This window comes from Protopterus annectens, chromosome 4.part0 (genome assembly GCF_019279795.1).
Source record: "Protopterus annectens isolate FY-2018-M chromosome 4.part0, PAN1.0, whole genome shotgun sequence".
Lineage (NCBI taxonomy): Eukaryota > Metazoa > Chordata > Ceratodontiformes > Protopteridae > Protopterus > Protopterus annectens.
This window is the reverse complement of record NC_056733.1, coordinates 72661415-72949772: the sequence shown is the minus strand read 5'-3', so window position 1 is coordinate 72949772 and position 288358 is coordinate 72661415. Positions and strand designations below refer to the sequence as shown.

At 38.7% G+C, this 288358-nt stretch overlaps 1 protein-coding gene across 1 annotated transcript; it reads right to left on the bottom strand.

Annotated features, from left to right (window-relative positions):
- Positions 1–67430: 67430 nt before the first annotated feature.
- Positions 67431–267447, bottom strand: LOC122799194 (E3 ubiquitin/ISG15 ligase TRIM25-like). Its single transcript, XM_044068097.1, has 6 exons — positions 266705–267447; positions 228763–228858; positions 141072–141305; positions 135908–136079; positions 77559–77651; positions 67431–68960 (listed from the first exon to the last, which is right to left on the bottom strand). The coding sequence occupies exons 1-6, from the start codon at positions 267278–267280 to the stop codon at positions 68425–68427; spliced, it is 1707 nt and encodes a 568-aa protein (XP_043924032.1). The 5' UTR covers positions 267281–267447; the 3' UTR covers positions 67431–68424.
- Between the last annotated feature and the right edge of the window lie 20911 nt (positions 267448–288358).

The window sequence follows — 288358 nt, the reverse complement described above, 5'->3', positions numbered from 1 at the left end:
TGATCATCAACCTCTGGTTACTATTTTAAAGAAATAAAATCCAAAAAAAGAACACTTGAAGCTGGAAAACCAGGAATACTCACACATTCATTTATTGTAACAAACACAAGTTAGTGCTTTTGTCTGATGCGCATCACCAGACTTCTTCAGACAACTTTAAACTATTCATTACCCTTTTATATATAACCAAAAAGGGCAATTACTTCCACAACCAATAAAATTAATCCAATTAAATACTTCATTAGCTTAATTGTTAAAAATAGCAAAAGCAGATCAATATGATCTAAAACCATCAAATTACATACATACAAGTTATTCAAAGATGCTAAAAACTTAAATATTAATATATGTACAGACACAAAAATTTAATAAAATCACACATCATTACTTTCATCTATCAAAAACCTTTAATTTAAGTTTACTAGAGATAGATATCAAGTCGTTCAAACCTGGTGGGAAGTATGCATTTAAAAAAATGTGCCACCAGGTTTCTTTTTCTTCAAGGTAAAGTTTACAAGGACCCCCCTAGCCTCACACTTGACTTGTTGAATTACCGCAAACTTGAATGTGTGATCAGGGCATGTGCCTTTAGATGTCTGTATAAGGCATTTTTTCATCTTTTTGCCTGCTCTCATAAAAATTCTTGTAAATACGCTGGGCAAGTTTACACTGTGTTTTGCCAATATAAAAAACTTGACATTGACAACAAATAGCAGCGTAAACTACTGTGTGGGTGTAATAATTAAATCTCCCCTTGATCACAATCTCTTTGTCTCTAATATTAATGACTGATGTTCTCAAAATGTATTTGCATTGTTGGCACATCCCACAAGGTGACATTTGGCCCTTGGCTTCGGTACTCATAGGTTTTTCTAACAAACTTTTTAAATTTCTTCCCTTCCTAAATACTGTGTTAGGGTGCGTACCAAATATATCAACCATTGCCTTTTCATGCATAAGGATGGCACAGTTTTTTCTATTAATATCCTGTACTATGTGATTGTCCCTAGAATATGTACATATAAAAGGATACATACACTTCCCAGTGTTTACAGTACCAACTTGTAATTCACCTACATGCCCTATACCTTCCTCACAATTTTGGTTGTAGTTGTACATATTAGAAGGCAAAGAATCTTGATCATGATCTATCATATCAGAACTTTTTAAAATAGGAAAATAGAAACCTGTCCTGCGCTTGTTAATGACTTCCTGTTTGATACTATATACCAACCCTGGCGGATATCCCCTGTCCAGAAACATTCTGCACATGACATCACATTCCATTAAAAAAATCTTCATATAACGAAATCATCCAGGCAGCTCTAACTAACTGACCCTTGATTATACCACACTTTACATGCATAGGATGACTACTAGAATAATGGAGAATACTGTTCGAATATGTAGGCTTCCTAAAAATTGTGGATTTTATTTTTCCATCCCCTACTTTTGAAATCAAAACATCTAGGTAGGAAATAATTTTCTCTTCCACAGTATAGGTAAATTTTAGGAAGTCTGTACTATTATTTAAGCATTCCATAAATCTAGATATGTCTTCTAATGGCCCAGTCCATGCCACAAACAGGTTGTCAAGGTATCGAAGATACAAACGAATATGTGTGAAGAAAGGGGCACCAAATAAAAAGTGTTTCTCCCACCGGGCCATCACTATGTTAGCAAATAAGGGTCCGCATGCAGACCCTATAGCTACACCTTCAAGTTGTTTAAAGTGATGGCCCTCAAAATAGAGATAATTATTTTTTAAAACCATCTCCATCAACTGGGGTATTGGTATTATTAAGCCGTTGTTCAACACCGAATTCCTCAAACAGGTAGTCAGAAAACCAGTTCAAGCCTGTTGTGTGGGGAATACAACTAAAAAGGTCCTTAACATCTATTGTAATAAAGGCTTCCCCTTCTTCAAAAGGAATTAAACCCTTAAATTTTTCCAAAATCTGCCATGAATCACGGCACAAATGGGGACTATTTAAGACCTTTTCTTTAAGTTTGTTGTGTTTGTGATGTTTCCTAACATGTAAGAATGTTACATGGTCATGGTTAGAATATCACAAGAAAGCATTTGAAGTCCTTAAGCAGAAAATTGCAACTCCACCTACATTAACATACTATGATGTCAACAAACCGGTAACTCTTTCTTACAATGCTTCAAGACTTTGTCTAGGTGCAGTCATTCTTCAAGAGGGTAGACCAGCAGCCTATGCATCTTGAACACTTACCCAAACTGAAATGCAATATGCTAAGATTGAGAAAGAACTTTTGGCTATAGTGTTTGCATGTTCAAATTTCATGATTATATCTATGGTCGAGATATTCAGATTGAAACTGATCATCAACCTCTGGTTACTATTTTAAAGAAGCCTATGCATTCAGCTCCAGCAAGCTTACAAAGAATGATGCTTAAAATGGAAGAGTACTACTTCAAAATGATCTATACAAAAGGCAAACTTCTTTATCTGGATGATACCTTATCCAGATCACCCAGAAATACAACAGAACAGCTTGATGCAGAGAATTTTGACTTCAATGTCATGGAAATGCATAATTTTTCTACCACAAGACTTGATGAGCTAAGAGATCATACAAAGACTGATACAGTTTTGCAAAAGCTCAATCACTACATCAGTGATGGATGGCCATCAAAGCAATCCAGTGTACCACCAGGAACACAACCCTACTTTTCTTACAGAGGTGAGATGCTGATAGAAGATTGCATTATTTTCAAAGGTCCTAAAATTGTTGTTCCTGCTTCCTTGCAACACAAATACATTCAGATTTTACATTGTGGTCACCCTGTTTCTGAAATTATCAAAAGAAGGGTGAGAGGGCTAGTATTTTGGACTTCTCTAGCAAAAGACATTGATAAACTACTTTATTCTTGTTCAGTATGCAATAGTACTAAACTGCATTTGCAGAAAAAAACACTTCAGCTAAGTCAAGTTCCTGAACTATCTTGGTCAACAGTAGCAACTGATATATTTTAGTGGAACAATCAGCATTACTTAGTGTTGGTAGTATCTTATTCAAACTGTTTGAGATCGATCTACTACTTAACCGAACTTCTACTACTGTTATTACTAAGTAGAAATGTCATTTCTAAGTCCATGGAAGCCCACAATAGCTTATCTCTCACAATGATACCCAATTTACCAGTCAGTTGTTTCAGAAATTAGTAAGAGAATGGGACTTTGTACATGTTACTAGTAGTCCAGAATATTTACAGTCAAATGGACTAGCTGAACATGCAATTACTTCAGAAGTCAAAGTGTGATAATACCAATGTCTTTTTAAATTTATTCAATCTCAGAAACATGCCCCGTGACGATATACTTGGCTCACCTGCTCAGAGATGTCTATCCAGGCAAACCGGAACAACATTGCCTATTAGTTCCAGTTTGCTGAGGCCTAAAGCTAAATACAACAAAGCAATCAAGGCCCAATTATTTAGAAAGCGTTCTTTCCAGAAGTCCAGTTATGATAAATCGAGCAGATTTCTCCATCCATTGAAAGAAGGAGAGACAGTGAGGATACAAACAGCGAAAGGTTTTGACCGGATTGGTCAAGTAACAAGTATATGTGCAAAACCAAGATCCTATTTTGTGAAATCTGAGGGTGGGGAGTACAGAAGAAATCTACTTCCTGTAGCAGAACCGATATTGCAGTATTATTCCTGTGATGCAGACTCAAAATCTCAGAGCAATTTAAACAATGTTCCTATTCCAGAACATGTCTTGACTCCCACTACTGTTTCTGAGGGTGTTCCTGATGTCCCGAAGGATGAACATTCAGCAGAGATGATCCCAGTTCTTAAACCTAATCCCAGTTTCTATGTCACACAATTTGGTCATATTTCCAGACCCAGTGTGAAATACACAGCAACCTGGACGTAGTTGTATATATATGTATCTAGATCTGTATAATTGCATGATGAAAATTATTTTGTATCAATTGCATGTTAGTCAATGTCATCAATATTGCATGACTCATTTTTCATAGACAGAGGATATAGAATAACATGTGTGTTTTACCTTTAAGAGCATTTCTAAGACCTGAATGTGCATATAAATAGCAAGCATGTGCTAGCCATTTTGTGAGTACAGTCAGAGTGTGAACATCTATGTATGAGACAGCTAATTTGCATACAAGTTAAAGTTATTTAGCTTCATTTCTAATGTGTTTGTACGTAATAAAGCTGCTTGAACAAAACCCATAATGTTTGTCTACTTCATCCTGACTAGACAAGTGACAGTAAATATCCTAAAGATTGTTTTTATTTTTTTTTTCTATATTTATGAAACAAAAGAAAAGAGTCCCACAGTGGTCTCCCCATGAATCTTTCTTTGTTTTAAATTATTTTTAATGAATTTATTTTCAAACAAAATGTAAACTATGCTGATAACATTATATCAGCTTGTTCTGCAGTTTATCCCAGATTAAGTACTCTCTGGTTTTCAGCAGATTTTGTAGTTATTCAAAAATGGGGTAAGGGTCATGGTTGGTCAATAAGTGCATTAAAATTGTTTTATGCTTTTTTCTGAAATTCTTCTAGTCAGAATATTGCATACTAAATGAACAAAAAGTTGAGATAGTTTATTCCACAATAGAGAGAGAACATGCAAATAGTTTATATATCAAGTATGGGTAAACTGCAATATGCTTAAGTCCTGGCTGTGAGACTGTGGTTTGCAAGCAGCTGGGACTCTAGCAGTTGTAGCTGACTTATATGATTGATGTCTTCTTTTCACTTATGAAAACAAGTGGCATTCATGGACTTCAGAATGCAGTATACAGAATATATAGAACTAGTATATGGTTGAAACTGCATACAGTAGTCCTGTGCAATTCATAGACACCCTCTAAACATGCAGACTGCCTACTCCACTATTTACCTAGAACTGGTCAGGTACTGAGAAGGCATGGAAATGAATGTAGCCACAAATGTAGGAGATTCACAAAGCCCTAACATATATATTAAAACATTCTTCCTGAGGCTATTATTTATAGGCATACAAGTATGGAGTCACCACAGCAGAGATGCAAAGTAAATGCATGATCATAATGCATGGCTGACGTCTCATTAACAGTATTCTGTAACTGACACATCCAGTCATCCTAAAATTAAGTAATACAGTTCAATAGACATTAGCAAGCTCCATCCACACAGCAGGGCATGCAACCTGTGGCTCACAACCACACACTATAGTTTGATAAGAAGCATATGTAATCCTTATATCCATCAACCAAGGTACAATCTTAAGTAGATCATTGGAAATAATGGTATGCAAATGAAAGTTTCTCCTCAGGTATGAATAATCTGGTGATGATTTAGTGACTCATTCCTGTTTATAGCTGGGGAACTGACTGACAGTTATTGTTTGCTTTTTTCATCTCTGTCATATGACATACTTAAGCAGCACTTTACCTTCAAACCTAGGATGCCTTAGTAAATTTTGATACATTGTAGCCCTGCCCCACAGAGAGCAGATTAGTGTTCAATCTCTATGGTCCAAGACAGATGTCACCAGAAGCGCAGTGCTATTTGTAATACAGCATTATACAGTTCCATAGCAGCAAGTCACACTAGGCGGACCTTGACATCATTTTGTAGTGAGTGCTTATAGCTTTGGCTTTACAGTTGCAGTGCTCCCCACACATCCATGCAGCTGTCTGTTTGTTGTCAGAATATCTGCATATGACATAAACAACTGCCACAATGTTGTTTAATACACTCATGATTTATAGGTATCAATTATTTATTCTTTGTCTAATAGCACTCAGTTCCCCCTGCCATATTGCCCCTCTAATATGTTGTCCTCTAACTGAAGCAAGGTGGTCAGTGCCACAATCAGGACATCTCCTTTTTCCCAGTAGATGACAGGGTCATACAAGAGAACTATGGGAGCATAATGAATGAACATTGCAATAAAATCCTTTGCATATGTGCACTCAGTTTCATATTCTGTAAGTCAGTTTTATGATTTGTGGCAATAGATAATTACTAGGCGGCATACATTAGCAAAGCCAGCCGTGTTAATTAACATGACCAAAACGCTGTATTCTCCCATTATAGTTAATGAGTGAGACTACTTTACAGGTAAGGTTAGGTAATATTAAGCAGACATAGTGGGGGTGTATGTGCATGTGTGTAGCAGCATGTGTGTGCATATCTGCAGGGATATGAGTGCTCTTAGACATGTGTGTGTGTGTGTGTGTGTGTGTGTGTGTGTGTGTGTGTGTGTGTGTTTGTGAGAGTGAATGAGAGGGGTGAATATGCCAACTTGATGCATGGGTTGCCAGTGGTAATTGCTGACAAAATGTACTGTTTAGCACTGGCAGTAATTACACACAATTCAGAGACATGCAAAGTAGCCGAAAATGTGGTCTTCGTCATTGTGGCTAAACTTGGCTCTTAATCTTATTTGACACAGTCACATAAATTGCAGTTTTTTACCACTGCATTTTATGCCCATGTAAGGAGTTCTTTCTGAATCATGGGGTTTGTTTTGTTTCTTACATCTCTGACACATGCATATCTTGCAGCAGACTGACTAGGATTCATGTAAAAATTATTTGGCTTTTTGTATTTTTGGTAGATATAACACTTTTATTTATTTCACAGTGTTTAGTTCCATATCAATATCCTCAAATGATCATTTCTTTATTATTTAGCTATAGGTTTCTGAGGTTGTGGGGAGTATCAATAGATGTTGAATATTGGTAGGCTGTCACTAAGGTATGTAGTGACTTTAGCAGATATAGTAAAGTAACCTAGAGTTTTTTGTTAATATCAACTGAGTTTGATGCTCCTGCCTTTATCAGCTCGTGTAGGGTTTATTATAAACTGCATGTTGCTAGGAGATATGTGGCCACTAATGCTCTCACTCTGGAGTAGTTTCTATATTGCTATGCTAAAATTTCCGAACATCACTACTTTGTTAATATTATGCCTTTCTAACAACCAAAGGGTGATATTCATAAGCTTCTCACCTTTCTTTGGTTTAAAATAAATGTAGTCTATAGTAAGCATTCCCTGATTACTAAGCTACTCAGGTATCAGCATTGTTTTTCTGCTTGGTCTTTCAGGAAGTTGAATGTATAATATTCCTGATAAAAATAAATCCACACATTCACTTACCAAGATGATTTCTGTAATACATGGAGAAACCAGGAAAAGTTTATTAATGTCTTTGTATTTCTGGCTTCAGGCATAGTTCTGAAGGTTAGCTATAGTGACATATGGTCTAGTGCCCACTGTGGCATGGCGTAAACCACAGATAGCAGTGCCTAAGCTCATCTAACATACTAGGCAAACCTCATACACTTAGGTAAAGTAATCTGTTACCTTTAAACTGTGCAAAGATACCTGGAGGGTAAGCTTTTGTGAGCTTCAATATTTGGTCCTCAGCTGCTCTGTTTACTTGCAAAGCAAGGAATTCTTATATAATTTGTTCCAATGATTTTCTTTAAAAATTATTTGGCCATGCTCTTTTGTTAAATGTAAACAGAACATAGTCTGCTGACATTGTGAAACGGTTATGCACTTGACTAATGAGGCAAAGGATATAGGTCTGAAACCTGTGGGCTTAGAATATAGTCTAATAGGTGACACAAAAGATTAATATATGAGCTGTCAATAAGCTGCTTCCTTGGCCCAGGGTTTGATTCCACTGCCTTCTTTTGTGAGACTGAGCAAGTCAATTAACCAGACAGTACTCTGGAAAAATTAGGTCAGGTTCCTCAATGGTCTTCCAGAGTGCATGTCAAGTAACTAGCTATGAGCCGTGGTTTGGGTTGCTGTTTACAAGTAGTCCGCATAGAAGTGAAAAATGAAATGAAAGTAGGGAGAAAGTAAAATAAAGAAATGTGCATTCATAGGTCAGTTTGGACTTCAATCCATCAATTAGATGCTATGTAGTGCAAGCAGTAAAACGGTCTATTGCTGAAACATCTAAAGTCACTTAGTCTCCAACTCAGTGCATCTAAACTATTTAATCTAAAACAAATAAAACTCTGAAAAAACATGGAAAGAAAAGAAAAAAAATGTTTTTGCAAGGCTCAAGCTCCTATGCAACCATCATACACCCTGCTGGTTATATATTCCATCTCAGGGACTGCACAACAGTGGGGAAAACAACAAACTCCCATAACCCGCTATGTACGATCTCGCAAAGACCACCCGCATAGCAGCATACCTACAACTGAGTAAGTGAATCTAATCCAAAATTCACTTATACTACTATCACAAAACTAAAAGCACATGGTCAAAAATACAATACTAGATGGAATAATTACCAATGTATTGCTTAAAATCCAAAATGAGACTCACTACATTTAGACCAAATGAATGACAGCATAAATAAAATATGACAGTTGGTATTGTGATAGTGGGTGTACCCAGTACCTTATTTGTTGCTTTTCATTTGCATCTGTTCTTCACCTTCCTATAATCCTAAAGACAGTGACACCTCCTTCACCTTCTCTCTGGTTCTGACCCCCTCATCTTTTCTGCTGCTCCCTGCTCAGCTTTATCCCAACATGTTACCAGACAACAGCTAAGTCTGTTGAAACACTGATGACTAACCTGATGGAAAAAGTCTTCTACAGTCATTATGATAAATACTCAGCACTCAATACTGAGACACACACACACACACACACACACACACACACACACACACACACACACACACACACACACACACACCCGCGCGCGCGCGCATGCACACATGTGCACGCATGCGCGCTCACGTGCACATGCACGCACACACTCTACTTATATAGTACTACTAGGATTATATGGAAATGTGTAAAATGGTGATATGATAAGCATGAACTGATGATGAGTAAGTAAAATGATCTGTAATAGAGTTGAAAACTGGGAACATCTCTTAGGGGGACAGCAGCTGCATGCATTCTAATGCACAAAATAAGGGTTACAGTCACTTGGTCCAATGACCTGAGCTTCAGTCACAATCACTAAAACAAAATAGCTCAAGGCTACAGTTACTCATGTTCCATTGTTCACTTCACACTTAAGAAAGAAGAGCAAGAAAAACAGATATAGTTGTCAAAGGAAAAAGGATGTAACATTAATCAGTGAAATAGCTATACCTAAAGGTTATAGTGCCCTGCATGCTGACAGACATGAAGTTGTAAAGTGCAAGTAGAAACTAGAGCAATACTGAATAAAGACACCCAGATATTTCCAACAGTAAAAGGAACAACAGGGCCAATAAAAGCAGAATTTTCAAGCATTCTAATATACTGCCAATACATGTAACTGCATATGAACTGAAGAAGGAGGCAAATTTGAGTATATTATGGTTATTAACAAGAGATTGAATGAAATACTAACTTCATGACCTTTAATTGTATCCCGACTGAGGAGTGGGGTCCATTCCTGTCACTCTATTAGAAAAGCTAAACATTTGGAGAAATTAAAAAAGAAAAATAATAATACTTGAAAAATATAAGTGGTGACCAAGGTTGGTGCACCTCAGAGAAAGAGCAAGACAGGTGCTACACTACCTGTCAGTCACTGCTCTTTCTCCAAAGTCCAGCAACCCTGGAGTGAAAATAATAAAATAAGGGGAATGTGGGGTTGACGTACCCCAGTGGGGGGGGGGGGGTGGGGCAACCAGCTTGCCCCACTGCAAAAAAAAAAAAACACTTTTTCTTTGTGTCACATTTGCTTGTAACATGATGGCCTTGAGTAAATCTATCCCAAGGATGTGCGCACTGCACTTAGGCAGTCATTTATGGGTTATTGTGGTCTTCGTAATGTAATGCATGTGCGTCTGATTCAAATAAATGTAGCAGATCCACAAAGTAATAAAACCAGCTTCAAAATAATTCTCCTAAAGGAGAACATTTATGGTGAGAGTAGATGATAACTTATCAAGGCAGTGAAAGGAGTTCTGCAGGATTCAATACAGGGTGTTATTTTGTTTAATTTCTATATAGAAAAGGGTGGAAAACATACCTCCCTACCTCTAGGCATTATAAACCATGGACCTGGTCAATAAAAATCATAACAGATACTTCAAGAGATGATCACTTATTTTTCAGAGGAGAAAGTCTTTATGTATTGGATCCCATATATATATATATATATATATATATATATATATATATATACATATATACATACACACACACACACACACACACACATATATATATATATATATATATATATATATATATATATATATATATATATATATATTTTTTTTTTTTTTTGTCCCTCATGCCTGCTGACCATTAAGCTATTGTCCCTAGTCTGCCCATTTGTTCCCCCATATTATCTGATTTTCACCCAACATCAACCTGTGGGTGGCATCCCTTACCAGAGGAGACCAGCCTTACAGTAATCTACTCTTTGATTGGCTGGATGTCTAAAACAGGAGAAGTCCAGTGATGACCATCATCCAGCAGGTATTTAGGCTGCTTTTGGTCCTTTACTTGCTACCAGACAGATCTTTCTCCTGTTTTTCTGGGTACCACCCCTGTTCCAATATCTGTAGGTCTGGATTCTATCCCCAGGCCAGGGCCTATTGTATTTGTGATGCACTCTAATTGTACCATGGTTGGGGAATTATATGACAGCACTTCAGCAACCATAAGCCAAACCTTCTACTGATGAGGAAAAAATATTTTCTATAAGCTCTAACCCTGCTCCTTATGGCTGATGTAAGTACTTACATCACAGCAAGAACTTACAATGCCTTTGGCATATCTGTACCTGCTCCTGCACTTGCACTGTAAGAAGGCGGCAGGAATAGTTTTATAGAACCAAACATATGGCCCTGGCCTATAGTGCTACAAGCCTAACACCTACTCCCCCTCTAAATGTTAGCTATGAAACAGATAAGGTCACCCACCCACCTATGAGTGAGCTGGTGTAGGCCACTCTCTTCCATTCTTCCCTTGGTGGTTCTTCGAGCTGCTGGACTGCTACTTGATCTTGTATCATCTGGCTTGCAGTCATGACTTTATTTCCCTAAGTCACAAAGCCCTTGGCTCCCATATAATCAGTGATATGAAGCTCTGTAAAGGCTTAGTTTATATATTTAGCAATGAACGCAACCTTAAACTGAAGCAACTTCATGAAGAAAATCAGTAAGTCTAGGATGGGCAAGGTTAATTTGATCACACTCTCAGCACTGTGCTCATATCATAGCAACTGAAAGCAATTGTGCCAGCTGATGTATAAGTATGCAAATATGGGAATGATATAACAGTGGTGCAGAGGCCGTAGCGATATTGGTTAGGGCATAACTCACTGAATCGTACGTCAGTGAACCTGATACTTCAAAATGTCTTTTCTATGTCAGTTTACTGATTTCACAAAATACTTAAAAACACTTCATTTTTTTATAGAAGGCAGAACCCAATGCATCCATGCCTGCAGGGGACAGTGTCTGTTATACTTCTAAACTATTTAACTAACTCTATGACCACTGTGCCTCAGAAGAGGTACTGTATTAGTTCTTGGGGAAAGCAGACAGTTTTTCACTAGGATAACCTCTGTCAGAAACTTGACAGAATGGGTCTTTGGGACTGTTTTAATGCATGTTGGTAACAGGATCAGGCAGTGAAAATATTTCGGACAAGTCATATTTTGAAATCAGAGCAATGTATAAAAGATTTAGGAAGACCAATGTGAAAGAAGTTTACACTTATGCAGTAAATGTGCAAGATTAGTAAATGAAAGCATTAAAATGAGTAATTAATGAGTTAACAATATCTGGTCGAATTCTGAAATATATCAAACAGGCCAGGGGCAATAAATGTATTACTACATTTAATTAGCTCAATTCTTTAAATAGAAGTAACATTTTCAGTTTTACTCAGGGTTACACTAGGGGAAAAGCAGGGAAAATTAGAAAAACTCAGAATATTTAGAAAAGTAATAAAGGAAGTGAATTCTTCGTCATATGACAGAAAGATAAAAATGCAACCCTGTTACTTGTAGGAGACTAAGAGATGAGTCATTGTTGGTATTTAAGCAAATATTCTTTTTTAAAGAAAATAGCATGATGTATCTCACAGATCCTTACCCAGGGCCTCAGTTCTGACTTCCGTTTACTTTATTGTCTGCATGGAGTTTGCTCAATCTCCCCATGTTCACATGTAATTTCTTTGGATATTATTGTTTCTTCCCACCTCCTCAAAATGTAGTGGATGATTGACTATTCTAAAGCTATCTCTATATATTACATTTATGCTTCTCCCGTGGTCTGAGTCACGGTTCAAAAGATTCAGAAGTGGGTTAGTTCACTGACCTAATGTAATATAACTAAATTATATTATATTAAATTACATTAAAATAACTCTATTACTCCGGCAAGAACTTCAAGTTTATGGTGAGCTGGAGAGCAATGTATTACATCTAGAAGGCGGAAGTGATTTTTCCACAAAACTTTAGAGAAGTACATTTACCTTTTCATCTTTAATGTGGGCTGTTGGCTCTGGCTTAAAGGGGTCTTCAAAGGATCACTTCACTTACCCAGTAAACATATGATTGCATAAGTAAATGCAATAGACTGACACCATGTATGCAGATATGAGAAAGCACAGAAATACACTGATATTCACGTGAAATTTCAGTACTCATCTGGGAGAACACAAGGCACAAGGGTATGATACCTGGCAGTAAGAGCAGAGAATTAAGACTCCGAGCTGTTAAGGAGCTGCTTCCTATAGTCTAAGGTACAGGGCGTGATTCCTTCCATCTCTGTTTGCTTGCTATGTGACACTGAGCAAATCACTTAATGAGACAGTGCTCTCATGTCATCCCTGAAAAGGGATAGTTCTGTCCACTGGACTTACCTGGTCAACAAATGAATACAATTAAAACATTTCAGGATTGTCATTCATGGCTGGTGATGGTAAGTATACTGTATTGCAGCAGAATGCCATCACTTGCTCACACATGCAGCTATGCAAGGGTTATCACTGAATAATACCTTAGATGCCTGATACATGACGTGAATATATGACCAGTTAATGACTAGATCAGCAGTACTGGAAGTTCCCAGTTAAACTCCTGCCATGGAATCCTTACTGTGACAGCAGCTATTAAATGGTCAGTTCTCGAGTTGTATTACATCTTAAATGTACTACCCTGTTCATAAATGCCTTCTGTGTGCAGTTGGGTAAGTCTAGCTTACTGCCTATTTCTCACACAAACTACACATCCTGAGAGGTAGGAGAGAATGAAATCTCAGAATGATATTCCATTTGTTTATTACAAGGTACATCATGTCTCCTGTGCTGCAGCTCACAGGCAAAAGAAAATCTCTTCAGAGTTCTGTATGCACTGTCAAAGTTCAGCCTTCTCCAGCCCACTGTGTCTGTATTACTCCGTACTTATTCTGTATGTATGTGTCAGCATTACACAAATCTGTGTAATTAAGTTGTATAAATTATCCTACAGACCATTTTGTCTCATTCCCGGTTTGCTCTGACCAGAAACATGCAGAGTCATATTTATTTATTCAATACCAGCTTGTTTATTCCACTGGTATTGCAGAGAATTAAGCAATTCTTTCCTACAGTTACTTTTATCTTTAATTATAGCTTGCATCTTTCTTCTTGCCTACTTGCAAAATGCAGTCAACAGCTGTGTGTTCTAATTGCCAGTTGCTTCCTGTTTTTCACTGTTTATACTCCTCTGTACTTGGAACATTCACATCCTATCAGCCCATCTCAGTAGTTAAGAGTAGTCAGAACCATGTACGTGCAGTGCAACCATGGTAGCTGGCACTTTGTAAACTGTCACTTTAGACACTTTGCTTTTTCTTAGGCATATTCAGTTTGATGCTGCTCTTATCTTCATTTCTGTTACTGTGGTGTACTGCTGGCATTATGTCTCACGCTCCTTGATCTTACCCTCCCCCTCCAGTGCTGTTGTATTCCTTTACCTTTAATTCCCGCACATGCTTCCTTTGTAGTCATTTTTCCTTCTTGTTCTCATATGGCTTCACTCCTACACGTTGATAGAAATGCAGCATGCAGATAAGAGGCCCATAAAATAAGAAAGAAAGAAAGAAATTACTTTAGATGGATCTTAAAAGTTGCCAACCTAGACTATTGCCCTGGTTCTGTTATTCTGTTACTAGATGTATATCCATTGAAATTTGTAGTATTCATCTGTATATTATGTTTCAGTTCAGAAACCAAGCAAGGTATTGTAGCATGCATACATGACCTAAATGAGATACACCTCCGTCCAAAAAGGGAATGGTTTGGATATAATACAGGCTAATAGGCATTATATGTAAGAGCTGAGGACTGCAGGCATTTAAATGATCAATACAGATTCTGATTTCTCTTAGTAAATACCATAGATTGCAATTATATTTTCAGAACCAGGTCTTTGATTAGGTCTTCCAAGTTGCAGTTTGAAGTAGCCAAACCTAGCTGTTCTCTCATAAATTCCTGCAGATGTGATATTGCCCCTGTGTCTCTGACCATGAATAATAAGCCTGATTGGTAGTAGCCCACATATGTTCAGCTCTCATGTGAGTAGGAGTTTAATTGGGATCTATCTTCATGCACATTCTGCTGGTGATGTTCTTCAGTTACCTTCCTGTTCTTTAAAACTCACATTATCACATGCAGGCAGATGACATAGTCATTATCATCTACAGTCCTTGTCCAGCAAACAGAAATAATTTGCCTTGTCAAAGTTCCCAATGGCTTGTACTTGAAACAATTGCAATAAATTTTGTGTCAGATGTACATCCCCTCATTAAAGAGGCTAATTTTAAATGTGGTGTCGAAAGATCTTCACCAGTGATTTTCTCTTCTTTTGTATTTCTTAACCCATCTTTGCTTACAGGTGTGTTTAAATGATTGCTTCAGCTAACTTCACAATGCAGGTCTTTACTTGGATCATTTTCTAAAACAGAAGTTATGAAATAGGAGTATGTTAAAGAGAAATGTATACATTATTCACCTGGTTATTCTTCTCTGTGTTACAAAGAAAATCTTAAGTTATCTGACCTTTGCAGCGTAGTTCATGGACTTGTTAGAGGCAAACTAATTTTTGGTTTTAATTATGACCAGTTTATGCTATGACAAACTCAAGATTATTGCATTCTTGTTCTAAATAATATAAACAATACTTTCAAATTCAAAATCATGAGGAATAAAATGTAAGAAGAGACAGAATGTCAAGAAGCATATTAATAGCAATTTGGAACAAATTTCCCAAAACAATCGAAAGCACAGATAAAATGGGTTTACCAAAGAGTAATCTCAGAACATTTTTTGGTTCACTTTTCATCAGAAATAAAATATCAAAAATGGTGAGATGAAAAACCTAGAAAACCACACCTCCCTAAATTACATACACCAATTCCATGGTCATATCACAGTGCAGAAAAGGGCAAAAACCTTGAAAAAAATGTTCCACTGGCTTGCACAATTCAGCACATTGTGGTGAAACACACTACAACATTACATTTTAGAACTAAGTCCGTTCAATCACCAGTGCAGAGATCACCTATAACTATGCTGATAAAATGGTTAACATTTGGATTTATGAATAATACAGATGAAATTTTGCCTAATTATAGTTTTGCCACAATCTTAGAAAATTATTTGGTAAAGAATATTATCATCTTTTTATTAAACCTCTAAACGATGTCTGTGGCCATTACATTTAAACATGATACCAATGTGCAATGGTGGCCAAAGTTATCAAGTCTGTCCCCTTGATAGCCTTTATGTGACTTGGTGGATGGGTTATGTTGAGTAGTGTGTGACACTGCCAGTCCAGCTATCTGAAATTTTGTAAATAATTCTATGTCATTTGTGAATATTGATATGATTTATACAAAACTGTATGTTATGTACTGAGCTTCAAGAATGTAAACACAGCGTATCCTGCTGTAACACAGAAGATTAACTTACAAAACATCAAGAAAATAAGTTGAAATTAAATGCTTTACAATGTGCTATAAAAGTTAGTTTCAATGCAGCAAGCAGACACAATGTCTAGAACTAGAAGTTTTATTGTTGTCTGGAAAGAAAAGTAATTACTAGGTTTAAAATGTAAAGTGTTTGATTGCTTTATGACTTCCTAGCAGCTACACAGTTCTGAGCAAACATCTGAGAGATACGTATTTTTAACACAGAGATGTTAAAATTCTTAGTTTCTGTTTTAGCCTGGGAACTGAAGTCAGGTGACAAAGAGTGATGTCATCCAAGTTGGCCCAGCAGTAATGTTTGATATTAATTTGGGAACTCTCTCAGACAGAGACAGTGCATTTTGTATATTGTCTTGGACTTAGCAAGAACATCCACTCATCATCATCATCTGCACTTGTCTGTAACTAAGATTCAGGGTATAGTATCTCTCTTAGAGATAGATAGGAATATAGCAAAGATTAGTTTAGATGTTTTCTGTATTTATGTGAGAATGTCCTGCAATATTGTTTTAAAATATTTCCTGTGATTTTGAACTCTGAAGTAACTGTGTTTGTTTTCTGAGTATTGTCCTGTTATTTTATTATTTATTATTAAATATATGTAAACCTTTTAATTGTGGCTGGTTTGTTTAGAGATATTTAAGCTCTTATATTACTTGCATATGTATTTGGTGACACTGTACAGGCCACTTCTAAATAGTCTTGCAAGTCTTGGTCAAAACTACCATTTGGATAATAGTAACATTACACAGTAGAATTGGACACCCTTTGCAAGGGCCTTATAGTAGCTGATAAGTAGGGTGGCTGGTGGCAGCTGGTACTACCTTATAGTCTGGGCAGAAGGGGGCATAGCTAGTAAACCTCTGCCAGCCTTTCCCAGGTGTGTGTGAATTTGTATATCAAGTAAATCTCAAAGTGTGTGTGTGTGTGTGTGTGTGTGTGTGTGTGTGTGTGTGTGTGTGTGTGTGTGTGTGTGAGAGCTGTCTCGACAGGGACACAAAGCACTCATTGGACAGAGAGGGTGCTGGAGGTCTTAGCTTGGCCACTCATCTGAGATCTTAGACCTATAGCTGTGCCAGTGGGGAGTCTTATTGGGGATCTGGAGAAAGCGGGAGAGACCAGCCCCAGACACTACGATCTCTGTGTGCTCTTAAGGGAAATTGTACTTTACTGTGTGTGTATGTATCATCCCAGTGTGTGTGTCCCCTAGCTGTTGCCAGTGGTGAGGACTGAGGCTCCCTGATTACTGGGCCAGTGCAGGGGCATCACAGAGTGTATGATGTGTGTGTGTGTGTGTGTGTGTGTGTGTGTGTGCGCGCACATGTAAGTGTATATGCAGGCATGCATACATGCTCATGAGTTCATTTGTGTATGTGTGTGTGTGCACATGCATTTGTATGCGTCAGTGTATGTATTAGACTGTGAGCACATGTATATGCATGCTTGCATGCATATATGCATGTGTATTCCTGTAAAAGCACACATGTAGGCATGTGTGCATCATGTGTGTGCAAGTGTGTGTGTGTGTGTGTGTGTGTGTGTGTGTGTGTGTGTGTGTGTGTGTATGTGTGTACATATAAGTCCTCTACATTGTGACTGCACAAGGCTTAGAAAGATTGGTGAAATTCCATCATGTTAATTATTACTATTTTGGCTGACTTAGCTGTCATCTGGTAGCATGCTATTCTCACAAAATGCATTCATCTGCTTTTTGTCTTTTTATTTATCTTATTTTTAATATCTAGATAGTCCCAATGAGGATACTGTCCATTTTCAAGGAAACCAAAGAAGCAGAATGACATAAAATGCAACTGAGTACTAAGAAATACGCAAACACGATCAGCATTTATAATATTTACAAAAGTAAAATATAGACATTAATTAGGTTATGAATGCAAATGAAAATACAAATCAGAAAGGTTCAGTTAAAGGGAACACAGCTAACATATGCACAAACTAGATGTACTGGGAATAGGGCCTGATGTTGCAGAAGAAAGATTTTTTCTGTGATGCCAGTGACCTAGGTTTGAGTACTTAGCTGAGTGTCAGACAGCCACTCAGTGAGGGGAAGGACTGAGTGGCCAAATATCGATTGCTCTCTATTGAGTGGGAGATCAAACTTTCTGTCTGCTCATCAGCCCTTAGTACAGGCCATGGGGAAGTTGGAATGTGGCACTGAGATGTCATACAGTAATGTGACAGTTCTGGCAGATATCTTAAGCAGGTCATGCAAGTGGAAGAACAGGCATAGGCCCACACTCATATAGGCACATGCCATGCTTTGCAGTGGAAATCATCTGGGGGATAAGACAGAACACAAAAAGCACTTACCAGGAATACAGTGGTGGAGGACATGTGCCAACCAGTCATTTAATATGAGAATCAAAGAGCATGTTGGTGACATTGTTTCCCTGGAGATCTGAGATCTGTATAGGGGAGGGGGCGGGTTAAAAAATGAATAAAAAAATGCAAGTACCAGAATTAAGGAACACCAAAGTCGTTTCAATGTCTGAGGTCTTGGTGATGTCACTTAAAGGTTGATTTACACTTGCTCATATTGTTGACTCTGCATGTCATAAGAAATTTAATTCCAAAAGAAATGAATAATGAGTTGTTATGTGAGATTTGAGTAAAATGAAGTTGTTTTTTGCAAGTTAGAAGAATGTTAATGTCAGACAGATGATGACATGGTTCCAGGTATAAAGAAACTCTACAGTAACTGCAAGCTTTTCAGTCCATAGGATCATAGGATCATAGGAGGTTACTAGGCTATTGGCCCTGAGGCCCTTATAAGCCTAGCCAACAGTTTAGTCCATGTTTAGACAAATCAGCACCCGATGCACCTGTCTAGCAGGGACACAGGTGAAATCCCAGGGGTATATTTTCTGTTTTTCATCCAGTTATCCAGGTTGTGCTTAAAAAGGGGTAAAGAGGTACCCTGCTTGATGTGGAGAGGGAGTCTATTCCATAGATGAGGAAGTCTCTGGGACACAAATCTGTCCCACCAACAAGTCTTGTTGATGTCACAGATCTTGTTGAGGCCATGTGTGCAGGTTACTTGAGTGGAGCTTGACTTGCGGATATGCATCAGTCCCATCAAGGTGGGGTCCTTGAACACCTTGTCTGCCAGACAGAGGTCACCTCTGAGGAGTCTGTATGAAACTGAGTAGAGAGATAGGGCTTTTAGCCTATCTGTGTATGGTAGATGTTTGAGGCCCTGGATTCTCCTGGTGAGGAACCTCTGTGGGGTCTCCAGCCGCTGCATGTGCTTTGCAAGGTACATGCTGAAAGGGGCATTGTACTCAATAATGGGTCTTATAAGGGAAGAATACAGGGATGTTATGACCTCCTTGTCCCTGGATGAGATACTCTCACTTATGAGGTGGGCCATGTAGAAGGCTTTCCATACAATGGAAGCAACATGGTGGTCAAAAGTCAGGTTGCTATCAACATGGTTGCCCAAATCCCTCACAACTGATTGCATGCTTAGGACATTGCTATTAATGTGATAATTTGTGGGGATGTCACTCTCCCCAAAGCGGATGATGATGCATTTTTTGGTATTCAGCTTGAGGCCATGTTTCTGGCACCAGTCATTTGTCTGAGTGAGACCCTCTTGGAGGATGTCCACATCACTAGAGGAATTGATGACAGCACCCAGCTTGCAGCCATCTGCAAACTTGGTCAGCCATAGCCCACTGGTTTTGGCCTGCACCTCAGAAAAGTATATCCCAAATAAAAGAGGCCCCAAGACCAAACCCTGGGGTACGCCGCTTGTTACGGGTGTACTGCTTGAGGTGGCTTCCCCTATTTTGACTAGGTGGGTTCTATCAGTGAGCCAGTTTGCTACCCATCTGGTAACATATGGATTGATGCCTAGTTGAGAGAGTTTATCTGTTATGCCTGAGTAGGGAATAGTGTCAAAGGCTTTGACCAGGTCAAGGTAGATGGTGTGCACCATCTTCCCCTCGTCCATGGCTTTGGTGACTGTCTCAAAGAAGTCGACCAAATTTAGTAGACATAAGTCAGGAATAGACAATTCATTTTTTCCAGTTTACACAGAAGGTGGCCTCTGTTGTACAACACTATAGCAAGCTAGGTATGTACTGATAAGTAATGACAAGCCTCAGTGCATGTATTAGCAAAGAATGATGAACAAAATGCCATCAGGCAGTAGATTTTACACTCAAATTAAATGGCTACATTGCCTCAACAGAGAATATAAGACGTAGCTTTTTGTGAGTCTCAGTAGCAGAAAATTTGAGTGGGTGGCAAAGGTAAACTGCTGTTCAAGCTGCATGGCCGTAAATAAAGTAATGCTCCACAGCACACTGGTCACAGCTTGATAAAGTTTACTAGTCGTCTTATTCTTAGACATGTTCTTAATCAGCTTTGCTCCAACACAGAGAACAATCTTTAGCTGGGTGTCATCAAGCATTCTCTTTTGGCTGAGAACTTAAAGTTACTGTTATAGCTTCTCACCAAATAATGAAAAAAAATATTACTAAGTTGTTGGTTTGGATGAGCTCATACCTCTCAAACTCTTAGCACAAGAATTCTAGACAAAGCAAAAATAATGGGAGGACAAAGTCTTAAAATCCGGGCCAAATTTTGAACATTGTTCCTATCAACTCACAAAGTTGATAGAATAACAGGGTTTGCATTAGCATGCATTTTCTGAAGGATGTGAATATCATTATTTAGTGTTTGCAGTCCACAATGATTTATCAGAAAACTGAAAAAAAAAAAATTACAGGAGACAGACTACATTCCAGCTGAGCTGGCATTGATAAGTGGTTGAAATGGAAGATCCGGCTCAGATGAGAAAGCAGCTGACACCAAGCCAGTCATTCCAGAGACAGAGTGTGGCCGGAGTGCCTCCAAAGGAGTGCCATCTGGGTGAAGACCTGGAAGTGGAACAACTATATGTGTAATTGGGGCAAGGGGGTGTGAGCTTTCCAAAGAGTGCACAAAAGTTCAGAATTGCAGGTATTTCAAAGCTCACACTTCCATTAGGCTAAGCATAGTGGGAATTATAATGACATTTCTGGCCAACATGCAGAGGGTTTTAGAAACATTCCAAAGAACAATCTTAACCCCACTTGATAATATTTGTAATCATTGGCTCTTGCCTCTCTCTCCTACTATTCTTAGTTAAGGAGGAGGATAGAATGAATGGCCCTAATGGTGAGAAGTATGTTAAAAAAGGACTAAGTAATGACATAATTTTCTAATGCAATACATAGTGTCTGCTACGCAGCAATGTACAGTCAGCCATATCAAGGCATTTGTAAGGTTCTTAAAGCTCCAGCTGAATTCCTTTCAGCTAAACTTAATGTGATATAGCTGGCATTTTACCATGAGTTTCTACATGCTCAGTCCTTTTTGGAAGTGGGTTTAAGTATGAAACTGCTAGCTGCAATGTACCAGGTATTCATATAATTGTGTGCAGTCATTCTTTCCTCAAGTTTTCAACCACTATGCTAAACAAGGAATCAAACTTGGAATTAGGGTCTTTCTCTTGTGAAGAATGACCATCCTTCTAGATGTCAGGTTCAACATCTCTCAAACATAAATAGAATAACACATTCTGAGTGTTTCTTGTCATAGGCCAGCAGCACACCTGGGGTGCATATGTTAGTCTGCTTCTTCTAAGGCCTCACAACCCTCCTGATGTATGAAGGCATCCAATGAAAAACACTCTATTGTCTATTAGTTATTAGCTATCTTACTACTGCTGCTTAAGTTATATACTCACCTGCCTATGTTACTGTTTTATTCAGTATTGCATGGGACAGTGCAATTACACTCCAAAAACAGGGAAAAAGACAAGTTTGTTTACCATTCCCTAAATGATCTTAAGATTGGGTCTCATACTAGATTTTAGATGGTAAAACATCTTTAAAAGCTGTTCAATACTTCACTCTGCCGCACGTGTAAGCAAAAAGTTTGGCAAAACAAAGTATCTTACAGCTTTTAAAGTTATCTATTTTACAGAAGGTCACTTTGTTTCTGTTTGCTGCCTGTTTCTCAGCTCTAATCTGTCACTGGCTTTCAAAGGTTTTGGTAAAACATTGCATGCTCTTGCATTTTCTTTCTGTAAGTGGTAGTACATTCAGTAGATAATGCTCCATGCACTACAAAGAATTATGATTGGGTTTCACTGATTGTAACCCTTAATATGTGTTGTTGACATGGATGCAAAGATTCACCTCTTGAGCTTTACTCTTGAGGTGAATTTCTTGACATTCGTGTTTCAAACATATAACATGTTGGTTGAGATTGAAGACCTGATCACAAACCTGTATATTTTTGCTGTTAGTAGTTCCATGTAACATATGTTATGTTCAGTATATACCTAACGTACATCTCGTCCTTCTATTGACTGGTCTATAAATGACTTGCCAAGTTGCCATTGCCTTGCTGTTTAAATTATGCTGCATTTTCCATTGAAATTTGATGTCATCTACTTTTCTTATATTTCCTGGACTACCCCTGCAGTTTAAAAAATCAGTGCGTGGGTCCCCATCACTAAAATCAGTAAATATATAATAACTAAATCATGCCAAGACTTTATCTGGTACTGTATATAGTCAACTGAACTCTGTGTTCTCATTAATTATGCACAAATCTACTAGAGAATGAACCTATAATTGAAAAATAAATAACTTCTGTAGGAGGTCAAGCCCTGCTCTAATCTCCCCAGTTAAATACTTGCACATCAAGCTCACACCACTTTAGGCGAAGGGAATAGCCCTTTAGGTTATTTCCATCTCATACTTAAATTTAAAAAATATATACGTTCCTTAATTGTGAAGGAAAGGTAAAATAAAAAACTATCTTCCTTTACAAGTGTTTCATTATTTTGACACAAGCATGAAGCACCTGGTCTTAGACTTCGCAGACGTGATTTATGAAACTTCCTGTTCTCCTTCCTTAACTAGATTGGGCATACATTTTACCTGCTTCCATACGTGTATCAGCTACCCCCGAGATCCACTGTGTAATACCTGTTACTTTGCTGAAAGCACTTCCTGTAATGGCTACCACTACTCACTGCCTTCTAATTTGTTAATTTTGTGTGTAATCAGAATCTTTTTGTGCTGTATATGTATTCAGTTGCTGGACTGGATCTAGTACTTACTTCCAATGTTTTTCCACAGTCCCTGGGATTCTTGTACTTTTATTTTTCCTCATTCCTACAATGAAGGAAATGTAACCTTTTCTTATGCCTTTCTCTGTCTAGCAACATGTGCCTACATTCTCCATTCTCCTCCTTGAGTCACATTCATAAGCGAGCTCTGACACAATATTTTTCTCACAATGGTGCTTACTGCTGGATGGACAGAATTTTTTGTTTAATTCTTTTGACTGTATTTGTACAACCAGACTGAATTTAGGTCTGCCATCTTTCCATCCCACAAAGTACTGATGCCTCCTCCAGGTATCTTTTCTCTGTTCATTCCTGCAATTGATACAATAGTATTAAGTTTCCACCTTGGTATAGGTGTGACTGAAATATTACATTTGCTGCTTGTCTTTATAGTGTATTCTCCTGCTTTAAGTTATGTGTGTTGTGCTCAGTTGTAAAGAGCAAGGTTGTACACTACAATAAATTGATTCCTATTTCCAGACTCCAGGAATATATCAAGCTGTAAATTTCTGCTTGGCTGGTTGGACTATATACTTCCTCCCATGTATTATGCCAGTACATAGCCTGGCATATTTATGCTAAAATTGGGAATATTTTTCTTCCACTGAGATGAGAACTCAATCAGTGTATGTACAAGAATTCTGATCAACTTGCCCAACCCTTCTAGAAAATTGTGGTGGCAATCTACATTTTTATACATAGAATTTAAAATTTGGAATATTTTAACTGCATCTATTTCTAAGTTAAAATTGCCCATAGCAGCTTCCATGATTTCTTTAAAATCCATCTCAGAAATACATCACAATAACATTATCATGAAGTGAGCCAACTTTTCTGAAGAACACAATCATTCTTTACCCGTCAGTCTTCAATGACCATTTCTTTAATTTATGATCAGGGAGTAGAGACCTGACCCAGCAAATAATAGTCAAAAGACAGAAACTAGTTCTCTCTGGAATAACACTGCATGACAAGATACATGCATGGCAACAAGTCTTTCAGATGTGGGAGGAAACAGGAACCCCATATGACTTAATATTAATAACCAGTGAAAGAAGTTTTCAGACATTTCTATTGTATATATTTATTAAGCACCCCTGCAAAATTTAAATAGTTCTTTTATTTTGCACTTTTAAATTGTCAGCAATTCACAGCAGAGGAGGGCTAGAAAACAACAACAAATTGAGATAAGGCCTTGAGTATGGCAGTATTTCTCAAGCTAGAAGATTTCAGAATATGTTTGTTTTAGTTAGTTAGTTAGTTAGTTAATCTCGTTTATTGGCCTGGAATGGCCACCTAATTGGATCCCATTTTCTGTGATTTGGAGAGAAAAGATCCAAGACCACAAAAAAATCAGAAACTTACATGGTATTCGGTTGACCAAATTATGATGACATTGACAATTACTAAAAGTACTAGTACTATGAAATGCAAAATTATTAACGGTTGCATCCAAGATAATCTAAAAAATATGAATAAAACAAAGGCACTCAGTAATTCATATACAAGTGCTACAAACTGACTAGTAGAAAATATTGTTAATAATAAATGAAAAATAGGATCATAAGAAGACAGGAGCAATGCTAGACAAGCAATCACAAGGACTATAGGATGCTTAGCCACATAATCCTTTAAGCAGACACACAAACATTTTTGCACTTAATAGTGCTCCCCTCCCAGGAATGTCCATGATAACCCTGGTGTAAATTTGTGTCTGTCCATCTAATCATCAAGACCAACCTTAAAAGGAATCAAAGTAGTATTTTGACTCAAAATGTAACTTGTTAAATAGGCTGAAAATATGCTGAGTTGGGTAGCTATTTCCCTAGTAAATAGGAGGTCAAATAGGATTGGGTCTTTCATGGCTCGAAAAGCAAAACACTGGTCTCCCCTGAGCAGCATCAGGATACTGAGTATAACAAGAGTCCTGCTAATCGACCAGGAACGTTGATGGATTCAAGACCTTTAATTTTCCAGGGGCCTTTCAAGTTGAGTGACATACTTATTTATTTATTTTATTTTACATTTGTTTACTGGGATAGTCCGACTGGATACATGTCCATTTTCAGCGGAGGCCCGGGGAGAAAAGCTCAACATAGACAAACATACATAGATTACACAAGAAGTTAGAAAACAACTAGAATATATAAAAGCAAAGTGGTTAATATCCATTATATACATTGGTTTAGTAGTGTTCTCTAGCAGGGACTCACAATTCTCATGGAGAGGCACAATTAAAAGTTAGATTGGATACAGAGCTTGGTGACGTAGTTACATGTAATGATAATTACTGATTATGCTATCAGTTCATAACTTAATCAGGGTTGGTGCATGGGCATAGCCAGTTCACTTTGAGATACTGTTTGAGGTTTTTTTGAAGAGACTTTTGGAGGATTGTAGGGTTATATAGTTTGGCAATGAATTCCAGGTTTTGCCAACAAAGTTGGTAAACAGGGATTCACCAGCTGAGTTATTAGCTTTGTGGGTTTGGACCAGTAATTTATTGGCTGACCATAGGGATCTCAGGTTGCTATATGGCTTAATAATATTTATAAGTGAGGGGGTATCCTTAGGGTGGTACAGAACTTTGCGCGCTATTAAGAGTTGATTGAATTGAATTAAGCTGGGCAGTTCTAGCCATTCTAGTTGTTTCAGGTTCTGGCAGTGGTGGGTTCTATAGGTGGAGCCAGTGGAGAATTTGGCAATATGGTTGTAGCTATGTTCAGTTTTGTTGACATTTGAGAGTACTGGCGAGGCATATAAAAGAGTAGAGAGGAGGTGTGATCGGGTGATTGCAGTCCTAGCCAGTGGGGTTAAAAGTGTTTTGTTTCTGTACAGTGATCCAAGCTTCTTATTGATGGTCTGTATGGTTTTGTTGACCTGTAGGTCAAATTTGAGATTATTGTCTATGATAACCCTTAGAAGTTTAGTGTGTTGATCTGGGGAGATAGTGGTGCCATTGTTAAACGTGACAGAGAATGAAAGTGTGGCAGATCTACTAGTGGGCGTGAAGAGTAGAAATTTAGTTTTATTGGGGTTCAGTAGTAGGCATTGGTTGGTGAGCCAGTTCTCAATAGTGTTAAATGTATTTTGGGTTAGGATTTACAGTTCAGATGGAGAGGTGGCTGAGCAGATCAGAGTGGAATCATCTGCATATTGAATCCAGGTAGCTTTAGGCATAGCAGTGTGAAGGCTGTTGATAAAAATAGAGAAGAGTAGTGGACCTAGTATGGACCCTTGAGGGACACCAAGTGTGAGAGGTACTGGAACCACTGGATAGCATGCTTATTGAGGGAAATAGATTTTAGAGAAAGAATGAGAAGTTCATGGTTGACCATGTCAAAGCCTTTTGATATTGTAATTCCTGTTTTGGTTTATGGCATAATTAAAGGAAAGGAGGGCTGAGGTGGTGCTGTGGTATGGCCTGAAGCCATGCTGGGAGTTGGATAGTAATTTATTCTGTGTAAGGTATTGTATTAGTTGTTTGTGTACACATTTCTCCATTATTTTGGCTAGTGGGGAAAGAATGGCAATGGGTCTATAGCTGGATATGTCTGTAATGTAGAGCTACCACCTTTATGGAGTGGGATGACGTGGGATATTTTCCAGAGGGAGGGGATAGCATTTTCAGATAAGGTTCTGCTGATAAGGATAGATATGGGATATGCAATGGCATCTGCAGCTATTTGTAGGTACTCTGTAGGGAGGAGGTCAGCAGTGAGGGTGGTAGGTTTTAGTTTTTTTAGAAGTGTTTTGATAAAACTAGTGGATATTGGTTGGAATCTAAATTCGGGGTGATTAGTGGATAGATTAGGTGTGTGGTTAAAGTTTGTGGAGGTTAGTTAATTTGCTAGGGATTGGATTGTTTCAGTGAAAAAGTTTTATTTATTTTTTTATTTATTTTACATTTGTTAACCGGGCTAGTCCAGCTGGATATATTTCCATTCTCAGTGGTGGCCCGGGGAGAAAAGCTCCAGTAGTAACACAGAGATTATATAACACTTAAATATAACCAGCACAAATTATACAAAGAAAGGATATTAAGAAAACTTAGTCATGAGTATTAATGAGAGGAAAAACTAACATTAATGTCCTATAGACATACAGAATTAGCTAGTCACTGTGCAGTAATGATATCTGAGATAAGATACTAACATTAATGTCCTATAGACATACAGAATAAGCTAGTCACTGTACAGAAAGGATATCTGAGATAAGATACAGTACAATCAGAGGAATTACATTACTAACATAGGTAGTTTAATTTACTAGAGATAAATACTACGTCTGGAGGGGTGAAGTAGTAAAGATTGGTATGAGGAGGCAGTACAGAGAATAGCAGTAGAGAGAGCAGAGGAATTAGTCAGGGTTGCAACAGGGACATACCCAGTGAGTTTTAAGATGTTTTTTGAGCCTTTGTTTAAAGAGTTGCAGGGAGGGTTGTAAAGTTAGATCTGGTGGCAGAAGATTCCAATTTTTTCCTGCAGTATTGGAGAACAGGGAGTTCCCTGCCAGGTTGTTTGATTTGCTTGTGCTAGCAAGAAGTTTACTAGAGGATCATAAGGAGTTGAGATTGCTATAGGGAGTAATTAGGTCGGAAAGTATAGGAGTGTTGTTAAGTTGTTATAAGCGCTAGCTATGGTCTCTGGGGAACTATGGCTATGGTTAGCCATGGTTGGGGTAGTAGAATGACCTGGATGAAGTAGTTGATTTAAGCCTGCCCAGAACTTTTGGGGGTTGTTTTGGTGTTTTTGTAGGAGATTTTGGTAGAAGCTTTTTTTATCCAGTAAAATAGATTTTTTTTGTGTCATTCCTGAGTTGACACTATTTTAGATGGTCAAGTGGGGCTTTGGTTGTTCTCCAGCTGGCCCAGGCTCTGTTTCTAGCTTTGATTTTAGATTTGGTCTCCTTTGTGAGCCATGGTGCTGTGTTTGATCTAGATTTTATTGTACGTGCTGGAGCATGGGAATCAAGGATACTTAGGAATTTAGTGTTAGTGAGCTATAGCCTCTTCTAATGGTAGATTTTTTAGTTTTGACCAGTCAACTGCTTGTAGTTCGTTTAGGAATATTGCAGTGTCAAGGTTTTTTCTGTTTCTGTTTTATATTTGGTCTGGTGAAGGTATCCTACCTTATGTTTTATGATATAGGTTAGAAAATGGTCGCTAAGGTCATCAGGAAGAGTGCCAGCTGTATACAGATAGGGTTGGTTATTAACTAGGATCCAGTCTAGGATACCTTCCCTGTTGGTTGGTTTATTTATCCTAGTGGGAGACATTATGGTCTGTTTAAACCCAGATAAGTTTATAAGAGTGAGGGGGGATTCAGAGGAGCAGGCATGCCAGTCGATGTTAAAGTCACCAAGAACTATGGTTTCTTGGGGATAGGTAGAGGATAACCAGTACAGGATATCCTCTAGGGTATTTATGTTGTTGCCTGGCGGAATGTATCCACAGACTATGTTTAAACATTTGTACTGGTTAATCTGTAATTTGGTTATGAGGAGTTCTACATTACTGAATTGGGGTGGTTGAATGGTGTCTGTATTAACAGTTACAGTATTTTTGTAAAGGACTGCTATCCCACCTCCTTTCCTTGTAGCACAGTCTAAGTGGTGAATATTATATCCTGGGGGTAGTATCTCATTATCAGTAGTACTGGGTTAGTACGGTCTAACCCGTGAATATTATATCCTGGGGGTCGTATCTCATTATCAGTAGTACTAGGTTAGTACGGTCTAACCGGTAAATATTATATCCAGGAGGTAGTACCTCATTATCAGTAGTACTAGGTTAGTACAGTCTAACCGGTGAATATTATATCCTGGAGGTAGTATCTCATTATCAGTAGTACTAGGTTAGTACGGTCTAACCAGTGAATATTATATCCTGGAGGTAGTATCTCATTATCAGTAGTACTAGGTTAGTATGGTCTAACCGGTGAATATTATATCCTGGAGGTAGTATCTCATTATCAGTAGTACTAGGTTAGTATGGTCTAACCGGTGAATATTATATCCTGGAGGTAGTATCTCATTATCAGTAGTACTAAGTTAGTACGGTCTAACCGGTGAATATTATATCCTGGAGGTGGTATCTCATTATCAGTAGTACTAGGTTAGTATGGTCTAACCAGTGAATATTATATCCTGGAGGTAGTATCTCATTATCAGTAGTACTAGGTTAGCACGGTCTAACCGGTGAATATTATATCCTGGAGGTAGTATCTCATTATCAGTAGTACTAGGTTAGTACGGTCTAACCGGTGAATATTATATCCTGGGGGTAGTATCTCATTATCAGTAGTACTAGGTTAGTACGGTCTAACTGGTGAAAATTATATCCTGGAGGTAGTATCTCATTATCAGTAGTACTAGGTTAGTACGGTCTAACTGGTGAATATTATATCCTGGAGGTAGTATCTCATTATCAGTAGTACTAGGTTAGTATGTTCTAACCGGTGAATATTATATCCTGGAGGTAGTATCTCATTATCAATAGTACTAGGTTAGTACGGTCTAAGCGGTGAATATTATATACTGGAGGTAGTATCTCATTATCAGTAGTACTAGGTTAGTACGGTCTAAGCGGTGAATATTATATCCTGGAGGTAGTATCTCATTATCAGTAGTACTAGGTTAGTACGGTCTAACCGGTGTATATTATATCCTGGAGGTAGTATCTCATTATCAGTAGTACTAGGTTAGTACGGTCTAACCGGTGAATATTATATCCTGGAGGTAGTATCTCATTATCAGTAGTACTAGATTAGTACGGTCTAACCGGTGAATATTATATCCTGGAGGTAGTATCTCATTATCAGTAGTACTAGGTTAGTACAGTCTAACCAGTGAATATTATATCCTGGAGGTAGTATCTCATTATCAGTAGTACTAGGTTAGTATGTTCTAACCGGTGTATATTATATCCTGGAGGTAGTATCTCATTATCAGTAGTACTAGGTTAGTATGTTCTAACCGGTGTATATTATATCCTGGAGGTAGTATCTCATTATCAGTAGTACTAGGTTAGTATGGTCTAACCAGTGAATATTATACCCTGGGGGTAGTATCTCATTATCAGTAGTACTAGGTTAGTATGGTCTAACCAGTGAATATTATATCCTGGAGGTAGTATCTCATTATCAGTAGTACTAGGTTAGTATGGTCTAACCAGTGAATATTATACCCTGGGGGTAGTATCTCATTATCAGTAGTACTAGGTTAGTACAGTCTAACCGGTGAATATTATATCCTGGGGGTAGTATCTCATTATCAGTAGTACTAGGTTAGTATGGTCTAACCAGTGAATATTATATCCTGGTGGTAGTATCTCATTATCAGTAGTACAAGGTTAGTATGGTCTAACCAGTGAATATTATATCCAGGAGGTAGTATCTCATTATCAGTAGTACTAGGTTAGTATGGTCTAACCAGTGAATATTATATCCTGGAGGTGGTATCTCATTATCAGTAGTACTAGGTTAGTATGGTCTAACCAGTGAATATTATAGCCTGGAGGTAGTATCTCATTATCAGTAGTACTAGGTTAGTATGGTCTAACCAGTGAATATTATATCCTGGAGGTAGTACCTCATTATCAGTAGTACTAGGTTAGTATGGTCTAACCGGTGACTATTATATCCTGGAGGTAGTATCTCATTATCAGTAGTACTAGGTTAGTACAGTCTAACCAGTGAATATTATATCCTGGAGGTAGTATCTCATTATCAGTAGTACTAGGTTAGTACGGTATAACCAGTGAATATTATATCCTGGAGGAAGTAACTCATTATCAGTAGTAATAGATTAGTACAGTGTAACCAGTGAATATTATATCCTGGAGGTGGTATCTCATTATCAGTAGTACTAGGTTAGTATAGTCTAACCGGTGAATATTATATCCTGGAGGTAGTATCTCATTATCAGTAGTACTAGGTTAGTATGGTCTAACCAGTGAATATTATATCCTGGAGGTAGTATCTCATTATCAGTAGTACTAGGTTAGTATGATCTAACCGGTGAATATTATATCCTGGAGGTAGTATCTCATTATCAGTAGTACTAGGTTAGTACAGTCTAACCAGTGAATATTATATCCTGGAGGTAGTATCTCATTATCAGTAGTACTAGGTTAGTACAGTCTAACCGGTGAATATTATATCCTGGAGGTAGTATCTCATTATCAGTAGTACTGGGTTAGTATGTTCTAACCAGTGAATATTATATCCTGGAGGTAGTATCTCATTATCAGTAGTACTGGGTTAGTACGGTCTAACCGGTGAATATTATATCCTGGAGGTAGTATCTCATTATCAGCAGTACTAGGTTAGTACAGTCTAACCAGTGAATATTATATCCTGGAGGTAGTATCTCATTATCAGTAGTACTAGGTTAGTATGGTCTAACCAGTGAATATTATATCCTGGAGGTAGTATCCCATTATCAGTAGTACTAGGTTAGTACAGTCTAACCGGTGAATATTATATCCTGGAGGTAGTATCTCATTATCAGTAGTACTAGGTTAGTACGGTCTAACTGGTGAATATTATATCCTGGAGGTAGTATCTCATTATCAGTAGTACTAGGTTAGTACGGTCTAACTGGTGAATATTATATCCTGGAGGTAGTATCTCATTATCAGTAGTACTAGGTTAGTACGGTCTAACCGTGAATATTATATCCTGGAGGTAGTATCTCATTATCAGTAGTACTAGGTTAGTATGTTCTAACCAGTGAATATTATATCCTGGAGGTAGTATCTCATTATCAGTAGTACTAGGTTAGTACTGTCTAACCGGTGAATATTATATCCTGGAGGTAGTATCTCATTATCACTAGTACTAGGTTAGTACGGTCTAACCGGTGAATATTATATCCTGGAGGTAGTATCTCATTATCAGTAGTACTAGATTAGTACAGTCTAACCAGTGAATATTATATCCTGGAGGTAGTATCTCATTATCAGTAGAAGTAGGTTAGTACAGTGTAACCAGTGAATATTATATCCTGGAGGTAGTATCTCATTATCAGTAGTACTAGGTTAGTACAGTCTAACCGGTGAATATTATATCCTGGAGGTAGTATCTCATTATCAGTAGTACTAGGTTAGTACGGTCTAACCAGTGAATATTATATCCTGGAGGTAGTATCTCATTATCAGTAGTACTAGGTTAGTATGTTCTAACCGGTGAATATTATATCCTAGAGGTAGTATCTCATTATCAGTAGTACTAGGTTAGTACAGTCTAACCGGTGAATATTATATCCTGGAGGTAGTATCTCATTATCAGTAGTACTAGGTTAGTACAGTCTAACCGGTGAATATTATATCCTGGAGGTAGTATCTCATTATCAGTAGTACTAGGTTAGTAAGGTCTAACCAGTGAATATTATATCCTGGAGGTAGTATCTCATTATCAGTAGTACTGGGTTAGTAAGGTCTAACCAGTGAATATTATATCCTGGAGGTAGTATCTCATTATCAGTAGTACTGGGTTAGTGCGGTCCAACCGGTGAATATTATATCCTCGAGGTAGTATCTCATTATCAGTAGTACTAGGTTAGTACAGTCTAACCAGTGAATATTATATCCTGGAGGTAGTATCTCATTATCAGTAGTACTAGGTTAGTATGGTCTAACCAGTGAATATTATATCCTGGAGGTAGTATCTCATTATCAGTAGTACTAGGTTAGTATGGTCTAACTGGTGAATATTATATCCTGGAGGTAGTATCTCATTATTAGTAGTAAAGGGTTAGTACGGTCTAACCAGTGAATATTATATCCTGGAGGTAGTATCTCATTATCGGTAGTACTAGGTTAGTACGGTCTAACCAGTGAATATTATATCCTGGAGGTAGTATCTCATTATCAGTAGTACTAGGTTAGTATGGTCTAACCAGTGAATATTATATCCTGGAGGTAGTATCTCATTATCAGTAGTACTAGGTTAGTACAGTGTAACCGGTGAATATTATATCCTGGAGGTAGTATCTCATTATCAGTAGTACTAGGTTAGTATGGTCTAACCAGTGAATATTGTATCCTGGAGGTAGTATCTCATTATCAGTAGTACTAGGTTAGTATGATCTAACCGGTGAATATTATATCCTGGAGGTAGTATCTCATTATCAGTAGTACTAGGTTAGTACGGTCTAACCGGTGAATATTATATCCTGGAGGTAGTATCTCATTATCAGTAGTACTAGGTTAGTACGGTCTAACCGGTGAATATTATATCCTGGAGGTAGTATCTCATTATCAGTAGTACTAGGTTAGTATGGTCTAACCGGTGAATATTATATCCTGGAGGTAGTATCTCATTATCAGTAGTACTAGGTTAGTACGGTCTAACCGGTGACTATTATACCCTGGAGATAGTATCTCATTATCAGTAGTACTAGGTTAGTACGGTCTAACCAGTGAATATTGTATCCTGGAGGTAGTATCTCATTATCAGTAGTACTAGGTTAGTATGATCTAACCGGTGAATATTATATCCTGGAGGTAGTATCTCATTATCAGTAGTACTAGGTTAGTACAGTCTAACCAGTGAATATTATATCCTGGAGGTAGTATCTCATTATCAGTAGTACTAGGTTAGTACGGTCTAACCGGTGAATATTATACCCTGGGGGTAGTATCTCATTATCAGTAGTACTAGGTAGTATCGTCTAACCAGTGAATATTATACCCTGGGGGTAGTATCTCATTATCAGTAGTACTAGGTTAGTATGGTCTAACCAGTGAATATTATACCCTGGGGGTAGTATCTCATTATCAGTAGTACTGGGTTTTAGCCAGATTTCCGTAAGACACATAATATCTGGGGAGTGGGTTGCTAGGAGGGCATGAAGGTTGGGAATCTTATTGTTAATAATTCTAATATTTAGGTGAAATGTTAGGAGGGAACTAGTACGAGTGAAAAAGGGTAGCTTGACTGTGGGGGCTGTGGTGGGGGAGTGGAGATTATTGGGTGTGAGTGAGCCAGGGTTGGGATGAATGTCCCCGTGTGTTGTGAGGTTATAGTGACAGGATATTCTAAGCTTTAGGAGTTTATGAGTTTTTATATAGTCTTTGTCTTTAGGATTGTGTTTTGTGGCTTTATATATAACAAAGGGGGCATTGCATTCGATGATAGATCTGATAAAGGAAGACTACAGAGGTAGAATTACTTCTTTGGATTTTGAAGATAACTGGGCCAAATATAAGGATTTTCAGACTAGTGCAGAAACATGAGAATTGAATGAGAAAGAGAGTTGTCAACCTACGTACCTAGATTGCTTATGAATGCATCTATCTGAAGAGGAAAATCATTTGTAACATATGGCATGGGAACAACCTTTTTACTTAATGCTACTAGTTAATACTTTTCTACATTTAGCTTGAGACTGTTTTCAGTACACCAGATACTTGCATGTTCTAGCCCTTGGTGAAGCTGTTTAGTGTCAGTGGATCGGCATACTTGGTCACCCAAACTTCAGAAATATTAAATTGTGTCTGGAAAATAAATGCCACAAACAGGAGAGGGTCCAGCATTGATCCCTGTGTTACCCCACAAGTCACAATTTTATGTTTAGAGAGGGTGCCAGCAAACTTCTCAATCTAAGATCTGCTGAACAGCCAATCTGCAATCCAGTGGATACCATAGAGGAATTATATTAAGTTTGTTCAAATGTTTTAATAATACCAGCATGGGAGAGAATGTCAAAAGCATTGGCCAGATTAAGATAAGCAGTGTGACACAGTGACCGCTGTCCAACTCCTCCATAACCTTTTCTAAAAAGCTTACTAAGTTCTGGGGGCAGGACCTGCCTTTCACAAAACCAAACTAACTGGGGTCTACATCAATTAAGTTGCATACATCTACAGAAAAGAGTTCTACTATGATAAGTTCCATTGCTTGGCAGATAAGGCTGGTGAGGATGATGGACTTATAATTGTCCAGGTCTGTAGAGGAGACACACTTGTGCAGGGGAGTCACAATGGCTGTTTTCCAGGTGTCAGACACAAACCCTGGGGATAGGCTAAGGTTGAACAGTTTATGTAGAGGCTCACATAGTGTATACTTGGCTCTGATGACAATGGAGCCTGGTATGTTGTCTGGTCCCATGGAAATCTCATTTTTAGCCTTTGACAAGGATTCTAAGACTTGTTCCAAAATGATCTGGGAAACTAAATTGTAAAGGATACTGGAGGCAACAATGTGGGTAGGTGGGGTGAAGTTAGCACTAAATTTGTCAGTTAACAGATTGGCTATATCCTAAGAAGTGGAATGGGTGATAGCACTAGAGATGAGCTTAGTGTAATGTTACATATTATTCTTTAATATATTATGATTGGGTTTCACTGACCATAACCCTTACCATTTGTTCTTGACACGAATGCCAAGAGTCACCTCTTGAGCTTATCTGAAGAATGATTTATTGTTTTTCTAGTGTCTGCAGTGAACTTAAGTTCATACTCTGCTTTGCATTTTCTAATAGTGCTCTTAAAACTCATTACAGACAAGACCACCTCCAGGAGTTTCTGCAGTTGCCTCCTACTGTGCCTCTGGGCATCAAATATTGCTTGTTCATATTTGCATTAATAATTCCAAAAAACATGCTACATACAACGTCTCAGAATATTTTATCTTGAAGAATACATGATAACATTAACAATAACATGATAACAATAATAACATGATAACATTTGTTAAGGGCAGGTCCTGCCTCTTAAACCTGGTCGATTTCTTTGAAACAGTTACCAAGGCCATTGATGAGGGAAAGTGATACACACAGCCTACCTGGACCTCACAAAAGCCTTCGATACAATACCCCACTCGGGCATTATAGATAAGCTCACCAGCTTAAATATAAACCCCTATGTCACTAGATGGGTTGCAAACTGGCTCAAGGACAGAACCCACATGGTTAGAATTGCTGGAGCCATGTCAGACTTCAAACCAGTTACAAGTGGCATCCCACAAGGTTCAGTCCTGGGACCTCTCTTTTTCGGTATATATTTCTCGGAGGTACAGGCCAACACAGAAGGACTGTGGCTGACCAAGTTCTCAGATGACTGCAAACTGGGCACCATAATCGACTCTCCAGCCGACACAAGCATCCTCCAAAAGGGCCTCATAGAAACAGACAACTGGTGCCAGAGCCATGGCCTCAAGCTAAACGCCAAAAGGTGTATAGTCATTCCCTTTGGCAAAAACAAAGTGCCCACAAATTACCACATAGGTGGTAATCCATTAAGTACAGAAGAAGTAATTAGGGACCTGGGGACCCAAGTTGATAGCAATCTCTCATTTGACAACCACGTGGCCAAAGTGGTTAGAAAAACATTTTATATAGCCCACCTAATCATGAAGGGATTCACATCTAGATCAGGGGAGGTCATCATGCCTCTTTACTCATCCCTCATCAGGCCCATAATTAAGTACAATGCCCCTTTTGGGATGTACCTTACCAGACACCTGCAGCAACTGGAAAGACCCCAAAAGTACCTCACCAAGAGGATCAAAGGGCTCAAACAGATGCCACATGCTTCCCGGTTAAAGAAACTCCAGCTCTACTCAGTGGCATACCGCCTGCTCAGAGGCGATCTGTGCCTGACGTATAAAGCCATGTCCAACCCGGAATTAATGGACATGCTGCACCTCAGAAAATCCATATCCCATCGAGCTACGCGCTCGAGAGACTTGAACCTCAGCACTGAAATAAATAGGACATGCTGGAGGGACAGATTCATAACCCAGAGGCTCCCTTCACTCTGGAATAAAATCCCAGTCCAGGTTAGGCAGAGTCCCTCATTGACTCTCTTCAAGAGGAATCTTGATGAGTGGATGGGAGATCATAGGTTTACCCCGGGTATCACTTCTGTGTCACTGTTAGACAGAGGCACAGTATACTAACCTCGAAAAAGGGCATAGCAAAATTAATTTAAAATGGGTGGTGAAAGCCAAACACACTCTGGCTAGGCTTATAAATGCCCTAGGGCAGATAGCCTAGTATGAACCTATGAACCTATAAACAAAAATAACTGCATTGATATTTGATCTCTGTTAATGAGTATTTATTAGAATTGTAAGGTGATAATTTCATTTTTTAAAGTTTGAAGCCACACCCACTGGGAGTTAAAGGTACACACTGAAAAGAGCTCTACTGGAGGGAATGATATGGTCCCGAAATAAGGGGAAAGAGAGTTCTTACAAGTTTTCATTACTTTCTTTTTGTTATACAGTTTATTAATATGGGAGTTCCACCAGAAAATTTACTACTATATTTAGGGCAAACAGATACTGACTTTTCTATGCTTAGGTGCTGGTAAAATTTAGAGGTGACTGTATCTGCCCTCTCAATTATATTTATTTGCAGAGGATTGTTGGGAATTGAGCATAGATTTTCTACAAGCTGAAGTAGGTTTGCCCTAATGTAATCCCTAAAGATGGCCTAATTTGGTGCTGGGTGTTACCACTAGGCCTGACAGAGAAGATGACAGAGCTGTGGTCAGATTTAATCACAGATGCAGAGATGCAGGGAGAGGGGTGCAGGCAGGGGCTACATTGGTAAGGATAGAGTCTCTGTTGAGTAGTTTTACAAATTGCTCATGTGCATTGGTATTAACAAAATCTAGAACATACTTAGCAAATCCATTTTAGAGGTGTAAGTGTGACAATTAATGTTTGGGTAAGTGAAGTCACATAGAAAGAAGGTATTTAGTTTGATATTTAATTCTTCAGTGGTGGTAAAGTAAATTCCATGACCTTTGGGGGACATTCATGGTGATCTGTAGCAAGCAATGAAGTAATAGCTAGATTTGTTGATGATTTCAATCTCCAGGAACTCTAAGTTAAGGTCATGGATAATCTGAAGTGAACAGATACTCCTCTACATTTATCCAAGATCCTGAAGGTGTGATAGCAGCTAAACCCTAGTACAGACGGAGTGCTGTCATCGCACTGAAACCATGTTTCAGTAGCTACACAAATGTGACTGTTTGAGTTACAGGAGAAGCTAAAGTTCAGGCACCTTTCTATTTAGACTGTTAGCACTGCTGTCTGGATTTAAGTTTGAGTTTGCTGTACTGGAATGCCCAACTGGGGGCATATGCCTAAAAATGGCACTATGTGGGCAGCAAGGACTTTAGCCAGTATCTAGGAACCAAACAAGCAGAACCAGCAGGATAAAAAGCATTAAGTACTAGTATGAGAGGTATAAGCCATCCCTGGTAAAATAGGAGGTCATTTACTATCTCATCCACTCTGACACACATTAGAGCCCCTTAGAATGACACCAACTACTTAGCCAATTATATTGTCTTGGTACCTATGCATTGTTCTTGGTGAAGTCTAGAAACTACTGAAGGTGAGTACCTTTCCTGCTTCTAAAACACCCATCAGGTCTCTGTATGGACCTCTGGTTGCAGTGCCTTAGTTCATTTACTTTCTCTTGGGCCACCACTAAGTTGCCATCATATCTGTCCATTGAAGGGCATTTTAACAAAAATGTTACACTAAATTGTAATTATCAAACAGTACATGTTTAGTAAAACAGGTTAAAGCTGACCACTGCATGTAATTTTGTGTACTGATAAAATGAGATAAAAGATACCAGGACAGTTGTAACCATTGTACTCCACCAAGCTTGCTACTTTAATGTTTTTGTACATAAACATGCTTAATACTTTAGCATGTTAACATACTATGAAATGTAATACTTTAAATATTTTGTATACCATCAAGCCTTTTGTGTACCAAACAGTGACCAAAACATGTACAGTTACCTAATCTGAATGGCAGTGACTGGACTGAAGCTGTCTTCTTGGATTATTGGATGTTAAATGTACAAATTAATGATTTGGTAATCTCAGACAAGTTTATGTTCTAACACATTGTATGCTATAATGTCTATATTCCTATTGTCATATTATAGCACACTGTAACTCTTCAGTGTGTAGTTAATTTTTTAGTGCATATTTAAATACATTTTTGTCAGAAATGAGTGTTAAAGGATGGGAAAACTATTCCAGAGTTTATTAATATATACTATATACTGTACATCTCTAGACTTATCTTTTATCAACCATTGTGAATTTCATGTCCATTAAAATATGACTTAGCTTAATATACCTCCTATAACTGCAGTTTGAACATTTTAATAATTCTCTCTTGCCTGTGATACTAGAACCATGTTATATACATCTCACTGTTGCACATTTCAAGGTGGACTACTTCTCCATCTCTCAAAAGAAAACATTCTGTCTTATGGGGCAAAAAGCTCATCTTTACTATTCATAGGTAAATTATATTTGTATAGATGAGTTTAACCACTTTTCTATGTTAGGCCAACAAACTAAGTACCTGAATATAATCTCTTCATTTTTCATAAAAGTACTATAAGATCCAATCTTATTTTCAGACTTTCTTAAACATATTCCATTTTTGTTAATTTGTTTAAAGTTATTCAGCTGATTGCTTACACAATTTAAATTATCATAGCTTTGCTAGCACATTTTTCATGCAGAATCACCCATCTTCCACGCATTGGGATGAATTCTATTTTGTCATGTAAACATTTTATCCCATGAAGTCCTTCAGTCCAATTTTCTTAACTCTCATTTCCTTCACAACTGCAATAGTTTTGATTATTTAAATTATTTCTTCTTTCATCCTGCAGTTTAAATACATGTCAATGAATTTCTGCACAAAACCTAGCTCCTACCTAATGCTACATGTTCTATTATTACTGTTCTGTAATACATGGAGCATATTGGTTATGTGCTGAAAATGATAATAAATAATCAGTAGATTTGCATGTAAGAACCTAGCTATAACAAACCTTTTATAGCAATGTTTTTACATGTGGACTTCACTGTTATAAATTAATAATTCTCATGCTGCTAAATATACTGCAGTCTTCACAGAACTCCAAGCCATATCTAGCGTGGGGTTGAAGAGGCAGCTGCACTGGGTATAATTTTGTAGGGGGCCTAGTTAGCACTATAGAAGAGGTGCAGATCAGTCCCTGCAAGTCATTGGTGCAATCTCTTTTGTTCAGTGGATGGATACAAGAGCGGTATTGGTAGTTATTTAAGCAGCAGTGATTGACACTGCTGTAATGGTTTACTTGCAGACAGAGAGTATGTGTGTGTGTGTGTGTGTGTGTGTGTGTGTGTGTGTGTGTGTGTGTGTGTGTGTGTGTGTTAAGAACTGCATCAAAGTGCTAGTATACCTCTTTGCAACAGTTTCTGACACAGCATTTGTTTTACTCCCCAACTTAGCAGGATTTTTTTTTTGTCCTCAACTCTGGTTGATGTGGGATTGCCCAGGGTGGACATTGACCTATTTATAGCTCTGAACCAACTAACAGCTTTAAAAGCTGACACCCCTAGCATTTAGCTTGAGGTTAAATCTATGTTTCTAAGTTTAAGTACATACAACATGTAAATACCAGCAGAAGCACCACCTTATGCACTGCAACTCACTTACATCCATGCATAAAGGCAAGCAAGGTGTTTTAAATGCATCACAGAAAAAAAAACAAAGCATTTCCTCAAATTATGTGCAGTTTTACTTCAAAATATGCCCTTTCTCTCTGTACTTCCACTGAAAATAGACCACAACCTAGTTGGACAACCAGGCATAAATAAAGAAGACATAAATAAAGAAAATTCACGCAAGCTTTGTGCAAAAATGGTCCATATGAGCAATACACTTACCTGATGACAAATTAATAAATGTACAATTAGCAGTGTGTTCTAACCTACACTCTGTCATAGTCAACAGCAGTTAGAAAGAAATGATGTATACATATGCAGAACATAAAATAATACAAGTGGACACACTTGGAGAACATAAAATAATGGAATACGCACTTCAGACACACAGGATTTATCAAACATTTCTCTATCAGTTAACAAATTCCTGAGCATCTATTTGCAGTGTGCATGTACAGTGAAAGTGCTGTGTGTGTGTGTTCTGTGCTCTATAACTATCTATGTCAGTGTTTCACATCTGTACCATAAATGTGCTCTATGCAATATATTTTTACTCTAGTTGTTTTCAGATTTATTGTTATGTATATGCTCTGTAACTGCACTGTATCATTTTCATTTACTGTACTATAAATTCACACCATGCATTTGTACAGTAACTGTTTGCTGTGTCAGTGTTATGTGTATATCCTGTAACTGTACTGCATCAATGTTATACATCTGTATCATAACGGTACACTGTGTTTATGTGATATATTTGTACTTTAAGTTTCTGTTTTAGTGACATGTATGTGCTCTGCAACTGCATGCTGTGAGCACTATAGCACTGCATTATGAAATGTCCACCGTGTTACTGCAATGGAAATGCAATGTAACTGAGTGTGGTATATGTACTGTGCATGTTCTCTGTAAGTTTATACTATGCCAGTGTTATATATGTGTGACATGTTAGTGTCGTACATGTGTGCTATCTCTATGTATTGTAATATCACTGTGTATTACTTCTGTAACTGTGTAACATGTAATCACTATTATTTTTCTCTATGAACTGTTCTGCTAGAGAGATATTATTAATTATTAGTTTAATGCATGTACACCATAACTGTGTACATTGTTAGGGTTATATATCAATTTTGTAACTGGGTACTCGGTACCAAGTTCTTTGTCAGTGTTGTACCTTTCCACCATACCTGCGCTCTTTACTTGTGTGATACATTGTAGTGTAACTACATACTTCATTTATGCTAAACTTCACATTATAATTGTTTATTGCACAAATATTGTAACTTGTACTCTCAATGCTATGTGCATGAATTCAAAATACATCATTGCTAAGCACTTGCACCCAGTGAGTCACTGTTACGTAACTGTACTATACCACTGGTATGTATTTACAGTGTAATTATGTACTATTTCAGCTTTATTTTATTTACATATTTTTATCCACATGACTCACCTGACAGCTCCTCTTCCTAGGTCCCCTTAGTGACCCATTTATTCCTCTGATGAGCAGAGAGAGCCAGGCCTCTTCATTCCCCAGCTGGAATGAGGGGCCCTGTGGCCCATTCATTTTCTGACCAGAGCAAGATCCCTATTGGCTCATTCATTCCCCTTGGAGGTGCTGGATGGAGGTGAGAGAATAAGCTAGTGTATTCTGCCCTAGGGACTCCTTCCTATATCTTTGGCTTAATCCCATCCCTGCACCAACCAGTAACTGCACTTATGCTGCAGTCTTGCAGAAAGTGTGTCTTATCATGTCAGAATGTAGCCATGCAGTGGGTCTATCCACCTCCCTCACACCCTTCAGGATGGAAAACCTGGCATCAACCACTCACTTCAGTCCAAATGGCTGGTCTTCCAGCTTCCTAAACTGCTAACTGAGCTCAAGTTATCTAGAATGCAATATGGGCTTTATCCCTCTGTGCCACAGGGTTGTGATATTTTATCTACACATTTCTCATTTGTGTTTTATTTTTTAACTAAGTGGGCCAAACTCCAACTAGCTTTGTCTTTGAGCAAGAGCCTGTAATTTGTCACTGCTATGTATTTTCACTGTAACTGTGCAGTCTGCTAGTACCATGAATGTACTGTTAGCTGTAAACTGTTTAGTGCTGCTCATTTGTTTCGCGGCTGTCAAGAGTCAATGCTATATATTTGCTTTGTGTGTCACATCACTTTGTACTTTTACACTAGAACTGGCCAGTTTGTCAGTGCTCTGTATACTTTGTCTTTGATATGCATTTACAATCTTAACTTTGTTTTGTCATTGATTTGCATTTCTTCTGTAACTGCATATAGTTGGTGCAACTAGCTGTCTAATGTGCCTACAATATACATCTGTACTATAACTGTGTACCATATTATATGTGGCACATTTGCATTATATAACTGTACTGTGTTAGCACCATGCATGTGCTATGTAACTGTCTACTGTGCCCTGTGTCAGAATTAAACATCTCCACCTTATCTGCCATGCTGAGAACTACAGAGAAGTAAGCTGAGAGGAATAAATTAGAGCAATGTGGTGAGGAGAAGAGAGGCATTGGACCAAACTGTGGTCATTTGCATAAATTAGTATGGGCGACTGAAAAACCTGCACATCACGGAGCCATACCAAGAGGTGGGAGTTCCTTGGACTTCTGAAGTAGCCTGCCCTGGACAAAGAGGCAGTCTGTCAGGGGCATCTTTAAGTAGCTAATATAGCATCAAGAACCAGGTTGTAAATATTTGCTTAGAACAAGGCTGGTGTCCTTTTGGTTGCATACTTCTTGTTGTTGTTTCTTTCGGCTTTTCCTAGGGTTGCCACCTTTCTACTGTGCCATTTCCTGACAAACAAGCCCCGCCCCATGCACAATCAAGCCACACCCATTCCTTTTAATAGCCACACCCCTTTACTCCACCCTTCAGCATAATCACGGTGATGACAGACTAGAAAGACAGATCTACAGTCCAAGCATCTTATACAAATCATGTAATCATATATTCACTGTAACATCAAATGAGCTAAGCTTTGGTATAGACGGTATACCCTAGAAAACACAGATAAAAGGTAAACAGTTGTGATGACAAACTAGACAAAAAAGCTACATTTAAGCCTCACTATACTACGAAGACTGTACACCCTAGAAAGACACCCTAGGAAGAAACACAGGTCAAGGTAAACATCACGGTGATGACAGACTAGAAAGACAGATCTACAGTCCAAGCATCTTATACAAATCATGTAATCATATATTCACTGTAACATCAAATGAGCTAAGCTTTGGTATAGACGGTATACCCTAGAAAACACAGATAAAAGGTAAACAGTTGTGATGACAAACTAGACAAAAAGCTACATTTAAGCCTCACTATACTACGAAGACTGTACACCCTAGAAAGACACCCTAGGAAGAAACACAGCTCAAGGTAAACATCACGGTGATGACAGACTAGAAAGACAGATCTACAGTCCAAGCATCTTATACAAATCATGAAGTCATTATACATTCACTGCAACCAAGTCCAAAACCAGATTAGAAACTGTTCTAGTTAATCACCACATGTTGAACATCTAGATAGTTACACACATCTTGTCACCATCAATGAATGAGATAGTGCCAGCACAGCTAGTGAATTAATATAAATTTAATATTTAAAAAATTCACTAGTAGCTGTGCTGGCAATATTTCATTCCCCTTGTCACACTAATCTTTGAAAATCTACCTTAATTCCAAAGAATCCATTAAAAAAAAAATCCACTTACCTCCAGAAAAATCAGCAGCAGGGCTACTAAAACAAGCTCTCAGCAGCAGAACAGAACAAGCAGCTAAAGGGCCAGCAAGCAGGGGAACACACCACCACCCAGTCCACAGCACTTCTCCTCCAGCAAGCAGCAGGGCTAAGGCAATCCTTCCAGGCAGCAGGGCTTCCAGGCAGGGCTTCCAGGCAGGGCTTCCAAGCAGGCAGGGCTTCCAGGCAGGGCTTCCAAGCAGGCAGGGCTTCCAGGCAGCAGGCAATCCACTGAAGACGATGTCCAAGGCTCCAAGCAAGAATTTCAGATCTTAAGCAGCACCCTTTGTACTACAAAAGTAAAAGGTAAAAACTTATGCTGACTGAAGCACCGCTTTATATTCTTAAATTTTCGCGGGCTTTGCAGGGCTTTTACTACTAACTCTACGTGTTGATTGGCTGCTTGCTGCACGAGCCTCGTCTGCAGCAAGCAGCCAATCAACGAGAGTCCAAGACGGGTCACGGGAATGTTTTTTTTTAATACGCGCTGACGAGCCTGACGCTATTTCCGGACTCCGATTACAAGAACCGGAGAACCGGAGTGCCCAACTGATTTCCGGGCACTCCGGAAAAAAAACGGAGGGGTGGCAACGCTAGCTTTTCCCGATTAGGGGTCGCCACAGCAGAACTCCGATCCACTAATGATTGGTAGTTGATTTTTACATGCCAAGTTACCAGCCCTGACGCACAACCTTCAACAAAGGTATGCCCATTCACGCATGTCTCCATGCAGAGAAAACAGAGAAGTGAAACTGAAATACATAGACTTGATAACTGGAGCTTTCAGATGAGCAATGATGTTGATTTGCAGTGACTAAAATGCTCCCTTACCTAGTGTGATTATGTTATAATGTGTCTTTGTGTATTTTAACTTGCATTAACATGCATTTGCACACTACACCATAAATTAAACCACCTAGGTGCAGGCTTAATGAAATTAGCTTAAGAGAAGCAGGGAGAGAAACAGAGAAAAATAAACATGAGGACTCTGGAGGGGACATGAGGTGACAGGAGAGGAGGAGAGTAGTAGTGCAAATCAAGTATGCAATGTATGACTCAAGAGTATGTTTCTAGGTTCTGTTGGAAGGTGGAGATGCTGAACTTGCAGGGTAGTGTGAAAAATAGTGAATGAGGTTAAAGAACCAAGGATGACAGTGGGAAACTCAGGTGGAGGGTGAGGCAGTTGCATGGAAGAGACATTCTTGTCTGGCAGTTAGTACAGAGAGATAAAGCTCTGATCTGTTAATTAGCTGCTTCCTGTGCCAAGAGTACAGGGTTTGATTCTTTCTACCATCGCTTTCCTTCTCTGTGATTCTGAGCAAGTCACTTAACCAGTATAGTGCTCCTGTCTCACCCAAGAAAAAGAATTATTGTGCTCAGTGGGCATACATGGTCAACAAATTGGTAAAATAAAAATAAGAAGGGAAATTGGAGGCAGTAGAGAATGAGCAGAGGAAGCAAGGAGTAGAATTGCAGAGTGAAGGGTTGGGGAAGTGAATGATGGGGAGGCCTGGTGTGGAGGAGGGTAGACTGAGGAGAAGAGATGAGAAGATGACAGCAGAAGAAAGAAGATGGTTATATGAAGAAACCCTCAAGTATAGAAGGGGGCCATTAGATACATGTGGAGATGATGGAACAGGAAGGGCTTCTTGAGATATATAAACTGGGTAGTGCCTAAGGAGGAAAGCAATAAAGGGAGGTATGGATTATTGAAGGTAGAGCAGAAAGGATTAATAGAAAAAGTAGTATGGGGATATTAGAGGAATTTTAGGTAAGATTAGTTCATTCGGGGAGCATTTAGTCAAAAGATCACAGGCAAGTGAAAGAACAATTGAACATACAGTAGGGATGTGTATGGGAAAAGATGGCTTGACAGAGGTAGGGTTGGATGAGTAGTAGAGGCCATTAGGGTGACAGCAGTAACTGGTAACTCAAATCACCAGGGGTGTCAGATTGGGAGAGACTTCAGAGTGTGTTGCTGTCAAGACAATCCTGGGCTGCTTGCATGCCATGGTGCATATGGACACAAATTACATAGCATAGAGAATGGCAGAAGATGTAGAGAAAAACAGAAGTGGCATACAGGCACTGGGGAGTCAGAGTGTTAATTTCCATTCTCAGATGTGCTGCTAGTACCAATGGCCAGCACAGCTAGGAAAGAGAATTATAGAGTGCTTAATTGCTGGATTAGTGGATGGCGAAAGGAAAAGTGACACTGTACAGAGGGTAATTGGGATGACTACATAGTATAAATGTGAGATCTTTGCTATGAACAGAGTGTATGGAGGGACATTGATAACTGGGTAAAAAATGAAGAAATTAGGAAGTTAATCAAAAGGAATAATGAGAGAAGAGAAGAAATGGAACAGAATCAATGAGAGGATCAGAAGGATGTAGCATTCTGTTATGCAATGCCAAGAGCCCAGATAACAAAATAAAGGAACTGCAGCCACACTAGTTGAAGAAGAAAATGTTTATAGCACAAGGATTACTGGGGTATGGACTAATGAGAAGAAGGACTGGATCCTGTAAGTCCATGGTAGTAGATGGACGCAGAATGCAAGTCAGAAGGAGAAATAGCAGTTTAGTTAGGAGAGAAAGTTCAGTGCAAGGCAATAGTGTACAATTCATAGGATACAGCAGAGCCAGCCAGCTGAGAAGGTGAAACATTACAAATAACGGGGTTAGCAGTCAAGTTAGAACAAGAAAGAGGCGGGGGAGTTGTTGGATAGATGATAACAAATCAAGGAAAAAGAAAAGGATATGGAAAAACAGGAAAATTATCATAATAATGGGGTGTTTGTGTCCTCCAGGACTAGATTGGAATATCTCCGCAATCAGTGTGGACAGAGAGAATGAAGTAATTTGCGAATTCGAAAGGGATCATGCAACTTGTTTAGGATCGTTACAAGGAAAGACAAGTTCCTGAAAACAGTACTGACTAAAGCAGGGGGACTGAAGAGGTAGATGATAATGACTAAGTTGCTCCTCACACTAGTGGGAGAGATACGCATACTAAAACCCAGGTAAGGGACTACAAGAAAAGGGAATAGAAAGGTGAGGTGGAAAATGGAAGCAAAAGCATTAGGAGACTGGAAATCAACCATGGGGGCAGATGAAGTGAAGAAGAACCACAGAACATAAGGAGCAGAAAGAGAAAAAAAGCTGAATATGACTGAATGATGTTGTGAAGGAAGTGAAAAGTGAAAGCAGAATGCAACATGAACACGAAAGAAAGAGGAAGTGAAAGGCAGCAATAAGAACAAGCAAGGTAATACAGTTGTGTGAGTTAACTTGCCACAACAATAAATGGTCAAATAGATCACTGTTGCAATAGCCATAGCTATATGGGATGTATCATGCCAAGGATATCTGAAGTTCAGTCAGTCCAAAACTTGGGATTCCTTCTTTGTATACAGTATGTCAACCCTTTGCACGAGAATTCATGATGGTATAAGAGGGAAGTACTGGCATGCCAAAAATCAGAGCTTTTTTGCCAAAATGACAGGCTGAAGCCTGAAGTACTAATGAAATTATGTCAAATCAAGTAGTCTAAATAATGTCAGAGGAGCAAAGACAAAACAGGGATACTCCACACCCAATGGGGAAAGAGCAGGAAGAAAGGGGGGTGGTCCTAATACTAGAACAGTGATATATTCAAACAACTGCTGTTATAGTAAGTTAATTTACACAACTGCACTAGGTTTTTCCATTACATCACTGTTGCAGTAGTCATAACTATACAGGATGATTACCACTGCTCAGATTGAAAGGATAGTTGGAAAAAGGCCAACATCTAGACGTCACTGGGGAATAGCTTTTGCAAAACTTGTCTAACTTAGAAACAGAGTCAGGCTGGTAGTGTTTAGCAAGTGTGCACTGAAAACCAAGTAGCTGCCCCTAAAATAGATTTAGAGTCCACTCCTTTCTAAAAAGCCCCAGATGTGAGCATTGACTTTCTGAGAAAGGCTTTCACCATGGTGTAGTTAGAGACAACCATCTGGACATAAAACCTTTAGTCCTGTCTAGGCAGAACCTTAACATTCTGTTTATTTCTGAAGTATTAAAGATTTATTTTCTCATTTTTGCTTTCAGGAGAAACACATAGAGATGAATGGTCTGCTTTAAAGCAAATCCTGAAACATCCTTTGGCATAGAAGAATAGTTGGTTGTAAGGCAAATGCTTTCTTTATGAAAGATCAAAAGAGTTGCATAGACATCAGGGCCTGTAATTAAGATACTCATCTAGCTGAATTCAGAACAATGAGTAAAACAGTCTCCATCATTCCATCTATGAGACTTAAGAGCTGGCTACAGATTCAAAAGGGGTGAAAGCTAACTTCCATAACACAAAAATATTATCCCAAGGAGGTACCACTTGTATTCTAGGTGGTTTAATGTGTAATATCCCTTTCAATAACTGTTTAATTTGAAGTAAGGAAGAAAGGGTAAATCCAAAGACAAACAAGCAGAAATATCTGAAAAGTGTACCCTGATAGAAGTGTAGGCAAGGCCTGAGTTAAGCAATGCGCACATGTACTGAAGAACCAGAGGAGCCCCCTCTCTTGGGATGAATCATGTTCTCTTTTATTGCCCCAAGAAGAAAATCTTTTCCATTTGGTTAACTATATTTCTTAGTATCAGCTTTTCTTGCCCACTTTAACACATGCATGCTCCCTATGTTTGGTGATAACTATTTTACTTTCTGTTGCCTACATTCTGCTAAAACATTTTGTCACTGGAATTATCAGAAATAATTGCTTAACAGAAACCTATATAAACTCATGCATGTTATCCAAACACTTCCTTATTTTTCCTTTACCACTCTGAAGTTACTCCTGTTCTTGTTCTGTTAGATTCCCCTTATTATTCAATGCTTTATACTTTGTCAGATCCTTTAAACAACTTCTAATTCTTTCCCATATCTCTTTCTAATTCTACCCTATTTTTAAACTCCATATTCATTTTTACCCCACTGACTAGCTATCCCTTCCAAAGAAATTTCTGTCTTCTCTAATAACCATGAAATAATTTCCACTACCTATTTTTTAAAATACCTTTCTTTTTAACAAATAAGTAGGAAAGCACCAGTATCGTATTTTATTATTCTGCATCTTTATCTTAGTTGTTATTGGTGCATGATCTGAAATAGTTATAGGATGTGTGTCAAAGCTTTCAATTAAATGCACATGCTCCTGTGAAATATAAATTCTATCCAACCTAGACCAGTTAGCATGCCTTGGGAGCTTTATAAACTCTTTCTGATTTATTACTACTGAATTCACATCTTCCGTACCAAATATTCTTATACAGTTCTTCAGAAATCTACCCTCTTTTGTTATATTTTCTTTTCTATAACATTCTGATAGATTCTCACTGTTGCAAATCAAGTTCCAGTTGCACCCATAGATAGTAACCCCAGCTGAAAACTATTTATCCCAAAATGTTTGAAGCTCTATAATAGAAGTTTTTGGTGGAATATAGCAATTAGTATTATTAATCTTATTTTGCTGTATCCCTTATATTCTGCTGGATGTCCATCTGGGTCCCCTTCACATGGTCAACATTTCATAAAGTCGAAGACCATATGGTTGAGACCATATGATCGACTTTTGAAATGTCAACCATGTGGAATGGGCATCTCCATACAGTGCAAAATGGAAAGATTTCCATTTTCTGCACTGTAGTGCAATCTCGGATTTCGTATATTTAAGTTCCGCGGGGTGTGGGGGGCAGATCCCCCCCATAAGAGGTGCATGGGGGCTTGCCCCCTGCTAGCAATGTGAAGATAAGTGATTGTTGTTTTTTTTTTTTTTTTTTTACATGGTCGACATTTCAAAAGTTGATCATATGGTCTCGGCCATATGGCCTTTGACTTTATGAAATGTTGACCATGTAAAGTAGACCCATCCATCCTAGAGTCCTTTCTTTGTCAAATTTACTACTCATTTCTATCTCTTGCAACATTGCTATTTGTATCCGTCATTTCTTAATATAGTTAAATATTCTTTGCTTTTTGTCTATACATGTAATGCCATTTACATTCCATGATAACATGGACAGAATAGCCATAATGAAAGAAAGTTATCATTCCCATCTATTATACATATTTCCTTTGAAAGTATATTCATAGCTTTTGGTTTACATGCATACACTAATGCTTGGCAGGCTGATTTTTTGAGTGGCTACTTCTCCTCATCTCCATTTGAACCTATGTCACATTTTTCAATACTTTTTGCTTCAAAGAAAACACTGAAACAAAACCCTAAATAAATTTTCAGAACCCGACATCCCCTTTTAGCTTAGAAGAAACACACAAAACTATATACATTTTCAACAAATTAAGTTTACCCCTCCAGATATGAGCAGCTGCCTCAAATTGATGACTGCACCCACAGATGCTACCTAATCTAAAATTAAGGTTACCCAAGCTAAAGTGCATGTTACAGCCTGTGTTTCCACTTACACTTATTGCTATCTGTTCTTTTGTTGTGACTCCCTTCCAAGATAAGAAAAACATTTCACATGCTTTCAGTAAATATTAACTTTTTAGCCCTAAGAAAAGTACTGGCTACCTTTAAATAAACTAAATTGTTCTATTTAAGTATTAAGACAGATGGGTAGGCTACTCTTTCTTATTCACTTGCCACAGTTTCAAACTTTATTTGTAACTGAACTGCTTGCCACTGTACATATAAATGTTACTTTTCTCTCAGCAAAGAGCACTCAGAACTTGCAACATTAATTGTTTGCACCTGTAGACAACTTGGCTCTAAGTAAAATGAGTCAGTAATGAGACATCATTAAAAAACAGCTGACAGCTTAGCAGATACATGAACGAATCTTTGTAAATTTCAATCAGAACACAATGTACCCTGATGAACTGCATGGTCATGCAGACTTGCTTCCCACTGAGAACATTTGCTAATGAAAAAAAAACAAATATCTTTGTAGATTCAAGATACTTAGCATTGTCCAAGCCTTTTATAATTTTGTCTTATTTTTCAAACCTATTTGCTTGAAATAAATTATCTACAAGAAAATTAATCTAGACTTCTTGCTGAGCATCTCCATTTTCCAAAACCTATCTCTAGTATGAGTCCAAAGTATTCCTGATTATTCTAGTCAGCTCCTGTGTTTTTTCTTGTTCCTCAAGTATTTTTTTGGAAGACTGGAGAGTGTTTCACTGGCAAAGTGTTCTATGGGCTTTGTTGTCAGAAGCATAATATCCTTCTGTTTGCTGTCTCACTACTTGTTGGATAAACTTAGTTATTTCCTCCTTAGTCTACTCTCCATCAAAAAATTACTTTAATTCTCTGGAAAAAAATATTGTGAAGACAACTAGCTATATTAGCTTAAATTTTGCATCTGTCTTTCAACATTCCCTGATTCCTGGGATAAATTTGCTTCTTTTTACATTGGTGTGCAGTGAATAACTATTTTTCCATAAGACTCTGTTGTCTCCAATTTTTAATACTTTTCCTTTCTTCCACAATTTTTCAAATATCATCTCTTTCTACTGGTGTTTTTGTTTCTTCATTAATATAAGTCTTGGCCACTTTCTCATGGACATGATTGATGCATACACATAATGTGCACTTTCATTTAACAAAGCCTGTGGAATACCAGTCCAGTTGCTTATTTGTACTTTCATAAAATTAATATTTGTATGAATTAAGAAACTCTGTGTTATGAGTAAATAATGTCTTTTTAAGGTAAATGTCCCTGTACTTTAACCAGAATAACACTCATGTTCTATATGTACAACACTGTATAACAAACAGATTACCTGTACTTATTATACTTTGTAGAATGTTGTGAACCAGTACCATTATTAACATTTTGATTATGTAAATTACTTACATTTCTACCACATTCACTACAAAAACCTCATAACTGATTACAGATTCTCATCTAAACTATCACACAGACTAGAAGCTTGTGAAAACAGCCTGCATAGATTTTGGCTATTTACATTCATGTTCATTATCTAACAATGCTGACTTCTGACTAATAAAGTGGTGCTACAGCATTATCTAGTGTGAACAAATGCTTCAACTAGGAATACTCATTAAAAACTTCAGAATTACATTAATAAACAGCGTACCAGCTACAGAGGGAATATGACACTCAGTAGTAATGTTGAAAACATTTAACACATTTCCACTCAACTATTAACTGTACATTTGAGTATTGTGTTTGAAATTTAATGAGAGTACCTCTGTGTCCCACATCAAATATGTACCATTTGTGCATCATTTCACTTGTTCCCCCTTTAATAATTAAACAGATGTTCCAGGTGTACATACCTAAAATAAGCCATTCAGCAGTCTAATGAATTACTATTACATTAAATTGCACTTTTTAATAGTGGGAATATCCTTTTAAAAGCTACAACATTTAAAAGTCCATTTTAGCAATCCTTTTCTGTGTCCTGTAAGCTTCCTGCTTCTGAGGGGATAAAGGTTACATTGCATTTCCTCTCTGACTCAGGAACTGCTCAGAAAGGATTCAGAGTGAAGCAGAGACACACAGAAATTTGTGGGCAAGCTAAAAACATTGTCTAAACACTTCTGAAGTAATTCAGTGGGAAAATAGACCAAAAAGAAAGTCTTTAAATACAGAAGACTTGTGGATACATTCTGCAGGCCACATTTTAACTGAAAAACTTTTTTTTAACATCAAATAAGTGGGGAAAGTTATAAAACCTTAATAACATCACTAGAAACAGAAGGAGATTAGAAACATGTTGGTGTACACATTTTTAACTATAGCCCTACTGTAACACTATATGTAAATTTGTTTGTTTGTGTCTTTTGGCTTTTCCCGGTTAGGGGTCGCCACAGTGGAACTACAGCCCGCTAATGATTGGCAGTAGATTTTTACGTACTGGCTTGCTGGGCCTAATGCACAACCTTCAACGAAGGAATGCCCATACAAGCATGTCGCTACACAGAAGACGCTCTAACTGAGAATCGAACGGGCAACGTCTTAACTGTGAGGCGACAACGCTATGTTAAACATTAAAAATTAAAACAGTAAAGAGTTTTAAACTTCCCTTCTACACACATACATTTCCCAACAGTCAAGCCAGGCCCAAAACAAGACACTTTCTATTAAAGTTACTAGCTTATTATTGAAAAGGAAAGAGTGAGGGACAGAAAAGAAAGGAAAAGGAATAAAAATAAAAATAAAAAAACTGTTTGAGTATGGTATTTCCCTTTAGATTCATAATAGTTTAGTTAAAATAAGCGTATTACTATATACTTTACTCCCCTCTAGTGGAAACACTGCAATATTACACTGGAGACAATACTTGTAAACTGAAATTAATGTAATGAAAATAGAAATGTATTACCTTTAGGTGATTTAATTTAAAAGATGTTTCAGAAACAGTCTATTTTAAGACAAATAAAGCATAAATAATTAACAGGTAGTTTTATTTGACTCTGAGCTTTTTTTATGTTCTCTTTAACTGACCAATCATTCCTTGTAGCTTGTCTTTTTAAAGATACACTCAGGTCCATATCATCAGTAGAATAAAGTAAATTATTTTTCTGGATGAAGGAAACCTGTGGTGGTGGTGCTGTGGTAGCATTGTCGCCTCACAATAAGATGCTGTCTGGTTCGATTTTCAGCTAGATTGTCTTCTGCGTGGAGACATGCGTGAATTGGCATACCTTCATTGAAGGTTGTGCGTCAGGGCTGGTAACTCGGCATGTAAAAATCAACTACCAATCATTAGCGGACCGGAGTTCTGCTGTGGCGACCCCTAACCGGGAAAAGCTGAAAGACACAACAACAACAACATTTTTCTGGATGAAGAAAACTGTATTTTCTAAGGAATCAAATGTTTTTTTCCACTCTGGCAAGAATAGTCATAGTTTTGTGAGGTAGATTGTTAGTTTTCTTCAGTGATTTTTAACAGAGGAATACAAGCTTTTCTTTTTGAAACCACCAGAGAGGAGCAGTCATTGTAAAATCTAATGAAGGAATCACCAAATTTTATGGTGAAGCGGACCAGGCTGTTTTCAAAACTAGATTCTTGTCTTGACTTGGATTTGGAAGTTTTTTGCTTGGTGTCACTACAGGCAAAGATTTATAATCCCCCTGTCAGAAGAAAAATTCAAACGAGTCACATCTGCCTCAGGTGATGAAAAACTTCTTTATTAGCAGCTAACCAGATTACACAACATGTTGGCCAAGATAATCTCCTCTGGTCAACTTGTTTACTGACATCAACTTTTATACTGCAAGCAAAACAACTTTTTGTTACATTTCTGACCGTTGACAGTTGGCTATGGAAAGCACCTGTGATAAACATGTTTATCACAAATCACCTCAAACCAACAGTTAGTACAGAATGTTCAAGAAGTACAGAATGTTCAGCTCAACAATGGTAGCTCAGATTTTCCAGGACACACAATCTGCTTCAGTAAATTAACTCTTACTCAGCCGTGCGTCCTTATCCCAGGCTTCACTGAGCTATAACCAAATCTCTTTATTCTGAAAAGCAGAAAACAGTTATTATTCAGGTTCATAAGCAATGCTGCATTTTGTTCACAGATGAGGCCCATCTTTGATAGGCATATCCCAACAAATAGCATGTTCACTTTGCAAGCAGAGGAAAAAGACAAATAACAGTATGTTTTTAAAACTTTTTCTCTTAACATTTTCCCCCTGAAAACACTTTTTATTTGTCTTTTTATTTCAGCAATATATGGTAAAAACTAAGTTTTTCTTTGCATACATTACTTCATTGGCAAGACAAACTTTTAAACTTCAAAAACATTTGCAAAAAGTCACATTTCAATGTATTCACTTTCACCAGTCTGTTGCAATTGCTGGTACATCGTCTTTGTAACAGCAGTATCAACCAGTCTTTGCAGAAGACCTCTGATACAGGGTATACAACAACAACCACATACCACCACAATAGCCACAGCGACTCCAACGGACACCAGGAAACTGCTGATGAGATGACTCCATTTTCCAAACCACACTTGTAGAAAGTCTGTAAAGGGATTACTTACCCCTGAGTTCTCTGCCAATTCTTCGGATAACATTTCCAAACCTTTCAAAGCTCGAGTAATACTTCCATCAGGCGCAGTGTTGGTTGGAATATACGTACAACAGAAAGTCCCAAACATCCTGCAAACTCCTCCTTCTTTGGCCAGAAGCATCTCCAACGCAATTCGATTCTGCCATGCCACCTGCGAAGTGGCCTCTAGTTGTTCAGCAATTCCTTTCAATGCATCTTTGGTATAGTTCACAAAACACTGCTGGTTATAGTAAATGTAGTTGATCCAGTCCACATTCTTATTAGGTTGAATCCAGACAAAGATGGATGTAAAACCAGCTCCTATTTGGTTTATTGCTTTGTATTCATCAGGTACGCCTCTTGGTACGCCAATGCTATCGATGTAGACACCGTTATCGAAGGATTGCTTCGGTGCCTCTCTTTTTCTCCTACTCAACCACTTCAGCTTTATTTCAGGTTCTCGTACAAAATTGCTTGCTGGAACTGGGAAAATGTAGAATGGCAGAATTAACTTTACAAGTGCACAAGTTCCCTTCCAGGGAATCGTAAGCCTTGATCTGAGTTTGTTGTCTCCACATAACCACCATACGTCTGCTAAACTGTGAGTTTGGTTCTCCAGAAATGGATTCCCATTGCCATTCACAGTAACATTGCAATAGTTCTGTCCCATATTGCCATAATTCTTCCCTGTGCCATCTCTGGAAATGCACATATACGAACCTGGATAGGAAATTGCTGCAGACGGTTTCTCAACTTTGCTTATGACTGGAAAATGCTGAGTTTCATTTTTGCATTTATTTTCAGTTTTGTTGAAGAATAATTTTAACAATCACGTTAGGTTACCTTCATCTCGCATCAATGGGACTGTCGCTAGTTGCTGTTTACCTTCAGCACAAGAAATACAGTTCTCACGATGTGCCTCTCGGGTACTATATCTAACCCAAGATAACCATTCATTATGGTGTACGAATCCCGTCTCGAGTAACAATTGTTCTTCTTCTGTGAAGGCAAAATCTGCTTTACTTGTAGCATTTTTGAGGCTTTGCACTTTAAGTTGGAGGGTCCCCAAAGGATCAGTTCCAATTGGAAGAGACACTCCGATTCCATAAACTCCTGAATCACTTTCTTGTGGTGACACAATGGTTATAGTAATTACTTCGGTACCTTGGAAATGCAATTTTTATTCTTTGTTGCCTGCTTTTATCTTTCTCTGGTATCACTGCACCACTTGTTTCCCATCCATTCACATCTGTTGACCACCAAACATTTGACCAGGACGTACAGTCTCTATCGCACAAGTATTTTGCACGAGTCAAGAAATTATCATTGTTCCATTTAGAACAGTCCAAAATTCCTTCACAAAGTTTCACCTTAAACACAGTAGTAACACCTGTTTGCACATGCAGCACCACCATTCCTTTTTCTCTTGCAACTGTTCCTTCTCGTATGGACATATTTACTTTCGCCACCAAAATCATCATCATGTAACAGTTCAAGTACCAGTTGAACGTGGCCATCCTCCCTAAGGACTACCTCGCACCATTGGTTTCTTCACTGGGTTTGAGACGAACTAACCCCTATTGGGCTAATCCCCTTTTGTAGCCAGACTTTGCGCTCAGAGGTCTGGTGGCGTATGACCAATATCAATGGCAGAAGGAAGAGTCTTGAGTTTTTTACAGTGGGTGATATGAATCCATGAAGTCCTCTCAGCGATCTTTATAGCCGTAGGTGTCGAGATAAGTACTTGGTATGGGCCTTCCCACCTGGGGGATGACCAATTCTTTCTCTTCACAATTTGAATCCACACCCAGTCCCCGGGTGCCACGCTTAACAAGGTTTCATTTCTGGAATCTGCAAAGGAGTCATTGGTTACAAGAGATTTGACATTTAGCAGCTTCTTCATATAATCCGCTAGATCCTCACCCCCCTCACGTTCCGCTGGCAACAATCCTTGCCACTGCGGGACATAATATGGTCTCCCAAACAAAAGTTCAAATGGTGTAAGTCCTTTGTAGGAAGGAGAGATTCGCATATACAGGAGTGCCAAAGGAAGGCACGCAGTCCATGATCTATGTGTTTCTGCCATCAGTTTGTGGAGCTTACTCTTCAACACACCGTTGTGTCTTTCCACCAGTCCAGCTGATTGGGGATGGTAAGCACAATGGTACTTGAGATCAGTTTGAAACACTTGACCCAATTTCTGAACAATCTGGTTAAGAAAATGAGACCCATTATCACTGTAAATGCGTCTTGGTAAACCAAATTGGGGAATTATTTCTGTAGTCAAAAGCCTTGCTACTGTTTGTGCATTCAGATGCTTCACTGGAAAAGCTTCTACCCATTTAGAAAAAGCATCAATAATGACTAAACAGAACCTTTTTCCCTCTGAGGGTGTCAATTCAATAAAGTCAATACAGAGTGTGTGGAATGGATATGGAGGGGTGGGGAATGCCTGCTGAGACTTTTTAACTCCCCCCTGAGCATGATACTTTGCACATAATAAACAAGATAAACAGAATTGCTTTGCATAAGTTGAAAACCCCTTACACCAAAACACCTTAGACACTATTTGAATCATCGTCTGTACTCCTACATGGGCAGGTCCATGGCTAACCAATGCCGCATACCTAAAAAGGGTAATACCATTTTGCCATCTGATGCCCTATACAACCCATCCTGTTGAGTAATACCATATTTCACCCAACGACATTTTTCTTTCTGTGTTGTCAATGTTTGCATTACTTTTAGTGTCTCTAAGTCTAAGAGGTGTCCGGGCTCTAAATCATTGTCATGTAAAAGCAAATCATTTTCTTGAGCTGCCTTTTTTGCAGCCATATCAGCAAAAGCATTTCCCCTGGAGACAGGATCTTTTTTGTTAGTATGTGCGGAACATTTACATATCGCTATCTGAAGTGGTAGTTGCACTGCATCTAACAACTGTAAAATTAAATCTCTGTGATTTATTGGTTTGCCTGTCACAGTAACTATTCCCCTATTCTTCCATTGTTGAGCGAAAACATGCACAGTGGAGAAAGCATATTGACTATCTGTATAAATTGTCACTTTTTTACCCTCCCCTAAGGTACAAGCTTGAGTCAAAGCCACCAACTCAGCTGCTTGTGCAGAATAAATGGTTGACAATCTTTTTGCCTCCAAAACTTCAGTTTTTGTGGTGACTGCATACCCTACTAGTGTTTTTTCTACAGTGTCTTTCTTTGCTGATCCGTCTACAAACAAAACGAGATCAGAATCTACCAACGGAATATCCATTAAATCTGGTCGGGGAAGCACATTGTCATGAATGCTCTCTAAACAAACATGTGGAGTACCTTCTTCTGGAGTCGGCAAAAGTGTTGCCGGATTAAGAGTAGTACATCTTTCTATGGTCATATGAGGCTGTGTCAGTAGCACTGTCATACATGACAAATGTCGACTAGGAGATAAAAAGGTTATCTTATCTTGCAAAAGTATAGTAGCTACTGAATGTGGAACCCGCAATTGTTATGGGTAAAACAAAACTAATGATGCTGAGGCTTGTACTGCTATGGCGGCCGCCACTACAGCTTGAACACAATGCGGCAATGCCCTTGCAACAGGATCTAATCTGGAGGAGTAGAAAGCTATCGGTCTCTGTTTATCCCCATGTACTTGTACCAGAACCGAAGTCATATATCCTCCCTTACAATCAACCATTTGTATAAACGGCTTAGAATAGTTCAGAAAACCCAAAACAGAGGATCCTGCTATCAATTGCTTAATTCTATTAAATGCCTGTATTGCCATATTTGTCCACTGTATATTATTCTTAGCCGTCATGGAAGTGTCATAGATTAGTTCAGTCAATGGCCCTACTTCCTCAGCATAATTAGGGATCCACCTTCTACAAAAATTAGTCACACCTAAAAAAGACATCATCTCCCGCTTAGTTGTGGGCATAGGTGCCTCAAGAATTGCTTGTTTTCTTTTATTTTCTAATTGTCTACCTGCCTGTGAAATTAAATAACCCAAGTACTTTACTTGTGCTTTCCACAATTGTAACTTTTCTTTATTTACCTTATGTCCTTGCTCAGCTAAAAAAACTAAGAAGGGCAAGGGTATCCCTTTTACAACCTTCCTGCGTGGATGAGGCCAACAAAATATCATCTACATACAACAGAACCTGGCTTCCCTCTGGGGGAACAAACTGAGCTAAATTCACAGCCATTTCTTGTGCGAATATTGTCGGACTCTCACAAAAACCCTGTGGCAATCTGGTGTAGGTGTATCTTTTACCTTGATAAGTGAATGCAAACCAAAATCTACTCTCCTTATGTAGTGGTATGGAGAAAAAAGCATTGCTTATATCTATGACAGAAAAATATCTGTGCTGAGGTAGTAAATCATTAAGTAGTGTATAGGGGTCAGGGACCTCCGGTGCTCTTGGAATCACAGCCAAATTAACTGATTGTAAATCCTGAACCAACCTCCATGACCCATCCGGTTTCTTTACAGGAAACAACGGAGTATTGCAGGGCGAATCTGGACATTCAACAAGAATTCCTACCTGTTTTAGTTGCTCAATAACTGGCTTAATTCCTTCCTCTGCTTATTTACTTAGCAGGTATTAGTGCTTACGAGGTCTAAAACCTGACTTTGGAGTTATACAAACTTCACCTGCTGTTTTCATCAGTCCCACATCCCCTTTACCTTTTGACCATAAATCTACAGGTAAGGCACTTAACGCACTATCTTCCTCTTGAGTTAGGAGGATTTGTCATGCCATTTCTGTTTTGTCATCCCTGAGGTGCACACTTGGTTGTGCCCAAGTCACCCAATTTAATCTTTGTACCTGGATCTGTTGATCCTTCAACTGACTTTCGGACATTGTGTCCCAATTCGTTACCTTTTTCGCCAAATCTACCCAATGTGTCCCCACCACTTTAGTAATTGAAATATGTGGGCTATAACCTGAGTGATATAAAGAACTCATTTCTTTGGTCAAAGTACAGGTCACTACTGTATTACCTTGCGTATCCCAAAACACATCATTCAAAATTATCCTTGCACATTTGTGCTTAAAGAATTATTTTTCAAATTCTTTATCCGGACCAGGGGCCTTTCTGTAGAACATTGTACAAGGTAAGTGCGCCGCAACCTGCGGTGACCCGCTCCTAGATTTACTTAAAGCTAGGTTGATCAAATCTGTATCAACCCACCCCAGCCCATTTGAAATCAAGTCCTGGCTATACTAGTAAAACAAGTCTTGTGCTCCTTGTACCACCAAGCCATCCGCTAACCTTTTCGCCTCAATGCCTTTAGGTGTGGGAATTGCCGCTATTCCAAACAAATGCATCAAATCTCTTCCCAGCAAATTAACTGGGCAAACTTTCGATATAATTACCCTACACCTAACAGTTTGGTTTGTTTGCGGATCTGTGAACAATAGAGGATGAGACAGTGGTTCCTTATAGATTTTCCCATTTGCCGCTTTCACAAGGACAAACTCATCTGTTTCGCAGTTCAGAGGCAGAACTGCTGGACCCAAAAGTGTATGCGATGCACCTGAATAACATAAAAACTCCACTTTCTGTCCCTCAACCAAAAACTCTATCATGGGTTTTTGATCTAGATGCATAGCAATACCCAAATTTGCCAGCTTTATGACTTCACAGTCACAATCCCGCCCTTCCTTCTGAGTGTTCTGACATTCATCGCAGACAGCGTCTGCCTCATCATCATCACAATCATTCTCACTTTCTTCTTCTCTACAATAATCACAATAATGAATTTGGCGCCTTCCTTTACTATCATATAGTCATGCGGAACCCTTGTTCGTAAGCTGTGGGGGGTGTTGCCACTCTTCACAGTTGGCAGCGAAGTGCCCACGTCTACCACACTTAAAACATTCTCCACGTTTTAACCTCCCCTCATATTCCTCTGAATGTCCACCCGGTTTATTTAACGTGTCCCATTTCGGGCCCCCACGTTTTTTTATGCCACCACGGTGCCCTTGCCCCCTTTGGTCCTGTACCAAGAATATACCACCATCATCCCCTACTGCTAACACTTGTACTTTCTTTTTCTTTTTTAAATTAAAGTGTCACTCAGCATGCTGTGCATATTCAAACAAAGGTTGCAGTCTACATGTTCTATGATCTACCATATGCTTAGTTATAAAACTACTTATCGGAGCCCTACAACCCTTAAGAAAAGCATTTTTCAATTGCTGTTCATATGGACTATCATTGGTCTGATCCTGCAAAATCATCATTCCACAATGGTTATTGAACACTTCTGTCAATCTTACAATATAGTGATCTACAGATTCATCATCATTTTGGATGCACTGATTTATTACTGTCCAATCTGCTCTTGGACGCCACTTATCAGAAATTCTCTTTAACAGATCAGTGACTCGCGTGTCTAACACCCCAGAATTATGCTTTAATGTAGTGCCATCATCTGCCTTACATGTCCAAGTACCACAAACTAAGTGCCAGTCTGGACCCAGGATTTGTCGCACTACTTGTTCTACTTCTAAACCATTTAGATGATAACTTAAATGCATACCAACTACGTCCTCAGAAAACTTTTGAAAATTAACCTTGGGATGAGGAATACCATCTGTAGCTCATTTTATATCCTCTCTAGCCCAGGGACGATAAACTAAAATAGTTGGCTCTTGTCCAACATCCCCTGCTTGTGGGTTTGCAACTTGTATTAAGTGTCCAAATGATGTTCTTTGCTGTGCCTCAGACTCACCAAACAGCCGAAAAATATGTATGATAAAAGAAATGTGAGACTCCGCTGGATGTTCCACTGCTTTATTAAAATACACAAAAATTGTATCCAAAATTGGTAAGAAACTCCAACAAAATGAATATCCACTGACAAGCGCTTTCGGGTTAAAACCCTTCATCAGATCACATACTCAAAGCAATTCCTGATATTTAAAATACAAATTAACCAATGAAAGTTAATAAAAAGCCCGCCTTTTCTGCAAGGCTGGCTTTAAAGGTACACAGTCATTTAAGCCCGGAGTTCTGTGGGCCATCAACTCCAAAATCCATTTGGACTCCATAGATTCAGTTAATAGTTTAACATCACCCCCCCCCTATTGTTCATGACAACATTAACAACAGCTTTAAATTTAAAATTATGTGTAGGATGGGTCTCAATATGCTTATATAAAGCATTATGTACATCTTTATTCCTAATTGAGGACATGTGTTGCAATATTCTTACCTTAAACATATTGTTGGTTTTGCCAACATAAAAACATGTGCATTCAGTGCACTCCGCTATATAAACTAAATTGCTTGTCCTACAGGTGGCTTTTGCTTTAAAGTTAAAGACATGTCCATTGACTGGATGTATAAAGATATAATCTTTATTTATGAATTGGCATGCTTTACAATATCCACATGGGACACTACCTATTTTTTCTTTAAGGATACAAGTTTGGGTAGCTGTTTTCTCTTTACAGAGAATATCTTTTAGATTCTTGTTTCTCCTGTAACCAAATTGTGGATAAGCCCCCACTATATTTCTTAACTTATTATCTCCCCACAAAATATTCCAGTTTCTATTGACAATTTCCCTGATGTCTCCTATATTACTGCTATATGTAAACAATAATCTTGGTTCATTAAATTCATGTGTAATGTTAGGTGTTCTTATTTCCCCTTTAGTACATTTAAGCCATGGCTTAAATCTATTATCTCTTTTTGTGTGATTGGTATCAACCACTCTATTAACCAGTTCTTTTCTATAACCCCTTTCTACAAAATTGTTCTTTAAATTGACCATTTCACATTCAAACATCATGTCATCCAGATTCAATCTGGAAATTCTGCCAATCTGGCCCTGAACAATATTTGAAAACATATATCGGGGGTGCATGCTATCAAAACAAAGCATTATGTTTTTCCAGCACTCCTTCCTAAATAAGCTTGATGAAAAACCAGCTTCATTTTGTGATATGCATACATCTAAAAAATCAATGTTTGTGATTGAACATTTCTTAGTAAACTTCAAGAATGTAGTAGTAGAGTGTAAATAGTCTAGAAAACCATTCAAATATGTTATATCACCCTTCCACAAAAAGAAAATATCGTCCACAAAACGTGTATATAAGTTGGTGGTTTTCTCTTGCCTGTCGTTCTGTAAGGCGCCATTGCTGCCGTCCATCGTACCGTCAACTGGTGCTACAGACTCTCTTGCCTCGCCCCTCCCATTCTGATGACGTCGGGGTACCTTCCTATTGGTCCCATCACTGGGAGCAGAATTCGAAGCATTAAACCTGGGCCAAACGAAGATGTTACCTACGGTAAAATCTTCATAGTCTCTCCTTAGTTTACTGATCTTCTGTAAACGTAGCTTGTTATCGTTATCAGATATTGTGTCTAATAGCTCTCTTATACGTGCCTTAAAGACACAGGAGATTTCTTACTTAAATTAGGTGATGTCAATAGAGAGAGGACACAAATAAATAGAGATTTCTTGATGGTCACCTTAGATGTTCAAAACCTATTTACTGTAATTAGTAATGACTATGGGGTTCAAGCTGTTAGTGAGGTATTGGCAGATCAGAATGTAGATGAGGAGAAAATAATGTTAATTAGGACCTTACTAACCCTGGTTCTAGAAAATAATGTGTTTGTAGGAGCACGACATACATATAGACAGGCACAGGGGGTGGCCATGGGCACTCTCTGTGCCAATACTTACGCCAATATGGTCCTTTGGTATTGGGAAACGGCTATGATTTTTAATAAACCAGAATGGATGCAATACATACATTTATATACACATTTTGTGGACGATATTTTCTTTTTGTGGAAGGGTGATATAACATCTTTGAATGTTTTTTTAGACTATTTACACTCTACTACTACATTCTTGAAGTTTACTAAGAAATGTTCAACCACAAACATTGATTTTTTAGATGTATGCATATCACAAAATGAAGCTGGTTTTTCATCAAGCTTATTTAGGAAGGAGTGCTGGAAAAACACAATGCTTTGTTTTGATAGCATGCACCCCCGATATATGTTTTCAAATATTGTTCAGGGCCAGATTGGCAGAATTTCCAGATTGAATCTGGATGACATGATGTTTGAATGTGAAATGGTCAATTTAAAGAACAATTTTGTAGAAAGGGGTTATAGAAAAGAACTGGTTAATAGAGTGGTTGATACCAATCACACAAAAAGAGATAATAGATTTAAGCCATGGCTTAAATGTACTAAAGGGGAAATAAGAACACCTAACATTACACACAAATTTAATGAACCAAGATTATTGTTTACATATAGCAGTAATATAGGAGACATCAGGGAAATTGTCAATAGAAACTGGAATATTTTGAGGGGAGATAATAAGTTAAGAAATATAGTGGGGGCTTATCCACAATTTGGTTACAGGAGAAACAAGAATCTAAAAGATATTCTCTGTAAAGAGAAAACAGCTACCCAAACTTGTATCCTTAAAGAAAAAATAGGTAGTGTCCCATGTGGATATTGTAAAGCATGCCAATTCATAAATAAAGATTATATCTTTATACATCCAGTCAATGGACATGTCTTTAACTTTAAAGCAAAAGCCACCTGTAGGACAAGCAATTTAGTTTATATAGTGGAGTGCACTGAATGCACATGTTTTTATGTTGGCAAAACCAACAATATGTTTAAGGTAAGAATATTGCAACACATGTCCTCAATTAGGAATAAAGATGTACATAATGCTTTATATAAGCATATTGAGACCCATCCTACACATAATTTTAAATTTAAAGCTGTTGTTAATGTTGTCATGAACAATAGGGGGGGTGATGTTAAACTATTAACTGAATCTATGGAGTCCAAATGGATTTTGGAGTTGATGGCCCACAGAACTCCGGGCTTAAATGACTGTGTACCTTTAAAGCCAGCCTTGCAGAAAAGGTGGGCTTTTTATTAACTTTCATTGGTTAATTTGTATTTTAAATATCAGGAATTGCTTTGAGTATGTGATCTGATGAAGGGTTTTAACCCGAAAGTGCTTGTCAGTGGATATTCATTTTGTTGGAGTTTCTTACCAATTTTGGATACAATTTTGTGTATTTTAATAAAGCAGTGGAACATCCAGCAGAGTCTCACCTTTCTTTTATCATACAACTTGTATTAAGGGAAGAGCTTCTGAGTAGTCAGAAAGTTTAATGGCCCAACGTCCTTGCCCTGCTGGTCCTGACCTTAACTGCATAAGTTGGTCTACCTGTTGCAAAGCAACCTTGGGTACTATGGAATTTGCGGGTAAATTGGAGGGGGTCACAACATTTCCTTGAGCAGCCAATAACCCACCCTGCTGTACAGATCCCACATCTTCAGACTGATATTGAGGAGGTTCCCCTGGTATGGCAGCAGCAATTTCACCATACAGTGGGGCAGTTGCCTGCCTTTGTACCGCACAAACTGTATGCTCATCCTCCTTATCTAAAAATAAAGCTACTTTTCCACTTGGCACCAGTGATCCCTTTTGATTTATTTTTTTCTTTTTCCTGGCACTGTTTTTCTTTTATAGCTCATTTATTTGCTTCTTCTAACCATTTTTGTGCTTGGGGAAATCCCAATTGTCTTTGCTTTTTAGTTCTAGTTCCCGCATCTCTTTTCAAATCTCTAACCAATTTTGCACAGGCATTCTTATTCAGGGTACCATCAAAATCATATTTCAACTTCCACTTTTTCAAAAATTTAACATTATTTTTGTTTAAACCTTTCATATACTTAGCATCAACATTTAAACGGACATCACGCTCACACTTGCAGCAACTCGAACCCATGTTTCCCCTAGATTTCTTATTTTAGGACTGTATCAAAGTTATTTTACAGGGCTTATTATAAAATGGGGCTATCTTAACGGGTGAGCCTAAAAAAATAATCTTAACAAGTAATCCTACCCACCTTTAACTAAAAAAAAATAAAACCCTTGTCGACAAGATTAAATTAAATTAAAAGAAAATTTAGTTTTCATCCTACTTTAACCAGATGAGACTCCGTTTCCCCTTTTCATTCGGAAACCGTCCCTCAGATAGGGATCAGAGAGCGGCCGGCCTCCTTTCAACGACAAATCAGTCGGAGGGCTTTCAGTCGAGGGAATCTTAAGATGAGAAACCCTCACCTGCACAGGTTTTTCGGTCTCTCTGTCGGTCTGATCCGTATCTTCGTAGAGGTTTCCGGTCCGAAGGACCAAAATGTCAGAAGAAAAATTCAAACGAGTCACATCTGCCTCCGGTGATGAAAAACCTCTTTATTAGCAGCTAACCAGATTACACAACATGTTGGCCAAGATGATCTCCTCTGGTCAACTTGTTTACTGACATCAACTTTTATACTGCAAGCAAACAACTTTTTGTTACATTTCTGACCATTGACAGTTGGCTATGGAAAACACCTGTGATAAACATGTTTATCACAAATCACCTCAGACCAACAGTTAGTACAGAATGTTCAAGAAGTACAGAATGTTCAGTTCAACAATGGTAGCTCAAATTTTCCAGGACACACAGCCTGCTTCAATAAATTAACTCTTACTTGGCCGTGAGTCCTTATCCCAGGCTTCACTGAGTTATAACCAGATCTCTTTATTCTGAAAAGCAGAAAACAGTTATTATTCAGGTTCATAAGCAATGCTGCATTTTGTTCACAGATGAGGCCCATCTTTGATAGGCATATCCCAACAAATAGCATGTTCACTTTGCAAGCATAGGAAAAAGACAAATAACAGTATGTTTTTAAAACTTTTTCTCTTAACACCCCCTCTATGCCAAATGACAGGGCTTCAGGAAGGCTTAATGCTTTAGGGATCCAAGTGGCTAAGAAGTTTACCATGTTATTGCCTTCTAGTTGCTCAGGGACTCCATAAATCTGGATATTGTTCCTCCTTGCTCTATTCTGCAGGTCATCAATTTTTTGTGTCCCTCATGCACTGAATTTAACACCTGGGAATGTAGTTTTTCAGTAATTACAGCTCTGGTGCCACGTCATAAGATTCATCGCCTTATTAGTTAAAATTTGTTTATTCAAACTCTGTTTCTTAATCCGTGTTACAGTGAATTCACCATAGTTTGATTATAGTAGAGTTGGACCATTAATACATTTGTTTTTGATATGCGAATACTGTTTACATATACTTTCACTGTATGTTGCTCACAATAATGTATATAGTATCCCCCTGATTGCTGATATGCAGAAATTCACTATACATTAACTACTGTAATGCTTTAACTGTTAATATGCTCCTCCAGTAAGTATGCACTGTTTTCTGATATATATAGATTTACTGTACATAGATTGTTGTGATATCTGCCCATTAATGAGTTCCTTCAGTAAATGCACACCATTATAAATTCACTTTTTAGAACTTTGCAATGACCATTAATGAGCTCTCTTGGTAATTAAGCTTTGCAATTATTGCTCTGGAAAGTTCACATACACTATCATGTGAAAGTGTACTATATGCCCTCTTAAGTCAATATTCCTGCCTAAGCTTTACACTATCTTGACTAGTTCTCAAAATAAACAGTTCTATAATCACTTTTAATTCCATTTTGGTCAATATTTTATAGAACCACCTAGTTTGCCATCACGGGATTTCTTATTACATTTTGCAACAGAATGTATGTTTAATTTTTTCACTTAATTCTCTCGGTTTCAAGAATAGAGATGTTTCATGCACATGTCAGTTAACCACATTGCCATTTGTTATTCTGTGTTTTCCCAGGTCCATACAGCTGTATAACTGTAGTAAATACACAATGTCCAAGGTGGAACTGAGTGTACATGCATGATGCCTTAACATAAGTAACTGATGTGAATGTACATATATCAGCCCTGCATGTGTCGATATCCATAGATAACATATGCAAGTTCTTTATTACTGGTATGTGATACCAGTTAGCAGCAACTAAGTAACCCCTTTTCTGAGTACCATTATGTGGCATCAGAACTACCATGGATATACCTTTCTGAAACAACTGCCACTAAGAGACAATGAATCAATGCAGATCACACAGCTCCAGGGTGGTAGTACTGGAGAAAATCCCAATAGCTAGGCAGACAGGCTCTTTGACTTGGATCTGATACTCATGCAGGATAGTCATTGTATCAGTGACAGAATAAAAAGACACAAAGCCCTCATCACAGTTCAGGAATATTCCTACTACAGAACCAAGTCCATCTGGGTTAGGCAAACAGATCTCATTGTCAGCATGCCATGTATAAAGCTTTAAATTAAACTTTTCTATACACCATGAGCTTGTATTTCTTCCAAAAAGGCTCTCCAGACCCATTCTTTTAATGCTCCTATATGCAATTCCTATGCTACAGAAACTCTTTTCACTCATATTCACTTCCCAGTAATGGCAGCCAGTAGAGAATTCTTCTGTAGATAACACTTGAAAGCAATCCAAAAATCTTTGTGGACTGTCAGGATAATCCTGAGGAGTATCAGTAAGTGAAACTCTGCAGAATTCCTTTGATAGACTAATCCTCCTGTGGGCTGTGCAAATATCCAGTGTGGGTTTTGAAGCATCTAAAAAAAAAGCACAGCATTACAGTTGATTACAGATTTGATAACGTTAAATAACTAAACACAACAATTAATCTCATGCTGTACACTACAGTGATTTCAGTCTTCTGTGTTATCAGAAAACTTAAAATGTGAAGTTGGAGAAATTGAATGACATGTAAGAGTAACAGGCATGCATGTAATATGACATGAAAATGAGCAGAAATAACTATTATCTCTGGTGCATCTAAAAATACCTACATTATTGAGGCTATGGGCTTAAATATATAACACTATGCATGCGATGTAAACTAAATTCAGAGAATCACCCTGAATACTATATCCATAAATCTTCAGGTTCTCCTATAGAAGTCTCCCTCCAACACTTGAGTACTAAAACCAGCCGCAGTCCCCCCACCACTTTGGCAACATGGCTCACCAGTTTGCTCTCATCCCATCTGTGGCCAGTCTGAATGCATTGGGTACTATAAGACAATATAACAGCTGCCTTATGCTTACCAACTGTTCATTGCTTCTGTTAATTGACAGTACAACCTGCAAGAGATGTTAATATTTAAGAAAAATTGAGGCAAACCTCTGGGATTAGCCTACTGCCAATGAGCATCATGCATCCACAATACATCAAATGCAACTCACCACTAGGTCAATAACTTACGCTGGATCTATAAATGAAAGTTTGTCAAAGTCTCCTACAACACATGTGAAAAGAACCCAGCTTCCAGAACACAAGTCTACACCATCTCCCTCTACTCACATGTACTGAAACCCACATAGCTCCCCCAAGAGTCATTAGAAAAACAGACCACCAAGTCTGCAGCCACAAAGAGAAATGTTGTAGTTATAGGTGTCTCACTACACCTTTCTAAACATACTGGAAAATATTAAGATAGAACCAAACACCCTAATACTGGGTGATTTTAACTACCCTGCCATTAACTGGGAAAACTACTCATGTCCCAACACCTTTGCGCAACGGTTCTTGGAATTCATAAATTCCAACGCCCTGGATCAGCTAATCCATAGTCCCACCAGGGGCTCCAATATCCTAGACCTGGTTATTACCAACATGGGAAATCAATGCTCCATACCTATGGTCACCCCCTCGTTAGTCAGGTCTGACCATAAGCTAATCACCCTTAACATCCACATCCCACCCCCAACCCCCAGTAAAGAAACCACCATAAAAAACTTCTCCAAAGCCAACTTCATGCTACTCAAGTCAGAAGTGACAAACTTCATGACACCCATGCAGACGGGAACTGAAAGTTCAACTGCTGAATCCTACACTAAGGCACTGTATGAGCACATCCACTCATGCATGAATCGTGCCATCCCAAATAGAACCAAAATGCTCTCATCCAAAAAAAAGGAAGCCAATCTGGTGGTCCCCTGCCATAAACAAACTTTACAACAAAAGGAAGAAACTTTTGCAGAAAAGAGGAAAATCCCAGGATGCAAAAACTCCTTACTAGCCTCAGTAAGAAACTGAGATGCCTTATAAAATCCTCCAAAGCTAGTTACGAAAATAAAATTGCCAAAGATTCCAAAGACAACCACAAAGCATTCTATAACTATGTCAAGAATCTAAATGGCAATGCTCAGATCTGCTCTGAGCTAAAACAGAATGGCATTAAATATACTGATCCAAAGGATATTGCCAATATCCTGGCAGATTGATTCAGTGCCAACTTCACCCCCCACTCACCCCCTAAATGGCCCATCTCAATACCGGAAGATTGCCAAATTCCAGTAATAACGGCCACACAGGTACAAAACGCACTCTCTAAAGCCAAAAATACAGCATCCATGGGACCAGATGACATCTCGGGCTGTGTACTACATGAACTACAATATGAAATGGCACCTCACCTAAGTGTCATGTTTAATCATAGCCTCACCTCAGGTTTCATGCCCACTGAGTGGCGCAGAGCTACAGTGATCCCAATCCACAAGGGGGGATCCACCTTGGATCCCGGAAACTACCGTCCCATCAGTCTGACAAACCTTATCTGCAAGGCCATGGAGCGTATTATCATGGAACTTATAAACAAAGACATTGGCAACCTTCAAACACTGGACCCCACCCAGTTTGGGTTTGTGAAGGGCCGATCTTGTCTCCTGAACCTGATTGACTTCTTTGAATCAGTCTCCAGAGCCATGGACAAGGGTAAGGTGGTCCACACAGCCTATCTAGACCTTGCCAAGGCCTTTGACACCATCCCCCACTCTGGAATCATAGATAAACTTACTAAGTTGGGCATTAATCCCTATGTCACCCAATGGTTGCTAAATGGTTTACTGATAGAACCCACACTGTAAAAGTAGCTGACTCCAAATCCAGCTCCAGACAAGTGACAAGTGGAGTACCTCAGAGTTCATTCCTGGGGCCACTCGTGTTTGGCATCTACTTCTCTGAAGTACAGGTCAACACTAAGGGACTCTGGCTAACAAAGTTTGCAGATGACTGCAAACTGGGAGCCATTATTGAATCCCCAAATTATGTGGATACTCTACAAAAGGGCCTTACAGAAACAGATGCTTGGTGCCAGAGCCATGAGCTCAAGCTCAATGCCAAGAAATCTATAGTTATCCCCTTTGGGAAAAAACATGTACCCATGAATTATCACATAGGTGGCAGTACACTAAACACCGAAAGTGTGATAAGAGACTTAGGGACACAGGTGGACAGTGGTCTCACATTCGATAACCACATCGCCACAACAGTCAGGAAATCCTTCTATGTGGCACACCTCATCACGAAGGGCTTTTCATCCAGAAAAAAGGAGGTCATTGTCCTACTGTACTCATCGCTCATTAGACCCATTATAGAATACAACGCCCCATTTGGTATGTACCTCTCAAGACATCTGCAACAACTGGAAAGGCCTCAGAAATACCTCACTAAAAGAATCACAGGCCTAAAGCAGATGCCCTATGCTGACCGCCTTAAAAAACTCCAGCTATACTCTGTCGCATATCATCTACTCAGAGGCAATCTCTGCTTAACATACAAGGCCATGTCAAACCCAGAGCTGTTGGACATACTACACTTAAAGAAATCCCAATCCCTCAGATACGCTCCAGGGATCTAAACCTTGTCATCACAATAAACAAAGCATGCTGGAGGGATAGGTTCCTGACCGACAGACTCCCCAGACTCTGGAATAGATTGCCCATACATGTCAAGCAGAGTGCCTCTTTGGACCTCTTCAAGAGGAACCTTGACGACTGGATGGGAGAAAGGAAATTCACCCCAGGTATCATGTCAGTCGCCCTGCTAGACAGGGGTCCAGGAAAGTAAATAATGTGGGAAGAAATAGCCAAGGAATTGTTATGGCTAGGCTTGTATAGGCCCTAGGGCTGATAGCCTAGTACCAACCTATGAACCTATGAACCTATGACTTCATAATAAGGCATACAAACTCCACAATTGCTAGACTAGCCAAGAACAGGGCGACTGCAAGTTGCTTGTCCAATGCCCGGATCTGTGATGTCACAAGGGCTCAAAAGTCCCTTAAATTAGACAAATATAACCACAACATAGTGCTGGTCTGTGTGGGAGTGAATGACCTTGGTGCTTCATTCACATGGACACTCAGAGAGACATGATGCATATGTCAGTGGCAGGAGAGACATTTGTTTTGAGTAGTATCTTGCCTTCACCAAAAATGATGCCTAGATACCAAGAGAAGATAATTGGCTGAGTAGCTGGTGTTGAAAGGGATCCAGTATGTGTCATCCTATGATGATATAGTAGATAAGGCTTCCTGTTTCACCAGGGATGGTTTACAACTCTCATACCAGGGCTTCCACATACTGGCTAAAACCATTTCTTATGCACAATCTCCCTACTGGACATTCCAACACAGAAAATTCAAACTCAAATTCTGATATTCAGATACCATCACAGTGGTACTCCTGAGTGCTAGGAGTCTAAAGAGAAAGATGCTAGAACTTGAGGCTCTCCTGCAACCCAAAGACAATAATATTTGTGTAGCTACTGAGCCATGGATTATGTGTAATAACAGCACTCCTTGTATGCCTACCACACCTTCAGGCCATTAGGTAACTGCAGGAGGATTATCCGCATTTGTTAGAAACCCCATCACCTCATGTCAGATTACAAACCTAACTTGTAGCTCCTGGAGATCCAAATGACACTTAACAAATGACATTATTGATTCATTGTTAGCTGTACATTCTCATCAATGTCCCCCAAAATAATACTCTTTATTTTAACACCAATGAGAAGTTAAAGATCAGACAAAATACCTTCTTGCTTAGGGATTTCAATTACCCAAGCACTGAATGGCATACTTACACCTCTAAACAAGTATATACTCAGCATTTCCTAGACTTTGTTAATACTAATGTGCTGCCGCAAACTGTAGAACTACCCAGTAGATGGTCTAATATCCTTGACTTGGCCCTTAACAACACAGATCTCTACTGTATCCTACCCCACATCTCCTCATCCCCAGTTAAATGTGACCTCATATCAGTCATCTTTTCTGTAAGACCTAGAGTACCACCACACCATCAAATGAGACTATCTTTAGGGACTACTCCAGGGGAAAAGGGCAAATCTATTTTATCTTTTAGAAGACCAAGGCAAAACTCCCAACAACCCCCCTGCAAATGGACCCAATTATGAGAGCTGCCATGTGCACCTCTGATTTTTTCCAACACCTAAACAGTTGCATAGAAACATCAGTACCTGTCTGCCTAAATATAATTGCAAAGTTAGGAATAAATCTCTTTGATGGAACTCCCATATTAATCAACTGCACAACAAAAGAAGGGAAAAAATGAAAAGTTATATAAGAAACCCCACCTCCTAACTCAAGACTGTAATGGAATATGCCAGCAAGGAACTTCAATGTAATATTAGCAAACATAATATGGAGCACAAAGGTAATATTAGCAAACATAATGTGGAGCCCAAACTTAAAGCCACTACTAGCAGCAAAGAAACCAGAAATAGTTCTTTGGTTATGTCAGGAAATTAAGGAGTAATGTCCAGCAATGCACTGAGATAATTCATGTTAATATCACACATTCTAACCCCAGCAATATAGACAACAGATTAAAAAATGTAGTCCTAACTTTACCCCACTTTCTCACATTGCTGCTGACTGTTCCTGTTTTTCTTTCACCGTAAGTCACTTTGGAACAATTCTTATTCTTAGAGTCCCTATCAAAGGCTATAGACAATGCTTCCATGAAATAAGACAACATAGGTTGTATGCTCATCAGTGCAAAGGATGCACTACCTGAGCCCATACTTAAAATGTTTAACCTCTGCCTGTCAACATGTTTTGTTGCTGGAGAACAGCCACTGTGACTTCCCTACAAAAGAGTGGCCCTCCTATGGGCCCAGGTAATTATATGCTCATCAACCTCACCAGTCTTAAATACAAAGCCAATGAAATTATCATAGCAGAACTCTCATCTCTGCAGACATAGGCACCCTAGTGGAACTGGGCCCTGATAAGTTTTTTTGTAAAACATAGGTCCAATCTCCTGAGTGTAATAAGTTTCTTTGAAAAGGTTACAGAGAATATGGACAGTGGTCAGTCAGTGCATGCCACTTATCTTGACCTGGCCAAGGCTTTTGACATTATCCCCATGGTAATAATAATGAAAAACTGGACAACCGGCACATAAACTCCAATGTTGTCCATTGGATTGCAAATTGGCTGTTCAACTGATTCCAGGTTGTGAAAGTTGATGCTCGAATGTAACATTATAACTAGCTGGATACCACAAGGATAAGTGCTAGGACCACTACTGTTTGGCTTTTTTTTTTTGCAGACTTCCAAGCCCATATTCCAGGTTGACCAGATTTGCTGATGACTGCAGACTGGGCATCATTATTCACTTGCTAGCTTATACTAAACAGCAAAAGTAAGGGCTGGAATATACACATACCTGATGTACTGAAAACAGTCTGAATCTCAAAGCAAAAAAGTGCAGAGTAGTTCTGCCAAAAACCTGCTCCTACCTCATACATTATAAATGGTACTTCTCCTCAGATAGACATGGTCATAAGAAACCTGGGCATGCATGTGGATACCCCCCCCCCCCATTAAATCATTATGTTTCAACCATAATAAGGAAATTTTTCTGTCTGGCCCAGTTAATTTTCAAGGGAATATCCCCAAGATCCATGGAAGTTATCCTATCAACGAACTCCTCCCCTATCAGACCTATCACTGAATACAATAAACATTGTGATATTTACAAATTCAAGCATATCATTCTACTAGAAAAGCCCCAAAGATTTGTAAACAAAAAAAGCTAAATGCCTTAAAATCTTCCACTAGATCATCACACTTCTCTTAATGACTGGTAGCATACAAGCTACTGTGAGGTTACCCATGTCTCACTTTCTGAGCCATGAAAAAAGCAGTCCTGTTTGACATTCTGTTTCTTCAGCAAACCAGTGGCTGTGTAAACATCTGCACTACGGACCTAAATCTACACCAACAAATAAACAAGACTGACTGGAGGAATGGGTTCCTAACTCAAAGAATTCCCCATGGGCCTAGTAATCTCTTCTACCCTGAGCCCCACCTAGCTTAAAACCTGCCCTTGTCATGTCTGTACACAGAAGGTCACTGTACTTTGTGTGTGTGTGTGTGTGTGTGTGTGTGTGTGTGTGTGTGTGTGTGTGTGTGTGTGTGTGTGTGTGTGTGTGGGGGGGGGTGCTGGCAATGTCAATATTTCTTTAACATATGTCTCTGAGGTCATTATATGTTGTGTTCTGCTAGGGATACCATTTCTTTAACTTTCCTCAGACTTCAGAGGGGTGTAAGGAGGGTCACCATAGCTTGTATAGGAGCACTTTACTACCTCTAGAAATAATAAGTCAGAACCATTATCATAATCATTTTTTTTTTAATTTTCCTCACAATCAAACATCTGATGCATTTACAGGTGGCTAACTTTTGGTGAGAGTAAATGAATAAGCATGATGTTTATATATGTCTAACAGCAAATATATTACAGCCTATATTTTTCAGCTTTGTCCTAGACTGACATCAGAAGGGTACACAGAAAGTGGCTTTCTTTTGGGAGGAGGAGGTGAGGAGGCATCTTTATATAGATAAGACAGCAGCAGCAGCAGCTTGAAATATGACTGTGGGCATGTGTGCCTTAATTTTAACCCCAATTTAACACCACAGGGGTGTACACAGAAAGTCAGTACCAGTTTTGAGGTGAGGGCAGGTGGGGCAGGTACTATACCTAGATATGATGTATGTGTCCTCACAAGCATTTGTCTTCTCCATTTATTGTAAACTGGTGTTTGGTCAGCTTTGAGCATTGAAACTTGGATACAACTTATTTTTCCATATAATAAGAAAAGTAAGATTGAATTTTTTTCTGTATGCATAATTTTTGCTCAGGTCATCACTGGATGAAACGGTTGGAAGCAGTCTCCAAAATGTACCTCAGAACATCTATAACCCCATGGATTCTGGCTGCCTAGCAGCCTCCAGACCCAATCTCAATGTAGTTATTATAGGATAGTTTGGGTTAGTTAGTGTGTTGAAAGATGCAGGAAAAAGTAAAGCTGAAGAGTAAAACTAAATTTCTTTCATAAATCATAGTTTTCGTTCAATCCCTTGTTAGATGAAAAGATTAAAAAAAAACCCTCTAAAATGCATCTCAGAGCATCTAGAAACTCCATGGCTCAATACAATTATTTCCACTGGAGTTATTAGTGTACTCTTCGTCAGTTAGGATAACCTATGACAAAAAAAAGTTGACGAGTAAGACCACATTTTTTTCTTTGATCATGTTTTTTGTTCAGGCAATCACTGGATAAAAAGGAAGATAAAAAAGTGAAAAGTAATCTGGATAGTGTGAGTAGGCCTGGATGGGATGGGCAATCAGGATGAGGGGTGCTATGTAGCCTTTTTGCCAAGGCCACCAGTTTACCTAAGTCAGCTGTGCCAGCAAGAGTGGAGATTTTCGTATGTTCCTAAAATTCCCCCACCATTGGCTAGAAAATGTTAATGCACACAACAATGAATACAGCTGGAGTATTCACTTTTGTATACCAGCAATTCCATCTAGTGTACAAGTCCACTCCTTGTCACTTTTTTTCTCTTCAGAATCCCTAATACCAGTGTTGCAATCAAGGGTGTTCCTCCAGATGGAGCTGTTGTAGTTAGGCTTTGCCAATATCCACTTCCTGGGATGGTTTAGCCAGCAACATCTGTTCAGCCCCATCCCTCCTAAGCCAGCTCCTCCAATATCGAGGCCTCTGGCCAAACCACCTGAGTCACCTGGAGCGTAGTCACTGCTAAAATCTCTATACTGAGAAGCATGCTTCGTAATGCCATACCTGTGGCAAGACATATGGTAAGAAAATGAAACCTATTGTCATGAGAGACTCTGAGTCTGAGTGAACCACAGGAAGTTGCAGTAACTGATATATGGGACTGATTACCTGATTGATTTATGACTAGTAACTTTTAGGTACTGGAGAAATAAGCATTTATACAAACATACTGACATTAAGTGTGCAAAAAAAAAAAAAGGGACAAAGCATTGCATGCAAATTTTAAAAAATGATACATGCTATAGACTTACACTCTAGAAATTCATTACGTGATTTAAAAAGAGACTGCCTTCTTTTCTCTGTTTTGGGTCTTGATTTGGTTGGTGATTCTTTTTCATTTGTTTCTGTGAATAAAAAAGTCACTTGGTGATACATATTTGTTAAGTAGGTAGCTTCATCAAATACACTCATTCCAATGAAATGGCAGAACAGCATGGATTCCTTGGCTAAGTAACCTTTGTAGATACTGTAAATGAACTTAGTCAATTTAAAACTCAATAATTTTTATGAATAGCATTACATGTACAATGTATTTTAATAATATGTTTATGTATAGTATTAAGCGCACAATGTTAAGTAATGCAATTATAAAATTACATAACATAAATAATATAGTAAATGAACACAGTACTGGATAGATGTGATGCCATATTATTCATTCTTTTACTGTGGTGATAAATGACCAGTTTGTGTCTGTCTACATATATCAGCCATGCTGAGATATTTTCAATACATTTCTGAACCAGTTATTCAATGCTATCTTGTTGTTAAATAGATATGACCTAATCTAGAGTCTGCTTAGGTAATGGTTTGCACATAAGTCAGGTCTATTAAAACAGAACTCTGATAATAGTGACTATCATAGACATAAAAGTTAACGTTTATGTAGTAAACAAGCATTGAAAAGGAGTTAAAAGCTAAAATATTCATGAATTTAAAAAGGGTCCAAGGGGTTATGGACCAACAGCTGACAGAGAGTGCCATTCCCTGATCTCCAAAATCCTTTATCCAATTTATCCTCCCCTGATCTAGATAATTTGCCTCCCACCACTTTGACTGGAACACTCAGGTTAAAAGCTCATTTAGGGCAATATGGAGAGGAGACTAGGGCTTGCTAATTGTAGTACCACATAGACTACCATAGGATTCGTCTTTAAGCCCTACCTTTCCTAAGACATGTTGACCCATGTAATCAGGCAGGAATACCCTACCTACATACTGACATGCTTCTCCTGGGTGTATATCATAACTGCGAAAACAAAAAATTTCGAACGACATTATATCGAACACAAAACCGTGAATGCTGATAATATCAAAGCCGTGGAACATCGAATTTTTACCCAGGGCAAGAATTCGGTGGGCCATTCAGCGGCTTCGCTATTTCCTCCCCTGTGGTGCGATCTCAGAGTTGGTATATTTAAGTAGGGGTGTGTGGGGGACACAGCCCCCCATGTTGGGGGGTGTGGGGGCAAAGCCCCTCACATTAGACATAGGTTTTTGGTGTGCTTGTGTTGTGTGTGTGTTTCTTGGAACAGCACATTTTTTCCCTGGGAAGAAATTCGCTGTTCTGAGCTTTCGATGATATCACATTTCGAACTTCCAAGTTCGAGCTTATGGTGTTCGATATTTTGGAAGTTTGATAATGTGATATAGACTGCTTCTCCTGGGTCTTTCCTCTCATTTTGTGGCATCCACATCTTACTATGATGCCCTGTCCAGAATTTCACAGAATGACTAGATTTTTGCCTCATATATTTGGTCTATTCTTCATAAAATCAAAACAAGTTTTGTTTGGCTGTTCATGCTTTTGTTACTGCTGGAGGGATAGGTTCCTGACCTAGAGACTCCCCATACTCTGGAACAGCCTGCCCATACATGTCAAGCAGAGCGCCTCCTTGGCCCTCTTCAAAAGGAACCTTGACAATTGGATGGGAGATAGGAAATTCACCCCGGGGATCACTTCAGTCACCCTGCTAGGCAAGGGTTCAGGGAAGTAAATATTGTGGGAAGAAATATCCAGGGAATTGTTATGGCTAGGCTTGTATAGGCCCTTGGGCCGATAGCCTAGTACCAACCTATGAAACTATGAACCCTTTCGGATTAGTAAAATACAAAAGTTGTGACTGGTGATCCACATTTTCAAAAGGCATGTTTAAGATCAAAACAATGGTACCTGTGAGTAATTTGCTTTACATATTGCTATAGATTTGGTTAGTTAATGTGTGTAGTGCTGTTTCTGTACTGTAGTTGAGACTGAATTTATGCTGTTTGTTAGTGAGTATGCCATACATTTGATATATTTTCATGTTTGTATGTGGATTAGCTTTTCCAGAACTTTGGCTATATGACAAGAGTTGATAGTGACTGTGGTGTGAGTAGATACTTGAGGAAGGGCAATATTAATGTGCGTTTAAAACTGAGTGAGATGAATTCGGTAGTGAAGGCGACACTGAATATATGCTTTAATTGACTACTTATAATGGAACTACTTATTCTTAGAAACTTGGGGTTTAATACATGAAAATATGGTGGCATGTGATGGTAGCTTATTTTAACTATTGTAATCTCAGAATCTGCCCACACGGGGTCAGGCATCTTGATTTTTAGTCTACCTCTAGGTATCACACAGTGCTGTGTTTGGCTTTTGAATATTACATCATAGCCCCTAAGCTCCTGCCAGTGCATTGACTTTACATATGTTTTCACATATGCCCTGCTTTCTTTTAGTCAGTCAGGTTTAATTACCATTTCTTGCTTTTCAATGACTACTTATAACACAAACAGGGATAATCACACAGAACAGTATTCCAAGCGCCTGTTACTTTTTCTTTCTAAGGTGACCAATTCTCATTCTTTTGTTATGCCTGAGTTGTAGTCCTAAAACTCATCTCCCCTCCCCTGAAACACCTCCCCTTCATATCTATAAAAGTGGCAAATTTGAGCTGTTTGCTGATGTGACTGATAGCTCACAGCAGGAGACAAAGTTCATGCGCTGAGAATATTGTTTCATGTGATCATCCTGGTTTGTCTTTTAAGTAGTCATTTCAAAGCAAGAAATATTAATTAAATCCGGGACTAAAAGAAAGCAGTGCATACATGAAAACACATGTAAAGTCAATTTCGTTTAGAGGAGCTTAGGGACCATGATACAATATTTTAAAGCCAAACACTGCATTTTGGGATACCTGGAGGTAGACTAAAACAATCAAGATGCCAGACAGACTCTGGAATTATATTTAAAAATATAAAAAAATTTATATAGAGTTCTAGTGTTAAAATGTAGAAAACATCAAGACTTGATGAAATAAACATGTTTTTTTCTGTCTGTTGGCACAGTTCCCCTTTAAGAAGTCTGTGCACAACAGTTAAGTTTTGAAAATATGTTATTGATAATTATGTTCCTAATGCGATGCCAGACCGTTTTTGGTAACCTGAGTAAATTAATTTGAGGTAGCATTGGAAGGCCACTTTAGCTTTACTTGTGTTTATTGTAGGGCATTTTTGTACCGTTGGAAATGTTCTCTTTTACTTTGGTTATTAATGCCCCTTTCCCTAACAAGCTACTCTTTGTCTCTGTTTTTATTTTTTGTTTTTAGATAGACTTTTGCTGTTTTTTTATTTAAGACTCACTATTTTTATAGAGGAAACATATATCCTGCATCATCATCATCATTAACCCCCCTTTCCCCATTTTTAAATATGGTCAAGGTGGCATGTCAACCTTTGACACCTGTCTCCATTCACAGTCACACTCCTATCTTCGTTGATCGTCATGCCCATTTGTCTCAGGTGTTTCCTTGCATAATACATCCATCTATTGGCTGGATTCCCTCATTTTTTCTTGCCTTTTCCCACCTCTCCCAAATCTGCCCTACTGAATTGTCTTCTTTTCTGCACATTTCCAACCCACCATAATCTGTTCTCCTTGACCCCCTCTATTAATTGGAGCTACTTTGGCTTCTGCTCTGATGCCCCACAGTATGCATCCTATCACCCTTCTCAGACACTTCATTTCTATCACCTCAAGCCTGTACCTTTCCTTCATTGCCCACGTTTTTGTGCTATACATATGCACAGGTTGCATCTTTGTTTAGTTTATTTTTCCACTTTTTTGACATACTCCTGTCACACATTACCCCTGACATTTTGTGCCAGTTGGCTGCAGCACGTCTAAATTAAACTTTGACCTCAACATTCAGACTTACATTCTCCTGAATCACACCTCAAACATACATGACGCTGTTAACCTATTCCACTGTTTTCCTTCTATCTCATTTTAAAACTTCTTTAGGTTTCTTCCATTTGCAACCATTAACTCTGTCCTGTCTCTACTCGGTTTCATCCCATGTACCTTCAGTTTTGCATTCCAGTTCCCTATCAGTTGCTGTTATTCCTGTTTAGTGCCTACATGTAGTACCACATTATCTGCATACAGCAGATTTGTTGCTCTGCCCCTTCCAACCTATTTGCTGATGTATTCCATCACCAGTATGAACAGCAGTGGGGTCAGAGTTGAACCCTGATGCATACCTACTACCATTAGAAACCCCCTATGTGAGTCTGAGTGCTGTTCATACTTTTGGTACCGGGTCCCTATATGAATTAGCAGTACACTATATTAGGTTGAGAGTGCTGTTGTTGGATCTTAACAAATATATACCTGCTCATAGTTTATGAATTGTTGCTCTGTTTCCCAGGAGGATTCACTTGCTTTGCTAATATTATGAAGCTGGGTAGTAGTTTTCCGATTTTAAATTTCCAGATAGTAACAGATGGGTAAATGGTCATTCACTGTGAGTGGGAGAAACTATGTAGAGCTAATAATTTATCAGATATGTTTGTGATAAATACAATAGGGATGTATTTTGTCTGTCATCAGAATGAGTCTGGTATCTTTTCTGACTAGCTGGTCAAGTTGTTTACTAATACATCACTGTTAGCTATTCCATTAAAGCATACTGTTCTGGGATTCTTATATCAGGTTGCTGGAAGATGGGATATATACAGTGGCAATGAACAGTTTTGTACTACTATCACATCTGGCATTGCTAATGCAATTAGTTTGGGACTGAGGCTGTTTTTTTTTTTTTTTTTTATTAGCTAATGTTATTATACATCTCCCTTACCAGGTCAGCTGTTTGGAAGATGTGGTACTATTTTTTCAGCAATGCAAGGAGACATCACTCTATTTATCTTTAGGCAAGATTTAGTTAAATATATTAGTTTTGGGTTTGTAGGTAGATAGCAACATTTCCAGTTAATCTAATTTGTTTTATAGTAATTTTATTTTTGTTGCTGACCTACGAGGATTTAAGAGGAGAGAGGGATCCATTTTCTTGTTTGAGGTGTGTGCAGTAGAGAATGGACCTGTATTTCATTATATTTTTACTGCCTGTAGCATCAGTACACTTTGCAAATAAAAATAACTTTGTTGGTACATTTTAAGGTCAAAACTGGGTATTGGTTTGAGAGTCCCTTTCTAATGATAACAGTTTTGTCAATTGATGGATAGAATGTAGGCTAAGTAAGCCCTCCACCATATGTGTATATTAACAGAGCCATTAGGATTTTTCTTAGTCAGGGTTGCCAGATTTGTAAAGGGACAGGTAGGATCCAAAAAAAAAAGTCTTTAATGCAGAACTTCAAGGCATTTCCGCATTAAACAGAAGTAACTCTGTTTTGTGATTGAACCAAAAGGAGAGCTGAAGAACTAAACCACCAAAAATGAAGCAAGCAGGCAGACCAGGAACAACCACCAGGAAGTACGACGGCCAACCTCACAATAAGGTAGAACGTACTCGAAAAAAGCACCAGGAACTCCGGGAATAGATTCCAAAGCAACAAGGCTCCACAAAGTAATCCAAAAGCTTTATTTTTCTCCCATACTGACAAAATTATGTCAGCGTAGGTGGGAGCACAATTTGCTCCCATGGAAACACCTGATATCTGCTGGAAATATTCGCCACAAAAATATATGTAATTGTTTCCCAACACAAGCTCTAATAGTTCGAGAATCAAATGTACATCATTGTTAGTAACCCCCTTGCATTCCCAAAGAGCCTCTTCCATCCATAACAGACCAATCTCATGTGGGATCACAGAAAACAGATCTACCACATCAATAGTAACAAACAATAAATTGGTCCTGTGTAGATCGTTAGTAATACTGCGTAGAAATTCCCAGGAATCTTTTAATAAATGTTCCTGTTTCCCCCATAACTGTTTCAATTTCCAATCCAGGAATTTTGAAATATTGTGAGTTTTAGACCCCTGGGCCGCCACAATTGGTCTGAGTGGGGGATCCTGTACGTTTTTGTGTATCTTGGGCACGCCAAAGATAATGGGTACTTTGGGATTAGAGTTGTCCAAATATGAAAAGAGGTCAATTTCTATAATTTCTTGATCTAAAAGATCTTTAATAGCCAGATCAATTTTTTTGTATGAAATATGAACCTCATTTAAAGAAGCACTTGTATATTTTGTAGTATCCTGTAACAAATTGTACATTTTAGCTTCATATAACATTTGGTCCATGATAACTGTACCACCACCCTTGTCAGGTTCCATGACTCTGACCGAGGGGTTGTTACTCAATTCGGTCAAAAGGGTGGTTTCTTCCTGGTTAAGATTGGAAACATGTTTAACCTTGCCTAAATTACTACGTATCTTGTGCTCAATTCTATTGTCCAAATTCTTAATTTGTGGGTGCAAGAGAGGATTGTACATACTAGATTTCTTAAGCGATAAAACAGGGCCCATTGTAGTAGAACCAAATAAATTCTGTAGATTGAGTTTGCGTGTAAACAATTTAACATCTAAAATGGTGTTCACTAAATTACTACCTCTGCTAGGAACAAATTTAAAACCTTTAGTAAACAAAGAAAACCAAGTCTCAGAAATAACAACATCACTGTAGTTGTATATATGATACCCATCCAATGTGTACATATGATAATCACCAATGCAAGTGACATCAATAGAACCAGAGTTTACCAGTTCTGTTTCTTGTTTCTCCTCCACCCTCTGGATTGCACCCCTTCCCCCTGCCGAGGGGGTTGGGGTCCGGGGTAAGGATAATTCACAGACTGATTGTGTAATTGATTGCGGAGGCGTTCTGATCTCCTGGTTAAGAAATCATTGGCCTCGTCAGCAGTGTGATAAGATGGTGAACAAGGAGGGTGGTCTTGAACAGGGGACTGAAGTTCATTGTCAGTAGGAATATCCCTAGGGGCATGCTGATAAAAAGAAGGACCGCCCCTAAACAGGGGCAGATTAGGATACTGCCTACCCTCCTGATATTCCTTGAGATCCCTGTTGTGTTTCCTATATTTACGGTTAAGTACAATGTCACATTGTTTGTCAATCTGTTTCCTTAAATCATAATATTTTTGTTTTTCAACTTCTATAGAGAACATCAAGTCAGAAGTAACTTTTTCATTAAACTTAAATATGTCCATTTGTAAAGCCTTGATTTCAGAATCATTTTTCTTAATAATAGCCTTGACAATACCAAAGCCACATTCATCAAAGACTTTAAGCAAATCTAAATGAAAATCACTACCACTAATAACATTGTTCGGGTATTTGTGTACCTGTAAACCTTTAGGAACAATGTGCTTGTGAAGGCATTCATTTAAATATAAGTTATCAAGTTCTAAAGTCTTGTACCTGTATAAGGCATTTTCAAGTGACCGCATACTGTCAGAAAAGGAAGATATTTCATCAGGATTGTTCACGTTGTGCTCAACAAACTGGAAAATGGGTTTACAATTAACCCAAGCCTTGAAAGTAGAAACAGGCGGTCCCATAGAACCATGTTCATTGTGGTTGGAAACGGTAGGAACACCCTCAGCAAAGTCCCGAAGTACAGCTGGGGTTGTATGAAAATCAGTGGTTTCCAAACTGCCTTGAGCTTCCGAGGAGCAGATAAGTCCATTCGGACAATCTCGATCAAGCACACCCGTGGTCCTCATAGTAAGTGCTTTAAGAATTTCACGTTGTTCTGTAATGACAGATTGAAGACCTTGTCCCAACGGAGTAAGCAAGTTAACTACTTGGGTAAGTTGCCCCGTGAGTTGGCGTGTGTCAGTTGGAACTAACTGCACACCGTCCTCCGTACCAACACCAGAAGCGGAAAGCCCGGAGCCTGCCTCCATAACACAACTGAACCAAAAGGAGAGCTGAAGAACTAAACCACCAAAAATGAAGCAAGCAGGCAGACCAGGAACAACCACCAGGAAGTACGACGGCCAAACTCACAATAAGGTACAACATACTCGAAAAAAGCACCAGGAACTCTGGGAATAGATTCCAAAGCAACAAGGCTCCACAAAGTAATCCAAAAGCTTTATTTTTCTCCCATACTGACAAAATTATGTCAGCGTAGGTGGGAGCACAACTTGCTCCCATGGAAACACCTGATATCTGCTGGAAATATTCGCCACAAAAATATATGAAATTGTTTCCCAACACAAGCTCTAATAGTTCGAGAATCAAATGTACATCATTGTTAGTAACCCCCTTGCATTCCCAAAGAGCCTCTTCCATCCATAACAGACCAATCTCATGTGGGATCACAGAAAACAGATCTACCACATCAATAGTAACAAACAATAAATTGGTCCTGTGTAGATCATTAGTAATACTGCGTAGAAATTCCCAGGAATCTTTTAATAAATGTTCCTGTTTCCCCCATAACTGTTTCAATTTCCGATCCAGGAATTTTGAAATATTGTGAGTTTTAGACCCCTGGGCCGCCACGATTGGTCTAAGTGGGGGATCCTGTACGTTTTTGTGTATCTTGGGCACACCAAAGATAATGGGTACTTTGGGATTAGAGTTATCCAAATATGAAAAGAGGTCAATTTCTATAATTTCTTGATCTAAAAGATCTTTAATAGCCAGATCAATTTTTTTTGTATGAAATATGAACCTCATTTAAAGAAGCACTTGTATATTTTGTAGTATCCTGTAACAAATTGTACATTTTAGCTTCATATAACATTTGGTCCATGATAACTGTACCACCACCCTTGTCAGGTTCCATGACTCTGACCGAGGGGATGTTACTCAATTCGGTCAAAAGGGTGGTTTCTTCCCGGTTAAGATTGGAAACATGTTTAACCTTGCCTAAATTACTATGTATCTTGTGCTCAATTCTATTTTCCAAATTCTTAATTTGTGGGTGCAAGGGAGGATTGTACGTACTAGATTTCTTAAGCGATAAAACAGGGCCCATTGTAGTAGAACCAAATAAATTCTGTAGATTGAGTTTGCGTGTAAACAATTTAACATCTAAAATGGTGTTCAATAAATTACTACCTCTGCTATGAACAAATTTAAAACCTTTAGTAAACAAAGAAAACCAAGTCTCAGAAATAACAACATCACTGTAGTTGTATATATGATACCCATCCAATGTGTACATATGATAATCACCAATGCAAGTTACATCAATAGAACCAGAGTTTACCAGTTCTGTTTCTTGTTTCTCCTCCACCCTCTGGATTGCACCCCTCCCCCCTGCCGAGGGGGTTGGGGTCCAGGGTAAGGATAATTCACAGACTGATTGTGTAATTGATTGCGGAGGCGTTCTGATCTCCTGGGTAAAAAATCATTGGCCTCGTCAGCAGAGTGATAAGATGGTGAACAAGGAGGGTGGTCTTGAACAGGGGACTGAAGTTCGTTGTCAGTAGGAATATCCCTAGGGGCATGCTGATAAAAAGAAGAACCGCCCCTAAACAGGGGTGGATTAGGATACTGCCTACCCTCCTGATATTCCTTGAGATCCCTGTTGAGTTTCCTATATTTACGGTTAAGTACAATGTCACATTGTTTGTCAATCTGTTTCCTTAAATCATAATATCTGTTTTGTGATTTTTGATTGGCCCTTATGCCTGTATATGAGCCAATCAAAAAAAATCACACAGCGGAGCCTCTTCTTTTCAATGCAGAACATCAGGCTGTTCTGCATTAAACAGAAGTGGCTCCGCTTTATTATTGTTTGATTGACTCGTATACTGGCATACAGGCCAATCAAAAAAAAAAAAAGCGGAGGCTGTTTTACCAGGATTTTAACCGGCAGTGTGGGACTCGGGATTGGGCTGCTGATCACAGGACAGTCCCATTGAAATAGGGACGTCTGGCAACCCTGGTCTTAGTGATTCCATTTTTTTTGTAGTTTTTGCTTCTCTTAGGATTGAGTCTGGTACCTCTTCTCACAAGGTGTGTCAAGCTGTTTCCTGATAGATCGCTGTTTAGCCAATCTACTATTTGGTGTGAAATAACCTTTGAATAAAAGTACAGGCTACAAGGAATGCATAAGCCAAGGGGCCATACTAAGCACATTCACTATATGGAGGGATAATAGTAAGAGATAAAGCATTTTCCAAACTTTACTTTAATTCACAGTATCACCATACATACCATGCAATCCACTTGCATGGTGGGTGCCAATTCTCTGCTGACAGCTAGTTCTTAATCTTTTAACTGATCCTTTTTATATATTTCGTTCAGCTCAATATCAGCAGTTACATCACTTTATAATACAGGTTTGTCAATTGATGGATGGAATGTAGGCTAGTTAAGCCCTCCACCATAAGTGTATACTGACAAAGCCATTAGGGTTTTGTCTTAGTGGTTCTATGTTGCTTGTATTTTTGCTTGTCATTGAATTGAGTCTGGTCCTTTTCTTACAAGGTGTGTCAGGTTGCTTCCTGACAGATCACTGTTTAGCCTTTCTGCTATTTGGTGTGAAGTAGCCTTTGGATAAAAGCAAAATGTCAGAACCTACAAATAATTTTAACTTCAATGTATAGTCCTTCTACTTACCTCAGTTGAACTAATCCACAGACTACAGCACCAGGGGACAAACGTGCACGTACAAGCTACAGGGAATGCATAAGCAAAGGGGCAGTACCAACTTAATTTAGTATATGAAGGGATAATATTAAGAGATAAAGCATTTTTTTCCAAAATTCATTTTAATTCTCAATATCAATGCATAGATTATGCATTCCACATGTATGGTGTATTCCAATTCTCTGGTGACAGCTGTTAGCTAACCTTTTAACTTATCCTTTTTATATATTTCATCCAGCTCAACATTAGTAGTTACACTGCATTACCTTTTTTCTTCACTCCTTACTTTATAATAACCACAAACCAACATTTATCTTAAATTTTTTGTTATTCTTAATATTTACATAGCATTCATGCATATGTGCTGCTGCTGAGTCCTTGTATTGCTTTAACAACTACTCACCCTTTAGTTTCCCTATAACCACAGTGGTCTAAGTTCTACTCATCTTCCAAGTCTTTCCAGTTGGACAGGTAACTGTTATCCTCTTTATGTCTGTCTCCGGAGCTGTGTCTCTTTATGTCTGTCTCCGGAGCTGTGTTTCATTATGTCTGTCTCTGGAGCTGTGTCTCTTTATGTCTGTCTCCGGAGCTGTGTCTCATTATGTCTGCCTCCGGAGCGGTGTCTCTTTATGTCTGTCTCCGGAGCTGTGTCTCTTTATGTCTGTCTCTGGAGCGGTGTCTCTTTATGTCTGTCTCCGGAGCGGTGTCTCTTTATGTCTGTCTCTGGAGCGGTGTCTCTTTATGTCCGTCTCCGGAGCTGTGTCTCTTTATGTCCGTCTCCGGAGTTGTGTCTCTTTATGTCTGTCTCCGGAGTGATGTCTCTTTATGTCTGTCTCCAGAGCGGTGTCTCTTTATGTCTGTCTCCGGAGCTGTGTCTCTTTATGTCTGTCTCCAGAACTGTGTCTCATTATGTCTGTCTCTGGAGCTGTGTCTCTTTATGTCTGTCTCCGGAGCTGTGTCTCTTTATGTCTGTCTCCGGAGCTGTGTTTCATTATGTCTGTCTCTGGAGCTGTGTCTCTTTATGTCTGTCTCTGGAGCTGTGTCTCTTTATGTCTGTCTCTGGAGCTGTGTCTCTTTATGTCTGTCTCCGGAGCGGTGTCTCTTTATGTCTGTCTCCGGAGCTGTGTCTCTTTATGTCTGTCTCTGGAGCTGTGTCTCTTTATGTCTGTCTCCGGAGTGGTGTCTCTTTATGTCCGTCTCCGGAGCTGTGTCTCTTTATGTCCGTCTCCGGAGCTGTGTCTCTTTATGTCTGTCTCCGGAGCTGTGTCTCATTATGTCTGTCTCCGGAGCTGTGTCTCTTTATGTCTATCTCTGGAGCTGTGTCTCTTTATCTCTGTCTTCGGAGCTGTGTCTCTTTATGTCTGTCTCTGGAGCTGTGTCTCTTTATGCCTGTCTCCGGAGCTGTGTCTCTTTATGTCTGTCTCTGGAGCTGTGTCTCTTTATGCCTGTCTCCGGAGCTGTGTCTCTTTATGTCCATCTCCGGAGCGGTGTCTCTTTATGTCTGTCTCCGGAGCGGTATCTCATTATGTCTGTCTCCGGAGCGGTGTCTCTTTATGTCCATCTCCGGAGCGGTGTCTCTCTATGTCTGTCTCCGGAGCTGTGTCTCTTTATGTCTGTCTCCGGAGCTGTGTCTCATTATGTCTGTCTCTGGAGCTGTGTCTCTTTATGTCTGTCTCCGGAGCTGTGTCTCTTTATGTCTGTCTCTGGAGCTGTGTTTCATTATGTTTGTCTCTGGAGCTGTGTCTCTTTATGTCTGTCTCCGGAGCTGTGTCTCTTTATGTCTGTCTCTGGAGCGGTGTCTCTTTATGTCTGTCTCTGGAGCTGTGTCTCTTTATGTCTGTCTCCAGAGTGGTGTCTCTTTATGTCCATCTCCGGAGCTGTGTCTCTTTATGTCTGTCTCTGGAGCTGTGTCTCTTTATGCCTGTCTCCGGAGCTGTGTCTCATTATGTCTGTCTCCGGAGCTCTGTCTCTTTATGTCTGTCTCCGTAGCTGTGTCTCTTTATGTCTGTCTCTGGAGCAGTGTCTCTTTATGCCTGTCTCCGGAGCGGTGTCTCTTTATGTCTGTCTCTGGAGCGGTGTCTCTTTATGTCTGTCTCTGGAGCGGTGTCTCATTATGTCTGTCTCTGGAGCTGTGTCTCTTTATGTCTGTCTCCGGAGCTGTGTCTCTTTATGTCTGTCTCTGGAGCTGTGTCTCTTTATGTCTGTCTCCGGAGCTGTGTCTCATTATGTCTGTCTCTGGAGCTGTGTCTCTTTATGTCTGTCTCCGGAGCAGTGTCTCTTTATGTCTGTCTCCAGAGCGGTGTCTCTTTATGTCTGTCTCCAGAGCGGTGTCTCTTTATGTCTGTCTCCGGAGCGGTGTCTCTTTATGTCCATCTCCGGAGCTGTGTCTCTTTATGCCTGTCTCCGGAGCTGTGTCTCTTTATGCCTGTCTCCGGAGCTGTGTCTCATTATGTCTGTCTCTGGAGCTGTGTCTCTTTATGCCTGTCTCTGGAGCTGTGTCTCTTTATGCCTTTCTCCGGAGCGGTGTCTCTTTATGTCTGTCTCCGGAGCGGTGTCTCTTTATGTCTGTCTCCGGAGCGGTGTCTCATTATGTCTGTCTCTGGAGCTGTGTCTCTTTATGTCTGTCTCTGGAGCTGTGTCTCATTATGTCTGTCTCCGGAGCTGTGTCTCTTTATGTCTGTCTCCGGAGCTGTGTTTCATTATGTCTGTCTCTGGAGCTGTGTCTCTTTATGTCAGTCTCCGGAGCGGTGTCTCTTTATGTCCGTCTCCGGAGCGGTGTCTCTTTATGTCTGTCTCCGGAGCTGTGTCTCTTTATGTCTGTCTCTGGAGCTGTGTCTCTTTATGTCTGTCTCCGGAGCTGTGTCTCATTATGTCTGTCTCTGGAGCTGTGTCTCTTTATGTCTGTCTCCGGAGCTGTGTTTCTTTATGTCTGTCTCCGGAGCTGTGTTTCATTATGTCTGTCTCTGGAGCTGTGTCTCTTTATGTCGGTCTCCGGAGCTGTGTCTCTTTATGTCTGTCTCTGGAGCTGTGTCTCTTTATGTCTGTCTCCGGAGCGGTGTCTCTTTATGTCCATCTCTGGAGCTGTGTCTCTTTATGTCTGTCTCTGGAGCTGTGTCTCTTTATGCCTGTCTCTGGAGCTGTGTCTCTTTATGCCTGTCTCCGGAGCTGTGTCTCTTTATGTCTGTCTTTGGAGCTGTGTCTCTTTATGTCTGTCTCTGGAGCTGTGTCTCTTTATGTCTGTCTTCGGAGCGGTGTCTCTTTATGTCTGTCTCCGGTGCTGTGTCTCTTTATGTCTGTCTCCGGAGCTGTGTCTCTTTATGTCTGTCTCCGGAGCTGTGTTTCATTAGCTCTTGTTCTCATTAATTTCATTCCTCATGTAACCATTATTCTCATCTTTTTTAATTTTTATCATCTCCCTTTACCTTCACCTTTCTGCCTTTTACAATCCTCAATTTTTCCATTATTTTTTCTGCATCTTTCCTTTTTGGTCTTTTATTTTGTTCCATTTTCCGGTTATTGCTTTCGTTCTTGTTGTAATTATTAATCTTACAATTTCTTTATCTTTTGGTATTCCATTCTCATAACCTTGCAAGAATGGCTTCAATATCTGTATTCTCTGAACAATATCTACATTTATTATTTTTCTTTTCCCCAATTGTTCTTTCATCTTTTGATATATTTTTTCATATGTACTTTTTAGTGTTCCCTCCACTGTCACCTTAAGTGTCATTCCTATGCATTTGATCTCATCTGCTATTCCTTCCTCCACTAGTTCTTCCAACTTTCTGTTCATCATCAAAAGCTTTGTTTTTTTTTGTGATTTATTTTGCATCCCGATCTCTTCCCAAGCTTCTGCAGTATATCGCATACTGTTTCTGTATCTGTTCTATGTTTTGTTAATGCTAGTAATACATCATTTGCATATAATGAAATATTCTTTTCTCTGTACACCAATTAACCCCTTTTTATCACTGTCCTCTATCATTTCTGTCAAAGTTTCTAAATATAAAGTAAATAGCAGTGCGAACATGGGGTATCTTTGTCTTGTTTCCTTTTGTATTGCAACTGTACTCGATAGTCTGGCTCTTATATTTACTCTGGTTTGAGTCCTTTTACAGATTCTCGTAATTAGCTCTATCCATTTGTTTGGGAATCCATCTTTTCTGAGAGTTTACAATAGGTAGCTCAACCTCACCCTATCTAATGTCTTTCCACAGCTAGTGATATTATTGTGATGTCTTTCCATGTCCTGTTCCTCACTTATCAACAGCAGGGATTGTATTAAACTGTCTGTTGGTGTACAGAGAAAAGAGGATTGACTTGCACATAAATCAAACTATCAAAAACATACACAGAAAACTAGGCAGTCTGTACAAAAATAAAACATACCTAAATCAACAGACTAAAATTACCATGGCTCAAACTCTGCTCCTATCCTCACTTCTATATGCTACTCCCGTCTTCACCAACCTATCCAAAACAGAAATTACAAAACTAGACACATGTTACAATCAAATTGCCAGATTTGTCACAAATGCTCCCTACCGTTCCCATCATTGCCACTCACTATACCAACTAAAGTGGCTTGAACTTCCAAATCTCATTACCTTCTACCAACTAGTTTTCGCTCAAAAACTCCTACTATATCCTGACAAAATACCAGCACTATCTAATTTACTTAAAATACATGAAAACCCCAGACAACTATGCTCTAGTGACAAAACCTTAATCAAGATAACCAGATCCAACAACTTAGCAAGTGATTCCCTATTTCCTAACTACATAGGCAAAATCTGGAACACACTGCCCCCTGCTATTACCGCAGCAAACTCTATCATTAAGTTTAAACAACTACTAAAGGAACACCTATTTATCAATAGACAATGCCCATGCCTTCCCTCAGGTTGACCCTCTATCCCTGCTTCCTTCCTCAGGTCTTTCTCGATTAACCTCCTCATATTAACCTACTGCATGTACTAGTAATCTTACTATGCTAACCTCGTCTACTAGCAGTCCTACTATACTCTAACTAACTCTCTACTACTCGTTGTACTCCCGATTTCTTTCTTACACCATCATACTCAAACTCAATATTGCAAATTCACACATATTTCTGGGTAAATTATACATACTCCCATTTATTCAAGTAGAAATTACTGGGCATACAACTAACGTGTCCTGCTACTACAATTTACAGCTAAAATATTTTTTTTCTCTGTATTTCTAAAATGTTATGTTTTGTACTTGTTCTCTGTATTTGTGAAATAACTCTGTATGTGTTATATGGTTTTGTATATTTACAAACTGTGGAGCTTTTCTCTCTGGGCCTCCACTGAAAATGGACATGTATCCAGTCGGATTCTCCCGGTCAACAAATGTAAAATAAAATAAAAATAAATAAACAATCATGGTTAAGTACTGATATTGGTCTATATGAGGCTGGTCATCTTTGATATTTCTCCACCTTGTGGCTTACCAAGATCAGTGCCGCCCTCTAAGATTTAGGGATCTGCCATCTTCTTGTACACTGTTAAGTATTGTTAAACATCTCAATAAAATCTCTTTTTCTGCATCTCCTAAAATTCTATCAGCATTCCATCACTGTCTGATGACTTTCTTTTTGCCATTGTTCCCATATCTTTACAATCTCATCCTTCTTTATCTTCTCCATCAATATATTATGTTCTTGCTCCTCCAGCTTTCTCATCTCTGGCCATTCCATCCCTCATTAGAATCTCTTTCATCTTCTTCTGACTTGTAAAGCTTTTGATAATTTTCCTTAAACCTGGCCAATATTTCCTCTAATTTGATTTTTTTCTGTTAAATAATCTCCTAACTCATAAACTCACATCTCCACTTCCTGTTGTTTTAACCTTGTTGCTAACCCTTTCATTACTTTAGGGTTTGCCTTTAAGTAAAGTTGCTCTACCGCTATTTTTTTTATTCCATAATTTCCCATCTTCCCATCCTTGTATAATTTTTTTAATCTACCTATCCCTTTCTCTTTGGGTTCTAGTCCCTTCTCATCTTTCCTTTGTATTTGTATTATCTCCTTTCTTTAGTGTTCAGTTTTGATTAACTAACTTTCCTATTTCCTTCTGTACTTTTCCAGTTTCATCCCTAATGGTTTATTTTATTTTATCCCTTTCCTCAGCTCTTTCCTGCTTATGCCTTTCTTGTGCTGTCTTTATTATCTCTGCCAATTTCCCTTTATTTTTTTTCACTTTCCATTACATTTCTTGGTTCTCTCTAGTGTCTTTCTAACTACCTTTCCCTTTGGTCTCAATGTTAATTCCATTAATGCATAATCTGATAATGTTACTGCATCCATCTTCACTTCTGTCGCACATTCTTCACACTCTCTTGTTATATATCCCCTACTGATTCTTGACCAGGTTTTCTGTCTTACTGAATAATCTCTATATTGACATTCACACATTTTTCCTGAACAGGCCTCTCTTACATCCTTCCACCAAACTATGCATATTATAACCCCTTCTCAAAATCCCACCACCTCTGCCTACTCCTTATTTCCTATATTTGTACTTTAGGTGGAACATACACTGCTGTTAGGTAAACTTTGATTCCTTCTGTCTTCCCTTTTACCCCTGCATACCTTCCATTTTATCCGGTATGCTCTCTTCTATTAACATGGTACATGATTTCTTTAATAATATAATCACTCTTCTTTACTTCCTATTTCCTCAAGAACTTGTCACTTTATTATATCCGACTTTCTGTAATTTTGATGCTGTTCTTTGTGAAGATGTGCCTCCTGTATTGTCAATATCACCACCTGTGTTCTTCTCAGTTGTGTTCATTTTATTTTTATTTTATTTTATTTATTTTACATTTGTTGACCGGGAAAGTCCGACTGGACACAGGTCCATTTTCAGCGGAGGCCCGGGGAGAAAGGCTCCACTTAAAAAACAATCTAACAAATAATTTTATGAATTACAACACTATCTCCTAAATGCATACAATATTATACAAGAACATATTTTACATTTCTTATATCCTGTCTCTTTCCCATTGTCCTATTTCCCAGTCCGTTTACATTACAAGCTTCAGTCCATAATCTCACTTCACCCATTTTCACCACCATTGTGTTTCTCTTTCTCTCTTATTTTTTCCTTCTCATCCTCCTTCCTTTCTGTCATCCTTCATTGCTTTGTTTGTACTTTCCTTATTTGCCTTCTCCTTTGTTTGTAAACAAACTTTATATCTGTTTTTTTTTCTCCATTTTTTAAATAACTGCTCCCCTATAACTATGTACATATTTATAATTTTCTCTTCCTTTCACAGAGTTTTCATCTGTTTGCTTAGAATGCCCCCTGCTTCAACCCTTTATCGAGTCATAACTGCGACTGCATTTTCAGATTTAGGGTCCTCCGCTTACTCTGCACTAAATATGTTTTTGTTTTTTTCATTCCTACTCCTCCCAGTTGTACTCTTGCTACTTTAAGCTTTCTTTTTTTATCTCTCGGCCTCTCTCTCTTATTCAGCTTGTGATACTCCCTTTTTTGATTGCGATATTAATTGTGCTTTTACTTTACCCACCCTTCTCCCCTCCCTTCCTCTTGATGTACCTCTCTGATATTCAAATAATCTTCTTTTCTGCTACTCCCACATGCTTATTTTTTGCCCCTCCAAGGTTTTTATTTTCATTATACCCCTGTGGATACACCAATCACTTAACTGGATGCTTGTACATGTTCTCACATCATTTATTTAACATTTTTTTCCTTCCCTTCAAAGAGTCTTCTCCTTCTCCAACACCAGTTCCTTTCTGCTGCTTATCACTACAGACATATGTTCCTACTACGTTATTGTCTGTATACTTTGTCCCTGCTCCTCTTCCGCTCCCCTATGTTTTGCTTGATTATTGTGTCAGTGTTTCTCTGTTTATATCAAGATAACAAAGTAGGCATGACTGTACTGCAATTATGTTTACATCAGTATTTCGAGCAGTAGTTATCATTTATGCCTTACATTTGTACTCATCTGTATCCTTACTTTTTTACATTCCATGCTTTAGAAGTCTCTTGAATTGTTTCATGCATAGGTTCATAGGTAGGTACTAGGCTATCGGCCCAAGGGCCTATGCAAGCCTAGCCAACAAGGTTCCCTGGCTTTCGCCACCCAAGAAAGTTATTTTCCTGTGCCACTGACGAGCAGAGACACAGAAGTGATCCCCGGGGTGTATTTCCTATTTCCCATCCACTCATCAAGATTTTTCTTGAAGAGTGCTAATGAAGAACTTTGCTTGACATAGATGGGTAGCCTGTTCCAGAGTATGGGAAGTCTCTGGGATAGGAATCTATCCCTCCAGCATGTCCTGTTTATTGTGGTGACAAGGTTTAGGTCCCTAGAGCGTGTAGCTCAGAGGGATTGGGATTTCTTTAGGTGTAGCATGTCCAACAGCTCTGGGTTTGACATAGCTTTATATGTTAGGCAGAGATCACCTCTGAGTAGGCGATATGCTACGGAGTAAAGCTGGAGTTTTTTGAGGCGGTCAGTGTGGGGCATTTGTTTGAGTCCAGTAATCCTCTTTGTGAGGTACTTATGTGGCCTTTCCAGCTGCTGCAGATGTCTTGTGAGGTACATTCCAAAAGGGGCGTTGTACTCTATAATGGGTCTAATGAGTGATGAGTAGAGGGTAACGATGATGTCTTTTTTCCTGGACGAGAACTCTTTTATGATGAGGTGTGCCACGTAGAAGGACTTCCTGACTACTGTGGTGATGTGACTATCAAAGGAGAGACTACTGTCCACCTGGGTCCCAAGGTCTCTTATCATGCATTCGGTGTTAAGTAGATTGCTGCCTATGTGGTAGTTCATGGGTACAGAGTTTTTACCAAAGGAGATGACACTGCACTTTTTGGCATTGAGCTTGAGGCCATGGCTCTGACACCAGGCATCTGTCTCAGAGAGGCCCTTCTGTAGGATGTTCACATCATTTGGGGTCTTGACTATGGCTCCTAGTTTGCAGTCATCTGCGAACTTCGTTAGCCAGAGGCCTTCTGTGTTAGCCTGTACTTCAGAGAAGTAGACACCAAACAGGAGCGGTCCCAGGGCGGAACCCTGTGGTACTCCACTTGTCACTGGTTTGAGGTCAGATTTGGAGTCTGCAACTTTTACAGTGTTGGTTCTGTCAGTGAGCCAGTTGGCAACCCATCTTGTGACGTAGGGATTTATGCCTAGTTTATTGAGTTTAGCTATAATTCCAGAATGGGGGATGGTGTCGAAAGCCTTGGCGAGGTCAAGATAGGCTGTGTGAACCACTTTACCCTCATCTACGGCTTTGGTGACTGCCTCAAAGAAGTCGATCAGGTTCAGGAGGCATGATCTGCCTTTCACAAACCCGAACTGGGTGGGATCCAGAGTTTGGAGGTTACCAATGTCTTTGTTTATGAGTTCCATGATGATACGTTCCATGGCTTTGCAGACCAGGCTCATCAGGCTAATAGGTCTATAGTTCCCAGGATCAGTGGTGGCTCCCCCTTTGTGGAGTGGGATAACTGCTGCTGTGTGCCATTCAGTGGGCACAAAGCCTGATGCGAGGCTATTATTGAACATGGTGCTTAAGTGGGGAGCCAGTTCATTCTGAAGTTCATGTAAAACGCAGCCTGGGATGTTGTCCGGTCCCATGGATGCTGTGTTTTTGGCTTTAGAGAGTGCAGCTTTCACCTGCGTAGTTGTGATTACAGGGACTCTGCATTCTTCCTGTATAGATATGGGCCCTTTAGGGGCTAAGGGGGGTAAAGTTAGCACTGAACCTATCTGCCAGGATGTTGGCAATATCAGTTGGTTCTGTAATTTTCATGCCTTTGTGCTGTAACTCAGAGCAGATCTGGATGTTGCAATTGAGATTCTTGACATAGCTATAGAATGCTTTGTGGTTTTCCTTGGAATTAGTGGCAATTTTATTTTCGTAGCTAGCTTTGGAGGATCTTATAAGGGATCTCAGCTTTTTACTGAGGCTGACCAGGGAGCTCCTCCACTCATGGGATTTTTCTCTCTTTTGCAACAGTTTCTTCCTTCTGTTGTACAGTTTGTTTATGGCAGGGGACCACCAGATTGGCTTCCTTTTTTTGGAGGATAACGTCTTGGTTCTGTTTGGGATAGCACGATCCATGCACTCATGTAGGTGCTTATAGAGCGCATCTGTGTCGGATTCAGCAGTTGTAACTGTATTGTCCATCTGCATGGGTGCATGACTGATCAAATTATTAATAACATTTTAATACATTCAGTTATTGTCTGTATGCCTATTCTTTCCTTCAATCTTATTTTGCAGTGAGTTGATGTTTGTACTAGCTTGGCCTCCGTTTTAATTCACTTATCCTGAGTTTGCACCATCTTTTGCTTTTGACCTTATTTTACTACTTCAACCTTCTGTGCAGGACAATTTTTTTTTCTTATGGGCATTAGCATCACCTTCTCTTCCCACCATCTGCTCTTCTCTATTATGTTCCTTTACTGCAATGTTCCCAGCTCTCTGATTCAATGGCTGCTTAAGAAAATCGAATGTTTCTTTCACCGTATTAAACATTTTCATCTTCCTCTGTTTATAAATCCTCAAACATGCTGGATAAATCATTATCCAATAATATCTTAAGTCTTTACATGTTTTAATGGCTAGGATGAATGCATTACTCTTTTACCTGGTTTCATAAGAAAAATCATAGACGTGTATTTTCTTCCTTGATTTTTAGCTACCTGGTAGGTTTCCAAAGTTCCCCTAATACTTTCTCCCAAAATTTAAAAGTCTGACACCTTAATATTCTTGGTCTTGGACATTTTAGCTGGCCCAGCTGACCAAGGTGCCATGTGATTCTGTGAGCATGTTCTATTCATACTTCTTCATTCTGCATCCCAGTCTATTTGTACAATTCCATAATGGCTTTTTCACACTTAATACCCTCACATTTCTCTGGTGCACCTTCAATCTCTATGTTCTTTTGCCACAGCACGTCCTCAGAATCTATGGCTCTGGCTTTCAAGCAGACAAGTCTGGCCTCTGCTGAATCAGTTTTGGCTTTCAGTTCCTGCCAAATCCAAATGAACTTGTATTACTGCAGTATGCTCATTCTGTCATTTGATTATTCCCTCAGTTCTCTTCTCTTGTGCCACTAAGTTGTCCATCAATGACTTTTTAACATCACTTAACTCAAGCCATATTTTTCCAGAGTAACCTGTTCATGCTGCATTGTCTCTGCTGCTGTTTTCTCCGTTTTCTTTTTTTACCCCCCCCCTCCCCTCCCACACACAATTTTTCTGATCTCTTCCCCTTTCTGGTTTGCCAATGCATTCACACTAATTATTATCTCCTAACAGTTTATTTTCTTGACTTTCTTGGCTGTTTTAGCAATTTCTTCTTACAGCAGTGTAGAGCTGGACCGATTTCACCGCTTTCAGCAATGCACCATACTAGAAGTTACAAGAGATAAAGAAGTTCATACATATTAGTAAATGAGATTGAGAAAGAGAGAGAGAGATAGAGATTGTAGAGTGGTTAAAACTGGTTTGGTAGAGATAAGTAACAGCAGACAGGAACAGCATCATGGCTAGAACTGCTGCATTAGAGAAAAGCACTGGAATGGAGGAGATGGGAATCTGTCAAACATAAAAGTAATGGAATGGAGGATGAATGGAAGTGGTGAAACACAGTAATGGTGACAGCTCAGTTAGTGCAGATAGCTTACCCAGATAGTTTGGCTTGAAACTCTAAAGAAAATGATCTGACTGGTTGTGAGGATGGTAAGCAAAGGGCTGAATGAGAGGGGGTTTGGAATGAAGCTATAAAGGAAATGATGCTGGGTGGGTGGAAATAGGGGTAGACTAGAGTATTGAATCATGGCCTAGTACAGCAAGGCTGTGCAGAGTTGGGGTTATTCCATGCCTGTGCTGCATATCGTCCAAGAAAAACATGTAGCGCCTGAAGGTGAGCACAGGAGAAGAAATAAGCCCCAAAGTGCTGTAGTTTATAAGGTAGTTCAGCTAAGTGGGGCCACTACACATTTGACGTGAAACTTATTTGCATGTTTTGATGTTTTGCTTTTAACCTAACATTATTTTATACCAGATATTTCTTAGCTAGTATGGCCCCAGCTAGATTCATGTAAATGACCTCTTATTATATATATAGAATGACTGAACAGCAGTAGCAGTATCCTATTTAGTTTCCAGAAAGGATATGGGTGTGTAGACCTTTGTAAGATGCCTTGAGTTACCATTAGGTACGTGTCCAGTGGGAAAGGGAAACAAGCACCACTAAATCTGGTACTTCACAGGCAGGTAAACCACAATAAAATGTCTCTTCCTCACCGTAAGCAGCTGCTGGTGGAGAAATATTTCAGGATTCCTAATGTCCTCTTTGAGGGTGGTCAAGTATACTGTTACTTCTACAGCAAACTGCCTTTCCTTTCAGGAATTATAGCTATTATTTGTAAGTTTGTGCTGTATGCATCTGTTACCAAAGATAAATCTTTCAGGACTCCTAATGTCCTCTCTTGGGGGAGGAGTTAAGTGTGCCATTACTTCTACGGCAAGTTAACTGCCCTTTCAGGGATTACATGCATTATTTATATCTTTGTCCTATAAGCAGCTCTAAGGACAGAGAAAATCTTTCAGGACTCCTAATGTCCTCTTGGGGGAGGGACTGTGCTGTCTCTAGGGTAAGTTTGTTGTCTATTCGGGCATTACAGCTGTGATTTCAGCTTTTGTTCCTATGTACTGCCTGTGTTGTGTGGCTGTGATATACATATTACTATTCAGTGTAAACACAATTGCACAAAACACAAACTGTTGTGACACTGTATAAGAGATGAATAACATTGACAACTAAAAACATCGAAACCTAATGATCTCAAATGTAAACAGTAAATTTGCATTTGTGATCATAACACTACCTAATAAAAAAATGAAACTAAACTAAAAGGCCAATAGCTACAAGTTGAAAAATCTACTTTAATGTTAGGGGACTCTGTTCCCAAACCGATGGAACCTAAATATACTGACTCCATGCTCACACAACTGCAAAGACAGTGAAATTATGTCGTAGTTGATCTTCACCAAATTGACTGAAACTTAATATGACCAACTAAACCACAATTAACCAATGAACAAACAGTATAAATTTAAAACAATCAGCACAATTTATACAGTTGTTAAATATAAATGAAAATTATTTTTGCATCATTCTAGCTGAAAACATATTGTAAATATTCACTTAAACATGTTCTGAACATGGTTCCAGTAAGTATAATCCATCTTCGTTTCTTTATTACTTAATCACTTAATAACCGATGATTCTGAAGTTTGACTGCCCATGATAAACCTACCAATATATGAAAAGTTGAAATGTGCTGAACTGTGTTCCAAGACATAGTTATATAAGGCACTATGAGTCTATTTATATTTAACATTGTTTAAGTGAGCAGAAACACACTCTTTAAAACAGCATTGAGTTTGTCCGATATAGAAACTGCTACTCATCATATTACATGTGATGAGATGTTTAATAGAAATGACCAATGACAAAAGTACTAAAGTCTAAAGACTGTATTCCAGTCTCCCATTATTAGTTGCATATCTTGTGAGAAAGCCATAATTATTATCTGTATAGCCTTCAATACATGTATTTCAGCATTAGGTTGCAGATAGACTACTGCCAAAGTGAATTCTAATTCCTCTTCTGCTTGGAATGGAAATAACCTAGCTAATAATAAGTCCTCCCATGCTTGACATCATGATAAGAAGCCTTGGGCATATCCAAAGTTGATTCATTTACTTCTTTTTCATTGGATTTGTTAGACTATTGACATTTCATCTAAAGAACTAATATCTGAGGTAAAATGACCTTCTTACATTTAAGACTCATACAGACAATATACCTGCATGTTTGTGACTACACCTTTCCTTCCTGAATTCGACCTGAGGATAGGTTTGAACATCACATAATTGAAATCATCCTCATTATAGTACTCATCCCCACTTCAAATTGTTACTGTCAAAGAAACCAGCTTCCTTACTGGTGAAACAAAATTATTTTCAGTGCATTAACCAGGAAAAGCCGGATGAAGAAGAAGATTAAAACCTTTTTATGTAAAGCATTTGTTTATATAGCACTATCAACAAGAACTGTTCTTCAAAAGAGGAAGCCATGGCTCCTGTTAGGGCATTAACCTGTCTACATACACCATTCATGATGGTGTCTCTAAATGCCAATTAATATTAAAACAAGTAGGAAAGCAGCCACCCCACCACCAGAAAAAAAAGAAAGAAAAATGCCATACTTTTACAGTTCAGAGATAACTGCATACAGTTCAACAGTCTTAAGATGGAATTACAGTCCCCTTATACCTCCTATTCATTGCCAAGTCATAATCAATTAATGAAGGCTGTAGCATTTTATATGTTCATTAAAGAAAGAGAAAGGAAATTAGTAAATTATAGAAAGAAGACAGGTAGTCACATTAAGTAATTGATATTTCACAGTACTTTTGTAAATTATCACAGTAATTTCATGTCCCTTTCATGTCACTAATTTGAATAAATCTAACAAAGCTTGTTTTGTAGTGCGCTGTGCTGCTTTCTGCATTAAAGTGAAACTTCCATACCCTTGGACTCCTTTCTTGGTGCTGATGATCTGGTTTTGGGTGTGAATTGCTGGGTTGCAGTAAGCTTTCATTTGTATGATCTTTTAACCTGTTTTCATTTAGAAGCTTAATACACCTGTTTTGACAGAACCCTCTTCTGTCACTGTCAAAGTATTTTAATGAAGCTCTTATCACCTTATTATACTTTTCAGAGATCTGGTGTGGGAACGACTCCGATGGTTGTCTTAATTCCACAAGTTCACACCTGAAATCTCAGATTCCATTCGATTTTATGAAATTTGCTCTTTCCCTTTTCTAGAGATTTACCTCTAGTTCTTTTAGTTCCTTTATAGTACTCAAAACTTGTACTATGCTTGGTGTAAAGTTTGGCTTCCATTTTCTGGTAAGTTGCTTATCTGGAGGTAGGATCCACAATATTATGCACCCACTCGTCATTGCAACACAGGTACCAATATCATTCTATCATAGTCCATATGGGTGTAAATGACCTGAGGCATACCTCAATGGACTATATGAAAAGAGACATTATGGATCTCTTTGAATATGTGTCACAGACAGATACGTGCCTTGCACTGAGCAACATTCTATTTTCACCAAGGATGATGCCACAGTCTGAACAGAAAATGATTTTAATAAAGTTTCTTGTGTCACTCCAGGTGTCTCCAATATTTATCAGCATGGAAGAATGTAGTTAATAGACCATTTTGCTTTACCAGGGTTGGTCTGCACCTGTTCCCTCTTTGCTTTTGGATAGCAGCTAAATCTTTATCAATCCCCTTACAGCCTTTTATAGGCAATGTCAAAATGACAAAAGTACCAACATAGTAAAAAAAAAAAAAAAAAAAAAAATCAAAGTTACCTTTAAGGTGTTACTGTTCAATGCTAGCAACCTAAACAAGAAACTCCACACTCTACAAGCTCTCCTCACTGTGGAAAATGACTGTTACTGAGACTTAGTTTAAAGCTGCAGAAAGTACTTCGGCAGTGGAAAGTTGCAGTGCCATCCACACATTTAGACTGAAAGTAGCACAGGCAGGGTCTAAACGTTGAGGTGTCTCAATCGATGTTAGCAGCAAATACAACTCTAGACTGATTAAACAGGATAACACCCTGTAGTTCATCCACATCCAAGTCTCCATAGACAAGTTTCCCTACCATGTACTGGCCAGTTGCAGGTCACCCTCTATGATGCATGAAGCTCACAACTCTTACCTATGCTAGGTGCTCACTTTCTAACTAAATACCCTATTCATGGGAGACTTTAACTACCCCTTTATAGAATGAGAATTGTACACTGCCTCTAACTTACAAGCACCATGTTTCCTGGACTTTATTATTGCAAACACCCTGGACCAGCTAGTGTACTCTCCAACCAGGGGATCAAATATATTGGATGTGATACTCACCAACAAGGGAGAGAGTTGTCCCCTCCCCCATGTCACGTCCTTATTGGTGAGGTTGGACCACAAAGCTGTCTCCCTTGAAATAAAAATCAACCCAGAAAACTCAACTAAAACTAATACAGACAGATGCTATACTAAAGCAAACTACATCCTATTAACAGATGATTTGTCAAAATACATGGCTCCCCCAAACACCGAGAATACAGCTACTTTTGCAGAATTATTTACAGAAACCGAGTACAAACATGTAAATGACTACATTGAGGCTACTGTAACTACCAGATGTAAGCCCAGATCTAGCACCAAAAACAAACCACACTGGTTGAATCCTTACATTAACAGGCTATATAACAAAAGGAAAAAGTCAAGATCAAATCAGAAAGAACAACTCTCCTAAAGACAGGAGTTGTCTGATTCAACTAAACAAGAAACTAAGAGGTCTAATAAAGTCCTATAAGGCCAATTATGAGGTAGCACTTACATCTCAAGCTTAGGACAGTCACAAGGCCTTCTTCACTATGGCAGGAATCTTAAAGGTAATATTCATCAGTGTGCAGAACTGGTGGTAAATGGCACAACATTCACTGACCAGGGTGACATAGCAAATCTAATGGCTAATAAATTTAGTTCTAACTTCACCCTCACCCTTCCCCAATATCTCCGGTGAAATCCCTTCTAGCATATCCCCCCAACTATCAACAGAGAGCAGGCCCTGGAGGTCCTCATTAAGGCCAAAAACACTGCTTCAGTATCCCTGGTTACCTCCTAAGTAGCCTAAAACATGACCTAGCAGGACCACTTAAGGCACTTTTTAACTACAGCCTCAAAATAGGTTACATGCCAGGTGAATGGAAGGCTGTAATGGTCATCCCTCTTCGTATGGGTGGCCCATCAACTGACCCTGGGAACTACAGACTATCAGTTTGACAAGTCTAATATGCAAAACCATGGAATGAATTACCCAGCAAGGACTTTGGGAACCAACAGACACTGGACCCATCCCAGTTTGGTTTGGTTAAAGGAAGATCGTGCCTACTTAATCTGGTAGACTACTTCGAGAAGGCCACCATGGCTATGGATGAGGGGAAAATGGTGCATACCTCTTACCTTGACTTGGCCAAGGCATTCAATACAATACTCAACTCAGGTATTGTTGACAAACTCTCAGAACAAGGCATAAATCCTTACATAACTCCCTGGATTGCCAGCTGGCTCACAGGATCAAAGAAATCAGGATCTGTGAGACCTCTTCCACCAAGAGAATGGTCACCAGCAGAGTATCCCAGGGATCTGTGTTGGACCCACTCCTGTTTGGCATCTAGTTCTTGGAAGTCAAGGCTAATGTCAAAGTTCACAGATGACTGCAAACTTGTTTTATCATAGATTCCCCAAATAACTCCAATATCCTACAAGAGGGTCTAACATAAACAAATGATTGGTGTGAAAGTCACGAATTAAAACTCAGCCCAAATAAATTCATTATAGTGCCCTTTGGGAAAGCATCCACCCATGCTAGTTACTTCATCAATAAAACATTCCAATAGTTGACCCAATAGTTAGGGACCTGGGAATATATGCAGACAGTAATCTGATGTTCGACCAACATGTAGCCAAGATAATAAGAAAATCATTCTATGTTGCCCAGCTCATAAGCAAGGTTATGGCATTCAGGTCCAAGGAAGTAACAGTACCACTCTACTCAGCCCTTATCAGACCCATCATTGAATACTATGCCCCTTTGGCATGTACTTAGCTAGACACTTGCAGCTGTTGGAATGTCCTCAAAGGTTCTTTACCAGGAGTATGCAGGGAAAGAATACCCAGTCCTACACAGATCACCTTGAGGTCCAACCTGTGTACTCAGTTTCCTACAGGTTACTGAGAGGCGATCTATGCTTAGCATATAAGGCATCCTCGGATCCAACTCAGATTGATCTCTTGCACATCTGCAAGGCAAACATCACCAGAAGCGGTAGATTCACGAACCTGTACTTTCTCTGGGACATAAACAGAAACTTGTGGAGGGACCAATATATGTCTTAAAGTATTCTCATGCTATAGAATAAGCTCCCAATCTATGTAAAGCAGCGTTCATCCCTGATCTTGTTCGTTGGATGGCAAATCACCAATTCATCCCCAGTTTGACCCCTATGTCTCTGATGGACAGAGGTCAACAGTAAGTAAATTAATCTCCAACTAACATACCCTCCCGCCACATAACCCTTAACTACCTCTTTACTAACATACCCCACCATATAGGCATTAAAGGAACTTTGGGAGAAAACTGGGTTGGGTTGCATACCCAGGCTTGTAAAGACCTTGGTGGTCATTTGCCTAGTATAAACCTATGAACCTAGTATTTGTTTTAGGGCTGCCAATAGCAATAAACTTAGTAAAGTGTTACTATGTCTAGGCAACTCAGAATCTATAGTCCAGCTAAAAGAATCATTCCCTTAGTTGTTATCATTTGTTCCCCCAACATTTCTGACAAAGTACTCTGTAAGGAATTTTTAAAATTTGCCAGCTCATTTCCTTCCCAAAAATATGTTCCCAATTACCACTATCTTCTCCATCACATCTCTGGTATTTGTCATCTATGTGAGCAAAAATCTTCTGAAGTCTAGTTGTATAAAAATAGCTATGCAAACACTTCAATAAAAAAACTTTCTGGACATCTTTTGTTTTTTATTTACACTTTGTTGACCAGTTAGTCCCACTAGGCCAATGGTCTGTTTTCAGAGATCCAAGGTGCTCTTCATACTGACTATGGGAAATTTGGCAAGGGCATTAAAGAACTGTCCCTACTCGGGTCTATATAATTTTAGCGAAGAGCAATTAATTGAACCCCTGTTTACCAAATAGCATTTCAGTGAACAATGAAATCTTTCCCAGGGTAAGGAATTTGATAAAATTATATAGCTCCCCCACCCACTATCTTTGTTACATGCATGAGAGCCCTACAAATTTTGTCCCATTGTTTGCGTGCAAACTGTCTTTCTATTCATGAAATATTTTACCAATCCTATTAATTATTCCTTTTTAACATCTACTGTTTTAGACTCAGCTAAAAACTCTATCAGACGTAGTCTTTCATTTAGCACTCCCATATTACTTTCTCATTTCCTATACTCTGTTACCAATCAATCACTGACAAGGAAAGCAATCTCTAACTTAGAGACCAATCTTCTGTTTAGCACCACTCTACTTTATTACATTTCCCTGAGTTATTTGGTTCCAACATCTTGGTTCCTATTCCCTCCAGTAAATTCCAGCCTCCACTTGCCTATTGTCTATAACCCTACCTGGTAAAATCCCTTTCTCCATTCAGCTGCAGGCTTAGTTCTTAGAATACTTTTTGCTACTGTATGAATATAATATTGCTTCACTCTTTTAATTTCTCCAAGTCTTTTGGGTTTCTAATACCATGACGACAATGGATCCCATTCCTAATTCAAAGTACGATTAAAGTCCATGAAATTAGTATTGTTTTAATCACTGATGTCAGCCAGAAGTGCTCTTCACAGCACCTCCAATGTGCCCAGTAATGACTCCTTCTGCAATTCATACAGAGTTACATGCACTGATAATGTATCTAAATACGATTGTAGATTCTTTTTTATAAGACCCGTTGCTCCTACTACTATTGGAACTATCTGGGTATCTTTCTTCCACATCTGCCTGCAAATCATGATATTTTATGACTTTGTGTCTCTCTATATGCAAGACACTGTAGTCACTGGGTGTGGCGATTTCAATAATCAATGCTACTTCTGTTTTCTTTTCATGGACCACTATATCTTGTTTTCTCACATCTATCTTTTGAACTGTTGGTAATGGGTGATCCCATGTGATATAGACTTCATAATTTTCTATGATGCTTTGTGGCTCATGTTTCCCATGTTTTTCAGCCACTTCAGCATTATAATGTTTGCGCAATCCTCAGTGCAACAGTCTTGCCACATTATTATGCCCTTCAGTATACAGTCCTTCAGCCATTAGTATGTCACAACCAGCAACGAGGTGTGCGACTGTTTCCAATTCTGTTCTACAAAACCTACATTTGTCTGTTTCTCCGACATGTTCAATGGACGTTGTAAACCAACGTGTGTGTAGCCCACTATCTTGGGCCGCCAATATTAACCTTTCAGCTTTTGCCTTGAATTTGGCTCTCCTTAACCATTCCTGCATTCAATCCTGATCAACATGAGGCTCTTCCAGGAGTTTTCTATACTTGCAACTATATTTATGCATTTTCTACATTTCTTGCCTTCTCATCTGATCCTTCACCTTATATTTTTTCTTTTGCCTTTTGGCACATTCAGTTGCTGCCTGTTTTTTATCTACTTCTGGTTTGATTTCCATTCCCACTTGACACCAATATGCTTCTGCTAGACTAAGCAGGGAAGTTATCTTAGAATTATTCTCCTCATGTTTCAAAACTTTCACTATGTTTGGGTCTTGTGAGGTCAGCAGATATGTGTGCAGTCCCATGATTCCAGACCTATACATGTAATCACTTTCAAGGAGGCCCATAGTTGGAACAGAGACTATATAATCTTGGTATGCACTGTTTTTTTATAAAACATTTCATGAGCATGAAGCATCCTTCTTGTTTTCCTATCTAATCTATCCAACACCTTTTGAGGCCAGTCAATCAGTCCAAAACTCTTAAGTTAGGACAGGAAGAACAAATTGGTTTATAGCTTAAATTTTGTACCTCAATGTCAATGCTGTTTTCAGTATTAATTTAAGTCTTTATTCCTTACTGAGTTTTATTCTCATTTGTTTATGTTTTATTGTTGATCCTTCATCAATTCCCAACTCCCTCTTGCTCAAATTGTATTATATTACATTCTTGTCCCAAACTGATGCTTTACTGGTTCTGCAGTTTTCCTGCTTTAAAGGTTGCTTTTGCACATTTATCAAGACCAAATGATATTCTTATATCATCTGAAAAAGTTTTGACTGCTTGCAGTTGTGCTTCCAGTTCCTCATCTGATGCGCAATACAGTTTTAAATCATTAACAAAGAGAAGATGAGAAGTCTTTACACTTTGTAGTTTTCTAGGAGACAAATTATAGCCATGGCCTAATCTGTTAAGTAGATAGCTTAATGGGTTAAGGGCAAGACAGAATAGCAATTGTGACACAGAGTCACACTGGAATATCCCCCTTTGGAGTTTTAGCCCTGCAATAATAACTTGTCCTTTATCATGGCTTAATTGCAAAGTGGTTTGCCACTGTTTCATTGTCACTGGGATGTAATCAATCAGTGTAGGGTGTGTCTTATACATTTTTAAGTACTCTTTTATCCATGAATGTGGGATACTGTCAAATGCTTTTTTGTAGTCAATCCATTCCATACTTAGATTCTTCCTCTTTTTACAGTTCTCCACTATGACTTTATTTAGCAACAAATGATCCTTTGTTCCATATGACTTTCTTTTATTGCCCTTTTGTTCTACTACCATAATTTAGTTTTCTTCTAAATGACTATAAACTCTGTCAGCATCAGTTCCAGTGTAGATTTTATATGCAGTCAGAAGGCACGTTATTGGTCTATAATTTTTTAGGGTAGCTTGCAGGTTCACTCTTAAGTAGGAGCATTGTTTTTCCTGTTGTTAGCCAGGTTGGTGTCCATTCGGATGTGCATATAAATAGTTCTTACTCATGGCTAAATCTTTGTGCAAAGATACTCTGTATGGTTGCTCCTGTTCTCCTTAAGGATATAGGTTTATAGGCTCATAGGTGTTTATTAGGCTAATGACCACAAGGGCCTTTTTAAGCCTAGTCATGCATCTCTGGCATCCAAAAGCCTTGTCTCTCTTTATCTCTTTACCCCCCTCCCATTTCATTATCATCCTTTCCATTATGATTTATAATATTTTGATTGAGTTAAGTACATGATCCTTAACTACAGAACTTTAAACCATCTTATCAAATTAGGTAACTCTAAGCCACATTGTCCTATGGAGAGAATCTTAACTCTTGCCCTCTTCCCCTCCCAAATAAATCCGTTCAATTTTGTATTAATTGATATCTACAGATTTAACTCTGACTGATAAAAATATGCCTGATCTGTATATAAGACTAAAGGGACTACAATAATCAATAATTTCCAGTTTCACACATTTTGTTTTATCTTCTGCTTAGTTTCTTCTCACATATGCTTAGTGCCTTAATATGTTTTTAATCCATATACCTAAATACTTAATATTATGGTTGCATAGTTTAGCTTTATCACCTTTGTTTTATCTTCATTTATTTTATTTCCAGAAAAGACTTGAAAATGTCACAAAATATTCCACAACACTGAAATATTATTTTCTGGATTTATCAAGTATAAAACAATATAATTTGCAAATAAAGCTGTGTTTTCTTGATTATCGTGCTAGTTATATCCTTGGATTTGTGAATCCCTATTTTTTTTTTCTAATGGTTCTCTATATAAAGTACCCCTGATATAACTCAGCTTGTCTGAAGTGAACCTTCCCACCTTAATTCTTAGATCTGATCCTTCATATATCTACCTTTTTAACTGTATTAATTTATTTGTTTATTAATTAATTAATTTCCATTTGTTTACTGGGAATGTCTGACTGGGCAGAAAAATAGCCCATTTTCAGTGGAAGCCCATAGAGAAAAGCTCCACAGAGTAAAATATTGCAACAGTTCAATATACATATTAGATACTTAGGGCCAGATTGAATAAAGCCTACACTAAGTGTACATTGTTCTGAGTGATCAGACAACATAACTCACACCTTCTTCCTCCTAATTTTAGTTTTCCTATTGATATTCTTGCAGCTTTCAATACTGACATGGATTCATGCTATTACCACAAAGTACAGACTACATGTACACTTAATATAATCTTTCTGTGTGACTAGAAAGCACAAAAAAATCTGATAAGAATTTTATTGAATACATATCATGTATGCTTAGTGTAAACTTAGTGTAGGCTTTATTGAATCTGGCCCTTAGTGTTTACAGTTCAAGTTTCAAGTAAAATGCAAGTTGCAAAATTCAATACAACTAACATATTATAGAAAAAATGGATAAGAAATACAAATTTAGTAAAAACTAAGACATACAGTAATAAGCAAACTGAGACCAAAAAAAAACAAAGAATTTCAGTTGCTGCCATGGGAGAGAAAGTAGAAGAATTATTTCATGGAATGCAAATTCTACAACTGGCCTACTCTTGAAATCCCAGTTGACTCTTTAAAGTGTTTTCTTTGCAACATGATTCACCAAGAATAGTGATGTTTTCTTATAGTTTGTTTCCCTCTGGATCATCAGTACTCTATTAATGTTGTCAAATGCTTCACACCACAAAACCACATTGATCCAGGTCGATCACTTTTAATAACATTTTTGCCATGCTCTTACCTAGTGTAGATATCAACACTTTATCATTGTTGTTTAAAACTGAAATCGGCCTGTATGAAGCAGAATCTGCATGATCTTTAAAATATTTGGGAAATAAAACCACTGCAGTTTTTTCCAAGATACTGGTACCTTCCCCCATTTAAAATATTGTTAAAAAAGTCTTCCAAATCTTTATCATTCTCTTTCCTCCTAACTATCAAATTTCACATAAATACTGTCTGTCTCTGGAGATCTCCTTGTTGATTGATTTTATATATATATATATATATATATATATATCTTGGTGTCTGTCCTCTAACCTTGGTATTGCAAAGTCTTCCATCAATATTTAATTTTGTGCCTTTCCTTGGTTCTCCCATTCCTCTGCTTTTTTGCACATTTTATAACATTCTGAAAATATCTATAATACCCCATTTAGGATACCTTGTTATTTATTTATTTTTTTTTGCCATAGGCTCCCACAAGTCTTCCATCTGTTGCCTAAGTTGTCACATGCTAAAATATTCTGTGTTCTAAAGTTATCAAAAATAGCTGCTGGGGGGGGGGCTGAATGGCTAACTGAAAGCAGTAGTATTTTAGAGCTCCATATAACTAGTTAAATAAGACAGGAAAAATATTCTTTTTTTTCTTCAAAGTATAAAATCTTATAGACAAAGGACTACTTTACATAATTAGGAACATTGGTGAAGTTTTACAAATAATTTCCTGTCAAAAAGCTTGGAGATATATTCACTTGTTAAAATGAGCAACTCAAAGAATTCTCATCAGGATGCTGCCTTAAAGAAGGAACTACAACAGATGTCATCTACCCTGCAGGAGTTGACTTTGAAGATGGATGATTTTAAAGAGAACCTAGAAAAATCTTAAAACAAGTAGTCAAAAACAGGCTGACACCCTCAAAGAAATGCTACAACAACACCAGACAAGGATAATAGAAATAAAGTTTTCTCTAAATGACTTAGAAAGCAGACTTAAGGAAGTGGAAACACAGAAAGAACTGCTTCTTAAACAAAACACTTGGTTGGTTAATAAAGCAGATGACTTGGAAAATAGGGAGAGGAGAAGTAACATTCGGATTTTCGGATTACCTGAAAACATAGAAGGTGAGGATATTATTTCCTTTTTATCAAGCTGGATCCCTGACTTTTTAAATTTAAAAGAGGGACTTTCCTTTGGCATTGAAAGGGCACACAGAGCTCTTGGGAAACCTGCCACTAACTCAAACTCTCCTCCTAGGTCAATAATTATCAAATTTCTTTCATACTTGGACAAGGAACTGATTTTAAGATCTGCTTGGAGGAAGTCACCTCTAAAATATAAACAGAGCCTGATAAGATTTGATAACGACTATGCATCTAGAATAATGGAATAAAGGAAAAAAGTGTGGCCAATGATAAAGTTTCTGAAACAAAATAACATCAAGGCACAACTTGCATATCCAGCTAAGATAAGAATACTGTATGCCAACGAGATGAGGACTTTTATTAACTTAGAGGAAGCCTCTTCATTTATTAAAACTAATAATGTGATTACTTTACCAGAAGATATGGATTGGATGTCACCTTCTCTCAAGAGAACAAAAGAAACAAATGTCTGGACAGATGTCAAAAAGAAGAAGCAAAAAACTGATACTGTTACAGCCAAATCTCTCAAAGCATCTACTATGATATGAATTGTTTTAACATTACTTTAAAGGACCAATTTTACTGCTTGGAATTTTAAAACAAAGGTAACTAACTACTGGAATCTTTATCTATATATTTTTAAAATAGATGACACATGAGAGTTTTCACATTACCTCAGGTATGTAAAACAGGGTACTTTTCTTTCACAGAAGGAGGGTTATATAGCACATAAAATATTTATGCTGTAAATCAACATACACAGTATATGTGTATTTTCTCTTAATTTTCTCTTTTCTTTCTCTCTCTTCTTTCTTTTCTCATTATTTATTTTAACTGCATCTTGTCTCCCTTTCTAACTTCTCTCCTATTTACTATACTAATATGGTCTGTATATATTTAATAACTCACTATCTATACATAGATAATAGTTTAAAATAATCTAGTTTTAAGGTAGACTAATTGGAATAGTGAACTTAATTGTTATTACAATATTTATTAGATTAATGATCGTCACTGTTATGCTTATTGGGATTGGGGACATGTTCGTGATTAACTCTGAAATGTTCCATTCATGCACATATGTCCTTTGAATTATTTCCTTTAAGTACTAACAAATACATAAAAAAGGAGGGAAAAATGTACTGTTAGTTAAGAGAAGTGAAGCTTTCTTCACATTCTATTTACGTTGCCATAGCAACAATAAACAACTGCTGCAGTTTCTAAGGACACTGTGAACCTACGAAGTGCATTTAGCCTCACGGATAACAAATAAGAAAAAGTAATGTTGTTTAGTTATTAAAATTAAAAACAACCTAAACAAGTTAAAATAAATACATAATAGGATTATTTGTAAATATTTTATGATTTATCCTCATAGGATTACATATTCCTGGAAACACAACTGAAATGTTCCCAAACTACATGTGCACTGAAATGTAGCTTCTTGATTAAAAAGTATTACTCACTTAAACATGCTGATTTCACAAGCTGTCTGCACTGTAAAAGTTTAATTTTATATGTTACTTGAAATTGGCAGTCTCTAGAGCATATGAAAAGATACATATTACTTTTTGCAACATGTTATCTTTGCAGTTACCTCACACTCTGTACAAACTCACTTGGTAACTGATAGCTATTCATTTAAAATATCAGTTTAAATATTAAATGTGCCCTTGAAATGCTACTGACATTTTGACAAAATATAATCTGAACTGTAAAATGAATGACTTGAAAGAAGTGAAGTAATGCATAAATTTCAAAGACAGTTCTTGACACTACAGTAAAAGTAAAAATATATATTCACAAGGAAGTATTGAAATGTTTTAGTCTTCCAGTTAAAATAGCTTACTGTCAACATTTTGCGATATCAGAAAGTTTGAAGAGCTAGGAAATTACTATTCTTTGTCTTTATAATGATTATTAGACAGATGTTAGACTCTGCTTAGTTTAATGAATTGTGACATATGTTTATGAAGAAAAGTGGACTCAGTTACTCACATTGGACTGCACATTCCTGGAAACTCAATTGAAATGTCCCCAAATTACTTGTGAATTTAAATGAAACTGCCTGGTTAATAAGCATAACTTACTTTAACAACCTGAATCCATAAGCTATCTGCTCTATATATGCTACATTATGTATGTCACTTGCATATGACAGGCTCTAGAGCACACGAAAAAAATACATATTATTTTTGAAACATGCTATATTTGCACTAACCATGCATTCTAAACTAACTCAATTGGCAACTGACAAGTTATTTATTTGAAACATCAGTCTAAATATTAATTGTGCTCTTGAAATGTTGTTGCAGTTTTGACAAAACAAAACCTGAATTGAAAAAGGAATGATTTGAAGAAGTGAAGTATTGTACAGATTTCAAAGAAAGCTACTGACACTACACTATAAGTAGAAATGTATACATGCAAGGAAAAACTGAAATGCTTTATACTTTTAGTTAAAATAGCTTATTGCTAACTTTTTGCTTTATCAGAAAATATAAAGAGCTAGGAAATTATTTCTAATTTGTCTTTATAATGTTTACTAAAGTGATGTTAATCACTGACTTGTTTAATGGATTGCGAGTCATGTACAAGACAGACTACTGAATGTTATTTCTGTTTACCTATGTTTGCTGAATTTCTTTTATTAGTACTGATTTAAAACAAAGGAAAGAAAAGGAATGGAAATCTCTGTTTTTGGTCAAGGGAGGAGAGGCTTAAGGGTATTCTAACTGCCCCGAGAACTCTTTAAGATGCTCTAAATACTATTTGATTAATACTTACCTAAGGTAAGTTTTGATTACCATATAGGTACCTTCACATTCATTCTAGACCTGATGTAATTACCTATTCTGGAAGCAGGAGGTGCCCTATGCAGGATGGGAATTGTCAGGGTGATCATAGTTCATTCTTAGACTCTGTAAATCTATAAATATGTAAAAGCACTGCACACTAGAATGTAGGGTGCCTCTACTCAGAGTCAGGATGCCACTGATAATCCATGTCTTTTCATAACTGTAAGTTGAAGTTGGTGAGCTGAAGATTGGGAAAGTAAAGGAAGACAGTACACCTACAGTAAATTCATATTTCATTGGTAATCACTCATTGTCTTCTGTAGAGTCCTTTTAGTCAACTTATTTTAGTAATAATCTATTTACTGTTGGCTTATTTAGTGTATGCTACTCTGTTGCATTTAATTTATCCAAAATGACATATCTGACATATTTGGGATCTCTTAAGGGTAACTAAATACTGGATATTTTCTAAGTCAACTTAATAATTGTTTACACTACTAACATTCCATCCTGATATATAAAATATTATAGAACAATAATAGAATAATATTGAATTTCATATCTCTTTTAAGAAAATTCTCCATATAATAATTTGATATATGGAGCTCAGATGATATTGTTGGTTAAAGGTATGAGTGATAATCCAATAGATCTATCTTTATCTATTGGATTAGGAATGACTTTCATTCCATTTTTAATGGGAAATTCATATTTACTTGTATTTGATACTTTAGAATTAATGTTTTATAGAAGTACTTTTTTAAAGCCTGATCAGAATTTTACCCTACTTGTATTTAAAGAAGAAAGAACATTAAATTATACTCCCAAGTTTACACACATAAAAATAACATTCAATGTTATCAGAGAATATGGTATAACTACTATAATCAAAATAAAAAAAAAGAAGAAAGTTTCTTCCAACAATAACTTGAAATGGATTTAACATTCTTATCATTAAATACTAATGGCTTAAATAATGCAAATAAAAGATCAAACTTACTAAAATATTTAAATCTAAATAAGGCACAAGTAGTATTTCTCCAGGAAACGCATTTTAAGACTAATGATAGCTTTATTGGGAACCCTAAGGACTATACAGTCTTAGTCCAATCCTCCTATAGAACAAAGACAAAAGGAGTATCAATTCTCTGGAAGAAAAACATAATCACTCCAAAAGTTATTTATAAATAATGAAGACAAAGAAGATCTACTAGCATTTGTTATAATTAAATTTAATAACAGAATATGGACCTTAGCTAATATATATTGGGTCACAGGAATTGGAGCAGGAATGGTTAAAAAACACCTAGATTTTATTTCCAACAATTATAAAGGAAATCTTATACTGGGAGGAGACTTTAATTGTACCTTAGAAGCTTCTGAAACCACCAAGAAGTCTTTTCGCATAGCAACTATTTCAAAATCCTTAAAAAGATGGATTGATTCTTTTTGTTTAATAGACACTTTTAAAGTAAAAGATGATAAATCCTTATTATTTTCACATAAAGACCATAGATTTGGAACACAAACCAGAATAGACAAATTATTCGTAGTTCAAGATTTATAAACAAAAATCCTCAAATTCTCAATAGTTCCATGCCCCTTCCCAGATCATGACTCTCTGATAATGAAGCTCCAAATAGAGTTTAAACCTTTAATCCTCTCAACTAGAATTCCATCATATATCATGAAAATTAAAGAATTCAGACCCTGGATGTTGTCGGAACTACAATTATTTCTTGAAATTAATAAGACAACAGAACTCAGTAGAGTCATGGTTTGGGACTCATTGAAAGCGTATTTATTTGGTAAGACCATTAGCTGGTACAAAAACAAAGTCAGAGAGTGGGAATCTGAATCATTAAACTTGCAAACCAGACTCTTGACAGAAAAATCTAAAAAAAAAAATCAGAATTGTCCAAAAGTCAAAAAAGAAACAGAGGAATTAAATAAAAAATATAATGAAATTTTAACACACAAAACTTGTCTAGCCTTGGAAAAATTTAAAATAAACTCATTAACCACCTCCCCCAGATATCTACATAACTTATCTACAAGAATTAAAATACAACCTAAAGCAAATAACATTAGTAGTATATATCATGAAAAGAAAGGGAAAAAGGTATCAGATATAGGAGACATCCTTGAAGCATTTTGGTTCCATTATATGGAACACTTAAAAAGAAAAAAGATTTAGATACCAACCAAATAAACTTAGATACAAACCTTATCAATATAAAAAAAGTTCCCAAAAACTTAAAACTAGACCTACAAAAACCTATATCCTACAAAGAATTTGTTGACAAGATTAAAAAAAGTAAATCTAACAAAGCTCCAGGGATAGATGGTATAATTACGGAAATTTACAAACCCTTCCCTTCAACAGTAATCTCCCTTTTTCATAAAACTTTCCTAGAAGTTCAGTCAGAAGCAAAAATACCACCCTCATGGAAATATTCTCTCATGACACCAATTCTAAAAGATAATAAACCATCAGACCTTTGCACCCCATACAGACCTATATCATTACTGAATAATGAAGAAGCGGAGAAAAACGGCAATTGAGTTTTTTCTTTCTAGAAAACGTTTATTTACCAGACCACGGTCCACTCAGCAAATTAGATAGGTAAACACAATCAATCGTAAAACATAAACGCTATTGAGCCCTTGCGTTTTCGTCTGCTGCATTGAGACTTCATCAGATGAATACTTTACCATTTACATTCCCTTTATATAGTCTACATAATCATTTAATTAATGAACACACCTTAATTCAATTAACTTAATTAAAATCCTATTGCATACTTTCTTGGTAGAAGTGTGCTTCACTATTCACTTAAAAACAACAGTTGTACAACATTTAAACAACATTTAAAAACTCTTCATTTTATAACATGTTTAAAACAAGTAGAATTAATTTCCATAGAGTTAATATGAACTCATTTCTTTCATAGATTAAGGGACTAAATACTAAAATATACATATATACAAAACAATTCACTTTGTGGTGTTCAGCTGTCATCTAGTGGAGATTCATATGTATTTAACATGCTAGACCATAAATTAAAAATCATAGGAAGGTTCCTTTGTTAAAAAATAATAAAATTTCATATTATTGTTATTAATGAAAATAATTTCAAAAATACCCTTACATCAAATGGATTGTTAATAATGTTATCAAAAAATATTGCTAAATCAAGTTAATGTACTTTCTTACAATAATACCATTATAATTTCATTATAATTTAGCTGCCCTTAATTTCAAGACTGGCGATATACTAGTATATTCATTCAGCCCAGGTGGGTTGTATGCTTCTAGTGATATCTGCCACCAGAGCTCCCTGTATTCTACTTTTTCCTCCCAAGGGCCCCCTCTTATGTCTTTTTGGGTATGTTCTAACACGGTAAACTTGAATGTGGCTCCTGTGCATTCCTTACTATGTTTGAATAGGGCATTAGTATCCTTACAATTCTTAATGTCATTAAGATGCTCATAGATTCTTCTTTTGAGTTTTCTTTCTGTTTTCCCTATATAGAAGGAATCACAGATCTCACAGGTGGCCATATGTTTAAGGATCGGGGATATCCACTAAAAATTGTAAAGGAAATAAGACAGGAAATAGAAAATGGAAGAGACCTGAGATATACCCCTATAGTGAAAATTACTGATTTAGAAAAGTTGGAATCTAAAGACAAAAGAGTAAATCAAGAGAATTTCCAGCTAGCCCTAAGCTTAGAATATAATGCTATGAATAACAACATTAGAAGAATTTTTTTTAAGGAATGGGGTAGATTTATGGACATAACTGATATAGATAAACTGGAAGGGATTTCGGCAAAAATAGTGTACAAAAATGCCCAAAGTATTAGAAACATTTTAGAAAGTAAGAAAAATTGGGGTCCAAAGGCAAGGAAGATGGGTACATATAAATGTGGTAGATGTGCCCAGTGTCCGTATATTTCTAACACCGACAGGTTACACATTACAAGTAGGAATAGAGTAATTACTAATAATAAGAATTTTTACAATTGTGAATCTATGGGGCTAGTTTATATGGCCACCTGTGAGATCTGTGATTCCTTCTATATAGGGAAAACAGAAAGAAAACTCAAAAGAAGAATCTATGAGCATCTTAATAACATTAAGAATTGTAAGGATACTAATGCCCTATTCAAACGTAGTAAGGAATGCACAGGAGCCACATTCAAGTTTACCGTGTTAGAACATACCCAAAAAGACATAAGAGGGGGCCCTTGGGAGGAAAAAGTAGAATACAGGGAGCTCTGGTGGCAGATAACACTAGAAGCATACAACCCACCTGGGCTGAATGAATATACTAGTATATTGCCAGTCTTGAAATTAAGGGCAGCTAAATTATAATGAAATTATAATGGTATTATTGTAAGAAAGTACATTAACTTGATTTAGCAATATTTTTGATAACATTATTAACAATCCATTTGATGTAAGGGTATTTTATAAATTATTTTCATTAATAACAATAATATGAAATTTTATTATTTTTAACAAAGGAACCTTCCTATGATTTTAATTTATGGTCTAGCATGTTAAATACATATGAATCTCCACTAGATGGCAGCTGAACACCACAAAGTGAATTGTTTTGTATATATGTATATTTTGGTATTTAGTCCCTTAATCTATGAAAGAAATGAGTTCATATTAACTCTATGGAAATTAATTCTACTTGTTTTAAACATGTTATAAAATGAAGAGTTTTTAAATGTTGTTTAAATGTTGTACAACTGTTGTTTTTAAGTGAATAGTGAAGCACACTTCTACCAAGAAAGTATGCAATAGGATTTTAATTAAGTTAATTGAATTAAGGTGTGGTCATTAATTAAATGATTATGTAGACTATATAAAGGGAATGTAAATGGTAAAGTATTCATCTGATGAAGTCTCAATGCAGCAGACGAAAACGCAAGGGCTCAATAGCGTTTATGTTTTACGATTGATTGTGTTTACCTATCTAATTTGCTGAGTGGACCGTGGTCTGGTAAATAAACGTTTTCTAGAAAGAAAGAACTCAATTGCCGTTTTTCTCCGCTTCTACTCTTGTTTGTTTTTTGGAGTCTTGGTTTGCTCACCGTTATAAACTTTTTTCTTGGTCGTATTGGTGGCAGAGAAATGGAGAAGCAGGCATTTCCTGCAAATTCCTCGCAGGAAGACCTTGGTCTCACTCGAAAACTGATTGGGCAGCTTACTGAACTTATCAACCTACTGACGCCAGTGGCTTCGTCCCTTTTAAATATGCAAGGCAGAAACGTAGCAGCACTTCCCCCAAGGACCGAAGGGTTTACAAGAAAAGATAGTAAGAAAGGTACTGCGAATAAGGAGCTTATTGGTGGAAGAGGGGACGCCGGCTCGCATTCTGAACCAGTTTTGGAAAGTTTTGATCCAGCCAAAACACCGAGCGTACTAAGGGACTTTACAGGAACTAATGAGAACCTTTGCAATGAGAATAATGGTCACGAGAGGAACGAAAGGGGAAATAGTAAACCCCAAAGAGGTGCTGAGGCAAAAGGTACTGTTACTCCTTGCCAGGAGTTAAATGACTGGTTACGTTATAAATATGTATTTAAAAGTAACAGTAAAGAAGAAAAAAATGTACAAATTAATAACAATACATATAGGGAGAATTTAAACTCCCTTTCTAAGCTAATGAATAAACATAGAATTTTGAATATTGAGAACACTTATCTAACAGAATGCATTTCCAAGGGAATTGTGCCCAAAGGGCTGCGTTTATATAAATATCCAAACAATGTCGTGACAGGTTCCTTATTTCATAAGGAACTCATAGAAGTTTTTAATAAATGTGGTATTGAAGTATTGAAATTGATGGTAAGGGAAAATACGAGGGTGCAAGAAGATTTACACAAGGAAATAGAAATGCTGGACCAATGTATTAAAAATGATTTGATTTTCTCCATAGAAGAGGAAAAAGAAAAATATTTTAACATTAGAAGGGATATTGAGAGGGAGATAGAAAATCTAATACAAAGGAAAATAAAGAAAATGGACCATGATATATATGAATATAAACACAACTTAAGTTACCCCAACCCCTTACATAGGAGATATGGTAAGGAAGTTTACTACCAAGGGGATGACAAAACAGGGCCTATGGGTATAGGGAAAGATATTAACCAACTGGAGAAAGATTATAGATATGAAGATGAGTTTTCCCCCCTAAGGAGGTCCGATAGGCTTATGAATAAACAAGGGAGCAGGCAAACAAATTTTCAATGGAGAGGGGGGAGAAGGGGGAGGGGGAGGTACTAACCATACCTAACCTCCCTGAATCTTCTGAAATTACGAATATGGGGAACAGATGGTCCTTTGAAAGTTTTAACATTTATAATTTTAGCCACTTGGTTTTAAAGGAAGGACATTTTAGGTTGTTATCTAAAGGGTTGAAATTTATACCCAACACCAAGGGGGATTTAGCTAAAACCCTCCCTGATATTAGGTTGTTTCTAAGGAAAATAAACTTGAAAATATTATTTTCTGGTAACCAAACAGCCCCAGCCCCTACACTAAGACGGAGAACCACCTACAACCCACCTATTCACCCCCAATTAAAGAATTTAGAGAGAATATTAGAAAAAGAAATTAGAAAAGAAAATGATATTATTAAATATCAAAATAACCTGGGGATAGAAGAGAAGCAGTTGTTATATGAAATGAAAAATGACCCCAATTTAAGGGTGATGGGGTGGTAATAATGGATAAAATTGAATATGATAGTAGGATGTATAATATTCTTTGGGACAATACCAAATATGAATTGGTCTCAAAAAATGAAATTAATATTGCCTATAACAAAATAGATATAAATCTGAAAGATATGTTATATGAGGGACTTATTGATCAAAAAACATACCTATTTTTGAAAGTGGAAAAACCCAAAATTCCCTCGATATTTGGGATTCCAAAAGTTCACAAAAATGAGTCGGACCCCCCATTAAGACCAATAGTCTCGGATGATGGATCCAAAACTCATCCATTAGCTAAATTTATAGATAATAAAATTAAGAATCTATGGTCGGACAAAGAACAAATTTTAAAAGATTCCTGGGATTTATTAAAGGTAATTTGTAGTATAAAAAATCTGGAAAATATTTTATTTGTCACTATAGATGTGATTGACCTTTTTTCATCCATTCCATACAATGAGGGTACAGAAATGTTTGAGGAAATATTGTATGAGAGCAAAAACCTAACTAATAATGAAAAACAGGTAAATGTATGGTTAATGGAAATAGTGTTAAACAATAATTTTTTTATATTTTAATGGAGAATTTTTTAGTCAGAAACAAGGAGTAGCCATGGGAGCTGCTTGCACCCCAACCTATGCAAATTTAGTGCTGGCCAGATGGGAGGAGAAATTTGTCTTAAATTCTCAATTTAATTCCCATTGGGTGCTCTACCGTAGATTCTTGGATGACATAGTACTGTTTTGGACTGGGGGGGGGGAGTTTGAGGAATTCATGATTTACCTCAACCAGACTACTAATTTCCTGAAGTTTACACATAAACTATCAAAAAATGTATTACAGTATTTAGACCTGGAAATATATAAAAAAGAAGAAAGTTTGGAAACAAAAATATATAGAAAACCTACATACTGTAATATGTTTCTACATTACAATAGTGCACACCCCCTCCATTGCAAAAAGAATATCATAAAAGGACAATTCGTAAGGGGAAGTCGGATGACAAGTTGTCCAAATGATTTCATTAAAGAATGTGACTTATTAGAAAAAATGTTTAAGGATCGGGGATATCCACTAAAATTGTAAAGGAAATAAGACAGGAAATAGAAAATGGAAGAGACCTGAGATATACCCCTATAGTGAAAATTACTGATTTAGAAAAGTTGGAATCTAAAGACAAAAGAGTAAGTCAAGAGAATTTCCAGCTAGCCCTAAGCTTAGAATATAATGCTATGAATAACAACATTATAAGAATTTTTTTTAAGGAATGGGGTAGATTTATGGACATAACTGATATAGATAAACTGGAAGGGATTTCGGCAAAAATAGTGTACAAAAATGCCCAAAGTATTAGAAACATTTTAGAAAGTAAGAAAAATGGGGGTCCGCAAGGGGCAAGGAAGATGGGTACATATAAATGTGGTAGATGTGCCCAGTGTCCGTATATTTCTAACACCGACAGGTTACACATTACAAGTAGGAATAGAGTAATTACTAATAATAAGAATTTTTACAATTGTGAATCTATGGGGCTAGTTTATATGGCCACCTGTGAGATCTGTGATTCCTTCTATATAGGGAAAACAGAAAGAAAACTCAAAAGAAGAATCTATGAGCATCTTAATGACATTAAGAATTGTAAGGATACTAATGCCCTATTCAAACATAGTAAGGAATGCACAGGAGCCACATTCAAGTTTACCATGTTAGAACATACCCAAAAAGACATAAGAGGGGGCCCTTGGGAGGAAAAAGTAGAATACAGGGAGCTCTGGTGGCAGATAACACTAAAAGCATACAACCCACCTGGGCTGAATGAATATACTAGTATATTGCCAGTCTTGAAATTAAGGGCAGCTAAATTATAATGAAATTATAATGGTATTATTGTAAGAAAGTACATTAACTTGATTTAGCAATATTTTTTGATAACATTATTAACAATCCATTTGATGTAAGGGTATTTTTATAAATTATTTTCATTAATAACAATAATATGACATTTTATTATTTTTTAACAAAGGAACCTTCCTATGATTTTTAATTTATGGTCTAGCATGTTAAATACATATGAATCTCCACTAGATGGCAGCTGAACACCACAAAGTGAATTGTTTTGTATATATGTATATTTTGGTATTTAGTCCCTTAATCTATGAAAGCAATGAGTTCATATTAACTCTATGGAAATTAATTCTACTTGTTTTAAACATGTTATAAAATGAAGAGTTTTTAAATGTTGTTTAAATGTTGTACAACTGTTGTTTTTAAGTGAATAGTGAAGCACACTTCTACCAAGAAAGTATGCAATAGGATTTTAATTAAGTTAATTGAATTAAGGTGTGTTCATTAATTAAATGATTATGTAGACTATATAAAGGGAATGAAATGGTAAAGTATTCATCTGATGAAGTCTCAATGCAGCAGACGAAAACGCAAGGGCTCAATAGCGTTTATGTTTTACGATTGATTGTGTTTACCTATCTAATTTGCTGAGTGGACCGTGGTCTAGTAAATAAACGTTTTCTAGAAAGAAAGAACTCAATTGCCGTTTTTCTCCGCTTCTACTCTTGTTTGTTTTTTGGAGTCTTGGTTTGCTCACCGTTATAAACTTTTTTCTTGGTCGTATTACTGAATAATGATTACAAAATATTCATGTCAAGCCTAGCTAACAGAATGAAAATCCCACTTTCAAAGACAATTAATACTTATCAAACTGGATTTTTATATACAGGCACACACATGATAATATTAAAAGGATACTTACTCTTATAGATTATGTGAATAAAGAAGATAGAGAAACAATTGTAATCAGATTAGACATAGAAAAAGCCTTTGATTCCCTCAGCTGGGAATATCTATTTAAAACTTTAGCATTATTTGAATTTCCTCCTCTCTTCATCTTATTACTAAAAAACATATATATTAATAACTTAGCCTACATTAAATTAGGTCCTTTCACCTCAGAATCTATCCATATAACGAAAGGTACTAAACAAGGATGCCCCCTTTCTCCTATTTTATTTGCTTTGGTTATAGAAATACTTGCAGAAATAATATGCAATAAGCCAAGAATAAAAGGAATAGACATCTATGACCAGTACATATCTAAAATAATGGTTTTTGCTGATGATATTTTATTAACCCTATCAAATTCAAGAGAATCATTAGGAAAACTAGAAGAAGTAATGGAGAAATTGTATATGATTTCAGGTCTACAATTTAATAGATCAAAATCAAAATTTCTATTTTTAAATAAGAAAAAAGAACTACAAGTTACAGATAAATCCATCATAGGAAAACAAGAACTTACGCTAAATTATTTAGGAATAGTGTTATGTAAAAATATAAATGAAACAATATTAATAAATTATAAAAACATTGAAACAATAAATATATATATAGATAAGTGGAACTACATTATATTAACTTTTGAAGACAGATTGCAATTAATAAAAATGGTCTTATTGCCAAAAATACTATATGAAGCATTAGCAATACAGTTAATTCCTGAAAGATGCATTCTTAAAGAAATAAACTCATGTTCAATAAAATTTTAATGGTATCCCAAAAAGAATAGAGTAGCTGTAACTCATCACATTAGACCCTGGAAACAAGGAGGATTGAACTTCCCAAAAATAGAAACATATATAAAAGCATCTGTGCTTAAAACTACAATAGACTGGATAAACCCAAATTATTTTGCCAATTGGAAAGAATTAACGGCTATATTAACAAATGAATTTAATCTGTTAAAAAAAATTAAGAGTAGACAAATCAAACAAACCCTGGTATATACTATGCATAAGTATACAATATAATATAACAAAACCTTCTAAAACAACACTGATTAATAATTACAATTCCTTTAGGAAACTTATCAATACAAACATAGATCTAAAACTTTGGTTTGACCTTTTAATCCCATTTACCATCACTAAGAACTTTCCTCACAAAATATATAGGGAAACAATAACCTCCTGGGAACAAAATGGATTCTTATGCTGGTTTCAATGTGTAAATAAATTAAATGTTTTAGATATACATATGATAAAAACTGCTTACAATATTCCAACACAGGACTGGTTAACCTTACAAAGCATTCTAATCTACACTCAAGATTTATGCAGATTAATGAATAATTCCTCATTTAAAGATATTCCAAATCTAATACGTTTTATGTATGACTTTATATATAATAGTTGTGAAAAGAAAAATTCCATTTCAAATCTATATAAAGAGTTAATAACATGTAAAACAATTCCCAAACCATCATACTGGCAGTTCTTAACAAAACATCAGTCATTGCAGTTAACAGAAGAAATTAAAACTAACATCTTACTATCAGTTAATTACACTTCTAACACACAGTACTGGAAAATATTTAACTGGAAATACTTACATAGAGCATTTTTAACACCAGATAGAATTAAAATGATCAGTACTACTACAAATGTTTTGCTGGAGGTGTGAAAGTCAGATAAAGCGACTGGATTCATATTTTTTATGAATGTAATAAAATTAAATCATATTGGAATGGAATCAATCATTTTTTACAAGCTTTATTTAATGAATACTTTACCTTAACTAAAGTATTGATTATACTAAATGCAAATGAAGGTCCCTACCTGAATAAGACAAATATGTATTTGTTATGGACAATACTTGCTATATCTAGGAAATGCGTAACCAGAAGGTGGAATTCAAATACACCCCTGACCTTGGAAGAATTCTACACTTTACTGAAGACAACTGCATCGATGGAAATAAAAATCAAGGAACTAAGAATCTATCCCAAGCCATTGGTAAACAATCCTTGGAAGAAAGTTATATCACTGTTGAACACTCTGCAATAATCAATATTGTATCTCTGATAAATGAGCTGTTAACTCTATATTTAATGCATACAGTGTATATAACTGAAAGTCAGGCTATTGTAAATATTGTATATAGTTGTTTAAAATGATATTTAAAAATATTATGTAAATATTATTTTATTTGAAAATAAAAAAAATATTTGAGGAAAGAAAAAATAGCTGCTAACACCAGCCTTTCTAAACTTATGCATATCGTCCTAATATTCCCTCACTGTCCCCTTAACACTCTGCAGTCTCTGCTCTTCTTATTCTGTGAAATTCCTCTTTTGCAACACTCTAACTTTTGCCAACCCCTCTAATGACTCCTATTGTTTCTTTCCCATATCTCATTCTCTCTTATTTCTGCCATGTTTTAAAACTCGATTTTTGTTTTATCTCACTCACTCACTAACGATCTTTTCTGAAGTAATTTCTTTCTTCCCTAATAACTCTGAAATTATATCCACTACCCATTACATAAACTTCTGTCTTTTTACAGATACATAAGAAAGTATCAGTCTCTTATTTTTGCACTTTACCTTGTATCCTTATTCAAGTTTCTAATAGATTCATAGTCTGATATGGTTATTTTATTAATTTCAAAGGCACATGGATGATCTCTGATGCATTGTGCTGCACCACTAACCTGGAGGTGTGGGTATCCTTGATGAATATGGATACACCCCCGCCTTTTGTGTTTCGGTCCTGGTTCTGTGGCCGAAAGGTATGGTATGAGTTATAGCCTAGTAGTGCTGGGGTGCTCTCAGAAGCCTTAAACCAGGTTTCTGTTACTGCACAGATGTCAATGTTCTCCATACTGAGGAGTGCCACGAGTGTGTGCATTTTGAGGTTTAGACTTCTGGCGTTGAGTAGCATTACCCTCAATATTTGGTTACTTGTGCTATTTATGATGGTGGGTTTGTCTTTTGAGCCTTACCTAAAAAAGGCACTACGGGGGTGGCAAGAGCCTTGGCCAGTATTCGAAAGGTGCAAGCCATCTCTTGCGAAGCAACGTGGCTTGTCGAGCATGTCATCCCAGGCGGACAGATACAGGATCCCCTTTGAATGACACCAGAAACATAGCCAATTGTTGAAATTGATCATTTTTTCTTTATACTGTGGCATCATTCTTGGTGAGGGCAGGATGCTACTCAGGGTCAGGGTTATACCGGCCTGGGCTACATGATCAGAGAGCTCTTCCATATCTCTTTTCATGTAGTCCAGGGAGGTACGTCTGAGGTCATTCAAACCAACATGGACAATGACAGAGTCGTATTTGTACTTGTTCTGGAGTGACCTTAGTGCTTGTGTTATGTGGCAGATCCTGGCACCCAACAGGCAGCTAACTGTAACCTTCTCTTGTCCAGCCTAGTTAGTGGGACATCAGTGTGCCTGACTATAGAATTGCCTATTACTAGTGTGTTGGATATGTTATTTTGCCTTAAGGACTGTGATTGCGTGGCACACTGATAATGTGAAGTATGTGTTTCATGGTTGGTGATGGGGTGTGGAGGTTGCTTGGATGTCTGCTTTGGTGGTCTCTGTTGCTTTTGCAGATTTTTATTTAGAGCCTCTGAGTATGTTTTCATGTATTCATGTGTGTTATTTGCCGGTGTTGGTTTATTAGGTCTATGTGAGACTGGTGGTGTGTTGCAAGTATTACCCTTCTCCTTTTGACTGTCGGTTCCAGTCTTGGGTTGAGAGAGCTTTGCCTCCAGTTTGGCTGTATAATTGCATCTCTCGCATATATTAGTGTTTGGTGGTAGGAGGAGAGGGTTGTCTGTGTACATGAGGCAGTTGAAACATTGCCACAAAATGCCCAGATTCACCAGCTGGACTGGAGAGTACACTGGAAACTGCAATTTGGACATGCCTGAATAGGTAGAGTAAGCTGTTTTTCTTATTGGCTGGTGGGGACGAATAGAGAGCCTTGTCCTTCTGGACAGTATAGGGGGGTCTAGTGCTAGGGTTAATTAGTGCTTGCTATGAGTTTTAAGCAAGTGCTTAACTATGAAATGAATGGTTTGGGTGCTAAAGTTGAAGGTTTGTCTAGTTCCAAGGGAAAAATTGAAAAGTAGACTTCGTGGAGCCGAGAATAGTTTAACTCTAGCTAACCGGCACTGCCCGGTGTGCGCGCAAATGCGTTTTTTATAGCAGGGAAGTGAAAGAGATAGAAATTAGGCCAAAATGAATGATAAACTACTAACGTCTGGGCTGAAACCACTCCTCCAGGGATAGATAGGCTGCACAAAGCTCCCCTCTCTCACAGGTGGACAGAGAAACTTCTGTCTATCCAAGTAAGGTATGGGCAATACAGAAACTTGTAACACAGCCCTGGATTCAGCAATAACCTGAAAACTGGACTATACTAGTTCAGAAAGGTGGGAAAAAGTTTTTTTTTTCAAAAAATAGAGCAGATACAATCAAATTAGCCCAAAACGGCCAATAAACTACTAACTTCTGGGCTGAAACCACTCCTCCAGGGACCAATAGGCTGCTCAAAGCTCTCTCACATGTGAACAGAGAAACTTCCTTCTATCCAAGTAAGGTAAGAAAATAGAGCAGATATAATCAAAACAACACTTTAAATGCACAGAAAAGGCTATTACACTTTAGTGTGTAGCCTACAACAGTTAAACAGATTATTTAAACACAAAAATGACTTAATTCAAGTGCAGGCAGCATATAAGTACAATATGTAGCAATAACAAACTTTTTAAATCACAGAAACGCTAAAAAACTGGTGTTTTAGGCGGAATTAGATAAGACAGCAAGAAAAGCAGAAAAATAATACTTAATCACTCCAAACTCTCTTTTGTCTCTCTGCTGCTGTAGACTCTGCAGAACACCTGGAAGGTACTTGCTGAGCGGAATACAAGTGCAAAAACTGCACAAATGCTGTTTTTACAGCAGGGAAGTGAAAGAGATAGAAATTAGCCCAAAATGGTCAATAAACTACTAACTGCTGAGCTGAAACCACTCCTCCAGGGACAGATAGGCTGCTCAAAGCTCCCCTCTCTCACAGGTGAACAATGAAACTTCCTTCTATCCAAGTAAGGTATGGGCAACACAGAAACTTGTAACACAGTCCTGGATTCAGCAGTGACCTGAAAACTGGACTATACCAGTTCAGAAAGGTGCAAAACAAGTATGTATATTTTTTTCAGAAAATAGAGCAGATACAATCAGAACAACACTTTACCCAATTAACCAGTTAAAAAGCTCAAAACTGAGCCCTGTTCCAGCAGTCTCCAATCAGAAAAGTTCTAACGGCAGACTCCTGCCACTAAGGTACAGAGAAACCTTCTCCAAAAAAGACGGCCTGGATATGTGCACAAGTTATACAAACAAAGCTAGATCCAGCAGGCCTGAATCTAGTCTATGCTACAGCAAACAAGGCGTACCGATTTCATAAAGAAACAGTTCAAGTAAGCATGCGAAATAAGCCTTTAACCAGAAATTTCCAGCTCAGAAGGGCAGAATCTAGCCTCTCCTCCCACAATGGTGCAGACCACAAACCTTCTTAATGTAAAATAACTGGCCTGAAGCCCAAGTGCTTAACCCAGAACTAATACACTTTTAGAATAACAGACACTGAGCCTTCAATCAGCAGTTCCCAACTTAGAAGAATATACGCTACCTGTCCTGCCACAACAGTGCAGACCACAAACCTTCTTAATGTAAAACAACTGTTTGAAGCCCAAGTGATTAAACCAAAGGCCATAAAATAACAGTTACAATTTCTAACAAGCAGTAATAAAGGCAGCAGAATAAATTCAACTGAGTACTTTTAAGAAGAGGCAAAAACAAAATAAGGTAATAAAGTAGGAAGAAACACAAATACAGTAAAGCAGATGAAGTGGATTTTTTTTGTAGAGGGAGGAAACAGAACAGATTAAGATACTATAGGGGAATGTCCTTCCCAAGTGCTCTCTCTGTACACAGCAGAGGAGATGGGACTGGTAGGAGTATCTGAAATCAAAATATGATCTCACTGTACTCAGCTGAGTGAGCAAATGAGATGGGTGCAGGAGGAGTGCGCAAAAACAGATTTACAGCAGGGGCATGCAATTCCAAAGCCACCAAGATTAACACCACAACAGGAAATGGGGAGTGGAGGATGGGGAAATATCAGCAGATAGACAGAGACACACAATATTTACTGAATCAAAGACACACAATATTTACTGAATCAAATCTTAAATAAGTGCAGAGAAAAGTATACTTAAATCAGCTTGTGCCCAGCTGATATATGCAGACAAGTCTCAGTAGCCAGCAACTCTGATTAAAATGATTACTAGAAATGTAACCAACACAGATTTTAATGCAAGCAGAACCCCCAGGCTAATTCTAACACAGGAATTTCAAAGCAGTCTAACAACTTTCAATGAACCCAGGTGGCTAGACTTTTTCACACTTCAAGCAGCTAACTGCAGATAGACAGAGACACACAATATTTACTGCATCAAAGACACACAATATTTACTGAATCAAATCTTAAATAAGTGCAGAGAAAAGTATACTTAAATCAGCTTGTGTCCAGTTGATATATGCAGACAAGTCTCAGTAGCCAGCAACTCCAATTAAAATGATTACTAGAAATGTAACCAACACAGATTTTAATGCAAGCAGAACTCCCCAGGCTAACACTAACACAGGAATTTCAAAGCAGTCTAACAACTTTCAATGAGCCCAGATGGCTACACTTTTTCACACTTCAGGCAGCTAACTGCAGATAGACAGAGAAACACAATATTTACTGAATCAAAGACACACAACATTTACTGAATCAAATCTTAAATAAGTGCAGAGAAAAGTGTACTTAAATCAGCTTGTGTCCAGTTGATGTATGTAGACAAGTCTCAGTAGCCAGCAACTCTGATTAAAATGATTACTAGAAATGTAACCAATACAGATTTTAATGCAAGCAGAACCCCCAGGCTAACACTAACACAGGAATTTCAAAGCAGTCTTAACAACTTTCAATGAGCCCAGATGGCTACAATTTTCACACTTCAGGCAGCTAACTGCAGATAGACAGAGACACACAATATTTACTGAATCAAAGGCACACAATATTTACTGAATCAAATCTTAAATAAGTGCAGAGAAAAGTGTACTTAAATCAGCTTGTGTCCAGTTGATATATGCAGACAAGTCTCAGTAGCCAGCAACTCCAATTAAAATGATTACTAGAAATGTAACCAGCACAGATTTTAATGCAAGCAGAACCACTAGGCTAACACTAACACAGGAATTTCAAAGCAGTCTAGCAACTTTCAATGAGCCCAGATGGCTACACTTTTTCACACTTCAGGCAGCTAACCACAGATAGACAGAGACACACAATATTTACTGAATAAAAGACACACAATATTTACTGAATCAAATCTTAACTAAGTGCAGAGAAAAGTATACTTAAATCAGCTTGTGTCCAGTTGATATATGCAGACAAGTCTTAGTAGCCAGCAACTCCGATTAAAATGATTATTAGAAATGTAACCAACACAGATTTTAATGCAAGCAGAACTCCCCAGGCTAACACTAACACAGGAATTTCAAAGCAGTCTAACAACTTTCAATGAGCCCAGATGGCTACACTTTTTCACACTTCAGGCAGCTAACTGCAGATAGACAGAGACACACGATATTTACTGAATCAAAGGCACACAATATTTACTGAATCAAATCTTAAATAAGTGCAGAGAAAAATATACTTAAATCAGCTTGTGTCCAGCTGATATATGCAGACAAGTCTCAGTAGCCAGCAACTCTGATTAAAATGATTACCAGAAATGTAACCAACACAGATTTTAATGCAAGCAGAACCCTCAGGCTAACACTAACACAGGAATTTCAAAGCAGTCTAACAACTTTCAATGAGCCCAGATCGCTACACTTTTTCACACTTCAGGCAGCTAACTGCAGATAGACAGAGACACACAATATTTACTGAATCTAAGACACACAGTATTTACTGAATCAAATCTTAAATAAGTGCAGAGAAAATTATACTTAAATCAGCTTGTGTCCAGTTGATATATGCAGACAAGTCTCAGTAGCCAGCAACTCCGATTAAAATGATTCTATCTAAAACATCTACACACACAATCCCTATAGCAGCATATATATCTGAAACATCTACACACACAATCCCTATAGCAGCATATAGATCTTAAACATCTACACACACAATCCCTGTAGCAGCATATATATCTAAAACATACATCTACACACACAATACCTAATGCAGCATATATATCTGAAACATCTACACACACACACACACACACACACACACACACACACACACACACACACACACACACACACACACACACACACACATATACACATACAAAGTCCCCCCGGCAGAAAGTGAAACACAGCAGCATAAATCAGAAAGTGAAACACGATTCCCCCCCACAGCGTATATCAGAAGCACAATCCCCCTAACCAGAAACACGATCCCTGAAGCAGCATACTCTCCTAACCAGAAACTCCCTGAAGCACCCTAAACATGATCCCTGAAGCAGCAGCAGCATACTTTCCTAACTAAGCACATACCACTACCTTTCAGGTAGGCAGTTTAAAAGTTTGCGCCTAAGTAATCCGCGGATCTTCTGGTCCTGTAAAAATTGGGGGGGGATGCTCCCTCCCTCCCTGGTCAATGCTTCCAGCACCTATGACTGTTTGCATAATGGAGCCGAATACTATGAATGATCACATTATCTAAACAGTCCCTTTATTGACATAATGAAGTACCTTCACAAAAATAAAATTAAACATGTAATTATCATTTAATGCCGAATTCAATTAAACTATCCTCCCATAAGAAGGAATGAAACAGCTACTAAATCCTGATGACCCACCTCGCTTCCCTCCTACGGCCAATCAAAAGCCAAAGATAATCAAAGTTTCCATAACTGACCACATCCTAAAGTGCCACCCTCCCAATTAAATTTGCCCAGTCGGGTGGGGGAGGTTCTACTCCTGGGGACTGGGGAAGAATGTTTTAGCAAAAGAAAGTGACTGATTGCAGAAAACAGCTTAATAAAAGATTAGTCTGTTTTCTTTTCATGATCCCATCTTCAACTGTTTTATTTGAAAACAGAGTTTAAGAAATTCTAACTTTTAAACGTAAGTGATCTATCATTCACTCAGGAAGCTAGGATACTGCACTCCAAAAGTTCATTTAACGTGCTGAAACCAGCCCTCTTTTTACGAGGATGTACAGTTATAACCACAACTCAGGCTACTCTCATGCACATTTACAATGTCCTAGAAGACAAGAGTAATGAGTGCTGGCACAATTATTTATTTAAAGCCAAAGTAAATGTCGTTCTTGGCATTTTACATGAAGATGTTCAGCTAAACAGTCATGGAAGTTTAAGTCTGGCTAGTACATGGTTATTCATATAAAATGTAATCTTCTCTTTCAGCCTTCTAGAGATAAATAACAGGAATAAAACATGCATCTAAATATACATTTGTTTCCCAAACATTGTGCTTGTATGCACAAATACAAATTTTTGCTTGTTTTATAATGATAAATATAAATAATAAAAAAATAAGGTGATGACTTAATTAGTAATCATGCACCTTGAATGATTGTAATATCTACAGTTTCAGACCCAAGAACATGTGTATCCCATAGTTCAATGCATGTTCCCCGAAGTATAGGTTGGCATGATTTTCAGTTGAACCAGGGAAATAGCTGAGCCCACGGATCAAGTCCACTATCTGTCCCTAATATTTAAGTTTTGACAGAAGGTTCATTGTCACACCAAAAGGAAAGGTGGACATTAAGAAAAGAGTATTTCTGTCTCACACTGTCTACCTGGGAATAGGAGTAGGAGGCATTATGACCCCCACCCCGAGTGATCTAATTAGAAGTTCTGGATAGGATTTGAACTATATCCTCATAGAAAGTTAGACTTGTATAAATGTACCATGACGTTATTATAGGTTTACTATCATAACCTGGAAATGCACTTGCCAAGTAACGGAATGTCAAAAGTAGACTTTCAAAGAGGCTAAACATTGAAACTTACCATACCGAAGCTTGAATATTGACATCCGGACAATTGCAGGTCAACGGGCACATTTTCAAAATGGTGAATATTGAACTCTCAGTATTACCATGGTTTGAGATGGGGGCTGAAAAATGTTTTCATTTTTGCTATTTAAGTTCGATGACGTGATGACTCGACCGAGTGCATTTCCAGGTTATGATAGCAAACCATTATTATACTATGGCTAACATGTTTTATCAAGTTTTATCAAGCTAGCAAGAAAGAAAGCTGGAAGAGCAATTTACAATGTAACAGTGCACATTTAAATGTTTCACCAATGCAAAAATGATAATGTTCTCTACAAAAGACTATATGTGTTTGTGTCCTGTGTTATTTACTATGAATGGTTACTGTTTCCTAGTGATTTCAGAAAAGTAACAAAATACGTAGTCTTAAACCATGTGGCTCTAATCTGCAGTAAATTCCAGGTACACTTAAAATACAGCAAAATCATTTCAGGGCAGTCATCCTACAATATTAGTCAGGTCTGTAGTCATTTGTACCTGGTACCATAGCCAAGTGTGGCTCCTTTAAATATAATATACAGCAGTCTTGTTGACACTATTTGCAAACTTCGGTGAAAACAATAAATGCACTTCAGATGCCCAAACGTCATAGTTCATATGATATGAGACCAGTATCAAATGATGAAAATAAACTCCTTATGCCTGTTGAGTCACAAAACAACCACAAATCACTCATTAAATTGTTTAATGTCCACCAACCTGGCCACTCAGCTGGCAACAATTTTTCCTTCAATATACGGCATATTTGATATTTAATTAAATTCTTCATCAAGGGCACACTGTTGCAGATATTTTGTAATTTCTCCATGTCTGTCTCTATGACAGGATTAGAAAGATCATCAGAACTTTTCAGATCTAGGACTATGGTTTTCTGTAAGTAAAAAAAAAAAAAAGAAATGTTTAACAGTTGCCTATTGTTTGTAGCGTTTACAGTAGCAGCTATATAGTAAGCTTTGGTGTATTTCCTCAAGCATAAAAGTTACACTGGCCAGTGCCTGACCTATTCACACTGTTACCATTACACTCATAGCAGACAAAGTGTTATGGTGTGTGTGTGTGTGTGTGTGTGTGTGTGTGTGTGTGTGTGTGTGTGTGTGTGTGTGTGTGTGTGTGTGTGTCTGTTAGGAATTTTACTGGTGGTACTATAGCTTTATTTGCAATTACTCTTTTTAAGAAGCATATTTCACACATATAAGCCCAATGGAATTTAAAGACACTGCAGACAAAACTGCAGTAAGCAATCAAAGTGAAAATGCTGACTTCAGAAATCCAAGTCAAAATGACAAAGATAAATGAACAATCTTATGTAAATGAGAAAAATAAAAGCTATATGGCTGAAATAAAAGAAGACACTAATTCTCTCTGATTAAAACTGGTTTACAAATTAATGTTATGTTATATTTATACAACAGGCCCTTCTGAGATCATTTTTTCTTGAGATGAGTCAGTGAATGGCTGGTGGGATTTGCTATATCTAAGATATTTACTGCTTTACAAAGACAATTATCATTGATTCTCACTAAATTAATTTAGCTAATTGGCCAATAAAATTGTGATTTGTTACAAATGGCCAGCTAAAAATCATAGCTTTAAGTACAGTTCTGAACTTGAGCAAAAGCAGCGGCACTTGCAAATATTTCAAGCTTAAAATTTAAAATGTAAAATTTAAATATATCTGAAAATGGTTTTAAAGAGACAGCAACAAAACAGAATCAACTGAACTCAATGAAACAGGTTCATAGGTTCATAGGTAAGTACTAGGCTATCTGCCCGAGGGCATCTATAGGCCTAGCTAGAATGTGTTGGCTTTCGCTGCCCCCTTAGATTAGTTCCCTGTGCCTCTGTCCAGCAGAGCCACTGCAGTGATCCCCGAGGTAAATGTTTTGTTTCCCATCCACTCGTCAAGGTTTCTCTTGAAGAGTGTTAGTGAGGGGCTCTGCCTAATATAGACTGGAATCCTGTTCCAAAGCATGGGGAGTTTCTGGGACAGGAATCTATCCCTCCAGCATGTCCTATTTATTGTTGGGGTGAGGTTTAGATCCCTAGAGCATGTGGCTCTCGGGGATTTGTTTTTTTAGGTGGAGCATGTTCATCAATTCTGGGTTCGACATGGCCTTGTATGTCAGGTAGAGATCACCTCTGACTAAGCGGTATGCAACCGAGTACAGCTGGAGTTTCTTCAGTCGGGCTGCATAGGGCATCTGTTTGAGGCCAGTAATCCTCTTGGTGAGGTACTTCTGTGGTCTTTCCAGCTGTTGCAGGTGTCTTGTAAGGTACATCCCAATTGGGGAGTTGTACTCTATGATGGGTCTGATGAGTGATGAGTAGAGGGGCAGAATAACGTCTTTTGTTCTAGATGGAAACCCTTTAGTGATTAGGTGGGCCACATAGAAGGATTTTCTAGCCACCTTGGCAATATGATTATCAAAGGAGAGATTACTATCTACTTGGGTCCCCAGATCCCTTATTACATTTTTTGTATTTAGGGGACTACCACCTATGTGGTAGTTCGCGGGCACTTTGTTTTTTCCAAAGGGGATGACTATGCACTTTTTGGCATTTAGCTTGAGGCCATGATTTTGACACCAGGTATCCATCTCAGTGAAACCCTTCTGGAGGATGTCTGTATCAGCCAGAGAGTCAATTATGGCCCCCAGTTTGCAGTCGCCTGTGAACTTGGTCAGCCATAGTTGTCCTGTGCTTGCCTGTACCTCTGAGAAGTATATACCGAACAGGAGGGGTACCAGGACTGAGCCCTGGGGGACACCACTTGTAACTGGTTTAGAGTCGGACCTAGAGCCTGCAACTTTCACCGTGTGGGTTCTATCCATGAGCCAACTGGCAACCCATCTCATGACATAGGGGTTTATGTTCAGGCTGCTGAGCTTGTCTATAATACCAGAATGGGGAATGGTGTCAAAAGCCTTTGCGAGGTCTAGGTAGGCTGTGTGGACCTCCTTTCCCTCTTCTAAAGCCTTGGTAACTGCTTCAAAGAAGTCCACCAGGTTTAGAAGGCTTGATCTGCCCCTAACAAAGCCAAACTGGTTAGGGTCCAATGTTTGGAGGTTCCCAATGTCTCTGTTAATGAGTTCCATGATGATGCGCTCCATAGCCTTGCAGACCAGGCTAGTCAGGCTTACAAGGCGATAGTTTCTGGGGTCTGTTGTGGCTCCACCTTTGTGGAGCTGGATAACTGCTGCTGTGGGCCACTCTATGGGTACATAGCCTGTAGTGAGGCTGAGTTTGAACAGCGTGTTTAGGTGAGGGGTTAGTTCATTTTAGAGCTCATGTAAGACACAGCCTGGGACACTGTCCGGTCCCATTGAAGCTGTTTTTTGGCTTTGGATAGGGCTGTTTTAACCTGTGTGTCAGTGATCGCCGGGGCTCTACATTCTTCTGGTATGGTTATGGGCCCTTTAGGGGGTGAGAGGGGGGTGAAGTTTTCCCTAAACCTGTCTGCCAGAATGTTGGCAATATCAGTCAGTCCAGTGTATTTTGTGCCATTCTGCATTAACTCAGTGCAGATCTGAGAGTTTCCACTTAGGTTCTTGACATAGCTGAAGAATGCTTTGTGGTTATCTTTGGAGTCCTTGGCAATTTTTCTTTCGAAGCTAGCCTTGGATGATTTTATGAGGGATCGTAGTTTCTTGCTGATACTAATCAGGGATGTCTATCCTTCTTGGGATTTTACTCTTTTCTGCACTAGTTTCCTCCTTCTGTTGTATAGCTTGTTTATGGCAGGGGTCCACCAGACTGGCTTCCTTTTCTTGGAGGAGTGAGTCTTGGTTTTGCTTGGGATAGCACGATCCATGCATTCTTGCAGGTGCTCATAGAGTGCCTTTGTAAGGAATTCAGCAGCTTGGACAGCGTTGTCCTTTAGCATGGGGGCTGTGAACCTTTCCACCTCGGTCTTGAGTAACGTGAAGTTTGCTTTTGAAAAGTTTTTCACGGTGGTTTCCTTGATTGGGGGTGGGGGCAGAATGTGGATATCTAGAGTTATTAGTCTATGGTCTGATCTAACCAGCAAGGAGTTGACCTCCGGTGTGGAACACCGGTCACCCATGTTGGTGATGACCAGGTCCAATATGTTGTCACCTCTAGTGGGGGTGTTGACCAGTTGATCCAGGGTGTTCGTGTTTATAAATTCTAGGAAATGTTGGGCAAGTGAGTTAGTACTTGAGTAGTTCTCCCAGTTAATGTTTGAGTAATTGAAATCACCCAATATTAGGGTGTTTGGTAGGACCTTCATATTTTCCAGTATCTCCAGAAATGCAGAATGGGGGTCCTGGTTCATGGGGGGTGATCTGTAGCAAGCTACAATTTGAATTGCAGTTTTGCCCATTGTTAGTTGCACATGGATGATCTCTGAAGCATCGTTCTGCTCCACTAACCTGGAGGTGTGGGTATCCTTGATGAATATGGATACACCCCCACTTTTGTGTTTCGGTCCGGGTTCTGTGGCCGAAAAGTATGGTATGAGTTATAGTATGGTAGTGCTGGGATGCTCTTTGGAGCCTTAAACCAGGTTTCTCTTACTGCACAGATATCAATGTTCTCCATACTGAGGAGTGCCTCGAGTGCATGCATTTCGAGGTTTAGACTTCTGGCGTTGAGTAACATTACCCTCAGTTTTTGGTTACTTGTGCTATTTATGGTGGTGGTCTTTTGAGCCTTGCCTAAAAAAGGCACTATGGGGGCGGCAAAAGCCTTGGCCAGTATTCAAAAGCCTAAGGGTGACAGGTGCAAGCCATCTCTTGTGAAGCAACGTGGCTTGTCGAGCATGTCATCCCAGGTGGACAGATACTGGATCCCCTTTGAATGACACCAGAAACTTAGCCAATTGTTGAAATTGATAATTTTTTTCTTTATACTGTGGCATCATTCTTGGTGAGGGTAGGATGCTACTCAGGGTCATACCGGCCTGGGCTACGTGATCAGAGAGCTCTTCCATGTCTCTTTTCATGTAGTCCAGGGTGGTACGTCTCAGGTCATTCACACCAACCTGGACAATGACAGAGTCGTATTTGTACTTGTTCTGGAACAACCTGAATGCTTGTGTTATGTGGTAGATCCTGACATCCAAAAGGCAGCTAACTGTAACCTCTTGCAAGAGACAAAATAAATAAATAAATGAAAATGTATTAATACAAATAATCAAACAGAAAGTAAAAATTTGCCTTATGAAAATGAGTGGAGATGAAAATAATCTGCCTACATGCTGTAATTTTATGGGAACACCCAGTAATGTAATCATGGCAGATCATTGGATCATATCAGCTCACGTTAAGGAATAATACATTTGAAAAAAATATAAAGCATTTAAAAAGTATGTAGAGACAGTAATTTGTGAGCATTAAGATGATAAAAAATCAGTTTTTGAGAGTAGTTGTCCTTTAAGTCCAATGATGCTCCTTCAGAAGCATTTTCATTGATCATTTGTGCTCAGAAGGGTCCACTTGCTTATGTGTTTGCTATGTCAACCCACCACATAATCACATTAAAAATACTTAATCTAATCCAAAATGAATAAGGTATGTTTTATCTCTTTACTGTTGGTATTCTGCTATTTTGTATTTTTAACATTTAAAGGAAGTTGCATAAACATTATTTTTAGAGGCTATAAAACCCTAATTCTAGTATCGTATTTTAAATGATGTATTCAGTACCAGTACCACTATAGCTGTACAAGTCAGAAATGGTATTAATATTGTACACGTGAGACATGAATTATAACTGATCATGATTAGACAAAGAAATCAAAACTTTATAGTTCATACAGTTTTCAGTATACATAGGACATTTATAATTATTCTAAGTTTGGAAACTGATCAGAAAGCAGTAACAATTATTTGTCTCCCTTTACCTGAAAGATGGCCATGCTATTAGCTGCAGATATCTGCTGGCTGATCTGTGCTTTCATTTTACTCAGATGATCACACATCTTGGAAAAAGTATCTAAAGTCACTTGAATCTGCTCTTGCAGCCGTGTTTCTTCCTGTTGTACATACCTCCTTGCCTTTGCTTCTTCCTCTTTAATCAGAAGTTTAATTTCTGTAAAAGCCTTTTCAAGATTTGCTTTTGTTTCTGATGCAGTTTCCTATAAAAAAGGTACTAGCTGTCATTTTGTTAAATTAGGGAAACAGCAGTATAGTACAACTCATAGCAGACAAAGCAGACAGTGTTATGGTGTGTGTGTGTGTGTGTGTGTGTGTGTGTGTGTGTGTGTGTGTGTGTGTGTGTGTGTGTGTGTGTGTGTGTGTGTGTGTGTGTTAGGAATTTTACTGGTGGTACTATAGCTTTATTTGCAATTACTCATTTTAAGAAGCATATTTCACACATATAAGCCCAATGGAATTTAAAGACCATGCAGATAAAAATGTAGTAAACAATTAAAGTGTCTAATAAGCTATACAATTTTCTGAATCTTCTTTACAAAGCGTTAATGAAGAAACACATGGCTCCCTCCATATCACATCTGTACTTACAATCTGCGTGTGTGTGTGTGTGTGTGTGTGTGTGTGTGTGTGTGTGTGTGTGTGTGTGTGTGTGTATATGCAACCTGCTGCGTGGTGACAGCCATTCAGGACTAGTTCACAGACTTGCCCCCACTAATTGCTGGGATACACTGTGGCTCATGTGTGACCATAACTGGTTTAAGTGAGCTTTCATTGAATGAATGGATGAATTTAATATCTTCAACTTAAATAATGTATAGTTTTAATTAAAGTAGTGCTTGTACTGAATACCTTATGCATCCATGAATTTTATATACTTTTTTCATTGAATTCAGGGAAGTGAAAGTCGGAGCCCCTCCTAGTAAACAGTGGGTGCAAGGATGGAAACAGCTCTGTATGGGAGGATAGTCTATCACAGATTGTACAGTCTAATACATCCATACTAACTCATGTGCCTACAGGTAAGAGAAACAGAAATCTTGTTTTCATTTAAAGTGTTATAAAAATGGGAAAATATTTATCACAAGTTTTAAAGACATATTCTTCATCCTCCCTGGAAAAGCCTACACCGGGTTCCTAGATGGAAAACTCTGTCTGACAGATGAGTTTTTGATTCAGAAGGTGCAATGAGGATTTCATCCTGGCTATGGATGGTGGCAGAATTGTAGATAGGGCAGGGTAAAGGGGGCTCAAGCTGTCAGGGGGCTCAGATGTACAATTGTCAATGCCAAAGTGGAACACTGCCATTTAAATCAGTACTGCTCTTCAGCAGTGATGCAATGCTGGTATTCATTCATTTAAGCCATTTAACACAAACACTCACGCTTTTGTGCAAGTATTAGTTTGAATGAGCTACGTCTTTTTTTTTTTTTTTTTTTTTTTGCTCAACTTAGCAGAAGAATTATTTTTTTCCCTTCACTTTAGTTTGATGGGATACAACTCTTAGGGATTGCCCAGGGGTGACATTTCATCCAGCCAATCCTCTGGAGTGTAAATCAATTATTTGTCAATACACACATATTTGAGGCGCCGTGTGTTTGCTAATACTATGTGCATGTGCTGTGTGGATCTGGAGGAGGCATATACCCGAGCACTCCAGAACATCTTATGAAGGTGTTACAAAAATATGTCCTCAGAAGTGTAACTAGGGTAGGGTGAAGTGGGTAACCACTCTGGGAAAAAGCATTAGGTGGTGTGATTGGCAACTGATTGGTATTTAATGTGTTCCTAGCATACAGAATGCTAATGCATTGCATGCATACAGAATGATAATGTGTTATTAGCATACAGAATGCCAATACTGCATTTGTGGTCAGGACTGAAGCACTTTATCACTCCATATGTGGTATAAACTGTAAGAAGCACAGGGTGCTGGAATTGCTAACTACAGCTTTTGGCTTACTTCTGTAAGGATGGGGGGTTTGGGACTGTTAACGTCAAAAGGAGGACTGTAAGTACCTTGGGATCATAGGATCATGGAAATTAAAAGGCAATTAAGTGTAGAGATAATTTACATCTTGCGAATATCCACCGTCATGATGTACATCCAGCTCAGAGAATGACAAATAGGTCTGGTAAGAAATGAATTTACAAATGCCCATTGGATACTCAAGGTTGATACTGAAAGATGTAAAGGCATCACTGTACTTTACATGCAAAGGCTATTTGTTTAGAAACTGGAGTAAGCAATGAGCATGATATAAGTCCCTCTAATGTTCTTTATTTATGTGTTGGTGATTTAAATCCTTAGTTCAAGTGTTTATGGAGCTATTTGTCTTGTACAGGTGTAAGAGATCAGTGTTGTGTTCTTAATGGCAAGGAATGTAAGACATAGATCTCCATGCAGGATTCTGTAAGAGACAGAGTGAAAGGATAGGGCGTCAAGCCTTTCTTGGTAGATAAAGATATATGTACTCTGTAATTTGTCTAATTAGAGCTGAGTACCTACGGATGATAACTTATTTTGTCTTAGATGAGATGCCTTTAGATATGAGTTTGGCTCGACAGTAGGATTTTCTGACTACTAATGCTACAAGGTGTTTGTAGGAGAATGAGCTGTCAACCAAGGTGCCAAGATCCATGATTACACTGAGAATTTACAGTGGGAATTTGTTGTATATGAGATTAAGATTTGTAAAAACACAAATGCACTTTATAGACATTCCATGATGTGTTCTAGTTTTAAGAAGTTTATGTTTTTATTACTAATTTTATTCAGCACAGACCCAACGGGGGCAACATTAACAATTTGCTTAAATTTCGTGAGATGGTTTGGCAATTACGTTTAAACGCAAGTAATAATCATGGTTTAAATGATGTTATTTCAATTGCTAGTGTTTTGAGGATGAAAGCCTTAACTTATTAGTTTATGTATCCTTGTAAATGAATTTCACACACTTTTAAACTTTTACATACAATACAGATTCAGGTATGACAAATTGAGGTTGCTTTTAATTAATATTCATGACTTTATGTGGTGACTGGTTAACTGGTTTAAAAATTAATGGAAGTGGAAGTTTGTGACACTCTGATGAAGTTCCTAATCATTTGGAATAAAAGAACTTAGCATGATTGTTTTTCTGCAACAAATGTACTTCGGTGACTATATCTATGCCCATTTTTTTGTTTTTGTGTTTCAGTATTGGTTGTACTGTAAGTTGTAGATAAGGATTGTTTACAAAATGTGACAATGCTACTCTTTTGCATTTAGTTTTAGCCCTTTTCTATGCACTTTCATTTATAAGATTAGTTCTGGCTATAGAGATTTACGTAATATCAGGGAGTGAACAAATGAATAACACTCAGCTTATAGTCACAGGTAAACCTGGTTAGCCATAGGTCTGAATTTATGGTTTGGAGTTGGGAAAAGTATATGTCAAAAAAGAAAGGGCCTCAGTATGGAGCATTGGGTTATACCACTAGTCAGTTACCTTATTGCTAACTGATATGGCACCATTCACCTTAACTATATGAATTCTATAACTCAGCCAGTTTGCTATCCATCTTACCAAGTAATGGAATAAACTTAGGTCTTTTAGCTTACTTACAGCACTAATATGAGGGAAGTCAAAAGCCTTGGCCAGATCCAGATATGATGTATGGGCTGAATGATCACTGTCCATTGTGTTGGTAACCTTTTCAAATAGTTTATTAAATTAGTTAAATATAACCTACACTCGGCATAACCAAGCTGTTGAGGGTCTTATTATTAGAAGTTTTTTGACACTGTAGTTTATGAAGTTAGATATGGTGTGTCCCATGGCTTTCCAAATTAGGATAGTTAGGCTGATGGGTCTCTAGTTCCCTGGGTTTGTGGTAGAGGCCCCATTCTGAAGGGACATCACAATAACCATTCTCCATACTTAAGGGACATATCCTGTGGCCAAACCTAAACAATTCAGGTGTCACCAAGAAGCAAACAGATGAGGTAAGGCAAATGGCAGTTCTCCAGAATCATTAGTTTATTCAGGACAAAGCAACAAAACGTAAGCGCTTTCACAGTATTCACTACTGCTTCATCAGACAAATTAACAAGACACAGATAGTCTCTTTTAAATGATTAAAATATATTATGTGATCAATCACATCAAGACCACCCTTGAGTACCATTTAAAAGCACAGCACACCAAATAACTATATACATCTACATAAACAATGTGAGCAATAAAATACAAAAACAAATATACACATATACATATAAAAAAGGGTGTAATAATCACTTTTTTGATCTCCTTAATTTAAGTATGAGCTTAATGGGGACTTTACCATTAAGTCCCCTCCCATAGTCAGCTCTAAGCTTAACTATCCATCTTGTTTCCTTTGCTTCCATCCTGTTTTTAATGTCACCCATCCTAACACCCAGTCTAGTCCTGTCAACAATAAGGAAGGTGAACTTATGTGAAGGATCCGTAGCCATAACATGCCTAGCCAAGGCACTGGTCTCAACTTGGTGCTGTATATCATATACATGTTCCCTAATCCTAAACTTGAACATTCTGTCCGTTTTACCTACAAAAAACACACTGCACACCTGGCAAATTGCCAGGTACAACAAAAAAAACTTTTCACCAAAAACGAAAATAGCAGCCCAAACTGGATTTTAAATGTCTTTACTTCAATTCTGGTACCTCGGCCTTCGCCTTCTAATGGAATAACTTACAATGTGAAAAAACAGTTTATATACATCACCCTTCATGAAATTAATTAACAACAATTAAACAATTAACCGTTTTTTTCATCCATTCAAAAATGTAAAGTCATATCAAACTCCACTTTAACATTACATTCACATTTTATAACAATTAATAATCAATACCTTAATACATATCGTTGACAAACTACCCATCTTACTACATTTCTAAATTCATTCCTTTTGGATACGAAGTATTGAAATTAATAATAAAATTTGATTCCATATTTAATAATCTTTTTTGAAAGCCATGATCTGCCCCCCCTACTCCATAGGGTTTAGCCAGAACACTAAATATCAAATCTGTACTTATACCCCCATGCTGTTGGTGAAAATGACTGGCCACTGGACTATCAAGCCTCCCATTCCTAATGTCTCCTAGATGTTCCATTATTCTTAATTTTACCCTATGTTTAGTTTGTCCTATATACCATTTCTTTTCCTCACAATTACATCCTAAAATATAAATAACCCCAAAAGAATTACAATCAAAATGATCAATGGCATTATATAAAATGCCATTGATTCTAGTACCATCTAAATTTTTAATCTTATTACATACCTTACACCTACCACATGCATGAGCACCTGCATTGATCACCTTCTCTCTTTTGCCTTTATGTCTGACTAATTCCTTCAAATTACTGAATCTTCCATATGAAAAAACTAAATTATTGGGAATTATTGTTTTCAAAGTATCATCATTAGTAATAATGGGCCACATATCCAACACCACTTTTCTTAGAATGGGAGAAAAAGCTGAAAACCTATTAACAAAAAACATTTTATTTTTTTCACTAAATTTTGTTCTATCATAATATATCGCTTCACTGCTTTTTCTACCCATAATATCAAACTTTTTTAATTGAGACCCACAAGGAACCAAGCCCAGTTCTCTTTCCACTTTGCCTCTGTGTAACTTAATACTTTCCCAAGGGTATCCTCCATTTTTTAATTTTTCACAAATTAAATCAAACTCCACTTTAACATTCTTTATCTCTGAAATATTCCCAGCTATTCGTTTAAATTCCCCAAATGGTAAAGAATCAATTAAATGAACACTATGCATACTAGATGCATGTAAAAAATTATTTACTGCAGTAATTTTATGATAGGGTTTATGCTGTATCTTCCCATCTGACCCCACATAAAATTCCACATCTAGAAACTGAATAGTTCTTTCACCCAAATTAAAAGTAAAATCTAAACCACATGAATTTAACCTTAGACTGGAAATAAATTCATTAAATTCTGTAGGATCCCCCTTGCATAGAAACAAAAGGTCATCAATAAATTTTTTATATGCGACCACATTATTCTGATAGAAACTATTAGAATACACAAATACATTTTCGAAATATCCCATAAAAATAATAGCATAAGAGGGAGCAAAGCTGGCACCCATCGCAGTGCCTTCCTTTTGCAAAAAATATTTTTTATCAAATTCAAAGTAGTTATGTGTAAGGCAAAATTCTAAAAGACATATAATAAATGAGGTCCTAGGTCCTTCTCCCAAAAGTTTATTTACTGCTTCCAGTCCCCACTTGATACTAATACAAGTGTATAAAGATTTTACATCCACACTGGCCCAGTAGAAATTATCCTGCCAAGTCATTCCTTTAAAACAATCACAGACCTCTCTAGTATTCTTAACATGTGAGGGAATTCTTTGCAAATGATGTTTTAATACTGAATCCAAAAATATACCAACATTTTGTAAAAAGGCACCTCTCCCTGAAACAATTGGACGCCCTGGAGGATTCCTTAAATCCTTATGTATTTTTGGTATAATAAAAAATCTAGCATCTTTTGGATTTTTTATAAACAATTTTTTAACATCCCCTGTTGTAAAAAAAACAAGTCATTCACCCCTTTCCAAAAGGTCATGAAGAGTATTGTTAAATTCTACTCTAGGGTTTATAGGAAAATACATATAAATGTTGCTGTCAGACAATAAATCTGAAACTAAAGAGTTATATTTTTCCTTCGTTAATATAACCCAATTTCCACCCTTATCAGATTCTAAGAAAACATGCTCATCACTATGTTTTCTAATTTCACATAAAGCTTGCCATTCTTCCTTAGATAAATTATATACTCTAGGTTGTTTTTTAAACAAGACATATTCCTTATTAATCTGCTTAATTAAAACCCTCTCAAAAGTGTTAATACTATTATTCATTTTTGGGGGAATGAATTCACTGATATATGGTACTTTAGGAATGTCAAACTTTCCATACCCTGTGTTATATTCATAACCTGAAAAAGAGTTAGAACGCCCTTCCAAACCCTCATAAATATCTATCATTTCATTTTCATGTAAGGACAAATCCATCAGAGAACTATCCAACACAGAATCATCATTCATTATATTAGCAGGATAGACTGCCTTGTCATACTTGTTAGAAAAGAAAACTTTTAAATATAACTTCCTACAAAATTCCTTAATCTCTAACAGTACCTCCGCTAGAGAAGGAATATGTGTTGGTACAAATTTAGTTCCTTTGCATAAGACTATAATGGAACATCTAGGAGACATTAGGAATGGGAGGCTTGATAGTCCAGTGGCCAGTCATTTTCACCAACAGCATGGGGGTATAAGTACAGATTTGATATTTAGTGTTCTGGCTAAACCCTATGGAGTAGGGGGGGCAGATCATGGCTTTCAAAAAAGATTATTAAATATGGAATCAAATTTTATTATTAATTTCAATACTTCGTATCCAAAAGGAATGAATTTAGAAATGTAGTAAGATGGGTAGTTTGTTAACGATATGTATTAAGGTATTGATTATTAATTGTTATAAAATGTGAATGTAATGTTAAAGTGGAGTTTGATATGACTTTACATTTTTGAATGGATGAAAAAAATGGTTAATTGTTTAATTGTTGTTAATTAATTTCATGAAGGGTGATGTATATAAACTGTTTTTTCACATTGTAAGTTATTCCATTAGAAGGCGAAGGCCGAGGTACCAGAATTGAAGTAAAGACATTTAAAATCCAGTTTGGGCTGCTATTTTCATTTTTGGTGAAAAGTTTTTTTGTTTTACGAATTGTGTATGGTTACTTGTGTTTTTTGGAAATTGCCAGGTACACCAGATGCTCTGTCAGACATGTGCCTCCTACTTTAAAAGTAAACCTCTTATGAAGGTCCGGATGATCAAATACCCCTTCTGGATTTATGTAATCACATTGATTACATTTACCACATGGCCGAGTGCCCGACTGTTCAGGGCCTCCCTCCTGGTTCATTCTCGGATAACACAAAAATGTTTTCATATTCTTCATGTTTTTATATGAAAAATTGGGCTGAGGTCTGACAGTCTCCCTAAAACTGGGTCTGTTATTAAGATGGACCAATGTTTCTTATAAACATCTAATATTGGTTTAACATTACTAGTGTACATGATGGGTGCTCTTACCATGCATCTACTGGCCCTGGAATGCCCACCATTATTATCATTAACTGCCCTTTCAGAGAAATAAGGTCTTGCTGTAGTTTCTCTCACACCCTTTACTGCTGTTGTAATATTAGAGGCCCTACTGTGTTTATATCCTCTGTCAACCAATCTCTGCTCTAAATTATCTAGCTCCTTATTATGGTTTTCAAAATCTGTATTCAAACGAGATGCCCTTATGTTCTGTCCCTTTATAATATTGTCAAAAACATGTCTAGGATGCATACTTGTTCTACCCAGTAGGGTATTCCTGTAACATTCCTTCCTATGTATGGTTGTGTTGACTGCACCATCTTCATGAATAAAGACCTTCACATCCAGGAAGTCAACATTGTTCCTAGATTAGTTAATGGTAAATCTGAAAAAACTCGTAAAGTTATTCAAATATTGGGGCACTTCTATGTTGAAACAATTTTTAGAAATGAGGGATGGCATAGCTATGGGCAATTCGTGTGCCAATAGCTACGCCAACCTAGTTATGGCCACATGGGAGAAGGAGTATATTATAGATGGTCCATATAATAATTTGGTAGGACTCTACCGGAGATTTGTAGATGATCTGTTCCTTTTATGATTAGGCACGGAAGAAGAGTTGAAACTCTTCTACCAATATCTTATCTACCAATACTTATCTTTTAGAAACAGTACAGGCAAGCGTATACTAGCTCCTTTAATTAAACAGCATTATGTGCTGTATGCTGGCTGTTACATACTTGAATTGGACTGATTACTGGCCTACATACCATCCAAGTGCATTGCCTTATAATTTAGGAACAGTAAAGGCAAGCGCACAATAGCTCCATTAGTTAAACAGCATCATGTGCTGTATGCTGTCTGATATATAATTGAATTAGCCTGATTATTTCTGGATACTGGCTTACTTAACATCCAAGTGTATACATAATAGCCGCACTAGTATATCTAGTTGTCAGCATTGCCAGCCATTAAAGTGGTAATTCACTGTCTGCCTAAAACGCTTAATGTTTACAGCAAAGGCTGTCTATAATATAACATATTGAATCCCGCTTGCATTGGATATAGCTTATTAATGCTACGATTAGTTAGAATGTTGATGAATACACCCTGTACTTATTAGATAAAACTTGATAGTTAAGTCCTTGTAACCCACTTGTTGTGTGGACAACATTTGGCTTGGGTTACCGGTGTAAATAACCGCAAATTAAGATTCTGCTTGACCTGCAGGGGTAAATGGAGTTGGAGACATATCCAGCCTCCCTTCATTGTACTGAGACATTTAAATGTACTCTCAGATACCATAGCTCCACTTGGCTTACTGTTTCATGGATATTTCTACATGTTTGGGACCTTGCAGTTTCTAAATTGGTCTTGCTGTTTGATGACTGCATTGTTTAAGTGAGATAAGTGAACACCACCTGAACTGTTTTTTTTTTTGCTGTTTATAAGGTAAAGCTGCTTAAATATAACACCTGAATGACCAACTTGCTGTGCTAGAACCTTGTATACCATGGTAGTAGTGCAAAAACAAAAAGGAAAAGAAAGCAAATTTTGAACAAAAAGCCTGTCCTAGCCTGTATGCAAACACCCCGAGTACTATCTCTATCCCTCCTCCAGACCATTCGTAGCCATTATTTAAGGGTTCCCCCCTCCCATCAAATACCTACATCAGTTAAGAAGAATTGCCCAGAAAATACTGTGGATCCAGCAAGTTTGAGAGAACCATAGCCTGAAAGTAGTGAATGTATGTTAACTTTCTTGGTTTAGTGTACTTTACATAGAGTACTCCCTTAAGGACAGCTGACTGACTTTAGTGTGGTCAAACGCTGCATCACAGATTAGCGGCAGGCATCACCCCCCCATATATCTGTTACCTTCTTAGTTATACTGCACTCCTTTTCCTCTATAATCTAGAGCGCACCTTTGCCTCTTCCAACCCATCCTGCCCACACTCCAGCTCCCTGAATTACACATCTCTGATATACTGACTATTTTGTTTGAATTTAGTCTAAGGTTACTTAACTGCCACATACCTACCTTCCACCCATATAGGATGCATATTGCAGTAATAGACTCTCTTTCACATAACACTGATAGTCTCCCAAACTCTCCAGTGTCTTGGACTACTGGCTCTGCCTTGCTCCGTTCGCTATGCTCACACCACACCCTCTATCAGTTCCCACCCACCCAATTAGAGTTTCACACCACACATATCATTTACAAACCAACACCCTTCACCACACCCTTACTATCACTCATTATTAGTATATCAAACCCACTTACTTTAAGTTACTACCCTTAAACACTCTTCACCAGACATGAACTATAAACAACAGTCCCACTTAATAAAAGCACTACTCTACCTATGTACTATCATCATCTTTCTCCTGCTCTCCTACCTCTCCTCTCACCACACTCAACTACATATCAGTACCCCCCCACAATGGCAAACCAAACTTCTATCCACTCCCCTGAAACTTTGTAACTTCCCTATCACACCACTAGACCTCACCTCCTCTAGATCAGTCTCTTACTCCCACTACCAACTGTCAGTCAGAACTAACCCTCACTCCTCATTAAGACATACTAAATTACTACACAAACTAACTAAACTGTATCTTCACCTACTCCACAAACTCATTCGCTGTGGTGACATTCACCCTAATCCAGGGTCCACCACAACAACCTACACAGACTATAAGCAGCCAAACCCCCTATACTATAGACCTACCTCCTCTCTCCTCTTCATTAACATAAATGCAAGAAGTATACGTAACAAAATCCAGGACCTTCCCACCCTTCTAGCTGTATATAAACCAGAAATAGCAGTGCTAACTGAAACATGGCTTAAACCAGAACAACATGATAATGAGATTATAGCCCCTGGCTATAACATAATATGCAGAGATAGAGTAGAGAAAAAGGGAGGTGGCATAACGATATTGTTCCAAAATCATCCCACCATTGAACAAATTGATTATAACACCCAAGAAATCAAAGATGTTGAACTAATCCTTGCCAAATTAAAGCTAAACTCAAACAAACATATCATTATTGCAGGTGGCTACATTCCACCAGGCAATAACACTACCATAATGGAAAACCTGCTAAACTGGATCTCATACTCCATGCCACAAGAAACTGTAGTATTAGGTAACTTTAATATTGACTGGCTGAACTGCTCTAGCCACACTCCAACTACCCACGTTAACCTCCATAGATTTACCCAAACTATATCCTCCCCAACCAGGACAGACAAAACCTCAAAACGCGAATCCACCTTAGACTAGATTCTGTTATCTGACCCCACTCTAGCATGGCACTCTGGCTGTCTACCTGACAGTCTAAGTGATCATCAACCAACCTACCTAATTCGGAACAGACCCCATTACATAAGCCAACCCTACCTCAGAGTAATATGTAACAAAAAGACCTTTAAAACAACTGACTTCATCAATTCACTACAAAGCTGTAATTGGACACCCCCTAAGACTACTATCTCTAGATGACGCCGTACAATACTTTAACTCCACTTTCCTGCAAATCCTAAACAGTCATGACCCCTCCAGAACTATAAGACTAAAAGCTAACTATGCTCCATGGCTAACTAAAGATACTAAGGCTACAATGAAAGAAAGGGATCTGGCCTGGAGTCAATATTAAAAGAACAAAACCAGTAATCTGAGGCAAACCTACCAAGAACTTTGAAACAAAGCCAAAAAACAAATCAAACTAGACAAAAGTAACTACTACAAAAACATGCAGGAAAAATATGCCAACAACCTTAAGAAATGTTGGGCTACAATAAATGGCATAATCTACCCAGGTAAAGCCACCACCCCAACCCCAGTACTACCAAACAACCATGACAACATTCCCACACAATTTAATAAGCTCTTTACCGAAACAGTCCAAACCCTTACCAATGCCCTCAATACCACTAGCAGCCCTATACCAGGTGCTAGCAACACCCACCCTACTACTCAAAACAATACCACCAACTTTTCCCTACACCCTGTACCCACTAAAATTATTTCAAAGCTCCTTAAGAAACTCAAACCAACCGCACTAGCTGCTGACACCCTACCAGTCGAATTCCTTCAGATAGCAGCAGATGCCATAGCCTATCCCGTGTCCATCCTCATAAACAGGTCACTTGCAGAATTCAAAATCCCCACCCTGTGGAAAACATCACACATTATTCCACTGCACAAAGGGGGCAACTCCTTAGAACTCATCATTTACTGCCCAATCGCAATACTCTCACCTCTATCCAAGATATTAGAGAGAGTTGTACATTACCAACTACTTCGATACCTCTTACAAAACAACTTAATCTCCAAAACTCAGCATGGCTTTAGACCATCCCACAGCACCACCACAGCATTACTATCATTTACAGATATAGTTGACCACAATAGAAACAAGGGACTATTTGTATCTTCCATTTTCTTAGACTTATCTAAAGCCTTTGACATGGTAGATCATAACATTCTTCTCCAAACTTTGTCTACCTTAAGCCTCAGCCCCTCCACTATATCATGGTTTACCAGCTACTTATCTGGTCGACAGCAGGCAGTCCTATGGCATGATCAGCTGTCCCCCCTGCTACTACTATCCATAGGTGTCCCTCAAGGATCCATCCTTGGCCCACTATTGTTCTCACTATTCACCAACCAAATCAATTTCTCCTCACTCACAGCATCAGTAGTACAATATGCAGATGACACCACCCTTATAAGTGCTGCCCTCACCTTAAAGGAACTGCAAATCCTCACCCAAAACACTTTTACTCTAGCCGAAACATGGTTCACAAACATCAAACCTATTCTTAACCCCAAAAAGACTAAATTAATTATTTTCAGCCCAGGTCATGCTCCCCCCCCCCCCCCATCAACAGCACTTTCACCATTCACTCCAAAGATAACATTGGTTAGAGGGTGGCCTAATGGTTAAGGTGTTTGCCTTACAAACACAAGGTGCAGGGTTTGAGTCTCACAAGGGATATTGGCTAGGCTTAAAATGGCTCACAAGGGCAGTTAGCCTAGTACTAATCTATGAACCTAATCTATGAACCTATTCAAATCACTCCGACTGCACACACTAAACTCTTAGGTGTAGAAATAGACAATAACCTCAAATTTGACATCCATATAGCACAAACCATTAAGAAAGTTAATAAAAAACTAGGACTTCTCTGTAGGAACAAACACTTTATAACTAAACAAACCAAAGCTTCTATTGCAAGAACTCATCTCTTATCCATCCTTCTCTATGCCTCTCCCATCCTTACTAATCTCCGCCAGAGTGATCTGAACAAAATGGAATCTTGTTATAACAAAATAGCCAAGTTTGCTAGTGAAACCTCATACAAATCCCAGCACTGTCTCACTCTTTTGGCTCAAGCTACCTCAACTACTTCTGTTTAATTAACTCAGAAAAAAAACCTGCACTTCAAAATATAATTAACTCCCACATCCCTACCATAGCCTTACGATCTAGTTCTCAGTACCTAATAAGCATCATCAGACACAAAAATGATGCTGGCAAATCTCTCTTTGCATGCACTATTGCCAAAATCTGGAACTCACTACCTAGCCAAATAACCTCCACTATTCAATTTAAGAAACTCCTGAGAACCCACTTCTCAAACAATTGGCTTTGTTCATGCTACTCCCCAGGTTAATTTGCACCAATACCATGTTCAAGGATTCTACTAAAGGTCCCCTAATTCCTTTCACTGTAAAGCTTAATAATCACTGGTTATTTATGTAACAAAATATTGAGAGTACTCATAATTTAGAAAGACAAAAAAAAATTTTTGTTGTGTTTATATTCTGTACAAACCCTACTACTAGAATACTGTATGTTGACTTTATTAAAGGAATTGTTAATCTAGACATAACTTATGTTTCTATGGAACCTATATCGCTGTATGATATTCTTGTGTAATTTCTTTATGACATGCTATTGGAGCTTTTCTCCCCGGGCCTCTGCTGAAAATGGATATGTGTCCAGACAGGCTTTCCTGGCTAACAAATGTAAAATAAAATAAAATAAATAAATATTTGAATAACTCTATGAGTTTTTTAAGATTTACCATTAACTAATCTCGGAACAATATTGATTTCCTGGATGTGAAGGTCTTTATTAATGAAGATGGTACAGTCAACACAACCATACATAGGAAGGAATGTTACAGGAATACCCTATTGTGTAGAACAAGTATGCATCCTAGACATGTTTTTGACAATATTATAAATTGACAGAGCATGAGGGCATCTCGTTTGAATACAGATTTTGAAGCCTTTAATAAAGAGCTAGATAATTTAGAGCAGAGACTGGTTGACAGAGGATATAAACAGAGTAGGGTCTCTAATATTACAACAGCAGTAAAGGGTCTGGGAGAAACTACAGCAATACCTTATTTCTCTGAAAGGGCAGTTAATGATGATAATGGTGGGCATTCCAGGGCCAGTAGATGCATGGTAAGGGCACCCATCATGTACACTAATAATGTTAAACCAATATTAGATATTTATAAGAAACATTGGTCCATCTTAATAACAGACCCAGTTATTAGGGAGATTGTCAAACCTCAGCCCAATTTTTCATATAAAAACATGAAGAATATGAAAAAAATTTTGTGTTATCCGAGAATGAACCAGGAGGGAGGCCCTGAGCAGTCGGGCACTCGGCCATGTGGTAAATGTAATCAATGTGATTACATAAATCCAGCAGGGGTATTTGATCATCCGGACCTTCATAAGAGGTTTACTTTTAAAGTAGGAGGCACATGTCTTACTGAGCATCTGGTGTACCTGGCAATTTGCCAGGTGTGCAGTGTGTTTTATGTAGGCAAAATGGACAGAATGCTCAGGTTTAGGATTAGGGAAGATATATATGATATACATCACCAAGTTGAGACCAATGCCTTGGCTAGGCATGTTATGGCTACGGATCCTTCACATAAGTTCACCTTCCTTATTGTTGACAGGACTAGACTGGGTGTTAGGATGGGTGACATTAAAAACAGGACGGAAGCAAAGGAAACAACATGGATAGTTAAGCTTAGAGCTGACTATGGAACGGGACTTAATGATAAAGTCTCCATTAAGCCCATACTTAAATTAAGGATATTAAAGAAGTGATTACCCCCTTTTTATATGTATATGTGTATATTTGTTTTTGTATTTTATTGTTCACATTTTTTATGTAGATGTATATAGTTATTTGGTGTGGTGTGCTTTTAAATTGTACTCAAGGGTGCTCTTGATGTGATTGATCACATGATATATTTTAATCATTTAAAAGAGACTATCTGTGTCTTGTTAATTTGTCTGATGAAGCAGATGTGAATACTGTGAAAGCGCTTACGTTTTGTTGCTTTGTCCTTAATAAACTTTTGATTCTGGAGAACTGCCATTTGCATTACCTCGACTGTTTGCTTCTTGGTGGACATTTATTTGTATTGGTAGAGGTATTTTTCTGGTGCTGCTGGCTTCAGTTTAATTCAGGATGACACCTTAACAGCCATGCAGAGTAAGGTGGATATTTTTGAACAAGGAAGTATGTAATATACAAACATACCGTTATAGACAGCAAGGTTGGTCTAAGAACACCAAACAGAAGAATAACCTACACACCGCTATACTGCCCAAACAGACTGAAAAATAAGATGTTTGAGTCAGCAATTTGTCTATTAGAATCATTACATGAAGTGTCGGTGGCCTGTCTGCACTGTCCATGCCTTAAAAGGTAACACATTCATATCTGATGCTAGGAAGATCAGAAGGCTGTGCATTTGCTCCATACATCATTTGTACAGACTCATCTTCTAATACTGACAGTGGAGGCCAGCAAAAGGGTGGGTGTTGCAGTCCTGAGATGCTGTCCTTCAGATGGGACATTATATCTAGGAATCACCTGCCTGTGTTGGTGATAGCTCAGATAAGTGTAAAAGATCCAACACTATTTATCCAAAAGATTAGGGAACTTTTACTTGTATTACATTTCATAAAATAGTATTAGTTATAGACAGTCAAATCCCTGTCCATAAATCAATTATACATAATGGCTCTTCATCACATTTCAAACAAAAGTGAAGCACTAACAATTTCATTTTCTATCTCACTGGTTTCATCTTCTAGCTCACTGTATCTACTTTATCAGTATCACCTTATTATAAATATTCATGTTATATTTTAAATCTCTAATTATTGCACTCTTGTCCAAAGTTCTACATTTTTCAGTCCATAATTTCCAAACTGCATAAATGACATCTTAATTATTTTTCCATAATGTCTGTTTTTACATTGAAACCATAAGAAATACCATCTTTTGACAGTACACTTAATTCTTTAATACCTAACTTAATTTCCAACTCTCTCCACACACTTTTATTTTTTCATACTACAGAGAAACATGTTGCAACATTTGTTCTACCCCTTTGCATTTATTAAGATAATACAACATCTCATTCTTAGCTTTACAAGTTCATCTGTTCTTTAACAGTAGTTTCCTGTGAGTCAATTACCAGAATAAAAGTATAAAACATAAGCTTACTAATGCCTGACCTACCAACTACATGTTCCGTTGGCTCTGTCTTACCACAGCATGTCACGTCTACAAAAATTCAACCCTGAACTCCCTTTCTTTTCATTACACTCCACTCACCATTTATTACATTATAGATAAAAGCAATATTTCTTTTAGCATCACAACTCTTGTTAGCATTTTTATGTCAAACGACAAAACCAATCTTTTACTTGACTCTCTCGAAAATATTTTTTCTTCTTTGAACTCAAAAGTTCCATTTCTCTGGTATGTACTGCCTCTTGTATATTGAAAATCCTCGTTTGACTGAAGCTAAACTTCCTCACACATGATGTGTTTCTATTACCAACAAATAGTAAGTAACCAGTTATCAAAAACTTCAGTTCTCATGGCTTCATCTACATAAGCATAAATATTTATTTTAATTCACATTTATTCTTATTTGTTCAATTAACATGAAATGCTCTACATACTTTAATAATGTCCCCCCTTTCTACTGCTTTCTATGCCATACTCAAAATGTCGTGTGTCAAAACCTCTGAACATTTTTGTTTTCCAAAAGACTACACCCACTGTCCATTTTCTTTTTCTTTTTTTTTAGACAAACTTCTCTGTGAAGTCTTTGTGACGCCCGTGCCCTGGCCCAGCAATCAAGGAGCCTCAATCCTCACCACTAACACCAGAGAGGGCGTCTCATATGAGGAAGGATAACAAATACACACAGTGAAGTGCAATTTCCCTTAAGAGCACACAGAAATCAGTCAGTCCGAGGCTGGTTGCTCCCTTGCTCTCCAAGTCCCCAACAAGACTCCCCACTGGCACAGCTATAGGGTCCAGATCTCAGCCTAGCTGGGCAAGCTAAAATCTCCAGCACCTTCTCTGTCCAACCAGTGCTTCGTGTCCCTGCCCAGGTAGCTGACATACACACACACACTTTGAGATAAGAGTTTATACAACCATGCAACCACTTCTGGGGAAGGCTGGCACAGGTTCTCCAGCTGTGCCCCTTTTACCTAGACTATACAGTAGTACCACGTGGCACCACCCAGCTAATATTTATCAGTTAATCAAAGGCCCTTAAAAGGGTGTCCAATTGTTACTGTGCAATATTATTATCCAATTGGTAGTATAGCCCAAGGCTAAAGCTATTAGAGTGGCTTTGTAGAGTTTTACCAAAGGCATGCAAGTACTCTTAAGAGCTTAAATTATCTCTACACAAAACCAGCCATAGTTAAAAGGTTTTAAAATATTTAACAATACATAATTAAAACCACAAGACAATACTTTCTACCTCACAGACAGTGCTAGTCAAGAGTTCAGAGATCACACATAAATACTTAAAATAATTCAGTAGTACAGTTCTGATATAACAGAAAAACAGTCTAAACTTTATAGTTCCTAGCTAATCTAAACACAAGTCTAAGATAACTTACATAAGTAAACAGGCAGAGTGCTGTAAGTTGGATGATCTAGACAAAAATGCTCAATGCCTTCTGGTCCTCTCTGTTTAAATTGAAACTGCAGTTCTGATAAAACATTACATCATTTCACACTTTCCTGGTTCCCAGGCCACACAGAAACTGCATTTACATTCTTTTACACTTAGAGCAATAAAGGACATTCCACGTGCAAATTCTGGTCATTAACTTTAGCCTTAAAACAATAGGGAGGATGCCTTCAGCTAGCCGGATTGCAGCCGACTTTAGATCAAAGGGTCACAACAATCTTTTACTGGGTCAGTAGAGAGCACTGTTGTCAAATTTTTGTAACAGCATTTTTTTTCATTTAAGACAACAAGCCTGTGATTCACATTCATATTTACAAATGATAAAATTATCTGCACAATTCTATCTGGCTAGGCTGGCAGCCTTTACCCTTCTCTACCAGTCTTCACCCCCCCCCCCCCTGAGAACTCAAGCTAGTTTTTCAAGTGACCCTTGATAAACACCACTTGAGAGGGTTAGGTCTATCTGAGCATACCTACCCCATTCCCTGTCTTGAGAGCCCATCTGCATTGGCATTGCTAATCCCACTGTTGTGCTGCACTGACATATCATATGCTTGCAACCCCAGACTCCATCTTAGCAACTTGGAATTTTGCTGACTGGCTCTGTTTAACCATGTTAGAGGGTTGTGATCTGTCATAACAGTGAATTTTCTTCCATACAGATAAGGCTGAAGTTTCTGCAGTGCCCACACTATGGCTAGACATTCCTTTTCTACAGCTGCATAGCATTCCTCCCTGGGTGGGAGCCTACAACTGACATAAACCACTGGGTGCTCTTCTCCCTCCGAAGAAATCTAAGTACAGCCCCCAACCCATGGTTTGCAGCATCCACCTGCACAACAAATTATTTGCTGTAATCTGGACTGGCTAACACAGGGGGTCCTCCAAAAGCTTCTTTAAGCTTCTGGAATGCCTGCTCACATGCTGGGGTCCACACTACCTTATCTGGCCTGTTCTTCCTTGTCAGGTCTGTGAGGGGAGCAGCTATGGTACTATAACTGGGGATGAACTTTCTGTAGTACTCTGCTGTCCCTAGAAATGCCCTCACCTGCTTTTTAGTAACAGGTGCAGGCCATGCCTGAATGGCTTCCACTTTGGCAGTTTCTGGCCTTAACTTACCACTCCCCACTCTATGTCCTAGGTAGGAGACCTCCACCATACCCACCTGACATTTGCTCAGCTTAATGGTCAACCCTGCCCTCTGTAGTCTGCCCAGCACCTCCCTGACATGCTGAAGGTGCTCTGGCTAGGAATGGCTGTAGATGGCAATATCATCTAGGTAAGTAAGGGCAAACCCTCCTGCTCCTACTAGGATATGATCTACCAGCCTCTGGAAAGTCGCTGGGGCATTCTTCATCCCAAAGGGCATCTTGGTGAGCTCATACAAGCCAAAAGGAGTCACAAAGGCTGACTTCTCTCTAGCACTGGGAGTCAAGGGCACCTGCCAGTTACCCTTGGTAAGATCAATGGTTGTAAGATACTTAGCCCCACCCAGCTGCTCTAGGGCCTCATCTGTCCTAGGTATGGGGTAAGCATCCAACTCTGTGCGACTTTTTAATTTCCTGTAGTCCACACAGAACCTGGTGCTGCCATCCTTCTTTGGCACCTGTACCACTGGAGAGGCCCAGGGACTCTTGGACTCTTGAATCACCCCTAGTTCCAACATCTTCTGTACCTCTTCCCTCAGAGTATGTTTGACTCTCTCAGGCACTCTATAAGGGGCTTGCCTAATAGGCCTTTGGGGCCCTGTATCCACCTGGTGCTGCACTAGGTGGGTGGTCCCTGGTTTCCCAGTGAACATGTCCCCAAATTCCTGCAATACTGCTTGGATTTCTCGAACCTGGGCAGGAGATAGCTGCTGGGACATTGCTACCCCTTCCACTGAGGTGTCAGCCCGAGCCTCACTGAGGAGATCAGTCCCCAGATCTCCCTCAGACTTCTCCTGCAATCCACTGCAAATGCTCAGCACAAGGGCCTCCCTATCATGGTAAGGTTTCATCATGTTAACATGGTACAATTTGTGCCCCTGCCATCTGTCTAGCACTTCCACCATGTAGTTAACATCACTTACTTTTCTTACCACCTTGTAGGGACCCTCCCAAGCTGCTTGCAGCTTGTTGTGTCTGACAGGAATGAGAACCATTACCTGCTGTCCCACAGCATACTCTCTAGCTCGAGCATTCCTGTCATACCATACCTTTTTCTGGTGTTGGGCTTCTGCTAGGTTCTCCTGGGCCAAGCCAATGAGTTCTCTGATCCTTGTCCTGAGGTTTAGGACGTATGCCATAACAGACTCCTTGTGAGACTCGCACTCACCTTCCCACTCATCTCGAATTAAATCTAGAGGTCCCCTCACCCTATGCCCATACAGCAACTCAAAGGGTGAAAAACCTGTGGATTCCTGAGGAACCTCTCTGTAAACAAAAAACAGATGGGGCAAATATTTGTCCCACTCCCTCTTAAACTGATCTGCAAATACCCGTAGCATGGAGTTGATTGTAGAGTTTAACCTCTCAACAAGACCATTAGTCTGGGGATGGTAGGGGGTGGTCTTCATGTGCTTCGCCCCACAGGACTTCCACAGACAAGCCAGCAGGTCTGACATGAAATCGGCACCTCTGTCAGTCAGTATTTCTTTTGGGAAACCTACCCTGCTGAAAATCTCTAACAAAGCATTTGCCACCCCCTCAGGGTATCGTGTAGCATAATCCACTACCACTAGGATATACTTTTTCCCTCTGGGACTTGGGGTACTCAGAGGACCCACAATATCCATAGCTACTATGTGAAATGGCTCCTCAATCACAGGCAAAGGCATCAAAGGAGCTCTCACCTTGTCTCCTGCCTTACCTACCTTTTGGTACTGCTCACAGGTCCTGCAGTACTCTGTTACATCTCTGGAATTTCCAGGCCAATAGAAGTTCTGCATAATACACCTCTTTGTACGTCTTATGCCCATATGACCTGCAAAGGGAATATCATTGGCTATGGCTAGAAGTGCCAGATGGTAGGCTCTAGGCACTACCAAATGCTGTACTCTTTCACCTTCTAGCCCTCCCTCAGGGGTCCACTCTCTGTATAGTAACCCTTTGTCCCAGTATACAGATTCCCCATTTCCTTGAGAATCAGGTGCCTTCCTAGCTACCTGCCTCAGGCCTTGCAATGTAGGGTTAGAGAGCTGAGCCAGTCTGAACTCTCTCCTTGTAACCCTTCCTAGCTCCCCTTCCACAGGAAGTCTGACATCCTCTGACAGTGGTGCCTCACTGTCAGCCTGGGTACTACTACTCACCTCTACCTTTGCAGTCACTCTATCCAAGGGAACATCAGTACCCACAAACAGCTGTGGATCACTTTCAGTTTCACTGCTACAGAGTAGCTCTCTCCCTGAAGTAACCACCTCACCAGTCCTGGCTGCAAGTATGCAGTCTGTCAGGGTCCCCCCAGGCTACCAAACCCACATGCTTGTCTCCTAGCCTGACTGCGTGTAACTGCATAAGCACATGGTACTGCCTCATCCAAATCCTTCCCTCTCAGGACATCTGTAGGATGGTAGTTTAGTACCCCTGTTGAGACAACCTACTACTGGCATTTTGTCTTTCACACTTACTGGCTCCCTCTTGTTTTGTTCCTCACTGTGCCTCTGTGGACACCTGTATGCCACCTGGCCCCACTGGTTGCATTCAAAACATTTAACCCTAGCTCCTGGACGTGTACCTGGACTAGTGGCTTCCCCTGCTACTGGCAGATTCTGTTGTTGCAGTCCATGCTGCCCACCATGGGTTCCTTTAGACCCATGAGCAATACTGGCGGTCCCCTTCCTGTGCAGGGCTTCCCTGCTTGCCAGGTATAGGTCTCCCTTCTTCCCCAACTCATCTGAAGTAGCACATTGTCTATTAGCTAACCAGATCCTCATGTCCTCAGGCAAAATGCTAAGGGCTTGTTCCCTCACCAAAAAGTCTGCCAGCCCTTCAGAAGTGGTGACCTGACATCCACTCACCCACCTATGGAAATAAGTGCTCAATTCAGCAACATATTCACACACACTTTCATCTGCCTTGTGTCTATGCTCACGAACCTTTTTCCTATACGTTTCAGGTATTAGCTTAAACAGTTCTAACAGACAATTTTTTACAGCAGTATAATCAAAACATGCAACATTAGACATTTTAGATAAAACAGTTACAGCTTTACCATGGAGTAAGGGGGTCAGGAACTGTACCCAGAGCCTTTGGTCAATACCATACCGTTTGCATACCCTCTCAAACATATGAATGAAACTATCAAAATTATCCCCCTCTTTAAACTGCGGAAGAAATTTACTGACCTGTTGTGCTTCCTGGGTCCAGTTACCATAGCCGGCTTTAGGCATCAGTGAACCCTGCGGTCGCTGGGGGCCCCCTGTTCCTGGGGGGCCCCCAACCACTGCACGTTACCTTATCTTGATATTTTGTAACACGTCTGTCAAAACAACAAAAGCTAGTACAGGAATCTTTCATATTTAATAAACCAGGTGGGTAATAACCCTTATTTTTATCTCCTTTAAAATTCAAAGATATCACTGGTTATAGTAACAGTGTTTTATCAAGCAACATTTTTCACAATTCCATCAAATATTTTACCACTGACATAGTGCCCCTGGCTTCATTAAACCCCTCTGGTGGACATGCTCTCCACTAAAACTAACAACATATCCAGCTTTAGGTACCTGCAATACCCATGGCTGCAAGGGGCCCCCCTAATCATCCTTGACTGTGTGGCGGCCCCACAAAAGCTGAGGCTGATTGGGGAAAAATGAGGATGTAAAAATGTATTAATTTCCTGATTAGGCTGTGATATGACTCTGTTAGAATAAACCTGGTAATGAACATAGGCAAGGTAAGCACTAGAGAGATCATCAGCCCAGCGTGACTGATCTCCGTACATACCTTCGAGTTTAAGAACAGATGATGCTTCTGATCTTCAGGATGGTTTTCTCCTACAGGGGGTTTTATAAAGCCTGGCAGAAGAGCAGATACTATAACTCCCAATTTATTTGTTGAAGAGTTCAGCGCAATACCAGTAATACCATAATAAAGGCTCAAAATCAGGAACATGTTTTAAATATTACTCTAATTCAATTTAAAAGTTAATGGAATAACACATTTTGTATCAACATGCATTTTTTGCTCAATAAGTATAAAACTCATGTCTGGATTTATTGACTGTAGGTAGTCCTGAATGATTCACAAGCAAATCAAACTTTTTATGAAGGACAGAACAAAATTAGGAGCAAAATCAGGGAAGGTGTGTGAAATCAGGGATAGTGACAGGTTTGCATTACTCCTCATTGAGGTAAATAAAAGTGACTTACACCTGCCACTGTTTAACTGCTAAATAGCAGTCACTGATCTGGTGTGCCACTACCGGTGGTACAAAAGTAGTATTGCTATGGCGTGTGTGTGTGCGTGTGTGTGTGTGTGTGTGTGTGTGTGTGTGTGTGTGTGTGTGTGTGTGTGTGTGTATACATGTGTGTTTATGTGTACGGGTGAGTGTAAAAAGTACCAATGATTTTTATCTGTAATGCCAGGACACACACATTATTCTTCTGGGTATCAGTAGAAAATGTAGCTAACAAGTAATTATATTTCAAAAGTGAGGCATAAAATATGTCACAGAACGTTTAGACATTTAAATCTACTAAGAATCTGGGGGACCCGCTCCCCAGATTATATAGATGGATACAGGGGGCTCACTTAATCATCCCTGACTGTTGCTGGTTTGGAAAAGTGAGGAGGAAAAAGTGTATTAATTTTCTGATTACACTCTTTAACCTGAGCAGGCTGTGATATGACCCTGTTAGAATAAAGCTGATAATGACCTCTGCCCTCAACTGCAACCATGCTAATATCAGCCCTGCTTGGATATGTGTGTGCAGGAAACTGCTGTAGGGTGTGTGTGTGTGTGTGTGTGTGTGTGTGTGTGTGTGTGTGTGTGTGTGTGTGTGTGTGTGTGTGTGTGTGTGTGGTTATTACCACTTTAATTTTCATCACAGTCAAACCTTAGAGGTGTGCACATGAGGTCATTATAGCTTGTGTTTGGGCTCAGGACAGTGTGGTCATTATTTTCTTTTACTTTTTTCACAGACCTCAGAGGTGTACAAAGAAGGTTACTATTGTTTGTGTAGGGACAGGGTACTGTCTAGGAACAAAAAGTAGAATACATTACTGTTGTCATTATTTGTTTCACTTTCCTCACAATCACACTTCAGGAATGCATACAGGCAGCTGCCTTTGACAGTTTGGGTTGAGGAGTGAGGAGGCATGCTATGTATATGTATGCCTGCAGTGACTTGCAATACATGACTGTAGCAGTTTGAACCTCTGCTTTTACCCCAGCCTAACACCAGAGTGATGCTTAGGCAGTCTTTTTTTGTGGGGAGGTAAGAGAGGCAGGTAATTCCCAGATAAGACTTGTGTATCTAGACAACAACTAGCTTGTTAGTTTATTGTTGCTGCAATTCTGTCACCTTTGAACATTAAGTCTTGGGTACAACTTATGTCTTTCTTGAAAGAAAAAAAAAATTTTCTTACTCATGTTTTTTTTTTTTTATTTAGGTCACCACTGGATTAAAGGCTTGGAAAATGCTCTAAAATACATCCCAGAACATATATAACCCTATGGCTTCTTGGGCCCTGACTTATTTGAGTTATTTCCTAAATGGTTATTACTGTGCTGTCTTGGTCAGGACAGATGTGTTGAAAGGATGCAAGGAAAACTAAAGCTGTACAGCAACATAATTTCTTTCTTCAATCATAATTTCTGTTCAAGTCATCATTGGTTGAAAAGATTATGTAAAAAGAAAAAATCTTTAAAATGCACTTCATAGCATATAGAGGGTTATGGCTTCTTGAAAAAGCTGAAGAATAAAGAAAAATGAGAGAAAAGGAAGAAAAAAGTCATGCATAGTATGGAGAGCCCAAGATGGAGGAAAAACAGGGGAAGACTGGAGTGTGTGTGTGTGTGTGTGTGTGTGTGTGTGTGTGTGTGTGTGTGTGTGTGTGTGTGTGTGTGTGTGTGTTTGTGTTGGAGGGGGTGCTAAAACAGTAGGTCTAGGGTGACATTTCACCTAAGTCCAGAACTGTACATAAAGTTGCTGTAGTGTTATCATCGTTGCAACTAAATTCCAGTAACTGTAAATGTCCCTTTGTGAGATGGTCCAACATAGTATGCTACACAGGCCTGTTGTAATAGTATTGTAGCTACTGGTCAGTCTGTGTGCAATACTCCTAAAAGTTTGCAGTATGAACTAAATTTTTTCTTAGGAAGGGTGGCAGTGACAAGGTGAAATGTAGACTTGAAGTGCCCAGGGGGTCCCCAACTTGACATCTGCTGGAGGCCCCCAAAATGCTAACACTGACCCTGCCAGTTACTCCTTTCCCCATTACTGCAATGACTCTGGTGAAGAGTCAGCATCTCCTTCTCATGCTGCCTCTGCCTTTATTGTTCCTCAGCTTGTAGGCATAGTAGTTTCTCATTCTCCTCACTCTCTAGATGCCTCAGTCTCTCAGCTGCTTTTAATTCCACACACCTGGCCTCCAACTCAAGTCTCTTTAGCTCCAGCTGGATTTTTAAGTCCACTGCAGAAAGGTCGAGCTGTCCATTCTCTGAGGGAATTATATCTCCACTGCCAGTGTGATTGTCCTCCTGGTTGCTGTTTTCTGATGCAGCTGTAACCAAGGCTGCAATCAGGTCTGCCTTAGTCAGGTTTCCATGCACCAGTCCCCTAGCCTGGCACATTTCCACCAGCTGGCTCCTTGTCAGATTTCCATACTCCTCTGCTGACATGCTGCCTGCTCACCCTGACTAACTAAGCTAACAAAAGAAATAAAACAATTGTGATCTGAATTCTGAGTATTCACTGCATGGCTTATTTAGAGTACAAAACACCTTCAAAGCTCACTGTACACAAGCTACATGAATTCACTCTACCCACACCACTACAAGCCAATTAGTATTTGCCAACTAATTAATATGTGATGTGGATATCCCAACCACTGCCACCAATTAATATGTGATGCCATGCCCTGGCCCAGCAATCAAGGAGCCTCAGTCCTCACCACTAACACCAGAGAGGGTGTCTCATATATGAGGAAAGATAACAAATGCACACAGTAAAGTGCAATTTTCCTTAAAATCACACAAAGATCACAGTCAGTCCAGGTCTGGTCGCGCCCTTGCTGTCCAGGTTCCCCAATAAGACTCCCCATTGGCACAGCTATAGGGTCCAGATCTCAGCTTAGCTGGGCAAACTAAAATCTCCAGAACCCTCTCTGTCTAACCAGTGCTTTGTGTCCCTGCCCAAGTAGCTGACACATGCACACTTTGAGATAAGAATTTATACAACCACACAGACACTTCTGGGGAAGGCTGGCACAGGTTCTCCAGCTGTGCCCCTTTTACCCAGACTATACAGTAGTACCACTTGCCACCATCCAGCTAATATTTATTAGCTACTCAAAGGCCCTTAAAAGGGTGTCCAATTATTGCTGTACTATATTATTTTCCAAATTGGTAGTATAGCTCATGGCTAAAGCTATTAGAGTGGCTTTGTACAGTTTTACCAAAGGCATGCAAGTACTCTTAAGAGCTTAAATTATCTCTACACAAAACCAGCCACAGTTAAAAGGTTTTAAAATATTTAATAATAAATAATTAAAACCACAAGACAATACTTTCTACTACACAGATAGTGTTAGTCAAGAGTTCAGAGATCACACAGAAATACTTAAAATAATTCAGTAGTACAGTTCTGACATAACAGAAAAACACTTAGATTAGCTAGGAACTGTAAAATTTAGACTAACAGAAAACACAAGTCTAAGATAACTTACATAAGAAAACAAGCAAGAGTGCTATAAGTGTGATGATCTAGACAAAAATGCTCAATGCCTTCTGGTTCTCTGTTTAAATTGAAACTGCAGTTCTAATAAAACATTACATCATTTCATTCTTTCCTGGTTCCCAGGCCACACAGAAACTGCATTTACATTCTTTTACACTTAGAGCAATGAAGGACATTCCACGTGTAAATTCTGGTCATTAACTTTAGCCTTAAAACAATAGGCAGGAAGCCTTCAGCTAGTTGGACTGGAGATTACTTTAGATCAAAGGGTCACAACATGCTTTTACTGGGTCAGTTGAGAGCACTGTTGCCACATTTTTGTAACAGCATTTTTTTTCATTTTAGACATGTCTGTGGTTCACATTCATATTTACAAATGATAGAATTATCTGCACAATTCTATCTGGCTAGGCTGGCAGCCTTCACCCTTCTCTACCAGTCTTCACAGTCTTCAGTTTTGGAAAATCTTAAATCCTGTAAACAAATTAAATCAAATTCAGATTCATTCATACAATCCGAATAGTATGTTTGCACTTACTATTTTTAATAATATTTTTATAATGTTTATATTGGGAGATATAAAACAAATCTCTCTCCACCTCACTTTTTGTACTCCTTTCTCTTTTTATTGTTTTGCTTTTCCTAACAATTTGTCCTGCGGTAGATCTAACCCCCTCTCATTCTTCCCATTACTCTGTTCTTCTGTCCAATAACTTTCTGACTCTCCCTGCAAAACTGAAAATGTATTCCTCTGTCCTGATATATTCTTTTATTTTCTGTTCTTATTAACATCTCTATTATCCAAAAATGTTTATCTTCAGTTTCAGAAGAAACATCATAATGAGTTCTGTTTAACCAAGTAAAATGCTATGGCCTACAGTAAAATTATTTGAGCACATCTACAAACAGCATTACGGTAAATTTTGTTTTATACAGAATGAAGGCTGTGATCCAAAAGTTAAATGAGCGCAATCTTGGTCCAGGATGCACTCTGAATTGTTTTACATGTCAGATATGAAATCTATGACCTTTACAGGTACAGTCAACCAGCCAGATGTGAAATCTATAGTTTGTTAATGTCCAGTTAAGCAACTCTAAGAATGTACTGGGGAGTAGGGACTTGCCACAATGTGAGGGATGAAAAAATGCTTTTGTGTGTTTTATTATATTGGGAGTGTTGCTGTTTAAAGTTGCACATTCCCAAGGTTTTAGATGTTTGGGGAAAGATTAAGCGTATGTTGATTAAATGATATGCAATTATTCCTAGTGAATCACAGCAAGATGTATAGCACATGTTACAGAAATTTCACAAGGGGAATTAATAAAAAAGTGGGCATGAAAGTTAGCAACCTGTCAGCAAGGACACCTTTAAGGAAAGGCACCCTCTTTAACCTCCCACAATTTAAGAACTGTATCTTTTAAGAGCAAACATTTAGTCAGATGAGTCACAAGGTGGCAGCAGATTCAATGCCAGGGCTCAGGTCACTCCACAACAAGTACAAATATGACTCTGTCATTGTCCATGTTGGTGTGAATGACCTGAGACGTACCTCCCTGGACTACATGAAAAGAGACATGAAGGAGCTCTCCGATCTTGTAGCCCAGGCAGGTATGACCCTAGCCCTGAGCAGGATCCTACCATCACCCAGAATGATACCACAGTACAAGGACAAAATGATTGACTTTAACAATTGGCTAAGCTTCTGGTGTCATTCTAAGGGAATCCAGTATCTGTCTGCCTGGGATGACATGATCGACAGACCACGCTGCTTTGCCAGAGATGGCTTGCACCTGTCGCCCTTGGGATTCTGGATACTGGCAAAGGCTCTTGCCACCCCTATAGTGCCTTTTTTAGGCAAGGTTCAAATGACAAATTCACCACTGTAACAGGTACAAGCAAGCAAAATCTGAGGGTAATGCTACTAAATGCTAGAAGTCTAAACCTCAAAATCCACTCACTCGAGGCACTCCTTAAAATGGAGAACATTGACATCTGTGCAGTAACAGAGACCTGGTTCAAAGCTCCAGAGAACACCCCTGCATTACCAGGCTATAATTCATACCACACCTTTCGGCCACCAAACCCGGACCGAAACACTAAAGGTGGAGCCGTGTCCATATTCATTAAGGATATCCACTCTTCCAAGCTAGTTGCTCAGCATAATGCATCCGAGATTATCCAAGTTCAACTAACTCTGGGCAAAACCACAATCCAGATTGTAGTTTGCAACAGACCCCCCCCCACCATGCCTCAGGATTCCCACTCCTCTTTTCTTGATACACTGGAAAATATTAAGGTACAACCCAGCACTCTAATAATGGGTGATTTTAACTACCCTACCATTAACTTGGAAAACTACTCATGTACCAACTCTTTTGCTCAACGTTTTCTGGAAATCATCAATTCCAATGTCTTGGATCAACTTATCCACACCCCCACCAGAGGCAGCAATATCCAAGACCTGGTCATCATCAACATGGGTGACCAGTGTTCCACACCAGAGGTCAGCTCCTCGTTGGTCAGATCCAACCACAAGCTAATCACCCTAGACATCCACATCCCGCTCCCACCCCCCATTAGAAAAACAACTGTAAAAATTTTCTCCAAAGCCAACTTCACACTTCTTAAGACAGAAGTGGCAAACTTCACGACACCCATGCAGATGGACAATAGAGGTACGACTGCTGAATCCTACACAAATGCACTTTATAAGCACTTACACAAGTGCATGGATCGTGCTATCCCTAACAGAACCAAGATGCTATCCTCCAAAAAAAGGAAGCCAATCTGGGTGGTCTTCTGCCATAAACAAACTCTACAACAGAAGAAAGAAACTGTTGCAAAAAAGAGTAAAATCCTACGATTAGCGGAACTCCCTGGTCAGCCTCAGTACGAAGCTGAGATCCCTCATAAAATCCTCTAAAGCTAGTTATGAAAACAAAATTGCCGCTGATTCTAAAGACAACCACAAAGCATTCTATAGCTATGTCAAGAATCTCAATGGCAACACTCAGATCTGCTCTGAGTTACAGCACAATGACACTAAATATACAGAACCAACTGATTTTTCCAACATCCTGAAAGATAGGTTCAGTGCTAACTTTACCCCCCTCTCACCCCCAAAAGGGCCAATCTTTATACCGGAAGAATGCAACGTTCCTGTAATCACTGCTGCACAGGTAAAAACCTCACTCTCCAAAGCCAGGAACACAGCATCAATGGGACCTGACAACATCCCAGGCTGCCTTCTACATGAACTACAGAATGAACTGGCACCCCACCTAAGTACCATGTTCAATCATAGCCTCACCTCAGGCTTTGTGCCCATTTAATGGTGCACTATGACAGTTATCCCACTCCACAAAGGGGGGCCACAACAGACCCCAGGAACTGCTGCCCCATTAGCCTGATGAGCCTGGTCTGCAAAGCCATGGAACGTATAATCATGGAACTCATAAACAAAGACATTGGAGATCTCCAAACTCTGGACCCCACACAGTTTGGGTTTGTAAAAGGCAGATCATGTCTCCTAAACCTGATAAACGTCTTTGAAGTAGTCACCAAAGTCATAGATGAGGGTAAGGTGGTTCACACAGCATATCTAGATCTTGCCAAGGCATTCAACACCATCCCCCACTCTGGAATTATAGATGAACTCACTAAACTAGGTATAAATCCCTGTCACAAGATGGGTTGCCAACTGGCTTACTGACAGAACCCACACTGTGAAAGTAGCAGACTCCAAATCAGACTTCAGACCAGTGACAAGTGCAGTACCACAGGGTTCAGTCCTGGGTCCTCTCCTGTTTGGTATCTACTTCTCTGAAGTACAGGCTAACACAGAAGGTCTTTGGCTAACTAAATTTGCAGATGACTGTAAACTAGGAGCCATAATCGAAACTCCTAACAATGTGGACATCCTACAAAAGTGCCTCACTGAGACAGATGCCTGGTGTCAAAGCCATGGTCTCAAGCTCAATGCCAAAAATGCATTGTCATCCCATTTGGTAAAAACTCTGTACCCATGAACTACCACATAGGCGGTAGTCTACTCAACACTGAAAGTGTGATAAGAGACCTTGGGACACAGGTGGACAGTAGTCTCTCCTTTGATAATCACATCGCCACAGTTGTCAGGAAATCCTTCTACATGGCACACCTCATCACAAAAGGTTTCTCATCCAGAAAAAAGAGGTCATTGTTTCCCTCTACTCATCACTCATTAGACCCATTATAGAGTACAATGCCCCTTTTGGTATGTATCTCACAAGACATCTACAACAACTAGAAAGGCCACAAAAATACCTCACAAAGAGGATTACTGGCCTCAAACAGATGCCTTATGCAGACCGTCTCAAAAAACTCCAGCTTTACTCCGTCGCATATCGCCTACTCAGAGGCGATCTCTGCCTAACATACAAAGCTGTGTCAAACCCAGAGATGTTGAGCATGCTCCACTTAAAGAAATCCCAATCCCTGCGAGCTACACGCTCTAGGGACCTAAACCTTGTCACCACAACAAACAGAACATGCTGGAGGGATAGATTCCTGTCCCAGAGACTTCCTATACTCTGGAACAGACTACCTATCTATGTCAAACAGAGCTCCTCATTAGCACTCTTTAAGAAAAATCTTGATGATTGGATGGGTAATAGGAAATTCACCCTGGGGATCACTTCTGTGGTTCTGCTTGACAGGGGCACAGGAAAATAATTTTCTTGGGTGGAGAAAGCCAGGGCACCTTTTTGGCTAGGCTTGTATAGGCTCTAGGGCCAATAGCCTAGTACCTACCTATGAACCTATGAAGTGGGAGGACAGCAATATCTCAAGTACCAGAGCGTTATCAGTCAAATGACAGAACAACAGTAACCTGAGTACCAGTGGGTTTATCAGACAAGTAATAGAACAGTGGTATCCTGAGTACCAGGAACTTATCAAACAAGTAACAGAACAGCAGTAACCTGAGTATCAGTGGGTTTATCAGACAAGTAATAGAATAGTGGTATCCTGAGTACCACGAACATATCAAACAAGTAACAGAACAGCGGTATCCTGAATATGAGGTGTTTATCAGACACAGGTAGCCTCAGTTCCAGGGATTTATTAGACAGGAAACAGGATGTTGGTATCCATAGTACTAAAGGTTTATCATACAAGCAAAAGGACAGCAGTGTCCAGAATACTAAAGGTTTATCATACAAGCAACAGGACAGCAGTACCTTGATTACTCAGGGGTTATCAGATAAGTCTGAAGACAGCAGGGCCTCCCTCAGTATCGGGGTATATCAAACAAGTGATTGGACAACAGTATCCACAGTACTAAGATGGGTGAGTCTGAGGGCAATCATTAGATGAAGGAGAGCAGAATTACTATATGTCATTCTTTCTGCGAGACAGTCTTGGTTTCAGGAGTTGTGTCTTTTTGGGGAAAAGGGAAAGCTGGCAAATAAGCTGATATTTTTAAAATAGCAGACATATGGGGGGGGGGGTGCAAAGGTATTTAAAAAAATGCCTGTATGTTTAGTACTGAAGTTTGTCCTAGGATGCCAGGGTTCAGAGGCATTAATCGGTCAACAGGGGATGGGGTCTTCATGGTCACAAGAAAATCATTACCTGGTTACCTTAAAGAATATTTTGTTTAATTTAATACAGCAGCATTATAAGTGCTAACAGTACCATATGTAGTAAAAGCAGTTTTAAGTGGTTAGCTAACTTCATAAAATGAGATGCGCTTTGAACAATAATGGAGAAAGTTCCCATAATGGTTAAAGTCTTAACCTCTCAAATACAAGGTGTAAGGTTTGATTCTAACCTCTGGGTATTGACTAAACTTGTACTAGTCTACAGACTGATCACCTAATAAATATATTGCTTATCAGGGGCCAGGATCCACCAAAATACACACACACTCAGGTCATTGGACCACAAGTACCAGTATAAGTCAATCATAGTCAATGTGGGTGTAAATGACCGATACAAACCTCCCAAGACTATATGAAGAGAGACACCATGTGTCTCTCAGAACATGTGTCCCAGGCTGCTATGAGCCTATCACTGAGTAGCATTTTACCTTCTACAAGGATGATGCCACAATATGAATAGAAGATGACTGACTTTAATAATGGGCTTAGTTTCTGGTGTCATGCAATATTTGTCAGCATGGAAGGAAATTGTCAACAGACTCTGCTGCTTTGCCAGGGATGGTCTGCACCTCTCCCCTCTAGGATTTTGAATAATAGCTAAAACATTGTACTCCCCCATAGTGCCTTTTTTAGGTAATGCCAAACTGAAAGCACTTGCAACATAGCAAATCAAAACCAATAAAATCTAAAGATGTTACTGCTCAGTGCTAGGAATCTAAACAAAAACTTCTCTCCCTATAAGCTCTACTCACCCTAGAGAATGCTGACATCTGTGTGGCCACTGAGACATGGTTTAAAGCAGTGGAGAGTCTGATGACCCACAACTGCCAACCAATGTGATGTGGATATCCCACATCTGAGCCAGTAGTCAAGGAGCCTCAATACTCACCACTAGTACCAGCGGGGGATGTTCACTGGGAGGATGACAGATACACACAGTATTTCCAGATGCAGCCCTCTGTATCAAGTGAAATTTCCTTTAAGAGCACACAGAGACCACAGTCAATCTAGGGCTGGTTTCCCTGTCTTTCTCCAGATCCCCAATAAGACTCTCCACTGGCACAGCCATAGAGTTGAGTCCATAGCCAGGGTTCCAAACCAAGTCCTCCAACATTCTCTCTGTCCCACCACTGCTTTGTGTCCCTGCTTAAATAGTTGACACACACACACACACACACACACACACACACACACACACACACACACACACACACACACACACACACACACACTTCTAGATTGATTTGCACACATACACACACCTAGGAAAGGCTGGCACAGGTTTACTAGCTATTCCCCCTCTTGCCCAGACTATAAGGTAGTTACCACTGCCACCAGAACCCATTGCCAGCTACTTTAAGGCCCTTAACAAAGGGTGTCCAATTTTACTGAGTGAAAATTAATATTAATACAAATGGTAGTCTGACCATGAGCAAGGGTATTAGGAGTGGACCACACAGTGACACCAAATAAATATGCAAGTACTCTCAAAACTTAAATATCTCAACAAAGATCAATAACAATGAAAGTTTTAGATATATTTAATAATAAATAATAAAAGAACAAGACAATACTAAATATCAATTCACATTGACATCAGAGTTCAAAATCACAGGAAATATTTAAAACAACATTGAAGGACAGGTTCAGACAAATAAAGAAAAACAATATCTAAACTAAGCTTCACTATATTCTTGACTGAATCTAAGAGAATCACTATTCCCTAATAACTTACTTAATAGAACAAGGCAGATGATGTGGTAAATAGTTCTTGTTGTCAAGTCCAAGACAAAATACAGAATGCTCTGTCTCACCAACAGACTTCTCAAAATAATATCAAAACTATTACTGCTGGGATAGCTTGCAGAATTACATCATTTCTGGTCCTCTGACTTATAGTTCCCATGCAGCCCCCCCCCCCCATTTCTGGAAGCTGGCAGGACTTAGCACCTACCTGTAAAAATACACATAACAGGGCTTTTGCTCAGATCTTTGGCAGGTGCTGTGAGTCATAAAAAAATTCCATGCCTCCAGACTAGTAATTATTTCACCCCAAAGACAATGCAGAAAGTTTCTTAGTACAGACATTGTGTCTGGCTGCCTTGAAACCTGTGAGATAGCATCTTTATGGCCTAGCCTATAAAGTGATTTAATTTCAGATATTTTTCTAAAGTGTGTTGGAATGAGGTTAACCCTCCAGGTTTCCTCTGTTAAAACATATACATTTAAGCAGTTACAATAGTGCATGTACCTTTCTGTTCTGTGCAGTAGAGCACACTGTGGATACATTTTGAATACAACCACTTTACAACTACTTTTTCAGCACACACGTTTGTACAAATCAGTTTGCTATACACATGACATACAGTTCTAATACATTTGTAACACCAGTATCTTCTATGACCCACAGTTCTAATCCATTTGCAATACAGGTATCCTGTATAAATCAGTCTGATATTCACAAATGACATTTAATTATTTACAAAATTTTAGCTAGCTGTGCTGGCAGTACCTTCTTTCGTCACAGAGAGCATACTGGCAGTGCAAGGCTATAATGCCTTCTACACATTTAGAGCAGCTACTACACAGACAGGGACTAAAGGTGGAGGTGTCTTGATTTACATTAAAAAATTATAAATATACCCCAAGGCTGGTCAAACAGGGCAATGCATTTGAGCTTCTCTACATTCAAATCATCATAGGCAAAATGCCATACCACTTCTTTGCAAACTATAGGTCCCCTTCTATGACCCAGAAAACGCATAACATATATTTAAACTTACTAGAATCACTCACCATCCAACCCAATACCATATTCATGGGTGACTTTAATTACCCCACTATTAACTGTGAATCATATATGATACTAAACATACAGGCACAGAGATTCCTGAATTTTGTAATCACAAAACTCCCTGAGCAGACTGTCAATATACTGACCAGGGGTGCAAACGTACTGGATCTGGTCCTCACTAATATGGGAGAATGCCGCACACCCCCTAGTATAATGTCTTCTCTAGTAAGGAAAGACCAATGAATGGTCTCCTTTAAAGTAAAAATAAAACCTGGAACCCCAGTTAACCCTGGAATATTTAGGAACTACACTAAGGCTAACTTCCTACTATTAAGTGATAACCTGGTAAAATTTCAAGCCCCCATAAACCCTGAGAACACTGCTGCCTACAGGGAACTGTTCACAGAAACCCTATACAAGCATGTTAACAGCTGCACAGAGGTAGCTGTACCCACCAGAAAGAAATACAGAGCTACCTCAAAAAAACAAGCCACTCTGGTGGAATCATAACATCAATAGGTTGTAAAACAGAAAGAAGAAAATCATGGCAAAAATTAGGTGGTGTAGCACCCAGAAGGATAAAAACACTCTCATCAAACTAAACAAACAACTTAGAGAACAAATAAAGTCTACCAAAGCCAAATTTGAGGTAAATTTGGCCTCTCAGGGCAAGGACAACCACAAGGCATTCTTTAGCTATGTCTGCAACCTCAAAGGCAATATACACTTGTGTGCATAGCTCATTTTAATGGAGCCACCTATACTGAGCCAGAAGATATAGCAACCTACTGGCTGATAAATTCAGCTCCAACATTACCTTTTGCTCCCCCTCAACCTTCCCTCAGGAAATACCATAAATATCACTTCACCTACTAGCACTAGGGAATAAGCCCTTAATGCTCTCTCTAAGGCCAAAAACACTGCATCAGTGGGCCCAGACCATATCCCAAGATGCCTTCTAAATAGCATGATACATGACCTATCAGGTCTTCTGGAATTGCTATTTAACTGTAGCCTCCAAATAGGTTTTATGCCTCATGAATGGAGAACAGCAATAGTAATTCCTCTGCACAAAGGTGGGATACATACGTCTCACCAGTCTCATAGGAAATCTCCAGACAGTGGACCCAGCCCAATTTGGTTTCTTCAAGGGCAGGTCCTGCCTACTCAACCTAGACAGGACCCACAAAGTTAGAACTAGGGAGTCTACCTCTAAATAGAGGCTAATCATGAGTGGAGTCCCTCAGGGATCAGTCCTGGGACCTCTCCTTTTTGCCATTTACTTCTCTGAAATAAAGGCCAATGTCAATGGCCTCTGGCTGACTGCATTTGCAGATAATTGCAGGAGCAGCCACAGAATCCTCCTCTGACACAAGTATTCTCCAGGAAGGGCTGGCACTGACAAATAACTGGTGTCAGAACCATGGACTAAAACTAAATGCCAAGAAATGCATAATATTATCCTTCTGGAAGTCATCACCCCTGATAACTATCATATTGATAACTCACCACTAAGAGTTGACCCAGTAGTCTGGGACTTGGGGACATGCATAGACAGTAATCTAGCCTTTGATCATCACATCTACAGTAGTAAGAACATCATTCTATGTTGTGCAACTTATAAACAAAGGTATGGCATCTCAGTCTAAGGAATGCATTGTTCTACTGTATTTGGCATTCATAAGACCTATCACTGAGTACAATGTCCCCTTTGGCATGTACCTAACCAGGAACATCCAACAATTGGAATGCCCACAGAAGTTCCTCACTAAAAGTAGCATGTCCTATGCAGATCATCTCAAGGTCCTATCCCTGTATTCTCTCCTACAAGCTGTTGAGGGGAAATCTATGCCTGTCATACAAGATACTGTCAGACCCCACCCTGATGGACCTCCTGCATATCCACAAACAGCACTAGAATTACCCATTCTAAAGCCTTAAACCTTACATGTGATAAAAATAGGACCTGCTGGACAGACAGGAATGTATCCCAGAGACTACCCCTTCTCTGGAAAACGCTTCTCATCCATGTGAAGCAAAGTTCCTCCCTAATCCAATTCAAGTGTAACTTGGACAAATGGATGGAGAACAGGAAATTCATCCCTGGTTTGGCACTTATGTCTCTAAGGGACACAGGCAGCCTGTAAATGGTTCATTTCTTAGGCCACTGCTTGTAAATGTTCACCTGCCAAGCCCTACTTACACTTATCAAGGGTAACAGAACAAGTCAGAGATTTGGGATTCATGGTTAGGTTTAAAAAGGCCCTTGTGGTCGTTGCCTAGTAAACACCTATGACCCTATGAATCTATAAACTGGACAATGCATAATTCCATCTGCAGAATAGCAAATGATGTTGGTGTTCCCTGTAACTATCATAGAAAGTTGAGTGTTATCCCCTATTGCCAAGAATTTTCTTAACAAATATCTATGATAAATAATATCAAATCACATTAGTTTATTCAAAACAATTTACATATGAAGCAATGCTTTTTTTTTTTTTAGCCAAGCTCTGAGCTTCCTTGCTGAAGCTGCTTACTGGTATGTATTTGACTTTTTGTCCATTTGTTCCATATTGGGAAAGGAGAGGAGAGGTAGCGATCCACAATTTGGAATTGGAAGGTTGAGAGCTATGAAAAATGAAACACTAAAGATTAAACCAATTCACTAAATGTCATCTTTTCTGAAAATACTGGAACTAAGCAAGGATAACACTAACATATTGGTTGAGTTTAAACATGAGTGCCAGGGTTTAGTTATGAATGATCATTTTACAGCACCTAGTGGGATGTACATAGCCCCTCAGGCATTTAACACAAGAGGGGGAAAAAAAAACAAGAAATAATGAGGGACAAAGGTCCCAAATTTAGGGCACTGGATAAAGATGGCATATCAACCAAAACAGATTGAGTCACTCCAGTAATATCCAGAAAGTTGTAAGAACATTGCCATGGCAACTGTCAAACTAAGCTCCCACCATAATCTTCTGACATTTATACAAAAACACTGGTTATGTCCACTGGTCCCTATTATCATCATTCTGAATATGATTTGGCATTAGAAAACAAATTCATGTGTAGCAGACTTTTTCTTTTTCAAGGAATTAACTTTTTAACTTAGCATCAAAATAGCCATTTAGCATAAAACAATCAAACTATATTATTTCTTTTCCTTTAATGTACCTTTTGATTTCATACTGTTCTAACATGAGATCCTTCTCTGTAGAAGGTTACAAAGATGTAGCTCAGCATTTCTCATTAGGAGATATTATAGCTGTCCAGGTGTAGTCAAGGGCATTTTGTGGCAATGGACGTGAGAAAGCATGTGGTAAGTGCAAGGCATCTACAGGTCATTAACACAAGATAATAGAATGTGACAAGCTTACAGCCTAAGAACCTTCTAGAAGCTTGACAGCTGTTGCCATCAGTTACAACTTATATGTAGGCATGCATTCACCCAAAATCTCTTTTAAAAGTGCTTAGGGACTGGTATTGTTTTAAGGGCAGAAGAAGTCTGGTCTATAGATGAAAGAGCTGCTTAATAATTTCTAAGTTGCTCTTGATTCCAATGCTAATAGATAGTTTAAGGTCAGTTGCCTTTGATACCTATACAGGCCCTCCCATCAGAATGCTCCAGAGTCTCAAAAAGGAGAGGATCTTTCATGGCTTATAAAACGAGGTCAGGAGACAGCATGATACCAATAAAAGGGACAGCTTTTGAACTGTTTCTGAGTAATCCAGACTGTCACATCCATCCATTGTCATGGTGAGGAAACTCTGAGTAGTTTGATGAACAAGAATTTTTTGGTCTGGAGCCTGCAGAAGGGGACATTACAGTCTATGACTGACTGAACAACTGAGCTGTATTGTGGAATGATTTACTTTCCTGAAGTGGTTAATAATCCCTTTGGCCTTTCTTATCAACCTATTGTAAAGCTCTGACATCCCTAGCTATGAATTACCTAGGTATTTTGGTTCCATATGGAAATATCAGCAATTGAAATGCCAAGTGCTGACAAGCCGGAAAAAAAAAGACTAAAAACGCAGGAGAAGAGCAAATTTTGAAAATCACTCTTCTCCCTTAGATTTCTTTTTGCAGGTATATATACCTACTCTGAGATCGCCATACCCCTAAGAAAAGGGAATATTCTGAGAAATGGCATCTTGGAGTAAGTATGTAAGTTCAATCTTTTTTGCTATTCAGTCTCTGGATTTCAGCTCTAGAGGTCTTGGCATTTCGAATGTGTATCTCTCAAGTGTACTTCATTATGAGGGATGCTCCTCATTTGGGGTCTTAAAAAGTTCATGTTCCTTAGCGTTCCACACTGAAAGAGTCTGTCACACATTCAGTGTTAGGCATTTTGAGACTGATATCCATGGTAAATAGAAATGAATCATATCAAGTCATTAAAAAGAACTTTTCTATAATCAGTCGTACTGTCCAAGAATCCTACATCCCCTCCATTTGGAAAATCGTTCACATTATTCCACTTCATAAAGGAGGTAACTCCACAGAACTCTCTAATTACAGACCTATAGCCATACTATCTCCCTTAGCCAAAATAATGGAGAAATGCATACAGAAGCAACTATTAGCCCACCTTACTCACAATTCTCTCCTAGCCTCAACCCAGCATGGTTTCAGACCAGCCCACAGTACAACCACTGCCCTTCTCTCCTTCTCTCAGACAATAAATCACAACCGTAATCAAAACCTGCTCTCCTCTGCCCTCTTCCTTGATCTATCAAAAGCATTCGACATGGTAAATCACAACTTACTCTTAGACTCTTTCAAATCACTGTCCATAGATAACCCAGTATGTAACTGGTTCCACTCTTACCTGAATGGTCGACAACAAGCTGTCTTGTGGAAAGATAATCTATCCCCCCTTCAACCTGTCACCCTTGAAGTACCCCAAGGTTCTATTTTGGGTGCCCTTCTTTTCTCTATATTCATCAATGATCTGCCCAAAGTTATACCACAGGCAACTTCCATACAGTACGCAGATGATTCTACACTAATCTGCACTGCCTCTACTCCCACAGAATTACAATCCCTAACCCAGACCACCTTCAACAAAGTAGAGAACTGGCTTAATAATTGACTTCTCCTATTGAACCCAAACAAAACCAAACTACTACTTTTCTCCCCCACACATAAGCTAACACCACCAATAATAACAGTCTCTTCTAACAATGGCACCATAATTTCTCCTGAACCAAACACTAAACTACTAGATATAATCATTGATAACAATCTGAATTATAATGCCCATATAGACAAAACCATAAAAACAGTAAATAAAAAAATAGGCTCCATGTATAGGATAAAGACATTTCTAACCCCAACTGCCAGAACCGCCATAGCTCACACACTTCTTCTGTCTTCCCTTCTCTATGCCTCACCCATCCTCACTAATCTATCTAAATCAAACCTCAACAAAATCACCAGCTGGTATAACAATATAGCAAGATTTGCCACAGGCTCCACATACAGAACCCACCATTGTCATAATCTTCACAAATTGGGCTGGTTAGAACTACCCAGATATACTATAACCAACTCATAGTTATTCATAAAATCCTCTACCAACCTACCAGTACCCCAATTCTAACTACAATTATTACCCACTATAACAACCTAGCATCCCTCCGCCTCATCCAGCAGAATGCTAGTACAAATGACCAAAGCCAACAACTCATCCGGAGATTCCTTATTCTCCAACTTTGCTGGAAAACAATGGAACTCCCTTCCTCCAGAAGTAACCACTAACAGCTCCTTGCCTCAATTCAAAATATCTCTAAAGACACACATGCACAGAGTCTGGCTATGTCCATGTCTAAACCCTGACTAAACTATACAAAAATGAGACTGAGGTAGACAAAAAATAGTCGTGCTCATATCTAAACCCCGACTAACCCAAAACACACCAAGAAACTATTAAACCAAACTTGGCTCACAAATGTGATGACCCTCTTCTCCCCCTATAACTTACTATTCTGCTCACACTAATTAAATTCCTTCCAACCTAAACTACCTTCTCTTATTCATCTTCCTTACTTTCTAACTGAAAATGCTTATCTTATAGACACACCTCTTTTAAAAGATTGTTTTCCCTGTATATATACTGCATCAGCAATAATGCTTTTTTTTATTTCCTATCTATATGTAACCTTTATATGATTTTTGTATTTGACCTATTGTTAACTTTCTAGAGATCTTTGTAACCTGCATTTTTTAAATTGTTACTAAACTTTCGTAAATAGATTTTATTGTTAAATCTTAGATATCTTTGTAACCTACATTTTTAATTGTTACAAAATTTTTCGTAATGTGGAGCTTTTCTCCCCGGGCCTCCGCTGAAAATGGATATGTATCCAGTCGGACTTTCCCAGTTAACAAGTGTAAAATAAAATAAAATAAAACAAATAAAATAAAATAAAATAAAAAAATAAAAATAATACATTTTAACTGTCGTATGAGCTTCCTAGTTGAAGTTATTAGTAAGCTGTTAGTATGTATTCCACATTTTGCCAATTGTTCCACATTAGGAAAGGGAGTGTTCCTCATTTTGAAGATAGGAAGTTGAGAGTTATGTTTAAATGGTTGCTAGGTACTTTACAGGTTAATAGGTTAGTACTGTGGAGGTGGTCTAAGTGATCCTGTAGATCCTAGCCATGCACCTTATGGTGTATAGTCAGTATATTTACCTTATTTCTTGATAAGACCCATACTTCTAATCCTGGCAGTAAATTTATTTGAGCAATCCAATCATCAAAACATGGTTTGAAAGAGAAATAAAAACAGAATGGACTAACATCTGGCACCGGAGTTTAAAAACAACAAAATAAAACCCAAGAAAAAAGCATCAGAAATCCGTTGTGTAATTCCTTCAAACAAATGCATTTTTTACACTCAGGGTGAGTGCTTTCACTTATTCACATACAGACTTCTTCAGACTCAGACTACCAGATAAAACTTAGCTCATAATGTAGTACAAAAATATGATATCATGTAAAACAGATCCAATCATATCTCCTTTAAAATCAGTTCTCATACTTAGTTTTCAGCCACAGTACACATCCAATCATGTCCTTTCTTTAAAATCAATTTTTGAACTTGGTCTTAAGCCTCTGTTTATTTAAATAAATTTAAAATTAATATGGTCATTGAAGCCTGACATATTTGTGGCATTTAATCTTATTTGCTACTCATATTCCCTGGTGCCCAATGTGTTGTTATAATTTCTGCCCCTAATATTGGGTACTATAGCAACTAACACATAAAATATAAACTATTTAAAACTCAAGCATTTTAAAGTGTCTCTATACAGGGAATTTTGCCATTCTTTTTTATTGCATAACAGTGTTCATATATTCTTGAACTCAATTTCCTAATAGTCTTGCTTACATAAAATGCCTGGCATGCCAGACACATAGCAATGTAAGCTGCATTAAAATATTACAGTTGCAATATTTTGGTAAAGCATAACTTACTTCTATTTTCAAACAGAAAAAAAGAAGGACTGTTTGCTACAAATCTGCAATGATTGCACATATTACATGAGTATATTCTTTTTATTCTTAAATCAATTCCTTCTGTCTCCTCTTTCTGTCTTTCAAAAATCTTAATCTTAATAGTGTAACATTTTTATTTATAATAATGAGGTCTGCACCCACCACTTTATTAAACTACAGGATCTCCAACCAGAATCCACCACTTATTTATCATTATATCACAAATTGCTGGAGTGTCAAGCTTATAAGTTAATACTAAATCCAGAGCAGAAGTGCAGCCGACTTTGAACTAGTGCCCCACTCCCTTGCTCAAACTCAAGAGCAAAAAAAAAAAAAAAAACGCAGCTCTAATAGCTCCAATAAACAGTCTAAAGCACATGCCACCTCCCAGACACAGCTCTTCACTGGAAGAGCAATAAATAAGTAAATAAATAAATAAATAAATAAACAAAAATAAAACGAAGAACTGTTAAAATTTTCTATACTTGTAGTAATCAGCTTGCTGCAGCTTACCCCAGAAGTTGGCAAGTTGCTTTCTGCACCAGCATTTAGAAATACCAATATATAAATAAGAAAGCAGGAATGGCACTTCAGGATTGCTTTAGCACCTTGCACCCAGAGCATATGCCCCTTTCGCCCCACCCTTGCTATACTACTGATGCAGAGTGTACTTGTTTGCATCATTAACACCCATCAAAGAGGGATTAGCATCTTCTTCACTTTTATCAGTCAGTGGCTTATACTGAGGTTTCTTTCTTTCTTTCTTTCCTTCTTTTTCTGTGTCATTGGCCATCTACTCAGTGACACGTATAGGCTATCCCCTATCTTTAAACATTCTTTTTTTTTTGAATAATCATATTTCTTTCAAAATCAGAATCATTTGTAGTTAGTTGACTAATCCTCACCATCTGACATCTTACAATGTTATGCTTCTGATGGGTGGGATGTATGCTACCATAATGTAAGTAGCTATTATGGCAACAGCTTTTAGTGCAGCTGAGATAAATAACTTCTCATTTGCCAGACATTTCTCAAGCTTAATATCCAAGAATACTAACCTGCAACTGTTTATAGTGAAAGTAAAATTCAGGAATTTATTTGTTTTATTTAAATATTCCTGGAAACATACTAGCAAATTATTATCACCACTCCAAATAAAAAAAGTATATCATCAATAAAACACACATACTGTTTCAGTCCAGTGAGTGATGTAAGGATTTATGCCTAGCTCAGAGAGCTTGTCAACAATGCAGAGTGAGGTATTGTACTGAATGCCTTGGCCAGGTCAAGATATGCACTATGCACTATTTTACCCTTGTCCGTTGCCTTGGTGACCCTCTCAAAGAATTCTAAAAGGTAAAGTTGGCATGACCTTCTTTAACAAAGCCATATTAGGATAGATCCAGTATTTGTTGGTTGCTAATGTTCTTGTTTATGATTTTCATGACAATTTTTTCTATGGCTCTGCATATTAGGCTTGTTAGACTGATAGCTCTATAATTCCCTGGTCCATGCTTGTGGAGGGAAATGACTGCTGTGGTCCTCCATTCACTTGGAACATAGCCTATTTCAAGGCTGTAGTTAAAGAGTGCCTCAAGTGGTCTTGATAGGTTGTATTTTAGACTGTTCAGGAGGCAACCGGGGATGTTGTTCTGCCACATGGAGACAGTGTTCTTGGCTTTAGTGAGTGCTGCCAGCACCTCGTCCCTGCTAATAGTTGGGGGTAGTATGTTGTAGGGGATTTTACCTGGTGGATATGAGGAGGAGTGAGGGTTAAGGTTTGTGATGAATTTATCAGCCAGTAGATTTGCTATGTCATACCGATCAGTGAAGCTGGTACCAGTCACCACCAGTTCAGCACACTGCTGTCTATTACTTTTAAGGTTTTGGACAGAGCTGAAGAAGGCCTTGTGATTGTCCTTAGCCTGCAAGGCTATCCTGACTACATAGCTGGCCTTGTTGGACTTAATTCTTAGTTAACTCTTAGTTTCTTTTGTAGTTGTATAACAGAGCACTCACCTTTAAGGGAGTTGCTCTTCCTGATTTTGGCCATCATTTTTTTTTATTATATACTCTGTTTAGATGAGAACTCCACCTGTGGGATTTGTTTTAAGTGTTTGTTTTGGGTTTACCTCTGTTAGGTACAGCAGCCTCTGTGCAGCTATTCACATGGTTTTAAAGGGACTCTGTGAATAATTCTGCATAGGTAGCTGTGGTATCAGGGTTAGGGGAGCCTTTAACTTTGACAAACTGTCACCTAATAGGATGCAGTTTGCTTTAGAATAGCTCCTACCTGTTACTGGTTTAGCTGTTTTTTTCCAGGTTGATTTTTACTTCAAACAAGACAGCTTTGTGATCCGACCTCACTAGTGCGGATATGATGTGTGTGTGTGTGTGGGGGGGGGGGGGGGTTGGGGTTGTGTGTGTGCAAATTTGGTGAGTACCAGATCCAGTATAACCATAAAATGAACAGAATAGCACTAGTAAAACAGGCAGGTCTGTACCAGGAGAAAAAAATCAGCTTTATTTCCAGAAACCAAAACAGACTAAGTGATTTCACCCACCATTGGGCTTTTTCAGAGTCAGTTAATAATACAACAATCATTGCTTAAATACTTAATTAAAACAATTAATCACATGAGTACCCTGAATCACATTAAGCATTAACACTCTAACGTCCAAATTCAGCTTAAATTCTAATGCTTGCTGAAACAACATTACTCAGTGAACTCACTTACTATGTAAATACTATCAAGCATGCTGATAAATAAAGTACTATTACATACTGGAATTCTATTATAAAATGAATAAAATGAGTGATCATGAATTATGTTGTGCAGATATAGTGTGTTATTAGATTAACTGGGATTTAAGTTTTAATATACAAGGCTGTGGAAATACTTTCATTAATGCCTGGTGCATTAGAAGCATCTAGGCATAGCTGCCACAGGCATTCCCTAACTTCTAGTTGTTATATCTTTCGGCTTTTTCCGGTTAGGGGTCGCCACAGTGGAACTCCGGTCCGCTAATGATTGTCAGTAGATTTTTATGTACCGACTTGCCAGGCCTGACGCACAACCTTCAAAGAAGGTACGCCCATTCACACATGTCTCCACACAGAAGATGCTTTAGCTGAGAAAAGGTTTTAAAATCTCCCCCAAACTCTTTCATGGTTAGCTTGTCAATAACAAAAAATACATTTTTTTTGTAGTTAGTACAAAGAGGTTTTCTTTTTGTCCCCACTTTTAGATATGAGACAGGGAGACTACTAATTAACCTTAAACTGTACACCAGGCTTCTTAATTTAAGGTTATTTTTTGGCAATAAAATTTCCCCTGACTTGGACAACAAACATTTAAGTTTGAAAAGTAGTAGTGTTTTTATTCCACCTTACAACCCAGCAGTTATGATTTTTGAGCGACTGTGTGGGGTACAAATATGTAGATGTCTGGAAAGAGAAACACTATCCAACAGTAACCTGACCACAGCAGAAAGGTTTTGCCTAAAAGACTTGTCCGGTAGCAACCAATACAGGGTTATGAAACCCGATAAAGGTGGAGGGGTTTTTATTAGGACAAATACTGATTACGAATGTAGAATGTGTTTATTACTTAACGATGTAGAAACATATGAAATGGTCTCAAAATTTGATATACAATGAGCTTGCACAAAAACTGATTGGCACCTCTATGAATACCTGTGTGAGGGGATTATTTCACATGATGAATTTAAATATCTTTTAGTTGAACATCCCACAATTCCATCAATATCTGGTATTCCTAAAATCCATAAGAATGAAAATTGTCCACCATTTAGGCCCATTGTTGCAGCGAAAGGTTCCAAAACTGAACCCCTAGCGGCCTATATTGATATTATATGTAAGAACATAATGGACAAATTACCACACATTTTAAAAGATTTGTGGCATTGCCTGGATTGTATTAGGAATACCAATATTGATGTTAGGGACGAATTTTGGTTAGTGACAGTTGATGTCATCAATTTGTTTTCAGTGATTCCCCCACCAGATCGGGCTGGAAATGTTTAACAATAGTCTCTTGAAATACAGTAATTTACATCAAGTAAAGAGAAGTCTCTTGTCAGAATTACAAGACATGGTACTACACAATAATTTCATATTCTTTGATGGCGAATATTATAAACAGACAAATGGGGTTGCGATGGGTGCCAGATGCGCACCCATTTATGCCAGTCTGGTATTGGCAGACTGGGAGCAGAATTTTGTTTTCATATCAGATTACAGGTCCAAAATTTTCTTATATTTACGATATTTGAATGATATTCTGATTTTTTGGAAGGGCTCAAAGAATGAAGTGGAAGCATTTATTAGCTATTTGAATCAAACAACTGAGTTTTTGAAATTTACTAATCATATTGATAAACATCAAACTGAGTTCCTGGATATTCTGTTATATGTAGAGAATGAACAAATACACTCAAAGAAAAAATACTCCCCTTAGACGAAGCTGTTGACTATTTCAACAAACTCTTTTTAGATATTCTCAACAGCTTAGCTCCAATGCACACTAAATGAACAAAAACTAATCATACCCCCTGGTTAACAAAACAAACCAAACAAATTATCTTTCTTACAGACAAAGCCTGGAAATTATGGCTGAAAGACAGTACAAAACAGAATTAACTCCACTACAAACAACTCCGTAACAAAGCAAAAAAGCTAGTACAGGATAAAAAAGATTACTTTTCCTCTAAACTATCTACCTCATATAGTTTCATAGTTTCATAGTATAGTACTAGGCTATCTGCCCTGGGGCATTTGTAAGCCTAGCCATAGTGATGTGGCTTTTGCCACCCCATGAAATGGTACAAAAATGTACAGAATAAATCTAGAATACTGTGCCTCTGTCTAGTAGTGACACAATGAAGGTCCCCTTATATAATAGAATTAGTTTACTGTGCCCCTGTCTAGCAGTGACCCAGATGTGACCCCTGGGGTAAATTTTCGATCTCCCATCCACTCATCAAGATTTCTCTTGAAGAGAGTCATTGAGGAGCTCTGCCTAATACGAACTGGGATCCTATTCCAAAGCATGGGAAGCCTTTGGGTTATGAATCTATCCCTCCAGCATGTCCTATTCATACTTGTGCCGAGGTTTAAGTCTTTAGCTCTCGTGGTCCTGATGGATTTGGATTTTTTGAGGTGGAGCATGTCCATCAAATCCTGATTGGACATGGCCTTGTACGTCAGGCAGAGATCACCCCTGAGCAGGCGGTATGCCACTGAATAGAGCTGAAGTTTCTTTAGTCTGGCGGAATAAGACATATGTTGGAGACCCTTGATCTTTTTGGTGAGGTACTTCTGTGGTCTCTCCAGCTGTTGCAAGTGCCGGGTGAGGTACATACCAAATGGGGCATTGTATTCAATCATGGGTCTGATGAGGGAGGAATATAAGGGTACAATGACATCCTTGGATCTGGATGTGAATCCCTTCATGATGAGGTGTGCAAGGTAGAATATTTTTCTAACCACTTTGGCAATGTGGGTGTCAAATGAGAGGTCGCTGTCTACTTGGGTCCCCAGGTCTCTGATTACTTTTTCCATACTCAGTGGGTTGCTGTCTATGTGATAATTTGTGGGTACTTTGTTTTTTCCAAAAGGGATGACTATACATTTTTTGGCATTTAGTTTAAGGCCGTGACTACGGCACCAGTTGTCCGTTTCAGTGAGGCCTTTTTGTAGGATGTGTGTGTCAGCTGGTGTATCGACTATGGCGCCTAGTTTGCAGTCATCTGCGAACTTTGTCAGCCACAGCCCTCCCATGTTTGCTTTAACATCTGAGAAATAAATGCCGAACAAGAGGGGTCCCAGGACAGATCCCTGTGGGACACCACTTGTGACTGGCTTTGAGTCTGACATTGCTCCAGTGATTTTAACTTTATGGGTTCTGTCCTTTAGCCAGTTTGCAACCCATCTAGTGACATAGGGGTTTACTTTTAAGCTGTTTAGCTTATCTATGATGCCTGAGTGGGGTATTGTGTCGAAGGTCTTAGCCAAGTCCAGGTATGCTGTATGGACTGCTTTGCCCTCATCAATGGCTCTAGTGACTGTTTTGAAAAAGTCAACCAGGTTTAAAAGGCAGGATCTGCCCTTCACAAAGCCGAACTGGGTGGGGTCAAGTGTCTGTAGGTCCCCTATGTCTCTGTTTATGAGTTCCATAATGATTCTTTCCATAGCTTTGCAGACCAGGCTAGTTAAGCTTATGGGGCGGTAGTTTCAGGGTCTGTAGAGGCACCCCCTTGTGGAGTGGGACCACTGTTGCTGTACGCCAGTGTACAGGTACATAACCCAAAGTAAGGCTAAGATTAAATAGCATTTTTATGTGTGGGTTTAGCTCCTCTTGGAGTTCTCGTAACACGCACCCCGGGATACCGTCAGGTCCCATTGATGCTGTGTTTTTTGCTTTGTTTAGGGCGGTTCTCACTTGGACATCTGAGATGACAGGGAGATTACATTTAGCTGGGATAAGTATTTCTTCTTTTGGGGGTGAAGGAGGCGAGAAGTTTGCACTGAACCTGTCAGCCAGAATGTTAGCAATATCTGTGGGTTCAGTGTATTTTTGTTGTTGTGAACCAACTCAGAGCATATCTGAGGGTTTCCGCCCAGGTTTCTAACATAGCTGAAGAAGGCTTTGTGGTTATCTTTAGTGTCCTTAGCTATTTTTCTCTCAAAGTTTGCCATGGATGTTTTTATGAGAGAACGTAGTTTTCTGCTAATGTTGATCAGAGACGTCTTCCCTTCATGGGATTTCGCTCTGACGTGCAGTAGCTTCCTTCTTTTGTTATACAATTAGTTTATGGCTGAGGTCCACCAGACAGGACGCTTACATTTGGTGGAGAGGGACTTGGATTTGTTTGGGATTGCATGATCCATGCATTCCTGGATATGTCCATAGAAAGCATTTGTGAAGGATTCGGCATTGCGGGATGTGGTATCTACTAGCACAGTGGGCTTAAAGGATACCATCTCCTTCTTAAGAAGAGTGAAGTCTGCTTTTGAGAAGTTTTTCACTGTGGTCTTTTGTGCTGGGGGTGGAGGTGGGATATGTATATCCAGGGTGATTAGTTTGTGGTCAGATCTCACTAGTGAGGGGTATACTTCCGGTGTGGAGCATTTTGTCCCCATGTTTGTGATGATCAGGTCTAGTATATTTTCTCCCTAGTGGGAGAGGTGACTAGTTGTTCCAGTGCATTTGAATTTATGAATTCCAGGAACCTTTGAGCTAGGGTATTAGGGCTAGAATAATGTACCCAATCTATGTTTGGGTAGTTGAAGTCTCCCAGTATGATGGTATTTTGTGATACATTCATATCCTCCAATGTCTTCAGGAAGGCTGCGTGGGGTTCTTGAGATTGGGAGGGTGGTCTGTAACATGCTACCAGTTGTATAGCAGTTTTGCCTATGGTTAGTTGCACCTGTATGGTCTCTGTTGCTTCATGTGTTGCTACTAACCTGGAGGTGTGGGTGTCCTTTATGAATATGGACACTCCCCTCCTTTGTGGTTCGCCTGGGTTTTGGGGCGAAAAGCATGATACGAGGTATAGCCTGGTAGCGCTGGGGTGCTCTCAGGAGCCTTGAACCAGATTTCAGTTACTGCACAGACGTCGATGTTCTCCATGCTGAGGAGTGCATCAAGTGCCTGCATCTTGAGATTTAGACTTCTGGCGTTGAGCAGCATTACCCTTAGTTTTTTTCCATTTTCGTTTTCTAAGGAGGTGGGTTTGTCTTTTGAGCCTTGCCTAAAAAGGCATTATGGGGGTGGCAAGAGCCTTAGCCAATATCCGGAAGCCCAGTGGTGACAGGTGTAAGCCATCCCTTGCGAAGCAGCGTGGCTTGTCCAGCATATCATCCCAGGCAGACAGATATTGGATCCCCTTAGAATGACACCAGTACTCGAGCCAATTGTTAAAGCTGATCATCTTGTCTTTGTATTGTGGTATCATTCTTGGTGAGGGTAAGATGCTGCTCAGGGTCAGGGTCATACCAGCCTGGGCTACATAATCGGAGAGATCCTCTATGTCTCTTTTCATGTAGTCCAGGGAGGTACGTCTCAGGTCATTCACACCAGCATGGACAATGACGGAGTCATATTTGTACTTGCTTTGGAGTGACCTGAGTGCGTGTGTTATGTGGCGGATCCTAGCCCCGATAGACAGCTCACAGTCACCTTCTCCTTGTTCAGCCTGGTCAGTGGGACATCAGTGTGTCTGACTATGGAGTCACCTATTACTAGTGTATCAGGCAAGGTGTTTGGCCTTAAGGGCTGCGATTGGTCGACACACTGATTTATTGAAGTATGTGTTGCATGTGTTTTGTTTTGTGGTGGTGGATTTTTGGATGTCTGCTTTGGGAGCCTCTGTTGTTTTGGTAAGTTTTTTATTAGAGCCTCCGAGTATGTCTTTGTGTTTTTATGTGTTTGGTTTGCAGTTGTGGTAGGTCTATGTGGGACTGGGATTTTTGTGTGTGTGGTTGCCATCTCCTCCTGTCTGGTCATGCCAGCCCTGAGTTGAGACAGATCAGCCTCCAGTTTGGCTATATAGTTGCATCTCTCACATGTAATTGTGTTTGTTGGGAGGAGGAGAGGGTTGTCTGTGTACATGAGACAATTGTAGCATTGTCTCAAGATGCCCAGATTGACCAGCTGAACTGGAGACGACACCAGTAATCTACCACTTGACATGCTAGAACAGTATAAGGGGGTGGTATACCTTTAAGGGAGGTGGGTATTCACAGGGGTGGTAAGTAGATGTAGTGCTTTACTTAGTACGAGAGTGCTTACTTAGTAGAGAAGTATTGAGAACAAGTGTTAGGCTTATAATACAGAGAGTAGTCTGGTTTTACTAAGAGTAGAACTTCCTTAAGGGAAAATTTGAAGAACAGACTTGGCGGAGCCAGAAAAAGTTTGACCCTGCTTAACCGGTGCTGCGCTATGCGCACAACCGCGCAAAGCCGTGCAAACGTGGATTTTAAGCAGTGAACTACAAAAGAGCTAGGAATGGTCCCAAACAACCAATTACTACAGCTTCTTGTGCTGAGGTCACTTCCCCCAAGGACAGGTAGGCTGCTCAAGGCTCCACACTCCCACTGGTGAGCAAAGAAACTTCCTTCTATCCAAGTAAGGTAATGGACAACACAGGAACTACACCACAGCCCAGAATACAGCAATGCCTGTAAACTGGTCTAAACTAGTCAAGGAAGGCGGGAAAACAAGGATTATTTTTTTTGTTTTTTTGGTAGAAACACACAGAAAATGCAGAGACAGTGATAAATTAGTTACACAGGCTAGCACACTTTAGTGGGCAGCCTCCACAGTTAAATTAAACAAACAAACAAGCAAACTTTCGATCAAATTCGACTAAATGTAACTTTTAAGTGCAGATTTTAAAATAATGCAGCAATCAGTTAAAAACAGTTCAGGCTAGTTCAAAGTAAGCTACAGAAGCTATTTCCAGTGAAAAAAAGCAAAGATACTTAAATCCAGAAGGTAGTCGCTTTTTCGAGTTCCTTGCTGCTAGGACCACTCTGTAAACCCACGTGGAGCTTGTCTGAGCAGTATAGCCAGAAAAAGATGCCCAGAGGCGGATTTTAAGCAGTGAACTACAAAAGAGCTAGGAATGGTCCCAAACAACCAATTACTACAGCTTCTTGTGCTGAGGTCACTTCTCCCAAGGACAGGTAGGCTGCTCAAGGCTCCCCACTCCCTCTGGTGAGCAAAGAAACTTCCTTCTATCCAAGTAAGGTAATGGACAACACAGGAACTACACCACAGCCCAGAATACAGCAATGCCTGTAAACTGGTCTAAACTAGTCGAGGAAGGTGGGAAAACAAGGATTATTCTTGTGTTTTTTTGGTAGAAACACACAGAAAATGCAGAGACAGTGATAAATTAGTTACACAGGCTAGCACACTTTAGTGGGCAGCCTCCACAGTTAAATTAAACAAACAAACAAGCAAACTTTCGATCAAATTCGACTAAATGTAACTTTTAAGTGCAGATTTTAAAATAATGCAGCAATCAGTAAAAAAACAGTTCAGGCTAGTTCAAAGTAAGCTACAGAAGCTATTTCCAGTGGAAAAAAAGCAAAGATACTTAAATCCAGAAGGTAGTCGCTTTTTCGAGTTCCTTGCTGCTAGGACCACTCTGTAAACCCACGTGGAGCTTGTCTGAGCAGTATAGCCAGAAAAAAACGCCCAGAGGCGGATTTTAAGCAGTGAACTACAAAAGAGCTAGGAATGGTCCCAAACAGCCAATTACTACAGCTTCTTGTGCTGAGGTCACTTCCCCCAAGGACAGGTAGGCTGCTCAAGGCTCCCCACTCCCACTGGTGAGCAAAGAAACTTCTTTCTATCCAAGTAAGGTAATGGACAACACAGGAACTACACCACAGCCCAGAATACAGCAATGCCTGTAAACTGGTCTAAACTAGTCGAGGAAGGCGGTTAAACAAGGATTATTTTTTGTTTTTGGTAGAAACACACAGAAAATGCAGAGACAGTGATAAATTAGTTACACAGGCTAGCACACTTTAGTGGGCAGCCTCCACAGTTAAATTAAACAAACAAACAAGCAAACTTTCGATCAAATTCGACTAAATGTAACTTTTAAGTGCAAATTTTAAAATAATGCAGCAATCAGTTAAAAAACAGTTCAGGCTAGTTCAAAGTAAGCTACAGAAGCTATTTCCAGTGAAAAAAAGCAAAGATACTTAAATCCAGAAGGTAGTCGCTTTTTCGAGTTCCTTGCTGCTAGGACCACTCTGTAAACCCACGTGGAGCTTGTCTGAGCAGTATATAGTTTTGGAAGTCTGTCTCCTCTCTACTCAACCCAGGCACCATCCAAAACCCATCCCCAGCACCAGAAAAGACTCCACAACACATTTCCCAAGATTACAACACCCATTTCATCTCTACCATTCAAAAGCTACTCAAAGACTGCCCACCCAACCCAAACAGAAGCCATACCTATTGAACGGACCCCCTCCCCTGTAGATAATACTAATACTCCATAAGCCAACTTCTTCACTGTCCAACCTGTACCCACCTCTCTGATCTTGAAACTCTTAAAGCAACTCAACCCTTGTCACTTTCTGCAGATAATCTTCCCCCAGAATATCCGCAACTAGCACCTACTGCAATAGCATATCCAGTTACCACTCTCATAAATCACTCTGTCTCTGAATCTTATGTTCCCCATCCATGGAAAAAAATCCATTATTACCCCACTACACAAAGGGGGAAACTCCTATAGGTTCATGGGTAGGTACTAGGCTATCGGCCCAAGGGCAGAAGTAAGCCTAGCCAAACAGTGTCTTGGCTTTCGCTACTCATGCAGATTAAATTCCTGTCCCTCTGTCGAGTAGAGCCACAGAAGTGATCCCAGGGGTGAATTTCCTATTACCCATCACTCATCAAGGTTTTTCTTGAAGAGTTCTACTGAGGAGCACTGTTTGACGTAGATGAGAATTTTGTTCCAGAGAATGGGAAGTCTCTAGGGCAAGAATCTTTCCCTCCAGCATGTCCTGTTTATTGTTGTGATGACATTTCTAACTACCACTCTATCTCTATACTCTCTCCACTATCAAAAATCCTGGAAAAATGTGTTCACACACAACTACTTAAACACCTCTCAGATAATGCTCTTCTATGCCCTACCCAACATGGGCTCCGTCCAGGGCATAGCACTATCACTGCCCTACTCGCTTTCTCTGACACTGTGAACAAAGCCATAGATGGAGGTCATCCTACCTCAGTAATCTTACTAGACCTATCTAAGGCTCTCGACACAGTGTCACATACTAAGACACTAACTCAACTATCAAAACTAGATTGCTCCCCAAAATCCCTCAACTGGTTTACCTCTTACCTACAAAATAGTGAACAATCAGTAATGTACAATTCAGTTATCAATCTAACAATATAGGAGTACCACACGGATCCATTTTAGATCCGCTACTGTTTAATATCTTCATCAATGACCTGCACAAAGCCCCCCTCATCCAAAATCTCATCCAATATGCCAATGAATCTACACTGATATCCACCTCCAACATCTTCTCAGATCACCTCACAGTTACATAACAGGCCTTTACTTCTATTGAATCATGGCTTATTAATGCACAAATTATGTTAACCCCCGCCCCCCCAAAAAAAACGAAACTTTTACTTTTCTGTACAAAATCACGTGACATTGACTTCAAAATCCTTGCTAAAGATGGCACAGAAATAGAATTAGTGAAAAGAGCCAAACTGCTAGGTATAACAATAGACAACAAACTCAATTATGAACTATACATCCTGAATGCAATAAAGAAAACACACTTCAGATAAGGCAAACTATATTGTCACAAGCTTTACCTGGATAAATACACCAAAACAAAACTCGTCAATGCCTTACTCATCCCCTCCCTCCCTTCTATATGGTAGTGCCACTTTTACTAACCTTCAGCCAACCCTTAGTAACAAACTACAATCTTGCTACAATAAAATAGCCAAATTTACCCCTGAAAAACCTTACCGTTCTCATCATTGCCAAGTTATCACTGAACTGAAATGGAGTGAGTTTTCCCACCATCTCCAATACACCCAACTAACCTTAGCCCACAAACTAATCTGCAAACCTAATGACTGCCCAGCACTCAACTCAATCGACAAACATACACTCCTACAAGAACACTAAGGTCTTCCTGTAAATTCATGCTGACTGTAACAAAACCCAACAAAAGAGCTGGACAATGTCTGTACTCCCATACCATCGCCAAACTATGGAACAACCTTCCATCTGAAATAACCCAAACTGACCACCCAAAAACTTTTAAGTTAGCTCTAAAATCACATTATCTAAATAATCCATCCTGCACCTGCCACAGAATGAAACCACCTTAAACAGCACATTCACCAAATACTAGGATGGTAGAACTTGTAATATCCAGTTTTACAGTAACTACTGTATACCTACTATGCATTGTACTTTACTCTCACCAAAGTTAGTACTGTTTTGTAGTCCATGCTTTTTCTATAGAAGTAACATTATACCCCTATTTAATGATTCCTAATGCATATTAATGTAAACCCTATGAAATGTTAATTGCACTATGTTCTGCCTGTTATATCTGTAATACTTGTTAAATTTATGTTAAACATTGAGAGCTTTGTAATGCTTGTGGAGCTGTTCTCCCCAGGCCTCCACTGAAAATGGGTTTCTGACCCAGTGGACTTGCCCGGTCAACAAATGTTAATAATAATAATAATAATAATAATAATAATAATAATAATACAAATATGCTGATTAGCATGTGCAAATTGCCACCATGAGAGGCAGTGTCCACGACGTTGTGTGTCACTCTCTGCATTGCATAAGTCTGTCACAGCCTGGCATACAATCACTTCTATGATCAGGATATCCAGGACTGCATACACGCAGTACCTGCTGCAGCACAGCAGACATGAAATGGTCGACCTGGCTGACCATTTCATCTCTGCTGTGCTGCAAGAGGTGCTATGTATATTTAGTTGTTTTATAGCTGCATCAGGTTATTGGTTTGTGTATATTGTTGACTGCTACTGTGTGGACACAGACATTATATGGGAGTTAGTAGCCATGTACTGTTCTCAAATAGAATCAAGGGAGGATATGTGGATTGCCTATACCAGTGGATATGAAGGTCTGTGTGACATTAACCATCCTTGCTACAGGAACGTTTATGCATCCAACAGGAGACACATTAGGAATTATGCAGACACCATACTTGTAAATCCCACACCAAGTTTTGCAGATATCAGCCTAGAGAATCCTACACCAGTTCCTTGACATGATGCTGCAACATGTGCAGTAGCATATTTGGTTTCCCCAGAGTGCAGATGATAGAACCACCATTATGCAGGCATTCTACAACATAGCACATTTCTCTGTGGTCCTGAGGGGGCACTGACTGTACCTACACTGCTAACAAGGTTCCACCAGCTCTACATGATGTATGATGTATCATCTGGAAGAGGTTCCTGTTCGTCAACTGCCAGGTGATGTGCAGTCCACAGGGTATTATTTATAATATGTCTGTGTGGCATTAAGGCCATTCCCATGATTTCCTCATCTGGCACTTGTGAGATCTATAACAGTGTTACATGCAGAGTGATTTCTACAGGGTCATCTAGTTGGTAAGTGAACACTTTGCCACTCACAAAGATCTTTGTAGTCTGACTAGATGAAAATTGGTAGTAAACACTCATAAAGGTGTCCACTGTTTTCTATTGCAAAGGATGCAGGGTAAGCCTTAGAATTATGGTTGGTGACCACCATCTGCAGTCTTCAGACCATGGTGGAGATGATGTATAACACCAGATATATAATTCTATTGAACAGGTGTCCAAATTGCTGAAGGCCTGATTCTACTTCTTGGATACATCTGGTGGCATACTGCAGTATGCTTCAGATTCCTGTAGCAAGATATTCATGGGTTGTGTCATGCTATAAATTATGGTACTATGAAAGCAGTTAAAACATGGGAGCACGGCAGCACTGCTTGACATACCTTAGGATGCTCCATTGAGGAGTTGTGAGAAGAACCAGCGGTGGACGGATCTCATGCAAGTCAGAGGTGGGCACAATACAATGTGCTACTGGCAAAGAGGTAATGTTTGGTCAGCCATTGTGGGCTGTGATAACACAAACATAAAATAAAACTGAAGCATTCAGTAACACATCCAGGCCATGCAGTACAGTGCACTGTATAACTACTCTGTGCATCAGGCAGTTAAAGGGCACACAGAGCTCACAAGGGAGAGCATGGCACAGTCATCATCATCATCATCATCTGCACGGTTTGGGTAGAACACATTGACAGGGCATAGCAACCTTAGCATAAGTGGAGGTTAGGGATCACTGATGGGGAATGTGGTAGCCATAGACATGGCTAGGAGGTTAGAAAGAGTCAGGGATCACATCATCCAGTGATGAGGTAGAGCTTCTACAGACAGAATGCTGGCTAGGTGTATCATGTGGCTTTGCAGTATCAGGACTGAAGGCATCCTGTCCAAGGGATGGTGCATCATGTTGGGTGCATGTATGTGAAGCCCACGCTGGCTTCTGCTGGAGCATGCCAGTAAAACACTGGCAGCCAAAGACAGCCCTGTGAATGTACAGCAACAGGGTAACATGATTATACTGAACTGCAGAACCTTGAATGAATTTCCTGGTGGGTTGCACTATGGAGCCAGAAGCACATAGACCATGTCCATGGGACTGCTCATGCTGGCTGGTAGAGGCAACCACGGACAATGTGGACTGTGAATCCATCTCTACAATGCTGATAATAAACATTTGGTAAGCTTGTCTTTCGATCATGCAATACAACTCCATCCCCTAGCATGGTGACAGAGGCCAGTTACTGATAACCGCCAGCTGGCTCACCACTCTGCCCTCAACAGGTGTGCCTTTTCCTGGTCCCTATATATCATAATACTCTACATAAATTATAGAATGCCACACAGTCCTTCCAGAAGTTGCAAGTTCTCACACAATCCATGCAGCACTATCAACATCACTGGGGGATTGTGAGTATTGGTCACCTATGCATGAATCATAAACCAGCTCACCTGTAGAATGATGCCAAAGGTAATGGGGACATCCAGTTCTGTGAAACGTTTGGATTCATAGAAGTGGTGGAGACCTACATGTCTCTCCCCTGTACCACATGCACACACTTTGGAGACAGTGTGGTCTTTTGATGCCATGAATGGTGGTGACACATTTGTAGCAGGGGTGGGCCTGACATGGACAGGATGACATTTACAGAATACAGATGATGCTGGAGGAACAGGACTGCAATCTACTTGTTCCCTGTGCGCTGCATTCTGAGCTTCCTAACAGGCCTACAACATGTCTTGACTGTCCCTTGTGCCCTGTAACACTGAGCCTGGCCAACTTGTCAGTCCCCTGTCAAGACTTGTGCTGTGCTACACAACACACTGCACTGCTCTATGACAGTATTTGTTGCTTCCATGCACACTTGTGTGGTTACTGCAGTCCTGAGATCCGGTAGCAGTTTTGTCTGCTGTCAGTTTGCTTATATATGCTGATATCCATTTTTTTTTATTCTCCGTGTTGTTTGCTGTTATGTGGTCTGCCATATTAGGGCTCATGGCATGTCCATTACGCTAATGAGATGATTCAGCATGACCATTTCTCAATCGTGCCAGTAGCATAATATGTCATCAAAAGGTAACAGATTCCAGTCTTTCATCAATACAATATCTTTATTCTGCCAAGAAATATACAAAAGGCCACCAAAATAATACAGGACAACACGCATCCTGCGCATGGACTGTTTAAGCATCTGGAATTTGTCAGGAGGCATTGCAGCGTCCACTGCAGGACTACAAGATTCAGTAACAGTTTCTACCCTACAGTGATTTGACCTCTGAACTCGGTCACTAGTGCCAGGAGTCTGGACACATAATAAGTCAATTTTTATTTATTTGTGAAATATATACTTACATATATTTTAAGTAAGTGCAATATTTATTTATTATATCCATAGTCATTATTATTTAACCCACTCAAGTGTAATATTAGGCAAATAACTTAGGCGTTGTTCAATCTGTAATGTGTTTTGTATTACTTAAATAGGGTAGTTAATTTAACTCAGGGGAGGGTATTCTTTTCATATATGAGTGTTGGTAAATGTCTTTGCATTTTCTTGCATGTATTGGGAGGAGTATTGTCGCAGTGGTGCAGCGGTAGCGTTGTCGCCTCACAGCAAAAGGTTCTCCCGTTTGATTCTTGGCTGGAGCGCCTTCTGTGTGGAGTCTGCATGTCCTCCCCGTGGTCGAGTGGCAATCGAAAGACATGTGTGAATGGGCGTGCCTTCATTGAAGGTTGGGCGTCGGGCTGGCACCTCGGCACCATAAAAATTTACTGCCAATCATTAGCAGACCGGAGTTACACTGTGGCGACCCCTAACCAGGAAAAGCCGAAAGAAGAAGAAGATTAGGAGTAGTATTGTAGTTATGTTTATTCCTCAATTTGTATGTGTTGTTTCACTTTCCTTTGTAATCTCAAGAATTGAGCTGATGCACAAAATTTCATTTAGGCTATATGTGTGTAGTTCTAAATGACAATGAAGTTTACTTTGACTTTGACTTTGACCTAGTACATTCTAAGAAGTCTGTTCCTGCTTATTCATGGACTGGGAAGTCATACAGAATGTTAAGTCTGGCTGCACGAATGTCACTTTTCATCCCACTTCTTTTGATGAGCATCATGTTATAGTGATGCGCATCCTGTTGATTCACAAGTTGGAAGATCACAATGGGAGCACACATTAAGCCTGGTTGTACTACTCTCAATTTTGCATCATGTTACTGACCATGTGCATCATGCCTCTTTTAATGGGCATCACATTGTCCTGCTATCTGTAGATGCACATCACAGTATGTCTGTTATATTTGAACCTGCACTCTGGCTACCATTTTTTCTCTTAGAGTTGACCTAGCAAATTAACACTGGATCAGCAGGCACAGACTAGCAGGGCTGCCCCTCATTGCAACAAGAAGTGCAAATGTTTCTGCATAAGTTGGTCAAGGTTTTGTCAGGAGTGCCTGTTGAGGGATTATGACACCTACGTTATAAAGCAGATGCTTGAAACCCGCTTATCATTGCAGTGAGTAATGTCACTGATATCACCTAGTCTGGTGAGCAGTGCCAGTGAGGCACTAACCAGGCCTTTATATCAGTAAGAAGAAGGATGTAGGGAGAGAGAGTCACCTTTTTATTGCAAACATTGTGTTCCTGGATTGACACTGTACAGTAGGCCTTCCATGTATAGCTCTTGCCTTCTGCTGTCAGAGATATGTTGTACCAATTATTGTTTATTTTATGTTTTTCTTCACCACAGGAGATTAAAGAGAATCAGTCTGACACAGCAGGAGGGACAGTTGGTGGGGTAAGCGCAGTAAATTGCTGGCAGTGATGTAACATTTTAATAAATTGTAATAAACTATAAAATGGATGACTTAATAGTTATGATTGCATCTCAAATTTTTTTGTCATTTCCTTAATTTTCTGCATTTATTTTGTTTTTCTTCGAGATCATGACATGGTACAAACAGAGGTAAGGAGGCAGATACTGGGGTCTCCAGTGGCTAATGTGCCACACACTGGGACCACAGCAGTCCCCAGGCCTGCCTCTGAATAGGATGCTGAAGGTAACCCAGCAAAAGGCAATTCAGAGGGTCACTGGTGAACTCCTTTGCCATATCTCATTTGAGTAGTAAAGGTTCCTCATCTGTGAGTGGAGCAGAGGTACAGTGGTTGGTGAGGACTGCACTGGGTGTTGGCTAAGTTAATTAACTGCCACTCTGGAGCTCCTTCTCAAGTAGCTTATAGAGTGACATAGTTCACAGGCTCAAAATATCAGTCCATCAGAGGTGAAGGTCAACCATGATGTCAGCCATGCAGGTGACTAACTTCTGGGTGGGTTTCCCCTCTAAAGTAAGCTAATTTGCAGGCCTTCCTCACTCCTCCTTAACTCCCATCATTATTTTCTCCATCCCTTTGTGTCACTCCCATCCTCCCAATCACCATTTGTTCACCCTCAGTCAATTTGTGCCTCTCCACTATAGCCTTCCTTTTCTGCCACTACCACCCCTGCCAGTCCTTGTTTGTATCCTATGCTTATTTTTCTGCTTCCTACTTCCTTTTCTATATATCACTTTATATCCATACCTTCCCCTTCCAACTTTCCCATTCTACCCTTTTAAAAAAAAAAATTAAAATAAATAAATAAATAAAACAAAAAAAATAGGCAAAAGGTTTTATTTTGATTTGTTCTAAATAACCTCCAGAGTTTCACTATGAAGATAAATTCTTGGAATATTAACTCCCTACCATGCAAGACCTTTAAATACATGTTAAGAAGGTTTGCATAGTATAATTTGCTTATATATATATATATATATATATATATATATATATATATATATATATATAGTTTGCTTAAAGTTTATTTATTTACTTATTTTGACAAGTTTGGCCCTACGAGGCCTGTCCAATTTTCAAAGGATTTATGCTTATAAGAAAGGCATCTAGATACAACTAAATGCAATGTGTTATAAAAAAATGGCCTTATCTAAAGTTCTGCCTACATCACATCCTCCCAGAAAACCAAGCAGGATAGTAATTATACTGCCTAGAATAACACAAATGATTTTAGAAAATATACTTACAGATCCTGCAGACACAGTAGTTGAATCAAAAAATCCGTACTTAGGTGTTTTAAGTATTACTGTCTCAGGATACCTATCAAGTCAGACAACTGTTTTAAGACAAATAATTTCACAGATAATGAGTTAATTCTAGTTGGTGCTAAGAATATTTTCTCTGTCAGAAACTTACTATAAGGCATTTTTAAATACATTTTTACCATGTCCAGCATCACAAAATCAATATTTAAACTCAGTTTTATAAGCATAATTAAAATCTATACAGTTCAATGTACTGCTAATATTTACAGTTAATAATATTGCTGAAATCTTACTTCTCAAGGTGCAAACAAGTGAATACCTCCTGTTTTGTGAGTTTTGTTACTAAGGGAAAAACAACAAACTTAAAACATCATAACTTGAAGAATAAAAGCACACCAGATAAATGACTCTACATTAATTAATAATTAATATATATAGTCATTCTCATGCAGGACATAGTTCAGATTATTTTTTAACTAAGGGACAATAAACCATTATCATAACAAAAATAAATTCTATCCCTTTATATCCAAATCCAGTTCATGTAACTTAAATAAAGCCCACTTTTTAATCACAGATGAAAGTTTCAAGTGTATATTTTAATGTCTTACATGGTAACCATCTTGCCACAAATTCCTGCCAAAAATTTTTCTTTGCATTATCAAATTCATGCCTTATTTGAATCATAACTCTTACTTTTGGAATTAATCTATATTTAATAACTTTGAACCATATATGTATTTGTAAGTGATATCAATAAAAATAGCATATTCAGCCAACCTTTTCTTCATTTAGACCTCTGATTTTTTTTACAGTTTTATCATCTTATCTGAATATCTGTTTAAAGTTTCTTCCATCTTTCCAGCCTTTTGTTGTTTGAGTCAATATACTCCATCAGTGTTTCATTTATTTTAATCAGGTCTGTGTGCAGTTGTCTTATACTTTCCTGTAGGTTACTGGAAGTCATGTCTAGAGCTTGTACAGCTTTTTGCTGAACAGCTGAAGTACCCTTCCCAGTCAGTGTTTTCTTTACTTACCTGCTGTAGCTGAATTTTTCAGGTCCCCTATATTTCTTTTTTTCCTAGCATCCAGGCAGTGCACTTACTAGGCAGTTACTGAATTTAACCCAGAAACACAAAAGTTCACTGGCCTTCTCTGCTGAGTTGTTGTTTTTTTCACTGGGAGAGCCAGAATTAAGCTATTACTCAATGGGAAGCAATCTTGAAAGTCCCTTCCAACAGCTGCTACAACATTTTCCATGTTGTCATAAATTTGGGAGGTTAATGAAAAGATAATTGAACGTCTTTTTCTGACTCCTTATTAATCTGTTTAATTTTTTGCCATGTCTAGTAATTAAATATACTTCCACCTCACTTTCTTAAGTTACAGATATTTAAGAAATATCAAACTACTTCCAGTTTAATTCGCTATACTAATAATAATCACAATTTTATGGAAGCAAATGGGAAATATATCTTCTCACTACAGTACCCTCACTGGAAGTCTAATACAGCCATTTTACTAATTTAAAAGCTATAGGAAAGTTTACTAAATTACTTTGTAATAACTTGGAATGGGTGGATGTCAGCTAGGCATTATTTCACAGAAGCTTAGAATTCATTCTCTGAACTCACTTCAACCATTTCTGCACAAATACAGACAGCATGTTTGCAATGATAAAAATATACCCACATGACAAAAGGCATACCCTTTTACTCAGTACATATAGCTATTCCACTTTTACTGCATCTTGAAATAACCTTGTAAGAAGTTCCAAAGGCATAACAATTCAGACTATATCATTTGAAATAAAATCATATGTCTAGTTTACCAGAAAAAATCCCTGAACATTTCCAAGATTGATGTTAATCATTGAATAGATTGTGATCAGCTCACGGATTGTTCACAACAATCCAATGAATCTCAGTTCAGTGACTTTGGAGTACAAGGATTCCTGGTCTTACCCACTGCATGGCCCATGTTAAAGCCTGCTCCTGGGGTTCATTGTGTTGTGATTGACACCCATGAGGTGACCATAATCCGGATGACTAATGTGGATATCTATATCTACATCTATATAGATAGAGATATACACATATTAGTCAAATAAAAAGGTTAGCACTCCAAAAGCGTATACAAATTTGTAACCATTAATTCTGAAGTAAATTCATTGTTAATAATGCCAATAATATCACATCTATCAAGTTTATCAAAAGGCAAACACTATGGCTCCATAAACAAGACAAATTGGTTTCATCACCTGGCATTATTAGTGCCATTAAATATCTGTCATGTATGTATGTATGTATATATACAGACGGTAATAGAGACAAAGCTTATAAAAGATCAGTGTTCTTTATTAATTTTACTCTGGCTACTACAAAAGTATTTCATGGAGTGCATTATTTTCCATCAAAGTACTTCAGTATATTTCACTTCTACAGAAGCTCTGATCAGAAGCATTTTCAGTATTTATCACAATGCTAAAGTTCAAACAAATAGTGATCATAAACTTTCAAGTGCATTATTGTAACATGCATTTTACTTAAGACACAATAGTTATGTCTGTTACCTTTGCTATCTACCTTGTGTTTAGAGCCCTTAGTCTAGTTGCCAACATACAGTGGAAGAAATTATCTCCTGGAAAACAATATAAGGCATTACTCTGATCACTATGATAACTTATTAATTGACCTGTCTAGTCCTAGGAAATACCTTTCCATACTTATGAATATATTAACAGAGTTTGGTATCTTAACAGGTATATAACTAAATGCACAAAGACCAAATTAGCTTTATTATTCATTCAGTCTCTAATAACCTGGTTATTTCAATTCAGGGTTTACCAGGAGGCGTAGACTAGCCTGGCTAATCCTGAACAGGGCACCAACATACTATACGACGTACATACACCCTCACTCGCACATAACAGTTAATGGCAAAAACCGAAGTGGACACAGAGAGGATGTGCTGTCTCCACAGAAAAAAACACTTCAGCAAAGAACCAAACTCTGAGGCAGCAATACTGACCAATTTGTCATTCTGTCACTCAGTTTATACACTAACAAAATGACCACAAACAATGTCTATTTAAATAGGAAAACTGTTTAAACTAGTATTGTGTATGTATCTGTATCTCTATCAGATGTGTAACTGTCTCAACCAGCACCCTGTTTTGGTCCCATGAACTACAGCTCCACCCGCTCAGTTTACATGCTTCCTGCAGACAGTACCTTATCTGTAGTCCCTCCCCCCCTTCTAGTGAAGAGCAAAACCAAAATCTGTTCCTTCTACTGGTGCCACACCAACAAGGTGGTCAGATACACAACACACACCCCCACCCCAGCTATTCAGGCCCCATTTCTGTGCCCTGACCCTCCTTCTTCACATTGTAGTTAAAAAAGAGGAGTTTATATCCTGCGCAGAGCATTACAGCACTCAGGTTTTAGTTTAAAAAATAAAAACAAATCTTTTTCTCTTTAAATTGTGGCAAACTGCTTACTTTAATTTTTTTACCTCTTTAAACTGCAGCAAACTGCTTGCTACAAATTTATCAAGCAGTCGCTACAGTATATAACCTGCACGGCATGCTGAACTGCTCAAGCTTGACCACAAATGCAATACCGGCTATTAAAAAGTGATCAGGATGATGGATGGATCAGATAAGTGGTTAGATCATGCCCCTTGACACTTTGCACCTGAGCAGTGTGTGTGTGTGTGTGTGTGTGTGTGTGTGTGTGTGTGTGTGTGTGTGTGTGTGTGTGTGTGCTCACCTGTAAAAAAAAAAATAGTTTTTAATCTGCATGCTCTGTGGTTATTTCTCATAGCATGCACATTGTTCTGAGTTTTTTGACAATGTTTGACACATCAATCTATTTTAGTATCAATTAACTTCAGTAGATCCATATATGTCTAAAATGTACACACACACACACACACACACACACACACACACACACACACACACACACACACACATACACACACACATATTTATATCCTCACAAATGAAGCACTACATATTAATATTCAGTGAATAACGTGCTACTGTGCAGGAATATAATACATAGATAACAAAAAAATCCTCCCAAAATTAATCTTCAAACAAATAAAAACTTTCCATTTTAAGTCTTAATAATTTCAAAGTTAGATTGTACATCTTGCTCCTACAGGCAGAGCTGGATTATGGTCAAATGGAGCCCTAGGCAGGGTAAAGGATCAGCACCCCCCCCCCCAGCAGTCATTCCATTGTCCCAGTCCATAGTTGTTGATCCCCATTTACCATAAACATTGTTCAAACATGTCAGTCAGCATGCAATCTCTGTAGAAGTAAAAGTAATGAAAAAGTCCATATTAAAAAGAGCTATTATTAATGCAGAGGCTGCTGGTGAAAACTTTGACTTTCAGTGCTTCATATATAAATAGCAGTACCTGTTGCCCTTAAAAATAAATTGCCTATGTTACGTTAAAAAAGGTGTCTCGTGATATTGCCACTAGATCAGCTATACATTACAGAATGGCTGGCAAATAATGAAAAGAGGCTCATGGCTACTTATACATAGTCTTGGGGCCATTAAGGAGTTAAGCCCAAATTCCCAGTTGTTCCAAAGCACTGTCTAGTTAAGTGATTTGCTCTATAGTCAAATGAAAGTGAAAAGTTTTAAACCCTGGATCCTTTACATAAGAAACAGAGCTTTAGTCCTCCGTGCTAAATGTTAAAATCTTTTACAACCGATCCTGTAGGGAAGACTATATCACAATAATATGCAACAATGACTACATAATGGATTCTAGAGATCAGACAGCTGTGAATTTCACTACAAATAATGCAGACTATATGACCCAACAAATATAACCCCCCTTTGGAGTTGCTGGAGGCTATAAAGAAGGTATTGTAAAATATATCACTAGAGTGCAACATATGTAGAATATATTGCACAATCCAAGCCTATTAATGAATTAATTAAATACTTAGTGCATTGACTAAAGTAAAATATAAACAATAAAATACTGTAGCAGCTTTTCTTCAACAACCCAACAGTCATACAAAAATCAGAAAAATTACTACACACAATGTACTATTTTTTGAAGAGGGGCTTACATGCTTGCAGGATACCTGTATCTCATGTTTGACCTTCCTGTGCCTTCTCTGACATCAAGAATAGCTATCCCATCTGACATCACTCAGTAAGGGACGGACCAACTTGAATGGCTAATAATGCTATATTGTTGTGGCATATACCTCCAGAGCCAATACAACTAGATAATGGACAAATGTGGTCCTGTGCAGGGTAATGAATCAGGCCTACACCACCAATAATAATAATATCCCATTACTTCTCTCTTTCCCTAATTACTATAAACACTATTCAAACCTGTCTCTCCACAATTACCATAAACACTATTCAAACCTGTCGGTGTGCTATTTTATATTTTATTTTTACAATTATCACAGAGATTTGGATTTCATTTAAAACTTTTATTTCAAATTTACAGAAAAAAACTGAACTATATTCTAAACAAACCAATCTCACATTGAAAACAGTCTAAGCATCAGAAAGAGTAAACTTCTCTTCCCTTGAAACTCACATTAAGTAAAAATGCATTTGGCAACCCATTAAACTACAAGAGATGTGCTGGGATTCATACTCAAATAGTATATAGTGAAATATTCTCTCTCTCTCTCTATGTATATATATACATATATATATATATATATATATATATATATATATATATATATATATATATTTTTTTTTGTGTGTGTGTGTGTGTGTGTGTGTGTGTGCATGTGCGTTTGCATGTCATACACACACACACACACACACACACACACACACACACACACACACACACACACAGATATATTTGGTTTACTATCATATTTGAGATTGCTTCAATTGCGAATGTGAGAATAACAAGACCAGAAACATCATACATCGAGACTGTTAAGGACCATAAGGGCAAACAGCTGGACATGCCCTCCTCCCTTTCTGGACCCATGTTAGCACTTGTTTCTGTAGCCTCACTGGTTGGGAGGTTTGATATTCGACATTTTTGCTGTTGTAGTCCTCGACATTCCCATCTTCTGAGTTTCTGATCTTGTTATTTCCATATCCGCAATTGTAGCAATTGCAAATGTGATAGTAAACCATATATTTACCCAGATCACCCATGGCAGGAGTCATGGCTGACAAATTTCAATGGAAAAGCCAGCTTATCCATTTATCCCATTAACAATAGAAAAATAAAAGAAAATGTACTAAAGATATTAATTGACCAGGCTGGTCCTCACTATTTTTCCTATATTTCCCTTTTAAGTCAGTTAAAAATTTAGTAATTTAGAAAAGTAAATGAAAGCTCTACTACTATTTTTGCTGTATTAGAAATTGTTGGTAGCAAAATATGATGAAAGGTTCACTGGAAAAAAAACTTCAGTGCTGACTGCAGATCTAAAGCAAGAGTTGAATACTACCTGTACACTGAACTCATACATCAGAAAATCCAGTAAATCGATAATGATGTTTCACATGGTCTTCTACATGAACTCAAGTGTAAAGTGCTATGCTTCTGGTGAAGGAAACCATTTGCATACCTATCAGAATCTATATCAAATATATATAAAATTTCAATTCTCGGCTGAGGTGCCTTCTGTGCGGAGTCTGCATGTCCTCCCTGTGGTCGCGTGGGTTTCCTCCCACATCCCAAAGACATGCAGTAGGTGGATTGGACACTCTAAATTGGCCCTAGGTGTGAGTGTGTGCGTGTGTGTGCCTTCTGTGGAAGGTTGGGCGCAGGGCTGGCAACTCGACAACGTAAAACTACACTGCCAATCATGAGCGGACAGATGATCTGCTGTGGCGACCCCTAACCAGGAAAAGCCGAAAGAAGAAGAAGAGGATGGTATTTCTATATACTTTAATGACAGGCTTATATTTTTAAATAATTTTAGATGGAGTTGACAATGATTTTAAAAAACATATAATGTGGCTTAAAAGCCTTATAGAGTAGAACTCACGATTATGAGGTGCTAATAAGCATCACTCATTGGTACTAGGTTTGATTCTCTCAGTCTTCACTTGTATACTTTATGATTCTGAGCATGTGACATAACCAGAGCAATGCTCCCAATAGTCATTTGAAATGTAGATGTAATTTTATTGAATCATGTCCATCTAACTAGCGATAAAAATTAATGTCAGTGGTTGATCCTAATCAGTTCTATACTTGACAGAATTATGTGCAATATATACTCATTATGCTCATCATAAGAGTTAGAATAACAGCAGGTTTCTAGTTCATTTGAACTTTTTCCCTTGTGGACTGGTTTTGGCACGTAATGAATAACAACTCATATGTAACTAACATCTATTTTTGTTAAGCAAATAACACCAGTAGGCACAAGGCCTCTTTTAGGGGTAACACAGGAACACTGTCTACTAACTGGAGTTGTACAATAAGTAAAAGGTGTCTCAGGGAATAAATCCAGAATTACGGGATCTGTTTATTATTTTTAATATCTGTTGACCAGTATAATTTACTGATTCATAACGGTTACTCATTTCAGACATAACATGAGTAAATATAGTGTTGTAGCATACAGAGTTTACAAACAGAATGAATAAATTACATTATTTACATACACCCTGAATTGACAACATTATTTATGTGTAGGTTTACACACGTTAAAGTTGGGATTACTTCACATTCTGAGTTTCATTGACTGAGCAAGATTTACTAGAGCAAAAGCTGCCATGTTTCAAACAGACACAGTATCCAAAGGAGAAAAAGTGCATCCTTTGTGATGGGTGGCAAGATAAAGTAATTACTGAATGAGAGCTGAAGAATTTAAATAGCTCTACCTGCAGTAGAGCAGAATAAGCAGTGTTCCTGTGTGAGAGGGGACCAATGAACTTGCACCATGTAATCATAAAGCAGAAGGTAATACAGAAATAGGGTATTAAACTAACTGCAGAGAGGGTAAAGCAGTACAGTTTGCAGTGGTATGTCATTCTCTTTACGAGTTTTGACAGGAGTTGCTTAAAGTGAGCTCTGAGTATGAGAGTAAGCCAGTCACATGTTATGGAGCCTAAGACAGAAAAGGGAGGATCTGTACTTTTGAGTTTGTTTAGATATCATTAAAGGGTAATGGCTTTGTTAGACTGAGATATAAGGTTATAGCTATAAAGGGTAGGTGTTATCTAGGCTGGCAAGATATTGGTAGGAATCTATTTTCATAAGCTTAAATAACAAGTAGGTGACTGTACTGCCTGTCCTTTATCTGTTAGCCAACTGATTTTTTAAGAGCATTGCATTAGTGTTCTCAGTGAATAGAATGCATAATGACCTCACAAAATATAATGAACCTTCAAAATGTGTACACAAGTAAATATACACAAAGACATTCTGTCAGGATGAATCTATTTAACATCACAGAATGTGTGCTGAATTGCCATAAGTTCTGGACATATGGGCTAAGTATGCATCATTTAGTGGAGGTTTGTTAATGTCTTATGTAGTGTTGCAAACAGTTTCAGCCTGACTTAACCACAAAAGTACTGAATAAATTATCTTATAGTCCACACCCTGGAATGCACTGTTTTGTGATTGTGCAATGGCTCTAGGTGAAACTGAAATTTAAAATATGCCTGGCACTGAGATACTAAAATTGTGCACTACCCTCAGGCACAAAACTGACAATTTCAATATAAAATTTCCCTGCCGGTGGATAATTATATAAAGGAGTGGACTGGCAGCCATCCACAAATATAGATAATATACAGATGAGTGCTCATAATAAAAATGTCAGACTTTAAGCTTTTATACTGTTAATTGGATGTAACATTAACAGCACATTAGAGATTGCACCCAAGTAACAGGACTGAGGGAATAAAACTTAACAGACTACAGGATGAAACCCATGTATGTACACATATTAATTCAAGCGCAAAACTGTACATACAAGCTGACATACACACACACACACACACACACACACACACACACACACACACACACACACACACAAAATCACTTGTACACACTCTTTCATGCAAATACATACCTGTTCATTTGTTTGCAGTCATATACATGCATGCAAACACACACAAACATTTTCATTCATGCACAGAAGCACACACTTAAAGCAAGGATTTATACAACTATTTATCTCACAGATATACACGTACACAAAATAAATCATAACTTATATGTAGTTTCCCTCTCACATCTGATTATAGTGTGTACGACATTCATGTTACTGTCATATATGTATATCAGTTTCCCTCTCACATCTGATTGCAGCATGCACTACATTCACGTAACTGCGATGTATGTATGGTTATCAGTTTCCCTCTCACATCTGATTACAGTGAGTACTAAATTCATGTTGTATATCAGTTTTTCTCTCACATCTGATTGCAGCATGCACTACATTCACGTAACTGCGATGTATGTATGGTTATCAGGTTCCCTCTCACATCTGATTACAGTGAGTACTAAATTCATGTTACTGTCGTGTATGTATGATTATCAGCCTCCCTCTCACATCTGATTGCAGCTTGTACTACATTCATGCTACTGTCACTTATTTATGATTATCAGCTTTACTCTCACATCTGATTGCAGCTTGTACTACATTCATGTTACTGTTAAGTATGTACATCAGCTTAACACCCACATCTGATTACAATGTGTACTACATTCATGTTACTGTCATGTATGCATGATTAACAATTTCTGTCTCCCATGTGATTACATGTACTGCATTCATGTTACTGTTATGTATGCATGATTATCAGCTTCACTCTTGCATCTAATTGCAGTGTGTACTATGTTCATGTTAGTATTATGTATGTATATCAGCTTCACTCTTACATCTGATTACAGTGTGTACTACATTCATGTTGCTGTAATGTATGTATATCAGTTTCCCTCTCACATCTGATTGCAGCATGTACAACATTCATGTTACTGTTATGTATGTATGATTATCAGTTTCCCTCTCACATATGATTACAACATGTACTGCAATCATGTTACTGTTGTGTGTATAATTATCAGCTTCACTCTTGCATCTAATTGCAGTGTGTACTATGTTCATGTTAGTATTATGTATGTATATCAGTTTCACTCTCACATCTGATTGCAGTGTATACTACATTCATGTTACTGTTATGTATGTACATCAGCTTCACTCTCACATCTGATTGCAGTGTTTACTACATTCATGTTACTGTTATGTATGTACATCAGCTTCACACACATTTGATTACAGTGTGTGTTGCATTTATGTTACTGTTATGTATGTATATCAGCTTCACCCTTACATCTGATTACAGTGTGTACTACATGTTGCTGTAATGTATGTATATCAGTTTCCCTCTTACAACTGATTGAAGCATGTATTACATTCATGTTAATGTTTTGTATGTATAATTACCAGCTTCCCTTTCACATCTGTTTACAGTGTGCTGTGTACATTCATGTTGCTGCCATGTATGTATGATTATTAGTTTTTCTCTCACATCTGTTTACAGTATGTACTGCATTCATGTTACTGTTATGTATGTATAATTACCAGCTTCTCTCTCACATTTGTTTATTTTACATTCATGTTACTGCCATGTATGTATGATTATCAGTTTTCCTCTCACATCTGATTACAGTGTGTCCTACATTCATGTTACTGTGATACATGTATGATTATCCGCTTCCTTTTCACATCTGATTGCAACGTGATGCATTTGTCTTTTGGTTATGCTTGAATAAGGTCTATTCAGCCCATTACATTTACCCAGTTATCAAAAAATAAATCTAATGTACAGGCAGCTGTTCATCTATAAAGAATTTCAGCTGTTCATGCAATAATTCACACTTTCTCTCACTGCTTCACAAGTTTACTCATTACTTCCTGCACAAACACACACGTATGCATTTCATCTTGCAAAAATGCACACATGCATGTCCAAATTAATGGATAGATGCAAGCTTTTAGGCAGTCATAGAGGAATGCATATACTGTTTTGTTCTCAAGACTAAACACTTCTTTCTGCACAATATCACATGTGTCCCTATACAAATAGTGTGCAAGAGAAGTAGTTTAGTGGCCAGGGTTAAGAGTACAGTTAAATGAACTGATACTGAACTGTCGAGTCTGTAGAAAAGATTGAGCCAGCCTTGTTGAACCATTAATGCCAAATGAACTGCCAGGAAGCCTTTGGATGAAAGTAGGTGCAGATATTTTTCACTGTAGACAGTAATTCTACTAATAATAATTAGCTTATACTGTGTAAGAGAGAAGCCCAAATAAATGCTCAAGTAGCATATCCTCCAGATCATCGCAAATCCTTAAAAGCTGCCTGCTACATACAAAGTAATGTGAAAGCTTAAAACAAGTATTTTTTTTTTTTCAAACAACAGAAGAAAACATAGACCACTCAGTTAAGGTTGGAGTCTAAAAAGCAACAAACGTATTCAAAAAGTAAACTCCTTCCAAACATGGCTGCAAAAACGACTCTCAATGTATACATGATAAAATACTTTGATTTGGAGATGGGTAAGAGCTTTCACAGTGTAACCTCTGCTTCTTCAGACCATTATAGTAATAAAACAAGTAGCCTCATTTAAGAACACATCCTAACCAATCACTACTTAGTAAAAGCAATCACAAGTTTAACAACAATTAAGGTATCACGTCATCAATAAATGATTTTGTTAGAAGCATAAACATTTCATAAAACAAATCTTATATCACTGTTAATTACTAGTAATCATAAAATAAAACTAAACATATATCTTATTAGATAAAAAAAAATAAAACATTCATTACTCCTGCCATCATATACATATATAATCTGTACCTTGGAAATGGTGATTAAATAACAAAAAGCATTCCTTCCTTGCACAAAAACAAAAATATAGCAGCAGTCAACAAAAATGAATGACAATGGGTCCATATCGATCAGGTACCCAGCACTGCCATCATAAAACTAAACATATATTTTATTTAATCACAAAATATATATAAAATATTCATTGCTCCTGTCATCATATGAATATATCATCTGTGGTGGTGCTGTGGTAGCGCTGTCGCCTCACAGTAAGACGTTGTCCCATTCGATTCTCAGCTAGAGCATCTTCTGCCTGGAGACATGCATGAATGGGTGTACCTTCGTTGAAGGTTGTGCGTCAGGGCTGGCAACTCAGCATGTAAAAATCTACTACCAATCATTAGCAGACCGGAGTTCCGCTGTGGCGTCCCCTAACCGGGAAAAGCCGAAAGACACAACAACAACAACCATGAACACCGTAATTAAGTAACAAAAAAGCATTCCTTCATTGCACAAAAACTAAAACATAGCATCAGTCAACAAAAACAAACGACACTGGATCCATAACAATCAGGTAAAAATATGCAGTCTTATCAAACTAAACATCATACCTTGAACTTAGTTGTTTAAAAATCTGACATAACAAAAAGACATAAATAATTTAAGAGTGATGTAGGTTACTTGTTTTATTGCTATAATGGTCAGAAGAAGCAGAGATTACTCTGTGAGAGATCTTACCCACCTCTAAATAAATGTATTCTATCATGTATATATTGAGAGTCATTTCTGTAGTCATGTTTGGAAGAAGTTTACTTTTTGAATATGTTTTTTTTTTTCAGGGGGTAAGACTCTTGCACCCCCATGTCAGTAGCAAGGCCATCACAGTCCCTGAAGTTGTATATGTCTATATCAACTCCATGGTCACACAACATCTGGGAAGGGAGAAACTCCCTAAAACAAAGCATAGTGATCTCGGGTAAACACTTTTTTGGGTTATTTTTGCCAACCTGTACCTGTCTATCATGCTTCCTGTCAATCACACATATACTGTCCGAGGGGATAACATCATCCAGGCACACATGAGGGTGCTTTGTGCTCTTGCTGAGATCTCAGCAAAGCAATGAGAACTTTTTTATGTTTTATGGCCTAATCCTTCCCTGCTGATTTGCACTTTCAACATGGCAGGGCTACCTATATCCCCTAGTTTATGCGTGCATATTCCTCTCATATGCTGATAAGGGATATGGTTATTGGCTTAGGCAGCCACAGCCTCATCTTCATAGCACCAGATCCCTGCAACATGACAAACCTCCACTCTGCAGTAGAGGCCCTGCCATCTGAGTAGCTGGGCTGAAGCTGCCCCTCCCCCCAAGGATGGGTATACCCATCCTCACTGCCTTCAACATCAAGCTCCAAAGCAGATGACTGAACTCAGTTTGCCTGGGCTTTATCCCTCAATGCTATTAGCACAGCCTGAAGTCACTTGTTTTGTTCTAACCAAGTGATTTGTAAGATGCTGAGCCTCAGGTACGAAGGAGGGAGTTTAGGAATTACCTGCTAGTGGCAGACTATTTTTTATGAGATGTAGAAACTGCTAAATTAACTTCCACTCAATCTAAGGATGATGTGGTGAATGTAAAGTCCATATTTACCAGGCATGGGATTCCTGAGATCCTGTCCTCTGACAGGGACCTCAGGTTCAGGGCAAATATTTGTTCAGTTTGAAAATAACTTTGCCTTGAGACACATCACTAGACACTTGAAATATGTTCAGAGTAACAGAGAATCAGAGTGCCATGTCCATACAGTGGAATATCTGCTACAAAAAAGCACAGGATCCATATCTGGTGAGGTGAAGCCCACACCATCTAGCAGTTTATGCAGCAACACCTTTAAGCTAGTTGGTACAGCCATGCCTAGCTTCTGATGGGGTGCAGACTTTGGACTGTGATGTGTCAGATTCCTTCTTTAAGGGTGCCCAATATCCTTGACTAGACTACTGTAGTTAATACATAGAGGGAAAGAGATTAGGGGGGATGCAGGGTTGCAGAACTTGAGCTATTTGAAGGCCTTCAGGAGTTATCATTACATTCCATTTCTGACAGATTTGTTAGAGGTGATGTTCGCCTGGTTTGCTAGAGATAATGTCTGCCTGGTTTGCAAGAGGTGATGTCCATTTGATTTCTCAGTGATGATGTCTACCTGGTTTGTCAGAGGTGATGTCAGCCTGATTTTTTAAAGATGATGTCTGCCTGGTTTGCTAGAGGTGAAGTCCACACCTGGTTTGCAAGAAATGATGTTCGCCTGGTTTGCTAGAGGTGATGTCCACCTGGTTTGCTAGAGGTGATGTCTGCCTACTTTGCAAGAGGTGATGTCTGCCTGGTTTGCTAGAGGTGATGTCCACCAGTGTGGTTTGGTTCTACTTCAAAATCTGTACCTGTAAAGCATCACTACAGAAGCTAATACTGGAATGAGGAACCTACTACTAAAAGTAAATATGAATAAAAGAAAAAGAGGTATGTTACAGATAGATCATGCGACACCTTCCATATATATATATATATATATATATATATATATATATATATATATACATACATATGTATATATACACATATAAAATATCAGCTTAAGGTAATCGCAATCAACCATTTCAGGACCCAGTAAGTCATAAGCTTAATAAATGAACTGTAAACGTGTGTGCATAAGATCTAGTATGAACATTTGCATCACTGCATAAATATATATGTTACAGATGAATTCTATGAATGTGAGCACGTGGTGTGCATTTGTGAATAAATAATTGTCTGCTTTGGTGCAGCTATCAATTTTGACAGAAGGTCATCACCTGAGAACATGCTCCATCAGCAAAGAGCTGTTTTCAGAGTTCAGCTAAGTAAGCTGAACATGCTCTTAGATGATCCAGCACAACAGCCACATAAATATTGGTATCCCCCTTTTGATCTGTGTCTGATTTGCTCCATTTCTCATCACAAGTCTCTGGTGCAAGAGACAAGGTGTCCGCTGACAGTAAGGTCTTGCCTGGAAGAAGACTGCTAGTACATGATTATATCATAAGTCTGAGACAGAATTTCTAAATCTTAGGTGGAGGCTTGGTTATAGCCTGGGTGCTCAAAAAATTACCAGACTTTTGTAGTCTGTCTTCATTTGCAAATGCTGGCTTATGAAAAAGTCTTTGAACCTTTCATATTCCCAGGTTAGACCAAATCTTCTTTCTCTACCTGTACAGATCATTCATCCACCCTGGAAAATGACCAGGAAACATATGCAACAGGTCTCCACTGCTACCTCTTTCAGAAGGATGGCCCCAATTTGTATGAGGATGCATCCATAAACAAATTCACTTCTTTATGTCATACAAACGTCAACACAAGAGTGGAGAAAAAAAATCATGTTTTAGCTGGCTGAATGCTTTCTGTCAGATACTTCCTAGCACCATTGTGTATTCTTAGATAGCAGGTCTCTTAGCAGCTTGCCATTTTTGGCCAAACAGGGAATAAAACTCCCCAGCTGATTACCCAAACCAAGAATGCTTCAAACTACAGGAACACTGGAGGGCTCACTTATCTTTGTACTTGTCGTACTGGTTTTCTCTGAGCTGTGTCTCACACTGTTGTGACCCAAAAATTGTATTTCACTTTTGCTCAGGCCATACCTTTCCAAGTTCAAAGGAGTATCTGTTTTCTGGATCCTGTTTAACACAACGTATAGTCTAGCCAATACTATTGACATCCCAGGGACAGAAATCAGAACACATCCAGGACCAAAGAGTGAGTTTTTAGTTTTGGTGAACATCCACAGACTATTCACCTTTCTAATGCTATTGCAGATATGATGTAGTACTGACTGTCACATCACTGTATGTATAAATCTTGGATTTCACCTTGTAGTTTCTTATGAACAGTTTGACAGGCATTCACCTTGCCAAGAAATAGACTTTCTTTATATGCTGTGTGTGTGTGTGTGTGTGTGTGTGTGTGTGTGTGTGTGTGCTGTCTTTGTAAAGGTGATACCATTTCAGGGGTTCTGGCTTCTCATAGCTAGGAAGCACCCTGTCTGAGCTCTGTGCCTCCTCCTGCTTCATGGGCTTTCACCTTTTTGACTTTAAAGCAAATGGAACCAATCTCTATAGTACTTATAGCCCTGGCTGCTGTTTTTCCAGGGTCAGGTCTTTGTCCAAACTGCATGCTTTCTGACAATGTTGCTGTCTTTCAGCTTTTCCCAGTTAGGGATCACCATAGCGGAACTCCAGTCCGCTAAAGATTGGCAGTTGATTTTCACGAATGCCAAGGTGCCAGCTCAACGTTCAACCTTCAACTAAGGCACGCCCATTTACGCATGTCTTTCAAACACCCACCCAACTGCAAGGAGGACATGCAGACTCCACACAGAAGGCATTCCCCACACTCCAGCCGAGAATCGAACGGGAGAACCTCTTGCTGTGAGGCAACAACGCTACCGCTGTACCACCACGGAAGTTGCATGCTTTCTGACAATACACTCTCTTGAACCAGCCAGTAACTTCTCACAGACTGGTTCATCATGGAATGGACCATATTCACAATTTTCAGCTAGTGCATGTAAAGCAGTGACAAAGGAATCAATTGTTTCTGTAGGTACCCGTAATCTATTGCTGCATCTTGCCATGTCATAGATCGTATTCTATTCTGGAATGAAAAACATTTCCAAATTTGTATTTTACCACTTTACATTGCTGCCTTTTTACCTTAAATTAAATTCTGCCACCCCCATTAGCATATCATCTGTTTTATCTCCCACTACTATACAGCATTTTAAAGTGGTCACATGACTTGCTTCTTGCCAGGTGAAACATTTTGCAGCTTCTTATCCACTTTTCCCGTTAAAGAAGTTTTGCAAAAGTGAACAATTCTGGTGGTTATATAGTGGATGTAGCATTTGCCGGTACATTAATATGTTGCTGTGGCACCTGCCCATGGTGTATGAGAGTTCCTTTTCCAGCTCCACACTGAAAGAGTTCTGGCAGCTACTTGTTTCTGCTCCTTGTTTCCTTTTTTTAATTTTTTTCCTTGTTAAATCTGTCAAGAGTACTTCTTGCAGCATGCTAAATCTAGTTTATGAAGAATTCACCACTGGGAGAGTAAATTACAGTCTTTTTATATGCAAAAACATTAAACAGGTAAATCTAATCTTTTGGATAAGCGCTCTAAATTGCCAGTGGTTTCAGCTCACATGAACTTGACCCTAGCTAGCCATGACCCTTACGGTTATGCATGCCACCAGATTACCATACAGAACCACAGTGACAACAGTTAAGATTCAACATTTTATGCATGACATCAGATTATCATATCACACCACAGTGACAACAGTTAAGATTCAACATTTGATGGCTGGAAACATGCAAACAGCAGTGCTGGCTGAGCATGTAGAAAAGGCCAAGGCAAGCAGGAAAACATAGACAAGCAACTATGGAATACATTGTCATGATAGCTGACTCAAAGAAACTTACTATAAATTGGCATGTAATGGTAAAGATATATGCTGTACATGTCTGTCTGTTTGTACATTTGCACATTTCTCTGTATGCCACTGTATGTGCTGCAAAAATTTGTTAAGATTACCTGGAGTCTGGCAGGGCAGCATTCACAGAAGGAAACAGAGTGTTTGTTCATTATGAGACCAGAGTACAAATGCTTTTGGCATGCAGAGGATTGCACCTTGTAAATTCCATGTTTAATCACTTGCCTGGTAATGTTAGTATTGCTGTAATCTCACTGTGGTGTTGTTTCTTTTGTCAGTCTATGTGACACATACAGAAAAGGTTGCATTACAGACATGAAATCTCTAACATGTCCGCAGAAGTTCTGTGTTTATTCATGCCGCCTCCTTTTATAAACAATCTAAGATTGGCGCAGGACTATCTCCAAATTATCTGCATTGTGTGGATCAGAGTAAATTCATCCTTACTGATACCTGTATGTCAGCCATAGTGACTTCCTCTGCACTGTCCAACAGTCATCATGTCAAACAGGATTTGGTTGATGCAAGTCTGGCACAGGCAAGCAGTGCATTCGTGAATCAGCAAATCTCAGATGATCTAAATCAGTACCACAACAGCATTTGCAATGTCTAACTTCCTTGTGCAGCATTTCTGCCATACGGTGGTACAAGAAATGCACATTTTGCAGCTGCATTTTAATTTTTTTTCCAAACTGTGGCTTACTAGGCAACCTTTCAGCTTACAGCCTGTGTGCCTGGAATAATAAGAGCTTCAACCTAAAATGTTGCAAACGTTATTATTGTACAGATACTGTGGAAAATCTATAGCTATAACTTTCTGTGATGTGCTTAATAGTATATTGCCAGTTTAAGAACATCTGGTCAACAGTAGAAAGCCAATTCAAGCACTAATTACACATATGGATGGTAAAAAGCTTTATGTGCTGCACTTTAGATGTACCTTCCCCATGCTTCCATTAGTGAAACACAATGCCTACTCCTACTCTGGCTTCTGTATACTAGGCCATCCTTTGATACAGCAATCATCAGGTTTCGCTGCTCATCACCAAATGTACACATGCCAAATAATGCACAGAAAGAAACTTACCCAAGACAACTCTACCAAATGTTATATGAAAGAAGAGCAGCTCAAAATAAAACAGTCACACAACACTGCAGTGCAACGCAATAAGTATACATACAGTAATAGCATGTCATATCATATACAATAAACCCCTGCAATATTTGATATATTTAGCAGATATACTGCAACCATATGATCAAGAACAGGGAAAGCATTATGCAAATAGCTACAGTATGACAGTGTCAAATCAGCCTTGAAAAAAAAATCAAAGCAGCATCCTTGCACATGCAATTTATATGTACCTTCTTGTCAAGAAAATAGTGTTAGAATTGATGGACATGCTCCACCTAAAGAAAACCATATCCCCCTCGAGCCACACGCTCTAGGGATCTAAACCTCACCACAACAATAAATAGGATGTGCTGGAGGGATGGATTCCTGTCCCAGAGACTTCCTCATGCTCTGGCACAAGTTTCCAATCAACATTAGGCAGAGCTCCTCACTAACACTCTTCAAAAGAAACCTTGACGAGTGGATGTGAAACAGAAGGTTTACCCCGGGGATCACTTCAGTGGCTCTGCTGGATATAGAGGCACAGGGAACTAATCTAAGGGGGCAGTGAAAACCAACACATTTTGGCTAGGCTTATAAATGCCTTTGGGCAGATAGCCTAGTACCTACCTATGAACCTATAATGTCCCTCTGTACATAAGTGCTATACATAAGATTGTCCTCTGTGCATAAGTGCTATACATAAGATTGTCCTCTGTGCATAAGTGCTATACATAAGATTGTCCTCTGTGCATAAGTGCTATACATAAGATTGTCCTCTGTACATAAGTGCTATACATAAGATTGTCCCTCTGTACACAAGTGCTATACATAAGATTGTCCCTCTGTACACAAGTGCTATACATAAGATTGTCCCTCTGTACACAAGTGCTATACATAAGATTGTCCCTCTGTACATCAGTGCTATACATAAGATTGTCCTCTGTGCATAAGTGCTATACATAAGATTGTCCTCTGTGCATAAGTGCTATACATAAGATTGTCCTCTGTGCATAAGTGCTATACATAAGATTGTCCTCTGTGCATAAGTGCTATACATAAGATTGTCCTCTGTGCATAAGTGCTATACATAAGATTGTCCTCTGTACATCAGTGCTACACATAAGATTGTCCTCTGTACATAAGTACTATACATAAGATTGTCCGTCTGTACATAAGTACTATACATAAGATTGTCCGTCTGTACATAAGTACTATACATAAGATTGTCCGTCTGTACATAAGTACTATACATAAGATTGTCCTCTGTAGATAAGTACTATACATAAGATTGTCCTCTGTACATAAGTACTATACATAAGATTGTCCGTCTCTGCATAAGTACTATACATAAGATTGTCCGTCTGTACATAAGTACTATACATAAGATTGTCCTCTGTACATAAGTACTATACATAAGATTGTCCATCTGTGCATAAGTGCTATACATAAGATTGTCCTCTGTGCATAAGTGCTATACATAAGATTGTCCTCTGTGCATAAGTACTATACATAAGATTGTCCCTCTGTACATCAGTGCTATACATAAGATTGTCCCTCTGTACATCAGTGCTATACATAAGATTGTCCCTCTGTACATCAGTGCTATACATAAGATTGTCCCTCTGTACATAAGTACTATACATAAGATTGTCCCTCTGTACACAAGTGCTATACATAAGATTGTCCCTCTGTACACAAGTGCTATACATAAGATTGTCCCTCTGTACATCAGTGCTATACATAAGATTGTCCTCTGTACATCAGTGCTATACATAAGATTGTCCCTCTGTACATCAGTGCTATACATAAGATTGTCCCTCTGTACATCAGTGCTATACATAAGATTGTCCCTCTGTACATAAGTACTATACATAAGATTGTCCTCTGTACATAAGTACTATACATAAGATTGTCCACTGTACATAAGTACTATACATAAGATTGTCCTCTGTACATAAGTACTATACATAAGATTGTCCTCTGTACATAAGTACTATACATAAGATTGTCCTCTGTACATAAGTACTATACATAAGATTGTCCTCTGTACATAAGTACTATACATAAGATTTTCCGTCTGTACATCAGTGCTATACATAAGATTGTCCTCTGTACATAAGTACTATACATAAGATTGTCCTCATGCACTACAAACATCTAAAACTAAACAGATTAAAACAAATCATACCATCAAAATTCTAAACCAGGCATCTCTAGCATTACACTACTAAAAATATTTAAAATAGCTTCAATTACTTGACTCCATTACAGAAAGTAGATAATCTGAGCATCCACTTAGAAAACCATTACGCAACAGAGAAAACAAGCTAGTGCTTGCATACATTTCCACCAAGTTTTCTGGGTTTATTACAATACATTTTTGTCAGGTCTCCAGCAAGCATTTCCAGTCTTGTGAAATAAAAAAAAGAATAAAGAAATTTAGCTTTAGATTTACCAACAAAAACTCCCCACACTTGCCATGAAAATATGCAGTTAGAACAAGCTACCAATTATTCCTTAACTCTGCTGTCAATTCCTGTCCGGCTACTCAACCACAAGGGAAAAAAAAAACAGCAATTCAAAAACTGAAAGTACATTTTTTTCAAGTTTTATATTTAATGCACATTGCCGCATAATGCATGAAAACTTCTAACTTTACAGCATGCTGTCCTGTCTTTTTAAAGCTGATGGTAGTATTATGGCATCTTAACTGTTACTGAATGTGAGTTTCGTAAACGTGAGACAGACAAAACCTCAAAAAATCCTATCAGCAGCCTTAAGCAGTGTGTGAAGGAGTATACAGTAATGAGTTTGAAGGCCTTAGAGATCCTAGAGGTTATACCAAATAAGTAAATTATTTAGACTGGTGCACTGCTTCTTACGTGTTAGCCTAAAGGTACATATCAAACTGAAAAGCTAAAACTCACCTGAGCTACATGACAGGTTGGAATATGGGAGGCATTTATCAGCAGATCTGATTACAATGCATAGGGTGCAATACAATTCCTAGTATTTCATAGGGTAGCATCATAAAGACTTGTTAGCCATATAAAAGCTTTGAGAACAAACCCATTTCTGCAATCACTAGTTAAATATCCTTTCAGTCTGTATGTGCCTGTTCACCTTCTTTCCTTTTGAACACACATGATGTCACATGCCCATTTATTATTTCGGAATGTAGCCTTGTCTGTCCCACATTCTGTGTTATTCCAAGCACTGGGCTAGAACTGTCTTTAATCATAAGAATATTGGCTTTATATTATAAGCATGAAAAGAATAAACCGTGAACGCTCACATGAGCGAAAATGCTGGGAATCGAAAGTGTGATTGTGGGGTCATGTTACAGTGAGGAGTGGGATATTTGTCCTTTACTCACTGTAGTGCGACCTTGGAGTTAGAATATATAGTTAGCGGAGGGTGTGGGAAGCAATTTCGATTGCTGCCATTTTTGCTCATGTGAGCGTTCGCGGTTTAGTCTTTTCGTGCTTATAATATAGACCCAGAATATTCTATCTCTGCTCTTGTAATACCTTGCTCAAATGTAGCAGTTTACACTAACTTGAGTAAGTTAACTATGCGGTTAGTTAGCCATGCCTGGTGACTGTTAGAATCATGCTTCACTGTACTCTAAGGTTAGTTCACGTAGTCAGAGTGGCAGAGGAATATGGAGTCAGCTGCATATCAGATGGGAATTCTTAATATGGCTCTGCATTTTATTTATAAAATATTGTATAGACTAGAACAGATGTACTGCTTATTTAGTCAGGCCTGTACCTGTACTATGACAACATGCACTGGGTCAGCTGATCTGCTGTCACTGAGATCTCTACACAGTTCTCCATTTGCACACCCCTTCCAGAAATTATTGAATTAAATTGATACAGGCAGCTCAATTCTCTACTGTACATGCTTAAATGAAGCACATTGGTTAGTGTACAGCAACAAGAATTCTTTAAAACAGGAAGGCCTCAATGTCTTGCATTCATTCTGTATAAATAAGGGTTTATGCCTCAACTTGCCTCTCTCTATCATCAACTGGTGTGACAAATATGACACCAATGTTATGATAGAAGGGCATTTTGGGAGTGGACCTCTTTCAAGTTTTTCTTTTTGTGTGTTAGATGATGGATTATTGAATAATCAAACTGCTACTGGTTTTGCTTGGAATGAGTTGTTTCCTCTGCATCTTTCACTCTGTGATTTTACACACAAGTCTGCAGCATACACACCAAGCTTCAATACAGCCATGTTGGTCACATTAACCTTTTACACATGCTTTAGCAATAATGAATAAATGACAAAACCACCAAGCATTAACACACTGTAGATTTTGTTAAAAAAAGAAAAAACTTCATTTACCTACTTGAGTTTTCATCTATTTTTTTGAACTCCTGTGTATACATTCCATACTTGTAGCTTAAGTATTGCATATAATGTGCAGACTTTTGCCATTGATGTTTGTATATTGAAATGACATGGTTATATTACTGTATTGAAAAAAAAATCTATTTTAACCACTCAAATGTATAAGCCTGCATTCAAGAATGCATGTATTTTATATAATTGTAATTTCTCTAATGTTTGTACCATACCTCTCAACCTCTTAGAGCAAAAAATCTGGACAAAGCCTAGAATGATGTGCGTACAAATAGGAACAGATTTTAAATATTGATCTTACAAACTTAGAAAGTTGATAGAATAATAGGTTTTGCATTAGCATGAATTTTGTGAAGGATGTGGAGTCTTAAACTTAAATGTTTTTCATTACTTCATGACTCCAATCCTCAGCTATTTTCCAGAAAGGGACAGATATTAGGGGGAATGCACCGAAGATATGAGGCCGAAATCTGGACATTCTGTGAAAACCTGTACAGTTGAGAGGTATGGTTTGTACTCTATACCTTTACTTTGGTCTCAGTGTTTTTTTGTTTGCCTCTGTGCCTGGGTCATGGCTGAAAAGGCTATCCAGACCAGCCCATCTATGCAATTATTAAGCAGTAAGATAATAATAAATAAAATAATGTAAACGTATTATTCAGGAATTAGGCAAGAACAGGCATACATACAGAAAGAAAAGAGAAAGAAACAGAGATGAAAATTGAAAAATGACTGTGAACAAGAAAAGGGAGCTCACAGGACAAAGAAAGACAATGGTTTAGGGATATGGAAAACATTTAAAAACACTGGAACATTAAACATGAGAATGGAGAAAGGATACTGAAAATGGTACAAAAAACTCTGTAATTACTTGAGTGATTCTGCTTCAAATCACAATTATGAGATGAGGTAAGTGACCTGAAGGAGCAGAGTTAGGATTCCAGAGCCAGTTTCTAGCAATCCACATTTAGCTACTGTCCCAGATCATGGAAAGGCTGAATGGGAAGAGTGAAAGGAGTGAAGGGACAACAGTCGGATACTTTTTCATAGACTGAGGGTTAAGTGACACCGTAAATATTAATGGAGGGCAGGAGGACAACAAAAATGTGACAATATGCCTAACAGATTTTGGGAAGTGTATGTGTATGTATATGTATATGTACACGTATATGTATATGAATATGAATATGTGTATGTATATGTGTGTACGTATATGTGTACATGTATGTGTGTACATGTATGTGTGTGCATATGTGTGTGTGTGTGTGTGTGTGTGTGTGTGTGTGTGTGTGTGTGTGTGTGTGTGTGTGTATGTGCATGTGTGTATACGTACATGTATATGCATATGTACATGTACACAAAGTGGAATAGTATGTTGCATGTTAGTTACAGGAGAAAACTCCTCATGCATAACTCAAAGTACCTCTTTTATCCACAGTAAGATGGCCTTGGTAGTTTGCCTAGTAACCCTCTCATTCTGTTACAGCAGAAGAGAGCACAGCATGGGAGTTATGAATGGGAATAACATGGTTATAGGGCCAAAAAATACGAGGTCTGTGAAGGTGGTAGGAACCAAAAATCAAATACAAACTACAGTTCTTATAAGATTCAAAAATATTCAGGAACAAAGCGTTGGTTCACAGCACTTGTAATAAAGGTTACTGAGTAAGCACTGAACTCCAAGACACAGATACAGTGATTGAAAAGTTACTCCTCAGACTGCAGCCATGATACCATGAAAAGGTAACTCATCCAGTTATAAAATAAGCCAGGTTCTGCAAGGTCTGACTGCACAGTAATAACACATGAAAACTGCCTTTCTAATGAAACCCAGACTGAGTAAATTATGCTAGCATACCTCTCATCAGTCCAGAATTTAGCTGAATGTCCAGATTTTTGCCTCATATTTTTGCTCTGTTTCTCATAAAAAATTGTGGTTTTCTGGCAAATCACTGAGGACTGAAGTCACTAAATAATGACACAAATCCTGTTATTTTTAGCAACATCCAAAGTTTATGAGTAATATTTGAAATCTGTCCCTATATTTTGTTTTTTGTCCCCCATTATTGTACACTTTAAACAGATTTCTTAAACTAAGAGGTTCATAATTCATAAGTAAGTACATGGCTAGCTGCTCTTGTGGGCTATTTTAAGTCTGGCCAGTTTCCTTCAGAGGAGGCAGTCAAACCCAGTACCTTGTGTCTGTGAGGGAAACATCTTAATCATTATTTCCAACCCCCATTTAAGAGGTATGTATGCTAGCCACCCTGCAGTGTGAGCATTGGCTCTAGGTGGCGGTCATGGTTGATGTTATATCCTGACCCTATGTACAAAATGGGAAAAGGGATGATGCCGATAAAAACACTCATTAATGTGTACATGGTGTTAACTTAAGTTTGTACAGTGTGAATATATACTTTATCTGCAAAACCAAAGTGTTAATATTCACCTTGACATATTTCTTCTGTAGTTTTATGCTACCAATCACTTCCTCAGCTGCTTGGATTTTGTTTTCAAGTACCGTCAGCTGGTCTCTGAGGTTTGTCTGTCAGAAAAGAAATCATGCATGTACAGTTATAATAAACATGAAACATAAAATAACTGCAACTACAATGCTTTTCATAGGTATTCTCTGAAATGTCTTAACACTAGTATTTACTGTTTGTTACTCATAATTGCACCATAATTTTCGCCTTAGTATGTCTCACTGCCTTTCATCAAGTCATCTATAAATATGAGTCACTGTGCAATTTAGTGGTCTCAGCCCATCTCCACCAATTAAACAAGTAAACAATCAAGTAATGTAATATACAGAGACAGACTGATAAAGGCAGGCAGTGACATTGTAAGTCAGTATAATAAACATTTTCATTTAACTCACATCTGCTTGCACTAACTTGAAGCCACACCCATCGATGTCTTTTGTGGTTTTTAAATGCATGTTTCATCGTACAGTTTTTCTGAAACCTACTGACTCCCAAAATTCATCTTGTCCTTGAATTTATTGCTCTATCCATGTACAAGAACTTTATCACACACACTCAAGCCAAGGTTGGGTAATCTACGTTTCATTTATGATTCTCGCCTACAGCACAACTTATGTCTCATTTTCGTGGCATTTTTTAGATACTTGAGTCTGACTCTTCTGTTACCTCCACATGTCAAAACAGTTCATGTGGTGTCTCTTCACATCCAGTTTCATCCATTGTGTAATATAACAAGTTGCAGCCTGTTACATGGGAATTACTGCAAAGAGGGATGAATTAATTATACTGCAATATTCCCAAGAAAAATATAAGTATAGCAATGTAAGCGTACTGCCTACAACTCCTATTTGACAATGAAAGTACTTAACCATCGTTACCTTTTATATCTGATTTTTATTCTTTGTTTAAGGACAAAATTGCTTAGAGGATATTGCTAGGAGTGGGGTATGGAATTACATCCTATCTGTCAGTAGCCATCTGTAGCTTTGGTGACCCCCTTTACATCATGACTCCATCAGCACTCAGATCTAACATCATCACAACATCACAATGCTAGCAGTGTGAGATCTAACAACATTTCAGTATTAGCAGCAGGATTTGTCATCACCACACTGGTCGCCTGGAGTTCCAAATGACATTGCTACATTAATAGCACAGAGATCTTACATCACTACCTGGTCAGCACTGAAATCTGCCATCATTAGATCATTCGCACACTGTTCTGACGCTGTAACATTGTTAGATCAAGACGTAATATCATGATATCATGAACCGTAGAGATTTAACATCATTACATCAGTAGCACAGAAATCTAACACTAACATTATGTCATTATTAGTATCATTACACACCAGGCTAAGAATGACATCATCACATTGTAAGCACTGAGATCTTGCTGATTGTGACATAACTACTGACCTAACCAACTACATCAGCATATTACCAGGAGTGAGATCTGTTTATGACAAATTACTAACATAAGATCTACAAAAAACTGACTGCAATATTATTTTCAGGCCTGCATTACATCACTGCATTGTAAGCATCAATACCTGAATGACCATCATAAGCCTACCAGTCTACATTACATCACTGCATTGTAAGCATCAATACCTGAATGACCATCATAAGCCTACCAGTCTACATTACATCACTGCATTGTTAGTACCTTAACCTAATAACGTTGAAATACATGCTGTCCCAATCATCACAATACTAACAGAAAAGTCTGACTTTTTGTAACACACCACTGAATCTCATCCTTCACTATATAATAATGTCAGTAAAACTGAGACCTAACCGATTGTGACATATTTATTGTCTCCCAATATATCATTACAAGATTAGCACTGACAACTGACAGACATACCTCCAAGGCCTCAACCCCACTACTTCATTACACAGTTGGCACCAGTACCTGACTGCCACAACATATGCACCAGCCTGGACTACATCACTACATCGTAACACTAAGATGTGACTGTGACATACCTGCAAGTGCACTGGCAGTCAGGCTTCTCACTTTAGTGGCAGTAGGAGTGCTGATGATATGGTGAAGACACTGCAGTTTACAAGGGCAGACATTAGGAATAGGTCACTTTATGACAGTTAATAATGACATGGCCTCCCTAGTTAGAATATTTTCATGTCTATCAAAGGAATAATTGTCATAGATAAATAACAGTTCTACACCTTTTATATTAGTTACTTATTAATCTGATTCTAGCAAACTGATACCTACAGAAAGCAGACCTTGCATTTTCTGAAGCATTAGCTAAGAAAATACAAACAGAAACAAAATACAACACAGTACAGTCAAAACAGTTGTATTCACTGCAGTAAGGTATATAGTGTGAATTACATAGTACAGTATTCATCAACAAAGTGACTTGAAGCAGAGCTGGTATGCAGCAGAAAGGGGTACAAAGGCCTATATGACTGATAAACAGATACGCAGTGGGTTAAGACATTATACACTGCCTTAACTTACTGTGTTGTCACACTGCTCTGTGCATGAAGCACACTTGCAAATGACTCCTCCAGGAATGTACGAGATTCATAAACACTGCAGCAACTATAGATGGGAGTAACAGGACGGTCGGACCAAATGTAACAACATCTGGCATAGTGTATCTATCAACATCAAACTCTTCCCTGGTGATATATTGCTCAGGGTACAAATCTGTACAGCAACAGGTCATAAGCAAAACAAACAAACAAAAAAAAAACTCTTTTTTGCATGGTAGGAAAATCTACATGGTACAAGCAAATGTGTTACTACAGCCACATGTCTCCACCTCCCCAAAGAGATGTCATAATGCCCCTCTCAGTGTGAGGTCCCTGACAACAGACCCCTTACTCCATCACCATCTTACGACTCTGCGTAGAAAAACAGGAGAGCACCGGCAGCACACAATGTGCACAGTAGCTGTCTTATCATGTCTTGTTAAAGGTGCCTTATGCCTCTGCCATTAAATTCTTCCACTGTCTTTGAACTCACTACTATCTTGGCAGAAGGGCTTGTTCATGTGTGTGTTACAGTCTGTACAAAAATATTTGCATGTTACCCTTGAGCATTAACCACCTATAATCAGAATTATCCCTTGTTCTTTCACATCACTTTTTGTGAAAAAAAATATATATATATTCTCCTGAAATGTTATGATTCACTGGAAATAGTTACAGATTTCATGGATGCCTACCCATCCCCCACCTCATAATATTCACATATTCAGCACCTTCAGCATCACTTCATATGGTTTATCCGGTAGATGTTTTTGGCTTCCTTCCTCTTGCTGGTCTCGAAAGGGAGTGCAGCCTTAAAAACTGAAGGCAAATCCCATACACAACTCAGTAAACAAACAGGGTAGGGACTCCCCTACCCATCTTAGTAATACATGCAAACCCTAACCCCAACCCTGACCCTAACCGTGACCCTAACACTATATTCTGTCTGAACACAAAGACGATAAACTTTCTTAAACAAGCTTTCACTCACCACTGTGAACTTTTTCAAGTATTTAAAACACACAAGAATAAAATGGATTTAAATAATATTCAAGTACATTTAACTAATTACATCACAATAAAATTAACATTTCAAAGGGCATTGCCATGGTTTAACAGATCCACTTTCATTTAAGCCAAATTTGCATGCCCTGTTTAAAAGTGTGACAAATTTATATTCCTTACATTCTGTTAAATTGATTGATAATATCGCCACCCTAGTGATACATATACTATCCCCAACACCCTAAAACCAAATGTATGACCATTACCTGCCTGTACAGCTTGTTTAAATAATGCATTATTATCTTTTCTTCTAATGCTACATACATTTGTATTATTCTCTACATTAACTTCTCATTTTCTTGCTTACATAAAATACTGAGCACTGAATTGCTTGTTTGTGTCTTTCGGCTTTTCCCGGTTAGGGGTTGCCACAGCGGAACTCTGGTCCGCTAATGATTGGCAGTAGATTTTTTACGTGCCGAGTTTGCCAGCCCTGACGCACAACCTTCAAAGAAGGTACGCCCGTTCACACATGTCTCCACACAGAAGACGCTCTGAGAATCGAACGGCACAACGTCTTGCTGTGAGGCGACAACGATACCGCAGCACCACCACCGCAGTTACTGAGCACTGAATAACAAGCTAAATAAAACAGATTTTCAGTTTTTCAGTATCAAAAGCATTCAGACGTCTACTCAGTTACCTGATAATAAGAGAATCCCAGAACATACACTCATTAATATATATATATATATATATATATATATATATATATATATACACACACACACACACACACACACACACACACACACACACGTGTGTGTGTGTGTGTGTGTGTGTGTGTGTGTGTGTGTGTGTGTGTGTGTGTGTGTGTGTGTGTGTGTGTGTGTGTGTTTCTGCCACTATATTTCTTCAAGTCTGGAAAATATTTCTTTACTGTGAAATCATGTAATGCAAAGGTACATAACAGTCAGCAAGGGGACATTCTCACACTGCAGATTTTTTTTTAACCATATCTGGGGTATGTATTAGGACTAAGAGTTCTCTGTATACCACAGCATTCACATCACTAGAGCTAGCTCATTAGCATTAAAACAATATAACCCATATGTAAATTAGAACTCTGTGCATACATAAGTAGAGAGTTTCAAAGACTAGTTGCACACAGAGCTAAGATGCATCAAACTAAAACTAAAAGTTAATACAAGAAAGACTGTACTTAACTGTTCCACTAAGCTTCATAAGGACTTTAAGGAACTTCAAGCGGTAACCATTTGAAATGTCAGGACCCATTAGAGCGATTCATGAAACGCAGAGAGTGAATGGCCAAAAGATTGGACTTAATATATATATATATATATATATATATATATATATATATATATACATATATCTGTATATATATATATATATATATATATATATATATATATATATATATATATATATATCTGTATATATAAATATATATATATATATATATATATATATATATATATATATATATATATATATATATGTATAGGTTTACCTTCATAATGACGATCACATATAATCGACCGGCCACATCACCGAACCGTTACTGTGAAACCAGAACCGTGAAATCTTTCAAATGTCGAAAAAACTTCGAATTTCGACATTTCCGACCACGCCACACTTCCACACCAGTGCTAACATGGGTCAAAAAGGGGGAAAGATTTTGTCGTTCAGAAATTTGGTGTTCGACATTTTGAAAAGTCGCAGTTCGGTATTCACGAAAGCGGGGTCGACCATAACGTGATCGGCATTATGAAGGTTATACTAAGTCCAAAATGCCATTTCTTAGTAGATTCTCTTTTCTCTGAGGTATGGCAATCTCAGAGTTCGTATATATAACTTCAGGGCCCCCCGCAAAAAGAAGTTTTAAGGAAAACAGCGATTTTTTACATTTGCTGTTCTCCTGTGTTTTCGGTCTTGTTTTTTCAGCTTTTCGTCACTCGGCATTTCGCATGCTGACATTTCAATAGGGAGCCAGTTCAAGCAACATTTCTTGAATTCAGTGCTAACAAACAAAACTTCATATGGGGTTTTTGGACTTTTACCCAACAAAGCCTTAGGTAAGTTACTGACCTGTGAAAATAAGTATCATTAAAATCCCTTTTTTATAAGATACACTTTAAGGTGTGACACCGACTAACTCACATTACTGCTATAGTAGAGGAATTTACAATCTATTACAAAAACTTTATATTCCTTCTAATTTGTCTAGTCAAGAAACTGAGATTATGGATTATGTTCTAAACTCATATTTACCTATTCTGTCCAATAAAGCAGCAGCATTTTTGATGATTCTATTTTAGATGACACTTTTACTTCTACAGTTAGATGTATAAAATAAGAGAAGGCACATGGGTTACATGGCCAAAATGCTAGTCTATATCAGAAGCTCAGTAAATACCCTGTTCCTTAACTGGCTTCTCTTTTCCAGCATACTTCACTTGGACACTCTCTGCACCCTTCTTTACTGGATGCTTCCATCACAGTTAGAAGCCAAGGAATAGCTCATAACTCCATTCACTATGTAGGCCAATCTCTTTCACATATATGCAAACAAAAAAATTCTACCCTAAACTTTAGTCGTTAATTTGCAAAGATGTGGAGGAAACTTCTGAGCGCCACACAAGATGATTTTTTTATGGGTTGTAACACATCTGGCAGTGCACAGCACTTCCTATTCTAAGACTTCTAGGTGAGCTGAGCTCCTATGCACAAGAAAAAAAAAGAACAAAATGGTATTTTTGACTCCATTTTGCATCCAGTAAACAGGAAAGTACATTTATTTGACTACACTTAAAGTTACCTAGTTATTTAAATCAGGCTTGAGAGGTTCCTGCCATTGTTTCTGCATCTTTAGGTTCATAGGTTCATACTAGGCTATCTGCCCAAGGGCATTTATAAGCCTAGCCCATAGTTATGTGGCTTTCGTCACCCCTTTAGTTTGAATAAAAACTATGCCTATCATTTTGCTGTGCCTCTGTCAAGCAGTGACACTGAAGTAATCCCTGGGGTATATCTGCAATCTCCCATCCATTGGTCAAGATTCCTCTTGAACAAGGCCAGAGAGGTGCTCTGCCTCACATGTACCGGGATTTTGTTCCACAGCATAGGGAGTCTCTGGGTGATGAATCTGTCCCTCCAGCACGTTCTATTTATAACCGTGTCAAGGTTTAAGTCTCCCGCCCTTGTGGTTCTGAGGGATCTAGATTTTTTGAGGTGAAGCATATTCATCAAATCTGGGTTTGACATGGCCTTATATGTCAGGCACAGGTCACCTGACACATCTAATTTAAAAGGCAATAGCACAACCACAAACAAATTATTTCAGTACTTTCTCTGAATATGAATTTATAGCTACTAATTGAAGGTGTTTTACTGTATGCATTGCCTTTTGATTGGGTTCTATGTTGAGCCTAGCCATATAAAGCAGTTTTGAATGGTGATTGTCATATTTCTGTGTAGTGCACCCACAGGTGTAGCTGAAGTAAATATGGGTTCCTTCCTACATGACTCTGGTGACACCCCTATAGGCCCAACACACCAAGGTGGTAAGAATGACAGATTTTATTCTAAGTGACACATCTAATTTAAAAGGCAATAGCACAACCACAAACAAATTATTTCAACAGTGCACCAGTTAGCAATAAGGCAAGGTGAGAATATGCATGCAATGAAAACATACATTCACCCTCTTCCCCAGAACTCAACAGAAAAAGGTCTTGACATTCAAAACATGCACAAAGAAGGCAATATCAATGAGCAGTAAAGCGTTATAATGCAGCAATACAAACATGGGAAAAATGCAATGTCATTAAGCAATAAGAGTCATAATACAACAATACGGGTATGAAAAAATGCAATGTCATTGAGCAGCAAAATTCTTGAAGACAGCAGTACTAACACGAGCAAAATACAATGTAATTGAACAATGAGGATTTATAATGCAACAATACAAATATGAGAAAATGCAATGTCATTCAGCAGTACTAACACCCTCTACCCCCTTGATAATTTCTAAACAAGCCAACTATGAAACACTCTATTATACCCTGTTCACTGGCCAGTGACTATTTACAATCTTGCTGCCGGCATGATGGGGCCCAAGTTGGAGCTCATATGGATCCCAGTTATTTGTAATCCACATAGCATTTGGGGGGGGGGGGATCCACAATCTTATAAAAATATAAAATAATGGCCACTCTGTCAAGAATATCCTAGTGACCAAGCACCGTGGTTCCTCTGATGAGAAAAGTAGAGAAATCACCTGCCAGAACTCTGGTAATCATATATGGCTTCTCTGTACTAGGCCCAAAGGAACTCCTTTTCTTGCTGAATTATATGCAGGCATGGAACTGCAGGTTTCAGGCTTCTCTCTTGATTCCACAGAATACCATCATCCAGGATTTCATCAAAAGACAGATACAATCTGCTACTCCACTTCCCTGTCCCAAAGCATTAGAAAAGAAAATCCAGTCATGCTGCAAGGCCCTTTTTCCCTTCAGCTCCCTGTTTCAGTCTTCCCTCCTTCAGCTAGTATCTCAGTAGTCTCCTCTTTCACTTTCGAAATTGCCTTTTATGTTCCTGAAAAGCGCTCCACCTTGTGGTGTAATGAAAAACTACAGTCTATTACTTCTACAATGAAATACAGTGAGAGCTACATCTGCATTTGCTCTGAATGAGACATTACAGCTATAAATTGAATTGGTTTTACAGCTTGTACTGCTTTTCGAGTAAATGCTGCGCTGTTAAATGAAGTAATCAGTGATGCTGCATTTATTTGCAGTGTTTTAGTTATTTTTCAAACTTACAGCAAACAGCCAGTTTTGGCAAGGTGTGTGAGTCACCTTGAGCTTGTAGTAGTTAGTTTTAATGGTAGCAGTGGTGTAATTTTTACAGCTTTGGGAAAATAAACTCTGTTGTATAGAGATTTAGCTGTTTTATATTGGCTCTTTCATTTTTTTCTCTTTAATTGTGAAGTTGCACTTAGGGCAGCAGGCCTGCAGAGTGCACTCCATAGACACAGGCCCTTTAAGTTGTGACTGTACCTACTGTAACCCAACTCACCCATATATGATCAGTAATTAGAGTCCTGCTACATACAGAGGTGCAGCACGCTGTGTGTAACTGCATGACATGCAGAGGTGCACACCTAGTAGACTGAAAGGAGTTTGTAGCAAGACCTTAGAGGTGCTACATCACACAACTTATCCCAGAGCCGCTATTGGCACTACGTTGAGCAACTTAGCACATGGCCATTAAAAGCAGTTTAATGGTACTATTAAGCAAGTTTCCTGAGTTGTGCTATTACAGTCACATACAGTATCATGCTTTGACTTATATATACTTGACATATATCCACTTTTAACCAATAGATATCTAAATAGACTGTGTCTATATAGTTAAACACCGAATCTCTCTGTAAATCAATCAAGTTTCACTTCACACTGTACAATATGGAAGTTCAGCCAGAGTACTTCCCCTCTGTTGCCAGTCTCACAGCACTACATAGCCTAAGTCAGTGTAACAACTGCCTTATGCTCAAAGATAATAGATTGCTAAATATGAATAACTCTGTGAGAAATGCAAATATTTAAAAGATATGGAAACCTTACTTTCACAGACACAAAAAAAAAAAAAGATTGTCAGCATTGCATCAACACATCCTACACTATGCATCCAACTCTGACACATAATGAAATGTCATGTCATGATACTGTTGATGTGACAGTATAATGACACTGTTTAATGTGACAGTGCTATGACACTTGTGATACTGCAGTCACAGTGCTGAGTGTGACACTGCAGTGATGATACTTAGTGTGACAGGAGAGAGACACAGCAAGTAGTGACAGTGCACTGATATTTTTTTTTAATGTTTGCTGAATGGTGTTTTGGCAGACATTTTGTTTTGTTAATGTCCCAGGACCCCCACTCCGCATTCCTGGAAACAGTGGGAAACATAAAGGTCCTACCAAACACCCTGATATTGGGTGATTTCAATTACCCAAACATTAACTGGGAGAACTACTCAAGTACCAACTCTCTTGCCCAACATGTCCTAGAATTTATAAACTCAAATGCCCTGGATCAACTGGTCAACACCCCCACCAGAGGTTACAACATACTGGACCTGGTCATCACCAACATGGGTGACTGGTGTTCCACACTGGAGGTCAACCCCTTGCTGGTTAGACCTGACCATAAACTAATCACTCTGGATATCCACATTCCACCACCACCCCCGGTCAAAGAAAGCACCATGAAAAACTTTTCAAAAGCAAACTTCACGTTACTTAAGACCGAGGTGGGAAGTTTCAAAGCCCCCATGCTAAAGGATAATGCTGTCCAAGCTGCAAAATCCTTTACTAATGCACTCTATGGGCCACTACAAGAATGCATGGATCGTGCTATCCCAAACAAAACCAAGACTCACTCCTCCAAGAAAAGGAAAGCAGTCTGGAGGACCCCTGCCATAAACAAGCTATACAATAGAAGGAGGAATCTAGTACAGAAAAGAGTAAAATCCCAAGAAGGGAAGACATCCCTGATCAGAATCAGCAAGAAACTATGATCCCTCATAAAATCATCCAAGGCTAGCTTTGAAAGACAAATTGCCATGGACTCCAAATATAACCACAAGGCATTCTTTAGCTATGTCAATAATCTAAGTGGCAATTCTCAGATCTGCTCAGAATTAGTGCAGAATGGCACAAAATACACTGAACCGACCAATATAGCTAACATTCTGGCAGTTAGGTTCAGTGCAAACTTCACCCCCTCTCACCCTCAAAAGGGCCTATAACTATACCAGAAGAATGTAGTGCCCCTGAAATCACAGACACTCAGGTTAAAACAGCCCTCTCCAAAGCCAAAAACACAGCATCAATGGGACCAGACGGTGTCCCAGGCTGCGTCCTACACAAGCTCAAAGATGAACTAACCCCTCACCTAAACACACTGTTTAAACTCAGCCTCTCCACAGGCTACGTGCCCACAGAGTGGCACACAGCAATGGTTAGTCCACTCCACAAAGGTGTAGCCACAACAGACCCCGGGAACTATCGCCCTATAAGCCTGACTAGCTTGGTCTGCAAAGCTATGGAGCGCATCATCATGGATCTCATTAACAGAGACATTGGAAACCTCCAAACACTGGACCCTACCCAGTTCAGCTTTGTTAATGGCAGATTATGCCTCCTAAACCTGTTGGACTTCTTTGAGACAGTTACCAAGGCTATAGACGAGGGAAAGGTGGCCACACAGCCTACCTAACCTCGCAAAGACCTTCAACACCATTCCTTACTCAGGTATTATAGACAAGCTCACCAGCCTGAACATAAACCCCTACATCACGAGATTGGTTGCCAGCTGACTCACAGACAGAACCCACATGGTAAGAGTTGCAGGAGCTAGGTCTGACTCTAAACCTGTTACAAGTGGCATTCCTCAGGGCTCAGTCCTAGGACCCCTCCTGTTGGGTATATACTTCTCAGAGGTACAGGCAAGCACAGGAGGACTATGGCTGACCAAGTTCACAGATGACTACAAACTAGGGGCTATAATTGACTCTCTGGCTGACACAGACATCCTCCAAAAGGGTCTCACTGAGACAGATACCTGGTGTAAAAACCATGGCCTCAAGCTAAATGCCAAAAAGTGCATAGTCATCCCCTTTGGAAAAAACAAAGTACCCACAAACTACCACATAGGTGGTAGCCCCCTAAATACGGACGACATAATAAGGGATCTGGGGACCCAAGTAGATAGTAACCTCTCCTTTGATAATCACATTGCCAAAGTGGTTAGAAAATCCTTCTATGTGGCCCACCTAATCACTAAAGGGTTTGCATCCAGATCAAAAGAGGTCATTGGGCCCCTCTACGCATCACTCATCAGACCCATCATAGAGTACATTGCCCCATTTGGGATGTACCTTACAAGACACCTGCAACAACTGGAAAGACCACAGAAGTTCCTCACCAAGAGGATCACTGGCCTCAAGCAGATGCCCTATGCAGCTCGACTGAAGAAACTCCAGCTGTATTCAGTTGCATACCGCCTACTTAGAGGTCATCTCTGCCTGACATACAAGGCCATGTCCAACCCAGAAGTGATGGACATGCTCCACCTAAAGAAAACCATATTCCCTTGAGCCACACGCTCCAAGGATCTAAACCTCACCACAACAATAAATAGGATGTGCTGGAGGGATAGATTACTGTCCCAGAGACTTCCCATGCTCTGGAACAAGATTCCAATCTACATTAGGCAGAGCTCTTCGCTAACCCTCTTCAAGGGAAACCTTGACGAGTGGATGGGAAACAGAAAGTTTACTCCAGGGATCACTTCAATGGCTCTACTGGACAGAGGCACAGGGAACTAATCTAAGGGGGTGGCGAAAGCCAACACATTCTGGCTAGGCTTATAAATGTCTTTTGGCAGATAGCCTAGTACCTACCTATGAACCTATGAACCTATGTTTGCTGAATGGTGTTTTGGCAGACTTTTTACAATCTATTGTCAAGGAAATGACTGTCAATAGATCAACATGAATCCCACAAACTGTTACTTAGGAGATCTAGGGCATAGTCAGGGCTTTAGGGTCTATATTACAACGTTGAACTAAAACAAGTTCGAACATTGTGATATTGAACCCTAAAGTCTGAAAGTGGAAAATAGCGAAGCCAAGGCACATCGACTTTTTTCCCAGGGAAAAAATCTGTGGGCCGTTTTTGGGGCTTTGCTATTTCCTCCACTGTGATGTGATCTCAGAGTTGGTATATTTAAGTGGGGGGGTGTGAGGGGCACAGCCCCCTACGTTGGGGGGTGTGGGAGGCAAAGCCTCCCACTTCAGTTTAGGTTTAAGGTTAAGTTTTTTTGTTTTTTTTGTCACAGAACAGCGATTTCTTTCCCTGAGAAAAAAATCGCTGTTCTGTGCTTTTGGTTTAGTTGGGTTTCCAACATAACGGTTCGATATTACAATGATCAAACTTTTGTAAGTTCAACATTGTGATATAGACCTGGGCTTTATTCCTCTATGCCAGCAAAACACACCAACCTGAAACATTGCTTACTATGGAATCTTCTAATATTTGCCTTCTCAGAGACATAACTCCTCTTCCACATCATCAACATCATCAACACCTTTTTTCCATTTTTTACATGGGGTCAGGGTGTCATGTCAACAGTCACCATCTCTCTCTCTATTCAATGCCACTGTCCTGCCTTTTGTGATACTCAAGCCTGACTGTCACAGGTCTTCCTTCACATAATCCAAACACCTCTTTGCTAGATGCCCTCGTTTCCTCTTACCTTTTTCTTGTCTGTCCCAAATCTTCTTCACCAAATTTTGTTATGCTTTTCTGCACATGTGCCTGAACCACCTTAATCTGTTCTCTTTGATCTTTTCTACAATTGGAACTACTTTGGCTTCTGCTCTTATATCCTCATTTCTTCATCTGTTCCACAGTCTGCATCCTACCACCTGTCTCAAGCACTTCATCTCCATCACCTCTAGCTTTCCCAACTGCTCGATCTTTTCTGTCCAGGGTCCTGTACCATACAGTAGGTCACACCACTGTTTTGTACACCTTACTTTTCAGCTTCTGTGATATTCTTCAGTCATACACTACCCCTGATACTCTGTCCCAGATGGCTGAAGCCTCTCTCGTTCTAGCTTTGACCTCTTCATTCAGACTTCCCTTCTCCTCAACCACCCCTCTCAGATACCTGAAGCTGTTAACCTGTGCCACTATTTACCTTCCATCTCAGTTCTCATCTTCTTCTGATTTCCCCCATTTGCTGCCATTCTGTCTTATCTGTACTCAGTTTCATCCCATGTGCCTTCAGTTTTGCATTCCATTCCCTATCCTTTGCTGAAGTTCTTGCTCAGAGTCTGCCTGTAGTACCACGTTGTCTGCATCTGCAACTCTGTTGATCTGTACCCACCGATCTGTTTTGCTAATGTTGTCCATCACCAGTATGAACAGCAGTGGGCTCAGATCTGAACCCTGTTGCACACCCAGTCCCACTGGTAACTCTTCAGTAAGACTATACTGTTTGTACTTGAGTCATTGGGTCCTTGTACATAGCTTGCACTAATTCTATCAATGTTTCTAGGACTTTGAACCACCACAAGACTGCCCAAATCAGCTTTCTTGGGACCTTGTCAAATGCTTTCTCCAAGTCTAGAGATGCCCAGTTGCAACTTAACTCATCTCTAGCTTCTTTTCAACTATGTGTCTCACTGCAAACATCGGGTCAGCCGTGCTGCTTTCTGAGCTGAATCTGAACTGCTCAACTCCAATCTTACTTTCTACTCCTTTGTGTATTCGTATATCAGTCATACTTTCCAGAACTTTAATGCAATGTGACAGAAGTTTGATATCTTTGTACTGCCTGCAGTTGTGAATGTCCTGTTTGTTCTTGAACACTGGCACTAGTATGCTTATTCTCCAGTAATCTGGGATATGCTTTCTTTCCATACTACTGTGAGTACCCTCAGGAGCCATTTCTCTCCTATCTCACCCAGTATCTTTATCATATTTAGTGTGACCTCATCTGAGCCTGCTGCTTTCCCTGACTTCATTTTCCTTAGTGCTATTCTTACTTCTTTTATAGTGGTCTACTACTCTTCTCTCCTAGTAAGCTGTGTCTGGGGCAGTACAACTTCTGTGGAGCTTTCTTTATTCAGAAGCTTCTAGAAGTAGTCCTTCCATCTGCCTTTGATATCCTGTGGACTGCTGAACAGGTTGCTGCTGGCATCCCTTATGAAGGGTGTCTGACTATCTTCTTTATCTTTCTGTCTTTGCCTTGCAACCTGATACAGTTTCTTAGTGCCATCTGCTGAGTCACTTTCTAGAAGCTGGGAGAATGCCTTTGATGCCTTGTCCTTTGCTATTACAACTTCCTTCTTAGCCTCTTTGTTAGCCAACCAATATTCCTTCCTAGCCTGGTCCTTCTTTTCTATCTCCCATTTTTTTCCTGCACTCCTTTTTCTTTTGATGGTTTCCTGGACTTCTGCATTCCACCATCAGTATTCCTTATGTAACTTACTTCCATACCCATCTCAGCTGCGTATCTGTTCTGTAGTTCTCAAACATGCTGTTTTGAGGCACTGCCATTCTTCTTCAACTCCACCTATTTCTTCTTATTCTCGAGGTGTTAGAGCCTTGAGTGATTCCTTAAACTGTTGCGCTTTCCCTCCAGTCAACTTTCAGGTCTTCAGCCTGGTCTCTGTTTACCTTACAGCCATGTCTGACTACTGCTTGCAGCTGATTGTGGCAACCAGTGTTTTATGCTGTGAGCTGACTTGTTTAACTGGGGCTGACTTTGCAATCGTGGATTCTACCCCAGTGTCCTTTCCTTACTAAGAGGAAGTTTACCTGAGGTGAATGTTGGCCACTCTTGTATATGATCTTGTGACTGTCCTTCTTGCTGAACCATGTCTTGGCCGGCCACAATCAAGCCACTTGCCAGACCTGGGGGGTGGGGGGGGGGTTAGCAAAATGGTTAAGGTGTTCACCTTACAAACACAAAGTGCTGAGTTTGATTCTCAGATGGAATAATTGGCTAGGCCTAAAATGATCCACAAGGGCAGCTAGCCTAGTACTAAACTATGAAACTATAAATTCCTGGTTCTGTTGCTGTACAGAGGGAGTACATAGAGCTGCATAAACATGTATCCCTATATTCTGTCTCCTACAGACTGTTGAGGGGATATCTATTCTTGGCATACAAGACATTGTCAGACTGCACTTTGATGGACCTCCTGCGTATCCGCAAAACAAGCAGCACCAGAATTACTTCTAAAGACTTAAACCCTGCCTGTGATATAAATATGACCTGCTGGAGAGACAGATATGTACCCCAAAAACTACCCCTTCTCTGGAACAGGCTCCCTATTCATGTATAGCAGGTTCCTCCCTAACCAAATTCAAATGTAACTTGGACAACTGGATGGGGAACAGGAAATTCATCCCTGATTTGGCTCTTATGTTTCTAATGGGCACAGGCAGCCTGCAAATGGTTCATCTCCCAGGTCCCTGCTTGTAAATGTTTCATCTCCCAAGCCCCTGATTACATTTATCAAGGGTACCAGAACTAGTCAGTGATTGGGATGCATGGCTGGGCTTAAAAAGACCCTTGTGGTTGTTAGCCTAGTAACACCTATGAACCTATAAGAAGTCTAGAATGGCCTCTTCTTTATTCCTGTTGCCCAACCCATGCGGATCTAGGCAGTCTTCATATCCTGTTCTGTTTGTCCTGATATGTGCATTTGGGTTGTACTACTTTATCTAGCGGGTCCTGCATCTGTCTGAATGCACCATTCTTCTCACTATTGCCACGTGTCTATCATGACGAAAACATTCCTCACTGCCTTCTGAAGCCTAGCCCTCACCACAACTCCCACACCTTTTCTAGCCTTTCCTCCTCCTACGTAGTTGACTCTGGATCCCAAGCCAAGTGGATCTGCTGCACTGCCCCTCCATCTTGACTCCTGGATATATAGGTAGTCCATGCTCCCCCATACCATCATGTCGTCCACTTCCAAGGTCAGTCCTGTCAGTGAACCTGCATTAAGTGCAGAAGTTCTTAGTTCATGACTGGCAGGTTGATTGGTTTTATGTCCAGCTTTCACACAGAGCTATCCCTGGTAACCCAAGCTGGGCAACTGGAAATTGGCTGGGCAAAAGCTTATTGACCCAGGGCTGTTGAGCTTTATGGTGGGCACACACTGCCCAATAGGGGCACATACACCCCCTTCCACCATTAGCAAGGATCCCTGGTGTAGGTTGGAGTAGACTGGGTCCTCAACCCACTTATCACCAGCAAATACCCTTGTCCATTTGGCAACGTTAGGCAATACAACCGAATCACCTAGAGTCATATTTTATACCGTGAAGTGGCTAGCCTTGTCATGGCATACAGTCTGTGATCTGTGTTCTCCTATCTTGAGGATACTGCACACCACAGTAGATGCCCAAACAGAGTGATATCAGGAGAGCTGGAGTGGAGAGTCCTGTGGCAGATCACTTTATACGAAAACATGGGGGTTCCAAAGAGACTTTCTTTTTTATTGTGCTAGCCAAACCAAGATTAAACAGTGGAGGTATTTTGGTAGACAGGTTACTTCAGTTGGAGACCAAATGTATTATAAATTATAAAACACTTTGTCCCAGGGGATTGAATTTAGAATTGAATTTGAACTTACAGTTCCGTTAGGACAAAGTTATGTTCTGACATAATATTCTGTTTCCCAGTGGATAATATGGTGCTAAAGCAGTTAAATATTTATAATATTAATCATGCTGAGGCATGTAGAAATCATTTATGAATGCATAATATAATGTTATGTTATTTTTTCCTGTTCTTTATGGTTAGTCAATGGAATTTCTTTTTGCACATGGTCATATAAGGTGTCGGAGACATTGGGGCATTTGTATAATTAGAGCACATATACAATGAAGGGCTACAATTTTGTATTTGTTTAATTCATGAAGGAATGTGTTTTTATGCATGGTTTATATGTTTATACAGGCAATATCTAAGGGTCACTTTAAATGTGTTTTGATACTGTTTTAATGGATGTGTAAAGATCATTGGTTGAAAGGAATTTCATAATTGATGATGTATGAGCATATAAGCAGCTGTTTGACGGAAATGGTTATTCCTTTCAAGACCTGCTTATAGCCCAAGCTACTATATGTACTCCCACTGAGCTCTGTATAGTAACTGCTTTTACACATATTCCCTTTATTTAATACAGTTTAATTCCTCGGTTCTTGAAGAGCTAAAACAATGGTCATAAAGGATACTTTTAATCATCTTGGGGACCACAAGTCTAAAGTTGTTGAGAAAAGGGTACAACTCAAACACTGTCTGAGCATGGTCTCCCACCACACACATGTCCTTTTCTTAACCTGCTGTAACACTACCAGGACAACTACTCTCTTCCTGACTAAATACCAGCAATTGCTACATCCAGATTACTTCAGCTCCACTATTGTCCTTCACAGCACTGTATTAACTGCATAATTAATCCCTACTAATCATTTAAATATGTAAATTCACCACCTAAACACATCACAGGTAAATCATTCCCCTTCTACTTCACACCTTAGTGTGTACTGACTAGATTCTGATGTTCTCATCACTTCTGATCTGCTGCATGACAGTCCAACTACAAATCTAAGATGGACTCTTTCTTGCCACTACCAAAAGAACATTAGCCTCAAGCTGTCTGTGACTTTTTCACAACTCAAATTTAAACTGTGGGAAAGGGATATAAAGATGGATATAGTTATAACTCTTCAAAGCACACAGGCAGTCATGAAAGGCTGATCTACAAGTAGCTAAATCCTAGTACTTTCTTTGGCCAAAAGGAAAACTCACAGTTGACAAACTATTCTGGACAAAAAAAAAAACTAAGTTCATGTAATATTCTGCATATTTTATTCCCTTCCAAGAGATAGCAAATGCCATCTACACTTTCTTTCTAATTCTCCATCACTCACCGTTACCTGTCCATAGATAACCAGTGGATAAATGAATAACCGCAGGGCTTCCTTCATCAATCCATTCTTATTTCTTTCCCATACTTTCTGTTCCATGGGGGTAAGATGAAGGAGTTCAGGAACCAGATAAAAGTCATGTTCTAGCTAACATGCTCCATTTCTTTCTCCATTTCACAAAGATAGTGAGGGTCACATCAGACCCAAACAATTTTAGGCCCACCATCTTAAATAGTACTCTTTGTAAAATTACGAAAAGAGTTGTGATGCGATATATATCCAAAAGGACGAAGAGGACCTGCTTCTGTTAGATGTGGATCAGTATGGGTCTGTCAAGGGAAGATCTTGCCTTTTCAAGAAGGCAGCTACATTTGTTTGCAAGCACCTTACATTCATTTTCAGTTTTACTCTCCATTCTAATGCACAAATTCCCACCTGGAAAAATGCTATTGTTTTTCACCTCCTTAAAGTTCAACTTCTCACCTTTAAAAAAATCTTGTCAGTTTAAGACCTATTTCAAACTTTGCCACATTAGTTAAACTACTGGAAACATTTGTTTTCTGTCCAAGCACTTGAAACTGTAAATAAATACGCCATATTTTTCCACTCTCAGCATGCCTTTTCTAATGACAAACATCAATACTATGTGTTCCAAACCAAAGTTAGAAACGCAATGTTTGAGACACGGTGAAGGGACTGTTAACCAGAGCTCCATTTCATGGATTTCAAGTGGAAATCTGACATGGTGAGTTACAAGTCACTGTTTAGCAACTTAAAAAGCACAGCGTGGGTGAAAGCTCCCTAAACTGTTTTCAGCATTACCTTCTCAAAAGAACTACTGGAATTAGGTTACAAAATACATGCTCTGCATCCTCTCTTTCCTTTCCCTTTTTCATATATAAACTCACCACTGATATGACCTACCTTTCTTTGACACTCTTTGCAGACAAATTAGTGTTGTTAAGATATGGCCATCACCAAGCTTCTGTTCACTGCTAACTTAAACATTAATTCTCATTCTTTGAAACTGGTTTGACAACATGATCCTAATGTATACTTTGGAAACCAAATAAGTGCTGCCCAGGAACTTCAACCCCCCCCCCCCCCCCCACACATACACTTTCACATACACATGCACTTTCTCTCTCAGACCCTTCAAATGCTCCATCCCATGTGTTACTTGTTTAGGTATCCAAAACTGTGTCTGGAACATAATCTTAATTTTAATTTTCACACCAAACTAATTTCTAAGTAAACACCTCAGAAAAGTAATGACTGTCTATATGGATACAAGCCTCCTAATATTTGGAGAATGTCTTGCGATTACTAAAGTCTCCCCATCCCAAAACTAGAATATTACCCTGTCTTAAACTCTGAGTTGGTAGCTAAACATTCTCAACAAAATATGTGTATCAATCTCTCTCTTTAAGTAAAATGCATGAGTATAAGCAATTTAAAGAAAGGAAGAACATCAGTTCAACATTTTCTTGAGTCACCTGCCAGAACAGACTGCTGCATAAGTAAATGTGATAGTGCTTGCCTCATGTTTGCTACTTCTGTAACTTTATTAAACTCACTGGCTCATGAGATGTGGAGCCCTTTGGTAATTTAATCTCAAAATCCTTTCCCATTCCTATCTCATTCTTTCCAAAACTTCATTTTGTGAAGATCCATTCATTTACCTCCTATTCCTAGCTTCCAGACTGCTAGCTGTACGCTCCAATGCCCACAGCTTTCTCCCTTTTTGCCCAGGTTACATTTAAAGTCTCCAGTTAGGACCAGTACACAGTATCAGACCACAAAGCAACAATAAAGAAATAAATCAGAACATATACAATTTGTTTACAATGAAAATGAAAGCAAAACTTACAGATATAAGAACTCTTTTACAAAGATAAAATTAGGTATTCACTATCAGTACACAATTACCGAATTTTAATTTTCAAATAGAAAGGCTCCTTAAGTGTGGAGGCATTACTTGAGCTAACTTTCAAAAACTTAGTAGGCAACCATTATCTCAGGCAATGTGAAAATGTATTCTTCACAGAAAAATGCACTCCTTGTTGACAAATTCTTACATGTCTTTGAGAAGTAGAAATGCATTAGTCTTAAATCACCTACACACTTTACACCTCCTCTCCTTCCCCAAACCCATACCTCCTCTTTTCTTACTTACTAAAATTATGTGCACACAGAGGCACTCCTTTATAAGCATTTTTGCCTGCCCTGCTTCGTCGGCCATCAAGCTTCCATCATTTGGACTACAGTCCATTTATTCCCTAGTGGTGGGATCACCTTCAGAACCACTAGGACAAGGGAAATATTATCACATAATGCATGGAGTGGTCATATACATACTTCATGAAATGCATTACATTCATTGTATATTAAAACAAAACAATGCAGGAGAATATGAAATTTATCTATAGCTGCTGTAAACAGCAATACCCAGATTTTCTCTAAGTTACTGCACAATGGTACCTCCTATACTGAGCCAACAGATATTGCCAACATACTGGCCGACAGACTCAGTGCCAACTTTACCCCTCCCCCCCAAAGGACCAATCTCAATACCAGAAGAATGCCAGGCACCCAGCATTACTGCAGTACAGGTTAAAGCTGCATTGTCCACGGCCAAGAATACAGCTTCCATGGGACCCGACAATATCCCTGGCTGTGTTCTACATGAATTACAAATTGAAGTGGTACCACCTCTGTGTGCTCTGTTCACTCACAACCTTACCTCAGGCTTTGTCCCTACCGAACGGCACACTGCTACAGTCATCCCTCTCCATAAAGGAGGAGCGACTACAGACCCTGGCAATTATCACCCAATTAGCCTGATGAGTCTGATATATAAGGCTACAGAGCGCATCATCATGAACCTAATTAACAAGAATATAGGGAATCTCCAAACTCTAGAGCCCACAAAATTTGGTTTTGCGAAAGGTAGATCATGCCTGCTCAACCTGGTTGACTTCTTTGAGTCAGTCACCAGAGCTGTAGATGAGGGTAAGGCAGTTCATACAGCCTACCTCGATCTGGCCAAGGCCTTTGATACCATTCTTCACTCAGGAATTATTGATAAACTCACCAAACTAGGCATCGACCCCTATATCATTTGGTGGGTTGCAAACTGGCTCACAGATAGAACCCACAGTGTGAAAGTAGTGGATTCCAAGTCAGACTGCCAACCAGTCACGAGTGGAGTCACATAGGGATCGGTCCTGGGTCCTCACCTATTTGGCATTTACTTTTCAGAAGTTTTTTTGTGTGTTATGGTGTTTAGTTTACATGGTCGATGCTTCAAATGTTCGATCATATGGTCCCGGCCATATGAAAGTCGAACAGTTGAGCTGTCGATCATGTAAAGTAGACCCATATAGATATATAGATATATATATATATATATATATATATATATATATATATATATATATATATATATATATATGTATTCCATACATTTGGTTGAATTACACTTAGTCGAAAATTATACCAGGCATTGCACCTCACTGAACGCTCACTTGACTGAAAGCTCACTTGGTCGAAGTTCATTTGGTCAAAAATGGAATATAGCCCCTGCCCCACTGCAGTGCAACCCTGGAGTGAGAATATTAAATAACAGGGGTGTGGGGGGCACAGCCCCCCATAATGGGGGGTGTGGGGGCATAGCCCCCCACATAATTTTAATGTATTCACTATTATAAGAAGGTATATCCATTAGAAATGCATTGATATATATATATATATATATATATATATATATATATATATCTTTAGTAAAAACTATTGGCATAATGTGGGGGGCTACGCCCCCCCCTTATTTAATATTCTCACTCCAGGGTTGCACTACAGTGGGGCAGGGGCTATATTCCATTTTCGACCAAATGAACTTCGACCAAGTGAGCTTTCAGTCAAGTGAGCTTTCACTTTCAGTGAAGTGAAATGCCTGGAATCATTTTCGACTAAGTGTAATTCGACCAAATGTATGGAATCCATATATATATAAATATATATATATATATATATATATATATATATATATATATATAACTAAATATATACATATATATATATATATATATATATATATATATATATATATATAAAAACAGGTTCTGAAGAATGGATCCATACAAGCCTCACTTCCACCTCACACAGCCATAATAGCCATAATTCTAACCAAATCACAACCTAATACATAGTAAATATTGCACTGACCTTCTACTGGCCATAATAAATCACACATAGACAGTTTCCATACTATGTAATGGGGGGAGTCCACAGTAACAAAACACCCAGGGTTACAACTGACTTAAAAGCCAACATGCCAGTCTATGATCTAAAAACCATAAGAACATCATAGTCATTGGTGACTCCATTCTACGTAAAACAGACACATACCTCACTGGACTTTGCATTGAGTATATGACAGTGTCATAACAACCTCAGATAAAAATTAGGGACATGTCAACCAAGTTAAAAAGGATTAATTGTGATTACTGCATAGTCATTCCTCATATTGGCATGAATAATATACTGAAGTCTTCTCTCCTGACTATGTAACAAGATATAAGATATAATTCTAGCAATTTGAGAAAATATATCTGCTAGGTGAAGGGATTCACTTTTCTTCCTAAGCAGTAAATGTAGTGAATTGGACATTTTCATTTTCACAACGTCTGTTTTAGTCATCCTCAAATTCCAAAAATAGAAAAACTTGAAAAATACACAAAATAAAAAATCAGAAGTTAAAGCAGCTTTTCTACGAATGAAACAGATTATTTAGAATATTTTGCCTGCTTGGAGGTTGCTGACATGTGCACTGTTAATGAAACCTGTTTGAAAGAGCTACAGTGCATATCACAATTCACAGGGTCTACTGCCCATTGTTGTTGCAGATTTGCTGAAACAGGTAGTGGTATCTCAGTATTTGTAAAAGAACTCCCAAAACCAGAAGCCAAGCAAGTAACTTGAGACTAGAAATTGTTTATATAATGATAGATATTATTAATTCACTAATTCAGTCATTAACTCCATTCATGTATTCTCTGATATCAGAGCCATTTAGTTCAGGCATAAGGAGCCGGAGTCTATAGTTCTACTCAGTGGGTACAAGGCAGGGAAACTAATTTTATTTAGAATCACACACACACACACACACACACACACACACACACACACACACACACACACACACACACACACACACACACACACACACACGTAGTTCACCTACTGCATTTCTTTAGAATGTGGCAGGAAACAAGAGCACTTAGTAAACCCACAAAGGCACAGGAAGGACTCTGAACACAAGGTATCACGGCCAGGAATCAAACTGTAGAACCAGGCATTGTGAGAAGAGCACTGATTGTTGTGCTATTGTAACATCTCTTAAGAAATGTCAAGGATATTGAATAAAGTATTAAAGGAACCCACTGGAAACATCCATGCTCCTTACCATGCAAGACAACATCCTGATTAGATGCCACAATGTCAAAATAAATGAATAAACAGTCTTTAATTAGTGAGTGGAGCTATCTATACAAACATTTATTTAACCTATTCAACATCTAATAAATATGCCCAAATATTTAATGAAAACTGACAGAACACTGTCTTTAGTGCTAAAGATAAGTTTGCTCAGGACACAGTTAATTAGTTCTCTATTCTTTATTGTTAACTTCTCTATTAGTAAGCACCTACTAATAAGAGTTTGTGGAATTACAAAATCAATAAGATACAAATCAAAAGAGGTAGCATCTAGCTGTCAAACATTATCCTGATCTCAGAAATAAGTCAATGTTTAATAATATACATAAACTACATACTTATCAAACAAAATTCCATATAAAATTACAGATTCATATTAATCTCAAAAAGGAGAAAGCAATATTAGCTACTTTGGATGTAACAGGATATCAATAACAATGAAGTGATCACCCATCTGCCTGGACAACAAGGGCGTACTTGTAATACAATGCTGCCCGGACTTCACAGTAAGCAAATGCACATCTCAGATTGCTATTAATACAAGGTAAGGCCTTATCTATATACCTACAGATGTGTCAGTTGCAGCTACCAACAAAAAGAAGCACTCAGTTCCATGAGGCCAGACAATGTTTTTTTTTTTTTTGCGGGGGGGGGGGGGTCCTATAATGAAACAAGGAAAAACTAAATGCAACCCTACAAATCATGTTAAATAAAATGTTAATGTGTTGACACATCCCTGATTTATGACCACTGGCTATTTTGGTTCCATTTCACAAAGGCAGTGAGGGTCACATCAGAGCCAAACAATTTTAGGCCCACTATTATCAATGGTATTCTTTATAAAATTATGAAGAGATCTGTGATGCAACATATATCTGAAAGGATAAATAGAACCTGCTTCTGTTAGATATGGAATGGTATGGGTTTGTTAAAGGTAGATATGGCCTTTTCAATCTTTTGGCATTCATTGAAGATGTAGCATTAGCACTTGACAAAGGACTGAGACCTTGTGCTTTATCTTGATCTTGCTAAAGCATTTCATACCATTCCCCATAAGGGAATAAGTAAAACAATAAAATAAATACTATGACATTTTTGAAAGCTATGTAGTATATATTTTTCTACTATATAGCTTATTAATTGTGTGATTTCATTAAAGGTTTCTTTCTTGAATTCACTTCTATATTCGCAGCTTACTGTTATGTGGTCATGAATACAGAAATTAATTGTATGACAGAAGTGTTTGACAGTATCCTCGGCAGACTTATTTACATCATTATGAATGCTATCTCAGTCTTTTTCATAAGCATGTAATTCATTGCATCATAGTTTGCACTGGCAAAGTCTGGAAAGGACAATTTATTCATGTTTGAGTTTGATTTTACTCTTCCGTTAAAGATGACAGTATCACAATCAATGTTAATTATGGAATGTGGGGAGCTGAAACATCCCAGGGTTGGCAGTATGATATTGAATATCACAATCAATGTTAATTATGGAATATGGGGAGCTGAAAGATCCTAGGGTTGTCAGTATGATATTGAATATCACAATCAATGTTAATTATGGAATGTGGGGAGCTGAAAGCTCTCAGGGTTGGCAGTATGATATTGAATATCACAATCAATGTTAATTATGAAATGTGGGGAGCTGAAAGATCCTAGGGTTGTCAGTATGATATTGAATATCACAATCAATGTTAATTATGGAATGTGGGGAGCTGAAAGATCCTAGGTTTGTCAGAATGATATTGAATACCATAATGTTAATTATGGAATGTGGGGAGCTGAAAGATCCTAGGGCTGTCAGTATGATATTGAATATCACAATGTTAATGATGGAATTTGGGGAGCTGAAAGATCCTAGGGTTGTTAGTATGATATTGAACATCATAATCAATGTTAATTATGGAATGTGGGGAGCTGAAAGATCCTAGGGTTGTCAGTATGATATTGAATGTGACGATTGGGGAGAGATGGGCGAAGGCTGCCAGCCTAGTCAAATATTTGTAAATAAATGTAAAATACAGGCATGTTTTCTTGATAACAAATATAAAATACAGGCATGTTTCTTGAGTGTAAAGAAAACACTGTAAAATGTGAACTTCAAGATTGTTGCAACATTGCCATCTGCTGTAAGGAAAACCAAGCCAAGTATTTCAAATGTGTCTTTTTAAGTTGAAAAGATCTTATGAATCTCTTTCATGTTAGAATTCGGCTCCAAGGCAGCTGGATGAAGATTTCATGCCCATTGTTTTAAGGCTAAAGTTTATGACCAGAATTTAGATGTGGAATGTGTTTTATTGCTTTGGTTTCTTTTAGAATATACATGTGAAATGTTCTATTGTTGTAAGTTTCTCTGCAGGTGTTAGATTGCTAAATAATGCAGTTTGTTTGCCTGGGAAAACCTAAGTGTCAAAAATGATGTAATTTGGGAGGGGGGGGGACCCAGCAAACATGTTTGTTAGCAATGTTTAAATACTATTTCTCACAAGAGACCTGAGAGCATTTTGATCTTCATATCCAACTTACCAGCACTCTGCTAAGCTCACGTGTAAGCTTCTAGCACTGTGATTTCTTGTAGGAATAGTTAAAGCTAGTAAAGATTAATTAGGTATTTTTCTTTGAAATCAGACCTGTCCTACTGTATTATTTTAGTTTCTGTGTGGTCTCTGAACTCTTAGATATCTCTGTGGTGTAGTAGTTTTGTCTTGTGTTTTAATTATTTATTATTAAATATTTTTAAAACCTTCCACCTGTGGCTGGTTTGTGTAGAGATAAGCTCTAGAGTACATTGCAGATTTATATAGCGTTTATTGTAATAGGCCACTCTGATAAGCCTTAGACTGTATAGTCACATTACCATTGGATAATAATATTGCACAGTAATAATTGGACACCCTTTTAAGGGCCTTTTAGTAGCTGATATTAATATATGGGTGGTGGCAGTAATTACTACCGTATAGTCTGGGTAAAGGGGCACAGCTGGAGAATCTGTGTCAGCCTTTCCCAGGAGTGTCTGTGAAGTTGAATAAATACTTATCTCAAAGTGTGTGTGTGTGTTGTGTCAGCTACTTGGCAGGGACACGAAGCACTGGTTGGACAGAAAGGATACTGGAGGTTCTAGCTTGTCCAGTTAGGCTGAGACCTGGACCCTATAGCTGTGCCAGTGGGGAGTCTTATTGGGGACCTGGTGAGCAAGGGAGCAGCCAGCCCCAGACTGACTGTGATCTCTGTGTGCACTTAAGGGAAATTGTACTTTACTATATGTTTTAGTTATCATTTCCTCTTCTAGGAGACAACATCCCTGGTGTTAGTGGTGAGGATTGAGGCACTTTGATTGCTGGGCCAGGGAACGGTCATCACATTGAACATCACAATCAGTGCTAATTATGGAATGTGGGGAACTGAAAGATTGTAGGGTTGTCAGTATGATATTGAAAATCACAATCAATGTTAATTATGGAATGTGGGGAGCTGAATGATCCTAGGGTTGTCAGTATGATATTGAATATCACAATGTTAATTATGGAATGTGGGGAGCTGAAAGATCCTAGGGTTGTCAGTATGATATTGAACATTACAATCAATGTTAATTATGGAATGTGGGGAGCTGAAAGATCCTAGGGTTGTCAGCATGATATTGAATATTACAATCAATGTTAATTATGGAATGTGGGAAACTGAAAGATCCCAGGGTTGGCAGTATGATATTGAATATCACAATCAATGTTAATTATGGAATGTGGGGAGCTGAAAGATCCTAGGGTTGTCAGTATGATATTGAATATTACAATCAATGTTAATTATGGAATGTGGGGAGCTGAAAGATCTCAGGGTTGGCAGTATGATATTGAATATCACAATCAATGTTAATTATGGAATGTGGGGAGCTGAAAGATCCTAGGGTTGTCAGTATGATATTGAACATCACAATCAATGTTAATTATGGAATGTGGGGAACTGATAGATCCTAGGGTTGTCAGTATGATATTGGATATCACAATCAATGTTAATTATGGAATGTGGGGAGCTGAAAGATCCTACGGTTGTCAGTATGATATTGAACATATCTCCATCCATAGCTGGATTTCAGTGGTTTGTTTCAAATTACTTTGACTGACATAATCAAATAATATTTGGATGCATTTACATGATATTAACGGATCTGGCATTTAGCAAAAGTCCTTTCATCCCCTTTTTTTTTTTTTTGAATGCTGCGGTGGTACGGCGGTAGCATTGTTACCTCACAGCAAGAGGTTCTCCCGTTCGATTCTCGGCTTGGCTTGGGAGTGCCTTCTGTGTGGAGTCTGCATGTCCTCCCCGTGGTTGGGTAGCATTCAAAAGACATGCATGTCTAAATGGGCGCGCCTTCGAGCTGACACCTCAGCGTTTTGTAAAAATCTACTGCCAATCATTAGCGGACCAGAGTTCCGCTGTGGTGACCCCTTACCGGGAAAAAGCTGAAAGACAAACAATAACAACTTTCAACTCCTTTTTTTAATTTTGTGTACCTTCATCTCTCTCTTTTTTTTTTTTTTTGTGACTTTTTTTTTTGTGACTTTTTTTGTCCTGGAATTTGAAGAGTTTTAAAAAGGACACTATAGTGGGTAGAACATTGGCACATGTATTCCCTAGTTAGAGCAGCCAATCTACATGCACATTTCATTACAGGCTGACAATCAGTTAATCCACTAGAACACAATGTCCTTTATCACTGACCAATCACAATATTTTGTTGTGATAGTCAGGTGCCAAACAAGGTGTTGAGAGGGTTTGGATAAGAGATGTGTTTTTCCATGTTTGCTACTGTGTTCAATAATCACATTCATTTCCAAGAGGGGGGATCTTCTAAGACCATTTGCTCCATGATGAATAAAGACAATGTCAGAACTTGCCTTAGTCCTTTTTCAACTGGTGGAGATGTCACTAACTTTGGTCCTACACAGCTTTTTCACAAGCTCCTGAAAACTTCCACTGATGTATGTGCCTTTATTGTACAGTGAATTACCAGTTACTGGAATGCTTTTGGTTTTGTTAGGTCAGAATTTTTGCTTTAAGTGCCTTCCAGTCTGGCTTGGTTTTATATTAACCCTAGATATTTTGTTATGGGCTCTCCCCTCTGCTATGATATGGTGAATCAATGTTTAATTTGCATTGATCACTGGGATGTCTGTATAATATCTTATGTCTATGAAGTTCTGATTTTATTAAGCGTACAACTTTTTAGATATAGCTATTTTTGTGGTTAGAGCCTTCAGAATATTTGAATATGTACTGGAAGGTGTGTGCACATATGTTCATTGTGTAGGGCTGTTCCTGACAGTTTAGTTTCAATATTTTTGAATATCACTACATCTCTTTTGAAAATTAGCTTATGATATGTCTGTTTTCAGTCAAAAGTATGATCCTTTCTATGTAGAAATATGACTTAGATAAATGTGTACTGCCAATCAGCAGTGAACTTTGCCACTGTTAAGGAGCCAATAAAGTGGTAAGTACTTGTAATAAGATTTCTTTTTAAATAAATGATGTGTGCAGTCTCTTACCTGTTTACAGCTACCATATAGGAAAATACAAGGTACTGATATTAATCAAAGATTTAAAATGCAAGGTGGAAAGGCAGCCGAAGATGTAGATATTACAGTGTGCAATTATGTGTTACGGGGCAGGAAGATATGAAAGGGAAGACAACTGAAATACTATAGGTTTAAGAGGAGAACCTTTGCAATACAATCTTGCAGTGATCAAATATGTTGAGTGGGAGGGAATTCTACAGTCAAATTTGCATAAAGGCAGACAAATGAAGAGCCAATAGGTGTGAGAAACAGGAAAAACTGGAGATATTCACAGAAAAGTTTTTCCGGGCAGCTCTGATAAGAAAACCTTACTGCTTACAATAAATGCAAATGTTCGGCTCCTCCCACAAATATGTAACAGTCTCTCTGGTCAGACAGAAAGAAACACAAGGTTTGCATTCTGGTCCTAACCTAGAACTTTCAAAACTCCAAGAAGTAATATTTAAAGAAAAATAATTATGCAATAAAAGAAGAAGAAAAAAAATAAAAACAAGGAAACAATGCATGTATAAAATCTATAAATCAGAAACTTAGAATCACTCAAAGAACAGCCTTTCTGGTAGCTCTCAGAAGAAGAACGGTTGCACTATACCTTCCACTGAATCACAGAATACTACAGGATATGATCTGTTTCACAGAATACTACAGCATATGCACTCCTGTTTCACAGAATGCTAGGATATGCTATAGGATCAACTGATATTGCCAACATCCTGGCAGATAGGTTCAGTGCTAACTTTAACCCCTCCCCCCTCATCCCCTAAAGGGCCCATCTCTATACCGGAAGAATGCAAAGTTGCTGTAATCACGGCTGCACAGGTAAAAAACACACTCTCCAAAGCCAAGAACACAGCATCCATGGGACCTGACAACATCCCAGGCTGCGTTCTACACAAACTACAGAACGAACTGGCACCTCACCTAAGTACCATGTTCAATCATAGCCTCACCCCAGGCTTTGTGCCCACTGAATGGCACACAGCAACGGTTTTCCCACTCCACAAGGGGAGAGCCACCACGGACCCTGGGAACTACTGCCCCATTAGCCTGACGAGCCTCATCTGCAAGGCTCTGGAACCTATCATCATGGAACTTATAAACAATGACATTGGCACTCTCCAAACTCTGGACCCTACTCAGTTCAGGTTTGTAAAAGGCAGATCATGTCTCCTAAACCTGATAGACTTCTTTGAAGCGGTCACCAAAGCCGTAGATGAGGGTAAGGTGGTTTACACAGCCTCTCTAGATCTTGCCAAGGCTTTTGACACCATCCCCTACTCTGGAATTATAGATAAACTCACTAAACTAGGTATAAATCCCTATGTCACAAGATGGGTTGCCAACTGGCTCACTGACAGAACCCACACTGTGAAAGTAGCAGACTCCAAATCCAACTTCAGACCAGTGACAAGTGGGGTACCACAGGGTTCAGTCCTGGGTCCTCTCCTGTTTGGTATCTACTTCTCTGAAGTACAGGCTAACACAGAGGGTCTTTGGTTAATGAAGTTCACAAATGACTGCAAACTAGGAGCCATAATCAAAACTCCTAACAATGTGGACATCCTACAAAAGGGCCTCACTGAGACAGATACCTGGTGTAAAAGCCACGGCCTCAAGCTCAATGCCAAAAAGTGCATTGTCATCCCTTTTGGTAAAAACTCAGTACCCATGAACTACCACATAGGCGGTAATATACTTAACACCGAAAGTGTGATAAGAGACATTGGGACACAGGTGGACAGTAGTCTCTCCTTTGATAATCACATTGCCACAGTAGTCATGAAATCCTTCTACATGGTACTCCTCATCATAAAAGGTTTCTCATCCAGGAAAAAAGAGGTCATTGTTCCCCTCTACTCATCACTCATTAGACCCATTATATAGTACAATGCCCCTTTTGGTATGTACCTCACAAGACATCTACAACAACTGGAAAGGCTGCAGAAATACCTCGCAAAGAGGATTACTGACCTCAAACAGATGCCCTACGCAGACCGTCTCAAAAAACTCCAGCTTTACTCCATTGCATATCGCCTACTCAGAGGCAATCTCTGCCTAACATACAAAGCTATGTCAAACCCAGAGCTGTTGGACATGCTCCACTTAAAAAAATCCCAATCCCTCTGAGCTACACGCTCTAGGGACCTAAACCTTGTCACCACAATAAACAGAACATGCTGGAGGGATAGATTCCTGTCCCAGAGAGTTCTCATACTCTGGAACAAACTACCTAAATATATCAAACAAAGCTCCTCATTAGCACTCTTCAAGAAAAATCTTGATGACTGGATGGGAGATAGGAAATTCACCCCAGGGATCACTTCTGTGGCTCTGCTCAACAGGGCCACAGGAAAATAATTTTCTTGGGTGGAGAAAGCCAGGGTACCGTTTGGCTAGGCTTATATAGGCCCTAGGGCCAATAGCCTAGTACCTACCTATGAACCTGTTTCACAGAATGCTACAGGATATGCACTCCTGTTTTACAGAATGCTAGGATATGCACTCCTGTTTTACAGAATGCTCGGATATGCACTCCTGTTTCACAGAATACTACAGGATATGCACTCCTGTTTCACAGAATGCTAGGATATGCACTCCTGTTATACAAAATGCTACAGCATATGCATTCCTGTTTCACAGAATGCTACAGGATATGCACTCTTGTTTTACAGAATGCTATAGGATATGCACTGTTTCACAGAATGCTACAGCATACGCACTCCCTGTTTCACCGAATGCTAAAGCATATGCACTTCTGTTTCACAGAATGCTAGGATATGCACTCATGTTTTACAGAATGCTAGGATATACACTCCTGTTTCACAGAATACTACAGGATATGCATTCCTGTTTCACAGAATGCTACAGGATATGCACTCCTGTTTCACAAAATGCTAGGATATGCACTTCTGTTTCACAGAATGCTACAGCATATGCACTCCTGTTTTACAGAATGCTAGGATATACACTCCTGTTTCACAGAATACTACAGGATATGCACTCCTGTTTTACAGAATGCTAAGATATGTACTCCTGTTTCACAGAATACCACAGGATATGCACTACTGTTTTACAGAATGCTAGGATATGCACTCCTGTTTCACAGAATGCTACAGCACATTCACTCCTGTTTCATGGAATGCTGCTCTGTACCATCTCCTTTTCACATAATGCTGCACCACACCTTTTCCTGTTGGAAAATGCTGCTAATCCCTTCCCCATGCCACACGGTGTTGCACCATCCTTCCTCTGTATTACAGAATGGTACAACATCCATTCCCTGTGTCACAGAATGCTGCATCATACCCTCCCTCACCTGTTGTAAAATGCTACAAAAGCCCTTTCCATCTTGTACAGTGCTGCACCATACATTCTCTTATTATCACGTCAGTCGCCCTGCTAGACAGGGTTCCAGGGAAGTAAATAGTGTGGGAAGAAATAGCCAGGAAATTGTTATGGCTAGGCTTGTATAGGCCCTAGAGCCAATAGCTTAGTACCAACCTATGAACCTATTATAAAGTGTACCAAACCCCCTTCCCTATGACACAGTGTCCTGTACCATTCCATTCCCCTGTATCACAGAATGGTGTATCATACCTTCATCTGTGTCACAGAGTGCTGCACTAACATACCATTGTGTCGCAGAAAGCTGCACTGTACTTTCACCTGAGTGACAGAATGCTGCACTATACCTACCCCATTTGACAGAATGCTGCACTACACCTTACCCATATCATTAAATGGTGTACCATACCTTCCCTTGTGCAACAAAGTGCTGCACTGTACTTTCACCTGAGTGACAGACTGCTACACTATACCTTCCCCACATCACAGAATGCTGTGGTACACTTTTCCCATATCACAGAATGCTGCACTATACCTTCCCTGTGTCACAGAATGGTGCACCATACCTTCCTCTGTGTCACAGACTGCTGCACCATACCTTCTCTTGTGTCATGGAGTGCTGCACCATGCTTTCCCTTGACTGACAGAATGCTACACTATACCTTCCCTGTGTCACAGAATGGTGCACCATACCTTCCTCTGTGTCACAGACTGCTGCACCATACCTTCTCTTGTGTCATGGAGTGCTGCACTATGCTTTCCCTTGACTGACAGAATGCTACACTATATCTTCCCTGTGTCACAGAATGGTGCGCCATATCTTCCCTTGTACCACAGAGTGCTGCACTATACCTTCCCTGTATTACAGAATGCTGCACTATACCTTCCCTGTATTACAGAATGCTGCACTATACCTTCCCTGTATTACAGAATGCTGCACTATACCTTCCCTGTATTACAGAATGCTGCACTATACCTTCCCTGTATTACAGAATGCTGCACTATACCTTCCCTGTATCACAGAATGCTGCACTATATCCTCCGTGTTTCACAGAATGGTCTACCATTCCTTGCATTGTTTCACAGAGTGCTGCATTGCACTTTCACCTGATGACAGAATGCAACATTATACATATCCCATATCCCAGAATGGTGCACGATGCCTTCATCTGTGTTACAGAGTGCTGCACCATACCTTCTCTTCTGCCACTGAGTGCTGCACTATACCTTCCCTGTGACCAAATGTTGCATTGCATTTACCCCATGTCCCAAAATGTTGCACTATACACCTTTTCCATGCCACAGAATGCTGCACTATACCTTCCATATATCCCAGAATGTTACATCATATCATATCCCATGTCAAACAGCACTGCACTATATGACAGGTCTAGCCCTGTTCTTGTTGCTTCTCAACTGCTTCCCAGATCCAGTTCCTGTACTTGAGCTGTTGATGATGTTGCGTAATATTATGCACAGGCCATGGTTCTGAGCACATTGCTCCATAACATTTACATATGTCTGTCAGTATATGGCCTAGTATAATCAATAACACTAGTAAAATCATTAAATTATTTGCTTTAGATTTAATGTTTCAGTACCTTCCTTAATGGAGAAGTCTGACTGGGTCAATCAGTTATTAGGATATAGCTAGATTTTAGAAAATCCTTTGACACTATACCACATAGTAAACTATTGCCAATTTGAAGGTTATGGAGGCTTGAATAAGTCAAATCTCAAACTCATCAATGGACTGAAGACAGAATGTGAGAACATAATAGGAGGCTTTCTTCTGTGAGATAGCAAGAGGTTTGATCTCCGGTCACAACTCTGTAATTTATATATACCTGATATTTTCAAGAGGATATGCATGAAATTGACATTTGTTGATAAAATTGAAAAAGGGGGAACTATAGATGATGCCAAAGAAGTCCTACAGAAAGATGTAATTAAATTGGTGTGGTGGATGGTCATGTGAGAACTGGGTTTTAATGGCACAACATGCAAGTTGGTGCAATTTGTAAAAGTAACTCAAGGACATCTTGTAGACACACTAATGGGGCACTTTAAAGTATGGAAGAGAAGCTCTGGATCTGAATCATGATACCCCATAAGTCAAGCAGGGCCACCAGAATAATGGCATCTGTAGGGTCTACTGCAAGGAAAGCAGACTCTGCAGAATCTATCATTAAGCTTTCCATGTATAAAACATTTATAAAACTGTAGTTAGTTTACTTTAATGTCAAAAAGTGTTCCAAGGTGAGCTACAAAAACAGATATTACAGATTACTGGTTTAAATTATACAGACACATCGATGAGTTATAGTCACACTGAATGAAGCAAACAACAATAACAAAAAATATAAATAAACAAAGAAGATACATTGATTAAGATTCCCGAATCCTTGCACCTGGCTCTTGCTCCATACATCATTTTTATACCAGGTGTATGAAGTGCTGTGGAGAATCTCAATTCAGAGACACCATTTCACCCTTGCCTTCATACACCTCTGTTGCTACTACACCAAAATATCCATCACTACAAGTGATAGATACAGCCATGTGATAGTCCTGACTGGTATTCTTGTCGCAGGTAATGGAATACATAAACACATGCACATTCATGCACAAAAACTGTTACACAAGTGTTTCAACAGAAATCCACTTCCCAAATTTCAAATCACCCAGAGTCCCCTGATCATTCTGCAAATACTGGCAACATGGGACAGACATTCACAAACTTAGTCTCCCCCACATAACACTAGCAATGACTGTGTCATGCAGCCCCTTTTCTGTCTTGTAACTCATACATTCAACCAAGTAAAGTAACCCCTACCTATCTATCCCCTTTTTGGAGGGTATGTGATTTTCTTCCAATAAAGCTGTCTCATCACTTGCTGGGTTTAGTGCTGGCAAAAAAGAGTGCACAACTACCTTCCCCCTAAACAAAGTGTGAAAATAACTGCCTCTAATGGAGGCTCCATGATCAGTCTTTTTTTGCCTATGCCTTGAGCTGTCTATTTCACGTGTCAGTAATCATTATACATTGCCACATCTGATTCACCTACTCTTCAGTCTTTCAGCCCAGGTATGCCACTCTAGACACCTGCTATACTACATATCAGTGCTAATGAAGACACATAGTTACCCACTTAATTTAATGTACCTGCTTTGCATTGCAGAATCTAGTTTAGCTTTCTCCACCAAGCACTTACTCACAACAATACTGCTACTAGTTAATACTTTACTATCCTCTTTTTGTAGCCCAACCAATCTCCACCAGAGAAAGCTAGGTGGATATATTTTTAACTGTCAGGTAAAAAGGTACATTGAGGGATGACAAGAAGAAGTATTTTAATGAGAGAGTGGTGAGTTTATGGTATGAGGTATCACTAGAAGCTATTAGCGCCACCTCTACTGAATGATTTAAACAGGCTTGGGTAGGCAGACATACATCTGTGGAAGGGGGACAGTTACATAGGGAGTGGCTGCATTGACTGAGTTATTGCACCTCTAGTCCTTTTCAATGCCTCATTCATATGATTATATTACTGCAGTTTTACAGTTCTGTGTAAAAATATAATGACAGACCGGGGACACTCACAGACCCAGCTGCCCTTATACAAGGAAATATATTGCATTAACAGGTGTCTGCTGTTGCCTGCTATATAATTATAAAAGCACCACTGTCTTTGTATAAGGAGAAGTCCATGTTTAACAGGCATACTCTGTTACTGCATTATGTATTTGAGTTGGTCTTGGCATAAACTTAAACACTCCATATTTTATTAGCAAGCCAGCTAATCAAATATCTCTGTTTTTGATGTACTGGTAAATTTGTTTACAGGCATACAATGTATGTTTGGTGAGTAATAATTATTCATTCATCTAGTCAGTCACATAGCAGCTTTATATTTAACTAATGTTATAATGTGAGTTCACATACAACAACATATCTCATTAGTTTCTTCGAAACTTGCTCAGAGACATAAAGGGTGTAGTAGAATAGTGGCCATTCATTCATCCAGTCACATAGCAGAATAATAGTCATATGATTTCACTGACAACACAGTGTGAATGAACAGAGTTTGTAACATCACCACCGTAGAAGTCTGCTTATTGTAATAAATACATTTGCAACATTAATAAAGGAACGTCTGGAAAAATCAAATGATGCTAGTGATACTCTGCTATATGCAACAGCTTTGTAACATTTAGCACTGCAATACACACACAGACACACACAGACACACACACACACACACACACACACACACACACACACACACACACACACACACACACACACACACACATACAATTCATACCTGTAATTCTTACATATTGCAGTTATTAAAACACAAGCTGAAGACTCTGAGGTTGTATTGCAAATTAAATATTTGTGCCAAACACAGTACCACATAGTACCAATGTCTACCAATGTCTAAGCACAGTTAGCCATCAGCAGCTTAGAAAGCACAGGAGATGGGACTAAGCAGCATATACTGCCTTTTGCTTTTTTTGGTCACACTGGCGTACCCCACACTAACCTGAAAAGGATATCTCTGAAGTGCACTCTCATTGCATATTTATTTTTGAACAATATCAGCTCATACAGAAAAATGTTATGTAATTCAGTCTGATTTTAAAATTCACTGGGCAACTTCAGGCATTCTACTTGACATGTTTGATTATACGGCATGCATTAATCCGAATCCTGTGAAAAAGTTCATTAAAAATAATTGTATAAGAGGTGGCACAGTATACATTATCTCATTGCTACATTACTTCGTAGATAAGGCCCATAGATCCACCGTCCCTGATTACTAATATGCTCTTGTTTTCCTCCTTATTGACTCACACCAAGCTTGTCTACATAAGTCCTTCTTCACATCGTGTGCATTTGTCCCCTTGTACACATGCTTCAACACATTAATGATGTGCAGCAATTTCATTTACTGTACACACACTCGCATCTTTAGGAGTTAACTGCTGATATTTTAAACATCTTAACTGAGTAGTCTCTGCGATACATGAATGCCTTATCCCATTTCTCCTCATGTCTGCCTCTTCACACAAAAATAACATGCTCACAAATATCAGGCTAACTCAGATTTCTTAAATAATTTCAAGGATGCAATCTCCATTAGCATACTAAGTACTTAGAACAGTGTTGTGCTCTTACAGTTACTAGTTAATGCTAAGACTTTAAGGTATGGCTTAAGCTGTCAATAGTGTTATAAAGTAGAAAGGCACTCTGTAAGTTGCTGCCTCACTCTACAGACAGTACGATCCCACAGTGGCAGAGCATTTTAGCAAGTCTTACACAATTACATTTATGTGTTAGCTGTAAAATGACTGGGGTCCAGCTGAACATTTCCACACAACAAAATGCAATGGCTAGTCCATTGAATACTGTACCTCTTTATGTCTCCTTTCTTCTTCCATTGTTGAGTACTCACACAAATTATGGTTAGCCAAGCAAACACAGCACAGACACTCTGCATGTTCCTTGCAGTAAAACTCCAATAACTTGATGTGATCCTGGCACTTTCTCTCCTGTAGGTCCTTGAGGGGGTCTGTACGTAGGTGGTCTTTAAATACTGGATTGTTCAAGTGTGGTTTTATGTGAGTTTGGCAGTAAGAGGCAATACAGGTCAAACAGGTCTCTTCGGCTTTGTATGCCTGGCAAATGTCACATGGGATTTCGCCAGGTTGAAGCATATTACCTTCCAGCTCTGTATTTCCTCTAAGCCTGGTTAGAATATTCTGAAGGCTAGTACTTTTGTTAATATTTGGTTTCTCTGGAAAAGAATACCTACACTGGGGACATCTGAAAAAACCAGTTTCATCTACCTGTCTCCATGCCTTCGCTAAGCAGTCCTGGCAGTAACTGTGTCCGCATGGAGTTGTTACTGGATTTTCAAATGTTTGCAGGCATACAGGACAAGTCAGATCTTGTGCCAGTTGCCATAAAGTGGAAGCTTCTGCAGCCATTGTAATGATAAATGTACATGAAAGCAGAAAACAAAAGCACTAAAGCAGTGGTGTACAGTGATCAAAGTTCAAATGATTATAGAGTGAAAACAAGGAAACAATCGAAGGATATTGGATAAATGGTATTTGTTTTTTGTTTCTTGTAAAAGTTGCAGGACTGCAGTGATGGTATCAGATTTCCCAGAATGACAAATGCGGAAATACCAGATTTACTTGTCATTTCTTGAGAAATGACACACCTCTCAGTTTTAAAGGAAACAATATAAAATATGGAAATGATATTGAACATGCACAACAGAAACTCACTTGTGTTTAAACAAGATCTGATTAAGACACAGTTTTAATCTCATGGGACATGAAAGGAAAGTGCTGGCTTTCTGATGAACTTAATGCTATTTATGTAACGTAAAGGTTTGGTCTGTCACTAAAACTAATCTCCTGTTTTCCTACCCAAATATCCATTTGTACTTATACTCCAGTTCATATCTACTCCTTTCCAAGCAATCTAGTCTTATGCTGACTACTCTAAACTAACAAATATCCTTTACTACCTCCTGGGGATGTCTCATCTTTTTCCAATTCTGTTAAAACAGTACAAACTGACCACTTATACCTTCTCTATGTGCATTCCTACTAAATTTATTAAACCTTTTCTTTTTACTTATGCTTTGGTTTATACCAAAGTGTGTTTTATCTACTTTTCTGTTTTAGTTTTGTGATTTTTGATTTAATATGGCTTCATGTGTTATAGTTATACATTGTGGCTGAAAATGAGCCCCATGGTCAATTCTATCTTCCTCTTCTAAAATACACAGTCTAAACTAAAAATATTAAATAAATTATACTCATGGTTTTCACACCATTGTGAAATGTAATACATAGAAGGATACAATGTAAAGTAAGACTGTGTGTGTGTGTGTGTGTGTGTGTGTGTGTGTGTGTGTGTGTGTGTGTGTGTGTGTGTGTGTGTGTGTCTGTGTGTGTGTGTGTGTGTGTGTGTATACACGCAAACCTTTCTTCATGGAGGACCTATTACACTGGCCATCTATGTCTTGTTTTGTCATCATAGAAGTTTTCTAAGGTGGTTACTATTTATCGGCATTCTATGCACCCCAAATCATGCAGTCCCAGGGTTTAACCCGTGTTGCCTCTCATGATCAGTACTTCACTGAGTTCAGTAGTTGTCTGCCTTTATAAAACAGTTGTCCTAAAGTGCATCATATACAGATCTTGTTTTAAGATTTCTGCTTTACTCGTATGATGTTACAAATCACTGACTTCAGTATCACTAATAAAAGAAAGGCTCTCAGCTCAAGGAAGCATAGAAGCAGGAATTCCTGACTGAGGATACATTATTTATTCATGTCACTTATTCAAAGTGACAAAAACTTAATGGATTTTTGACCAAAACAAGGGGGTTGAAATTCCATTTGACTGCAATATTGGCTCTGTTTTATGTTCTTTTTTTGGTTAGCATTGACTGATATGTTCCCACATGGACTTATCATCCCAGATCATCCTGTGGGATGGGTCTTCTCCATCCACAAGCAAATACCTTTTCTTCAGTAATCTTACTGTCTGGACTGTGGTCTAGAGTCAAGAGGTGAGAAGCCATCTTTTATTTATTTATTTATTTATTTAAATTTGTTTACCAGGGAGAACACTTTTTATCCAATGACCAATTACTTCCTCAGTTAGGATCTTTTATTGGAAATTCAGATTTTCTACATAGGCCTTAATTCCCTACCCAGGTAGATGATGTGAACACCTGCATCTGTGAGGTCCTGCTATAACTTTACTTTACCTTTTCCTTGTGTATATGCATACTGGTAGACATAAGCTACGCCCTGAAGACTACTGCACAACCCACTTGGCAGTGCCAAGCACAAGTCCCTCAGCATTGTGCTGTGTGTTGTATAGTCATCCCTCCAGAGGGTGTCAGCACAGCACCACAGCTAAGTAGACTATTTCCCTTTCCTCAGCATGGTTGGGATAGCACTGGTCATTCTCTCTCTTAGCCACCCCTGGCCAACTCCAATAGCATCCAGGCTATTACTTAAACCAAAGTCACCCAGGTCATTGTCACAACTTCATTCTTGTATACCACAGACCCAACTTACAATACTGACTCTTTTGCAGCCACATCCCCTATGCATGGGGTAGAATCCCCATCCTGCTACTAATATACTCTACTTCAAGATCACTGGGTCTTAAATAATAGATACACTCTTACAATGAACATATCTGATAAGGTGGCCCTTCTGTTTGCTGACTAAGCTCACAAGTCCCACATAATTAATAAATGGTGCCATAGCCAGACTGACAGACATAAATGTGACTGAGGTTGTGAGTTATTATGCACATATATAAAATTATTTGATTAAATATTTACTCGGTATCATACAAAAAAGCAAAACCAAGGTTTACCTAGAATGCATTTAGTAATGCATAGCTAGCTGCTTATTTATTTACTTAGTTAACATTTGTTTACTGGGAAAGTCCGACTTGGAACAAAGTCAATTTTCAGTAGAGACCCCGAGAGAAACACTCCGGACACATGTCTTTGTAACATGGGAGGAAACCAGAGCACCCAGAGGAAACCCACACAAGCACAGGGAGGACATGCAGACTCCACACAGAAGGCACTCCAGTCGAGAACTGAACCGTAGAACCTCTTGCTGTAAGGTGACAATGCTACAGAAATAATAATGGAAAAATGAGACAAGAAAACAGAAAAATAAATCTGCATCAAACATAAAAATATTGTCTCATTGAAAGAAACATAAAAGTTTAAAATGAATTACTAACTCAGATAAGAGAAATGAAAGGTAGAGGTAGCTTTAAGAAAAGTATAGACAACCGTATGAGAAACTGGAAATTTTAAATATTGTAAACAACTGGACAGGCAGAAAAAATTATGTCAATCTTTGCCTGAAGTGTATTATGCATATGTGTACTTATGCATAAACTATAAAATAAAAATATAAAAAAATATATATACGGGCGTACAAATGAAATAAGTCATAGCGTAAAGGTGTTTTGCTTTTTTTCTGGTGTGTTAGAATATGTTCCATAAGGTATTAATGACCAAAAGAGAAGCTCCATTTGAGATGAAAGCTTATAGGACCATTAGCTAAGGCAGGCATTCAAAACCAGTACATATCACAAATATATAGAAATTACTTTATATACAGGTGTATACAGTAGTACATATTAGTAGAAGATAATTGGAATGCTAATCACATTGTCAGAGAGTCAAAGTTATTGTGCAGCTGGGTCATTATACTAAAAAAAATTCTTAACAATCTGGGTACCTTTGGTGCCACATGCTAGAGATAGAGCAGATAAGCACATCTATTTAACATCCTTAGACAGACATTTTAGTTAAGTGATGGACAGATCAATAAAAAAATGCTATATTGAGCAATTCATAAAAAATTGAAAAATCTGGACACCCAAGATGGCTGCACATTGATAAACAGGTTATCTCCCAGTGAGAAACATGAAAAACTTAAAAAATAAAAAAGCCAAACAAAGCTATCGATTTCAGTAAAATTCAGTTACTAGTTATTATTTACACTGCCCGGATGGACAGTTGTAGAAAATAAGAACAAAATCAATCAGAAATGAAGAAGAGGAAAAAAATGGCTCAAGTTTCAGCTTCGGTACAGGAAATACTTTCAGTAATTAAGAGGAAACAATAAATCAAATGCACATTGAGGTGTTTAAAATAATTGAAACACTGAAGGAATATATAAAATCTAATTACAAAAGTCTGGAAAATAGAGGAAGCTTTAACTAGCTGTTCAGAAGAACTGATAAAACTGCAAAAATCATACATTAAAATGAAGAAAAGGCTGGGTAAGCATGAAGTTTCTCAACAACAGCTGTTTCAGAAAACATTAGAGTTAAAAAAATGAGTACACAGAGAAAAATCTGAGATTTTCTGCAGTGTCAGAGAAATTGGAAGGAACAGACTTCAGTTGTGTTGTTGTTTGCCACAGCGGAACATTTACGCATGTCTTTCGAACGCCCACCCAACCGCGGGGAGGACATGCAGACTCCACACAGAAGGCACTCCCCGCACTCCAGCCGAGAATCGAATGGGAGAACCTCTTGCTGTGAGGCAACAATGCTACCGCTGCACCACCGTGGATGTGAGGAACAGACTTCAGTAATTTTATCAAAATACAAATAAGCCACTGGACTGGTGTACTACAGCAGGATTTGTTAACTGAGAAGAACCATCATGTGTATGCTTCAAATCTGGTCAAGAGAAAGCAGCCAGAACCTTTATTAGTAAAAATGCAATCATACCAGTAAAATGAGCTGCTTTTAACGAAAGTGTGGCAGAAGGGAAAATTATTACAAATTGGGAAAAACACAGTGTTGTGGAAAATGACAATTCAGTTTACAGCAGCCAAAATAAATTCAAACTGCTGTGTTCAGTTATCTTCAAAATATTTTTTCCCGGAGGATCAAATATATTTTTATTTGGAGAACAGGCTAAGTCAGGTATAAAAGAAGGTTTAGCCAATAAAGAGTCAGCCAGCAAGCAGAAGGGGACTTGACTTCTCCTTCTTCTAAAAATAACAAAACTCATGGAAATACTATGCCAGTAAAACATTCCCATTGTTCCAGAAGTAAATACTTGAGTGACAGAAAAAGCACAGGAGCTGACTAGAAGAATCAAGACTACCCCCGGGATTCATGAAGCACGGCGCAAGGACGGTGTTAGCCTTGCGCCAAGCGTGTGGCATAGAGATGGCGCAGCAGCACCATATGCATATTAATGAAGGTGCGCTGCCGCACCGTCCACGTGCACAGGAAATGTGCGCAAGTGCAGGAGGTGTGTTTAAGCGCTGCACGGAGGTGTGAACATGTCTGCTACAGTCACGCAACCTAAAATGCTGATTAGTACAGCCTACCTCTAATAGTAATCAATCCTGTCAGTGTCCGTGGATACTGAAATGTATGCAAAGCATACAAGACAGTTCTGCGAACACTAAAATAAAATCATAGGAGTAAACACACAATCACGTAGCTGAATGTTGAGCCCCCGTCCCTAGAACTATTACATTTAAAACCCCATGTCCGTATTTCATTGTTGTGTTGATTTTCATACCAAGTGGAAGTGAAACACAGCATGTTTGCGCACCGCTGCCCTTTGCTAAGCCTAGCCTAATGGTTAGAGCTTTTGCTTAATGTCTGCCCATTCATCTTTGTCTGGACGCCCCAAAAATGAATGGGTATAACCTGGGTCAACCTACAATGTCATGAAAGATAAGTATTTGTGTGTACCTATGTGCATGAATTACAGCATGTGGAAGACCAAATATGCTAGGGTTGGCCTCACAACCATAATGGTATCAGAGATATGTAGAGTAAGCAATGTGTACTGCTGTCTGTGCCATGGGCTAACAACCAGAGAAGGGATGGATGGTGTGTATGTGGATTTTTGGGGGGGGTGATGGGTAATGTAATAATCAGCCAAGGGAAGACTGGGTCGGATGTACAATAGGTGAAATGGAGGTGTACGAGGGAGCAGTGGGAGAATCCAAAATTAAATAAAGAACATACATTCACATCCCCAATACACCCTGTCAGGTCATATTGCAGAACACAATCCCACAAACATATGAACATTAAAATGTACGATACACATGTACAGAAACTGTACCGGCTCACACCACATAATGGTTTGGCCTGAACTGGGCCATCCAACCCCTACACACCTGGATACATAATGGAATACCCATCGTCCCCTCCACAGCACACCACCTCCCCCTTGCTGAACATCCACCAAAACAACCCATACTCGGGCTGCTAGCTTGGGCCAGCCATATCTGCACACAGTGCCCCCTACCCACATCTAGTAGGCAGTCTCACCCTAAGCAGTCTCAGGCCTGCAAACTAGGTATCCCATGCATGTATAACCCTCCGTCATTTTCATATAACCAAAAGAATGGGGGTCATCGGTGTCCACTATTTATGGACATCCCTCATGGGATAAGTGACTATTCTCAAGATTAGACTTGGTGGCACAACACAATTTCCACCCCCGTTGACATCTGGACACAAGTTGGATTAGCAGTACTTGTCCACAACCCTGCTCACCCTGCACCCAGTCCTGCAGAACCTACAACCCGGGATTAAACACCTGACATGACGCATGTCTCCCCATGTGCATTATTGGGAATATATACCTTTAAAATGTTCCCAAAAAACTTCCCCATAGCCATCTTCCAAATAATACATGTCCACAAATTGTATACCCTGTCCAGGTTACACGTCGTAATGATGCACACAACCCCTATATACAAACGGTGCAGGTCCCTCCCGGATGCGGGTGTTCATATACATGGCCATGTAAAATCCCAGATATGTAGTCATATATCTATAAATGTACATACTTATAATGCTCATAGCTACACATCACACATACATGCATATAAGTAGTTGTCAAGTATGTGTCCTATTCATAAATATGTATACTTGCAAATGTATACATATGTCTCTCAAAAACATATGAACATTAACATGTACTATACATATGTACACCAACCAACTGTCACATTTGTTGCCAGTAGTGTGGAATGCCTGTAGTAAAGTGATATATCCTAACTACCATCCATGCAGAATGTATCACAGATGGTTTAGTGGTCAAACCAGTGACTATGGTGTTTTTGTTCCTGGGTCCAAGCCATACAAGGACTGCTAATTTTATATGATGCCCAGAATAATGGCTGTTGGATATAGGGTGATTAAGGCACTTTGAAGTAGACATAAGCGGGTATGTGCAGCGGTAAGCGGCGGCCATTCAACAGTATGAGAAATGTAAATAAGTATGTAGGTGTATATGCATGTGTATGTACAGGCAGATATACATATACATATACATATATATATATATATATATATATATATATATATATATATATATCCATGAAGAATGAAAATAAAGCATTCATAACGAATGCAAAGGAAAACAGCAGCGGAACCCCTATATTATATATGCTGTCATATCAATCTGGCCAGAGGTGAGCAACCCTGCTGCATCTCCAACCACAGGTAGGATGCTAACAGTAGAACTATCTTTGTCCACGTGCTAAGTCTGACTTTCAAACAGGTACAGGACAGTCCCAGTCTCCAGTCGGATGAGTCAAAAACCAGAAGATGACTTGAACACCCTGACCATTATATGAACATATGTTCCAGGACTATAAGCTTGGGATGTCTGAATTTACTTGGAGTGAGCCAACATACGGGAAGTGTCTAGAGCAGTAGGGTGTGGCACATGTATAGTGGTGTGGTTATTTTCCAACTGGAGAATGGATGACTGCTGTGTTAGTGAAGTGTTGCGGCGTGTGTTTGGGTAACTATGAACCATGGGTATACCATGCAAATGAAGCAGCACAGCAATAGTGTAGTGGTTAGAGCATCCGCCTAATGAGCAGATGTACAGCACACACCATTTACAATGCGGAATCCGTATACGAGCATATTCTGACAATTTTATGCTGTATAATGATATAATACCATTGAAATGTGAACTGGAGTGACGTATCACAGTAAGAATGGAAACGGTGTCTGCGTGATGGGAAGCAGCGGTTAAACATGGCGAAACGGAAAACTGCTGCTGAAATGTGTTGTACTCACCCTTTGTCCAATGGCCCTTGTTCTGCCCAGCAACACAATAAACCGCCTTAGCAAGGCTCGACGCCAGGGCCCTACACACCACAACCAATGTGATTTACCACTAAGCCATGGCAGTTATACTTAACTCTGATGTTATTACAAACATAGCAGACAGCACAGTCATTCAACAGTATGATCAAAAAAAAATAATCATGTAGATGTATATGCATGCGTACGTACAGATATATATATATATATATATATATATATATATATATATATATATATCTGTACGTACAGATATATATATATCTGTAAAGAACAAACATGGTCACAATAAAGCATTCATAATGAATGCGAAGGAAAACAGCAGCAGAACTCCAGTATTATTTAGTGATGTCATATCAAGCTGGCCAGAGGTGAGCAAACCACCTGCATCTCCAACCACAGGTAGGATGCTAACAGTGGGACTAACTTTGTCCACATGCTAAGTCTGACTTTCAAACAGGTACAGGCTACTCTCAGTCCCCAGTCGGATGAGCCGAAAACCGGAAGACTATTTGAACACCCTTACCATTATATGAACGTATGTTCCAGGACTATAAGCTTGGGACATCTGAATATACTTGGAGTACGTCAGCATGTGGGATGGGTCTAAAGGAGTGGAGCATGTGTAGTGGTGTGGTTTTTCCAACTGGAGAATGGATGACTGCTGTGTTAGTGAAGTGTTGAGGCGTGTGTTCGGGTAACTATGAACCATGGGTATACATCAAAATGAAGCAGCACACCAATAGTGTAGTGGTTAGAGCATCCACCTAACGAACAGGCATTCATGGTTCAAGTTCAACTATAGTACATATCATTTTCCATGTGGAATGAATGTCGTTCTACTGTAAAACCGACATAACACGTAAACGGGAACTTGAGTATCGCATGGGACTTTTAACCAGATCCATTCAATCAAAGTGGTACTGTCATAATGAATAAGGCACAAGTAAGCACAAATAAGCAGCAGTAAACATATATAACAAACAGTAAGCAAATCTGAGTGCGCTTGCGTGGGTGCAAGCAGTGCCCAGCATAGGAAATGTATATAAGTATCTACAGATGTAATAGATATAGATATATATATATATATATATATATATATATATATATACACACACACACACACACACACACACACACACACACACACACACACACACACACACACACACACACACACACACACACACACACGCACACACACAGACACACAGACACACACACACAGTTGGCAAGTCTGGGATTAGAACACTGACCTAACTACTTTATCACACTTCAGCAATATGCAGTTACAGAACGCACTACAGAGACTACTGGGCTATGACTTTCCCAGAGGTGTATTTCTAGGTGAGTGACATCAGCAGCCTTGTCAAAGTTGAGTATATGAATTGTACGGACTGTGAGTAGCCGAAAAAGCATTTCTCTCTACACAATCTGAGACAGACAGACACACACACAATCACACACACAATTGGCAAGTCTGGGGTTAGAACTACTACCTAACTAGTTTATCACTACAGCAGTACACAGTTATGGGACGCACCATGGAGATTACTGAGCTACAGCTCTCCCAAAGGTGTATTTCACATTGGATGACCTCAGCAGGCTTGTCATAATACTGCTATGGGGAGGGCAGTGCGTGCATGGGTCATAACCCATTCATGTAGGGGTTGACATGCCACATGTGGGCACACACAGGGTCATATGTCACAGGTACGTGTATACAGCTACTAGATGACTACTTCCTTGTACAGTCATGTTGCACAGCTGGCACGTGCATCACATATTCTGTCATGCTGACAGATACTGGTGGCTAATATCTGCAGTGAATGACATCTGCACCTCATGTGTTTGGGGCCCTTTGGCTGTGTGCTGGGTGGGACAGGCCTGGATGGCTCACTGTCACAGTCACCCTCTTCCACACATCTATGTCCGTCTACCTTTGGCTTATTATAGTGTGTTGTCCTTACATATATGCCTGTATTCCTATCCACTGTGTGTGCAAGGCAGGAGTGGTGCATACTGACATGTGTCTGCATGAAGAACTGCGACTGCCAGATATGTCTGGACCACTGGTGTTTGCAGACCTGGCCTTCATGTGTTTAAGTATGTGAGCATGCCCAGTATGACCTTTCAGTATGTTGTTGACTGACATTGCCTTCATACCTTCAAGTGTGTGAGCATGCCCAGTATGGCCATCTATCCATCTGTATCGCATGTGTGGATCAAGTCCAGGTAGCTTGTACTGCTGTGCTGACCTTTGTGTTGTATACCGACAGGTAGCATGCTGTGTCTGCAGGGTTTCCATCAGTCATTTGGCATTGACTGTTGCTACATGTCTGCATAGCGGGGGGGGGTTACACACCTGACTGTATCTACATTCCTACACAGGAGCGGGGGGCACACCTGGCTGTTGCTATAAGTGTACGTTGGATGTGGGGGACACACCTGACACTTGCACACATTTGCTAGGACTGTACTGGTATGTCAGGTACTCCATTTCAGTGTGTAGTCTTACCTATTGTGCTGGCTAGAGGCATACCAGTGTACTACAGATCTTAGCTTTAATTACCAACATATTAGTTTCTGACTTCCTAGCCTTCACAACTTACATCCAACTGCCTAGCCTGCTGTAGTCTGTCTGTGTGGGTCTGTAGCGGGGTTACTCATAGGGCACATTCAGAGGCCATAGTACAGCATTTGTTTGTGTCTGTCTACACCTGTCCTGCTGGCTGAGACTTGTGTGGGTCTTATGGACAAACATGTCACTCAGCCCATTACCTGTAGTGGGTTTTGTCACCCTGTGTAGTACTGGCTACTATGGTGACTCCAGTATGTGTTACAGATGTCATGGTACCACTATGGGTGTCTACTGTCTGCTGCCTTAACATTTGGCCAACCAATTACCTTGCATGCTCACATCCATACCATAGCTACAAGTAACAACACATTGTAGAAAAAAAGTAACACCCACCAGGGCAGAATCGAATGAAACACTTTCAGTTACCACAAAGTCCAGCAGCCAAACCACGAAGGTGGACACACGTCAAGAATTTATTGAACAGGCACAGGTTGCAAACTAGTACAGACTAAGCATTAAAGAATGCTTTCGCCAAACAGTTAGGCATCTTCAGAGTCATAACAAAAACAGCCATCTCAAAACGTTTTAAATACCCTACTCCCCATTCCGATTGGTTGAATCAAACATTTCCCACTCAAAAATACTTTGGTTATAAAAAACCCCATAAGTTACTAAAAATTAATAATTTAATAGTTTTAAAAAACATTTTTATATAGACATAAATGTTTAATGAAATACTCCTCAAACTTAAGTTTTATTCCGTTTCATATAAATATGAAAATAAAAATGAAAATAAAAATGAAAAAATAAAAATGCAAATACCAATAAATTGCATTCACTTTACTGTAATAAGTGAATTCAAAATTGAAACATTAAACACTTAAACGCTTTAAAAAACATTGAAAAAACATTGTGTAACTCTATGAATTAAGTTTATTTATATCTGCTGGGATCTTAATTTTAAAATAGGTTTGATAGAAATGTGGTCATTTAACCCTGGGGGTCTACAGGCATCTAGTCTAATTTGCCAGTCTGTTTCCAAAGCACCAACCCGGTTGACCACATCACCACCTTCACCAGAATCAATTACGACCTATAACAAAGAATAAAACTTCTTAAAATCCCTACATTTTGTAGTGTGTAAATAAAGTCGTTGTGCAAATCTTTCTTTTTAATAGACCTTGAATGCTCAGAAATCCGATCTCAAGCCTCCTAATAGTTTTGCCTACATAGTAGGCATTACACAGGAACAGGAGGCGAGATATACAAGGTTTTTGTACAACAATTGCACTGTCCCGGACATTTGATGGTGTATTTAAACCCTTCTACACACACATATGAACCTTCGTTCACAAACCTACACCATCTACAAAATCCACATTTTCTCATATTTGACTTGTAGTTTTTTAATTTATTCTTTTCTAAAATATCTTTCAAATTCTCCCCTCTACTATACACAATGTTAGGACTTTTACCCAAAATCTTTTTAACCTCATCACTTAGAGAAAAGTTCCATACTTCCTTAACCATTTCAATAATAGCAGGTGTCATCCCATTGTATTTTACCACTAAACGTAGGCCGTCCACCTGTTCCTCCTTCCTACCTTCCTTCACTTCTCTTAACGTTAATCCACCAAGTAAAATCGGGGCATATCTACCCTTTCTCTCTCTGTTTATATCCCTTTTAACACTGATTAACAATTTTAAAGGATATCCACGGTCAAGAAACATTCCAATCAGTTTAAACATTTCATCTTTAAAGTCCTCTTCTTGACTTACTAACCTAGATGTTCTGACCATTTGGGCCTTAATTAGTCCCTTACGTTGATGAAATGGATGGTAACTATTAAAATGTAAAAGGAGTTGGAGTAATTTTCCTTCCTAAAAATATTACTTGTGAAACCCCCTTCCTTTTTACATATCAACACGTCCAAGTAGGAAATACTCTCATTTTTCCATTTAAAAGTGAATTTCAAAAAGTTCGTTGTTTTTCCCAAATATTCCACAAATTCATTTGATGAGTCCTGATCGCCCTTCCATAATATCAGTACGTCGTCCAAAAACCTATTGTACATGAGAATTTTCTCTCTGTATTTATTAGATCTAAAAATATATTCCCTCTCCCATGTCAATAGTACCGCGTTGGCAAACAGGGGGGCACATTTCGCCCCCATTGCCACTCCTAGTACTTGCTGGAAGAGGTCCCCTTCAAAAACCAAAAAATTGTTTTTCAGCACAACTTCCATCATGTCTAATAGGAGATTCATTTTCTGTCCATTAAACAGGCCACTCTTAACCATGGCTTCAAAAAATAACTCCAGGCCTTCTTCCTGTGGAATAACCGAGAACAGATTGACCACATCTATGGTCAAAAACCCAAAGTCTCCCTCAATTCTTCCTAAATCTTTAAACCTTTTCAAACAGTGCCAAGAGTCTTTTATAATATGTTCAACATCGTCAAACATAGTTTTGAGTGAAATGTCAATAAATGCTGCTATAGGTTCAGTTTTAGAACCTCTTGCACTTACAATAGGCCTGTATTCCAATCTATCAGCACCCTTATGTGTCTTTGGAATACCAAACAATGTCGGTATTTTTGGAAATTTAACTACTAAAAAGTCATATTCACTTTCATTGATTGAGCCTTGAGAAAGGGCATCCTGTAAAAACACATCAATTTTCATGTAGGCCCTATTTATTTCATTTCTTGACACAGCTTTATATGTTTCATCCCTGTTTAATAACGCTGTAATATCAGAGATGTAATCTATGTTAGTCATAATCACTGTGCCCCCTCCCTTGTCGGGCTTCATGAATCTGTACAACTCAGGTTTTTTCAGTGTGTCCAATAAATCTCTTTCTTTCTTTGTTAAGTTGTCATCTAATACTTTACAATTTTTTACCATTTCTCTCGTATGGGCCTCCACTATTTTTTCAAAACATAACACTTCCTTGTGGAATGGAGGCATAAATGCACTTTTCCTTTTAAATTTATTATTAATTGAGGTGGGGTTGTTCACATTAATCATTTCACTTTTCCTCCCCCCTGCAAAAAACATTTTCAGATGCATCTGTCTAGTAAACATCTTTGTTTCCACCAATGTTTTTACAATATCAGGTTTATACATGGGCACAAATTTGACCCCTTTTGAAAATAACTCAAAATATTCGTTGTTAATATTTAAATCAGTGTAATTGTAAATACAATAATCATTTTTACGATAAATTTTAAAATTGTTTCCTTCTTTGATAACAAATTCATAGTTGTCAAAATATTCAACCACATTACCATTTTCTTGAATACTTCTTTCATGTATTCCTTCTGTGTTACAATATGGAACAAGCATATTGTTTTCGTTCCCTACACAGTCTATCTCTTCCATGTTTACCAAAGGTACCATGGCATTGTCATCGTTTAAACAACTCGTTTCATAAACAGAATTTACACAACCGTTGATGTTCCTCCCTTCATTGTTAACCAACTCACAAACATTTTTCCCAGCAGAACCTTCAATACACATTGTTTCGTTACCATAAAAATTCCCACCCACCAAAGGATTCTCGTCTGTTAATACCTCCCTCTTCTGTTGATTCTCCCATTGTAATTTTCTTGTAATTCCCCCCGATTTGTTCCCCTGTTGCGCAGCCTCTCGGATCTTCGAGGCTGGTCTTCCGTACCTAAAAAATCGTTTGACCTGTGCAACCCTTCATTAAAATCATTAAAATCATTAAAATCATGAACTTCTTCTTCACCTATAACTTCACCCACATTCTCGTTAGTTACTTCAAATCGCCTGTATTTAATCCCAGGTGGGTATGCACATTTGTGTTTATAGTCTACACTATCCCTTTTGAGTTTCCTTTCCTTAGTTTCAGAGCTTTTTAAAACAAACATTTCAATACTTCTGATTACCCTGTCAAAATTACTTTTGTATTGCTCATACAATAAATCCGTAGTGATACTCACATACAACTGCTTTATTTCACCCTTAATTTCATTCAATTTGATGTCATTGTTTTTAATAATAATGTCCAGCATTTCCAACCCTGTTTGATTAAACAAGTTCACAAGTTCTTTAAACGCTGCCGATCCTTCTTCCACTCCCATGGGTCTTTTCCAGATCCGGAGCCCCTTCGGTACCTGGTTTAGACCTCTGGATTCTGTCAAAAACTTCGTGTCTAGCTGGATTGCACGATATTTTTTACACAATTTTTCGTAATTCAAAATCTGCTCCCTTACACAAGGTTTCACCACCGCTTTTTGGCTCCTAATGTTAATGTCCCGTATTGACGGCTCGTCAAACCAGGAAGTAATGTCAAAGCCGTCGTTCGGCTCTATCCCATTCGGGTCCACAAAAACACCTTTAACATTCTAAACCAGGTACCGAAGGGGCTCCGGATCTGGAAAAGACCCATGGGAGTGGAAGAAGGATCGGCAGCGTTTAAAGAACTTGTGAACTTGTTTAATCAAACAGGGTTGGAAATGCTGGACATTATTATCAAAAACAATGACATCAAATTGAATGAAATTAAGGGTGAAATAAAGCAGTTGTATGTGAGTATTACTACGGATTTATTGTTTGAGCAATACAAAAGTAATTTTGACAGGGTAATCAGAAGTATTGAAATGTTTGTTTTAAAAAGCTCTGAAACTAAGGAAAGGAAACTCAAAAGGGATAGTTTAGACTATAAACACAAATGTGCATACCCGCCTGGGATTAAATACAGGCGATTTGAAGTAACTAACGAGAATGTGGGTGAAGTTATAGGTGAAGAAGAAGTTCATGATTTTAATGATTTTAATGAAGGGTTGCACAGGTCAAACGATTTTTTAGGTACGGAAGACCAGCCTCGAAGATCCGAGAGGCTGCGCAACAGGGGAACAAATCGGGGGGAATTACAAGAAAATTACAATGGGAGAATCAACAGAAGAGGGAGGTATTAACAGACGAGAATCCTTTGGTGGGTGGGAATTTTTATGGTAACGAAACAATGTGTATTGAAGGTTCTGCTGGGAAAAATGTTTGTGAGTTGGTTAACAATGAAGGGAGGAACATCAACGGTTGTGTAAATTCTGTTTATGAAACGAGTTGTTTAAACGATGACAATGCCATGGTACCTTTGGTAAACATGGAAGAGATAGACTGTGTAGGGAACGAAAACAATATGCTTGTTCCATATTGTAACACAGAAGGAATACATGAAAGAAGTATTCAAGAAAATGGTAATGTGGTTGAATATTTTGACAACTATGAATTTGTTATCAAAGAAGGAAACAATTTTAAAATTTATCGTAAAAATGATTATTGTATTTACAATTACACTGATTTAAATATTAACAACGAATATTTTGAGTTATTTTCAAAAGGGGTCAAATTTGTGCCCATGTATAAACCTGATATTGTAAAAACATTGGTGGAAACAAAGATGTTTACTAGACAGATGCATCTGAAAATGTTTTTTGCAGGGGGGAGGAAAAGTGAAATGATTAATGTGAACAACCCCACCTCAATTAATAATAAATTTAAAAGGAAAAGTGCATTTATGCCTCCATTCCACAAGGAAGTGTTATGTTTTGAAAAAATAGTGGAGGCCCATACGAGAGAAATGGTAAAAAATTGTAAAGTATTAGATGACAACTTAACAAAGAAAGAAAGAGATTTATTGGACACACTGAAAAAACCTGGGTTGTACAGATTCATGAAGCCCGACAAGGGAGGGGGCACAGTGATTATGACTAACATAGATTACATCTCTGATATTACAGCGTTATTAAACAGGGATGAAACATATAAAGCTGTGTCAAGAAATGAAATAAATAGGGCCTACATGAAAATTGATGTGTTTTTACAGGATGCCCTTTCTCAAGGCTCAATCAATGAAAGTGAATATGACTTTTAGTAGTTAAATTTCCAAAATACCGACATTGTTTGGTATTCCAAAGACACATAAGGGTGCTGATAGATTGGAATACAGGCCTATTGTAAGTGCAAGAGGTTCTAAAACTGAACCTATAGCAGCATTTATTGACATTTCACTCAAAACTATGTTTGACGATGTTGAACATATTATAAAAGACTCTTGGCACTGTTTGAAAAGGTTTAAAGATTTAGGAAGAATTGAGGGAGACTTTGGGTTTTGACCATAGATGTGGTCAATCTGTTCTCGGTTATTCCACAGGAAGAAGGCCTGGAGTTATTTTTGAAGCCATGGTTAAGAGTGGCCTGTTTAATGGACAGAAAATGAATCTCCTATTAGACATGATGGAAGTTGTGCTGAAAAACAATTTTCTGGTTTTGAAGGGGACCTCTTCCAGCAAGTACTAGGAGTGGCAATGGGGAAATGTGCCCCCTGTTTGCCAACGGTACTATTGACATGGGAGAGGGAATATATTTTAGATCTAATAAATACAGAGAAAATTCTCATGTACAATAGGTTTTGGACGACGTACTGATATTATGGAAGGGCGATCAGGACTCAGCAAATGAATTTGTGGAATATTTGGGAAAACAACGAACTTTTGAAATTCACTTTTAAATGGAAAAATGAGAGTATTTCCTACTTGGACGTGTTGATATGTAAAAGGAAGGGGTTTCACAAGTAATATTTTTAGGAAGGAAAATTACTCCAACTCCCTTTTACATTTTAATAGTTACCATCCATTTCATCAACGTAAGGGACTAATTAAGGCCCAAATGGTCAGAACATCTAGGTTAGTAAGTCAAGAAGAGGACTTTAAAGATGAAATGTTTAAACTGATTGGAATGCTTCTTGACCATGGATATCCTTTAAAATTGTTAATCAGTGTTAAAAGGGATATAAACAGAGAGAGAAAGGGTAGATATGCCCCGATTTTACTTGGTGGATTAACGTTAAGAGAAGTGAAGGAAGGTAGGAAGGAGGAACAGGTGGACGGCCTACGTTTAGTGGTAAAATACAATGGGATGACACCTGCTATTATTGAAATGGTTAAGGAAGTATGGAACTTTTCTCTAAGTGATGAGGTTAAAAAGATTTTGGGTAAAAGTCCTAACATTGTGTATAGTAGAGGGGAGAATTTGAAAGATATTTTAGAAAAGAATAAATTAAAAAACTACAGGTCAAATATGAGAAAATGTGGATTTTGTAGATGGTGTAGGTTTGTGAACGAAGGTTCATATGTGTGTGTAGAAGGGTTTAAATACACCATCAAATGTCCGGGACAGTGCAATTGTTGTACAAAAAACCTTGTATATCTCGCCTCCTGTTCCTCGTGTAATGCCTACTATGTAGGCAAAACTATTAGGAGGCTTCGAGATCGGATTTCTGAGCATTCAAGGTCTATTAAAAAGAAAGATTTGCACAACGCACTTTATTTACACACTACAAAATGTAGGGATTTTAAGAAGTTTTTATTCTTTGTTATAGGTCGTGTAATTGATTCTGGTGAAGGTGGTGATGTGGTCAACCGGGTTGGTGCTTTGGAAACAGAATGGCAAATTAGACTAGATGCCTGTAGACCCCCAGGGTTAAATGACCACATTTCTATCAAACCTATTTTAAAATTAAGATCCCAGCAGATATAAATAAACTTAATTCATAGAGTTACACAATGTTTTTTCAATGTTTTTTAAAGCGTTTAAGTGTTTAATGTTTCAATTTTGAATTCACTTATTACAGTAAAGTGAATGCAATTTATTGGTATTTGCATTTTTATTTTTTCATTTTTATTTTCATTTTTATTTTCATATTGATATGAAACGGAATAAAACTTAAGTTTGAGGAGTATTTCATTAAACATTTATGTCTATATAAAAATGTTTTTTTAAAACTATTAAATTATTAATTTTTAGTAACTTATGGGGTTTTTTATAACCAAAGTATTTTTGAGTGGGAAATGTTTGATTCAACCAATCGGAATGGGGAGTAGGGTATTTAAAACGTTTTGAGATGGCTGTTTTTGTTATGACTCTGAAGATGCCTAACTGTTTGGCGAAAGCATTCTTTAATGCTTAGTCTGTACTAGTTTGCAACCTGTGCCTGTTCAATAAATTCTTGACGTGTGTCCACCTTCGTGGTTTGGCTGCTGGACTTTGTGGTAACTAAAAAAAACAACACATTGTACTCCATTTGGCAATTGGTAGGTTGATTGACTTACCTTGAAGGTGTGCCAGACTTGAGGATGGTGCTGGAGGGCTGCCTATGTCAGATGCATATAGTACACTCCCTATACATGGTTTAGCAGAGGTAGTGTCATGTTTGGCATCCCTTTTACTGTCAGTGCGAGTCAGAGAGGGTGTCATTCCCTGGGTCCCTACTGTGTCAGTGCATATGCTATGCATTGCCTCTTTGCCAATGCCAGGTCATACTGGGCATGCCTCCTACTGCTTACCGGGTCAGGCTCAGGCTCAGGTTGTTCCCCCTCTGAGTCACTCTGTGCCTATACAGGCCTTGGCATTTGTGGGGGGCTGTGTGGCCCTGCCCCATGCTGTTCCTGCTGCAGCTGTTTCCGCAGGATCATACTGTGTAGCATAGCACATACCATAACAATTTGGGTGCATGTAGCTGGTGAATACTGCAAGGCTCCACCGGATGTGTCCAGACACCGGAACCATATCCTGAGCATCCCAAACACACACTCTATTATATGTCTGGCCTGTGCGTGTGCCTCATTATGGCATTGTTGTTCAGGTGTGTGTGCATTTCTGATGGGTGTCATCAGCCACGGCTCCAGTGGGTACCCAGCATCCCCCACTAGGTGACTGTAGGGGATGTCCATATCGGCAAATCTGTGGTACAGCTATGTCAGATGCCATATTTCTGAATTGTCATAGCTTCCAGGGCAGCCAGCACACACATTCATTATAATGCCCTGGGCATCACATATGACCTGGCAGTTGATGGAGGGGATGCCCCTGCGGTTGATGTAGGCCCTACCCTGTTCACTAGGTTGTGCTTTGATGCATAAGTGCATGCAGTCTATAGCACCCACTACCCCAGGGTATTCTGCTATTTGGTGGAAGAGACGCATATTGCTGGTCAACACCTCACGTGTGTTGAGGAAATAAACTTGCTCATTGGCATGTGCTGACATGGCATCCAGGAACTGGTGGAATAGTCTGGATGCTGATGCCTGTGAGATCCCCATGATATCCCCAGCTGTGCTTTGGGAGGTACCTGTGGCTAGTATACCTAGGCCTACACATACCATGGTATCCACTGGGATGGGTTCCTCTTGGCCAGTTTGATGCGTCAGGTGTGGCTGGCACAGCTCAACAATTTGCTGTAGGAGGTCTCTGTCCACCCAATAGCGCTCCACTATCTCCAGCTCATGTAGACCCTGGTAGGTTACCCTGAGTCTGTACACTCTTCTCTGTCTCCTCACTGTGGGTTGTTCGGCAGCATTCACATCTTCACCACCCTCAGCCTCTTGCACATGTTGTTCTATGTTGTCTGCTGCAGCCCTTCTCATTTTGTAGGTTTGTTTGTTAAAATTTCCCCGCTTGTATACACCGGTGGTGTAGAGTGTGGAGAAAACAGAGGGGAAGGTGTTTGCTTAGTTTATAGTAGCGTTCTGGGCTGGGCTGGTCTGCTGCCTCTGTAATTGGTGATCCTGATACATTTCACCTATTAGCTCAGCTAGTTCTCCTTGATTACTTTCCTACTGCTGTTTCCCTTCTTATTGCCCTAGGTAGGTTTAGACACACCCCTAGTTTAGCCATGCTAACTGGGAGCAATACCCGAGCCACAGAGCTCCAATCCACTTACAGTATGCCTGACACCCCCCCCCCCATGATGTCACCTATATCCAAGTCTTGCACCCGGCTATCTATACTCTTACACTCTTGGGACCTGCCTCACACCCTGGGGAAAACTGGGATTCACTATCCTTCACCTCATTTGCATAGGAGTGCCTGCTAATGCATAGTTACATGTCCCATACTGAGCCTCTCCTAAACTAACCACTGCTTACCATCGCGCAAACCTGCAAACACCCGCTCACAACTGCTTAAAAGTGCCTTACTCACTCTGTATCCAATGGCCCTTGTTCTGCCCAGCAACAAAATAACCGGCCTCTGCAACACTCGAAACCAGGACCCTGCACACCACAGCCAATGTGCTTTACCACTAAGCCATGGCAGATATACAGACATCAGATGTTATCAGGAACATATCATCTAGCACAGTCATTCAACAGTATAGGACATGTATTCCATTATGTAGATGTAACTGTGTTAATGTCTATATATATATATATATATATATATATATATATATATATATATATATATATATATACACACACACATACATAGACATAGATTACATATCTCAAGAATAAACCTCGTGACACCAAAGCATTAGAAAAGAATGAAAAGGGAAACACCAGCAGCTCCTGTATTATGTACTGGTGTTAATCCCATGGCAAGTGTGTTTCTGTCCGACACATGGGTTCAGACTGTATTCTGGGTAATAATAGGGTTGCTGACTTTACTCACCAGGCCTATTGCCAAATGTATGGGTATGTCTTGCCAACCCAGTCTCTTGGTTGATTGTGTCATATATGGCCACTCTATAGGGAAACTACAAAACACGCTCCTCAACACATCCAGTGGCTAGAAGCTCACAGCCACCAACACATAGGATATGACTGACAAACACACACCTGCTATACCTTGGAATAGAACACCTACCTGACTACTTTAACATACTACAGCATTACGCAGTTACAGAACACTCTACTGAGATTACTGGGTTACAGCAGTCGGAGAGGTGTATTTCTAGGTGGATGACATCAGCAGGATTGCCATAGTTGAGTATAGGAATTGTAC

Bases quoted from the DNA above. Each gene is read 5' to 3' on its own strand.
- LOC122799194 (XM_044068097.1), bottom strand. From the start codon at position 267,280: ATGGCTGCAGAAGCTTCCACTTTATGGCAACTGGCACAAGATCTGACT. The intron at 77,652-135,907 runs GTTGGTGGACAT...TTTTATTCACAG, and splicing joins GTTGCCAGCTGAGTGGCCAG to AAACAAATGAAAAAGAATCA. The intron at 68,961-77,558 runs GTAAGTCTATAG...CTTTTTTTTTAG, and splicing joins ACGTAATGAATTTCTAGAGT to ATGCTTCAAAACCCACACTG.